At 43.2% G+C, this 243,793-nt stretch overlaps 5 protein-coding genes across 11 annotated transcripts; 2 read left to right on the top strand and 3 right to left on the bottom strand.

The window, feature by feature from the left end:
• Positions 1-992: 992 nt before the first annotated feature.
• On the bottom strand, positions 993-14,362 carry SKA3 (spindle and kinetochore associated complex subunit 3). The gene is made up of 9 exons (XM_005888724.2): positions 14,224-14,362; positions 12,275-12,336; positions 12,004-12,169; positions 9,830-10,229; positions 7,467-7,549; positions 5,176-5,261; positions 3,791-3,973; positions 2,287-2,417; positions 993-2,008 (listed from the first exon to the last, which is right to left on the bottom strand). The coding sequence occupies exons 1-8, from the start codon at positions 14,324-14,326 to the stop codon at positions 2,289-2,291; spliced, it is 1,212 nt and encodes a 403-aa protein (XP_005888786.1). The 5' UTR covers positions 14,327-14,362; the 3' UTR covers positions 993-2,008; positions 2,287-2,288.
• Positions 14,363-14,439: 77 nt separating this feature from the next.
• Positions 14,440-15,101, top strand: MRPL57 (mitochondrial ribosomal protein L57). Its single transcript, XM_070380531.1, has 2 exons — positions 14,440-14,534; positions 14,641-15,101. Exon 2 carries the CDS (start codon positions 14,646-14,648, stop codon positions 14,952-14,954), a length of 309 nt encoding a protein of 102 aa, XP_070236632.1. The 5' UTR covers positions 14,440-14,534; positions 14,641-14,645; the 3' UTR covers positions 14,955-15,101.
• A 420-nt stretch (positions 15,102-15,521) lies between these two features.
• On the bottom strand, positions 15,522-75,761 carry ZDHHC20 (zinc finger DHHC-type palmitoyltransferase 20). Of its 6 annotated transcripts, XM_070380529.1 has the most exons (14): positions 75,490-75,592; positions 60,636-60,795; positions 50,862-50,888; positions 47,073-47,176; positions 42,574-42,694; positions 37,498-37,567; positions 36,413-36,445; positions 35,694-35,814; positions 27,744-27,876; positions 27,247-27,373; positions 23,298-23,387; positions 21,798-21,913; positions 20,469-20,546; positions 15,522-18,957 (listed from the first exon to the last, which is right to left on the bottom strand). In XM_070380529.1, the coding sequence occupies exons 2-13, from the start codon at positions 60,637-60,639 to the stop codon at positions 20,509-20,511; spliced, it is 984 nt and encodes a 327-aa protein (XP_070236630.1). In that variant the 5' UTR covers positions 60,640-60,795; positions 75,490-75,592; the 3' UTR covers positions 15,522-18,957; positions 20,469-20,508. The 6 variants fall into 6 exon arrangements, with proteins under 6 accessions (XP_070236630.1, XP_070236627.1, XP_070236626.1 ...); XM_070380526.1 differs by lacking the exon at positions 60,636-60,795 and having other exon boundaries at positions 15,522-18,909; positions 75,490-75,757; XM_070380525.1 differs by lacking the exon at positions 60,636-60,795 and having other exon boundaries at positions 75,490-75,756.
• An 11,238-nt stretch (positions 75,762-86,999) lies between these two features.
• On the bottom strand, positions 87,000-140,783 carry MICU2 (mitochondrial calcium uptake 2). 2 transcript variants are annotated; one of them, XM_070380523.1, is made up of 12 exons: positions 140,538-140,782; positions 118,484-118,628; positions 109,091-109,122; positions 108,917-108,992; positions 104,329-104,376; positions 103,139-103,221; positions 97,313-97,378; positions 95,842-95,939; positions 92,334-92,505; positions 89,676-89,784; positions 89,079-89,236; positions 87,000-87,610 (listed from the first exon to the last, which is right to left on the bottom strand). In XM_070380523.1, exons 1-12 carry the CDS (start codon positions 140,739-140,741, stop codon positions 87,509-87,511), a joined length of 1,293 nt encoding a protein of 430 aa, XP_070236624.1. In that variant the 5' UTR covers positions 140,742-140,782; the 3' UTR covers positions 87,000-87,508. The 2 variants fall into 2 exon arrangements, with proteins under 2 accessions (XP_070236624.1, XP_070236625.1); XM_070380524.1 differs by lacking the exons at positions 108,917-108,992; positions 109,091-109,122 and having other exon boundaries at positions 140,538-140,783.
• A 52,364-nt stretch (positions 140,784-193,147) lies between these two features.
• FGF9 (fibroblast growth factor 9) lies at positions 193,148-222,763 on the top strand. The gene is made up of 3 exons (XM_005888727.3): positions 193,148-194,259; positions 202,945-203,048; positions 219,459-222,763. The coding sequence occupies exons 1-3, from the start codon at positions 193,983-193,985 to the stop codon at positions 219,702-219,704; spliced, it is 627 nt and encodes a 208-aa protein (XP_005888789.1). The 5' UTR covers positions 193,148-193,982; the 3' UTR covers positions 219,705-222,763.
• The last annotated feature ends 21,030 nt before the right edge of the window (positions 222,764-243,793 follow it).

Below are 243,793 nucleotides of genomic sequence, written 5' to 3'. Positions count from 1 at the left end.
AGTTCAAGGAAAAGCAGAACATGTTTTCCTGTATGGGGGTCGGAGTGGTAAGTGGACAGAAAGGTCAAGGATCTATAGCCTATGGAGACAAGGGAGAGCCAGCTGAGTGGGGGTGGGGGTTGGTGGGGGGAGGAAGGGAAGACCCGAGTGCAGGCTGCAAGAGGAGATGGAGAGTGACCGAGGGTCAGGCCACACAGGGGTGGTCGTGGAGGCCACTGTGGGACCTTGGGTTCATCTTAGGAACAATGGGAAGACACTGAAGGGTCACGTTTGAAGCCTGATAAGCTAGAAGTAGCCTAGTTCCAGGAACAGAAATTAGGATCACAGGAGGAGAGTCGTGAGAACTAGGGAAAGAGAAATTCTAGAGAAGCTCAATTTGCAAGGCCCTCACAAGACAAGTGGGGACACCCAGCAGGCCACTGGAAGTGCTTCATATAATGTTTTATACATCTCCCAACACTCCTGTTTCACTCACACCCCCTCTGGTTGCCACACCATTTCTTCTCTCCCTTCTTGAATAAAACTGATGAAAAGAGCCATCTCAGTTCATCGTCTTTGCTTCCTCAACTCCAACCTCTCTACCTAACTCCAGACACTCATCCCGAGCACTCTGTGAGAATTCATCAATGCTGTCAGTAACAGTGACTTTGCCAAGTCCAGTGGTAATTCTGTCTTTTTCATTTGGATTCTCAACAATACTGACAGAATTGATCACTCTCCTTGAAATACTTTATTCCTGTTTCCCTGGCTGCTTCTCCATCTCTTTTGCTAGATTTTTCTGCCTCCTTCCATCTTCTAAAATGAGAACTCCAGGATTCAGTCCTTAGTACACTGTGAATATACTCACTCCTTCTTAAGCAATCCTATCCATTTTGTGGACTTACATACACTGAGCCATGGTAAAGTGTACAAAAGGTTGATACAGTTCAGGAGTTAGCCTCATATATTATAAGGTTGACCAGAGCTTACCTTGAAAAGCAAAATTAAGTATCTTGAATTTAACATTTTATTTAGCAAAATTTAAATTGTAACTACTCAGTAGTTACTAGAACAAAGAATAAGTTGTTCTTCAGTGACAATCTTCTGACGAAACAAAGAGACACAACGTGACGCGTCTTCCCATTTGACTTTCAAGGCACAAGCATAAAAGAGGATAATCTTTGCTGAATTAGCTTGACTTAGATCATAATGCTCTTGGGCTCCATGGACAGGGCAGCCTGGCGCTCTCAGAGACAGGTCCAGAGGCACAGCTGACAGTCCAGAGAGGAGCACCCACTCAGGAGGATGCCTAGGATCTTCCAGAGGGTGAGGCTTGGGCTCTGCTGGGCGGTGAGCTAGATGGGGGTCTGGGGAGGTTGCAGTCGTGCTGGGAAGAGCTGATTTAGGAGCACGCAACTGACAAGTTAGAGGAAAACACCCATCCAGACATGACAGCAGGCGAGTGTCTTAAGTCCAAATGTTTGAGACACCCACTTCAGTATAGCTACCTAGGCCTACATATTCCTCTTTTCCTACATCAGTTTAGGCTGTCTTTTGTAAACAGCAGTGTCTGAAAGAACATTGTTAAAAGGTGTACAAGACTTGGGACAGTCATGAGGAGACAGCGGGCAGAGCTAGCCCCAAGGAAGAAGCCCAGCTCTACCAACAATTGTCCAGCCCCGAGAAGACTGAAGGTGGCCTCATTTGAGTGGCAAACAGTAATGTTTAAATTTCAAAAATTATTTATCCTGCTTCCTAATATTACTTAAACCACACAGTTCCATAGGCAGGAAATTAGTGAAATAGTAATGATCTTTCAAAACTGAGCAGCTGAACTACACGACAGGTTAGATTAAATCAAACTTAATAAAAAGCACTTTATGCTATTAGTGTCCATACTCATCTTTAACATGAATTGGTTTTTCAAAAGGGGGATGATGTAGGGATGTTGAAAACAAAGTGAGACCAGGCTTGCGTTCATCTCATTCTGTTCAGTTTCCATAATGGAAGGATGAATCCACGATCATTTCTGTAGGAAGATACAATAAAAATAGCAGTTGGATATAACCAGTAGCCTTCAACAAGATAAATGACAGGACACTGAAGACCTCTGTTTTCACACTCATAATACAATTGGGAATGAACTCCCAGCGACATCGTCCAGGGGGCTAGTGTGGGAGCTGGAGACGTAGGGATCACGAGCTCTGGGTTGTGTCCTAAGCTGCAAGTGTCAACTCCAGATGTTTACTCGCCATCCCAATGTGAACTTTTCAATGTTTTCCTCAGATAACACGGGAACATACTTACCTTCACCAGTTTTCTTTGTTGCTGGCATCTCGCATATTCTGTCCTCCATGCCGAGGAAGGAACACGTTGATGGGTGACACCGCTCTAACTGCTACTGGAGATGCTAGGTTTGAGTTGTATTTTGATAAAATCTAAAAGAAAGCAAATTCCTTTTACTGCATCATACAAACAACATAAATCTGAAGCCTTTATAAAACAGTAAAGGTCAAGGAAAATGTGAAGATATGGATTATTTGAAGCAGAATGTTTAGCAGCACAGACATTCCACAGCACAGAAGAGATGGAGATGTTAGAGGGTGAGCTTGGGCATACAGGCTGGAAAGCTTCTAAATGTACCACTGGTCAAAGGAAGCAAGCAGCAGGGCAGCCCCGAGAGCAAATCTGGCCTTTACAAAGATGCTCAAAGGAAAGATCAGCAGATGCTGATAAAGATAGATAAAGATGCTCAAAGGAAAAATTATACAAAGAAGAACCTGAAGTATTAACTATAATTTTTTATAAAGAGCTGATATGTTAAATACAATATTTCCCTCCTTTAACACAGAAATAGAGAGGAGGCACTATGGCAAACTGGAGACTGTATGATGCTATAGACAGGAAATGCTCCTTCCTCAACTTATTATAATGCCAGGAAAGCAAATGCTTTACTGATATCTTAGGATGAGTCCCTTCCAATGGCATTTGGGTATTTCCCCAAGTATTCTCCTTCTCCATAAGCTAGGAAGGTTTCTAGAATGGTTATTAAGAATTCCATTTGCCTAAGCGATAACTGCCAAACACTTAACTTTTATTAAGTGGGGATGCTCAAAGAATCAGAGTGGTTACTTAGTGGAATAGGTAGTTGTTATAAACCAGCCCAACAGACTGCTGGTAAATTATGTTGTACTAAAGAATCAGATAAAAAAATAAAAACAAAACAAAGAATCAGATATTCTATGGGACTTCCCTGGCAGTCCAGTGGTTAGGACTCAGCACTTTCACTGCTGGAGCCTGGGTTCAATCCCTGCTCAGGGAACTAAGATCCTGCAAGCCATGTGGAGGTCACAAAAAAAAAGAATCAGATATTCTAACATATTTAAACAAGTGCTTCTCAAACTGAGGTCCAAGACATCTGGACGTCTCAAGTTCAAGAAACCCTGATCCAAGTTATTCAGGGTTCTCCAACAATGGAGAACCAAAGGGTAAATGACATTTCTGATCTTGCCAGAAACCTCAGGGGAGACATGGTTACCAAGGTGATCACATTTGAACAATCATTAGAAAATATTTTAAGAATACATTTAACAACATGAAATTAAGGAGAAAATGCCTTATGAGGGCACAAAAGTGTAGTGACGTCACAGCTCAGCTCTGAAGAGCCTTAGCCAGCTTAGATGGCCTTAACAGGCCAGAATTAAGATTTAGATCCATACCAGCACATTAGCCTGATAAATAATACAGTTTGTATCCATTTCAGGTCTTTTTGCAGGAAAAATAAACCAAAACAGTAGCCTAGAAAAATAACCTGGCGAATATCTTCTGGAATTGTAGTAACTTCTGGAGGTGTAGGTGTTTTGAGCAGATTCTCGTAAGAAGAAATTGTAGGAGAAGAAGGATCTGCAAAATTCTCAAAGCACTCGTCTGAATTTGAAACTAATGATGTACTTTCTTTTGTTTCTAAGTCATTTGATGAACTGTTTGTGGATACCTATTGAATAAAAAGAAATCATTAAATTACGGGGGTATAAAGTAATATAGTGATAAAAACTGTTCATCAATCGTTAGCTCTGTTGGGATCTCTAAGGAGGCCCAAAGTGACCCCCTCTTCCCTGACCAAGAATGAAATACAATCAAGGACACAAAGAAAGGGCATGGGGAGGACAGAGCACCATGTTCATTACGCGGGGCTGAGGGAGGGCTGCACGTGCAGTCTAAGCAGACTGGCTGGCTGAGCCCGAGATTTAGATGGATTCACCATCCAGACTCGGGCAACTCTATCCTGGCCAAGCCAGAGTCACAGCAATGAGGAGCTCTGCCAGGGAGGTAGTGGCCCATTCCCACTGACCTGGCCTGTCTCCCCAGGGGCAGAGGGAACACTGAGGGGGTGCCTTCCACATGGCCAGGAACACAGTGGATTACAACAAGGCACATAGTGCAATTATACATTAATAAAATTTAAAAAACTGAAAGTGAGTGCCTCAGCTGCACCAGACACATGTCACGTGCTCAGTAGCTGACTCCCAGCCGGAGAACACACAGTACAGACCATTTTCATCACTGCTGGAGGATCCGCTGACGGCCCCTCTACCAGAACTGGTTGTCTAAGTGTGCATAACAACTTGACACAGGGATGAAATTTTGCATACACAGTACATTTGTTCACTGGGAAAATTTTGGAATAAAACGTGTAAGAATCACCCATTTTGGTGTTTCTATCCATTATTCTTCCTTAAAATATATGTGTATGTGTGTACATGTATACATACACATACATATCACTGTCCACATCATTACATTTTTCTTGAAAACATTCTATGTTCTTATCTGTTTTTTTTATTTTCTTATTTTTTTTTCTTATCTGTTTTTTAAAACATGCTTGCCACATGACACTGGATCTTATCGATTTCCTTAATAAGCTTTTTCCCCCTTTATCATTTGACATTTGTTTCCATGTTCTGCTCTTATAAATAAGGGCCATAACTTTACTGTTATAAATCTCTGTCCCAATATGCCTGAGAATAAATTCTGGTTAAAGGGTGTGAAAAAAATGGAAAGCTCTGGATACATGCTGCCAAATGATCCTCTGGAAATACTAAATACACTCCCTAAGGCTACTGCAGCCTATGTATTCTAAACAGACTGACTGCGTCTGGAAATAGTGTGTCAGATTCACTAGGGATGGATGTTTACCATAGCTGTGCTGGTCTTTGTAGAAGGGACTTTCAAACCAGGAGTGCAGAATGTAGGTGCCAAGGGAGAATGTGTATGCTCAGCATCTAGAAGACATATACAAGGGCATGAAAATATAGATCTAAAAGACTTTAACAAAATTTCTCCATATCAACTGTGCACTTTATTTTTAATAACTTAAAATATTCTAACTTTAGTGTGTACTTGACTGGAAAAAAAACAAAACTGTCATATTCACAATCTAGTTATCATTCAAAGTTCAAAGTGTTAGTCGCTCAGTCATGTCCAACTCTTTGTGACCCCATGGACTGTAGACCGCCAGGCTCCTCTGTCCATGGAATTCTCCAGGCAAGAATCCTGGAGTGGATTGCCATGCCCTCCTCCAGGGGATCTTCCTGACCCAGGGATCAAACCCATGTCTCCTGCATTGCAAGCAGATTCTTTACCATCTGAGTCACCAGGGATTAGCACTAATAAAAGTTTAGCAAGGTTGCAAGGTGCAAATGTAATGCACAAAAATGAACAGTTCTAGTATAAGCTCTACAAACAATAAAAACTATACTTGGAAAAGAATATGTTTTACAATAGCAACAAAAATATACCCACATATAAATCTATTAAAAATTGTATAAGACCTTTAATGGGAAAATCAAATTTCTGCAGATGAAACAGGAGGAGAAAGAGGTCAAGGAAGGTCAATTGCCTTTCAAGACATTAGGACTTACTCTAAAGCTATAGTAAGTAACTACAAGTTACTTGATTAGTCAGGGATGGAAAAACAGCCATTGGAACAAAAAAGAGATCCTAGAAACCATGCATAAAGAGAGATTTGCTGTCTGTAACAAAGTGTGAAAGAAACCTTAAATACCAGAGAAAAGTAAATATGTTAGCAAAATAATTAAACTGGCAAAATTTTATCTAGTCTAATCATCAAATGCTAGAACGATGGAGAAACAGGAATTCAAACAATGTTGGAGACAGTAAACCAAAACAGCCACTCTATAGTATCATTTTAGCATTTTCTAGACTAAGTAAGGGATTCCCAGGTAGCTCAGTGGTAAAGAATCTGGCTGCCAAATGCAGGAGATGCAGGTTTGATCCCTGGGTCAGGAAGATCCCCTGGAAGAGGAAATGGCAACCCACTCCAGTATTCTTGCCTGGAAAATACTATGGACAGAGCCCAGAGGGCTACAGTCCACGGGGTCACAAAGAGCTGGACATGGCTTAATGACTAAACAACAACTATCCCTTAAGAAACAAATAAAATATGGCTCTATTAACAAGCTTACACTTAACCAAATTATTAATGGATAAGCCTAAGCATTCTGTTCCTTCCATAAAAGATATTGCCAATGATATATTGAAGAATTTTAGTTAGTAAACTATTCTTTGGAAAACCCATTTCACTTCAGAAGGCATAAAGGTATCTTTCATTATAATTTTCTAAAAAGTTATAGTTCACTGGGAATTGATTTCTGAGTGTGGTGTGAAAGAGGTAGTGGTTCAACCTTTTTTATAAAGGCCTCTATTTAATATAATCATGCTCTTCTAAGTTGAGCTCAGCTTACTATGAGTCAGCTGTATTTTTTCAAATTGTTTATGCCATCAGTACTTGTTAATTTAGTAAGAAGTCAGTGAAGTTAGCACTGAAAGAGAATTTTTCTGAAAATATGTCCAAAACTTTAAAGACTTGACAGAATAGTTACCTTAAAAAGTTTCCAATAAATCTGGTATAGATTATAATTATTCAAAATCATAAAACTCTAGGATTTTAAATTTTATATTTACATAACAACCAATGTTTTCATGTTTGCTGGGACAAATGTGAAAACACTACATGAAAATATTTAAAGTTTTTCTACTGTTAAAAAAATCCAAAATCTGAAATGATAGCTGATATATTCTGGGTGTGGTTTATATAAGAAAGATAATCTAGAACTCTAATCAATAAGCTGAAGCTAAATTCAAACAAAAAAAAGTACTATTGGCTCTATATTAAAGATTGGTGAGTTAATATTTATATTTTAAGTTAAAATGTTAACAAACAAGCTCAAAAACACTGAATATAATCAGGAAGAGTGTGAAAAACAGAAAACTGTATTTCTCTTGTATGAAATCATACTGAACCTGAATGGAATGGTACTTCATATAATGGTACTTTATATAATTCAGTATTATGAACCGAGAAGATGCAGAAGGCTATTAGAATGTCTTAGGTGATAGGACCATTTATTGTACAAAGATAGTCTGGAAAGAGTATGGCTGAGAAATAACTTGAAATTCATACTTACTGTTTTTTCCCAATGGCTGGGTTATGAGGCCAGGAGTGGCAAAGACATTATCATTGGGCACTGGTTCTGTTTCTATGGTCTCACTGGTGTGATTCATAGGGAAATATTAGAGTTAAAAAAAGTTAATATTAAATCTCTGGAAAATTATTTAATCTTATTATATATCATTAAGTCTGGACATTCAATTATGTTTTATGGAAGATAAATTCCATGGAAATCTTTTTTCTTTTCTTTTTTTAAATGTATATCCATAGCTCAAAAAAGGTTAAGAACTATTTTGTATTGGCACCTTTGACTTAGAAGTGGTTAAAAATCTTTGACTTAGGGAATTTCCTGGTGGTCCAGTGGTTGGGATTCTGCTTTTTCCACTGCAGGGGGTGCAAGCTGGATCCCTGGTTGGGGAAGCAGGATCCTGCATGCTACACAGTCCAAAAAAACAAAAAATTGACTTCAAGGAAAGCTGTGAGTTCAACTCCTTGGTTCAAATATAGAAACTGTTAGCTCGTGGCTTCAAAATCATAAAGTGGAATTTTATACCAGTATACAGACAGAGATTAAGAACATTGTTTAGACTAAGACTGACTGCCATCTTATTAAAGTTGTTCTAGCCAATTACCCAGATGTATGACATGTAGTTATAAAAAAGAACATCACTGAATACAATAAAATAGTTCAATTAACAAACTGTCCTAGTGTAATTTACTGAATAATCTTTACTTGAAAAACATCTTCAGTATATATTAAATCATTAGGTAAATTAGAGGCTGTTTCTTGGCTATTCTGTTTCTGCAATAGGTCCATTCTGTCACAATTTTATACTGTTTTACTTACTGTAGCTTTATATATTTTAATAACCAGTAAGTTAAATCCCCTCGTTACTGTTATTTTTCATTATTTTCTTAGTTATCCTTACTTTTTATTATTCCAAATCATTTGAATAGTTTTCTCACACATCCCTTATGCTCCACCTTAGAGGAAAAAAAAAAAAACCTAAGGTTTTATTTTAATTGTATGATATCCATAAATTAACTTGATACGATTAAACATCTTAGTAATATTCAGTCATTCTGCTAAGGAACATGGTATACTTTTTCATTCTAATTTTCCCTTTAACTTAGAAATGTTTAGTGGTTTTATTCATATAGGTCTTTCACATATAACTGCATGAGTATTTTACTTTTTTGTTGAGAATTTTCATGACTTTTCCTCTGTATTTACCAACTAGTTATAATAAAATATAGGAAAGCATATTATTTTAAGTAGTTATCTTATATAAAATAAATCTTACATCAGCTTCTACAGATTTTAGCTGTGCCTTTCTCAAGTTGCCCAGGTACAAAACATGGCCTAGAAATACATCACGGTAATCTTTATTTCTGTTTTGTATCTTATTACATTGGCTACAACATTAAGCACAATGTTAAAAAAAACAAAAACAAAATAAAACCAATGATGTTTAATAATGGTGACAGCTTCACCATTAAGTTAGATATTCACATTATTACATTAATGAAGTATCCTTTTACTGAGAGTTAACAATTTAAATGAAGAATGGGTGTCTAATTTCATAAAATTCTTGACATCTATTGAAATTATCCTTTTTTTTTGGAATCATAGGAAACTTGTATTTTATGGCTTTCCAAATACTCCTGTCTCTTTTCTCCAATTGTTTTTTTCTGACAGTTTGAGTTGAATGTTTATTTTCCCTTTTTAATAACTACAGTTCTTAACGATATGCATTTAAGAGTGGTACTTTGATATGTGGTATTTTCATTTTAACGTTAATTACCACTTCTATACTGATCACTCCCATATCTCTTCAGTGTAGCATGGAATTCATCACTGTGCTTCAAATTCGTATTTCAATACTTAAGCTTAAGAGTACCTCAAAACCAACATGTAAAGAAACTCAACACCTTTACCTCCAAGCTGTGCTCAGTTGTGGCTGGCTCTACAACCTCATGGACTATAGCCCACTAGGCTCCTCTGTCCTTGGAATTTTCTAGGCAAGAACACTGGAGTGGGTTGCCATTTTTCTCCAGGGACCCCCAAGCTGCAGGTATTCTTTTAGTTCCTGAGCAACAAATCAGAAATCTGTGTTCTATCCTAGATCCTCTTTTCTTCCCAAGTTTCCATACCAAGTGTTTTCAGGCTCTTATTCTATTTCTTCTAAACCAAGGAAACTAATAGTTCACACTTTACTGATGGAATTGGTGATTCAGAGAAGTTTGAAATATGAAGTATCTGGAAACCTTTGAAAGAAAGGTATTGTCTGAGAGAGATTTCTTCTAGGGGGAAAAAATCAATAAATACAAAAGATTTAGAAAGTTAAATAAAATATTTCTTTTAAGAAAGCTGCTTACCTGTTAGTTTTCACATTTTTAAGTCCAATTGTGTAATCGTCATTTAAACACATAGTATATTCAGAGATACCAAAGTGTTCTAATTTAGGAGTTACACACTCAAAATCATCCATCTTTAGTGCACATTTTGGAGTTTTTAGTAGTGAGTGTTTGGAAAATGGAGTTAAAATTTTTGGCTCTTCCTTCTGGTTGTTTACTGCTTGGGGAGGGTTTGGTAGAACTTGGGATACGATGTACCGCTCAAGTCCAAAATCAGAAAGCTGTGGACTACGCGGTGACTTCTCAGAAACAGAAGTGCTTGCAGCAGCAGAATCCAACAAATCATCTTTCAAGTCAGGCTTCTCAGGACGTTCACATTCACTGGACTCTGGTTTAGAGTCAGTGACTTCTTGCTCATCCACTGAGACAAAAATCAAGGTCATATTCTGGTCAAACATCAAACTAGAAAACGTCATGTACTACAACCACATAAAACAGCTCCATCTGAAATGTACCCAATCAGCAAAAGCTCTCTCTCTATTTTCTAAGGAGAAAATATTCTTCTTTTTAAATTTCAATTGTACCTTTCACTTTCTGACATGTACCGCTTATATCTCCATATTTCATCTTAATGATACATCAGAGGAGGGAAGTAAACTGTTCAAAGATGAAAAATCAGTACCCACAAATAAAACTGCAATTTCTTAACCCTAACCCTATAGATCCCTGTCAGAATCTTTTGGGCTCAAAGGCAGAGAAAAGGGGTAAGTTTAGGCTGTACATTTACTTGACCAACTAAGAGATCCAACAGATTGAGGGAAATGAAGAGGCACACACATTTTCTTTGAAGACATTATGTTCCTTGTTTTAATTGGCAGCTGAAATGAACTAGGACAGGATTTTGTTTTTGTCTGCATAACCCATGACACATTAAATCTGAAGGATGCACCATTAAAAAAAAAAAGGTTATAAAAACTCTGATTTCCTGGCTTTTGGCCCTTGAAGAGCTGCTGATTCAGAACTGTGTTTTGGCATTGTGCTTTCTGTTAATTCTGAGAAACGTCAGAAGAACTACCAGAAAAACTACTGCTGAATTGATTACAAGGCTGTCACTGATGAGTTTAATAAAATAAAGTCATCACCATTATTACTACCTCTTAGGGAGGTATTTATTAGCAGCTCTATTTCACTAGTGAGGAAAAGTAATTTAGAGAAGTTACTATTACAGTGGAACCAGTTTCTGAGTAACCAAAGTCAACTTGTTCACACCAAAGTCAACTAAATTCTTTCCATTATACCATGCAGGCTGTTTAACTTACCTTTCATATATCTCAATATGTACATATTTGTTGAATCTAATTAAAGTTTTATGTACACACAAAGATCATTTTCATAACAGAAATGAAGACACTGAAGCATACTGAAATTAGTTCCTTAAAGGTATGGGTATAACACTAACAACAATAGTTAACAATGGATGATTAGCATACAAGGTCCTGTTCAAAACAAATTTTGTCTCATTTAATTCTTACACAACCTCAGAGGTAGCTACTATTAAACATCTCTACTTTATAGGACTTCCCTGGTGGTCCCGTAGTCAGAACTCAGCACTTTCAGGGCTGTGGCCCTGGTGGGGTCAGAAAATAAACAAAATCTCTACTTTAGAGATGACAAATTGAGGTACAAAGTAACTGGTCAAAGATGAATATAACTAGCAAGTAGTGAAATTAGATTTGAACTCAGGCAGTTTGACTCTAAATTCTAAAACACCATGCTCTCCTACCCATCATCAGCATTTTATAACTAAAAAGGACTTTATGAATTTACATAGCCAAAATTTTCTCATTCTATGAGAGTGAGAAAGTGAAATACCATGGCTTAGTCTCTCAGCTACTTATTGTCAAAACTGACCAACAACCAGATATCCTTAAGTCATGTAGGTTTATCTTGTACCCTTCTTTCATCGAGCACTGTATTGGTTCTCATCTAGCATTTGTAAAGGAGAGCAAGGACTGCCTTCACAATGCACTACCAATCAGCATTGCATCCAGAACACAGGGATTGCTGAATAAACGATCAAATGTCTATTACATAAGGGCAGAATCAGAACTAGAAATGATGGCCAACCCTATAGTAGTCTTAATTATGCTGCTTTAATACTAAAACAAATGCTATTAAAGGCTACTTATTCACACCTGAATTTTTCTTGGCACGTGGAGTATATCCATACTTCTGGAAAAACTCTTTTATTTTCATGATATCCATTGAATTCTTTCTCATCAATATTTTTGTTGCTTTTATGAAACCAATGTTTTCTTGACTTTCCAAGTTTGCTTTATCAAGAAGAATATTGACATCATCCTTTCATGAAGAAACAAAGTACATTTTAACATTTGACTAAGTCTATTTATAATTTTGTAAAAATTACCACATAAAAATGATAAATTAATATTGTAGGAGTGATACCTTTAGAATTCGTACTTCTGAGTTAAGGTCATGTAGAACTCTCATTGGACAGTCTTCAAAGTCTTCAATATGAATATTGAATGGAAAAAGTATAACAATGAAAGGAAAAAATAAGAAAATAGAAAATAGAATTTTTTTAGAATCATAAAATCTTTATATAGAAAAGTACAGAAATATATAGTTTGATGAACTTTCAAAGTGAACATATCTACATTGATAAGCAGGTAAAGCTTTATGGAAACCAATTCTGCTGTATATTAAAAATCCAAAACCATTTATACAATTCTGTGTTTTATAGCATTATCTCAACCATGTAAACAAAGTCAAGCATAACAAAGCAACAGCGAAAAATAAGAATAGTAGAAAAGCTATTGAAAATTAATAGCGGTGTCTTCTGGTGGTGAAGTTGTAGGAAAGATTTTCTTTCTACTTTCCCATTACCTCAAACTTTTTGCTGTGCACATACATTGTTTTCACAGTCACAAGCATAAACATTTTGAAATGGCTGAAAAACTATCGACAACATTATTAAAGTAAAAGGAGTCTGTGCCTACAGGGTGCAATATTTTAAGGCATATTACAATTACAACACACAAAATAATCTCAAAATCTGAACTACTCTTCCAAAAACTTAAAAAAAAAACCCTAATACAAATGTCAGTGGTGGAGAATTCTGCTTTATTAGAAAGCAGTGTTGAGTACTAGCGTTTCTGTAACACGAATTGTTGGGGAAAATACAGACACTACGACTGTGGGCTATTTGGGTGAGACCAAAGACCACCTGACCTGCCTCTTGAGAAACCTGTATGCAGGTCAGGAAGCAACAGTTAGAACTGGACATGGAACAACAGACTGGTTCCAAACAGGAAAAGGAGTACGTCAAGGCTGTATATTGTCACCCTGCTTATTTAACTTCTATGCAGAGTACATCATGAGAAACTCTGGGCTGGATGAAGCACAAGCTGGAATCAAGATTGCTGGGAGAAACATCAATAACCTCAGATATGCAGATGACACCATCCTTATGGCAGAAAATGAAGAGGAACTAAAGAGCCTCTTGATGAAAGTGAAAGTGGAGAGTGAAAAAGTTGGCTTAAAGCTCAACATTCACAAAATGAAGATCATGGCATCCAGTCCCATCACTTCATGGGAAATAGATGGGAAACAAAGGAAACAGTGGCTGACTTTATTTTTCTGGGCTCCAAAATCACTGCAGATGGTGACTGCAGCCATGAAACTAAAAGACGCTCACTCCTTGGAAGGAAAGTTATGACCAACCTAGACAGCATATTCAAAAGCAGAGACATTACTTTGTCAACAAAGGTCCATCTAGTCAAGGCTATGGTTTTTCCAGTTGTCATGTATGGATGTGAGAGGTGGACTATAAAGGAAGCTGAGCACCGAAGAATTGATGCTTTTGAACTGTGGTGTTGGAGAAGACTCTTGAGAGTCCCTTGGACTGCAAGGAGATCCAACCAGTCCATCCTGAAGGAGATCAGTCCTGGGTGTTCACTGGTAGGACTGATGTTGAAGCTGAAACTCCAATGCTTTGGCCACCTGATGCCCAGAGCTGACTCATTTGAAAAGACCCTGATGGTGGGAAAGATTGAGGGCAGGAGGAAAAGGGGACGACAGAGGATGAGATGGTTGGATGGCATCACCGACTCAATGGACATGGGTTTGGGTGGACTCCGGGAGTTGGTGATAGACAGGGAGGCCTGGCGTGCTGCGGCTCATGGGGTCGCAAAGAGTCGGGTACGACTGGTCGACTGAACTCAACTGAAAGTCACTCCACGTGTCAAGAACAGTGCGGAGAAGCTGCTATGAAACGACACGTTTCCTCTTTTGGTCGAGTTTTTATTAGCACACACTCTGTTGACTTGAAGACCGCCCCCGCCCCCCGGGATGGCAACTCACACCCTTCACTGCCCCTCCCGCGGCTCACTCACCGCTGTCCTCTCCGTCCAGCGCTCGCTGCAGCCGGGCCGTCTCGCTGTCCAAGGTGACGGCCAGAGACCGCAGCTTCCCGCAAAAGCCTCGGATCGGATCCATAGGAGAGGCCGGCTCCCCGCCTCAGAGCTCGCGGCCGTTTGAATTCCGGCGCCGGAAGCGCCATTGGTTCCCGTAGCCGCGAACGGCCTTTCTCGCGATAGGTGAAGCCTCACGCGAGGAGACAGCAGCGGGTCGGACTGGGATCTTCCGGCATCCCACTTCCGGCGTCGTTCCCCGTGGTGCGGAGAGCGCCCCGAACGCACGGCGAGTGAGTGGGGCGGCGCGGCGTGAGGTGGCCTGCGGGAGGCGGCGGAGCTCCCCTCTCCCTTTTCCCGCATCCATCGCGCAGTCATCTCTTCTCTTTCCCTCGGCAGGCGCCATGTTCCTGACCGCGCTCCTGTGCCGCGGCCGCATTCCCGGCCGGCAGTGGATCGGGAAGCACCGGCGGCCGCGGACCGTGTCGGCACTGGCGAAGCAGAACATGATCCGTCGCCTGGAGATAGAAGCGGAGAACCACTACTGGCTGAGCCGGCCCTTCCTTACGGCCGAGCAGGAGCGCGGCCACGCGGCGGCCCGCAGGGCGGCCGCCTTCGAGGCGCTCAAGGCGGCGCAGGCCGCCAAGTTCCCCGCGCACCGTCGGCTGGAGAACCAACTCGACCACCTCAACGTCACCAGGAAGTGGTCCTGACCGTGAGCCCCGCCGGCCCCCGGCCCCGCACGCTCCACTGCCCGCAGGCGGGGCTCGTCCGTCCCTAAGGGACGGTGCAGGCATGGCCTGCGTCACAAGCGACACAAACGTCATTTGTACGAAGCCGCAATAAAGCTACCAACTGTGCTTTTTGGGCGTCAGTGCGAGATTCTTGTTGGGGTTTGATCACGCAGCCGTACCTTCTGTCAACAATAATTGACTAAACGCAAATGGAAAAAACGAGCTTTTTCAGTTAAACAGACTCAAGGAAATAACGTTTTCTGCTGAGATTTACCTCTAAAAGTGGACAACTGAAAATTACGTTTAGTAAAAGCTGAATTAAAGCTTTTTTGATAAACCCATCTGTATCTTTGGCCTAGGTAAGCTACAGTGTTGTCACAGTCAAGTAATACTTGTGGTTATTAGATTATTTAGAAAATAATAGTAGAAAATTAGTAGATTCTTATTTCTAACTCAACACTGTATGTTACCTGATTTTCAAGATGGCAAAAATCATAGCTATTCTTTCACTTTGTAAATACCAGTTTATAACAATAACAACAACTGTTCAAATACAGGACTTTATTTATTAATAAAGTAAATCATCATCATGATTTCGGGAGAAAAGTTTTAAAATGTTCAACCTTCACGTTAATGTAGGTTAGGCCACCCAAAGACAAAAAAGCAAAGATATCAAAGTCATGGTCCAGGGTTACACTCATGAGAAACAAATACAAGACTTATGGGACTTGATAAGTAAAAACAAACTGTATTCCAAATTCTTTTATATAAAAACATTAAAGATCACCTTAAAATAGTGTCCATCTTATGGGCATAGACTCATCTGCAATCGTACAAATATGATAAACTCAACTAATCACTTTCTGAAGCTTTTAATACAAATACAGTTCCTTGCTGCTTTATGCAACTCAACAAAATATAAAGTGAAGTCGTTAGAAAAATATGGACCTTTCTGAATCTATATTGCATTTTAAATTTAAATTGGAAAATACAGTTCAGATCATATGAAACATGATTTCAGGTTTACATATTAGCTGTATCAGAATATTAAATATGGTCTTTATTTTGGCTGAAATGCAAAAATATGGTTAATTTCTCAACAGGTTAGTTAAAAATACTTTGCATTGATAGCAGTGCTAGTCCTAGAACAACATGTAAGCAAAACATATTTGTAAGTCATTTGTCTTCAGCGCTGCAAATACGCAGATCCTAACACTAAGCCCTTATACGCATCTGCTTTAAAGATGATGGAAGGGAAATCTCACATAACTGAAAATCTGTAATTTAAGCAATGGGACAAACAGTCAAAATCTGCTTTCAACAGAAATAAAATTCAAGTAAACATTGCATATTTGATTTAAGCTAAGTTCAATTAACTTAGGACACACTGGGTCATAACCACTAAATATGTAAAACAATTAAAAAAAAAACTTCCACATGCAAAGATGAAACTGCTTTTGTAAGCGGTGCAAGTTTAGTGACCACTAAGCTGCAGCTGCTCTTTGGTTTGGCACAGTGACAGTGGTCAGATGTCTCAGGTACTGAATATTCAAGTCAGTTTGTACCCAGGTAAAACCAAGTTTCCTGTCTTAATTTGTTTTTAATGGCAATGGCAAGACCTGAAATTCAACTTTCCTTTCCTTAAATATCACAACTGTTCAAGTGCTTGAAGCAACAAAGATCGTACTAGTAAATTTTGACAGGGCTTCATTTTGACCATTTCACCCCAAAGGTTGGCAGCACTGATCTGTAGCAGCTGAAATACCAAGGAGACAGCCTTTCCTTGGTTCCCATCCCACTGCAGGCCCTTGCTGAATAGTCATTAACATGTATGAATAAACTTGGTCAATTATTATTTAAAACATGGCAGACACTGGCCATAAATTAATTAAACCAAAGGTAACAAAGGCTTTAGCTGAAAATTTCTGAAAAGGTGCATACTATGTTATTAAAAAAGATGATGTTAAATGACAGAAATTGAAAGAACTCAAAAAGACCAAAAAGCACTGAGATAGGTTAAGGGGAAAATTAAGTTTCCTCAGTTGTTAATCAGGTGCATGCAAATCTTTTGACTTGAATATAGAAATGTCCATAAGAAGTACCAGGAGGACATTTCTGAAAGCAGGCATATACATTTAAACATTTACCATTTCCTTATAATAGGCAACTGCCAGACTAAAAGTGATGTTTCTGGTTGGAAACTGATACCCCTTAACTCTCATAAACATTTTCTAGAATCAAGATTATTAAGACTACCATGTTGAAATAAAGGTAGAAGCCGTATTATAGTATTCCAAATTGTATTTTCAAAGCTAACTCATTCCTCTAGTTCGAAGGGGAAAAAAATTACTTCCTTTTAAAATCTAGTAATATAGCCTATGAAGTTAGACAAATCCTGTAAACTGTAAACCTGCAATAGATGGCTACAAGATTTATGCTACATTAGGAAATTATAGAGCTATCCCTAGTATACTGTTTGACATCCAAAAATATTTGTGGGACAAACGTAAAGTAAGGTATTGTGCAGAATTAGAAATCGAAGAATGTTAAAGGTTGTCCCATCCAAATCATTTATAACAGACCTTCCCCCACTCCCATTTTACAGATGAGAAAACGAACTGGGATATTTATAGATGCTGGTTAAAATCTACCCACTTCCAGCAGCAATCAATCCGTTTTGACTGAACAGTATAAACAGGAGTACCATCAGTACATTGTTCCTCCTTATAGGATACGGATTCTAATCTTTAGAGTTAATGCAGCAATTTCTGTCACGTAGATTAGACTTCAAAAGGAAAAGGGGATAAGCGTCTAGGCAGAAAGGGGTTGCTGTTAGGAAGTCAGATTTAAAATCCTGCATATAAAAGTGAAATCCACCTCTTAGAGAATGGAAGTTTTGAATGACTGCTCAGGTGAGAATTTGTTTCTTGACAGTGGCTAGGGTTAACTGTTACACTGAACAGTTTTACCCTCCGTTCAAATGCATTTTAAGTTGCTGTCTAAGCTGTTACGGGATTAATGTAAAAAGTTTCAAAGCAAACATCAGTCTTTACTTGAAATTTGAAAGTCAACAGCAGGTAACACTGAAAACATATTTTAACAGCTTACTTATAGATTCTCTTTTTTCTTCTAGTCACTTCAACTCAATCCTACTGTGTCCAGTATTTCTATAGCACATGTAACCTTTGTTTCCCTACCCGTATAAATACCCATGAAAGTTCAACAAAAAAGTGCATTAAAAGCAAACACAAATGAAAAATTTCTTACACTGCCAAATTTTCTTTAAGCCTTGGGCACAAAACTACACATGGTTTAATTAATGCTTAGAACTAAGCCTTCAATGAATTATACAAATGTGCTCCAAATGATTATATTTAGGTATCTAAATCCTTCTGAGTGTTAATTTATAGCCAACAATAAAAAAATCTTTGTTAAAAATGTTGAAAAGTATAAAACAGTTAACTATAAATTAGCAAACACCAATCTTTTTTTAAGAAAGCAGTTAATTTCTTTCTTACACAGTACAAGCAGCAGTAATTTGCATATTATTATTCATTTTCAGCCACCATCCTGACCTAGATATACTTAAGTTTTTAGCTTGTGTTTCTAGAGTGAAAATTTATATGGGTACTAAGAAACAACTCTAATAATGTAACCCAGGTATCAAAAAAATGCATATGTCATGTTAACATGTGACCTGATAGCTCATATTATGGCATCTCATGTTATTACGAGAAAATGTTACTTCCAAAGGAAAATGAAGTCTCTTTTGTAGCTGTGAGTCAATGCTGAACAAATGGGCTCATTTAAGATTAAGGCATCTTCCCACTCTGGAGCAGTGCTTCTGTGGATCCAGCAATCTGTACAAAGGTTTCCTTTTTTAAAAAATATATCTTCGTTTATACTTCAATTATTTCATCCCATTGATCATTTTCTTGCAAATAAAACAGAAAATATCAGTCCACAATATGTTTTTATAAACCTACAAAACCAGAGAATTGAATTATTAAAACTTGATTTTATATTTTTAAAAATAAGATTGATTAAACAGTTCTCTGGGCTAAGGTATAAAGCTGCTAATATAATAAAGTAAATACTTTAATTCTGCTAATATGCTCTTAATAATAAAGGTTTTTAGAAGCTGAAGACAAGGGCCAGATCTCTCACTCTGTCTCCCTGAAGCCATCACATGAGCATTTTAATAGAGGCTGAGGCTTAGACTTTTCCCTTACTGTTAACCCGGGCCTAAGCTGAGGAGATTGCTACTGGCTGGCTGTGGGAATTTCAGTGAAAGTGAAGTTGCTCAGTCATGTCCGACTCTTTTCGACCCCATGGATTGTAGCCTACTAGGCTCCTCCGTCCATGGAATTTTCCAGGCAAGAGTACTGGAGTGGGTTGCCATTTCCTTCTCCAGGGGGATCTTCCCGACCCAGGGATCGAACCGGAGTCTTCCGCATTGCAGGCAGACGCTTTACCATCTGAGCCACCAGGAATTTCAGTGAGGATTCTTAAATAGGAGCATCAGCCATCATTCCACCTATACGCAGAAGAGTGCAGAGCCAGGACCGGGAGTCCTGTCTGAGGAGGACCAGCTCTCCCCGGAGCTGCCGGTGACATGTCATTATCGCGTGTGGCTTGGGCTGCCCCCTGCCTGCTGGGAGCCCCGACAAGGGCTGGTGATGTGCACATGGGCTCCAGGTCCTTGTAAGGAACTGAATGCTAGTGACAAACACCCATGAAGCAGCAGATGTCCCAGATGAGATTACAGATGAGAACAGGACAACTGGGGTAATAAAGGTGTGTTGTCTTACATAGCTAAGTGTGTATACTTTGTTAGGCAGCGACAGGTAACCAATAAACACCACACGCAGGTTTTAAAAAACCTAACAGCTGCACATGATGCTTCTGAGCCAGTGAGCTCAGCTTCCACTGACACGTGCACAGCTGTCTTCTCGAGAGCTCAGTGTCCCTGCGGGTCAGTGTCAGCACTGCCCTCACAAGGGCTCCTAGTCCTATTTAAGTAAACCTGTTCTGGCTACTGCTGCTGGGCACAGAGGCAGCATCACTGGCCTGGGTACTTAGCTACAGAGAACTGCTTTCTGCTGCATCTTTTACCAGGTAAACAACATCAATGAACCTCTTAAGTCTTAGTCACTCTTCTCTGGATCAAATTTCTTCAGCACTGGGCAAAAGTCACCTTTTCCCCTTAAATAAATTAATAAGGTACCATTTACTGAAAAGGTTAGTTGTCTATATACCAATCCTAAACAATTTTTATTCATTTCTTCATTAATCTACCAATAAATATTCAGTAAGACTGCACTAGGAAAGGGAAGAAAACCGGGAGGTAGGCAGCTGTGACCTTTCAATCTGTCCTGAGCTATTTGATACCATAATGGAAAGAATGAGAAAGACTCAACTACAGACTCTTTTGAGAGTATGACATGCAAATAAAGGGCGATTTTTGGAGAAATTACCTTTATACTGTCTTACCTTGCTCTTATTCAATTGGTTAGTTATGAACAAGTGGTACTCAGTTTTCTATTGCCACTGTTACATGGTTATTTGTCCCTGTAAGCACATAATTATATATGACATGATAGAAAAAGAAGTATTAGGTTCCTAACTAAATGGTAAAATTGATGATCACAGTAAAAGCAAGTCTTACGTAAGCACTAAATAGGCTTCTGGTGCCAACCATCTGTCTGCTGTTAGAACCCAGAAGGAAGGAAAGCAGTGCTAAGATCTGCAAGTCTGGTTTTCACACTAGGTGAAAATGTCCACTGGCTCTAAAGATGTTTAGCAGCAGTCATTTCAAGTCCAAAAACCTGATTTTCCCTTGACTTCATACTGAGGGGCAAATAACCTGGATGAAGGCCTTAATGATGTTAAGAGAATTTAAATGCTGCTTAAAGCCAAATCAACAAGAAGTCAGAAATTCTGACAAGAAGTTTTCAAGGCTCTTTCCTACAGTTAGTTACAAATTGATTGTTAGTTACAAATGGATCTGAATGTCCATTTTCCTATAGTGCCAGGAGAATATTATTACTAGTGTTATTAAGAACCACAGATATGTATAAAGCTAGTAAATGGTCAGACTACCTATTATAAACCCAGGCCTGACTCAAAATCCCACTTCCATCTTACCCACTGTTCTAGAACGTATCCACAAATTCACGAAATGATTAAGAGTCATCACTAAAAGGTTAAAATATACTCAGTGCACTCTTTTTATACTAAGAAAAGACAGCCAAAGAGTACAAGGCATTCCAAAATTATTATCTTTTCGGGGACTTCCCTCGTGGTCCAGTGGTTAAAGACTTCACCTCCCAACGCAGGGGGTGTGGGTTAGATCTCTGGTCGGGGGCTAAAATTCCACATGCCTTGTGGCCAAAAAACCAAAACAAAACAGAAGCAAAGTTGTAACGAGTTCAATAAAGACTTAAAAAAAAAATATTTTCAAATAAGCAAAAACTATGACCCTAAAGAATAACCTTGTTTAAACATTATCCAGAATACTGTGCCTAAACAACTTTCTACATCTGAGGTGATGAAATACATGGCTGGATAACAACAAAGAAAAACAAAAAACTGTGAACCAAAAACACAGCAGCAGTCACTACACTTCTCACTGAACCCTCGCTTCCGTGAAAGCTCCAAGTCAACACTAACAGCCTACAAAGTAGACATTTTATTAAAAAGTTTCAAATATTTTAGTATTTTAAAATATCACATAGTGTATTTTGCTTTTTCCACATTTATTAAGTCTGGTGGTTTTAATTTTAAGCAGATGAAGTAATGTTTTCAGATGACAAATATTACCTGATCCGCCAACACCTTCTTCAGATCCACTCTCCAGCCACTGAGGGTCACTGTCCAACAGGCGGTTTTTTGATTCACTAAGCGGTTTGATAGGAAAGGGCTGATTTGAGCCAATACTGAAAGAAGAGCAAATCATTCAGTAAAGAGTTTAATGCTCGATTAAGGGTATTTAATTAATAAGCAGCAAATTAGTATTCCTTTTCCTAAATACGTAAGGGCAACGCATGAGATCTCAGCACTCTGAAAAAATTCCATCTTCAAAAGAAAAATATGCCCCCAACCCCCAATTAAATGGCTCCCTAGACCCAAGAATCTGTACTCAGCACTGCCAATGAAAACAATTAGGCAAAAGAAAAACAGCTTCAGAGGCCAATCTGAAATGTGTTTAACATGTTAATGTTAATCAAGAGCTGTAAGGTAGCACAGAACAGGTGAGGATCTAGGTCTGTGGCCAGGACAAAAAATTACCTGTCATTTCCCAAGTTTTCTGCTTTCTACCTCTGCAGTATAGATCTAAGGGGGAAAAATGATTCAGTGATTCAGTGCAGACTTATTTTTCTAGCTACGAGATCCAGGGAGGGAAGGGGTGGAGGAACACAAGAAGGAAGAAAAGGGAACTAATATTTTGGGGTATGCACTATGGGCCAGACACTGTGCTAGGTGCTTTCATAATCGCCAGCTTCACAACAACCCTGGAAATAGGATGAATCCTCCTTTCACAGAGCTGGCAGCTGAGGCTCAGACTAACTTGTCTAAGGCCCACAGGCCCACAGTAACTGTTAGAGCTGTGAGGTACCAAGGCCTTAGGTTCTAGGTTCTAAGGCCCATGTTTTAACAAAAGTAATCAATGACCCCTTATCCCCCACAGTTTATTTCTGGAGTAAATACATTTCAAGTGTTTCACTTTGACAGAGGTACCTCTATCTTCTTTAATCTAAAATGAACTATTTCTCTGAATTTATGAATCAGTGTGCTTGCCATACAAACTCTTGAGAAAATTTCCTCTAAGATGAATAAGAAAAAATTTTGTATTTGTATTTTTGAGTCCTCATTCATATTATTTTCACAGTCCAGTTAAAATCTGTTTATCAAAATAAAATGGAGAATAGAACAATGACTAACTTCTTTGAAAATGTAACTGATAGAAACCACATAATCAAATCTCAAAAGAGTCTCTGTTTCCAGGAAGACGTAGCACAGGTGGGGGAGCTGTGATTCCTTCTCTGCCCAGACACTTCCAGTGACACGAGCCTGTCTTGGCCCAACTACTAACAGCAGGCATTCATTTTCTTACTCTCAAAGTGTTCCAGTTTGAATGGTTACCCTAAACATATCAGCTGTATGCATACATTGACCCTCAGTTAAAAACCTGAACAGAATTTATCTTTCCTGTCTCTGCCGGCTTGCCACATTCCTACTGTATTTATCTAAGTGTAACACACACACACACACAGATTGCTTTACAATGAATTCTGAAAAACTTAACAACAAGAAGCACACCTTCTGGCACTTTCACTTTGGTTTGAGACAGAAGCTTGCTCTGGATCCGTCCCCACAAGGCGAGTCGGAAAACTGCAGCCGTCACCCTGGCTGCAATAATGAAAAATACCAGTGATAATTTAATCATGTCAAGTTAAATCAAAGTGGTCAAATTTAACACCTATTTTTCAGAAGCATGGTATAAAGAGATTACTGTAACTTGTCATTTCAGAGAATAATTTCTAAGATTTCTAATTCAGAGGGTTATTAGACTTCACTGAGGAAGTCTTTCTTTTATAATTTACATGCAATTAAAAACAATATCTTCTATGACTATTAAAATTATGATGATGTAAAGTTATGATAACTTAAACAATAGATTCAAACATCTGGATAACTGACTTGCCTGTTACAATCATTTAAGATATCACAGATGCTCAAATTAAAATTCAAGATGTAAATTCCATATATTCATTCATTCAACAACATTCATTAAACAAATATTTATTGGATGGTCTAAGTAACATTTTAAATGTTAGGGATATATCACTGAATAAAAGAAAAGAAAATCTAAAAAAGTACAGCTATGCCTCATTTCCACATTCTTAAAACATCAAAACTGTGTCCAGTAGGGAGTTCCACTTCCAGCCAAGATGGATTAATGGGAAGATTTGACCTGCTTTCAAACAGCTGACAGACAACTGTTTTCCTAACAGGCCACACAGAACTGTGGTGTCTAAGAGAAGTGAAGCCAGCCAAGGAGTCGCAGTTTCTGCCAGAGCCTGAGCACCAGTGGGTAGGGGTGCGGAGGGGTTGTGTTGGCAAACAGGGCAAGGTGGTCTCACTGAGCTGAGGGGACAGAGCTGAGCAAGAGGAAGATGTGCAGATAAAGGGCTCCATGAATCTGCACAGGGATCTACTTGAGCTTTGAGATGAATTCTCAGCCACGCGTGTGAATCTGGGAAAAGAGCAACTGCACACTGGAGCCGCAGCGCACTGCCAGTGTCCACGCTGACCTGCCAGAGCAGAGAGACCGCACTGAACACCAGGATCTGGCGGGGACCCCAGTGGGCTCTCACCTCTGTTGTAGGATTAACTTGCCTGAGAGAAAACACTATTCTACACCAACCTAGCAAAGGTTAAAACAAGCCTCAGGAGGACTCAGCTGAAACTCAAGTAACTTAACAGTCTGCCAAAACAAAATCCAACATTCTTTAAAGGACAAATTTTAAATACTCAGAATTCGAAATGTCCACCATCCAGTCAAAAATTACTAGCATTAAAAAAAAGTCAACAGAAAAGGTTTAGAAATGACCATGAAAATCTGAAACATAGACTTAAATGAAGAGAAATGTAAGATATGAAGAAAGAACCAAATCGAACTTCTGAAGCTGAAATATATATATATCTAAAATCTGAAATAAAAAACCTCACTAGATGAGTTTAACAGTAGACATTACAGAAGAAAAGATCAGTGAACTCACAGACATGTGATAGTAGAAACTATCCAACCTGAAGCAAAGAAAGAAGAGAGATGGAAGAGGAAAGAGGGACAACAGCAACAACCAGTGGGTCTCGAGGAATGTTTAAGAAGAACCTGAAAAGCTAGTGGGGGGAGGGCACAGGAAGAGGGAAGCAGGCAGCAAAAACAATAGAAAATTATATCAAAATTACTCAGACTTGATGAAAACTTAAAAATTTATAGATCCAAGAAGCCTAATGAACTCCAAAGAGGATAAACATAGGGAAAAGCATACAGAAGAACATAATAAGCAAACCACTTGTAACCAGTGATTCAGACAGAATCTTAAGGAGCCAGAGGGGGAGAGAGACAGAGTAATTTACAGGCACACCTCATTTTATTGTGCTTCATTCTGCTCTTGGCAGATACTGTGATTTTTATAAATTAAAGGCTTGAGGCAACCCTGCACTGAGCAAGTCTTCCAGTGCCATTTTTTGCAACAGCATTTGCTCACTTTGCATCTCTGTGTCACATTTTGGTGATTCTTGGAATATTTCAAACCCTCCATTAGCAAAAAGATCATGACTTGCTGAAGGCTTAGATAATGATTAGCAGTGTTTAGCAATAAAATATTTTTAAATCAAAGTGTGTACATTGTCCTTTTTTAAAAAAGACATAATGTTATCAAACACGTAACAGTCTATAGTTAGTGTAAATATTGCTTTTATATGCACTGGGAAACCAAAAAATTCATATGACTCACTTTATTGTGATACTTGCTTTATGTGGGGGCTGGGAACCAAACCTGCACTATCACTGAGGTGTGGCTGTACAAACAGTAGAATAAAGGTATTAATAAGAGGGAGGCTGATTTACTGACACAAACAGCATAAGCCAGAGGATAAAGGAACAACATCTTTAAAGAAGAGAAAAAAAAAACACACGAGCCAAAAAAACCAACTGCCAACACTGAAATTTCTGTTTAGGAGAAAATAACCTTAAAAAATAAGTCTGTCAGAGTGGAAAAACCTGAATATGAGAGAAAATAGATAAAACACACAGAAGAGACTGGTGCACTTCAAGGTGAAATACAGGAAGAAGACTGAACGAGAAGTGAGCTGCCCACCAGTGAGCTGAGGCAGAGACCCCAGCTGGCCGCAGACATGCAGCTGAAGCCCCTGCAGTGATGTGGGAAGGGGGTGGCAGAAGAAATACTTGAAGAAACAGTGGTTAAAGGTATTTTTCCAAATTTGATGGAAGTTTAAGTTACAGAACCAAGAAGCTCAACAATCCTAAACACAAGAATCATGAAGAAAATGACATTATTTGCATGAAACTACTGATAAACAAATTGTATGAAACTAGAGGTAAACAAAATCTTAAACATAGGCAGAGAAAAAAGTCATATTACACAAATAGAAAAAAGATAATATCCACAAACTTCTCATCAGAAAAAATGCAAGCAATATCTACAATTCTATACCAAGCAAAAATGCCTTTCAAAAATGAAGGCAATTTGGAATTCCCTGGGAGTCTAATGGTTAGGACTCTGTACTTCCACGGCCAGGGCCCAGGTTCAGTCCCTGATCAGGGAATTAAGATTCCACATAGTGTGGCAAAAAAGAAAAAGAAGGCAAATATGTCATTTTCAAGCAAATAATAAGCAATACGGTTAATTAAGGGAAAAAAGAAAAAGGAACCCACAGCACTTATAAATATGGTACTTGAATTTCAAATACTTTTTCCTTTTTTATAATGACTTTTGTATATGGATGGCAATAGGATGGCTGAAAATTTGGGAGAAAAGGAAATTATGAATCATTTTGAGCACATATTCTCATTTAAATTTGAGGTAAAAACTGCATTATGTGTTGGGTCTTCTTTGATTTAAGATACAACATATCATATAACCTGGAAGGAATGATGCTAAAGCTGAAACTCCAGTACTTTGGCCACCTCATGCGAAGAGCTGACTCATTGGAAAAGACTCTGATGCTGGGAGGGATTGGGGGCAGGAGGAGAAGGGGACGACAGAGGATGAGATGGCTGGATGGCATCACTGACTTGATGGACGTGAGTTTGAGTGAATTCCAGGAGTTGGTGATGGACAGGGAGGCCTGGCGTGCTGCAATTCATGGAGTCGCAAAGAGTCGGACACGACTGAGCGACTGAACTGAACTGGAAAAATCTCTGAAGATATGGCTAATACATTCTTATGATTCTTTACTTCAAAAACTTATTTTCATTTTGAAGGATATGGAGTGATTATTATTTTCTATGAATCATCTTTTTTTCCCCCTAATTCTCACTAAAATATATGCCCAAACTCTCCTTTATCCATAAAGAAATATGAAAAACAAAATACTTATGTAATCAAGATATTCTGAGTTTTCATTCTCAAGGCTCATAATGTCATAATATACTGGATTTTCTGAATCCTAAGACATGTAACCAGAGAGAGACTGTCATAGATTCCATAATATCTGAGACACGCATTTTAGAAGCTACCTTGAAAATACTGGAAGCAGCCAATATTTCTTTTCATCGCCGAAGACTTGTCTCCAGTTTTTACTGCATCCAAGTGAGAAACCATTTCCATCAGTTCCATATGAAAACATGGGTGCACGGAATGATTCTGTTTGGGTATATTTAAAAAAGAAGAGTTAACTTATTTGAAAATTATAAGATGGAAGAAAAGTACCAATTTTTTTTTCTTTATGTCTTTGATATCAAAAACTATAAATATAATTTAAAATAAATACTATATTTGTAACACTTAAAAATGAGTTTCTAAAACTTTTCTGGGAAAACATATAACCTCTGAATACTTCATCACCTTTATAAAATCTACTGAAGTATGTTCAATATACCTTATATATATATATATATTCTATCTCTTGCAACTTCACTCATTCATTATGTATGAACTTCCTACTGTGTGGCTTATGGCACAGTTCTAAAGTTTTGGGATTCCTAAATAATTATAACTTATGTAACCTACTTACCTATGGTTGTTCTGTTTTTTCCAACTAGCCAGCAGTGGTAGCTGAGAAGTGACAATACGCTGATGAAGAACATCGTAGACACAAAGAAAAGAAAAAGTACGTGGAATTTTGCACGTGTATCTGTGAGTTCATTCTGAGGAAAGAGAAGAGACGAATTACTTTCGAGAATAGTCAACTTCTAAAATATAATCTTATTGATTCTTTTTAATGACTGTTGAATTCACCCAAAAAAAAAAAAAAAAGCCAGGTATGAGAAGTAATAAAATAAATTAGATAATACATCCAAAAGCAACATGTCCCAAAGCAGAGAGCTGGTATTACCAAAGGGGCTTGCTTACATGTCAGGAAGAGTCACTTTAAAAACTGCTCTTAAATTTTAGCAACACTTTCAGTAATAAAAAGATGAACGTTTTACTCAACATTTTTCTTTTACAGTTTATACATATATTTAAGCTTGCCCCCAAATCTAGGATACATGAGGGTTTTCTCCATCTAAGCTAAAATATTTGCTTGTGGTAGTTATGTATGCTGCTAACCAGAAGCTAGCTGTGATAAAGCTCTCGTTGGACTTCCCTAGTCTCTGTTCTTGGAATAAACATACTGGGAACAGGCTTCCCTGGAGCTGCTTCCATGCCTACCTGCGCATTCCTACAGAGCCTTTCCTGGTAATTCCCAATTCTGGTATATAAATTTGCCACAAGGTACTAGTGAATGAAAACAGCAACTCCGTTACCTATCCCAATGGTCATATTCATCTCAACGGAAGCACATGTTCACCTAGAAGTGGGGATCTAGCAAGGGGAGAAGACGACGCCTTGGGCAGTCACTCTCACAGAACAGGCCAACCACAGCCTCAAAGAACACGAGCTGCTCCTGCTTGACTTAAACACTGTTCATAGGCTAGTGAAGTCAAAATGTTAGCTGCTTAGTCGTGTCTGACTCTTCGTGAGCTCATGGACTGTAGCCCGCCAGCCTCCTCTGTCCATGGAATTCTCTAGCCAAGAATACTGGAGTGGGTTGCCACTCCTTTCTCCAGGAGATCTTCCTAACCCAGTAATCAAACCCACATCACTTGCACTGCAGGCAGATTCTTTACCATCTGAGCCACCAGGGAAGCCAGGCTAAGTGGTAGGTTTTTAGCGTTAGCTATTTCTGACACCCATCTTTTCTTCTTGTCTTATAGAGGAAACACAACTCCTTTTAAATACAAGTGATTCTTCTATCTCCCCCATCTTGAGAAGCAAATGAGTATTACACATATTCACTATAAATGTCACAAAAAAAGATGGCAAGAATGTCATGGCAATAATGTATTTTACCTTTGGACAACTCTCTGTAGATTTCCTGCGGCAAAGCTTGTACAAATAGAGACAGTGTATTAAGAAACCACTTTTTACACAAAATTATCCTGCGCACTATTGTGTAAACCTTTCAAGTCTCAAAGGGTCACCAAGTTGTTGCTCTTTAAATGTCATTGATGACATTTTCTCAAGAAAACACAAAAGACAAGGACATTCCGCTCTCCAAGCACATTTAGGGTACACTTTACATACCCTTCCACGAAATTTTTAAAATAGATTTGTATCCAGGAAAGAATAAAATTAATTTTGCTTAGCACATAGCTTTTTAAAAAACTTCTGATGAATGGTTTCTGAAAACCAGACATGGTTCCTTCTGTCCCACCTCACTGGTGGGCAGTAGCCTTGGGAAAGGTGCCCTCACCTACCATGTGGTCTAGTTCCTGCACAGCAACCAGAGGGGCCCTGAGGAAGTCAGATGGCCTCATCCCTCTGCTCCCCACTCTGACCCTGGCAACACCCCTGAAGGCCCTTTCCCCTCGGGCCTCCTCCTAGGCTGCACCAGCCTCCCTCTGGCTCAGCCTCACAAGACGAGCCTCCTGGCACTGGCTCCTCCTCTTGGGCCTTGACTCTAAAGTATACATGCTTCCTCTGTTTGAGATGTTCTTCTCTCAGATATCCATTAAGTTCTGTCATATCTTTGTCAACTATTACCTTCTTACTGAGGCCTAACATGACATTCCATTAGTTTCAGGAGCTCAACATAACGATTCCATACACATCTATAACTGCAGAAGTCTAGCTGACGTCCAACACCACACAGTCACAGAATCTTTTTTCTTCTGATGAGATCTTTCCAACTCTAACTCTTAAAGACTTTCAAATATACTTATTAACTACAGTCACCATGTTGGACATTACATCTCCAGACTTATTTTGACCACCCTCACCCATTTTACCCATCCTCTACCCCATTCTTCTGACAACCACCAAAATGTTCTTTTTGTCTATGAGGCTTTTTTTTAATTGCACGTATAAGTTAGATAATACGGTATTTGTTTTTCTCTGACTTGATTCAATTAATATAACACCCTCAAGGTCCATCTGAGTTGTCATAAATGGCAAGACTTCCTTGTTTTATGGTAGAAGAATATTCCACTGCACATTATAAAAATTTTGTTTATTCTTGATTGTGCTGGCTCCTTGCTGCTGTGCATGGACTTCTCCTAGTTGCAGTGAGTGGGGGCTACTCTTCACTGTAGTACACAGGTTTCTCATTTGCGGTGGCTTCTCTGGCTGGGGAGCACAGGCTCTAGATGTGTGGGATTCAATTGCTGCAGCACATGGGCTCAGCAGTTGTGGCACAAGGGCTTAGCTGCTCCACGGCACGTGGGATCTTCCTGAGCCAGGGATTGAACCCCTGTCCCCAGCATTGGCAGGTGGATTCTTATGCACTGAACTAAAAGTGAAGTCCTCCACGGCATATTTATACCACAAGTTCTTCATCCACCAATGTAAACCTCAGTGTTTTCCTGTCTTGGCTGTTGTAAATAATCTGTGACACAGGGGTGCAGGTATCTTTGTCAGTGTTTTCGTTTCCTCTGGATATGTTCCCAGAAGCAGAATTTCTGGATCATGTGATACAACAGTTCTAATTTTAATTTTCTGAGGACTCCTCATACCATTTTTCATAATAGCTGCACTAATTTACATTCCCACCAACACACAAGGGTTCTTCTTTTTCCCAATCTTTGTCAAAACTAGTTATTTCTTGTCTTTTTGATAACAGCCATTCTAACAGGTATAAGGTGATACCTTGCTTTTAAAAAATACTTTCAGTTATTTATTTGGCTGTGCCAGGGCTTGGTTGTGGGACGCAGGATCTTTAGTTGTGACATGTGAACTCTTCGCTGAGGAATGTGGGACCTAGTTTCCTGACCAGGGATCAAACCCGGGCCCCTTGCATTGGAAGTGTGGAGTCTTAGCTACTGCAACCCACAGGGAAATCCCACTGCTGTGGTTTTGACTTGCGTCTCCCTGATGATTAGTAATCCTAAGCATCTTTTCTTGCATTTGTTGAATATCTGTATGTCTTCATTGGAGAAAGGTCTATTCAGACCCTCTGACCATTTAAATCTGGCTGTTTTGTCTTGTTCTTGCTATCAAGCTGTGAGTTCTTTATACATTTTGGATATTACCCCTTATCAGATACATAATTTGCAAATATTTTCTTCCATCCAGTAGGCTTTTTATTTTGTTGATAGTTTCCTTTTCTATACAGAAGCTTTCAGTTTGATGTGGTCTCACTTGTTGAGTTTTCTTTCCTTTTGTGGCTTTTATGTTTGGTGTCAAATCCACACAAGTCACTGCCAAGGCTGATGTCAAGGAGCTCGCCCCTGTGTCTTCTAGGTTTACAATTTCAGCTCTCATGTTCAAGTCTTTAGGAGCTGACTTTTGTCCATGATGGAGGACTGATGCTCAGTTTCATTATTCCACATGTGGCTGTACAGGTCTCCCAACACCATTTACTGAACAGACTGTCTTTTTCCCATTGTATATTCTTGGCTCCCTGTCATAAATTAATTGATGCTTGGGTTGATTTCAGGGCTCTTATTCTGTTCCACTGATCTATGTGTCTGTTCTTATGCCAATAATATACTGCTTTGATTACTACAGATGTGTAATATAGGAAGCGAAATACCTCTACTTTTGTTCTTTTTCAAGACTGTTTTTGTCATTTGCAGCCTTTTGTGGTTCCATACAACTTTTAGGGTTGTCCTACTTCTGGAAAAATGTTACTGGAATTTTAATGGGGATTGCAATGAGTTTGCAGATTACTTTGGGTAGTATTTATATATAGTATTAATATTTTAAATAATATTAAAAAATAAACACTATTAATTCTTCCAATCCATGAGCACAGATTATTTTTCCATTTATTTGGGTCTTCTTCAGTTGTTGTCATCACTGGCTAATACTTTCCAGTGTATAGATCTTTCATCTTTTTGGTTAAAGGTATTCCAAGGTATTTTATTCTTTCTGATGCAATTGTCAATGGGACTGTTTCCTTAACTTCTCTTTCTAAAAATTTGTTATTAGTATACAGAGATGCAACTGATTTTTGTACATTGGTTTTGTATCATACGACTTCAGTGAATTTGCTTATTAGCTAACAGGTTTCTTTTTTTGGTAGAGTCTTTAGGATTTTCTAACATAATATGTCCTCTGTACACAGACACAGCTTTACTTCTTCCTTTCATATCTGGATGCATTTCTTTTTCTTGCCTAACTGCTCTGGCTAAGACCTTCCATACTACGTTGAATAAAAGTGGCAAGAGTGAGTGTCCTGGTCTAGTTCCTGATATGAAAGGAAAGCTTTCAGCTTTTCACCACCGAGTATGATGTCAACTGTAGGCTTGTCAATATATGGCATTAAACTGAGGTACGTCCCCGCTATACTAATTTTGTTTACAGTTTTTACCATAAGTGGATGTTGAATTTTGTCAAATGCTTTTTCTGTATCTATTGAGATGATCATATAATTTTTATCCTTCATTTTGTTAATGGGGTGTATCACACATACTGCTCTACAGATGCTGAGCCGTCCTTGCATCCCTGGAATAAATCTTACTTGATCAGGGTGTGTGTGGGCCTTTTAATGTATTGTTGAATCTGGCTTGTTAATATTTTATTGAGGATTTTTAAAAATCTATGTTCAATGGGCATTTTGGCCTGCAATTTTCTTGTGGTGACCTCATCTGGTTTTGGTGTTAGGATAATATTGACCTTATAAAATGAGCCTGGAAGTGTTCTCCTGTCTACTTTCGGAAAGAGTGTGAGTTGGATCAGTGTAGGCTGTTCACCTGTGAAGCCACAGGTCCTGGACTTTCGGAGGTTTTGATTAGTTAATCTCTTTACTATTAATCAGTCTGTTCAGATTTTCTCTTCCTTCATGATTTGGTCTTCATAGGTTGTCCATTTCTAGGAATTTATCCATTTCTTCCAGGTTGTCCAATTATTTGGCATATAATTGTTCAGAGAAGTCCCTTTGACCCTTTGTATTTATCAGCTGTAATGTCTCCTCTTTCGAGTCCCCTCTTTCTTTTTCTTCTTGGTGAGACCAGCTGAAGGTCTCTCTATTCTTTAAGAAATCCAGCTCTTAGTTTTAGTTACCTATTTAATTTCTATTTCACTTATTTTCACTCTGATCTTTGTTATTTCCTCCCTTCTATGAACTTGCAGCTTTGTTCTTTTTCTAGCTCCTTGAGGCGTAAAGTTAGGTTATTTGAGATCCTTTCTTACTTCTTAACATAGGTTTATCTCTATGAAGTTCCCTCTTAGAACTGCTTCTGCTGCATCCCAGGACTTTTTTTATGTTGTATTTCCATTTTCATTTGTCTCAATAGTTTTTGATTCCTTCTTTGACCAAATGGCTGTTCAGCTGCATGTTGTTTAATCTAAATATGTGTGAATCTTCCAGTTTATTTTTCTTAAAATTGATCTCCAGTTTCATACCATTGTGGTTAGAAAAGATGCTTGCTATCATTTCAATATTCCTAAAATGACAAGACACGTTTTGTGACCTATTGCAGAGGATGTCCCACGTGCACTTGAGAAGAACGTGTATTCTGCTGCTTGTGGATGGAGTGCTCTGTCCATTAAGTCCCTCTGGACTAAAGTGTCATTTAAGTCTAATACTTCTTTATTTCATTTTTGTCTAGATGATCCATCCATTGATCAAAGGCCCTTACTGTGATCTTGCTATTTCTCCCCTTTACTTTCACCTTTTATTTCTGTCTACTGTCTTGCTCTCTTATTTCTCCCTTTACTTCTGTTAATATTTACTTTATATATTTAGGTGCTCATTTGTTGGGTGCACAAATAATCTTCTCTTGGATATCCACTAACTTCCTTCAAGTCTCACTCAAATCTAATCTTCTTACTGAGGTCTACCGTGATCAATCTTTTTAGTACTGTAACTTGCCCATTATACCCACCTGCCCCGCACACTTGCTAAGTCCTTTACTCTGATCTACTTTTTTTCCCATAGCATTTAGTTTCCAATATACAACACAATTTCCTTATTTACTATGGTTACTGTTTGTTTAGTCCTTCTCAAAAGTAAGTTCTACAAAGGCAGAATTCTTTGTCTGCTTTGTACATTGATATATCCAAAGTGCCTAGAACATATGTGCTTGGCACATAGTAACTGTTGAAGAATGAAGAGAAAAGCAGACTTAAGTTATTAGTCTTTCCTTACTCATCATGAATCTTAAAAAGTTTGACAATATTTACTTTTTCATTAACAAATCATTACATGCAAACACTGCTGAAGTTTCTGATAAAGAAATGTAACATTCTGTAATTTGGACTTCATTCATCTGGCACTGATTCAACCTTCACTTTATTTACCTAACTTCTCCAACCTCAGTTTACAACTCTGAAAGCTGGAAAAATAAGAGCTCCTTCTGCATTAACTATATTTTCTTCTTCTCTTCAGCCTCAGTGCCTCGAGCATCTGGATTCTAGCTGACTGGGGAGAGAGTGCCTCTCCCAGGGCTATCCGTTTCTTAAAGAGACAGCAAGGAATGTACTTCTCAAACTATATACAAACTAATTGGTCCAGAGCCCACACTCCAGAACACCTCCGGTTACTTGGCTCTCACAGTCCAGTGGGTAGTACTACCCAGCCCTACTCACAGCAAACAAGGGACTGCCTGGAGCCCCAGAGACCACTGAGGTTACTCAAACTAGCTAACCCTATGTGCACTCACCCTACCTCACTGTGCCTCTCCCATGGACACTAGTGAAGGCTCTGGCCCTCGTGCCTTCGACTTCCTGAGCGACTCTGGTTCTTCCCCATGAGGGCCTGAGTAGTGTTGGGGGAACCCTCCCTTGGAACTGTGAGTAACAAGCTATCTTTTCAAAGGTTATCACCTCCTGATCTGTCAGTTTCACCACACCTGAATAAAAATAAAACCTACATTTTAAAATACCTTCATAGGGTTTTTAAGAAGAGTAAATACAAAAGCACCTTTTAACCACAATAACCCCCACCTTCAAAATCAAAGACTTATATGAAGGGGAAAAAAAATGCTAGAAGAAAAGTTGGATGAATATTTGTATAAATTTACAGTGACTAGAATAAAGCCAGAAATCATAATTAAAAAGTACTTTAAAAATATAAAACTGATTTAGTAAAAACAAAATGGAGTTATAAGACATCAATTAAAATGGGAAAACATTTGCCTCTCACAACAGGAAAATGATTAATATCTATAGACACAGGAAACAGATTAATGGTTATCTGAGGCTGGGAGTTTCAATTTTATTACTGTAAAAACTTCAGTAAGTCTCATCAACTCAAAGAAAGGAACTACTTCCCTAAAATTGATAGCCCATTGTTAAGACAGTATGGTTGAAAGCAGTCTGAATTACTAAAAGAAACTATGTTCTGTGTAATACTCATTTATTCACAAATAAACATGTATATAGGAAGGGAAATTTTAACCCCATTTGTCTTCTGAGCCATTATAAATTCTAACTAGTACAATTAAGTATTGTCTACTTATAATACAGAATGAAGGAATTATTTATGAAATACCATCTTAAAAATCTTAAATACATGTTTTAAGATAGAAAAAAGACTTACCGTCCAAAATTTTATGAAGTACTGTAAAACTGTTGTAGCCACGAAAAGGCAATATAACAGAGAGTAGAATAAAAAGAGCAGGAAGAATTTGTAATTAGAAAATCCCACACAGTTATTCACCCTAGAAGAATAAACAAAATCACATTGTAAAAACAAGACAAACTTAGAGAAACAAAACTAGAATGGTGTCTGCCAGGGACTTTCGGGAAGGGAGCAGGGAGCTCTTTAATGGGGACAGAGTATCAGTTCTGCAAGATGAAACAGCTCTGGACACTGGTTGCAAAGCAATGCGAACATGCTTAACACTGCTGAACTTGTACACTTAAAAATGGCCAAGGTGGTAAATTTGTTTTTTTTTTTTTTTAAATCATGATGAAAACAAATAGGACATATCAAAAACCATAAAATCATTATAACTATAAATGGTTCATTTGAGAAGAAAGGGGCAGTGTCTTAATTGTGGATGTGTGTTTTAAATTAATTCTGAAAGAATTTGGAATTTCAATGTTAATTCTTATACAATTTTTTGGGTTAATAACACCAGAATATATTTTACAGAAAAATATGTAAACAGAAACATAAAACTACATCAGTCTGGGTATCTATGAGTAATTAAATTGACCTTCAAAATTTAGGAACACTGAGATCAATCACTCTAAATAAATACCCTCCTTCCCACTTCCCCACCTCATGTCATCTCCTTTGTGTTTCATACGTACCAAGGACAGTGATGGTCCATCTTAAGAATACACCTAAGAAACAAACGAGCAGAAGAAAATCCATATAGAAAAATTCCACTAATTCTAATTTGATTTTCGTTTTTTTTAAGGGACTTAAAATTTTCCCTTTCACATCTTAGGAAAACCAACCCAGTAGAATTAGGTTAGAGATAATTTCTGTTATTTCACATAGGTAAGAGGCAGTGATTTTTCATACTGAGAATTGAGCTGAACATGGCCAGCTGCCTTGAACTGCATCAAGCAACACTGTAGTAATACACAGATAAGATGCATATAGCACTTGGAACAGTAGCTGATGTAGTTTACAGAGTCAGCTGAGGAAGACAAAAGGGAAAATTATTTTAAACATGTGCAAGTCATAAAAACGCAACTTTGGAAACAAACAGTGTTCAATGAATGGGTTTGTAGGTAGTCCATCTTCCCACAGATTTATTACAATTCTATCCCATGTATAGAAACCACTGTATTTTATAATCAGAAAAAAAAAATCCCCACATTTGTCCCTCCATCAGTATATGCAATGTATATTTGCATAAAGTTAGACAATAAGTAAAATCAAATGGCCTGCCTCACTGAAGTTCAAGGACTCACTGGGATTCCCACACTAAGAATCTTTCTTTCAACACACCACCTTCTCACAAGAGCATAAGAGATAAAATCTTTCACATTTTAGGGGGAATAACTTCACAGGTGGTAACTGAAAGTAATATTTTTGTGGTTTGTTAGGTTTTAATACCAACATTAATAATAAAAGCAAGAAAACTGTCATGGTCTTTTTAACTCAGGAAATAGTTTATCTTTCTCATGGGGGTATTACTTACTTGCTCATCTATTACATTTAAATATAAGCAGAAGTAGTACACATACTTAAAGATCCAAGTGGTGCAGGAACTGTCATCTGAGGTGACTGCAGCGAGTGTTCTGGCTTGTGTATGGATTCCTGTCAGCTCTGCATACAGAGCAGCACCAGGAGCCAAGGCAGTGTCCTGGGCAAGTTTCTCCCCCTGTCCTCCCCACACCAGTTCCGGTCCTGGGTTGAGTGACAGCCAACAAGGAGCACTTACATGTCACATGCTGAGCAGTGATGCGCACGGTCAGGCTTAATCAGCTGACATCTTTCACAATATCTGACGGCTACATTTAAGAATTAAAAGGAAATTGTTGAAGGATATATGTTTTAGAGTTGAGTTAATACAACTATAAAATTTGCTTTCATTTTTTATAAACAACTCTGGGAAACTGACAACTGATAATTTTAAAATAATACCAATAACTAAACAGACTTTTTGAGAAGACTTTTGAAGAGTCTTAGATGACTGAATAGACAGAAAAACTGAAGTAAACATAGCAATCAGAAAAATTGCAGTTTCCAGGGTGTTTTGCCAGAAGGATAATGTTGCCAGTGACAGAAATGAGCTTGATGGGGTGAGGGGGTGGGTATGGGAGGAAGGTTATGTTGTTTTTCTTGCTCTTCAACAAGCATTCAGAGTCTCTGTTCTGAGACAGACACTGCTTCATGCTGAAAATATACAGTTGAACACGACAGACTTCCCTCCTAACACCCCAAGGTGTTAGGTTTTGTCTGGCTTGAATTTGGACAACAGGTCACTCAGGAACCACTGCCCTTTGGAAGCTGGAGGAAGTACAAGAATGGAGCTCGAGTGGGCACACATGCCAAGGTGAATGCAAGCACTGACAGTCTCCAGGGGCCCTGGGGGAGGGCTGGGCAGTGCCCTTCTGAAACCCTCACTCGGAGACATGGTAAATGTGTGGCCCCGAGTGCAGCTGCCATCCCCTGCCGCCTGACAAGTGAGCACTAGGGTGACCACAGCCTTGAGTCTGCTAACTCATATGAAAAAAAGGTTTAACTCAGCCTTGAAAACTATTCAGAAAACAAATTATCTGAGACGCAGTAAACTAAATACCACAATATTGTGGTGTCAGAATCCCATGGCTGAGAACAGCTGAAGGAACTATATGAAAAGAATGGGACAAAAGCACCTTGTGAGGCAGGGTTAAAAAGTCTAGGAGGAAGAATAAACATTTAAGAATGCAAAAACAACTAGAACAGAAAAGCACAAAGAAGAAAGTTTTTTAAGCAGCTAGACTGACAAAAAGCCACAAAGCTTGGTTAGGAAGAATGAAAGCCAGCTGCCTGGAACCTGCTGGAAAGGAAAAGAGGCCGGTGTGCAGACAAGTTACAAGGAGACCTGCAATTATGGAGAAGAGAAAACAGAGTCGCAGTTGGAACACATCAGAACCTAACCTCTGTTGCTGTTTTTAAGAGGAGATGTACTTTGAAGTATACCTGCAAGCAGAAGGAAGAAACCGGCTGGAAATTTTTAAGCAGCAAGATTATTAGGAGCAAACAGGGCCAAGGAAAGACAAAGGTCAGTGATCTCTATGAAAGTCTCATAAAAGACAAGAATGATGACACCAGAGGGAGAGGCCTGCGGACAGCTGAGCATGGGCAGGGCAGCCCCAAGTCCAGAGGCAGCCGGACTCAGCTACCATGATTCACACTGGTTCTCTCCCACTTACTCCCTTGTGACCTTGATAGTAACTTACTTGCTAAAAGACTCAATTTCTGCTTTTGTTAAGTGCAAATAATATCAAGTGTGCAAATTAAAAAAAAAAGTCTTCTGGAACTTATCAAATTCTCAGTAAAGCAATTATTATTGTTATGATAATATTATTTCTGATAAAATATGAAGTGAAGCTCTGCTGTTGCTAAGTCGCTTCAGTTGTGTCCGGCTCTGTGCGACCCCATAGACAGCAGGCTCCTCCGTCCCTGGGATTCTCCAGGCAAGAACACTGGAGTGGGTTGCCATTTCCTTCTCCAATGCATGAAAGTGAAAAAGTGAAAGTGAAGTCGCTCAGTCCTGTCTGACTCTTAGTGACCCCATAGACTGCAGCCTACCAGGCTCCTCCATCCATGGGATTTTCTAGAATGGGAAAATTACTGAAGAGGAGAAAAGGGAGATTTTTCAAGTGTATATATAAGCAGGCATTACAGAGAACACACCCAGGAACAGCTTCACCCCACAAATGCCTACTAAGTGCCTGGGGCAAGGTGCTCACTGTATTAGGACGACAGGCGGAGCTCCAGCTGTCAGAGCTGCAGGACCGAGTCAGGTCGTAGGACAACAGAGACAACCACTAGACAGCAAGCTGGGATCAACAAGGTAAGAAGCTGAGAAGTTTGGAGAAGACTGTAAAACTCACTTTTTTTCACGTGAACAGAAACGGCTGAAGAGGTAGACAGCGAATTAAAATTTTAAAGTACTCACAGATTTAGAGAAGAGAAAACAATCATTCGAGGCAGACAAAAAGACGTAAAAATAAAAAGTGGGGAAGAATTTTAGTAGAGCTGACCCAGGGAACAGTGCAGGAAGCAGAGTTTTAGTAGAGCTGACCCGGGTAACGGTGCAGGACGAGCCAGAGAGAAACACTGGCCATATCCAGACCGTGGACAGGGGAGTTTTAGGAAGACTCGTTTTTGTTTCCTTAATAGATAAGACGTCCACATGGTTCTGCTTCTGTTAGGCACATGGTTCAAATAGCACAGGAAGGAATTTAGCGAAAGTCGCCACCCTCGCTGTGTAGGCAGCTCCATCACGTTCACTATCTCTGGTCTAGGAAAGGTCCACTTCATATAATGTGTGGTTCTATATTTTGTTTTTTAAAGGATGTATGGTATTATTTCCATAAAAAGGAAAAACCCAAGGTTTGGGATTCTAAGCAGTAGAAATGCAGTATAAAACAGTGCTCAAGGGCAGAGACTGTCTGCAGTCAGAAGATAAGGTGTGAATCCCAGACCTTGCCACTCAGGGACTTTAGGGACCTCACCTGTGTCATCCCTTCATCTCTAACACAGGGACAAGCACGGTGCTGTCCCAGGGTGGCTCTGAGGGGTAAATGATCACCATAAAGTGCCCAGCATAATTCTGGTATAATAGTCAACAGATGAAGGGTTTTATTCAGATTAGTAGAAAGCCATTATAATGAATGAAGAGTAATAAAGATTTACAGGTAAAGATTTTACCTTAATGGCTTTCAACTCTTTGGAGTTACTGCTCTGAAAATCAGATCTTGCTATGAACAGGCTACTTGAGGAAGTATCTAAAATTCTGTATATAATCTCAGAGCTTCATAAATCCTCTAGAATCTTGGTCTTGGGGTTAAAAACATCTAGGGAATTTGCTGGCAGTCCAGAGGTTAGGACTCTGAGCTTTTATTTCAGGATGGCAGGGGACACGGGTTTGATCTCTGGTCACGGAACTAAGATCCTGCATGCCTCCCGGCATGTACAAAAAAAAATGTCTAATCTATGTAACTACAACTACTAACAACTGCTGTGAACTAGACATTTTATAGTTAAACATAAGAAGGATTATTTTAAATTAGCTTTTATGTACTGAAAGTGTATTTCTATACACCAAGATCTACACTCAGTGCTTGTCTCATTTACAAATACCTCCGGAGATTTAGGTGCTGGCGTTCTCATTTTAAAATGAGGAAACCGGGCTTAGAAAAGTCTAAGTGATTCTCGTGGCACTAGTAACTAAAGAGCTGGGGTTTGATCTGAAATCCATGGTTTCATTCTACACAGTGCTATACTGGTTGTGCAAAAGGACAGTCCAGGCACACCTGGTTTCATTGTGCATCATAGACACTGCGTTTCTTCACACGCAGCCTTTGGGGACCCTGCACTGAGCAACTCGACTGGTGCCATTTTCCCAACAGCATTTGCTCACTTTGTATCTGTGTGTCACATTTTGGTAATTCTCATAGTATTTCAAACTTTATGATTATTATATTTGTTATGGTGACCTGTGATCAATGACCTTTGATATTACTACTACGACTTGCTGAAGGCACAGATGATGGTTAGCATTTTTAGCAATAAAGTATTTTAAAATTAAGGTATGTATGTGCTTTTCTGACATTGCGCAATTGCACAGTTGATAGGCTGCCTTACAGTGTAAGCATAACTCACACGCACTGGGCAACCAAACAGCTCATGTGTCCCGCGTTACTGTAAGACTCGCCTTACTGCAGTGTCTGGAGCTGAACCCACAGTATTCTCCAAAGGATGCCTGTATTAAACGTGTGAAAACTTAAATATTGGCCAAATATCCCCTCCTAAAATCTAGCACAAATTTTAAATTTTCTTAAGTCAGCATATGTACAGAACTACACAAAGGAAAAAGCTCTATTTCCCCTTGGAGTTGAGCAGCATAGTGGGTTTCAGAGGCAGGACACCTTTCCCCACACTGTCTGTGTGACCTTTACCAAGTTACTTCACCTCTGTTTCCTCATCTGTAAAGTGGACACGATAGCGTCTCCCCACAGGGGTGGAGTGAAGCTCAGATGAGCTCATATGTGTAAGGGACTTAGATTGGACTGTCAGCTGTCAACATTATCTGGTATTTGAATGAATTAATGAGATATAGAATACATAATTTTAAACAACTTCCTACAATTAAATAACCAGTTGGGCAACTCACAGACCTGTCCCCCTCACAGGCCCAAGTGTCGGAAGAGCAGAAGCACCCACGGCTTCAGAGCAGACAGTGGACTTCCAAGTATGGCCCTCTGAGGGGTAGCTTTACAACCTTAATGAGCTTCTTCCCTTCTGTGGCTTTTATTTCTCCCCATTCTAGGTTAGCACATTCTTGATTTTTTAAATATTACTCAGGGATGACACAAAATATTCAAATTCAAACCAGGATTTCCAAATGACAGTTTACTAGAAATTGTAAATGAAATTTTTAGCCATGAAGGATGAGCTAGAAAAAAAATGCAGAACAAGAGAGATCAACATTAAAGTGAACCACATAAAAAGTCTGTATCAAAGTAGACTTTGTATCTGAAATACCTGTATCTCAGGTAAATCTATCTCAAACACCTGAGACAGGTTTACCTGAAATAAAGACCTGTATTTCACATAAAGGTACACACCTGTATCTGAAATACCATGTAAGATACAGAACACAGAAAAGTCTTGTTTCTGCAGACGCCATTTGTGACAACCACAATACCTACTTAGTAGTCAAATCATGCAAAGATATTTTGGCAAAAATGACCACATTCTCAAAATTCTTTGGAGAAAAAAGTGTAAGATTTGTTTTTCTTACTCTTTGAAGCTGATGTGGTGTAGATAGGTAAGTCCCTTGCTGCTCTTCTCAAAATTTCTTGTTGTCTTTCTTGGCTGAATTCCTTTTCATAACGTTCCTTCTCAGAATTGGACAAGCAGAACTATAGAAGGAGAAATAACTATCAATTCTTTTCAATCCCGTGATTATTAACTATCATGCTCAGAAAAACAAGTTTTATCCAGAAGAGAAAAAGACAAATATTTCCTTCAATAAAGGCAAAATTTTTCTTCAAATTTGTTTAGGAAGCTAAATCAAGCACCTTTTAACAAAACTACATGCCTTTGACAGAGTGAAAATATTTGCCCTCCGTGCTAATGATGGCGAAGAACATGAACTAAATATTTTTGCATCTTTGTTTTTTACAGAAAAAATTAACTTTCCCCATCAAAAAAGAGCTTAATATACATTCTGTGCTAGTAAAAGATTTGCTGTTTGAAAGTGTCAAGAGATTTTGAATCTTTGGGAACATGTTCAAAGACTCACTTGCTTGTGGGCAAATCACAGGCAGGGGTCCTGCTATTTTCTGGCCAAGTTTCTCCTGAGGACAACTTTTACTGCTTTGTTTTTGTTTTTAAAACGCTAACCAATCAGGGAACTTTCTCCAGAACTATTAAGGACTGTCAAGGCAAGCACAGTCTCCTTTTCTCAAGGAGCAATTCTTTTGTAGGGCTGTTTCCAGCTTCTATTTCTCAAGTTTTAATTCCCATGTGGTGGGCAGCATTTTCCTACAAAGGACTTGTGTCATTGCTTCTTTTCATGTCATCCCTGTATCTCAAGGACCTCAGCTTCATGACTCTATCTCATATAACCAGGAGCTTTTATTAAATTTCTCTTGGTGTTTATTTCATAGACTTCTTTTAAAAAATAAAAACTGGCCTGAGACATGCTCTTGATCATGTTTCACACAATACTGTTCCTCAATTATTATTTACTTACAGGGTTTTGCTTGAAAAGGCCTAAAAAGTCCTAACTGGAGCTTCATCTTTTAAAGTTTGAGTATTTGGTCTACCTGCTAACTCAAGTATCAAAACTGTCCACCCTCGATGACTCGTCATCAGTAACGGCACTGCCTCTTCTGTTACAAACGGGATAGCACAGCACAGATTAGGAGCCCTTGGGAGAAGGAATCTGTGATCCCATGCATCTTAGGGAAATTTTCTAAAACTGCATAATTATTGGCAGAGCTGATAGAAAAACACAAGTCCCTTGAGTTAGTTCTGCTCTAGGATGTTTCTCTCCATGCCGCTAATGTGAAAAGATGTTTTTGCCTTTTACAGACTTGTTCCTCTAACCTAGACTAAAAAACACAGTGGCTAAGGCAACAGAAGAGTCCTTTTAGATCACCTAGCCTGGCTCCCACCACCAAGCCACAATGGCATAAGCAATCCCCCAATTACTTAGGAAGGACAAGAAGGAACTTGGACGTACAAACTGGACAGAAAAAATACCCACCATCTTAAAGCTGACTCTGGAGGTCACCTATCTAAACACCCAGGCACTTCTGAGATCCATCCCCTCCCAAACACTTTCAGGTACAGAACACTTCCCTACTCTATAAGATGGCCCGCTCTCCTTTAAGAGAGCTGACTTGCTAGAAAGTTCTTCCCTGACAAGATACATCTCTGAAACACTCAAAACAGAGAATAAAGATCAATATGAAGTGAAGTGAAAATCGCTCAGTCGTATCCGACTCTTTGCAACCCCATGGACTACACAGTCCATGGAATTCTCCAGGCCAGAATACTGGATTGGGTTGCTGTTCCCTCCTCCAGGAAAGATCACATGGTATAATGTTAAACACATACTTGGAAAAAAGATGCTCTAATCAAATTTTGCAGTTTCCCTGTAAAATCTGAACAGACTTCCCTGGCCTAACTGTTTCTAGGCAGGCCTCAAAATCATTACTTTTCCTTACGAACTATGGTTAAGAATTATGAAAAGCTTAAACCAAATGAAAGTATCAACAGACACCAGGATTTTAGATGAGGAATGGAACAAGATAAAACTTAAAATGAATTTAGACCTTTGAAATTATTACTATTTTTCATTAAATACTACTGAACAGAATTAAAACTATGAAATGTCATTATCTTAAACACAGTGTTCAGATGTTTCAATTTAAGTGTATGCTTGGAACTGTCCCAGGTACCAAGGATTCAAAGATGAATAAAAATATAGCCTTTGCCTTCAAAAATACATTTCTATAGTCCAGTTACGAATGTTAAGAATTACAAATGACAAATTAGCAATTCTTTACCAGGTGTGATCAAAGCTCCCTCAGGAGGGGTGGGGGCTGTCCATGAATGTTTCCTGGAAGAAGAGTTACCTAAATTGGGTTTAGAAAGGTAAACAGGGAACTGTCCAGGAAGGTAAAGCAGGAAAGAAAATCTTGGCAAAAGCAGCAGCATATGGAAAACACAAAGAGGCAAAAATGGTATATTGACGGCAACATGCTACTTGAACACAGACTTCCAGGAAGAAGTGGAGATTAAGTCAGTGAGACTTCAGCTCCTGAGGGACTATCACCAGGAAGCCAACAGACCCCCGGCAACGATGTGGGAGTGGATGGAAAGGCTTAGGTGCTGGGCTAAATGCTACCTGGGTGCAATATCGTAAAAGCAGCAGCCAAAAAAAGAAAAAGTAGCAGTTAGATGGCACTTACTATGTGCTTGGCATTCTTCTAAGCACTTTACATATAGCAGTAATTATATGCTATAAGCACTACCAATCATGTGTGTGCATGATCAATTTATTTAACCCATACAACAATCCAATAAGGTGTGTGTGACTGTCACCCTGACTTTACAGAGGACTGCTCAGAGGTCCAGGGCCGCGGCCCCAGGGCCCCACAGCCAGAAGACCAGAGGGAGGAGGCAGACGGAGCTTGCACCTCTGCACTAGCCTGCTTCTCAAAAGTCACACCAACTGTTTTCCTTATTCTGTTTCCTGTAAAGACTATTTAGTTTTATACATGATATGTTTCCAATAGCCATCATTACTGGTAATCTTTTTAAATTTAAGAGATTAAGGTATGGATGGCAGTTTGTAATTAACTTTAAGGGCCAACTAATTATTAGCAAATGCCTGAAGAATATATTTGAAGCAACAGTAAGCTTGATTAATGGTTTACATTATCCCTTAAAACAAAAGTGCCCAATAGAAACAATGGGCTAATGACCATTTGGCATCACCCACTACTGCTGACTGTACAGGCAGAACCCAGCAACTCTCGCAGGCACCTGCCCCAAAGAGCAACATGTTTGTGTGTGCTAGAATATGGACAGCAATCCTACACCCAAATGCCCATCAACAGGAGGCCAGATAAGTAAACTGTGTCACATAAGCACAATGGAGGATTGAGCCACAACTACGTACAACAGCATGGAAGAATCACACACAAGGAGACAGTTCACGGAAGGCATGCAAGCAGGAGGCTCATGGGATGCCAGGCACGTTCTGCTTCTGGAACTGGGTGCTGGTTACTCACATGTGCTCAATTCATGAAAACTCATTTATTCATACATTTACAGTATATACAGTTTCTGCATAGATGATCTTCTACAAAAAGTTAAATGGAAGTTGATGTCTTTAAACCTATGTCTGTAATTTTTAATGCATTCTGATGAATTTAATACAAAGGGAAGTAACTATATTATTATGTCATCTAATATTTGAGTGCTAACCATAAGGCAGGCCCGACGTGGAAAGCTTTCCATGAATGAATCTCATTCACTCCTCACAAACATCCTACAGGGATGGAACGACTGCTGGCTCCACCTTCCTTGGATTCATTAAAAAACGTGTTAGAGCAGAAGATCAAACTCAGACAAGTCTAACTCTGGAGAGTGTGCCCTTCTCCATCCAGCGTGTCCTTCTCTATCTAGTGTGTTCTTCTCTATCTACCTGTGCTGAACTTCAACTGAAGAAAATCCAGTTGGCTGTATCAGGTGAAAGGGACACAACAGTCTTCAGTTTTATTCCACACACGTGTATACTTGTGTTATTTCCAAGTAGAAACCTTGAAACCTCCAAGTAGAAAAAATACTAGCCACACTAGGTGTCATAAGCAACAGCACAGACGATTTGTGTCCCATAATCAAAACACTTTATTTACTTGCAGCTTATTTGTTCAGGCCTGAGAACAGAGTAAGTGTTAAGAGAGTTTTTAAAAATAAACTCTATTTTCCTAACTCAATTCAGTCCCTTAAGATTTTTCACTCCAGTGACATAAAGTACGTCTTTAAAAAAACACAGCATGGCACACCTAAACCGTAGTGCCATCATGGACCTTTTACGAAGGACATCAGTGGGCTGTATCTGAGAGGCTGACAACTCACACTCACAATGTAGTTACCGAGCAGTTTATGAATGGAAACAGAACAAACGCATCATGTAATAGAGTTTCAACAAAGGTAACACAGGGAAAACAATCCCATCATCAGTGAAAGCATTTGGTAATTTACCAGCATTAAATTTACCTCTTTGGAGGGGGAAGCGGGAGATGTGAAAATTGTCATCCAATAGGACCATACAAACATAACAAAGAACAGATGGAAAGCCACAAGGTAAACAACGGCCTTTCCTGGTAAATAAAAACAAACAACATTTCATTGAATCCAGGTGAAAACAGGAAAAAGAATCACATATTAAAACACAGTATTTAGAGTCAGGAGGCTCAATCCAATAAAATATTTAATTACAACATACTAAAAACATCAAATATATACACTCTTTTATCTGCATGATGTAACATTACAGATATGAAAGAACACTCTGTTCTTGCATTTAAGGGTTATCAGCCTGGTTTATAAGTAAAGATTTGATTTTATTAAGTTGCTGAAGGTTTAAGTTGCTGAAATCTTTAAAGCATCTCCTTCAAAGGCACTTCCTAAAAGTTAGATTTTAAATGAATTAAAAATTATTTAAGACAGATTCCATCACTATGAACATTAAATCCAAGGAATTATAACACTGAAAATAAACTCAATTCTTGGATTGTTCACAAAAGTTATCCTAAATTTCATTGTCTTTTTCAATACAGGGTAATGAAAAAGTTTAGCCACTTTGAATTTCTCCCATAACTGTTTCCTAAGTGGATTAGTGTAACATTCCAACACCATTAACTCACTGATATAACTAAAAACTTTTTTGCTGTTTTCTGTAGTTTTTCTATCTGTAAGAAGATAGAAAGAAGCAAGAACTATGTATCAAGTGCTTAAATCCTTTTTCAGTTTGGAATGAAGCACCACAAACTCACTGAAGAAAACAAAGCACAGACATGCATAAAAGTTTGAGGTTCTACTCATTTTTAAAGTTCAGATCAAATGTTACTTTTTCCAAAAGGTACTTTTTTCAAATGTTACCTTTTCCATTACTTTCAGAATTTCTCACCCCTTCATACTATTCTTCCCAAATGATTTACTGACTTCAATTAAAGCACTTTAAATGAGTTTATTTTAATTTAGCTGCCTAACACTGATGAGTGAATAAATGGAAAACACTTAGAACAGTGTCTGACACGTAATAAATCCTCAGTGAATATTGGCTATTGTCATCACTGCTATCCAAGCATATGAATTCCTTCTTCTCAAAAATCTGTGTTTTTCTGTGCATTCCGTATTTCAGTGTTTCCCAAGTTTATGGACTGATCCGAGTTTTCACTGGTCTGCAGTTAAATGAGAAACACTGACAACAATGCAGTGAAGTTTTTAATAAAGCTAACATATTCAATTTGAACAACTGTCCTTCTTTTGCCCTGAGGTTATTCTTCCTTAAGTTTTTGAATTTTAAAAAATGCTTTTAAATAAAATGATGATAAAAAATTGACCCCAACTTGCTGAACTCCAACATTTCTTTCTGCAATTACACTGGTCCACGCTGGTTTAACAGAGCAGAAGCCTAAGTCACAGTGGTGATCGAAACAGGAAGCCAGGGCTCGAGGACTCCTCAGTACACGGCTGGCTAATCTCACAAAATGCATACTTTACTTTCTAGCTCCCAAGATCTGTGTCAAAGTAAACATTTCAGTCTTCTCACTGCCAGTGCCCTAGTTCCTCGACTGCTGCTCATCTCGTCTGGTCACTGCACAAGCCAGCAGGTGTCCTCGCCTCCACTCTCTGGTTCCTGGTCCATCTCAACGGTCAGTGAAGAACATGTGGCTCAGAGTTTCTTCTGCCCACTGGCTGTGACACTCCTGAGAAAGAGCTCCACCTACATGACTAACAAACGCATGCCAAAACTCTGGAGTTTCCTGGTAACCGTATTTAACCAAAGCGCCTCAATCAGCCCTTCCTCATGCTGAAAGTCTCCGAGGAGACATAACTGTACCCCTTACTTATAACCCTCACGATGGTCTTGTAGGTATCCTTTCAGTTTACAAATGTAAAAGCAAGGCTCAGAGACCTTCATACCTTGCCCAGTGTCACTTACTGACTAAATGATAAAGCCAGAATTCAAACCCGTATATGCCTGATAAAAATCCAAGGTCTTTCCCACTATGTCATATCTAAAATTATCCTTTCCGCTTGTCTATTATCTTAAGAGTCACTCCTACTTCAGAGATAGCTGAGTTCCACATGAAGTCCTAACCACAACTTCCTTCTATTTGCAAATACGCTTTCTTTTCATGATCACAAATATTGTCTTCCTTATTGAAAACTCTGGTTCCTCAAAACTCTGCCTTCTCTACCACTTTAGCTCCCTCTAGGCTAAACCCTATGGTCTAACCAATGGATTCGATAGCATTCCTTCATTTTTTTTCCCCCTTTGGGACAAAATGCTAGATCTCAGCCTCCTAGTGTTATACGAACACGGAAGTCCTTTCTTTACCAAGTCTCCAATTTTATCTTCACCTAGTTCACTTCACTTATTTATATTATTGCTGGGCTCCCATATTCAATCAAGTTTATCAATCCTCATCTATATATTACTGTAGAGCTTTCAGATAAATGGTAACCTTGAGGTTACTTTAAACTTCTTAATCATTTAGTTACCTAAAACTAAGGCTAGAATATAAAACAATATACTCTTTAACACTGTTAAACATTTAATATTTCTTTAGAATATTTCTGCTGTCCATAAGAACAAAAACAAATCGTTTTTCCCTTAAAAAATCTTTACTTTCAGATAAAGAAATAAAAGCTTAAATAAATCTTTTAGTATACTGCCTGGAATATAGTAAGTACTTAATAGATGGTAATTATCAAGTTATAAATAACAGGAAATATTGTTTTTAAATAAGTTCAAATTAATAGGATTACTAATAATCCCATATATATGCTAAATATTATTGTTTATAAGTAATACTTAAAGTAAAAGTTTAAATTAAATCAAAGCTGAAAGAAAAAACTGATAATCTATAAATCAAAAAAGTCTGACTCAAAAGTCACTTGTAACTGAATTAAAAAAACAAATAAGCAAACAAAAAAATTTCACCAAAAGACTCTTTGAAAGACACGGGTAAAATAGCCCCCTGAAATAATGATTCAAGTAAAAGTTTTTTTGTAAGAACTTCAGAAATTCTCTACTTTCTGTACCTGTGCTTTCAACATACAGGAAATAGTTTTAAGCAAGAAAAACAAGCCTATCGACTGTCTCTACTTATTCTGTTACTGAGAAACTAGACCCCAAGTCAACTTGAGATTTATATGCTTAAGGTCTTCTATTTTCAACAATAAGAATACTTATTAATAATTTCTAGGAAATTCCTGGTGGTCCAGTGGTTAGGACTCCCTGCTTCCACTGCAGGAGGACATGGGTTCAATTGCTGATCAGGGAATTAAGATCCCTCATACTGCACAGCAAGGCCGAAAAAAATTTTTTTTAATAATAATAATTTCTAACTATTCTGTTTTAGAAACTTTGATATTTGTATCTCAAATCCAATTTTACATTTGAAATCTGATATCAAAGGACATAAAATTTTCTTTTATTTCAATGAAATTTTGAGTCATGATTCTTCTCTCTAGACACTGTCTCTTTGACTAGTCATAAAAACTTTAATTCCATTTCAAAATGAAGTAGTACTATAATTTACAAATTCAGTCTGGTTATTTAATTATTAAATGACTACGAGTAGTAAAGTACTATTTTAAACAAAAGGAAAAATAAGAGAACAAACAAAACAAACCAATAAAATTTAAACTTTAAGAATGTATATTTTCTTTCTGAAGACCAAAACAAACAGTCATCACTTAAATAACAAGTATATGGGTTGCAATTAAGACACTATGTCATCTACTTGAGACTAAAAATTAAAAGTGCCTTACCGTTTTCTCCATTTCCAGAAAGTGTAACTAGAATAGAAGAAAACACAGGGAATAAATATACTTTAAAACACTTGTTTATAAACTTTATTTCAGGTTGACTATTCACCTTAATATCATTTTCATAAACATAAAATTTAGTTATAAGATGTAAAATTTAGTTATAAGATGTAATGCAAATTCAGAATTGCACACTCAAAAAAACCCTGAAAAAATAAAATTCAGATTCTTCTTTATCATTAACACTGCAATCATATTAAAATTTTTCTTCAGACCATCGTCCATTTTAAGTATGTCAATATGATCATAGCTATGCTTTCTTTAGCTCTTTTCTTCATGCTGCCTACATAATAAATAGGATTTTCCTCTATGGCACTCAGGAACAGAGGAACTTACCCCTGCAGGGGATAAGCATCTTTTTTCTTTCCAGTTTTTGAAACCCTGAGCAACAGCTATTTATTCCCCTCTCTGGACAGTCCAGGGGCCTCTGGGTACTACAGATTCTACTACCTCAGTCTCTTCAAATACCCAACACCCTCTCATTTCTCCTATTGCCTTCTTTCCGGACTTTCTCAAATGCAATGGCTTAAAGCTACTCTCTACCATAAGTTTGACACATCCTCACTACCAGCAAATCTAAAGATCGAATACGCTTCAATACCTCCGGTCACTTTACAGAAAGAAGTCCAAACCCTTCAGAGCAGCAAAGACTTATGCCCTCTGTGATCTACAATCTGATGTTCCTGGGGGACACTGATAAAAATCTGAACAAGTGCAAGGGCTTATATTCTACAGAATATAGAAGAGTCATCATTAACATGGCAATTCTCCTGAGGTTAATCTCATAAATTTAGTGTCATCTCAGTGAAAATACTTTTATTTTTTTAACCAGTCAGATCTCAAAGTTCATTTGTGGAAAAATAAACTTACATAATGAGGTAGGAAATTCTGGAAGAGATGAATAATGAAGTAGTAGTCACGCTAAATACTGCTGCTGCTAAATCGCTTCAGTCGTGTCCGACTCTGTGCGATCCCATAGACGGCAGCCCACCAGGCTCTGCTGTCCCTGGGATTCTCCAGGCAAGAACACTGGAGTGGGTTGCCATTTCCTTCTCCAATGCATGAAAGTGAAAAGTGAAAGTGAAGTCACTCAGTTGTGTCCGACTCTTAGCGACCCAATGGACTGTAGCCTACCAGGCTCCTCGGTCCATGGGATTTTCCAGGCAAGAGTACTGCAGTGGGCTGCCATTGCCTTCTCCAATGCTAAATACTAGGGCACAGTATTTTAAAAATACTACAAATGCTCCAATTATTAAAAAACAGTTGTACCAGCTCATGAATAAATAGATCAATAGAACAAAACAGAAAACTCCAAAATGGTTGCTGTTCAGTCCCTAAGTCCAACTCTTTGTAACCTCATGGACTGCAGCATACCAGGCTTCCCTGTCCTTCACTATCTCCTGGAGCTGGACCCAAATACATGTAAGGATTTACTATGATAAATATGGGATTTCAAATCAGTGTGAATAGAGCCAATAAGTAGCATTAGGATACAGGTAGCCATGTGGGAAGGCTTCCCTAGCAGCTCAGACAGTAAAGAGTCTGCCTGTAGTGTGGGAGATCTAGGTTCAATCCCTAGGTTGGGAAGATCCCCTGGAGAAGGAAATGGTAACCCACTCCAATATCCTTGCCTGGAAAATTCCATGGATGAGGAGCCCAGCATGCTATAGTCCATGGAGTCTCAAAGAGTCGGACAAGACTGAGCCATGTGGGAATACCACTGAGACTCACAACACAGACCAGGATAAACCCCAAATGTATATCAAAGACTGAAATGCAAAAAATAAAACAAAATCATGGGTATACTAGATGAAACAGGAGAAATCTAAAAATATATACACTTTTGGAGCTGAGTAGGTGTTTCAGTTTATGACATGAAACATGGAAGCCACAGGAAAATATCAATATATTTGGTTTTATAAAAGTAAATACTTGAAAAAAACCACTAAAAAGCAAGGAAAAAAATAGTCACAACTCTTACTATAGACCAAAAACTAATTTCTCTATTTAAAGAGAATTCTTTACATTTATTCTTACAAATCAGTAAGAATTTGCTTTAAAAAAAAAACTACTTTTTCACAGAAAAGGAATACAGACATCTCAAATATAAAAAAGATGGTCAACCTCATTCATAACAGAAATCCAAAGTAAAACTACAGGAAGATAACATTTTTAATAATCACATTAGTGAAGATCAAAAGCTGGTAGCCTACTTGTGATCACACTGTCAAAGCAGACTTCTGGTTTTAACTGCATCTGGCTGACAGCGTCTGGTCTGCCTCATCCAACTCCTCTCTGAGACAGCCACACAACTACAGGATGCAACAGAGCTGCGGCACCCCAAACAAAGCTGGACAAACCCAGGCTTAGCAGAGCTTACTTCTCCCGGAGGGCTCTCTTGACCACAGGAGCCAGCTAAACACATCTCCTAGGCACACAATCCTATGGCACTCTAAAATTCCCTTATCATGATACCACTGACCCTGGTATGCAATTGTGAGTTTCTAGTCTGCAGCTCCTTCCAGATTTCCCTTGGAGGGAAGGACATGACTGAGTGACTAGCACCTGGCACAGGGTGGTGTGGAGACAGCCCTCAGTATCTGCTAGCTGCCCACCGATTACACAGACACAGGACTGTTAGAAGCTGTCTGCAGAGCCTCTAGCCTCACACAGGCGTGTTCCATTTTCCAAGGATCCCAATACAGGTGAAAAAATTCTTCTGATAATAAATCCACAATTATAAAAACATTACATATACCTAAATGGTTAGATGTGCCTTTTAAAGGTATAATCAATGTTTTTTATTCAATCATGTCAGTGACCATGTATAATCTCATTTGCAGATAATATTAATCTAAATTTAAGATTGTTTGTGAACATGAGAGCTGCCACCTGCCCTTCTCCACTTAACAGATCCCCTTTCTCATCTATGGCTTCCATAGTGGCTCAGATGATGAATTCACCTTTAATGCAGGAGACCTGAGTTCGATCCCTGGGTTGGGAAGATCCCCTGGAGAAGGGAATGTTTACCCACTTCAGTATTCTCGCCTGGAGAATCCCACGGACAGAGGAGCCTGGCGGGCTATAGCCCATGGGGTTGCAGAGTCAGACATGACTGAGTGACTAACATCCTTTCTCGCTTACTTCTCCCTTTAACTGAGACTAAAAATCCCAGATACTGTCACTTCACCACCATCCTCTGGCTCTACTCTGGCCATGTGAGATAGAGCCATGGCTGATGAATACGTCTTTGGTAAAGGAGAAGTCATGATGGGAAAAAAAGCTTTCTTCCTTGACAAGTGAGAACGTGTGAGGAGATACCCGTATTACTTCCTTCATCCAGCTTTTGCTTTGGATACTTACGATGAAGGGGATGCTGACATCTCTAACAGACAACCTTTGCTGGAAGTGGGATTCTGGGTTGACAGTTCTCCTCTAACACTTGAGAAATGCCATGGCACTTCCTTCTGGCCTCCACAATTTATGATGAAATGCCTTCTGTTGGTCTAACTTTCCCACAGAGGTTAGGTATACTTTTGGCACTGTTTTTGACACTCTGCCTTTAGTTCTCAAGTCTGGTTATGCATCTTGGCACGGACTTTCCGCGAGTGCCACTGGTGAGAGCAATATGGCGGGTGGATGACAACAGTGACAAGGTACTGCACAGGGAAATGTTTCGGTGGGCACACTACTCCAGTCTGTCACCATCAGTGATGCTATACCTGGGCACTTGGCGACGTAGTGACTTCAAGCTTCTCCTCTGTAAAGGTTCATTTCTCACTTTGACAATCATGAAATTGTTTTGTAGGGTAAAACGTTAATGGTATGTGAATATCTTCTTCCCCTAAAACTTTCCACATAATGGTTTTAACATCCACTGATAAGCCTGGCCTGAACCTATTATTTTGTAGAATTAGAAAAGCACCATTCAGTTCAGTTCAGTCACTCAGTTGTGTCCGACTCTTTGCGACCCCATGAATCGCAGCACGCCAGGCCTCCCTGTCCATCACCAACTCCCGGAGTTCACTCAGACTTATGTCCATCGAGTCAGTGATGCCATCCAGCCATCTCATCCTCTGTCGTCCCCTTCTCCTTCTGCCCCCAATCCCTCCCAGCATCAGTCTTTTCTAATGAGTCAACTCTTCGCATGAGGTGGCCAAAGTACTGGAGTTTCAGCTTTAGTATCATTCCTTCCAAAGAAATCCCAGGGCTGATCTCCTTCAGAATGGACTGGTTGGATCTCCTTGCAGTCCAAGGGACTCTCAAGAGTCTTCTCCAACACCACAGATCAAAAGCATCAATTCTTTCGGCACTCAGCCCCCTTGACAGTCCAACTCTCACATCCATACATGACCACAGGAAAAACCATAGCCTTGACTAGACAGACCTTTGATAGCAAAGTAATGTCTCTGCTTTTGAATATGCTATCTAGGTTGGTCATAACTTTCCTTCCAAGGAGGAAGCATCTTTTAATTTCATGGCTGCAGTCACCATCTGCAGTGATTTTGGAGCCCAGAAAAATAAAGTCTGACACTGTTTCCACTGGTTCCCCATCTATTTCCCATGAAGTGGTGGGACCGGATGCATGATCTTCGTTTTCTGAATGTTGAGCTTTAAGCCACCTTTTTCACTCTCCACTTTCACTTTCATCAAGAGGCTTTTGAGTTCCTCTTTACTTTCTGCCATAAGGGTGGTGTCATCTGTGTATCTGAAGTTATTGATATTTCTCCTGGCAATCTTGATTCCAGCTTGTGTTTCTTCCAGTCCAGCGTTTCTCATGATGTACTCTACATATAAGTTAAATAAGCAGAGTGACAATATACAGCCTTGACGTACTCCTTTTCCTATTTGGAACCAGTCTGTTGTTCCATGTCCAGTTCTAACTGTTGCTTCCTGACCTGCATACAGATTTCTCAAGAGGCAGGTCAGGTGGTCTGGTACTCCCATCTCTTTCAGAATTTTCCATAGTTTCTTGTGATCCACACAGTCAAAGGCTTTGGCATAGTCAATAAAGCACCATTAAACACTTGTATTATTTATTTCCATACTTTTAAGCTGGCATTCTTCTGCAATAAGCTTTCCCTCACTGGAGATGAACCAAAGTCATTCTAAAAAGGCAGTACAAAAATATAATTATTTCCCTTTAATTACCCATTTTCAGAACAAGATTTTGGTATAATATTCACCTCCATTATTAGCAAATAATTTTACTTTTGCCCTTTTTGAATATCAATACAGAAATTTACAGATTTTATTTACTCAATGTGTCATCAACCACACTCATTTCCTATGTTCAAATTATCTCAGCTTGGCCTCTTGAATCATCCTCGTTGGTCTCTGAGCACTTCCTAAAACAGCACAAGATGTCTGGGCTCACCGTACATCCTCCTCCCCTGGACCTGACATTAGCCATTTCTCCAAGGGGCACTGGTTCCTTTTAATGATATTTAATATAATTTTATTTATTTTTGGCTGTCCTGGGTCTTTGCTATGTCAGCTTTTCTCTAGTTGTAGCAAGCAGGTGCTACCCTCTAACTGTGGTGTGTGGGCTTCTCATTGTGGTGGTTTCTCTTGTTGCAGAGCGAGGGCTCTAGGGCACTCAGGCTTTAGTAGCTGTGGCTCCCGGGCTCTAGAGCAGAGGCTCAATAGTTGTAGCACACAGGCTTAGTTGCTTGGCGGCTTGTAGGATCTTCCCGGACCAGGGATCAAACCCATGTTTCCTGACTGGCAGTTGGATTATTTACTACTAATCCACCAGGGAAGCCCCTTTCAATGACATTTAGAGACCAAGCTTTGAATTCTAGTGGTGCTTATAGCTACTGGCGTTTCATTGCTTTTAGGCCCTTTGAATTACAGAAATAGTACTATATATTAGAAGTAGTGTTATACATTTATATTTATATTCATATTTCCAGTTCAAACAGAACATTGGTTTTTCTTAATTTTTTTGGCATTATATTTGCATCTTTTTACTTTCACAATAAAAATCTCAGTTCCTAACTTATTTATTAAATTTATCCTAAAATATACATGCTGCTGCTAAGTTGCTTCAGTCGTGTCCGACTCTGTGCGACCCCACAGATGGCAGCCCACCAGGCTCCGCCATCCCTGGGATTCTCCAGGCAAGAACACGGGAGTGGGTTGCCATTTCCTTCTCCAATGCATGAAAGTGAAAAGTGAAAGTGAAGTCGCTCAGTCGTGTCTGACTCTTCTCGACCCCATGGACTGCAGCCTACCAGCTCCTCCGTCCATGGGATTTTCCAGGCAAGAGTACTGGAGTGGGGTGCCATCGCCTTCTCCAAAATATACATAAAATAGTTTAAAAACTACATACTAGTTTAAGATTTCTTTGAAGTTTTGTTTTGTTTTATTCTGTTTTGGCTTTAAATGACAAGCAACTAAGGAGTACTATGTTCAAAAGTCACTTGAAACAATTCTTTCTTCTGTGTAGTTATAATACTTTTAAAAATTAAGTTCATTTGTTTTGTGATTTCGAATTTTAGTTTCCTTATACCTCCTGTTTTATTTTGGATATATAACAAATGTTAATGTTTAAAAGCTAAGATTATATAAAAAGGTACTCAAATGAAGCAACTGACAAACAACTAATCTCAAAAATATACAAGCAACTCCTACAGCTCAACTCCAGAAAAATAAACGACCCAACCAAAAATGGGCCAAAGAACTAAATAGACATTTCTCCAAAGAAGACATACAGATGGCTAACAAACACATGAAAAGATGCTCAACATCACTCATTATCAGAGAAATGCAAATCAAAACCACTATGAGGTACCATTTCACACCAGTCAGAATGGCTGTGATCCAAAAGTCTACAAATAATAAATGCTGGAGAGGGTGTGGAGAAAAGGGAACCCTCTTACACTGTTGGTGGGAATGAAAACTAGTACAGCCACTATGGAGAACAGTGTGGAGATTCCTTAAAAAACCGGAAATAGAACTGCCTTATGATCCAGCAATCCCACTGCTGGGCATACACACAGAGGAAACCAGAAGGGAAAGAGACACGTGTACCCCAATGTTCATCGCAGCACTGTTTATAATAGCCAGGACATGGAAGCAACCTAGATGTCCATCAGCAGATGAATAGATAAGAAAGCTGTGGTACATATACACAATGGAGTATTACTCAGCCATTAAAAAGAATACATTTGAATCAGTTCTAATGAGGTGGATGAAACTGGAGCCTATTATACAGAGTGAAGTAAGCCAGAAGGAAAAACATAAATACAGTATACTAACGCATATATATGGAATTTAGAAAGATGGTAACAATAACCCGGTGTACGAGACAGCAAAAGAGACACTGATGTATAGAACAGTCTTATGGACTCTGTGGGAGAGGGAGAGGGTGGGAAGATTTGGGAGAATGACATTGAAACATGTAAAATATCATGTAAGAAACGAGATGCCAGTTCCGGTTCGATGCACAATACTGGATGCTTGGGGCTAGTGCACTGGGACGACCCAGAGGGATGGTAGGGGAGGGAGGAGGGAGGAGGGTTCAGGATGAGAAATACATGTATACCTGTGGCGGATTCATTTTGATATTTGGCAAAACTAATACAATTATGTAAAGTTTAAAAATAAAATTAAAAAAAAAAAAAAAAGGGTACTCAAGATCATTCCTCACTCCCTCATCCCAGGTAATAATTTTTATTACTGTTTTATCCTTCCACTATTTCTTTCAACAAAATAACAAGTAAGTACATATTTCTAATTTTTTCCTTTATATCCTGGTTTGTTGTTGCTGTTTAGTCACTAAGGTGGGTCTGACTCTGTGACTCCTTGGACTGCAGCATGCCAGCCTTCCCTGTTCTTCACTATCTCCCAGTTTGCTCAAACTCATGTCCATTGAGTTGGTGATGCCATCCAACCATCTCATCCTCTGCCGCCCCCTTCTTTTGCCTTCGATCTTTCCCAGCATCAGGGTCTTTTCCAATGAGTTGGCCCTTCCCATCAGATGGGAAGTATTGGAAATTCAGCTTCAGTCCTTCCAATGAATATTCAGGGTTAATTTCCTTTAGGATTGACTGGCTTGACCTCCTTGCTGTCCAAGGGACTCTCAAGAGTTCTCTCCAGAACCACAATTCAAGAGCATCAATTCTTTAGCACTCAGCTTTCTTTACGGTCCAATTCTCACTACTGGAAAGACCACAGCTTTGACTATATGGATTTTTGTCAGCAAAGAGATGTCTCTGCTTTTTAATATGATGTCTAGGTTTGTCATAGATTTCCTTCCAAGGAGTAAACGTCTAATTTCATGGGTGCAGTCACCATCCTGAGTGATCGTGGAGCCCAAGAAAATAAAATCTGTCACTGCATCCACTTTTCCCCCTTCTGTTTGCCATGAAGTGACGGGAACGGATGCCATGATCTTAAGTTTTTAGAATGTTGCGTTTCAATCCTTGCTGTTTTCATTTATACCCTAGAAATCACTACACATTGGTACATAGAGATAACCATTGTTTGCTTTTTAGAGCACCACATGGTATTCCATTGTGTGGGTGTTCCAGTTATACAACGAGGCCTCTATTGATAGCCATCTGGGTTGTCTCAAATCTTCTGCTGTTACAAACAGTGCAGCAATGAATAACCCTATGCATGTGTTGTTTACTGGTGGAAGTTTATCTTCAGTGTAGATTCCTAAGAGTGGAATTACTGGACGAAAGCAAATCTGTCTGCTTTCCCCCAAATCCCTGTTATGGGGCTGTACCATTTTAAAACTCTTACCAGCAGTGCATGAGGTACCTGTTTCTCTACAATAAAGAATTTTCAAACCTTTAGTGTATGAGGATAAGAATGTTCTCATATATTTATAAGCCATTTTCATTTCCCCTGCCCTGTAAACTGTTTTTGTCACATCCATTTTTTTGTTTTCCCCTAAACAGGTTTTCCTCACTCCCTGGTCTTAAGATCATCCACCTACGTTTCTTCCTAGTAGTTGAAGGCTCTTATTTTTTAATATTCAGGTTTGGTCAACTTTGAAATGGCAGGTTCCAGGGGCAGGAAAAGTATCAAATAAGCTTGAAAAAAATCTCTTGGTGCCAGAAAATAAGGGAAGAAAAATGATGGGGACATGTCAAAAGGACACAGAACCCAAACTGCAAGGGTTCCTACTGGCTAAAACTGGGACAATTTGAGCAACAAAATAAATGACAGATTATAACCCATAAAAGAAGAATCCATGAGAACATGCTGATATAAATGAGTGAAATGAATGAGGGGGAGGGAAAGCTCTTCCTTTCAGTAGAATCCTATTAAATGCAGATGAAATCATAGAATTAAAAGAAAATCACCATTTGGCAACCAGCACAGTAACTTGTTCCAAGCAAGAATCCTCAAGAGATGATAAAAAAAAAAAATAAGTCCAAGTAATTGTGAACAGATTTTCCCACAGAGATACCTATCTTAGGCTGGGTTCTCTAGAATCAGCTGCTGAGACAGTCTGGGGTGCAAGAAACTCATGAGGGAACAACACACGTGAAAGAACATGAGGGAGGTCTCCCTGAGGGGCAGGCCTGTCCAGGCCTTGGACACAGGCAGGGTGCTCTCGTGTCATCCATGGCCCAGGATGGCTGTGACCCTGGGTGAGCCGAGTCATGCTCAAAGAGCTGACCGGACTCACCACAATTGACCAAGTCTTTCCTCAAAGAGGGATGTGTGGGGGTTGTCTGGGTCTACCAGAATACTTACTCATTTGGCTGCACTGGGTCTTAGCCTAGCACTCAGGACCTTTGTTACGGTACATGGGCTTTCTTTGAGGCACAGGGATTCTCAGGCTGTGGTGTGTGGGCCAAGTTGTTCCACGGTATGTGGGATCTTAGTTCTCCAAACAGGGATCAAACCTGGGTCCCTGGAATTGAAAAGGTGGACCTTTAACCACTGGACCACCAGGGAAGTCTCCAGAATACTTGTTAATTACAAGGAAAAACTATACCTTTATAGGAAAACTTGGTGATACCACCTTAAGTGATGACCAAAATAAACAGTCTCTAAGATAGTACACGGAGAAGGCAATGGCACCCCACTCCAGTACTCTTGCCTAGAAAATCCCATGGACGGAGGAGCCTGGTGGACTACAGTCCATGGGGTCGCTAAGAGTTGGACACGACTGAGTGACTTGACTTTCATTTTCATGCATTGGAGAAGGAAATGGCAACCCACTCCAGTGTTCTTGCCTGGAGAATCCCAGGGACAGGGGAGCCTGGTGGGCTGCCGTCTATGGGGTCGCACAGAGTTGGACACGACTGAAGTGACTTAGCATAGCATAGCAAAACAGTACAACCAATGACACAGCATTTCTTTTGTGGTATTCATGCTAACATGGTATTCATGTATGGATGCGAGAGTTGGACTGTGAAGAAGGCTGAGTGCCGAAGAATTGATGCTTTTGAACTGTGGTGTTGGAGAAGACTCTTGAGAGTCCCTTGGACTGCAAGGAGATCCAACCAGTCCATTCTAAAGGAGATCAGCCCTGGGATTTCTTTGGAAGGAAAGATGCTGAAGCTGAAACTCCAGTACTCTGGCCACCTCACGTGAAGAGTTGACTCACTGGAAAAGCCTCTGATGCTGGGATGGATTGGGAGCAAGAGGAGAAGGGGACAACAGAGGATGAGATGGCTGGATAGCATCACCGACTCGATGGACATGAGTCTGAGTGAACTCCGGGAGTTGGTGATGGACAGGGAGGCCTGGCGTGCTGCGATTCATGGGGTCGCCAAGAGTCGGACATGACTGAGTGACTGATCTGATTCATGCTAAAAACATATACACGAGGAAATGTCAAACCTACCTGAGGGACATTATACACAAGAAGCCTGTACTCTTCAAAAATGTCATGGTCATGATACATAAAGCTAAACCACAGATCAAAGGACACTACAGAGAGTTGACAGCTGACTGGAAAGTGTTAACTGGCCTGGCCTGTGGATCAGAACAAGTGTTCAGTGGGACACTGGGGAAGTCCCAGTGAGGCTTACAGATCAAAGAGAAGCATTTTGTCATGCTTATTTCCTGATTCTGATAACTCTGATTGTGTAAGAGAATGTTCTCTGCTAAAGACTGCATGTCTGTGTTCCCCAAAATTCCTATGTGAAATCTTGATGCCCAGTGTGATGGTGTCTGAAAGCTAGGCCTTCAGGAAGTGATTACTCAGGAATGGAACCTGTGTCCGACTGAGAGTGCGATCCCTCACTCCTTCCATCATATTGATAAAACAGTGAAAAGATGGCCAAACCAAGAAGTGCGTTCTTACCAGATCCCTGCTGGCACCTTGATCCAGGACTTCCAGCCTCCATAAGCGTGAGAAATGTTTACAGGCGCCCAGTCTATGGTATCCTGTTATAGGGCCCTGAACAGACCAAGACATTTTTGTTCTTAGCACATTACACCGACATGCATTTATGTGTGTGTGCTAAGTCACTTCAGTCATGTCCGACTCTGCGACCCTATGGACTGTAGCCCACTAGGCTCCTCTGTCCATGGGATTCTCCAGGCAAGAATACTGGAGTGGGTTGCTGTGCCTTCATCCAGGGGACCTTCGCAACCTAGGGATCGAACCCTCGTCTCCTGCACTGAAGGTGGATTCTTTATCGCTGAGCCACTGGGAGGCCCCTAATACTGACGTATTTACAAAGGGACATGAGGTCTGCAACTTACTCTCAGATATTTCAGAGACAGAATAAATAAATGATAAAGCATGTAGCAAATGATAACCTTTAGGGAATCTGCATGAAGGATAAAGGGATATTCTTTGTACTATTTTTCACAAGTCTAAAATTATTTTAAAATAAAAAGTGTACAATATAAAAAAAGAAAGAAAGAATAAGATTTTATCCATTTGTAGTTTATCTTGGAATACAGTGTGAGATACAGATCTGACTTTATCTCTTATCAAATATCTATCCAGTTGTCCCACCTTCTCTTCTGTAATTTGAGGAGATGCTTCATTCTAAATTTCTATAATTAACTATTTCTGGACTTTCTACTTGTTCCATTGCCTAGTATGTCTGTCCACACATCATACCATACAACTGGAACACAATTTTTATAACAGACTTTAGGTTCATAGCAAAACTAAACAAAAGGTAGAGAGAGTTCTCATTTACACCCCCTGCTCTCAGTTTTAATTATGGACATTTGTGGCTTAACACTCAGGTTAAGGTGTGGCCTCTTTATCACTCTTCCAGGGGTTTCCTGGTTGTTCTTATTTCATTTTTCCATGTGACCTTTAGGATCAATTTGTCTAGTGCCAGAAAAATTTTAAAAAACAACTTTATTGGGACTGGAATTTATACATTAACTTGGGGAGAACTGAAATCTCTGTAATGCCAAGTTACTCTATTCATGAATGTGAAATATGAAATATCTTTTCATTTGTTCAAAACTACTTTTATATTTTTCAGGAATGTTTTCCTCCTATAGACCTGACATTTTTCTTGAGTTTATTCTTAAGTATTTCACCTTTTTGATGTTTTTGGGAATGGAGACTTCTCTTTGACCATATTTTCAATTATTCATTATTGTGTATATATACAAAGTATTGAGTACTGTTTGCTAATTTCATACCCTGCCATTTTACTCAGTTCCATTTAGGTGTTCTGTTGTTACTGAGACCCTTGGCTTTTCAATGTATACTGTCAACTGTTTGCGGTAGAAATAGCTTTCTCTCTTTCCAGTGTCTGCTGTTTCTAATGATTCTCTCTTGACTGAATGGGGTACCTGGTTTTGCCAATACAAGCTACACAGCAATGGACCTAGTGATAAGTATTTACTGCGGTTTTAGTGCAAACTGATTAAGCATTCTTGTGTGTGCAATTCTGTTTGAAAAGTATCCATTTACTCCTATTCCGTGTGTGTTTCTATTCAGGAATGGATAGTGGATTTTTAAACATCTTTTTGGCACCTACAGAATAATGATTTTTCTTCCTAAGTGTATTAATACAATTTAGTAACACAGTAGAAGGAATCAATAACCACCCTTCAGATCTACCGGTAACACCACTTCCTTCAGAGGTACATGCCTCTTCAGTTTTCATCTCTCACCACCCTCATCACCACTAAGGGAGCTTTCCCGAACGTCAACAACTGTCTAAGTCTAAAAGGATTTAAACAGATGTTCCATGAAAGAATTCTAAGGCAAAAAGAATATAGAAAAATACTGGATTAAATAGTTGGATACTGTTACAGCAGGACTTCTTAAAATGAGTAATGTGCAGGTGAGCACTGTGGTAGTGAAGACAGAGACTGTTGTGTAAAGTCCAAATGGATCTGACCATGTGCATTTACCCATTTTTGAATTTCCAGCCTCAATACAGTACCAGGAACACTGTAAGCATTCGACGTTTGTTACATTGCTGAACTAACAGAGACGTTTCTAAGGTCAGGACAGTGTGTGTATTTGAAATTGTGGGTCATCTACTATGTGAATACATCCCAGTTCTCCCTCTTGCACTAGCAAGGCAAATGGCAGCAACACAGTCAATTCACTCATTCGATGCATCTATCGAGTACACATTACAGAGGGCCTATGTTCCGTTCCGGAACACGACTCAGGAGAGAAACACAAATGACTGCACATCAAGGATTAATAAGTGCTATGAGGAAACACAGCAGGGTCAGGGAAGAATGAAAGAGGAAGTACTGCTTCCATGCTTTCCTGACCACTCACAAGGGTGGTCAGGAAAGCCACTTTGATGGGGGCTCTCTGAGAAGAAACCAAGATGAAACTAGGATGTGGATGGGGAGGACAGCACTCCAGGCAGAAGGAACAGTCAGTACAAAGTTCTCAGGTGGGACCCTGCAAGGCCTGACCGATGCAAGGAGGCTGCAGTGCTGAGGCAGAAGGAGCAAAGGAAGGGATGAGTCAGCAGCACCAGGGCCTCCCGGGCTACAGGCATCTCTGGATTTCATAAAGAGCGAGGGAGGAAGCCGCTGGAGCACAGAGGAGTGAGCACTTTGCCTCAGGCTTCAGAAGATTCCCTGTGGCTTCTTGGAGTGTGTGCAATATGGAGGCCAATGAACACAAATACATCACGCCGGCCAGGGTCATGGCCCCTCGCTCCTTTCTCAATACTGACACCAGGCACACGCTGCTAACACCCTGGGCTGTCGGCACTAGGTCCTTCAGGTGCTGATGATAGGCTTTCCTCGCAATAGTTTAAGCAGCAGCCCTGAAGACTTCACCTTTAATAAGCTCATGTTTGTTCAACTAGTATGTTAATAAAAACTATTTTTCCTATGACTCCAACTGGGTGAGCCAAAGTTCACATGAGTGAGTAGTAACGCAGCACTGGGAAGAGTGAGAGAACAGAGATCAATCATGTTTTAAAAACAATTTTTATCCTCAAGACCTGTGGGTCTGTCTCCTGTCTTCATGAAACCAGAGTCACCATTGCCCGTGACTCTTCCACTCATTTAGGTGTAGGCGCCCATCTGCTCAAGATGATGTGCTGCGTGTGTCAGCACATCTAAATCTGTGCAGCTGACAGGCTTACAGCAAAGTCTCAGGTGTTAATCCTCATGAAGCCCCAGATGGCACGGTGTGGAGGCCCCCTCTCCCAGACAACCACCCCCCCACACTCACGCTCCCAACATGACCAACAGCTCGAAAACAGGAACTTACTGTGCAACATCATCTTCAAATGCAGCAGTTAAAAAAATCTGTGAGAATGTGCTCCTTCACTTACTTCAGGCTATGTGTGGGCTTGGGGCGGGGGGGAGCAGTGAGGGTAAACGTCACTCTAAGAATTGCAAAGCAAAAAACAGAACAACTTCTTGCCAGAAAAGGGAAGGCAAAAAAAAGTATGCCAGTGGCCATTTAAGTCTTCTCCCTAGCCCCAGTAACATCTGAAAGCCTACTCTGTTGAGGACTTCCCATGACAGTAGTAAGAGACACTACTCCCATTTTACAGCACAGGAGCAAACTCAGACAGGCTCAGTAAGGTATTGAGCTCACCTACAAGAAACATGGTATAGCAAGGGGGCCAGCCTGGCAGCTGGAGAACAGCTGAAAGGAAGAGTGGAGAGGAAGTTATGTCACTGGGGAAGAGGCCACGGTCAGGAGTGTCACTGAGCGAGAGAGGAAGCCAGTCACGATTTTCATCAGAGGAGTGACGAGTCTGGTATCCATCTTAAAGGGCTCATTCTGGCCACTTCGTGGAGGATATGTTCAGGGTGACAGGACAGGGATGAAGTGAGGAGGGAGACACACGATTAAAGACTGTTGCTTCCCAGGTGGCATTAGAGGTAAACAACATGCCTGCCAATGCAGGAGAGGTAAGAAACCCGGGATAGATCCCTGGGTCGGGAAGCTCCCCTGCAGGAGGGCATGGCAACCCACTCCAGTATTCTTGCTTGGAGAATTCCATAGACAGAGGAGCCTGGCGGGCCACAGTCCATGGGGTCGCAAAGAATCGGACACAACTGAGTGACTAACACTTTCTGACTTACTTCATTCTGTATGACAGACTGTAGGTCCACCCACACCATCTACAAATGACCTTATTTCATTCCTTTTAGTGGCTGAACAATGTTCGACTGTATACATGTTCCACATTTTCTTTATCCATTCACCTGTCATTGGACATTTAGGTTGTCCCATGTCCTGGCTATTGTAAACAGTGCTTCGATGAACACAGGGGTACAGGTGTCCTTTTGAATTATGGTTTTCTCAGGGTGTATGCCTAGTGGTGGGATTGCTGGGTCACGTGGTAGATCTATTTTTAGTTTCTTAGGAACCTCCATACTGTTCTCCACAGTGGCTGTATCAATTCCCACCAACATGTAAGAGGTTCCCTTTTTCTCCACACCCTCTCCAGCATTTGTTGTTTGTAGACTTTTTGATGATGACCATCTGACCAGTATGAGGTGAGGGATCGAACCCACATCTCTTGCGTTGGCAGGCAGATTCTTTACCACTGAACCACCAGGGAAGCCCAGTTCTCATTTTTCACTTCTCTGATAATTAGTGATGTTGAGCATCTTTTGTATGTTGGTCATCTGTATTTAAATCCTTTAACTCTTACCATCTGTGCTTTTCACTTTTTAAAACAGTACAGTCATTTTGAATTCTTCCCAAATCCTCTTTATTGCACCACCAGTAGGGAATGAACAATTTCATCCCTAATGCTGAGGAGCCCATGGACCACCTGAGGTTGAGGCTCCAGCTCTCACCCATCACTCCCACCATGTTTTACTGGTCACAGCAAGTATAAAGCCAGCCCGGATTCACTGGTGGGCAAATAGGCTCCATTTCTTGGGAGGAAGTGTCAATTACTGTGGCCATATTTTTCACGAGACTGAGATCATAGTGGCTTGAATACACCTGCAGTGGTAGTGGTGAGAAGCAACTGAATTGTGATACAGGTAATGACAACATTTGTTGATCAGTGGGATGTAGAATGACTTTTCAACCAGGGAACTCAAAGGATGAAACTGCTATTTACTGAGCTAAGATATGAGGAACAGTTAGGGAGAGAGAAAAAAACTCAAAATTTTGAGTTTTGTTTTTGTTGATAAGTCTGACAAGTTTTCTTTTGGATGATAAGCCGATAAGATATAACAACAGAGATGTCAAGTAGACAGATATTAGAGGCTGGAGTTTAGCACACAAAGTCTTCTTTGCCACAAACTGGAAGTGACCAGAAGAGAAGAAAAGTTTTATCTACATGACTAAGGCATAATTTTGTTCTTCTAAATAGTCTGACCTGGTTTCTAAGTTGTCCAGTACCTCTTCCATATTTCTTAACTTTTTAAGAATATTTCCATTCAGTTGAGCACTATTTATTGAAAGTCTACTAGTAACTAGGTTCTCTAGTGGATACACAGATGGTCAGGAGCCAATCATACTATAAATCTTAAAAGCAGGATTTTTAATATACTTAAATGTAATAAAGTGCGTGTTTTTTATTTATAGTATAATTCAATGCACAAGTGATTTGTGGAGGCTTACTGGAAATATATTTTTAAATAAACTGAATTTTAGAAAAATTCAAATTTGAATGTGAAGTAGATAATGGGGAGAAATACTGATATACACTACAATGCAGATAAACCTCAAAAAATGTAATAGACACCAGACACAAAAGACTATTTACTGTTTGACTTCAATCATATGAGATATCCAGAAAAAGCAGACAGAGATGGAAAGGTGATTAGTGGTCACCTGGGACTGGATGGAAACAGAAACTAACCACAATGGACACAAGGGCTCTGACTGGGGTGATAAAAAAATGTAATAAAAATGGATGGCTGTAATGACTGCATAACTTGGCTTACTGAAGTGAGAATTGCTCAGTCATGTCTGACTCTTTGTGACCCCACGGACTATACAGTTCATGGAATTTTCTAGGCCAGAATACTGGAGTGAGTAGCCTTTCCCTTCTCTAGGGGATCTTCCCAACCTAGGGACTGAACCCAGGTCTCCTGCATTCCAGGCGGATTCTTTACCAGCTGAGCCACAAGGGAAGCCTAAGAATACTGGGGTGGGTAGCCTATCCCTTCTCCAGGGGATCTTCCCAACCCAGGAATCAAACCGGGGTCTCCTACATTGCAGGCAGATTCTTTATCAACTGACCTATCAGGGAAGCATAACTTGGTAAGTTGTCTAAAAAAAAATCATTGCAAATGAATAAAGTATTTTTGGCATCTTTAAAGTATTTATTTTTGGCTTTGTTGGGTCTTAGTTGTGGCACGAAGGATCTTTCATTGTAGTTAGGTTCTCTTTAGTTGCTGTGCTTGGGCTCAGTTGCTCTGAGACATGTGGGATCCAGTTCCCTGACCAGGGATTGAACCCATGTCCCTTGCACTGAAAGGTAGATTCTTAACCACAGAAACAATTTATCACCAACTGACTTGTATTACAATAAATGTTAAAGGAAGCCCTCAGGCAGGTGAAAATGGCACCAGCTGGACATCAGCCAGTTCAGTCGCTCAGTCATGTCTGACTCTTTGTGACCCCATGGACTGCAGCACACCAGGCTTCCCTGTCCATCACCAACTCCCAGAGCTTGCTCAAACTCATGTCCATTGAGTCAGTGATGCCATCCAACCATTTTTCATCCTCTGTCGTCCCCTTCTCCTCCCGCCTTCAATCTTTCCCATCATCAGGGTCTTTTCCAATGAGTTGGCTCTTCCCATCAGGTGGCCAAAGCATTAGAGCTTCAGCATCAGTCCTTCCAATGAATATTCAGGACTGCTTTCCTTTAGGATTGACTGGTTTGATCTCCTTGCAGTCCAAGGGACTCTCAAGAGTCTTCTCCAACACCACAGTTCAAAAGCATCAATTCTTCAGCGCTCAGTTTTCTTTACAGTCTAACTCTCACATTCACACGACTACTGGAAAATCACAGCTTTGACCAGAAGGACCTTTATCGGCAAAGTAAAGTCTCTGCTTTTTAATATGCTGTCTAGGTTGGCCATAGCTTTTCTTCCAAGGAGTAAGCATCTTTTAATTTCAAGGCTGCAGTCACCATCTGGAGTGATTTTGGAGCTCCCCTCCCCCCCAAATAAAGTCTCTCATTGTTTCCATTGCTTCCCCATCTATTTGTCATAAAATGATGGGACCAGATACCATGATCTTAGTTTTCTGAACGTTGAGTTTTAAGCCAACTTTCCACTCTCCTCTTTGACTCTCATCAGGAGCCTCTGTAGTTCTTTTTCACTTTCTGCCATAAGGGTGGTGCCATCTGCATATCATGAGATTATTGATACTTCTGCTGGCAATCTTGACTCCAGCTTGTGCTTCATCCAGCCCAGCATTTTGCATGATATACTCTGCATATAAGTTAAATAAGCAGGGTGACAATATACAGCCTTAATGTACTCCTTTCCTGACTTGGAACCAGTCTGTTGTTCCATGTTGTTAACTGTTGCTTCTTGACTTGCATACAGATTTCTCAGGAGGCAGGTAAAGTGGTCTGGTATTCCCATCTCTTTCAGAATTTTCCAGTTTGTTGTGATTCACACAGTCAAAGGCTTTGGCATAGAAGTCAGTTGACAAAGAAGTAGATGTTTTACTGTAACTCTCTCGCTTTTTCAGTGATCCAACAGATGTTGGCCATTAGCTCTCTGGCTCCTCTCCCTTTTCTAAATCCAGCTTGAACATCTGGCAATTCATGGTTCATGTATCTTTGAAGCCTGGCTTGGAGAATTTTGAGCGTTACTTTGCTAGCATGTGAGATGAGCGCAGTTGTGCAGTAGTTCGAACATTCTTTGGCATTGCCTTTCTTTGGGATTGGAATGAAAACTGACCTTTTCCAGTCTTGTGGCCACTGCTGAGTTTTGCAAATGTGCTGGCATATTGAGTGCAGCACTTTCACAGCATCATCTTTTAGGATTTCAAATAGCTCAACTGGAATTTCATCACCTCCACTAGCTTTGCTCATAGTGATGCTTACTAAGGCCCATGTGACTTTGCATTCCAGGATGTCTGGCTCTAGGTGAGTGATCACACCATTGTGGTTATCTGGGTCATGAAAATCTTTTTTGTATAGTTCTTCTGTGTATTCTTGCCACCTTTTCTTAATATCTTCTGCTTCTGTTAGGGTCATACTGTCCTTTATTGTGCCCATCTTTGCATCAAATCTTGGTATCTCTGCTTTTCTTGAAGAGATCTCTAGTCTTGCCTATTCTGTTGTTTTCCTCTATTTCTTTGCATTGATCACTGAGGAAGGTTTCTTATTTCTCCTTGCTATTCTCTGGAATTCTGCATTGAAATGAGTATATCTTTCCTTCTCTCCTTTGCCTTTCGCTTCTCTTCTTTTCTCAGTTATTTGTGAGGCCTCCTCAGACAACCATTTTGCATTTCTTTTTCTTGGGGATGGTCTTGATCCCTGACTCTTGTACAATATCACGAACCTTCATCCATAGTTCTTCAGGCACTCTGTCTATCAGATCTAACCTCTTGTATCTATTTGTCACTTTCACTGTATGACTGTATGGGATTTGATTTAGGTCATACCTGAATGATTTAGTGGTTTTCCCTACTTTCTTTAAGTCTGAATTGTGCAATAAGGAGTTGGAAATACAGATCTATAAAAAAGAATGAGATATACTAGAAATGGTAACTACATAGTTAAACAGATAAGATTTGTTTACTTATTTAAATATTTTAGGACAGACTTTTAAAAATAAATAAGCAATAAGACTTAAAGTTACCCACATCAACAACCACATTAAAATGGTCAAAACAAGCCAATTAAAAGGCAGAGATTGTACAACACACTGAGTACTGTTACATTTGAAAGTTGCTATGAGAGTTAATTTTATTTTTTAAAAATATTTTATTATTTATTTGAACACATCAGGTCTTAGTTATGGCAAGGGGGGGGTCTTTCATTGTGGCACATGGACTCTCTAGTTGAGGTGTGCGGGTTCTGGAGCATGTGGGCTCAGTAGTTGTACCACACAGGCTCGCTAGTTGTTACACGTGGGCTTAGTTGCTCCATAGCATGTGGGATCTTAGTTCCCTGACCAGGGATCAAACCCACATCTCCTGAATTGCAAGGCAGATTCTTAACCACTGGACTGCCAGGAAGTCCCCGAGAATAAATTTTAAAAGTTCCCATCACAGGGAAAACACATTTATAACTATGTAACGTGATGAATGTTGACTAATCTTGTGATGACCACTTTGCAATACATGCGTACCTTAAATCATTATGCTGACATCTGAAATGAATGTTATATGTCAATTATATCTCAATTCAAAAAAAGAAAAGGGCAAGTATTTTCAGACTAGGTTAAAAAAGCAAGACCCAACGATATGCTGCTTATAAGAAATGCATTTTAAGTATAAAGATTAAAGTAAACAGGTTAAATTAAAGTAAAAGGACATACCATGCTAATACTAATCAAAAGAAACATCAATGGACATGTTAATATCTGCCAAAGTAGATTTCAAAACAAACAATATCACCAGGAATAAGTCATTTCATAATAACAAAGAGTCAATTCATGAAGAGGACACAACAATCCAAAAATATCACATGTGCTAAATTACAGAGCTGCAAAATACATAAAGCAAAAACTGAGAGAACTATGAGAGACAAATCCAATTATTATTTTATACCTCTCTGAGTAATTAATTGTTAGAACAAATAGAAAATCAGCAGGAATACAGAAGATTTGAACCACACTATCAACCAACCTGCCTTAATTCACCTTTATGGAGCATTATGACATAATAGAATACCCAGCACAAACAGCAAAATTAACACTGCTGAATACAGAATACATTTTTCTGAAATGCACATGAAACACTTCCAAGGCTGACCACATTCTGGGCCATAAAGCAAGCCTGAACACATTTTTAAAGGACAAGTCATACAAGGTATATTCTCTGACCACGTGGAATTAAGTTTGAAATCAGTAACAAAAAGAAAAAATCCCCAAGTAACTGCAAACCAAAGAGCATCCTTATGAAGTGAAAACTGAAACCAGAAAATAATTTTAAGTGAATGAAAATGAAAATACAATATATCAACATTCATGGGATGTGAATAAAGCAGTATTTAGGGGTAAGTATATGGCAGTAAACACCTAAAAAAGGGCTCAAATCAATCCAATTTTTAAATTCAGAAACTAGAAAAAGAACAAGTTAAACCCAAAGTGAAAGGGAAATATCAGATAAGAAATCAATGAAATAGAAAATAGAAAAAAAAAACAAAACAGAAAAATAAGTGAAATCAAAAGCTGGTTCTTTTGAAATCAATAGAATATGTTGGAATCAACTGTGTGGAGACAGTGTGCTCAATGTTGATGTTTAAGCTATTTATCTTGTCTCTGAAGAAATTACACAGGAGACATAGGAATTATTAGATATGTAGACCCAGAGGTTACAGTTCTATCCTACATATTCTCTCTGAAAAAAGGTAAAAAGGAACATCTGTCCTTGGACAAACCATATAGCTCTTCCAACTAATAGTTTTCTCAGAAGAAAAATAAAGAGACTGAATTAGGTCATCTCTAAAATCTCTTTAAACTCTCAGATCCTCTAAACGCCAAATAAGAGTTACACATCTACTGCTAACAGCTCCAAACAACCTGATAAAGTCTGGGGAACCTGTATTAGCACCTCCCCCGCAAATAACCAGCTCGACCAAACTGGAAAAGTTGGTCAATCCAGGCACAGCTAACTTCGAATGCTCAAATATTAGCCTTGAGGGAAAATCAAAGAATTTCAGCTTATTTAAAATCAAGGACCAACATTACTACTCCACTGTTACTTCTCTGCTTATCACCCTGTGAGGGCCATCTCAGATGCATCACTTACTACTCAAGAGTAGTAATTTTTTCCTACCACTACTTCGGTATGTGTGTGTGTGTGTGGAACTACAAAATTAAGAAGATACAGAAGCTGGGCTGGAACAAGGGCTTCTCATAAACAATTTATTTTTTCAAATGCCCTTCAGTGGGCCACGCCTTTTTACTGTCTGAGGTATTTAGCAACCTTCAGCTGCTACCTTTCAGGAGAAAACTACTTTATATAAATAATTACAGATAAGAATGAAATAAGAAATGATTGTCTAGATCCAGATAATCAAGTACACTAGTCTTGCACAGTAGTTAAAATATAAAAGCAGGGACTCTGGAGCCAAACCACTGGAGTTCCAATTCTGGTTATGCCATTTACTAGTTGTATGACCCTGCACAAATCACTTAACTTTTGTTATTATGAGGACTAAATAAATTAACATGTGTTAAGATACAATTATCATCATTCTCTCCCATGTAGTTGGCTAAAAAACACCAGAAACAAAATCCTGTAAACATTACTGAAACAGCATTTTAAGTAAAACTCACACTCACTCGATTTAAAGCTTCTACAAAGTTAAACATTGGTATATATCAGTAGGACAATCTGTGCTTATGAAAACACGGATTATACACAAGTGGTTTAAAGGACAGGTTCAATATGATAGTGTTTATGCTCCCCCATTAAGTCCAGTGACACTGCAGACATCCCCAAAGCTCCCCCAGTTCAAGACTGGTAGTAAATGCAAGCTCTGTGTAAGACCTTTAATCCACTGAGTATTTGAAAATTCTGCCAAGCACTGGGCCTCAGTTGTTGCACAATGTTTTAACTTGAAATGCTGGGGTGTGATCTCTAAAAGGTGGGTCTAAAGTCTTACTGATCTCCTATAAGGGCAAGTGCTTAGCCCCGCCCCAACTCCCCATTATGGACCAAACAATCACAGTTCCAGGGACCCTGGCTAGCTCACTAAATTTACATGCAGAGTGGAAAGATGTGGGTCACTTTCCTGCAGGTACTCAACAATCATGTGCCCAACCAAAGGGCCTATTGCTCAGTTTCATTCCTCCATCTGTAGGTAGGGACATCTATACGCTAAGAGACACCAAGATTAAAGGAGAGAAAGATAAAAAGTTCCTTTTATCCCTACCAGTACACATTCATGTTCCTTTCATGTTTGATATCACCTTTTGGTATTTTTTATAACTGTAGGTTAAATGTGCAATTTCAACATAAACGCACATTTTCAAGTAAAGCTTCAGAACCTTCAAAATCCCAGTGGAATGGGGAGAAGGAGGGAATTATCTTCTGACAGAACTGAGTAAGACTGGTCCAACTTTTGGAATAAATAAATGCCTACCTCAGAGCACTGAGTGAGGGAAAGTCTCACCACAAGCTGATGAGAATCCTGTGATCATGATCACTTTCTGGAAGAAGTAGCTTTAAGAAATGCCTAAAGCTAGTCAATTTTATAATGGATTCGAACATCCTTTACGGCAAACATTTTGGTACCAAAAGGACAAAACTAAACAAATCACATTCAACAGACGAACTCCATTACTGTTTGATATGTATTTCACAACTAATTTATTCTGGATCTACTTGCAGGAATTAAATGTTTCACAAGTACGAAACAACTTTCTTGAAAGTGGACATGTTTGTTTCAAAACCTTCCCTCAAACCTTCTGAGCCAAAGCGGTCTCTGCCTCGTAAGAATGCTGTTTTAACCAAGTTATTACACGCGAGCTCGCCCGCGCGGGTCCGCATCTGCGCTTCGGGGCGCAGGACGCCGCGGGGAGCGGGTGCCGCGTCGTCCCCCCGTTCTCGCCGCCAGCACCCAGCCCGGTGCCGGGGCTCCCCAGAAAGTGCACCCCGAGGGCCCTCAGGCAGCTGTGCGCTCGCGACGGACTGGGTAGTTCTGGGGGACCCCGGGGCCGGGGTCGCCAGTAGCTCGAAGTCGCCGGCCCCGAGTTTCCGGGAAGGAGCGGCAGGAGCTGCCGGCGGCTGAGCCAGGACCTCGGGTTCGCACCCGCGGCGGCTCCGCCCGCGTCCCAGGGCCCGGGCGAGAAGAGCCCTCGGAACCCCGGCGGAGGGCACGGCAACTCCACGAACAGCCGGGCAGAGAGGCCAGGCCAGGGGCGCCGCTCCCTCCATCTCAGAAGCCGGACACTGTCCCGAGACCCCCGGGCCGAAGCGGGCCCCGCGGCCGGGCTCGGGCGGACGCACACGCGGGCGCGCCGAGGCCGCGCCAGGGGAAGCTGAGGAGAGGCCGAGGGCTGCCCGCCCGGTACTCACACACGCACAGCTCCACCACGTACGCGTAGTAGGACCACACGACAACGAAGGTGATGAACAACACAGGCACCCAGCCCACGGTGCGCTGGCAGCAGCGCCAGAGCGTACAGGGCGCCATGTTCCGCGGCCGGCCGGCCGTAGCACCCACCGGCCCGGGCTGGCGGGGCGCGCCAGGCCCCCGAGGGTGTCGGCGGCGGTGGCTACTTGGGCGCTCCCGGCGGTTCGGCGCCCGGCTCCGCGCCCCGCCCCCGCCTCCGCCGCGACCCCGCCCCGCCCCGCATTGCGTCCGCGCCCGCCGCCGCCGGGGCGTGGTCTGTCGGGCGGGCGGCGGAAGGGGCGGGGCAACATCGGCGGAAGTGACTGGAAGGCGCTCGCGGCGCCTCCCAGCTACCAGCTGGGCGGGACGGGGCCCGGGGATGCTCGCTGTAGCGGGACGGCCTCCGTCCAAACTGCGGCCTCAAGAACCCCGCGTGCGTCTCGATTCCGGACTCCCGCGCTTTGAAGTAATTTGCTCGTATTTCAGGTGGAAATCGTAGGTGCGTGTGATTTAGGACGGCCCCGTGTAGTCAATCTGATTTGAAACTCGGGTTTAGGGTTGAATTGTGAACCGGGGATAGTCCCCCCCTCCCCCCCGCCACTGCCCGAAGGCTCCTGAAGTTTCCTGTTTATAACTGGCGAGTACTGCTAAACAATAACTGTGGGCATAGACGCGCCTACAGGTATCACTTACTGCAGGTTTCGGGGGAGACAAGATCCTGAAGTGAGTTGGCATAACCTTGGCCCGGGGATGGGCCTTATCGCCGAGGGAGGGGAGGTACTCGTCCCCACCTAAGGTGTGGACATTCTTCACTCCCTGATAACGCAGGCCTTTCTTCAGCGGTTCAAGCAGATGGACAACGCCTGTTTGGCCCTGAGACTCATGTTCTGGTGCAGGCCAGATCATGTCCCAGCCAAGATGACTCCCTGGTACCCCAACTTGTGATTCCTCTTTCCCTGGGGATCGTGGCCTTCAGCAGAGCCTGGTGGACAACGGGCTGCTTTCCCATCCTGGATCAGGGCCAGCTGCTTGAGGACCGCATCCACAGAGGTCCGCCCCCCCCCCGCCCAGCCCCGCGTTCCTGTTGCTGGCTAGCAACTCCAAAAAACACCATTTTGGGTTCTGGTTCTGAGCTGAGGGCTGGGGAAGAATAAGGGCAGCTCAAGGCAGCTGTGAAACTATTAGAGGGGTCTATGGAAGCCATGGAGCTGTAAATGTGAAAGACTGAAGAAGAAAAAACCCACAAACTCATAAGTTTAGAACTAAATTGTTGTAGGAAGGAGGACCCTTTCCAGGGCCTCAAAGTGGGCTCTTGTCTAACACTGGGAATTGAATTGTCGGAGGAAACACACGTGCTTACAAAGCAAGAGACTTTATTGGAGGGGAATAGGAGGGTAGGGGAACCCAGGAGGACTGTTCTGCCACTGGCTTGCAGTCTCAGGTTTTATGGTGATAGGATTAGTTTTTGCATTAGTTTTTGGCCAGTCACTGACTCAGGGTCCTTCCTGGGTTGAAGAATTGAAGAAAGACTTAAGTCCTTGAAACCTAGACACAGAGTAGTGAAACTATTAAATATTTAGAATAAAGAGAAAAATCTAGGATTTTTCAGATTCCAGAGATAGAAATCAAATTACCAAAGGAACACTAATCAGACTGGCGGCTGACTTCCTCTCAGTTCACTTGCTCTGTCCTGTCGGACTCTGTGACCCCACGGACTGTAGCACTCCAGGCCTGCCTGTCCATCACCAACTCCCAGAGCTTGCTCAAACTCATGTCCATCAAGTCAGTGATGCCATCCAACCATCTCATCCTCTGTCATCCCCTTCTCGCCTTCAACCTTTTCCAGCATCAGGGTCTTTTTCAATGAGTCAGTTCTTCCCATCCGGTGGCCAAAGTATTGGTGCTTCAGCATCAGTCCTTCTAATGCATATACAGGACTGATTTCCTTTAGAATAGACTGGTTGGATCTCCATGCAGTCCAAGGGACTCTCAAGAGTCTTCTCCAACACCACAGTTCAAAAGCATCAATTCTTTGGTGCTCAGCTTTCTTTATGATCCAACTCTCACATCTGTACGTGACTACCTCTTACCAACAAAAACATCCCAAAAGACAACAAAGTAGTATTTTCAGTGCTGATAGAAAGTAATATCCTTCAATTTTATAGCCAGAGAAATGGTCATTTACAGGCAAAGTGAAAAGGCAAATGGTGGAATGGGAGAAAGATTTACATATCATATATGTAAGGGATTGCTATGCTGAAAGTGTAAAGAACCCCTACAACCCAACAACAATAAAACCCAACAACTCTGTTTAAAAATGGGCAAAGGATTTAAATAGACATTTCCCCAAAAAGACATACAAATGACCAATAACCACATGAAAAGATGCTCAACCTCACTGATTAAAGTGCAGTGAAAGTGTTGAGTCGCTCAGTTGTGTCTGACTCTTTGTGACCCCGTGGACTGTAGCCTGCCAGGTTCCTCTGTCCATGGGATTCTCCAGGCAGGAATACTGGACTGGATTGCCATTCCCTTCTCCAGGGAATCTTGCCAAGCCAGAGATTGAATACTAGGTCTCCCACATTGTAGGCAGATTCTTTACAATCTGAGCCACCAGGAAATGCAAGTCAAAACTAAAATGAGAACAAATCACTCCCATTAGGATGGCTACTACAAAACAAGAACCACAAGGCAGAAAATAACAAGTGTTGAGGATATGGAGAAATTGGGAACTCGTGTGTTGCTGGTAGGAATATAGAATGGTGTGACTGCTGTGGAGAATTATGGCAGTTCCCCTCGCAAATTAACCATAGCATTATCACATGATCCAGCAATTCTACTTCTGGTACATAACCCAAAAGGAATGAAAGCAGGAACTCCCACAGGTATTTGTACATCCATGTTCACAGTAGCATTATTCTCAATTGTCAAAAGGAAGCAATGCAAGTGTCCATTGTCAGATAATGGATAAGCATAATGTGATGTGTATATACAGTGGAATACTATTCAGCCTTAAGAAGGAAGGAAATCTTGTCATAGTTTACAACATGGATCAATCTTAAAGACACTAAGTAAAATAAGCCAATCATAAAAGACAAATATAGTTAAGAGGGTTAATCCATATGTAAGTTACAGTCATCCATTCCTATCCAGGGCTTCCCCAGTGGCTCAGTGGTAAAGCATCTGCAGGCAATGCAGGAGCCACAAGATGTGACTTTGATCTCTGGGTCTGGAAAATCTGGAGGAGAAAATGGCAAGCCACTCCAGTATTCTTGCCTGGAAAATCCCATGGACAGAGGAACCTGGAGAGTTACAGTCCACCGGGTCACAGAGTTGGATGCGATTGAGTAACTAAGCATTGATTTCATATCCAAGGGTCCTCTGCATCTGAGGATTCAACCAACCATGGACTGTAGTACTGTAAGATTTACAGTTGACAAATATCCACATATAAGTGGACACGTGCAATTCACAGCTGTTGTTGGAGGGTCAACTGTACTGTACAACTCACTTCTAAGAAGTGCAGAGTAGTCAGATTTGTAGAGACAGGGTAGAATGATGGTTACCAGGTGGATGTGAGAGGGCAGGTGAGCAGAGGGATTGGGAGCTGTTTCAGGTAACAGAGCCCTCATCTGTGGCTGGAGGCCCACTTTCTTGGTTCACTGTCCTGTGGGTTCACCATGGCTGGTGAGTCCTGGGCCTGCATTGTCCCTCCTGCTTCCTGTCTGCTCTCCCCTCCCCTCCATGCTTGGGCATGGCCTTCCATAATCCATCTGCAGTTCGTTCCTTCCTTTATTGACTCTCTGCGTCAGGCTCTGTCCTGAGCCTGGGGAACAGAGACAACCTCTTGGCCCACGTGCAGCTTTTGTTCTTTCTCGTATTCTGTTCACCTCTATCCTGGGGTTGGAGGAAACCTGAGAAAATCAGATACATCTGTGCAAACCATTACAGTATTTAGTAAATCTCCTGGGGGAGGTCCTTTGAGGCTATTCAAATCTCCTGCTTCTCTGAAGTTTCTCCTACTAATTGGAGCATCTGTCAGTGGACCTTCGCTGCACCAGGCCGTTTTCTTTGCTGCATAGTTGACTAATGATCTGTTTGTTGACTAATGAGATGCAGCCAAGAAGGGAGTTCAGAGGTTTAGCTGTCAAGGTGGGATGACAGAGTACTGACTCTGATGACTGCAGGAGTTTCTGGTTTGGTTAGATCTGCGTTTAGACATATGGAATCTGTCCCCAGAAAGTGTCCTGGCCATTGGTTCTAGGATCAGTCCAGGAACATGTTCAGATCAGATCAGATCAGATCAGTCTCTCAGTCTGTCCCACTCTTTGCTACTCTATGAATTGCAGCACGCCGGGCCTCCCTGTCCATCACCAACTCCCGGAGTTCACTCAGACTCACATCCATTGAGTCAGTGATGCCATCCAGCCATCTCATCCTCTGTCGTCCCCTTCTCCTTCTGCCCCCAATCCCTCCCAGCATCAGAGTCTTTTCCAATGAGTCAACTCTTCGCATGAGGTGGCCAAAGTACTGGAGTTTCAGCTTTAGCATCATTCCTTCCAAAGAAATCCCAGGGCTGATCTCCTTCAGAATGGACTGGTTGGATCAACTTGCAGTCCAAGAAACTCTCAAGAGTCTTCTCCAACACCAAAGATCAAAAGCATCAATTCTTCGGCACTCAGCTTTCTTCACAGTCCAACTCTCACATCCATACATGACCACAGGAAAAACCATAGCATTGACTAGACAGACCTTTGTTGGCAAAGTAATGTCTGTGCTTTTGAATATACTATCTAGGTTGGTCATAACTTTCCTTCCAAGGAGTGAGCGTCTTTTAATTTCATGGCTGCAGTCACCATCTGTAGTGATTTTGGAGCCCCAAAAAATAAAGTCTGACAGTCTTTCCACTGTTTCCCCATCTATTTCCCATGAAGTGATGGACCGGATGCCATGATCTTCGTTTTCTGAATGTTGAGCTTTAAGCCAACTTTTTCACTCTCCACTTTCACTTTCATCAAGAGGCTTTTGAGTTCCTCTTCACTTTCTGCCATAAGGGTGGTGTCATCTGCATATCTGAGGTTATTGATATTTCTCCCAGCAATCTTGATTCCAGCTTGTGTTTCTTCCAGTCCAGCGTTTCTCATGATGTACTTTGCATATAAGTTAAATAAACAGGGTGACAATATACAGCCTTGACGAACTCCTTTTCCTATTTGGAACCAGTCTGTTGTTTCATGTCCAGTTCTAACTGTTGCTTCCTGACTTGCATACAAATTTCTCAAGAGGCAGATCAGGTGGTCTGGTATTCCCATCTCTTTCAGAATTTTCCACAGTTTCTTGTGATCCACACAGTCAAAGGCTTTGGCATAGTCAAGAAAGCAGAAATAGATGCTTTTCTGGAACTCTCTTGCTTTTTCCATGATCCAGCGGATGTTGGCAATTTGATCTCTGGTTCCTCTGCCTTTTCTAAAACCAGCTTGAACATCAGGAAGTTCACGGTTCACATATTGCTGAAGCCTGGCTTGGAGAATTTTGAGCATTACTTTACTAGCGTGTGAGATGAGTGCACCTGTGCGGTAGTTTGAGCATTCTTTGGCATTGCCTTTCTTTGGGATTGGAATGAAAACTGACCTTTTCCAGTCCTGTGGTCACTGCTGAGTTTTCCAAATGTGCTGGCATATTGAGTGCAGCACTTTCACCGCATCATCTTTCAGGATTTGGAATAGCTCAACTGGAATTCCATCACCTCCACTAGCTTTGTTCGTAGTGATGCTTTCTAAGGCCACTTGACTTCACATTCCAGGATGTCTGGCTCTAGGTCAGTGATCACAGCATCGTGATTATCTTGGTCGTGAAGATCTTTTTTGTACAGTTCTTCTGTGTATTTTTGCCATCTCTTAATATCTTCTGCTTCTGTTAGGGCCATACCATTTCTGTCCTTTATCGAGCCCATCTTTGCATGAAATGTTCCTTTGGTATCTCTGATTTTCTTGAAGACATCCCTAGTGTTTCCCATTCTGTTGTTTTCCTCTATTTCTTTGCATTGATCGCTGAAGAAGGCTTTCTTATCTCTTCTTGCTATTCTTTGGAACTCTGCATTCAGATATTTATATCTTTCCTTTTCTCCTTTGCTTTTCGCTTCTCTTCTTTTCACAGCTATTTGTAAGGCCTCCCCAGACAGCCATTTTGCTTTTTTGCATTTCTTTTCCATGGGGATGGTCTTGATCCCTGTCTCCTATACAATGTCACGAACCTCATTCCATAGTTCATCAGGCACTCTATCTATCAGATCTAGGCCCTTAAATCTATTTCTCACTCCCACTGTATACTCATAAGGGATTTGATTTAGGTCATACCTGAATGGTCTAGTGGTTTTCCCTACTTTCTTCAATTTCAGTCTGAATTTGGCAATAAGGAGTTCATGGTCTGAGCCACAGTCAGCTCCTGGTCTTGTTTTTGCTGACTGTAAAGAGCTTCTCCATCTTTGGCTGCAAAGAATATAATCAATCTGATTTCGGTGTTGACCATCTGGTGATGTCCATGTATAGAGTCTTCTCTTGTGTTGTTGGAAGAGGGTGTTTGTTATGACCAGTGCATTTTCTTGGCAAAACTCTATTAGTCTTTGCCCTGCTTCATTCCGTATTCCAAGGCCAAATTTGCCTGTTACTCCAGGTGTTTCTTGACTTCCTACTTTTGCATTCCAGTCCCCTATAATGAAAAGGACATCTTTTTCGGGTGTTAGTTCTAAAAGGTCTTGAAGGTCTTCATAGAACCATTCAACTTCAGCTTCTTCAGCGTTACTGGTTGGGGCACAGACTTGGATTACTGTGATATTGAATGGTTTGCCTTGGAAACGAACAGAGATCATTCTGTCATTTTTGAGACTGCATCCAAGTACTGCATTTCGGACTCTTTTGTTGACCTTGATGGCTACTCCATTTCTTCTGAGGGATTCCTGCCTGCAGTAGTAGATATAATGGTCATCTGAGTTAAATTCACCCATTCCAGTCCATTTCAGTTTGCTGATTCCTACAATGTCGACATTCACTCTTGCCATCTCTTGTTTGACTACTTCCAATTTGCCTTGCTTCATGGACCTGACATTCCACGTTCCTATGCAATATTGCTCTTTACAGCATTGGACCTTGCTTCTATCACCAGTCACATCCACAGCTGGGTATTCTTTTTGCTTTGGCTCCATCCCTTCATTCTTTCTGGAGTTATTTCTCCGCTGATCTCCAGTAGCATATTGGGCACCTACTGACCTGGGGAGTTCCTCTTTCAGTATCCTATCATTTTGCCTTTTTGTACTGTTCATGGGGTTCTCAAGGCAAGAATACTGGTTTGCCATTCCCTTCTCCAGTGGACCACATTCTGTCAGGAACATGTTACTGATTGCATTTAAATTGGGAAAGCCTGGGCTTTGGCTGCTGTCACTGGGAACACTGATTGACTCCCCACCAGAAAAGAGCAGGTTTTTAGGAAAAATTACACAGCTATACAGTCTCCATGGCTGTGATCGCTCTGTGACTGCCTTGGAGTGAGAACTGACAAGTTTCTGCTAAACAAAGGCAGAATGGATACACCATTCCAGGCAGGAGAGGGGCACATGCTAAGCTCTTGAGAGTATGTGTGTGGGGTCAGCATTTGAGACTGCCTTGGAGGTCATGCAACCTATGTTAAACCCCCATGTAATACACTCAGGGTCTCTCCTCTGTAGGATTATTTAAAGACAGTTTCCCCAGTCTGCTGATGCCGAAAGCTCAGCTTCTCTGTATACTAGTGCCAAACGGAATCTCAAGACAGAGTTTTGGATGAAGTAGAAAAGAAGGGCTTTATTGCTTTGCCAAGCAAAGAGGGCCACAGCAGACTCCTGCCCTCAAAACCATATGTACCAACTTGGAGAAGATAGTGAGAGGTCTTATGGCAGTTTTTCTAAGAGGGCATGATCAGCTTGTGGACTGTCTTCTGATGGATCAGCCTTCAAGTCCAGGTGGTCTGGGGTCTATGTGAGCAGCATACCATGGTTAATTGTTAACTTCTCCCACCTGGAGTGGGTCTCAGTAGCTGCTGCTGCTGCTGCTGCTGCTAAGTTGCTTCAGTCATGTCCGACTCTGTGCGACCCCATAGACGACAGCCCACCATCCTCCTCCATCCTGGGATTCTCCAGGCAAGAACACTGGAGTGGGTTCTGTAGCTGCAGAATAGCTCAAAGATGCTGTTGTATGTATCTGTTCATGGGAAAATAGGACCTAGCCTCAAGACTGCTCTTGACTGTTTCTGCCTGATCTCTGCATCCCCTCCCTTCCCTAATGAACAACTGCTTGAGTCTGCCCCTTGGAACTCAAGAAAGGGCATGGAAGCTGAATGAAGGCTCCTTGATTACAGGAGTAATCAAAGGGGTGGACGACACAAAGGCCTTGTGCAAGGAGCCCCGCATTCAACTATAAACTTTCTGAAGGCGGGACTAGGTTTCTTTTGCTTTCAAGTGAGCCCAGCACATAGCAGGCAGAAAAGAGGCACTGAATCATATTGACTGAATACTTGAATGACAAGTAACCTGGAATTAGTGGTGTCCATGGAGACGAAGGTTCTATCCTTGGGTGGGGAAGATCCAGTGGAGGAAGATATGGCAACCCTCTCTAGTATTCTTGCCTGGGAAATCCCATGGACAGAGCCTGGGGGTATATAGTCCTTGGGGTCACAAAGAGTCAGACATAGCTGAGTGACTGAGCATGCACACGTTTTCCCGTTTTCTCAAACGTCTCATAACTCTGGTATAGCACAGACTGCTACGTACAGCAGTGACAGTCTTAGTGTTATTAGAATAGTTAAAGCTTATTTATATTATGACATGAAGAAACGTGTGCAAACCAGCTTAGGGATTGAACCATCAAACACTAGAAAGGATAGACTGACTTGGGCAGAGTGGGAAAAAGATGGGTTGTGGTGTCAGTGATTGTGGATTACAGCCCCAGCTTCCTCACTTGTTAGCTGAGTAATACTGTGGGACTTCTCTAAGTTCCCTGAGACTCAAATTTTTTGTCTCTCATGGTAGGAGGGTTAGATGACATTTTATATATATAGGTGTATGGACAGGTATAAATGTAGTATATGTAAAAATATGTAATACATACTTGTATGTATACATGAACTTACAGCTACCTGTGTGTATATAGTGTGAATATTATCCAAGTTTGTCTTCTGTGTCTATAGTTCCTGGCATACAGTCATTTTATCAGTCAGGAGCCACTTTAAATATATCAACAGAGAAAATATAATACAAGGAGACACATAAGCAGGTGTTAGAGTAGAACAGCCACAGGAACTGAGGTCCCATAGAGCAAGCACTTGCAGGAAGAGCTCCCTCCCTGAGGCAGGGGCACACAGAGAAGAGGGGCAGGGTGTTAGGGTGCAGAAGCTTGAAGGAAAGGCCCGGGCTGCCCAGGGAGGGGCACTGGCCAGCAGTGCTGGCTCTGCAGGACTCAAGGAGTTTGTTCTGGGAGCACGAGAATGTTCACAACAGCCAGAACAGCACAAGATTGGTACCGACGGCGTCCACGCTGCTGGGCTGGGGTCTGGGGACACTGGCAGGATAGCAGCAAATGGAGCAGGGCCTGTCCTGTGTGTGTGTGTGTGTAGTGGGGAATTGGAACAGAGATAATAGCAACTAGCAAAATTGTGTGTGTGTGTGTGTGTGTGTGTGTGGTGGGGAACTGGAACAGAGATAACAGCTTAGCAACTAGCAAAATTGTGTGTGTGTGTGTGTGTGTGTGTGCAGTGTGTGTGTGGTGGGGAGTTGGAACAGAGACAACAGCTTAGCAACTAGCAAAATCACCAAACTTAATCGGGTGCATTCATGATGGTAAGCGCTGTTGAACTCCATGGTGCAATCGAGCACAACTGATTTATCCACTTCCATGGTGTGGCATGTTCAAGCTACTTCCAGATTTGCATGATTTGAAATGATTGATGCTGCAATGAAAATTCCTTCAATTCTGTCTGGATTGAAAAATGTTGTCATTGGGGAGGGCTTATATGATATTCTATAAACCATAAAGGAGTTATTTATGAACACCATTTCTGCCAAGACTGAATGTCTAAATATATGTAAATCCGGACTTCATAAACAACATAAGCAAAGTACCTGCTCCCATTTCATCCTCTTGGAAAGAAAGCTCGCCCACAGGAGGACCAGTGCCTGGGAGAGGGTGTGGGACAGCACAAGCTTGGCCGAGGTTTGGTCCTGATGCTGCTGAGGACATAACCCACCCAACTACATGTTACCTGGAGATTCTGCAAATTAACTTCCTTCAACACTGGACACAACCACAGACTGCAAGTGAATGGTTACCATGGTAGCACCTGTGTTCATTTCCCTGCTGCTGCTGCTACTGCTAAGTCGCTTCAGTCGTGTCAGTCTCTGTGTGACCCCATACACGGCAGCCCACCAGGCACTGCCATCCTTGGGATTCTCCAGGCAAGAACACTGGAGTGGGTTGCCATTTCCTTCTCCAATGAATGAAAGTGAAAAGTGAAATTGAAGTCGCTCAGTCGTGTCCGACTCTTAGCAACCCCATGGACTGCAGCCTACCAGACTCCTCCGCCCATGGGATTTTCCAGGCAAGAGTACTGGAGTGGGGTGCCATTGCCTTCTCCATTTCCCTAGGAGCTGCTAAATGTTTAACTAAGGTATGTCCGCACAGAGCCTCCTACCTTGCTCCTTCAACAAGTCAGTCATTTTTGAAATGTTCTGTGATTTTCTGAGTATTCCTGTTGGTTTTTCTGTTAAAGATCATGCTTGGTGCGTGAGGAAGATAAAGTATTTTGGAAAAGTGAGAGTGCCATCTTGTGGAGCATCCGCGCTGCAGTGCTTTTAATTTAAAGAAGCTGGGGAGTTCTCCCTGCAGCTCATCTGGACCGATGACGTTCTGTAGGCAGGGGGATGGACTGGTGTCGGTCTGCTCCACCTTCTGAGGATGAGAGGTTTCCCTTACACACACAGCTGACCCCTCGTCTACCCTGGGTTGCCTTGTCTCCTGTCTCCTCTTCACGTCAAACCCTGACTTTGCTGTTTGCTGTGTACCTCCTCAGGGAAGAGCTGGGAAATTTCTTTAAAAATCCACATAACCATTACAATTCAGTGGGAAATACCTTTGGCTTAGGAGTATTTACATTTAAAAGTACTTACATTAAAAAAAAAAAACATTGTTTTAAACAACACATATAAAACAAAATGCGGCTTCTCAGGTGGGGCGAGTGGTAAAGAACCCTCCTGCCAATGCAGGAGACCTAAGAGACACAGCCTTGATCCCTGGGTTGGGAAGATCCCCTGAAGAAGGAAATAGCAGCCCACCCCAGTATTCCTGCCTGGAGAATCCCATGGACAGAGGAGCCTGGTGGGCTACAGTCCATGGGGTCGCAAAGAGTCAGACATGACTTAGTGACTGACCAACCAATCAACAACATAAAATGCACCTCAGTAATTTTTTTTATGTTTATAAATACTTCATAGTTTCCAGGTGGAATACTGAAATTTACATATTACTTTGAAGACAACTAATTTACAGCTCATTTGAAATAAAATATACAAGAAGTCTGTGAGACATAAGGGACAGGTAGGAAACCTGAAATGCTGTCACTTAATCTACCTCCAGGAGCTTCGGGGCTCGCAGGTTGATCTGACCTCGAGTCAGGTTAGACACTGCATGACCAGGTTGTCCATCTTACCAAAGTCAAAGCCTTTAATCCTAGGCCTTCTGACAGATGCCAACATCTCTTTTCGTTAAAGAATACTTTTTTCTTTTTAGGAAGTTCTGCAATGAAAGTTTACTAAGAAATGACTGGATCAGAAAGCAATACAAGGCATCTTTATATTACAAACGAAATCAATGAAGACTTAGAAGGATAAACATCTAGCATTCTAAGAAATGCCCGATTCTGATTGCTCAGAGCAACAGAATTCCCACACTCTTTTTTCTATTAAAGATCTTTTCCTGCTTGTTTCCAGACTTCTTTCACTCCTTTAATGCTTTCTTTCTTCACACATTTCCAGTATTCTTGTATGCCAAGATGCTGTGGCACCTGTCAACCAAAATGAAAACTCGGGGTCAGTGTCTGCAACCTTCTGCCCTGTCGTCTCCATGTACTTGTGGTGCCTGTTCCCCAGCCACCTCCAGAAAGGCCTGGAAGTGATGACACAGAAAGTGCCTGCAGCACAGGTGAAAACCAAAGGGAAAAGGTGAGACATGAAGTGAGGCAAGGGTGGCCTCAGGGGAACCACAGAATGGAGTTTCCTCCCCAAGAAGGGAACAAAGACTGTGGTGACTTTCATATGTTGGTTTTACAATGAAATTATTTCATAATGTGTTCTTTTCACCATACTTTACAATGTTTCTGTTTTTTTGGTGAACTTCACTTAGCTACGTGGAATAAAAACGATAAACCTAGACTTTGACTTAACCTTGGCTAAAATTAAAAAAGAAAGAAACTGAGGTCACCATATACTTGATGAGAAGCCTTAGGAAGAAATAACTCACACAAGTACTTTGTGTTTACTATTTATCTCAGTTAAATGAGAAAGCAAAGGTTAGAAAATACTTGGCTCCTTGTGCCCACAGAGCGCAGCACTGCTGGAAACCCACCACTGGAAGCGGCAGGTGGTTTCAGATTATATTTATGGCCTTTTCTGCTCACTGACTTGAATCTCTTCTCTTCAGTATGTTTTTGAGAAATGGCAAAGAGGCCGCGGGGTATGTTACAAGTTAATTGGAAAGGCTGGTTTAATTTCTACAAGTATGATTATTAACTATGAGGTGCTGCCTGTAAATCACTAGTAGAAATAATATCTGTTCATTTTCTATAAATAATGTTTGTAGCAGGAAGATCAATATTCTCTTCTCAGTTGTAAACGAACAGCACTGTTGATGTGAGCTTACCACGGTCTCTCCTGTTCTCGAACTCCTGACTCCTCTGGACTAAATTCCTACTTACCCCCTGGACCCTTGTCTTCAGCTTGCCGATGTTTCAACTTGCTTTCATGAGTGTTTCTAACAGATTCAAATCTAAACAAAATTCTAAGTTTGATCTGTCCCTCAGTTATAGACTAATATGTGAATGTGAGTGAATCTTGTTAATAGTGAACATTTACTTCAAGTGTTTCAGTCACTACATTAAGTATCATAATAATTCTCTCCAGTAGATTGTATTGGTTCCTTGTTGTACAGATGAGGAATCTGAGGGTCAGAAAAATTATGTAGCTTTTCAAGATCTGGTAGTTAATACATGATAGGGCTAGAGCTTGGGTCTTGGTATCTAACTACAACATCCAAATTAAAATTTGGATTGTGGTTCCTGATTCAGATTTTTTAAAAAAAGAAAACAAAAATGGTGGTCCCATCTGTAGGAGATACTTTTGTTGTAATTACTGCTTACAATCTCTTTAAAAATGTTGAAAACTCCATTTAAGACTATACATTAAATCAAATTCTCGGTTTAGTTCCATTCATTTAACTACATATAAACATGCATTTAAAGACTCAAAATCTGTTACCCATAAACCTCGATGCATCCTGTTTTTTAACACCCCAAGAAACTCTTCATGACTCAGACACTCATCACCATCTAAATCGAAGATCTTGAAGACGGTGTCCAGAATATTGTTGGACAGCTCCTGTCCTGTTGCTACTTTGACTGCTCTCTTGAACTCCGCTGAAGGGAGAAAACATAAAAACTCATCAACCACATAAAATAGTCTAAGTTTAAATTTTTATTATTTGAGAAGTAAAAACAACTCTATTTATTTATCATTTGGGAAGTAAAACAACACAAATACTCATCATGAATGTGTTCAAATAATAAATCTGGCTGAGAAACATCAGCAGGCTATTTTAATCTAATCAGTGTTTTGAATATACATTTAAATATTTCCTTCTCCTTCTCAGGGAGAAAAATAAGAAAGCAAAAGCAAAATTAATTGTTAATAAATTGTTTGGCAAATGGTTGTAAATCTAGAATAACCACACTGAATTAACTGAAAGGCCAATCAATTGTTCTTCTGGTAAGTGGTCCCTGGACTGGTATCAATCAGTTAAAGAACAGGGTGACAGTATTCATAGACAGTAAAAATTAAGTGACTCACATAACTTACCTAGTCTGACAGGACGATGAGCTAAACTAAACATCTGCATGGCAATAGCGAAGTCTTCCAAGTGGGTTGCAAAATGACAAAATGACTTGAACTCTTCCAAACTAATGTTCTAAAAGAACAACAAAGTGAGTTTTTATTACAACTTTGTAAACTTATTCAACAATGTTATGACAATAACTGTGAGTCCTCTTTTCTATCATGAAGTCTATGAATGTAGTCTATCAAAGTCTGGGATGGACCCAACTGAGCACAAATGTGTGGATTTTAGAGATTAGGAGGAACCCTCAGATTAAGTGCAGGGCCCTGGATGTGCCAGTGCAGACTGAACACTGCAAGGCTGGGGGCGTGTGTCACAGGCCCACTATCTCCCCTCAAAGGTCCTGAGTGAATTAAACCCTCTGCACATCTATGTTCATCGGGCACTTGTGGATTTCTCGTGTCCCTGCTGTCTCTGCTCCGGTGTCTGAAGGGCTGCCAGGTGACCTGATGCTGGGGGGCAATTCTCAGTGGGTCTTCTGAGCTTCTCACATCTCGTAGACAGAGGCCCAGCCACTATTCTACTCCAGGGTCTTTCCAGGATATCTGCACAGTGAACAGCCTGGAGCAGACACAGTTGTCTCCCTCAGAGCAGGGGCGACCGCACCTACTATCCTTCATGAAGGATTTGGGCTCCTCGGCTGTGGTGCAAACCCACCTCATGGGCCCTGGGGGACAGACGTGGTGCCTGGGCGGCCTTCAGACTAGACAATAACCTTTTCTGGCTCTGACCTGGCAGGTTTGGGTCTTCTGTTGGCACCCAGAAAGTGACACAGGCTAACTTGCAGAGACAAAATCTCCATTAGTAATTAACACACAGGTATCTGAGATCCCATTTTCTACATTAAATACGGTAGAATGTCAGACCCTTCCGGGGTCTTGATTTTTAAAGATCTCATCATATAAATTAAAGAAATTGGTCTATTACTTGTGATGCCACTAATTCCTCCATTTTGTTAATTTTTCCTTTTGATTTTGATAATTTGGGGGGAGTGAGGAAGGCAACAGATTTCTATATTTTATGCAGTAATTTAATCAATTTCAAAATAAGGCTTTTGGGTTTTACTTAGTACGTATACCCACTCTCAGATTGTTTCCAAGTTTTCTTCCATACTTACTCAGTTTTCTCTTTAACTTTAGTTCTTTGATCCACCTCAAGTTTATTTCTGAGTCATGAGGGAGGCAGAGGTCACCTTCATTTCTCCCTCAGATGCCCAGTGAATTACCCCAGTTCCATTTAATTCACAGTTTTTTTATGCAACCAATTTATAATCTGAGTTTACACATACTAAATTTCTGTATTTGTATCTATCTCTGACTTTATTTTCTGTTCAACTTATTTGTCAAATTCATTGTCAGTCACACTGTTTTAGTTCTGATGTTTGGTGCTGTATTTTAATATCTCAGCTTTCTTTTTAAAAAGACTTAATTTTTTTTTAGAGCAGTTTTGGGTTCACAGCAAAATTATAGGGAAGGTACAGAGGTTTCCCTGTCCCTTAGCCCCCTCAGCAGTGTCACACAGACTTGTGGCTTGTCTGGCTCCCTCCCAAGAATTCGAGACTGTTTTATGGATGTCAGTTGGTGGTCACGGTACCTGGTACACCCCTGAGCCCTGTGCACTCAGGACCACACAGCTCTGCCTCCCTTCAGTTAGCTAGGGCCTTCAGGCCATCAGTCGAGCAGTAGCTCAGTGTGACATCTCCAGGCCTAAACATTTGTTTGCTGGAACGTGGTTCACTCCTTTCTTTTCTGGATGGTTTCTGGCAGATGGTGGTGCTCCTTGGGGGCAGAGCCTTGGAGAGTCTGGTCCCCAAGCAAAGATGTGGGCAGTTCTACCCCCGGCCCACCACGGACGAGCAGCATGACTGAGAAGGTTGCTGTTCTGTGTCGGCCATGGGGTGTCCAGGGCTGATGTTTTGGTGCAGCAAACCAAGGCTGTGCAGACTGACATGACACTATACTTAGGGGTTATTCAAGGGACAACTGCCATGTTTGTAATACTAAGAGGTTCTGTTCAAAAGCAGGGGATGTCTCTACTGTTAGATGAGTTATTTCTTCTAACCAAGGTTTAAAGGTTTTTCTATATATTTCTTATTAAATATATTTCTATTGTTATGTATCTCTATTGTAATTATAAATGAAACCTTCATTGTATTTCATTATATTTTCCCTCATCACAGAGATAGCTTTAAAAAATTATATAAAAAACACATCCCCATGTCAAAAAAAATTTTTTTGGCACAATAAAGTTAAAAAAAAAAATCACTTGAGGGTCCCCTGATAATCCCGTAGCTAAGATTCCATGATCTAGGCCTGGGATTGATCCCTGGTCTGGGAACTAAGTTCCACATGCCGCAACTAAAGATTCCACATGTGGCAACTAAGACCTGGCACAGCCAAATAAATAAATAAAAATAAATATTAAAAAAAAATCACTTGAAATCTTACCACTGTTCATTAATCATTACTAGCAGTTTGGCAATCATCATTTCATGCATCATATAATTACATAACAGAGAGTTGCTCAGTCTTGATTAATTTGGAAGCTACTTTACTGAATTCTATCAATGTCTAACTTATCATTTCATCTTCATCAGAAGCATTATAAAAAGGCACACCAACCTCTCCGGCTGACAGCTTCTCTCTCACATTTTTCCAATAAACATCTTTATTTTCAGTGTTAGTGAAAAAAAGGAGCCACTCTGCAAAGTCTTCTTTTCTCATGAAACTCAAACCTTTTGAGAACTGAAGGAACTCCATTTCTTGGACTTCCGCCTGTAAGTTTTCCATAAACCTAAATGTTGGAATACGAGATGGACGTCAGGACTTGTGGCTTCACCTTAGTGCTGTAACTAAGCGTGTGCCCACTCAGGAGCATGGGCACCCTGAGCAGTATCCCACGAGTTTCAATATACTGCAGGTCTCCAACCATTTGTCCACCAGATCACACTTAGCAAACTGTCAGATTCAGTGTTGGAACCCAGGTTTGTCTAAATCACAGATACTTTTTCAAAATACAATACTGTTTCTTTAAATGAGAATACTAATATCTACACTAATACCATAATTAGGTACCACAACAGTGTCTCTTGGTATCACCTTTTTTGTCTTTCCTGGAGACACACAAGCTCTATGTCTTTATGAAATAGTATCCTTCATCTTCATGAAGATCTACAAAAAAGATCTTCACGACCCAAATAATCACGATGGTGTGATCACTGACCTAGAGCCAGACATCTTGGAATCTGAAGTCAAGTGGGCCTTAGAAAGCATCACTACGAACAAAGCTAGTGGAGGCGATGGAATTCCAGTTGAGCTATTCCAAATCCTGAAAGATGATGCGGTGAAAGTGCTGCACTCAATATGCCAGCACATTTGGAAAACTCAGCAGTGACCACAGGACTGGAAAAGGTCAGTTTTCATTCCAATCCCAAAGAAAGGCAATGCCAAAGAATGCGCAAACTACCGCACAGTTGCACTCATCTCACATGCTAGTAAAGTAATGCTCAAAATTCTCCAAGCCAGGCTTCAGCAATAAGTGAACCGTGAACTTCCTGATGTTCAAGCTGGTTTTAGAAAAGGCAGAGGAACCAGAGATCAAATTGCCAACATCCGCTGGATCATGGAAAAAGCAAGAGAGTTCCAGAAAAACATCTATTTCTGCTTTCTTGACTATGCCAAAGCCTTTGACTGTGTGGATCACAAGAAACTGTGGAAAATTCTGAAAGAGATGGGAATACCAGACCACCTGATCTGCCTCTTGAGAAATCTGTATGCAGGTCAGGAAGCCACAGTTAGAACTGGACATGGAACAACAGACTGGTTCCAAATAGGAAAAGGAGTACGTCAAGGCTGTATATTGTCACCCTGTTTATTTAACTTATATGCAGAGTACATCATGAGAAACGTTGGACTGGAAGAAACACAAGCTGGAATCAAGATTGCCGGGAGAAATATCAATAACCTCAGATATGCAGATGACACCACTCTTATGGCAGAAAGTGAAGAGGAACCAAAAAGCCTCTTGATGAAAGTGAAAGTGGAGAGTGAAAAAGTTGGCTTAAAGCTCAACATTCAGAAAACGAAGCTCATGGCATCCGGTCCCATCACTTCATGGGAAATAGATGGGGAAACAGTGCAAACAGTGTCAGACTTTATTTTTCTGGGCTCCAAAATCACTGACTGCAGTTGGTGACTGCAGCCATGAAATTAAAAGATGCTTACTCCTTGGAAGGAAAGTTATGACCAACCTAGATAGCATATTCAAAAGCACAGACATTACTTTGCCAACAAAGGTCTGTCTAGTCAAGGCTATGGTTTTTCCTGTGGTCATGTATGGATGTGAGAGTTGGACTGTAAAGAAGGCTGAGTGCCGAAGAATTGATGCTTTTGAACTGTGGTGTTGGAGAAGACTCTTGAGAGTCCCTTGGACTGCAAGGAGATCCAACCAGTCCATTCTGAAGGAGATCAGCCCTGGGATTTCTTTGGAAGGAATGATGCTAAAGCTGAAACTCCAGTACTTTGGCCACCTCATGCCAAGAGTTGATTCATTGGAAAAGACTCTGATGCTGGGAGGGATTGGGGGCAAGAGGAGAAGGGGACGACAGAGGATGAGATGGCTGGATGGCATCATTGACTCGATGGACGTGAGTCTGGGTGGGCTCCGGGAGTTGGTGATGGACAGGGAGGCCTGGCATGCTGTGATTCATGGGGTCGCAAAGAGTCGGACACGAGTAAGCGACTGATCTGATCTGATCTGATCCTTTATCAGATAGGCTGTAAGGAGGAGGCTGAGACAAAGGGCAGAAAAGGCAACATCTTTCTAAGGAAGATGTTCTATAGAAACATCACAGTCCTATAGAAACCAAACTAAAATCTCCACACTCACATGAAGAGCTTCTTGTGGAATTTCTAGGATTAATTTGGGCAGTTAAAAAATTATGTGTTTATAATATATTATACATGCATATATATAAAACATACAATATATGGGAGCTATTTTCTGTTACTTTACAACTTATGAAAAATTTTAAAGGCTTAAATTTTAAAGATTATTGAATTCTAACTCAGTACACCCATAATTTTAACTTTAGGGTACCCTACTCCATCTAACAGACAAGTTCCTGTAAAAGTGCATTTAAAGCATTCTCTGTTTACTGCATCTTTTTTAAAAACTGCATAATGGTATAACACATTTCACAGGGCCCACTACTTACAGAAACTCTAATTCAAAAAGTTTAAAGAAAATAAATAAATTTAAATTAAAACAAAATAAAAAAATAAAACCACATTTCCTGGTTCTCAAAAAAAAAAGAAAGTTTATTAAATACTTCAGATTTATTAAAAAAAAAAAAAAGTAAAAATAATGTGATTTCTCTGTGGCTCAGGAATTTACATAGTACATACGTTTGTATTAGATATAATACACGTTTATATGTATTAGCTATGATTATTTTCATTTACTCCTCAATTTGAAGGAGTTTTGTTGGTTTCTTGTTTGCCTAGTCTAGCTTAATGATGCCATGTCATCTTTCGCTGTTATAAAACAGAAAAAAAGAGAAATAAAATATTTTTCTCCTGCAAAAAAAAAAAAGTTTAAAGAATTCTAAGTGAAATTATTCCCTTTAAACAATCACCAAGCCCAATGATTTTATCTCCTAACTGTGTCTTGTCTCTCACAGGATCCCTCCTTTGCTGTTACCCCTGTCCTGCCAGAGTAAGCCCATCTGACCAGCACCTTCCACAGCCCCCTTCAGGGCCTCCCTCATGGGTGTAACTCAAGCCCCAGGACACAGGGCCTCCGCCCTCACCTCCATCCTTCCCTTTTATTTCTACCAGACCCAGCCTCTCTGATTCCTGCACAAGGCACATGTTCTCACACCTCTGTGTCCTTCCTTGCTGTTCTCTGTCCCTTGGTCTCTCCCTGCACAAACCATTTCTATCTGGTTAACTGATGTATTTTGAACATAGTAACTTTAGTTTACACTTCATAGGTTCTGCTCTCAGAGATACTATAGAGACCCATACATAGTATCTGGTCTTATGGTATGCAGTTCTGGGACATAAATACATGTATTCAGTTGTTTCTTTACTTCTTAGCTATAAAATTCCCCTAAATATTTGCATTTACCTTCGAAATTCTTTATAATGAAGTTTTCTTTCTCCTCTTTTTCCAAAGAAACGTATCTGAAGTGTTGTGTTAATTTCAGGTTCTTGTACCGTTTGTTCCTATAAAAAAATGATAGAATAATTTGAAGTAAATTATAACCAAGAACAGAAATGGATCCTGGAGCCTGGACAATTTCTAGGACAATACCTACAAAAGATTTCTGTAACAACAACAAAGTGCATAAAATAGATGCAACCCTTCTGTCCATCACTCTACACCTGTGCTCAAGAGGAGGAGAACACCCATGGCTAAACACTGAGAGGACTCAGGAGATCTCTGCAGAGAACAAACTCTGGATCAGGCCAACAAGAGAGCTTACAGCAGAAGATTAGTTATTTCAAAACGTGCCCCCTGGGCACTTTCTAATGAAGCAGGACTGAGAGAATTAAAGCAGGGAAGTCTGGAACCTTTTGCAGGATGCTAGAAATCTGAAAAACACTAGCTTTTCCTAATTACAAGGTCCCCAGGTGAGGAGTCCATTCAAGACAGTGAGAAGCAGGTTCAGAGACTTCCTCCTTCACAATATCAATCAAACAAACAAACAAAATCAGAACAGCTAAAAAGATGATCAGCAGCAACTAAACAACAAAGGGGGTACACATGTAAACCAAATCATCTGAAAAAGAACAGCTAGAGAAAGACAGGCTGGATACAGGTGTTCCCCAATCCTGTCCCCACCGCCCAGAATCAGTGGCAGGCAGGTGACTATTGTGTGGGAGTGGGAGAACTCATGAGAACCTGGGCTGTAGAGGGGCAGGCAGCTGGCATGGGGGCTGGGGCAGAGGATGGGCCAGCTCCCGCGACTTCACATATTCGGGCACCATTCAGCTGAGGGATAGTCGGGACCCAGAGAGAAAAATGTGCTTGGAGGGTGGACGGGGCTGTGGTCCAGGGCCTTAAATGGGAACCCAGGAGAGCAAGTGCACTGTGTCCTCTAGCGAGCGCTGCAGGACAGGGGTCACAACCCTACACCTGCAGCTCAGAGCCAGAAAGGTACCTGGGTTCAGACAGGGTGGGCACAAGGACAAGTTCACCAATGCTCCGCCAGGCAGAGAGTCAGTCAGCCAGGCAAGCGCTGGGCCTGTCTTCCAGCCCAGGGTGCGCTGTCCCCATGGCAGAGACCACACGATGCAGGCCGCTAGGTGCCCTTGGCTCCCAGGGTTGGCCCAGGGGAAGTGGCAGCAGGTGCTGAGAAGAGCCTGAAGCGGGGACATAGACCAGGGTCACTGGAGGAGGGTTCTGCCCTGTACACATAGTCTGGGTGAATCTTCTGAGCTCTGGATCATGTGAATATGGCAAATCTATTTAAAATAGAAAAATTAAGTTACTGGTAATTTTCACAACTATCTGGGAATACTTATTTGAAAAAATGGGATGGAGAAGCTACTCTTAACAACATCTGCTTGGAAATACTCAATTTATTTGCAAATACCTGGCATTCCGTTTCATCGGTTATTGCTGTCTTCAAGTCATCCTGTTTACTTATGATCTTCTGCAGCTAGGAAGAGGGCAAACAAGAATTCAGGTGCAGGTCTACTGGATTTTTAAAAGCAACCTAAAAGACAAATGCTAAGTTTCTATTATAAAATGTATACTAGTTATTTGTTAAATAATAAATTATTTTTGCCTTATGACTAATAGTTTTTTCCCCTTAGATCACACAAGAATCAAAAATGAAAATGGATATGCAAGTATTATTACATTTATTCCAATTTGGGTCATCTTTTCTCCTAAGAAAGCTGGCTCACTTAATACAGTCTAAAAGCGTCACATTAAGGTATAAAAACATCATGATTATCCTCATCTCCATGAGAATTTTTATTCTCTTCTCTTCCTATCTCCTCTATCTTTTCTCTACCTCCTCTCTTCTTTTTCTATCTCTGATGCCTCATGGACACATTTTAAGTACCCAGCTATTCATATCCTATAAATGTTCTTCCCTTGTCTCTTAATGCATTTATAAAGCATTAAAACAATTTAAAGGCCTACATCTTTCTACTAATTATGAAACTATCAATAGTACCTTCATACCGAATACATTTTAAAAAAACCTACCTACCTTTCAGAATCATTTGTACCAATCCTCACATGGAAAGCAAATTTAAAAAAAAAAAATTTTTTTTTTTTAAATTAAATGTAGACAAAATCTCATACTATGGATCCAAATCCATTAGGAGACAAACCTTTGCCCATTTTTTCCTAGGCTATTTCTTTGTTAGTATTGAAAAATACTGCCACTAAATTGCAAATTATTTCAAATGCAGCTGCTTCTATGAGATTTGTTTTAGGCATATGGTGTATCTCTAGTTCTCTAAAGCCCTCAAACTTTTCAACATTCTCCCCTTATTTATTATTATTCTCCCCTTTATTCCCCCCCAACCCCACTTATTTCAGGGAATAAAGCTGAAAAACTTTTGTTTTATCCTTTATTTTTAAATTGACAACTAACATACTGCCAAGTTCAATACCCAAACATTTCTTGCTTTGTTTCCCACACCTCCTAAGGTTTTTATTATGGCTTTCCTGATAGCTCAGTTGGTAAAGAATCCATCTACAAGGCAGGAGACCCCAGTTCGATTTCTGGGTTGGGAAGATCCCTTGGAGAAGGGATAGGCTACCCATTCCAGTATTCTTGGGCTTCCTTTGTGGCTCAGCTGGTAAAGAATTCTGCAATGTGGGAGACCTGGGTTCGATCCCTGAGTTGGGAACATCCCCTGGAGAAGGGAAAGGCTACCCACTCCAGTATTCTGGCCTGGAGAATCCCATGGACTGTATAGTCTATGGGGTCACAAAGAGTCAGACACAACAGAACAACTTTCACTTTTTCATGGAGAATTTCAGACACAGCAGAGACTCCTGTAACAACCCAACATACATGCATTACGCAGCCTCCACAGTTAGCTGCATCCAGCCATTCCTGGTGCAGCTGCACTTCTCCTACCCACTCCCTGCCCCACCTACCCCTTACCCTATCCATCCTGAAGATACTCTCTTATGAGCTTTCCCAGAAGCTTCTGGTTTCAGTTTACATGTGTATCTCAAATATATTTTTGTGTATGGTGTGAGGGAGGGGTTGTGGCTAATGTTTTCCACGTATATATCCTATCCATTTGTTCTTCTGTCATCTGTTGAAAAGACTTTGCTTTTCCCATTAACTGATCTGGTGTCTTTACTGAAAATCAAGTGATCATATAAGTGTGGACTCTACGCTCCACTGTCAACCTGTCCATCCTTTGGGCAATGTCATAGTGTCGGTGTCACTGTAGCTCTGAAGTATCTTAAAGTCAAGCGGAGAGAGTCATTGGATTTGTTCTTGATGTGGGTCATGACCGCAGAGGACTAGGTACTGCTCAAACGACTGTTCTAAGTGCTGGAACACAGTGGTCATGGACAGAGAGTGTCCCTGCTCTCACTGAGCTTAAGTTCTAATGGGCCAGAGGTAACCAACAAGCGAACGAACAAATAGGAGAATTTCAGACAGTGTCAAGTGCTGTGACCAGAAAAATGAAGTAGGGTAACAGGACTCGGAGATACTGGGCAGGGGCTTCTATTAAGACTGGCTTCTTCTGGAGAGTGCTCTGTGAGGACAGGGCATCTGGGTGGAGCTCTGAGTAACTAGCTATGAAAGGAGTAGGGCAAGGCCCTCTAGGCAGAGGAAGAACTGTTTCTGGTAGAAACAGAGGTGCTTTGTTAGACCAAAAAAGAGTACGTTTTTTTAACATTAGTGGTGAAAAAAGCCAGGAGGACACATTCAAACATACATTTTGAATGTCTAAGAAAATACAGCCAAAATGACCAACTTCATACTGATCCATATTTTCAATTTCAGGCTGAAAATGAAGAAAAGTGTAACACATAGGTCAATTTAACTGATTTTTGCTTTCAGGATGGATCATGAGAATTTAAATTCTGGAGTAAGAACACTATTCCAGAATTAAGAAGAGTGAATTCTACTGAAGGTCTTTGCATTTAATAATATCTCGAGCAGGAATATGTAGCATTCTAAAATGATAACCTCACTGCATTAAAAGCACAGCCCTTCCCACCAGTGTGGGAGAAATGTGAAGTCAGAGGACCACCTAAGGAGAAATTCACACTAGTAAACAGACTTGTCATCAACCTATTGTTTAAAGAAATTGCACTAAAATCCTGGCACTCATCCCAATAAGCAGATGCACCATCTATCAAGGCAAAAGACTAATAAATTGCTTTACTATTACCGGCTTTGATCATTGGTGGTGGTGTTTGTTACTATCTGACAGAGTGGATACTGGCTATACTGGCTTATACACAAAGTGGCTATTTTACTTACTCTTGGGATGAAGATGTGAACAATACACCAACCAACACAGCCAAGAGATCAGGATGGTAATAAGAAAGGGGTGTACCACATCACACAGAAGTCATAAACTAAGAATTTTATATTTGGGGATATTTTCACAAGACTTCATAGAAATCTATCACTTTCCATCTGCTGTTCCAAGTCAATCTGTTATATTGATCTTTAGGGTATTAAAGTAATTTTCATTACTTTTCTAGCACTTATGGTGGGAAGAGCAACAAGTAAAATTCACTGGAGAAACATTCAGATAAGTTGGAAGAAGGAACAAACACACAAAATCCTGCCTTTTAAACTCTACTTTTTTGACCTGGAAAGAGTTGTTGGTTCTTTCAATAAAATTTCAAGCAGAAGATGCTATATACTTAGGCTTCCTAATACAATCATCATGGAAATGAAATAATTATTCAAATAATTAATGTAAGCATAGTTTTTTTCTCCTCTACACTGTTTAAGTCAACAAACTATCATGCTCCATGGGTTATCAAGTTTAGTGTTTTATTCCTGGGATCAGCACAAAGAACCTTTTACGGGCTTAGAAGGTTGAGCTTTATAAACTGAAAAAAAAAAAAAAAAAAATCAGTGATGTATTCTAACATAATTCTTTTTCTTGTTTTCTTAATTCATGGAAATGCTAAGAATTTCCCAAACATCTAAGAAAAAAATGTAGTGTTCAGAAAGTGGTTCTGTAAATTTAGAGTGTTCAACTATTATGTTAAAAAAAAAAAGTACTTGAAAAGCTTTCAAGGTGAGTGTGCTCAAGATGAGATATGGTGATACAAGCAACTGGATGCTTCAAACAGGTGCAGACGGGATCCCTCAGGAAATCCCTGTAACAAGAGCCATCCACAGGCTTTGCAAATTTACTAAAATAATTGATTTTATGTATAAGAAACTCTCAAAGATTAGAAACAAAGGATATAGCCAGAAAGCTCTTAAGCAGGAAATGCACTGATAAATCAGTTGGGATCCTGTAAAAATTAGGTTTACAAACATTTAACGTCTTTAGAAACCATGTGGGAGAGGGTGTACAGTAGGTGAATAAAGTGAACGCCATGAACGTGTGAGTGGGCAGGGAGTGAAGCCGAGGTGAACAGCTCCGTGTTTCAGTCGCACGTGCAGCCAGTGTCAGTAGCTGCTCAGTTACTTTAAAAAGTCTATTAACCTGGGGAATCATTTGAAAAAATAAAGATACCAACATAACAGATACTTAAGTAAGTAACATCCATTTTAGAACCAAAGATAAGTAGGTAAGTAAAAAATTGTTGTTACATCCCACCAAAATAAAGAAAAATAAAACCTTAAGCCTTCATGAAGAATATAAGGGAAAATGAAAAAACCACAATAGGTATAAATTGGTGCAAATTTTACTTATCTACATCCATTTTGGAACCTTTTCTTCCAGTGATTGAAATTGTTATTACTCTTGTATATAAAAGATAATTTATCATCTGCAGTTTTTAGTTTCATTTTCATTAAAGTGCAGCAAAAATACAAAGAAAAACAGGTGAAATTAATATCTCAGAATTATGACTTTACCATGTATTCCATATAAAAATCAAGGTACTTTACATTCCTTTCTTTTTTCTTCAAAATCCAGTGTGTATTTTACACAAGATATTCAGGTAATATATGCATAGGAAAGACAGGCACACCTTGTTTTAGTGTGCTTTGTTGATTTTGTGTTTCTTTACAAATTGAAGATTTGTGGCAACATTGTCGGATGTTAGCATTTATTAGCAATAAAATGTTTAAATTAAGGCATGTGCATTTTTTTTTGAGATATAATGCTATTCCACACTTAATAGACCACAGTATAATTTCCACCTTCCCTAAAAAACTGAAACATTTGTGTGACTTGCTTTATTTTACTGAGATGGTCTGGCCCACAATACAATTTCTCCAAAACCCACAATTTCTCCAGGGTGTACCTGTACGTGATCTGCATTTAGGTTTCATATAAAAGCAAATAAAAAGTAAATAAAGGTAAAAATTAAAAAGTAGATTCACATACTCAAGCTGTTTCAAACATACTTGAGAATCTGCCAATACCTGAAGTGAATGTCAGTTTTTCAATGTAAGTTTTAGATGAACTAAAACTTAGAAACTCAGGTTTCTTAGTCACAGTTATTATTTCAAGGGTTTAACAGTCCCACGTGCTACTGGCTACTTAATTGAATGTAAGTTAAGTACAGACTCCCACTTTTATATATAATTTCAATAAGCTTTGTTCTCTCTCTTCCCAGTACACTGGAGACTGGAAGAAAAGCACAGATGAAAGAGCTGAGGTGTTTTCTCCATAAAGTGCTCCTCTAGATGAAGAACACCGAGCTCTGCCTAGCATTCTCCCTACTGTTTACATGCACTGACGCACTTCTGAACGTTACTGCCAACTTCCTTGGAGTGGAGTGAGATTTACTGCTGCCATGTTACAGAGTTATGTATTGAGAAACATAATTTAAGCATATTTTCAGCTTTTCAATTATGAGCCTGCACAGATCCCTAGAAAATTCGCACCAATTTATACCTATTGTGGCTTTTTCATTTTCCCTCATATTCTTCATGAAGGTTTAAGGTTTTATTTTTCTTATTCTGTTTTTTGGTGGGATGTAACAACAATTTTTTACTTATCTATGAAGCCCTTTCTGTTGTATTATCATTTGCTGAAATCATAAAAATAAAATGCTACAAAATGCAGGGGCTTCAGCTCATTTCCCCTTCCAGAATCCTACTCCTGTTCTGTAACTGTTTCCTCAAGGCTGTATTATAGCAATTTTAGTATTTTTGAATGTATATAGAAGTTTTTGACACTTCATATATTGGCAGTGGATATAATTTTCATCTTAATAGAAATGTAGAATTACCACACAAGCCTTCAGGTGTTTTATGATAAACCAAAAATAACTAGAACCTACTTACCTTAAAAAATTCCTTTTTCTCAACCATCTCGTCACCATCTGCATCCAGCATTTTAAATGCAACATGAAACCCAGAATGGGGTTCTGAAAATGAAAAATGAATCATCACATAAACGCTGGTGTATGTGCTGCTAAAGTGAGCATGTCATTACATACATGTTGGTGGAATCCAAGTATCTGAAGATCTACAGGTCCTCTAACTTGAAATAAGCCACCAGAAACAACACAAGTAAGCACCTAAAGTAAACAACAATCCCTTCTCAGGATGGATGACAATTCTCAAAGGCTGGTACGTGTCCATGGTGTGCTATTCTGCTGTTAAGTGTTCTGCCCTTCAAAAGCAAAATCCAATTGAGAACTTCATTTATTTCTTCAGCTCTGCTAGAGGCTTTCCTATGTTCTTATATACCTGGGCTATTTTCACACTGATTGACATTTGTGCCATGTGCTCAGTATTGTTTGACTGTTTGCAACCCTGTGGACTGTAGCCCGCCAGGCTCCTCTGTCCATGGGATTCTAAAGGCAAGTGCACCGGAGTGGGTTGCCATTTCCTCCTCCAGGGGATCTTCCTAAGCCAGGATCGAACCCACATCTTGATTACTACTCTTTATTTCCCTTTCTCAGAGGAGGGTTTTGCAAGAACTATTTTGAAGTAACTTTAGACTCACAGAAATACTGCAAAACTGGTCCAGGGAGCTCTCAGGGGCCCTTCACCCAGCTTCCTCTAAAGTTAGCATCTTATGTAACCACAGGATATTCATGAAAACTAAGAAATTCACACTGGTGTAGCATTTTTAAACTAAACTACAGACTTTATTTGGACTTCATGTTTTTTCTATTCTAGGATCAAACCCAAGAAAGCCTGTTGCATTTAGCTGCTATGTCCCCTTATCTCCTCTGAGCTCAGAAAGTTTCCTAATCTTTCCTTGATTTTCATGACCTTGGCAGTTACAGGAGAGTTACTGGTCAGCGATTCTGCAGAATGTCAGAGGAGGCATGTTCCATATTCCTACAAGAAGGCTGCATCTGACTCTGAGACAGCAGTGGGTGGTAACCTCACAGCAGTGCCGCCTTGCAGGCACAGAAACTGCAGCACCAGCGACATCCTTAACAATAGAAAGGTGAATCCAAACCTCCCACACGGGGAGAGAGGATTCACATGATCGATAAGCAAAACTGTGGGGCACTTACTGGTGAGAATCGTGAGCAGGAAGAGATACTCAGTGTAGGAGATCAGCCCTGAAAGGGAGAAAACACCAACATCAGATAATCAGCTTTAGACGGTTTAGAAGTAACCAAACACATGCCTCTTGGAGCCTCCACCTGATCAAAACACACACATTTTTACTTTAAACTACCTCTCTTTCCTACAGTGGAAAGTTTTCTTGAGGGTTAAATATAGTGAAGTGAAATCGCTTAGTCATGTCCAACTCTACAACCCCGTGGACTGTAGCCCACAAGGCTCTTCCCTCCATGGGATTCTCCAGGCAAGAATACTGGAGTGGGTTGCCATTTCCTTCTCCAGGGGATCTTCCCAACCCAGGGATCGAACCCAGGTCTCCCTCATTGCGGGCAGATGCTTTAACCTCTGAGCCACCGAGGTTTATTAGGTCACTGTTACTAGGAAGGAGGGGAATGGTCGCTGGCCAACAGGTAAATGTGTCCACTGGAGGTTTCGTCTGCATGTCACTTTGTGTAATTTCTACTTTTACTATTAACAGCATTTCAAGGGAAGCAAATTCACAAATTTAGGAGAATGCCAGATTTCAATACACCAGAAGTCAAACTATTTTTTAAAGTGAAGAAACTCATCTCTATAGCCATAACTTCATTTTCATCTATAGGTTCTCCCTCACCATTTTTCCCCTTCAGTTTCAGCTTAACTGTTAAAGAAGCCTGGTCCTTTGTCGTGTAAAGTTTAAGTGTCTAGAAGACTGTGAACTGCAACTTTTTGGTGTCATTTCACATGTTCCTCTAACGTCTGTATTCTCGACAAACTGGTATTCAGATCCAGAGCTGAGCTGAGATTCAAGTTTGGCAGAAATTCTTTGGCAGAATTCTATACAGTGCTGTGAACTTTCACCAGGATGCCAGAAGGCAAATGTTTACAGGAAATACTAAAAGCCACCAAGAGACGCAGACAGTAAGAGTTATACAGGGTTTAAACAAAAGGTGAAGTCATTTCCAGAGTTGAGATGATGGGAGAGTCACAGAGGAAGTAGTTCTAATGGTGGCCTTTGAGACGGGTAGACCTGCATGCCAGGATGGGGGAAGCGGAGGCGTGTGCACAGGGGAGATGCAGCTGAAGTGAGCCGGGAGAAGCGAGGGCTTGTCTGCAAGCGTGTGCCTGCCGAAGAGTCCCCAGGAGGTGCAGCGGCGGCCTGGTGGCTTGGAGATGAGGAAGGGAGTGGGGAGAGGGTGACAGTCCGGCACATCCTGCTGTGAAGGGGGACTGTCCCCGAGGGCTCCAGAAAGCACAGCTGACGCGGGGCTAGAGCCGTGCAGAGCAAGGTGGCTGAGGGTCTGACCACTCAGGTGGTCCACCGCTTCAGCTCATAGTCAACTTCAGGTGTGTATTTTAAATGCTCTTAATGACTTACAGGTTTTTACATCACCAACTTTTCTGACGTTTTTATTCTGAAGCAGGTGTACTTCCCTTTAATAAAAAAGCCCACAGTAAGTCTCCAGGTATTTTTTCCTAAAAACATTCAGTGTTTACATGAATGGAGAATAAATTAAGTGTGTTTTGTCATATCTCATACCTGAGAGAAATGCTCTAATCTTAGTTGAAGGATCAAAGTATTCCATCCCTTGGCAGCCTCAAAAAAAGTGAACAGTTTTTTTTTTTTTTTTTTTTTGATTTTCAAAGGAATACAGCAATGTGAAAAAAAGACCAGACTGATGGAGTGAGCTGGGCTTGGTGCCAAAGGGGAACCTCAGCTTTCTTTTCTTGAGACACAGGTATGTGTCCTGTGTTTGTTGGGGAGGGGGCTTTTTGAAAAAGAAACTTCCAGAGTCTTTCTTTGAAATACTGACTTAAATAAAATGCTTGAATAAACACAGTTGAGACAGTGTAAAAATAGCAGCCTACACTCTCAAGACAGATTATAGACAACACAGCTCTCCAACAGCATTCTAGGCAGCTGCCTCTGAAAATGCTTTTAAGGAAAACTGACACTTCTGAATATTTATAGGAGAAACAGTTTAATATATGTTTGTTATACTGAATGGTAAAATAAATGCTGTTAAATGGCAATGTTTCAAAACTGCATGTCAAATAGAAATTTTAAATAATTTACATTAAAAAATTTATTAAAGAATCTTTAAGGGCAACTAGTCTCAAAAGGTGATTAAGTTCTATTAGTTACCATGCCTTTCTACAAACATTTTAAATGTGGAATCATTGAAAAATATGACCTGCTACTGAAAGCAATTTTGAGAACTCTGTTCCCCGAAGAGAAATTACTACATGAATCATAGGAACATATTTGTATCTTACAATATACCTTGTAATTTATATTCAGTATATCCCTGAGGATGGCATTATGTTAAGAATTCTGCTCAGTTTTAAAAAATACATAATAATTATAACTTATAATTTACTTTTCTTTATAATAATGTCTGGAGGTGGACTATTTTCTTACTTCAAAAAACTGTAGTATACACTCCAGTATTCTTGCCTGGAGAATCCCAGGGATGGGGGAGCCTGGTGGGCTGCCCTCTATGGGGTCGCAGAGAGTCAGACACGACTGAAGCGACTTAGCAGCAGAAGCAGCAGCAGCAAAAGTACATTATCTTTTGCTAGTTACAGTATAATAAACATTTTGATAGTTTTTTTAGGTGGTAAAATAGAATATTTCAAATTGCTCCAAATGTAGATAAATTTTACATTCTGATTTTCAAATGACTTCATTCATATCAAACAAAGGGGTATATCCAGAAAAAAGTGTATCTGTTGAATCCTTCCTATAAAATGTTCAGTGCTTTTTCTTTAAGTTGGAATGTGCATTTCAACTCATGTATTTCAGAGAAAAACAACAACAAAAAACTGGTTAAAGTCCTTCTCTCACGACTTTTTCTTGTTTTGTTTCCTGTTAGCTTCTCTAAGAGATGGGATAGCAGAGGATGAATTCAATCAATATTTAAGAGGCAAAATTAGAAAGATGTCTGTTTGACTGCCTATGAAGGATGGGAGGACAAAGAGAGCTTAAAGCTGTTTCTGGGTTCCAGTGAGATGGGTGAGAAGCACTAGTGGCCAGGAGTGAAAGTAGCTCAGTCATGTCTGTCTCTCTGTGACCCCACGGACTGTAGCATGCAAGGCTCCTCTGTCCATGGAATTCTCCAGGCAAGAATGCTGGAGTGGGTGGCCATTCCCTTCTCCAGAGGATATTCCCAGTCCAGGGATTGAACCCAGATCTCCCGCACCGTGGGCAGATTCTTTACTGTCTGAGCCACCAGGGAAGGCAACGGTCAACAGAGCCTGGGCTAAGGGCGCTCACTCCTGGAGAAGTGGCAGCACTTGGCGAGGGCAGTTGTTCTCACTAGGCCTGTTCATGCTCCTTCCCATTCCTCACCACCATGCAGCTCTGCTTACCTTCCTTGTCAGCAGCCAGTTCTATTCCTTACTGTTGGCTGTTTTAAGACACACCCGTGTGGACGGCAGGAAGTGAGGTTTCTGCGCCTCCGGCCACTGCCCAGCGCACCTCCGGCCACTGCCCAGCGCACCTCCTCTCCCACTCTGACGTGAGTGCTGTCATCTTATTCTACCGTCACCTAGTCCTCCCCCTCCCTTTAAAGCCCCTTAGCTCCCTCCGCCCAGAGGGCTTTCTCACAACACCCCACCCACACCACACTGCTCTCAGGACAGGCCCAGACTCCCTCCCTCTCATCCCTGGAGTGGGTCAGGTCCGCTCACTCTGGCTCACACCCAGCTGCCCTCATGACCACAGCCCACTTGCCAAACAGCCTGTCCTCTGCTGATACGCCTGCAGCTGGTCTTTCTTCCCGCTTCCTGACTCAACCCATCACACGCCCTGCTTCCACCAAAACGCCGCTGTGGATGCTCCAGAATCCCCCTCCTCAGGAAACACCTTCGGCTGAGCCCTGATGCACCTGTGAGCTGGTCCTCCGCTAAGGACAGTGGCAGGCGCACCCTGCACGGAACGAGAGCTGGTCCTCCGCCAAGAAGGACCACCCTCTTCTGAGCTCTGCAGACCACCCCCCAACCCCTGCCCACTCCACAGAACCCCACACACCCAGAGAGGCCTCCAGTCCCTTCATTCAACACAGAGCAAGGCCCCCTTGGCCTCCATCCCCCAGGGCCTCCTGTTCACACCAGACACCCTTCTCCGTGTTCTGCCACCAGGACCTGACCCAGCACTAGACCTGCCCTCGCTGCCCCCCTAGGACCACACCCCAGCCTACTCTCAATGACGACCCTTCCTGGCTCCGGCTTGGGTGGGTTCTCTGACAAGGTCTCCACATTCTCTCCGAGGCCTTCTCTCCATACTTCAGATGCTCTGCCTCATCCTTCCCCCAAGCTTAATAAAATTGATGTTTAAATACTTTTTCTGTAATTGCTCAAAGAGTTTGTGAAAATTACTTCCAATGTAATGAGTACTTTATTATGATTTTTAAAAATCTATTAAATAACAGTGTTATAACATCCTCTCTGTAGATTCTCTAATATATAGTCTCCAATTTATAGGTGCAAACCTCATAACTCCTTAATAATGTTAAATAAAATGCAACTGGAATTTTAACAACAAACCAAAGTTACCTTTATCGCCGAGGTCTCTAAAAAAAGTTGATCCACAACCAGCTTTTTTGATTCCTGCTAGTGTGTCCTCGATATCCTTTAAATACACATATTAAAATCTTTTATAAATTAAATAATTTATAAAAGTTAATTTTCCATCTTAAAAAAAAGAGAGATCTCCCCTCCATTGCTTACCTTATCTGTCAGCCTCTTGACAGAACTTTTACCTATAGCATAGAGGAAATATTATTGAGTGCCCATATATTATAATACCTTGGTAAAACTCATCTTCCATTAAGATAGAAAACTGCTTGAAAGACAAAACAAGTTTATAAAAAATATAAGTCTGGCAATTTTAGCTAAGATCTTTAAACAGAAGTTACAAGCCAGAGAACTCTAAGTCTAAACACAAACACTGCAGTTGTGTGTCAGGCTCATCCTCACTGTCACTCCGCTCCAGACACATGGGGTCTTCTAACTGCCTCTGACCCATCATAGCTGTCCAAGAGAGAAATAAATTTGTGCCAAACACAAATTCTTTCCTTACATGATTATTAAAATCTGTCTTCTTCTGCTTTAATTGATTATAAACATATACACACACGTTTCAGAATGCTACCTTTTAAACCCTGAAAAGTTCTTAAGTTCACAGCTCCCCAGTCAGATCTAAAGGCTGGCCAACACGGCTGTTCATTCTAAAGTGATGTTACTGTTAACAGTTTCCTACTGGGTAACAGATTAAAACTCAGGCTTTTAAGCATCTTCTTTATACTGACCTCATTTTCTCTCATTTACTGTAAATTCTAAAGCAATCACATTGCTTGTTTGGTTGAAACTTTTTCTGAAGACAGCCTCAAGCCATTTTACACATCCAGAACACTGAAAAATACATTGTTTATTTTATTTCTTCTGTAAGCTATGTGTATCACTAACTTCCCTTCTTGTTCTCAAAATTATCTTATCTATAAAGGCCCTTCAGTACAATTACAAGTGTATGAGAATTCACAAGACAGGTTAAAAAAAATAATACCTTTAGACGTGCCTTTTTGCAGTTTGGGATGCTTACATTTGGATTATAAATCTACTGGGGACAAATTCTATTATCTATTGTTAATAAATTACCAAGATTTTATTTTTGCATTAACAACCAAAAAACACTAGTTGTGAATATGATTATATAAATTTCAGAAACATCTATGAGCATGTTGGTAAGCTTAGGAACCACTATTTTGGAATGATTGTTTGTTGCTGATAAACTAGTAAGTGTTACCCAATGACAACCAGATTTTAATGCTAGGTCTATTATAACATGAGATCATCAAACACATAAAACGCTCCCCGTTACTTCATGTTGACTACAAGTTCTGCTTGGTACTTGTATAGGTATATGATTATCAAAAATGGAGAAACCAGGTACTTAATGAACTTCTCTTGCAAAAATTTTTTCAAAACGGTATCACTAATTAGAAAATGCTAAGGAAATTATCTTGGCTGATAAAAAGTTTGGGGTACATTCTGTTACAAAAAATTCATTTTCAGGTTAAAAAGAAAAGGCAGAGCTCCTAGTAGAACACGTAGCCTCAGTTCCTTTCTCTTAAGTCATAAACACTTCTCTGAGTCAGAGAAGGGACTGTGGTGTTTCACACCCAGGATGCTCTGCTGGGGTTTCTTTAGCACCTCTCACCCAGGCTGCTGGGTTTTACACCCTTTCTTTATGGGCTCCCCCAGGAGAGAGACTGGGCATCAGAGTAAGAGATGCAACGTCTGATGTACATGAGGGGCATGACCACTCTCCATCTGACAACAGCAACAACACAGGGACACAGGAAATTCACTGCAATACAAGGATTCCTTTTCTGGCAGTCTTCTTCCCCTACTTTTTAAAAGTGGAGGTAGAGTTCATGCACAATATTAGTCTCAGATATATACCACAGTGATTAATAATTTTCATAAGATATTCATAAGCTATATTCCCTGTGCTGCACAGTATATGTCCTTGTAGCTTATTTTATACAGAGTACTTTGGACCTCTTAATCCCCTACCCCCATCTTGCCCCCTCCCCACTGCCCCTTGCCCCACTGGTAACCACTAGTGTGTTCTCTGTGCCTGTGAGCCTGTTCCTTTTTTGTTATATTGCTTTATTTTTTAAATCTTCATATAAGTGATAACATAACAGTATTTGTCGTTCTCTGATTTATTTCACTAAGCACAATACCCTCCAGGTCCATCGATACTATTGCAAAAGGCAAAAGTTCATCGTTTTTATAGCTGAGTAGTACTTCACTGTATGTATATGCCATATCTTCATCCTTTCATTCGTTGTCCATTGGGTTGCTTCCATGTCCTGGCTATTGTAAATAGTGCTGCTACATATGCACAGATCTTTTCAAATTAGTTTCTTTCTTCTTTGGATACATGCCCAGGAGGAGGGGGGGTTGCTGGATCATATGGCAGTTCTATTTTTATTTATTTTTTTTTTTGAGGAGTCTCTACTGTTTTCCACAGTGTCTGCATCAACTTACATTCCCACCAACAGCATATGAGGTTTCCCTTTCCTTGACAGCATTCGTTATTTGTGTTCTTTTTGAGGATGGCCACTCTGGTGGGAGGTGATACCTAATTGTGGTTTTGATTTGCATTTCTGTAATGATGAGCAATGTTGAGCATCTTTTCATATGCCTGTTGGCCATCTGCATGTCTTCTCTGGAAAAATGTCTATTTAGGTCTCCTGTCCTTTTTTTTTTTTTCCCTTGAGATTGAGCTGAATGAGCTATTTATATATTTTTGATATTAACCCCTAATCAGTCATATTATTTGTTAATGTTTTCACACACATACGAAATTCACGCTTACTGTTTCCATAGCTATTTCATACATATTCATGTTCTCATATAAAACAACAGCCAAAAAGGCAGATTTAGAGGTGAGGCTGTCGTGCTTTGTGGTGCGAGTGTGAAAGGATGGAAAGTCCACGGTGCCTTTTCTGGGCAGGGAGGGATAAATCTTTAAGCACCACGATGGAATTTTGGCTCAAGAAGCAGAATGTTCTAAAAGCCTCCACCTATTCTGGAGATTCCAGCACGTGGTTTTCACTGTTTACAGAGGACTTCTGAAGTTGAAAACCAGGAACAAGCACACCATGTTACAGGCAAACAGCCATTTTAATACTTAAAATAAGTAAAACTGCATTACTACATATTAAGTACAGTTACAGGTCAAATAAATCTTTGCCAAAATAAAGTTATTTGATAGCCATAACTATAAAAACATTGCTGCTGCATTGCTAATGGTATCTAATTCAACTTCATTTTGCTAGAGATCAGCGGACTCTCGACACATAAAAATCAGACAATAAAGACACTTACATCGTTTCATATTTTTTGCATAAATACATGGAAGAGCTCTGCCATCAATATCAGGATTGGCGTTAAGAGCTGATTACTCCAATACTTGCTTGAATTCAGTCCCAGCAATGATGGAAATCATTGCATTGCATCCAATTTCACAGAATCTCATACTTAGAATGCTTTTACAAAGGTTATCAGAAGAATAGAAATGTGCTTTGGGCTTAGATTATAAAAAGAGTCATGTTTTAAAGATTTCATTTCATTTATTTCATTTCACACTCATCTCTTTTTAATGATTCCTTTTTACATCATTCAGAGAACAATAAGAAAGCTGATGAAAAGCCTAAGAGTGTCTAAACAACTGTAAGGGTGGAGGGAAACTGACCTTCTTGAATATTCTCCCAAGGAGGAGAAATCTGTCTTTAAAGAAAAAAAAACAACCAAAAAACCATGGTCGATGGGCTTTAAACCTGCTCTTCTCACACTGGAAAATGCCTCCTTTCCAGTGAGGCTGGGGTGGGGGGTGGTCGTGTGCCAGGGGACAGATGAAAGTTTTGCCCTCCTGCAGCTTGACACCTATGGACATGCTTCTCGGGCCCATCTGGGGGACGGGTGTGTACATGTGTCCACAAGAAGGCCTGCAGGGGAGAGCGTGTTTCCATGGGCGGATGGCACGGTGCTCGATGCCGCCAGGGCAGAGAGCGCTCACGGCCCAGTCTCGCCCACGTGCTGACTCTGCTCCACTGCAGGGTAGGGAAGGAGACTTCTCAGTGAGGCCTTGGAAGACCAAAAAGCCACTGTTTGGAAAGTGAATTTATCAGAAGCTTTACGTATTTAAGACTTCTGCATTGGCTCTTACAAATCAGCTCACTTTTCTGATAGAATTGCACTAGGTGAAAATATTTTGCTTTAGAACCAACATGAGGGAAGCATATAGAGAGCCACGTTTTTATTATTTTAGTCTCTCCATTTTTTGTAAAGTATAATAATTTTAAAATTAATATTTTAAACTGGCAACAAGGATTAGTTTTTTTATATATGTATTTTTTATGCTTTACTGTGACATTTTACATACCACCGAGTCCATCTATTGAAACTGTATAGCTCAGTGGTGTTTAGTATACAGAGTATATTAGAATATAGTATATTCAGAGTGGTACAACCATCACCACCTTCTAATTTCAGAATGTTTTCATCAGGCCCCCAAAAGAATGAAAACTCATCAGCAGTCACTCTCCTGCCCCTACTTCTGGGTAACCACTAACCTACTTCCTGTCTCTGTAGACTTGCCTGTTCTGGACACTTCATACACATGAAATCAAGCAATGTGTGGTCTTTGAGACTGGCTTCTCCCATCCAGCATAACCTGCTCAAGGTTCACGTGTGCTGCCGCGTGCGTCAGCAGGCAGACCTCGGAGCAGTGCGGGAGGAGTGCGGGCTCAGTGCTCAGCGCCCTTTGCCTCTACTACTAGGACGTGACATCTTTCACGGCACTTTCACATTTGTCCGTTAACTATTTCTCAAACTTGCTGATCAAAATGATCACCTGGGAGTGTTTGTTAAAAATATGGGAATACAGGACAGGCAGCCAGATAAGGACGAGAGGGTATTACTGATTCCATGGCCCTATCTCAGACCTTCTGAATCAAAATCATGAGGGGAGACAGGGGAAGGACTTGAAATTTTAGCAAAAGGCTCTCTCTGAATTTACTATCAAGTAAGCTTGGGGAATTCTGTCATCACCTCTGATTAGAGAGAATGAAATGATACCCAAAATTACAGAGTGGGAAACAACCTCAGAGATGTGGAAACTCAGCCCCAAATCAAATAGCTACAATAGTGGCAAAGATAAAACGGATCTCTTTTACCTGCAACAATTTTAAAATTTAAGATTCATTTGTAGAATTTCAAAAGTCTTAAGATAAATCCACCAAGACACACACTCACCCAGCAACTCTGGCACATGCACCATAATAAATCCTATGGTTGCCCTAATTACAGCCCTTTTCAGAGTAAACTGTTAATGCCAATGGGCTAATCTTAATTTGGATTATTTATACCCTTACATATTTATGTGCAACAAAATCTATGTTGAAGTATAAGTAAAGGCACAAAGTGTACAGAGTCCAGAAAGATAAACACCAGGTAAAAATAAGTTTAGGGGCTAATACATTTCAGATTGGTGTATTTCTTTCTGTTTATACATGAGGATCATGGGTCACTGGGTTGGCTCTGTGTTTCCTTGTTTTTCTGTTCACCATGATCCACAGGAATGCAACAGAGATTATTCTCCTTCTTATCCACGATGAAAAATGAAGATGAAGTACATCATATGCTTAAAGGATGTTTTATTCAGCCTTCAAAATTACTCAATTCTTGATCTAGTTAAATGCCTTCTGATAGAGTTTAACTGCATTCCAATGAAAAATAAAGTGGAAACATTATAAAAACCTAAGTTGGTTGAATCAAAGGCTGCATAAAAACAACAAGAAAGAAAAAAAAAAAAACATGTAAACTTTAAACTTCATTAGAACAACCTGGACTATGGCTAAAACCAGGTAAAGTAAAACTTGGGAAAATTCTTTTGTTTTTAAACTTTTTATTTTATACTGGGGTATAGCTGATTAAGTAGATTAAGGCTTCCCAGGTGGCTTAGTGGTTAATAATCTGCTTGCCAATGCAAGACATATAGGAGATGTGGGTTCGGTCCCTGGGTTGGGAAGATCCTCTGGAGTAGGAAATGGCAAACCACTCCAGTATTATTGCCTGGAAAATCCCATGGACAGAGGAGCCTGGTGGGCTACAGTCCATAGGGTTGCAAAGAGTGGCACACGACTGAGTACGCATGCACTCAGAGCTGATTAACAATGTTGTGATGGTTTCAGGTGAACAGTGAAGGGACTCAGCCACACATAAACATGTATCCATTCTCCTCCAAACTGCCCCCCTGTCCAGACTGCCAAATAACACTGAGCAGAGTTCCACATGCTATACAGTACATCCTTATTGGCTACCCATTTTAAATATAGCAGTGTGTACATGTCCATCCCAAACTCCCTAACTTATCCCTCCCCCACAACCGTAAGTTCATTCTCTGTAAGTCTCTTTCTGTTTTTTAAGTTCATTTGTATCATTTCTTTTTACAGTTCATATATAAGGGATGTCATACGATATTCTTGTCTGACTTACTTCACTCAGTATGACAACCTCTAGGTCCATCCATGTTGCTGCAAATGGCATTATTTCATTCTTTTTATGTCTGTGTAATAGTCCAGTGTCTATATGTACCACATCTTCTTTATCCATTGCTCTGTTGATGGACATTTACGTTGCTTCCATGTCCTGGCTATAGAAAGCAGTGCTGCAATGAATACTAGGGTGCATGTATCCTTTCGGATCATGTTTTTCTCTGGATATACGCTCAGGAGTGGGGCTGCAGTGTCATATGGTAGCTCTATTTTTAGTTTTTAAAGGTGCCCCCATACTGTTGTCCATAGTGGCTGTACCAATTTACATTCCCCCAATAGTGTAGGGTATTCCCTTCTCTCCATACCCTCTCCAGCATTTACTGTTTGTGGATTTTTTTGATGATGGCCTTTCTGGCTGGTGTGTGGTGATACCTTATTGCAGTTTTGATTTGCATTTTCCTAATAATTAGTGATATTGAGCATCTTTTTATGTGCCTTTTGGCCATCTGTATGTCTTCTTTAGAGAAATGTCTATTTAGATCTGCCCATTTTTTGATTTGGTTGTTTTTTTGATATTGAGCTGTTTATATATTTTGGAGATTAATCCCTTGTTGGTTGCATTGTTTGCAAATATTTTTTCCCATCCTGTATGTTGTCTTTTTGTTCTGTTCATGGTTCATGGTGTCTTCACACACACAACACAGATTCAAGAAGTTCACAGAATACCAAGCAGGATGAATACAAAAATAAACTTAAAATGGATTAAAGATCTAAATGTAAAATTGACACTATGAAACTCCTAGAGGAAAATACAGGTGACAGAGCACTTTTTGACACAAACCACAGCATTATCTTTTTGGATTTGAATCCTAGAGTAACGAAAATAAAAATGGGACCTAATCAAACTTAATAGCTTTTGCACAGAAAAGGAAATCATGAAAAATCCAGGAGAGGATTTTTTAAGATCTTCACTGTGAGGACTGCTGGGGCCCCTCATGGCTGGATTTTCACAAAGTTCTATCTTTCATGGTAGCCTATGCTCAGATTCTAGCAACTCTTTAAACTTTCCTGCCAGATGGTGGCTCTGGCAGTGGCTTCCAGGCAGCATCCACCCTGGGTGGGCTCTGCATCTCTGCGTCTGTCTTCTTCAGTGTTCAGGTGTGTGTGCCCTGTGGTCTCAATTCTCTTGTGGACTTAAGAAGAGCTGTTGATTTTCTATCTTTCAGCTTCTTTTTTGCTGTGAGAACAGGAAATGATGACATCCTCCCTCTTTACCTGTTGAAGAGGCTAAACTACTTTTTAAAAGAAAATTTTATATCTCTCCAATTACTTACTTAGACTAATTTTCTAGGAGTGAACTTACTGCATCCATTTAAGTATTAATAAATGTTGCAAAGGTTTCTGATACATACTATCAAGCTTTCTCCAAAGAAGTTTGAGTCGGGAGTCTGGGGTAGGGGTGCTCACACACACACACACACCACCCATGTCCACGCAGATCCCAGCAGGAAGAAGAAACATTTTCTCCTGGCCAGGCAATGAAAAGCCACTGCACTTCAAACCCCCACTTTCCTCCAGCAGACTATTTATTTATATTTTTGGCTGTGCTGCATCTTTGTTGAGACAGGCGGGCTTAGTTGGCCTGACACATATGGACTCCTAGTTCCTGGACCAGGGACTGAATCTGTGTCCCGTGTGCTGGAAGGTGTATTCTTAACCATTGGACCACCAGGGAGTTCCCTGGACTCCTTACTGATAACAGGCTCCCAGAGCTATCCTTTCTCTTCTCTAACAGCTTCCCCAGAGCTGCCCTCTCTTCTCTAAGACAGCTTCCCCAGAGCTGCCCTCTCTTTCTTCCGTAAGACAGTTTCTCTCCTTCACTTTAGGTTGCTTGTGATTTATTACTGATGCATGTCCCAAACTGCAATTCTCTGCTCCTCCCAAATAAACCATTCTGCTGGTAACATAACTGGCTGTTTTTTTTTTTTTTAAATCAATTTAGATGAATAGAAGCTTACCAAAATAATTTAAATACACTGTTACCACACTATTTTCCTTCTAGTAAGCCTTCACTTCACCCTCCCTCACAGGTTCAAGATGAACCCCCATCTCCACCAGAAACACATGTCTATGGCTGGTGAACAGGGTCACCACAGTCTCTACATCTGGCCCTTGTTGTTTTTCATTTTCATCTCTCACTTCTCCCAAGCACCATCCTCTGGTCTAGCTATAGGTGAACTAACTCACTGTCCCAAGAACAGGCCGTGACCACTCACTTGTTCATGTCATCCCTCAATATACCAATAATGCCTTCCCAGATCTTCTCAGTCTCCCAATTCGAACTACACGTCTCACAGCTCACCCTGCCCTGGCCCACTCCGCCTGTTCCATGTGCAGCTACCCACAGGGCAACACTGTGGATGGTGCCCACTCTGCAAGGTGTCAGGAAGCCAAGAACTTTTCACAGAACACTTTGGCAATACAGGGGACAGAGGGGGTGTTATGTCTACTCTCTGCAACATTTAGATAAATGAAAATAAGGATTTCTGACAATTTGGGATAGCTGAGAGTTGAGTTTATGAAATAAAATTATTTAATTATAGCTTTTGGACTTTTGCTTCTTAATTCTATTTTTTTCAGGATTTTTTTGCATCATGACTCCATTATATGACCCTCCTAATTGCTTTAGCCTACTTTTTTTTTTTTGCCCCAAAAAAGAAAATTTTTTACTCTTTTAAAACATTAATAGTTTTATTGATTTAAAACCTAACATCCTGGATGAATTAGTTACCTATTAATAATTTATTTAGTTACATTTAAAATCTTACTTTTTTCTCTCTTTAGAAAACCCATGAACAAGCAACTATTTTTTAGACAAATAAATAAATAAGTTTAGTGCTACAAGGGAGGAAAAGTCTAAATACTTAAGCACATGCATGGTACAAAGAATGATGACAATTAAAATGAAGAAAAAGTTGTTACCAATTCTGAAAAACAGAGGTTTCTCAGCCCTAATATTTGATTCCTTAACTTCAAAAACCAAACCACTTACGCTGGATGTGGTCGAACATGACAGAGAAGAGGAAGTCCCGGGGTGTCATGTAGTACTCTCCGCCATACTCCAAGGACGAGAACTGCATGAAGCGCTGTTTACGAGGAGACAGCTTCCCTGTAATCTCTCCAGGGTTCACACTTCTCTAAAAGAAAAAGAAGTCGCAATTTTAGGTTTTTTTCCCTCAGCATTATTCCACAGTTTAGCTACTTCTGGAATTTCTGGAATAAATGATCTGGGTTCGATTCCCGGGTTGGGAAGATCCCCTGGAGAAGGAAACAGTTACCCATTCCAGTATTCTTGCCTGGAGAATTCCATGGAAAGAGGAGCCTGGCGGGCTACAGTCTACAAAGTCGCAAAGAGTTGGACACTAACAATCTTTAAAGAGTCGGAATAATCTTTAAAGAGTAATTTTAGGGTTTAGGTCTCACAACCTTCAAATTTTGAAGTCATTTACTGAAGAGAGATTTACTGGAGCACTGGAGACAGAGCAGAGATGCGGCGAACCCAAGGGAACCCACAGCCCCAAACAGGAGAGGAACAAAGAACAAATGCAAGAAATTCTGTGAGGCAGTAAGATGCACCATGGAGACACAGAGCCGGATAAGTGGTAAGAAGAATATGTCACACAGGATGGAGAGGGAGAGGCGACATTCAGGAGGTGAAGTAGGCAGCTTGGGAGCCAAGCGCCCCATGGAGGGAGCACTCTGCAGGCAGGAGGTGAAAAAGGAACAAAGACCCGAGGCGGGAGCAGGTGTGTGTGCTCCAGGACCGCATGGCGGAGGAGAGGCTCAGAGAGACAGGAAGGCAGCAGATCAGGTGAAGACAAAGCACAGCCTGTCGGATAAGGGCCCTGCTTCAGCAGTGTATTCACACAATGCGTGGAAAGTGCTGCAAGAACAGAAACGGATAAAATACTCTCACTGGAAGAGTCAGTATCTTAGGCCACAGAGACAGGAGACAGCTACTGCTAACCTGCCACTGAGCACTTGCTGTGTGCTTCACACTGAACTATTAAATATTCTCCATGAATTTTTTTTGACCCTCACAGTCACTGAACAGTAGACACACAGTAGGTATAAAAATTGTGGACAAAATGGTAGAGATAAGTAAAACCAGGTGTGTCCAACTCAACAGTGTTTCCATCTCTTCAGCACCATACTACCCTCCTACCCACACGGGGCCCCCCAGGCAGACTGGAAGAGGATGACAGACCAGCGGGCACAGCGCAGATGCCAAGGTCAGAACAGTAACCCTGACTCACATGCGTCGTCTGTGAACTACGATAGCACACGGCCCTCAGGATGCTTGCTGAAGGCAGTGCGCTAACCTGGACCACAGCGTCTTCCCAGACATATCACTTCCTCTTCACACTCACACACAAGTCATGCTCACTGAGTGCCGACTGCAACTGGAACAGAAAAAATAGTGATTCCAGTTGCTTAAACCTCCCCAGATTCAAAGCCATCAACAGCTCCTCGTGGCTGAACTCAGTCCTCTGACCAGTATTAATTCTCTCCCTACAATGTGACAACCGGTTTCTTTGAGCAGCTAGTTTTATGCTTCTTTAGAGCTTCTCTTTTTCATGGGGATGGTCTTGATCCCTGTCTCCTGTACAATGTCACGAACCTCTGTCCATAGTTCATCAGGCAGTCTATCTATCAGATCTAGTCCCTTAAATCTATTTCTCACTTCCACTGTATAATCATAAGGGATTTGATTTAGGTCACACCTGAATGGTCTAGTGGTTTTCCCTACTTTCTTCAATTTCAGTCTGAATTTGGCAATAAGGAGTTCATGATCTGAGCCACAGTCAGTTCCTGGTCTTGTTTTTGCTGACTGTATAGAGCTTCTCCATCTTTGGCTGCAAAGAATATAATCAATCTGATTTCGGTGTTGACCATCCGGTGATGTCCATGTGTAGAGTCTTCTCTTGTGTTGTTGGAAGAGGGTGTTTGCTATGACCAGTGCATTTTCTTGGCAAAACTCCAATATTCTTGCCTGGAGAATCTCCATGGATAGAGAAGTCCTGTGGGCTAAGGTCCATGGAGCCGCAGAGTCGGACACAACTGAGCGACTAAGCACAGCATAGCGGCGCCTGCTAGAACACTGGCCGCAGAGACACTCAGTCTGCATGACAGCGCCCTGTCTCCTTGGGAACTTGCCTGTTCATGTCTTTCCTTTTCTTCCCTCTGAAATTACTACTACCAAAATACCTCAAGAGGCATGTCTTAATCACACAAGTGCATACTCTTATTCTAGCCATCAGAAAATTGAATTTCATTCATATTTTCTCAACACTTTATATGTGAGGCAGACACGTTATGATTTGATGTATTATCAAGTGGATAGTGAGTACTTCTAGGAAACTGGTAGGAAACAAGACAAACACTAATTCCTACTAGAGTGATTCACAGAGCGTCTACAGATGGGACAGAAGGGAGAGTGGGCAAGAGTCTTGTCAGTAGACATCACAGCACTGGCAAAGTCTGAGACACGAAAGACAACATGGCATACTGAAGAGCTGAAGTTACATGTGGACACACACATTATTAGCTAAAAGAATATTTACATTTATTATATTAATGTTAATATACAGTCTACTAAGAGAATTTTAAAAAGTAAATAATGTGTCAGAAATACATATGTGTATTTCCAAATCTTTAAATAAACGCCAGCTCTTTTATACTATCTAACACCTAAGTTGTTCATAATGAGTTAAAAAAACACCTTTTACCAACAACTTAGTCCTTTTTCTTGCTGTGGTTCAGTTGCCAAGTCATGTCTGACTCTTTATGACCCCACGGACTGCAGAATGCCAGGCCTCTCTGTCCCTCACCGTCTCCTGGAGTTTGCTCATGTCCATTGAATTGGTGATACCATCCAACCATCTCATCCTCTCGTCCCCTTCTCCTCCTGCCTTCAATCTTTCCCAGCATCAGGGTCTTTTGGTGAGTCGGCTCTTTGCATCAGCTGGCCAGAGTATTGGAGCTTTAGCTTCAGCATCAGTCCTTCCAGTGAATATGCAGGGTTGATTTCCTTTAGGATTGACTGGTAATCCTTTTTACATAACCAAATTCTTCTTTGCAAATGCCAGCCAACTGAAGGGGCTAATTACTTGTTTATCCTCCTCCTCTAGTGGTCTCATAACAGGATGGATGGTTATGTCTCTGCTGGCTTTCATGCCATCCTGTATCCTGTGGCAAACTTAACCCTGAAACCCTGTCACTCGCTGCAGTCACTACAGGCCTGTCACTGGACTTCCTCCCATCCTGTGGCAGCACAGGCGGGCATGGTTGGGCAAGGAAAACACTGTGTCCACAACCACACTGACCAAAATGCCAGCAACCCTGTCTTGAGGGTATTTCTCTAAAGGGCAGGTACCCCAATGGGGGCAGAGGGAAACCCAAAGGCCACCCCAGGGGATGGGGTAAGCCCCAGCGGGACAGGAAGGCAGGGTGCCCAGAGGAGAGCTGGACACGCCCTGCTTCTCCTCCAATCCCTCAGGCCGCTAACTGACCCACAGTCCTCCGAAACCCTGCAGCTGAGATTCCGGTGTGAAGACAAACAGCACTCAGCTCAGGACAGAAAGGGGTCAAGCTTATATATTCACACTGTCTTAGCAAATAACGTATCTGGCTAGACCATCTGTTTAAAAACTGATGTTGGGCCTATCCAAATTCCATAGGAAGATGAAGAGTGATAGGAAACTACAATAAAAATCAAATTCTGAAAGAAAGCAGAGAAAAATCAGAGAGAAAAAAAAAATGATGGACTTTAAAACAGTGGAGAGCAAAGATGAAGATGACGGACACCTGAAGGGAGCCGCCCAGCTCTTAACAAAGAAAAGCAGCACAGGAGAAAAATGGTGGAACGAAACTAAAACTTTTAAAAAGCAGTAAAGACTAGAATCAACACTGCAGCAAATACACAAACTAACGATGCGGGGATAATCACACAGAAGGCAGGAGAAAAGCACAGAGGAAAGCAATTAGGGAAAAGAACATCCACACGTGTGACAGACACCCAGTGCTCAACGTGAAAACACTGCGCTTCAAGGAGAAAATGAACAGATCGGGCGCCCACTTCAAAACCAGAGTGGAAACCTCACGCAAACCCGCAGATTTAGAATTTAGGATGCTATCTGCCACGGTCTGCATGAGGACCGCACAGGAGACTGGTCACTTCTAGATCTTTCAGGAAACTTAAATAAGGCTAGAACCAGGATGCCCTTATTGCTGGGATGAACCTCTTAAAAACTGTTCTCAGGGAAGGTAATACACAAAGTGACGCTTTGTGTAAGACGCATGTGTAAGGCAAGACGCATTCCTGCAGTAATTCTTGAAGACACACATCAAGCTTGTGGATGTACTCCGCGAGGAAAAGAAAGGTAGAAACATGCTCAAGCTACTCAACCCAAGAGGCTGGAGAGAATTTTTCTGCCCATCTTCACCTTCAACTAATTTACTGCAGTTTTAGAGAACTACTCCAGTAGGTCAGACTAAATGGTACCAATCCTGACGGTTATCTGAATGAGATTTCCTAAACACCTGGAGTCAACCCTGTTGGGCAACGCAGACTGTTGACACATAAATAACTGAGAGCCTGGCGGGTGGTGGGTCTCGGGAAGAAAAGAGTGAGTGGAATGTGCTGCTGGAGATCAAAGCGCAGCCTTCCAGACCCACCGGGCCAGGCTGGAGAGTGACGGAGCTGGGATGCGCTTCTCCAGCCTGCATCAGAAGCCAAGTGTACGGGAAGGGAGGGGTGGAGAAGCCGGGGTGGGGCCAGCCTCAGCCCGAGAGTGCCGTCCACATGGTTCTGGTTAAACGTAAAACGCTCCATGGCTTTCAAGGATTACTTGTAATGCAGTAAAAAATGTGACAAAGGAATTAAGAGCAATGAGTGATGTGGACTGGATAAAAGAGATCTTTGAAAGCTGATGACTTCTGTTAAAACATTTCACGAGTTTATTGCCTTTAAAGCAACAGGTGCTTCAGCATTCTGTCTCTACTTTTTATCCATGAAATGACAAATTGGAAAAAGTGCTCTGTTCTTTGTTGAACATTCTTTGGTTTTGGCATTTCTCAGGAAGAAGGTGGGAAAAGAACAGGCCTTCTTTACAATGCTTTCAATATGTCCAATATATACACACTGCATCAGACCTAAAACCCATTCATTTGGGGGTCTTTATTTTGGAATTTGCAATAATCTGGATAAAATGTAACTGTTTTGCTGTCTTTGAACTTTCTGCGGTATAATTAAAGAATATCTTTTCTTCTTAGAGAAAACTTTACAACTGGAAACTTTCAGTCATTAGACAGAACTTTTCCATTTTGTTCTGAATCAGGGAGATTTTATTGTACATGAAACAAAATACTACTGGACTAAATTAAAAATACTCACTATGTAAGCTATGCTTCACAATAAATTCTACAAAATAACAGAGTATTAGTGAGGGAGATGAAGGTCATTCCTGGCAAACCTGCAAGCTCTGGGAACTATCCTCTGTGGCCTCTGGATATTGTTTTCTGTGTGTTGTGTCTGACCATTAGAGATCTCATGGACTGTAGCCCACCAGGCTCCTCTGTCCATGGGATTTCCCAGTCAAGAATACTGGAGTGGGTTGCCATTTCCTACTCCAGAGGACCTTCCTGATTCAGGGATCGAATCCATGTCTCCTGCATTGGCATTCAGATTCTTTACTGCTGAATCATCTGGGAAGCCCACTGTTTACTCTAGTGATGGCCTAGTCTAGACTTCTTTCCGGAGATGAGAAGAAAGCTAGTGTGGCTTTTCCTAGATGAGCATGGTGAAATGAAATGACATATGCCTAAATAAATGTGTTAAAGAAATATCTAATACGATCACAGTCTGCCTGAAGAGGAGGGCCGACTGTCAGGATGCTGAGGAGTAAAGAAGGAAGTGCCGGGGCTTCCCTCCTGGTCCAGGGGCTAAGACTCGCACTCCAAATGCAAGGGACACGGGTTCCATCATCCCGGTCAGGGAACTAGATGCCACAAGCCACAACTAAGCGTTCACAGATTGCAACTAAGACCTGACTCAGCCAAATAAACAAACAGTAATAATATAAACCAGCACCTTCTCTCTCCTGATGAGATCACCGAGCAGAAAAGCACGTTCCCTTCCTCCATAACTGCTTTTCAGGAGGCACATCATTTTTGTTTATGTTCTAAACAAAACGTGTAAAGTAGGTTTCAAGGGATTAATATACAGCTTTCTCAGTGTTATCAGTACAGCCATGACATGACACTTCCTAAGAAATGACAGTGTTGCTTCAGCTCACTGCCCCACTCACAAGGGAAACACTCTTCCTACAAACCTCCAACACCAACTTACTTAGTAAGTATCACACATCTCCTACAACCAAGCCGTGTATAAAGTGACACATGAATGATCAGCCCCTTTCTAGTGGGGTAAGAGCTGGACTGAAGTATGAAAGGAGCATTTAGCAAACGTGAAAGCCCCACAATGACAAATCCCAATCTCTGATAGTTACTTTCTCAGTGTTACTTATCAGCCATGACTTTATGACTTCTTTTCAAATGAGAGATGTGCATGTACCTCAATGTTCACAGCAGCAGCATTCACAACAGTCAAGAAATGGAAGCAACCCAGAGCCCACTAGCAGAGGAATGGATAAAGATGTGGTACATACACACAATGGAATATTACTCAGACATGAAAAAGAATGAAAAATGCTATTTGCAGCAACATGGATGGACCTGCAGACTGTCATACTGAGTGAAGTGAGTCAGACAGAGAAAAACAAATACCATATGCTATCCTTTATAGGTGGAATCTAAAAGGTGACACAAAGGAACTTATTTATAAAACAGAAACAGACTCACAGACATAGAAAACAAACTTATAGTTACCAAAGGGGAAAGAGGGCAGGGATAACTTAGGAGTACAGGATTAACACTTACACACACTGCTATGAATAAAACAGATAACCCACAAGGGTTTACTGTATAGCACAGGGAACCAAAAAAAAAAAAAAGGAGAGAGAGATGCACCAGAGTAATATTTTTCATTATTATTTAATTAAATTTAAATAGACGACTACTATGTTGGTCTGGTATCAGTAAATTTATCTGGGTTGTGACCTCTCTTTGGGCAACCGAGGAGTACAGTAGCATGTAACAAGGAACCTTTTGTGATATGAGCTATGATCTAATTGCAGGAACCTTGCACACTCATGCAAAAAGATCTCCTCAAAACTGAGAACTCTAAGTAAGCCTGGGCAGAGTGTTATCAGAGGGCTGAGTCAGAAAGAGAGGTGACCACGACGGTGACAACACTGAGGAGACCGTATCCTACAGCACACAGTGTGGAGCAAGGAGGATGGATTAAAGGACTCTTTGAAGGACTCTCTCCCATCCCTTCACGGGAATAGCTGCAGTCTGTAGCTCTAAGTATTTTATAGTTTGGGATTTCAGGAGGAAAGTGAGTCATTCGTAGTCTCCTCCACCATGCCCCCACTTTCTCCCTGACCCACTCAGAGTCCCACACCCTTAATCCCCAGCAAGACTGTCTTGCTCCACACTTCCTCAGCTCACAGCAGCACAGAGTGAGGGTGGGTTTCTACAGCTTGCGGGTCAACACAATGGCAGTTTGCTTTTCTACCGCCAAGTCCCTTAAGCCCATAACCTGACCCTACACAAAATTTGGTATTAAAAAAAATGGATTAAAAAACACCCACCACTAGCCCTCAAACAGCAATATGTTGCTTGCATACATATTTATTCCAAACAAAAAGAACAGATTTTTTGGAAAACCTTCAGGTAAAAGGAAAAATAATGAAAGCTTTAACAAAGGGGCAGATTTGCAATTTATTAAAAACAAAAATTACACTTTTATCTTAAAATTCCATTGACATTATTATTTTTATGAATTGGCCTTGAACAAAACAAATACCGCACTAATTTAAAGCATCAACCCTAGTTTTGCTCATTGCCAACATCACTTTCCTGAAACTGACTGGGTCTGCTGGTACGTCCTGAGTTTCTGTTGTTACCTGGCTCCCTCTGATGAGCTTCAAAAACCTTTAAACTGCAGCTCTTTCCAGGAGACAGATGAAGTAACCACTTGGCTTCTGATTGTGATTAAGAAACTTCACAAAGGTAAGCATGTGATTGCTTCTTATCCTTCTCTTATTTGTTAAGCGTTCAGGTTGTCTCCTCTTAAGAGTCCTGCCCCGAGCACCTGTGTGGGTGAGGTATTTTTCAGAGTGCGCATGCAGAACTCAGCTAGCGTTCACTGAAGACTGGTAACTCTGTGGACAGAGAGTGTCTGCCCCTGTGTGCCTGCTTCAAGGATAGGCTCTCTCTCTTCTGTGTTCCCAGTGTCTACTATGTGGTTAATACTGTTAAATAGTAAAAAAAAAGTGTGCCAGAAATGAATGAATCTTTACGAACGGGAACCAATTCCACACTCCAAGTGTGATGTTCAAAAAGTAATTAAAAAATAGATTTCAGTCCTTGAACCAACAGGCAAAAGGGTTTTGTGCTAATATAGTTTAAATCCTGTTGCTGTTGTTCAGTTGCTGTTCTGTCTGACTCTGCAACCCCATGGACTGCAGCAGGCCAGGCTTTCCCATCCTTCACTGTCTCTTGGAGTTTGCTCAAATTCATGTCCACTGAATCAGTGATGTTGTCTAACTATCTCATCCTCTGTCTCATCCTCTGTCGCCCCCTTCTCCTTTTGCCTTCAATCTTTCCCAGCATCATGGTATTAACAATTTATTAAGCTATCCTTGGGTAACTAGGTATGTACTCTATCATGTACAACTGCACCTAAGTGTGAACACAACAGAAATAAAGACCCTTTGTTTCCTTTTATTACAACTACAAATTACCGCATACTGCTAGTGACTATAGATTTTAAAGATGCCTTCATCAGAGGAGCACAGGGGCAGAGCTGTGGACAGCTGGTGGCAGTGGCAACTGGACTTAAAATGTGTCTTCTGTGCTGCTGTAGAAGTCATGGAATCTTGGAAACAGAGGCTCTGAAACCCGGCTGCTCCAGCTGCCGCACACTTTCTGTCCATAAATCTGAATGATCCAGTGGACTTCAGGTTTTATGTTGTGTTTGGTTTAGACTGCAATGGATTTTTTTCAGCTTCCACTTGGAGTTAGTGGACATAATACAATGTGTCTAAGATAAAGTTTTGATTAAAATGTATTTGTAACAAATGAGCAGGGGATGAGGTGAACATTTTACCAAGCACTGGCAAAACAGGTAAAGTTACTGCTTTAACAATAGAAGTACTAAGACACATGTCACTTATATTTGTTGATAAGTTAAATCACCAGCAAATGAAGCAATACATAGATTACATGACATGAAAAGGAAAAGTAATGCACAGATGTGATTACATAGTTTTGCAAATTAATTTAATGTTCATTAAAACTCTGCTTTGTATCTGTAAAGTATAAACATAGAACACATCATTTATTTTTGAAAAAACATTTATCTATTTATTTGGCTGCGCCAGGTCTTAGTTGTAGCACGCAAGATCTCTGATCTTCGTTCATGCAAACTCTTAGCTGCGGCATGTGGGATCTAGTGCCCTGACCAGGGATGGAATCCAGGCCCCCTGAATTGGGAGTGCGGAGTCTTAGGCACTGGAACACCAGGGAAGTCCCTCTTTGGGTGCATGTTAAAGAATAATCTTTATCCTGACCCTTGAGACTTTTAGATTCTTACATGAGGAACAAAACTAATGAAAACTTACCGTTTATTGTAAATTGTCACATACATACTTTAAGGGTAGGCATGGAGAGAACTAGCACCTGGGTAGTTAAAAAGGGTATTGTGCCCTTCTAACATTTATTTGCAGGTCAACTTACTCCTGTACTCTTCATAATCAGGAGAATAATTCTAGTTAAATGTGGGAACAGAGTAGAGAAAAGGAAGGGACATATACGTACAGGCTCAAATATGGCCTGAAGTTCTGAAAAGACTCAGGAAACCCTAAGAGCCAAACCCAAATTGCTAGTGAAATTCCAAAGAGTTGCTCTGAATATCCAAAGATTTGGATAACTTTGCCACTTTGTTTAGTGAAAAAATCAGTTTCTAAATATTTATGGCTGCTATTTAGATACTCCTTTACTAATGACTTTATATAGTTGTATTATTACCAGTATTAAACATGTTACTATGAAACCAAAAGTAGACTCTTCAGGCTCTGAGATCCTGAATGACCCACTTCACCTGGGTGCTAAAGGGTAAAGAGAATAAATGTGAAGACACTCTCGGGTGACAGGTCTTTATTGTTTCAAGGAGAGGGATGTGGAAATAGAGGCATCTGTGTGTTTACAGAGACGTTAACAGATGAGCCAGCATAACAGGGCCAACAGACAGTACACTGGGCTAGAGAATGTACAGTCAGCACACTTTGAAGGACTGTTCAAAGACGAGAGCTAACATGCAAATTATTTGATCTGAGCAGAGAATCATCCAAAACCAAAGAGGAATGCAGGGACAGGATCAAACAGTTCACTTGAAAGTAATTTTAAATATAACACTCGAAGCATTCTGTGATGTAAAGAAGGACAAATACTAATAACCTAGAAGGAACAAGCAGGTAACCTAAACATTTAGAGCGGAGGCTCATACCCCACACTGCAACCATGCTTCCTGCTGCACGAGGCCCCTGGAAATTATATGTGAAAACAGTGTCCGTGCTTGGGAGAGGGTAGGTAACTCCTATATCCTCTTCCCTGGTTATAGCACAGTGTTCCTTAGAACCATCCTGCCTGGCTCCACATTACAGCACCTCACTTGGTAAGTGTGAAGCAGGCACTACAAAGAGCTAAGCCTTTCACTTCAGCGCAGGCAGAACTGTCACTGGGTGAGCCATTGGGAGGTGTCAGCTCTTCACACTTCTTCCTCAACAGCCACAGCTCAGGGGCGTCCATCCCAGCCTGGAACCCAGGGCAGGAGCAGCCACAGAGAGGCTCCCGACCTGACTTTGGCCCCAGAACTCCCCAGGACCGTGGGTCTGAACAGAGGCAGAAACCCTATCAGGGACCTGCTTCTGATCTGAACTGGCTCTAATTTGGTCAGTTAGCAACAAATGTAAACTGGAAAAGATTCCGTCTTTAAAACACTAATAGTGTGATTTAATCTCTTGATATTTATACATTGCACACACTCAGAAACATAGAAACCAACTCATTTGTAATTTCTTATTATGCATAATCTTCTAATTGTGTACACCAGCAAAAGAGAAACATGACTGATCTTCCCAAACAGTGGAGAAGTTAAGCCCATCATACTTTGCTTGGGAATATCTACAAAAGTTTGTGGAAAAAACATTGTGCTTTCCTACTTAAGGTTCATTCTCTCTAACTTTAAAAATGGTCTGCATTTCGGGCACGCAGCAGCCCCCTGATGAAGACCTAGGAGGAAGACGCCTGGAACTATGTTGTGTTAAAATTTAACTATGTTGTGTTAAAGTTTAATGTGACAGGAAACACTGAAGGTACACAACTGCTAGTATAGGACACACCAACCATACAGGATCAGTTCAGTTCAGTTCGGTCCAGTCACATCCGACTCTTTGTGACCCCATGAATCGCAGCACACCAGGCCTCCCTGTCCATCACCAACTCCCGGAGTTCACCCAAACCCATGTCCATTGAGTCGGTGATGCCATCCAGCCATCTCATCCTCTGTCGTCCCCTTCTCCTCCTGCCCCCAATCCCTTCCAGCATCAGTCTTTTCCAAAGAGTCAACTCTTCCCATAACGTGGCCAAAGTATTGGAGTTTCAGCTTTAGCATCAGTGCTTCCAAAGAACACCCAGAACTGATCTCCTTTAGGATGGACTGGTTGGACCATACAGTATACATACGGACAAACTAAAGATCTTGTAAGATCGTATTTCTTAATGAACAGAGATCACAAATTTTATTCTGCAATACCCCATGTTCATGAAACTTCTACAGATGTCAATGAAAAATGTCTATATACACCAGGGTATGCTTAAACATAGGATTTGCTGTTGTTCCGTTGCTAAGTTGTGTCTGGCTCGTTGTGACCTCAGACTATAGCTCCCTGTCCACAAGATTTCCCAGGCAAGAATCCTGGAGTGGGTTGCCACTTCTCCTCCAGGGGTTCCATTAAGTATTATTTCTATATTGAAATTCTTTATAATCTGAAACATTTAACAACTTTTTTTAATGGAGAGCAGATTACTAAGAGAATATATTTGCTATCATTTATGCTACCAAATATTTATTACTTTTTAAAATGTAACTTTTAAGTTCATATACTGCTACAATTGATGGCTTCGGATATGTTTGTGCACTGGTACAATTAATAAAGCTCCAAAACTTACAGTAGCAAAAGCATTAATTTGAACACATTATCTACCAGAACACATGCTTCATAGAATGAGAGTAAATAGTAATTTTTTACTTCCAGATTCAGCTAAATAAACATAACTGCAAAATGACAGATTAAAAATGCTTCTGCTTTTACAATTTGTTTTCCTTCCTTTCTTGCCTTCTCTGTCCCCATCTCCCCGAAAAGCACCTCCAAAGAGTTACAGTAGGATACAGGGACAGTGTCCATGAGGAAGGAAGGAAAGACAGCTTCTCATTCGTGCAGGACAAATAGCTTTGCCCAAAGCACAAACTACATCTAATCACAGGGTATAACTCTGTCATCTCTCTTTTCATAATCTGGCCACTTACACACTTTGATTTCTGACTTCCATTTGGGTTTATTAACATCAAAGCTGTGTCATCACTTATCTGTTTCCAGACACATTTTTACCTGAGGCAATAAAGTATAAAAACTTCTTTGCATTCTTGCTTTACTGTTGCAAGAAAGCTTTCGTCTTCATTAGGCTCATAGTGTTTCACGGTTATTAAACCTCTGTATGCTGCTATCAAGTTCATCGCCCTTGGCATAACCAGTTTTAAATGCACCATCATTAAATCCAAGGGACTGTGCACAAATACATCCCAGTCTCAGCAGATGCCAATATATTCCTGTTCTACCTTGCTAAGATCTTACTAATGTCCTTTCCTCCCACTTCACAAAAATAATGACCACAAATATAGTCAGACAACTTGAAATAAAATAAAGCAATGCCAATTTAATTTTTCTTTTTATTTTATATTGGAGTACAGCCAATTAACAATACTGTGATAGTTTCAATGTGCCAATTTAATTTTACAAATTGCTTAGAGCTCTTATAGCAAATTAAAATATTAATAGTTCCATCTCATTAATTACATTATTTGAGTTTTTAAAATATTCATTGATATGCAACAGAAAAGGAGTCCTGCATCTAGTAATACCTGCAAAACTGCTTTCCAAGTTAACATATTTCTGACTATTAGAACATGAAGATCCACACACCTTGCTTTTATTTATTTAAAATGCGTGACCATTTGTTTTAGGCTATACTCACAAAATGAGTTCAAAATGTGAATCTAAATAGTATCAAAGAAAAACCACCTTTGATGTTCTATTACTATTTTAGAATTTAATTTTAAAATTTAATGCCATGATGCAATATATTATCCACATTAAACTCATAATACCAAGCCTTCTTAAAAATAATGTTAGGTAATATTTTTTAGCTACAAGGAAAAATCCACCAAAGGCAAGCCATCAGAAGTCTGTGGCCACTGGCCCAAGCTCTCTTCTTCATGAGTGTGTGAACCCATCTCTTCTGCCCTCCGCTGTGGACAGCCTTCCTCTCCAGCAGTAGTCATTACGAGCCCTCTGATCCACCACCCAGTGTCCCTGATTCTACCTCCTGATTTTCCAGAGCAGTTCACCATCAGGTCTGTAGCCAGCTGCTAGGTTAGCCACACCCTATGCTTCCCCTCCCTGTTAGGATGAAGGAGGAAAATTCGTCTCATAGCCTGACCTTTCTTCCTGGGCTTGGGCTCCAGGAGCTTCTTTCCTTCCTCAAAGATGTCCACCTCTAATTCCCCCACAGTCAGAGCTGGACCAGGTTTTGCCTCCTAATTACATCACTGTCCCAGCAAGTGTTTCTTTTAATACCCTTTCAGCAACACTTCTAGAAAGAAGCATCTCTATCACCTGATGCAAAGAATTGACTCCTTGGAAAAGACCCTGATGCTGGGAAAGATTGAAGGCAGGAAGAGAAGGGGACGACAGAGGATGAGATGGTTGGATGGCATCAATGACTTGATGGACATGAGCTCAGTAAACTCCAGGAGTTGGTGATGGACAGGGAGGCCTGGAGCGCTGCAGTCCATGGGGTCACAAAGAGTTGGACACGACTGAGCAACTGAACTGAACTGATTTGCTTTCTTTGCTTTCTTACTTCAGTCTCTCCTCAACATACTCCAATTAAACTGCCTCCAGTATTTCACTGAAATGCCTTTTTTCAAGGTTAGCAACAACTCCCCTATATCAGCACACCCAAAGCTCAACTGTCTGTCTTCACTCTCTCAGTTGCAACAGACCTAGGGGATTTACAGATTCAAAGAGCTCTCCAGCAAAATCCCAGTGACATTCTTTATAGAAATAGGAAAACAAAAAAAACCCTAAAATTCCTATGGAACCACAAAAGACCTTGAAAAAGTCAAAGCAATCTTGAGTGAGATAAACACACTTGGAGGCATCACACCTCCTGATTTCAAAATCTATTACAACACTACAGTAATAAAACCAGAAGTGGCAGGTGCTGAAAAGTATGGTACTGGCATAAAAACAGGCATATAAACCACTGAAACAGAAAGAGATGTAAATTCACGCATTTACAGTCAACTCATCTTCAATAAGAAAGCCAAGAACATGAAACGGGGAAAGGACAGTCTCTTCAACAAAGTGTTGGGAAAACCAGATGGCCACATGCAGAAGAGTAAATTGGGCCCTCATCCTGCATCTTATACAAAAATTAACTCGAAATTAACTCAAAATGGGTTACAGACTTAAATGTAATAACCGAAAACTATGAGATGAAAACAGAGGGAAAGCTTCTTGACTTTGGTCTGGGCAATGATTTTTTTGGTATGACACCAAAAGCACAGAGAATAAAAGCAAAAATTGTCAGGACTACATCAAAGTAAAAAGCTTCTGCACAGCAAAGGAAACAATCAACCCATGGTATGGGAAGAAATTATTTACAAACCACACATCTGATGAGTTAGTATCCAACATACACAGGCAACTCAGGTCCATGGCAAAAACCAAAACACCAAAGTCCTGATTGATCAAGCAAAGGACCTGATTAACATTTCTGAAAAGATGACCTAGCTACAAAAGACCAACAGATATAAGAAGCAGTGCTCAAAATCACTATCAGGGAAATGCAAATCAAAACCAAAATGAGGTACTATCTCCCATCTGTCAGAATGGCTATTATCAAAAAGACAAGAGATAAGCACTGGTGAGACTGTGGAGAAAGGGGAACCCTCCTAGACCACCACTGTAAACTGTGAGGCCACTGTGGAGAAAGTAAGGCGGTTCCTCAAAAAATGAACAATTTCACTTCTAAAGTCAGTATCTCTAATAGAAATCCGAGCTTCCAAGGTCACTGCTCATTGTTCACAAGAGCCAAGGTATGAAAAGAATCCAAGTTTCCATCAACAGATAATGGGTAAAGAAGATACTGATACACACCCATACCGCAAGCTGACAAACACTCTTCAGCCTTGGATAAGGAACCCTGCCAAGGGTAACAGTATGGACGAACCTGGAGGGCATTAAGTTCAGTGAAATAAGCCAGATACAGACAGACAGATACTACACAGCTCACTTATCTGTGAAACTGAAGCAGTGAAACTCATAGAACGAAGCCGAATGGTGGTTGCCAGCAGCTGGGGGGATGGGGAGATGTTGGTCAAAGGGTATGAAGTGTCAGTTATGCAGGCTAAGTCCTGGATGTCTAAAGGACAGCATGACAATACACATATATTACACTGTACATACAATACTGTATCGTGTGCTTGAGGTTTATTAGGAGGGTAGATCTAAGTGTTCTCACCACACACCCACACACAACAATGGTAACTTCGTGAGGTGATGGATGTTAATCAGCTTGACAGCGCTGACCATCTCACAGTGTATACAAATAAGACATCAAGTGGTACACCTTAAATATATACAATTTTTATGTCAACTACACCTCAATTAAAACTGAAGGATAATGCAAAAAGCCCCTTCCTGGAGTGCTGCCAATACATTGGGAGTGGGAGGAACTGCATTCTCATTTCCTCCTCTCTGGGTATCACTTCCACTGGCCCCTGCCTAAGCCACAGCAACCGCGTGTGACTGCCTGAGCCTGTAACAATCTACCAGACTCCAGACGGGTGGGAGGCAGGGAGATCAAAGGTTGTAAGGGAATTTACCCTTCCAGTCCAGCTCCCATCTCCCCTTCTGTTTCTATGCCCAGACTTCTTATGTGCCTCTCTTATGCCAGCCACCTGCCCTTACCTGTGGAGCCCAAGCCACAACCAGGTCCTTAGGACGCTGACTCTTCCAGAAACACTGACCTTGTAAACCAAACCATTCTCTCCCTAAGAGGAAATGAATCAGTCGTTAAGATACAGATCTTGTTGTATGTAAATCTTCAGTGTAATCAATAATATACAAAAATGTGTGCCATACATTTAACATCAAAATAGTTTATTGATAAAGTTGGTTTTAGTCTAGGTCAGGGTTATTTTCCAAATTTAAAAATAATTTACGACTTCCCTGGTGGTCCAGTAGTTAAGAAGCCACCTGTCAATCCAGGGAACGTGGGTTCTATCCCTAGTGTGGGAAGATCCTACAAGCCTTGGAACAACTAAGCCCGTGCACCACAACCACTGAGCCTGTGCCCTAGAGCCAGGGACCCGCAACTACTGAAGCCCTCCTGTCCTAGAGCCAGGACTCCTCAACAAGAAAAGTCACTGCAATGAGAAGCCCCTGCTCACCACAACTACAAAAAGCCTGTGAGGAGCAACAAAGACCTAGCACAGTCAAAATAAATTAATGAAACAAATTTATTTGGCTTGAGGTTTACAAGTTGAAGGATCTCAATAACTGGGATGGAAATACATTTTATTTTATTCTAAAATTAATTTTGATATTTTAATGTGATGGCTCCAGACAAAAGCTTGCTGTATAAAGACAGGTTTAAGTATTAACAATATGAATTAAAAATTAAATCTCATGCACAGTAACAGGTGGAATGTTCTGAGACAAAGGAATATATATTACTGTCTCATAGATTTCATCAGCTCATTTACCCATTCAATAAATACTTAGCATGCCTACTATGCACAAGACTCTTTTCTAGGCCCTTGGGATTTAGCAGAATAGAGCAAAGTTTCCTATGTACTTAGGTTTCCTACTGGGAACATGGCATGTATCTCTATAACCCTAAGTGTGTAACCGAATATACACATGACATTTAGTAACTCAGCTGAATCTATACATTTCTGGATACTGCTTGTCTATTATTTCTACAAAGGCTAATCAAACCAAAGTTAGACAAGGTCACTTTGTTACAAAGTGTAGTTCATTTATTCACTCTTTGGACAAACATTATATAATTGTGAATGTTTTATGCATTCACATGTTTTATGCATTTAAGAATACAAAGATGAAAAAGATAAGAGGCTATCCTTCTAAGACAGACAAAAGAAACAATAAAACAATTTCAGAAAGCGGTAAGTTCTATAAAAGAATAACAGATTAAATGTTGAGGAAAGCTTCCAAGAATTTATAAATACAAATAAACAATATCAAATGGAATCTGACACGTATGAATCTACAGAATAAGGAATTTGGATTTACATAGAATAGAAAACATTTATACAGTATTACGGACTAGGTAAGGCTTCCTTGGTGGCTCAGATGGTAAAGAATCCGCCTGCAATGTGGGAAACCTGGGTTCAATCCTTGGGTTGGGAAGATCCCCTGGAGGAGGGCATGGCAACCCACTCCAGTATTCTTGCTTGGAGAATTCCATGGACAGAGGAGCCTGGCAGGCTACTACAGTCCATAGAACTGCAAAAAGTCTGACAGGACTGAGCAACTAAGCACGACAACAATGGACTCTGTTATACACAATAATTTTACTTTAAGCATAGTGGACAAATTTTTCATTAAAAAGCAAACCCCAAAATCCTACTATGAAGTCAGGGAAACATATTCAATATCACATATAAATTGAAAATTATAAGGCCAAAAAGTGTAAAAATTTATAGAGGATAAATGAAATATTCGATCAACAAATCAGTTAGAACAAATAAAACATAATTGTTGTCAACTTCGAACTGTAATGAATTTTTACTTTATTTTTTCTCCTCCCCCTTCCAGTTTTAGGCCTTATTATAAGCATTTATAATATCAAAATGATTCAGACAAGTTCTACCCTAAGTCTGATTTACACGTCACTAGAGATTTACTCAGTGATATGGAGATTTGTTTTCATCAGTTCTGGTTTACCAATATATTGTTTCTAGTTTGCAAAAACAAAATACAATAAAAACTAAAAACTTTTATATATTATTGAAATTCCTGCAGGAAGAAAATAATTTTGGCATTGCAACTCAAAAACTCTAGAGTTCCTAACTGCTTTCCCCATGAGGTAACTATATATATAACGGGGGTGTGTGAATTTTTTTTTTAAACATATCAAGGCTTATTAAGGACTTCTATCCTTTTAAAACAGAATGGCTTGGAATAATAAAATAATTGTCTTCTCCCTTCTATCATGTCTTATCTCACTTTACTATGCCAGAATCAAATACAACAATACTTAAAGAGGGTATTTCTAGAAACCTAGAACAGTTTTCAAATATACTAAAGTATTTCGGAGGAAGCAGCTTACATAAATGTGACTGGTAGGCTGACATACTCTGGAGGATCTCTAAAAGAGCCAATAATATGTTGTTGCCCAGATGTCATCATTGGTACAGGATTCTTGCAGGAGTCCTCTGCTTCAGGCCACTTCACTTTCACCAAAGACCTACACTGGTACTCATATCTGCTAATCAAAAAAAAATCTGAAGAGGATTTTTGCTTTTATGAAAAAAAGGCAAAAATCCAAAGTAGTGCTCAGCCTTTTTCAGTGAACCATCGTAGGGGCAGTGCACATCCCAGGCAGCAAGAGTGGTCCCGCCAAGCTTCCTCCCTGGAACTGAACTCAGCATCTCAGCATCAGATGCCAGAGCTCGAACTGTGTCTGTGAACATCTGTGACTCAGCTCCATTTATTTCATGTATCCGTGAGCAAGATGTGTCTAAGGTAACTGCTCTTTGATTTTACACCATTCCAGCTTACAAAAGGTTTCAAAGGAATGCTCTACTTTTGGATAGTGGTGGAGAGTGAACCTGTTATTATTTGCTGAAACAATTACATTTCACACAAGATTCCAGCAACTGAGACTCTGCAAATTTATCTTTAAATTTCTTTCCAAGTCATCCACTAATTGAGCCATCACCAACTCTCTCCTGAATTACTGCAAGTTTCTGAACTCGCTTTCAATCCACTCCCTTCAAAATAGTCTCCATACTCTTTTTCCAAAGATGAAAGCCAAATCTGCAATGTGCATAATTCTTGATTTATGCATTAAATAACGTGAGACAGTGGCAGGCTGAATAAGCACTCTAATATCAAAGAAGTGTTATGTTGAGATATCTGTAACAATGGTATCAGAATAGGAAAATATCTGAGATTGCTATTGATGACAGTCAGCTACTGTTAATACTTCTTCAACTAGTTGCCTACACTCACAATTTAAGAAAATGTTAAGTTTATAGATCATTGAAAACAAAAATGTCATCTTTTTCTATTTAAGTTCATGTGCTAAGTTGCTTTAGTCGTGTCCGACTCTTTGTGACCCCAAGGACTGCAGCGCTCCAGGCTTCTCTGTCCATGGGATTTTCCAGGTAAGAATACTGGAGTGGGTTGCCATTTCCTTCTCCAGGAGATCTTTTTGACCCTCGGATCAAACCCGTGTCTCCCGCGTTGCGGGCAGATTCTTTAATGTCTGAGCCACCAGGGAAGCCCCAGACTCCCTGAATTCTAGGCCTGTATTCTCAGGGGACCATTCCTAACCATGAAGGTTAGGAATCTCCAGGATGGCTGCCTGCTGTCCTCTAGATAAAAACTTTTTTCTGACCTGATACCCCGCCACTGGTTCTGAACCTCATCATCTACAGCCCAGGTCTTACCAGTCCAATCCTTCTCTCCAGACCGCTGCAATGCTGTCCCCGTGCCTGCAATGCTCACCCCCTTCTCCCTGCCCTGCGAACCCTGTTCATCCCACAGGCCACCACTTCAGGACACCAGGCTTGTGTGCGGGGCTCTTCCAGATGCCCCCAGAGCACCAGCATTTATCACCCCCTCACCCTAGATTAAAGTTCCCCCCTGCATTAAACTGTGAGCACTTGAAATGTGTCTTGAATTTCCAGCTCCTTGCATTCTGCTTGGCACAGAGGCAGCACTTCAAGAATTGTGGAAAGAAGAAAGAAGGGAAATTTCATATCTGCTATTTCATGACCTCGAATTCAAGCCTGAATTCCTGACTAACCCTCACAACTGCAAGCACGGGTAACAATGGAAACTGGAAAAGTGCATAAGCAAATGGATATAAATTCACTATTTTTATTGGAGAAATCACTTAGTGTGATGACTAGAAATGAAGGACATCATGACTATTATTTTAAAACCATGTTAAGATTTACCACCTTGCCATACTAAGTAAAATAATTATATAATACATACTGCTGGAAAATCCCATGGATGGAGGAGCCTGGTAGGCTGCAGTCCATGGGGTAGCTAAGAGTTGGACACGACTGAGCGACTTCACTTTCACTTTTCACTTTCATGCATTGGAGAAGGAAATGGCAACCCACTCCAGTGTTCTTGCCTGGAGAATCCCAGGGACAGGGGAGCCTGGTGGGCTGCCATCTCTGGGGTCGCACAGAGTTGGACATGACTAAAGCGACTTAGCAGCAGCAGCAGCAGCAGCTGTGTCAAAAGCACGTGTAGCTCAGTAGTTCTAGACAAGTGACTCCAAAGTCACTTTGGTGGTGGTGCTGCGGCTAGCAGAGCAGCAGCTGGGGCAGCAGAGGGATGGACAGGCCCCTTGTTCCAAGGATGGAGGAAACAGGCAGGTGAAGCCCGATGTCAGACTGTGACTACAGAGGGCTTTGAATAACAAAACTTAAAAATGTGGATTTTATCCTAGGAGCATGAGGCACTAACGGTTTCTGAAGAAGGGTACAAGATGTGGTTAAAGTCACACTCTTGGGAAGATTAATTAAACAGGATGAACTAAAGGGATGAAACAGAAGCAGAGAAACCAAAGATGAACAGTAACTGAACTGCTTGACACAGGATGAACAAAAATGCTATAAAACGCTGTTAGATTCTTCCTCCTGGGATCAGAAATAGTATGAGGATGGGGGAAGAGTTATTGCACATATTCACTTTGTGGCATCTTAATACAAGTAAAAATACTGTCAATATTTAGTTTTAAGTCACAAGGCCAGCTTTCCTCTCTTGTTGAATCTTGACTGTTGAGTCCGTCAGAACTCAAGGCCATTAGAAAGAAAAAATGTAAGTCTAACCACAGAAAAAGATTACTGCTTTTAATTTTCAAAAGTATTCACATACAAACTTTACTCTTAAAGCTTCAAATGTTTTACGTGGAAAATTAATGCGGAACCAGGGAATATGACCTTTACTTTCAAACACCGCAGTTTTAGAAGAAACGTCTTTAGCTTTGTACCTAGAGCCCCTGGAAGCACACAGGTTTATGACATGCAGCAATGTTCCTGACAGTTGACCACAAAACCAGGAATCATGAACCGACCGACTTTTGGGGCGCACGCTTTCATTATTAAAGAGTTCACTGCTGGCACAGCTCGACCACCTGGCGGTCCTGGGGGACGGGGAGGCCTGCACCGGACACGCCCCCACGTCCCCGAGGGTAGACGGCTGCCCCAGGGCCACCCCAGACGCCCACTGCTCATCCCCACCCTCCGGCCGCCCGAGGGCTGAGGGGCGCGGCGGGGCTGCCGGACTGGGCCCGTCCCGTACCTGAGCTAGGACGGTGAGGCTGCCCTGGGGCGCCGCCACGTTCACGCGGCCGTGATACCAGGCCGCTCCTGCTCCTGCCACGGCCACGCCAGCCACTGCCGCCGCCACGGGCCCGGGGCCGGGCCAGGCCCGCCGGCCGGCAGCGAAACCCCGCCGCAGCCTTTCGCCCCAGGCCGCCAGCCGCGAACCCCCCGCCGCCGCCATCTTTGCGGAAGCGCTCTGAGGCGGCGCTCGCGCTGCTTCTCACGGCGTCCCGAAAGCTCGCGCCTGGCCGCGTTGTCGCGAGACCGAGGCAGTCTCCGCCCCGCCCCCGAGCCTGCGCACCTTGTTGTGGGCGGGGACTGGGCGGTGCGGGGACGGGGGCGTGTCCGAGATAGATTGGGCACGCCTCCGGGGCAGGGACAGGGCCCGGCGGGAAGCGTGTGAGGGCCGTGCGCGTCCGGGCAGACCCAGCCGGGCCTGGGGTCGCGAGTTGGGGATGGGGGGCTGTGGTCTGGCGCGGCGGCGGTGGTCGCAGTGAGACTGAGCCTCTTCCCGGTGGGCGTGATTAAGGCGGTGCTGTGAGCGGAGGGGCGTGCCCTGCGGGTCGTGGGGACTGGGTGGGCTCTACCTCCTGCCTGCCGCTGTCCAGAATCTCCTGAGTCGGAAAGCCGCCCAAGCTCTGCAGGCTCCGCACAGGTCTCCGGGCCTCAGAAACATTGTTTCTTGTAAGAAACATTGTGTTCTGTTGTCTGTCTGTGGCAGTCAAGCAAGCTTTTAAAAACGTGTATTTTTCAGCTGTGGTGGAATATGCATGCCACTACCATCTGAGCTATTTTTTTAGCGCACAGTTCGGTGGCATCAAGAACATTCATGTTGTGCAACTGACACCACCATCATCTCCAGAACATTTTTCATCTTGCAAAACTGACAAACAAACCAAAAAGTGTCTTCCCGTCTTGTTTTCATCCTTCTTGTCCTTACATTCTTGTCTGCTTTTCGGTTTTTGCTAAATCATGTCCCACCCCAGCAGTGTAACTTTGATGAAGTAGTTTTTAATGAACACCCAGAGTCATTCTCTTGACTTGAGGCAATCACTCTTTGCTGAGTGTTGAATTTGAACTCTCCGAATAAAGTGTTTGATGATGTCTATTACCCTATCTGGCCCGGACTCAGACGCTGCACACCTCACGTGTCCCTCATCAGGGACCCAGGTATTTCCCTGGGTCCAAGGGCAGCCTTAGGGCAACATCTCAGTCCTGGCCCTGCTCGTTAGAAATGATTTAGCTGAGGCAGATTACTTGGCTTTGTTTTGTAGTCTCTGATCCTCCATTCTTTGGTCTTTACTTTTGGGAGTAGATTTACTTAATAAACTTGGTTCAGCCTCTGAAATGTCCCTGAGCCATCAGAAGCTTTACTTGGGCATGCAGTAACTTTGGCCCACAGCCAAAGGTGCCAGGATTCCTCATCGCATAATCACTGCCATCTTGAAGTTATGCAAAACAAACCCCAAACCAAAAACAAAGAACAAGTGTCACACTAAATCTAATGTGACCACTTAATTCCTTGGATCCTCTTGTCGTGATCCGCCCTTGGTTCTTGCTCCCTCTTCCTTTGCCAGCTTGTCTCAGTTGATCTGCAGTTGGAGCTTCTTCACTTTTCCAGCTGCTGGAACCACTTTCTGTGTCCTTCCCAAGGCGGGCAGTGGAGGGGACTCGCAGTGCACAGCTGTGTGGGCCAGACCACAGGGTTTGCTTCCTGCCTTTGCCAGGATCATCACTGTGATTTGGGACGAATTACCTAAACTCTCTGAGTCTCAGTTTTCTCAGCTGTAAACAACTGTCTCATGGTTTGAGGTTGGGACGGGGGCGTTACATGAGCCATCCAGGGGAGCGACTAGACAAATGCCCTGCAGACTCACCACGTGTGTCAGCTGACCCTCTTGAAGATTTGGCTCGTTTCCGCCTTCTGATCACAAATGAGCTTGACCGAATGTCCATGAGTCCAGATGGCTGGGCCGGCTAACCCGGGATCTTTCTGCTCTTCCCTACCTGACTTTTGACTCCTACCAGACCTCTGGGCTGGTTTTCACTTCTGCTAATTCTGGTAGCTCTTGAAAATTCTGGTAGCTTTCTGGTAGCTCTCAGAAAAGCATATGTCCTGCTTTTCTGAATCATTGATGTCTAGCTTGTTTCTGTCCAGTGGTAATTGTGTGATTTCTAGGATATATTTGTACATCCTGAATATACTAAAGTTTATGCTTGATTTCTAGGAGCCACAGTTACAAAATGTAGTTATGTGTATGAGAGTGAAAGTCACTCAGTCATGTCTGACTCTTTTGCAACCTCATGGACTGTGGCCTGCCAGGCTCCTCTGTCCATGGAGTTCGCCAAGCAAGAAGACTGGAGTTGCCATTTCCTCCTCCAGGGGATCTTCCCAACCCTGGGATCGAACCTGGGTCTCATGAATTGCAGGGGGATTCTTCCCCACCAGGGAAGCCTCCAAGGTGCTGCCTAATTCACAGTTCCTCTACACATTTAGTGAAAGCTGGCATGTTACATAGTAATGCCCCCAAGCCCCAAGTAAGTGCTCTTATCTTCCTATTAGAGCATTTGGTGTGTTTAAAAACATTGTATTTCTGCCATAATTTGACATCCTCATGGGCGAGGATATCTTATTTTTCTGTATCCTCAGCACAGAGCACAATGTCCAGCACATATTAGACATTCAGTGAAGGAATATGGGACTGAGTGATGAGTGAATGGGGCAAATGAAGCTCTGTTGTGCCAATTTCCATTCTTTGGGGGTCAAACATACAGAAATATATTGTTCCCTTTGTGTAATTTATTTTCCAGGACAAAAACCTCATTTTTAATTTTTGTTTTCTTTTGCTGAAAATCTTTCAACTTATTTGAAAAACTGTGTTTTGTGATTATGATGATGATTTTTTTTTTTTTTGGCATTATGTGCCCAGACCTCTAGAACTCTCATTAAGACTCAGTGTATTCAAACTTTTCTTCTGCAGAGGAAACACGTTCTTATAATAGAGCCAATCTCTAGCCGACTAACCATTCTAAGTATGCAGTCTTCCCTGGCAGCTGCCGACATTTGTCTGAACACATTGAATGTATTGGTCTTTTCAGGCTCCAGCTTTGTTCATTTCTTCTTCACCAGCTGTAGAGAAAGTCCTTGGCGGGGATGTATTTTCAACCATGTAGTTTATATACCAATCCCCAAATACAAGCCTGCTGCTAAAGCTATCAAGTTTATACTATTTTAAATGGAAATTGGAGAAAAACAGAGCATAAACATTGTTTCAAAATATCATTCTTTTAAAAAAAAAATTTTGGCGGTGGTTGTAGGCGGGGCGTGCTGTGCAGCACTTGGAATCTTAGCTCCCCAACCCAGGATCCAGCCCACACCCCGTGCAGTGGAAGCACAGAGTCTTAACCAATGGACTGCCAGGGAAGTCCTCAAAATATTCTTAATTCACTTGCTCTGTGTTCCTTTTTTGGTAAGAGGAACAAAAGTTTTATGGCAGAAAAACTGTGCTCAAGGGGGGTTTCTTTCACTGAGGAGACCAAGCCTGAATTTCTAAATAGGGCAGGGTGGCCGTGGACTCTTGTACTGAGCAGAGGAGGAAGAGGATGGTAGGTGTGAGCAGCGAGGAAGGCGTCCAGGGAAGTAGGTTAGGTGACTCAGTATGGAACTCGGGAAGCCAGAGTGTTTGGATAGGCAAATCCTCCAATACTGGAGGGGTACCAGGTTGAGAGCCTGGGAGTAGGGTAGATACAGTGGGTGGCTTGGGGCCCAGGGGCTGGTTAAGGCTGCCTTGGAGTGGCTTGAGAGCTGCTAGGGGGTCATGCAATAATCTCCACCAATATATAGACCAGTGGTCAGCTCTCTTGACCCCTCTACACGTTTGTCTTCAGAGTATCCATGCCTCCTCTCTGGTATCCCTACCACCTGGTCTCCTCTGCAGCTCAGGCACTCTGCCTGGAGATTGTTTTCTCCCTGTCCACATTCTTCCTGGCCTTTCTCACCCACTGTCCCATGGGCCTCTCTAAATTATCTTCCCTCCTGCCTACAACCAGACTTTGATTTTCTCTGGGTTGCTGGCCTTGAACAAAAGAGATCACCTAGCTCTTCTTATTGAAGGCATTTGTTCTATCATATCTCCATTTAAAAATATGAAGTTATTAACTCAAATGCATCTTTAATCCTAGCATGTGTGGGGAAGATAAACAAAAACTGCTATCCTGATTCTGAAAGATTATTTACTGTTATATTATAGAATAATGGGTGTGAAGATTGACTATCTTAGGCGGAGGAGAAAAAAATATGGAGGGTCTCAAAAGATAAATGAAGGAGGTTGGACTCAGTCCTATAGTAATAGAGTAAACAGCATTTGAATGGACATTATAAAGAGCGATTGCTTGGAATAGACAGAGGTTAATCTATATTTATGGTAGATAATTGTGTAGCAGAAGGCATGAATCATCCTCAGAGGCCCTCGATGAGTCAAAAGAATCGCTAATTATGTCTTTTTTGTGCGGTTCGGGGCCGTGGGTAAAAATATCTGGGTATCGTGATTGATACCAGCATGTGTAGAAATAGGTCAAGATTAAATCTTCCTGACAGTGAAAAAGCTGTGCCAAGAGTTGCATTTTCAACGTCTTTCAGATCCTCCTCTGCTTCTCATTCCCTCCCCATCACCAGCTCGCGCTCTCCTTACCGCGGGCTTTGATGCTCGCCGGCGTCTCTCCAGAGGCTGTTCCTTCTCCTCTTTTTCTCCTCTGAAGCATCCCATAGATCTATGTCAGACCAGTCTTCCTCAAACATTTCTTTCACCATACTCCCATTAGCCGTGCGACTTAACCTTCCTAGACCTCCGTCTCCTGGTTGGAAAATGAGGAGATTACTTTCCGTTTATTTTTCCAGTTCTAAAATTCTCACTGTATGCCACTCCAGAATGGCTTTGCTTTTTCATTTGGCAAATAATACTGAGTGTGGAATACGTGCCAAGCAGAGTGCCATGCCCTAGGCATGCAGACACAGCCCCTCCCGGTGCCTGTCACAGGCGGGGGTCTCCACACAGTGATTTGTGCCCCTGTGCTGAGAACTTGTGAAAGCATGTTCCCCCCATTTGTGTATGTTTGTTTCCTAAATCTACATATTTACAACTAAATGTTAACAGTTTCACATAATAAAAATTTAAATGATCATCTAAACATGATATAGTACTTATAAAATTTTAATTTTGTTATTAAAGATGCAGTGAATGTTTTGCTCTCTCTAAAACTGTTAATATTATTTTAGTGATATCAGTATGATTGAACTGGATTCATTAACTTATAAAGTCTTGATTTAAGTTTAGAAAGTCTTGATTTAAGTTTTATGAGCTAAGAGATACAAAGGTCTGGTATTCTCTTCAGCTAATGCAGACATTAGTCTTTAATGACTGTCATAGCTCAAAAAGATATCTCACAAAAAAATATTAGTTCAAATTGAAGAAGTGAGTGTCTTATTAATGAAAGGGATGAAGTCATGATACTTGTGTCCTTTTAAGCTTTTATTATGAAAAACTCAATATATATATAAAATTAGAATAAAATAATGGACCTCCCTGTGCATGTAACCTGACTTCAACAGTTACCAACTCATGACCTATTTTATTTCACCCATATCTCCTCCATTTCCTCAACTAGGTTATATTGAAGTAATTCTCAAGCTCATATAATTATATTGTACATAATTCATCATGTATTCTTATTTTTTTTAATATATGTATTTATTTATTTGGCTGTGCCAGGTCTTGGCATGCAGGATCTTCCATTGAGGCATGTGAACTCCTAGATCCCAGCATGTGGGATCTAGTTCCCTGTCCAAGGATAGAACCTGGGCCCCCTGCATTGGAAGTGCAGAGTCTTAGCCACTGGACCACCAGGGAGGTCCCTCATCATTTATTTTTAAAAGATAAACACTCATAAGGAAACCCATATACCAATTTTTTTGTTTTGTATTTGTTAATACTGTTTGTAATCCAATGAACACACAAAACTTTACTAGTGAAAAAATGCTAGGAAGTTAGGGGACCCCAAGGTGATGAAAAGAAGAAGAGTGAGTAAAAAGTCTTGTGCAAGCGTGTGTCCCAGCCCCACAGGCCAGGGAGAGCCGAGTGCAAGTAATGAAGTGCAGAAATGAAAGAGAGACAGCACAGTGTTTGAACCTACGAGCGGGATTTTCTCTAGAGAATACGTTTATGGAACAGGCTGTCCATAAACTGTGTGTCCGGGATATTGTTTTCAAGTCAGTTATAATGTCTCCAAAGTTCTGTATAGTCCACCAAGAAAGAAAACCAACACTTGTTTTTCCTCTGCCCCTTTTCACCTGTAAACTGTACATCTCAAGCACGTCAAAGATGATGACTGGAGAAGAGCTGAGAAAGAGGGCATGCCCACACAGATGGCAAGAGGAGGACAGGGATGGGCATGAAAAATTTAATGAAGTGTTCCTTGGCCCCTAGATTTCAGCAGAAATTTCCAAGTCTGTGATATGTATTTGTGTGATCAAGGCACCCAGAAACCATAGATGTCTTCAACTGTGTATTAACAAAAAACTAAGGCATTATGTTACTACAAAAGCTTCGCTACTGTTATTGTTTCAAAACAAAAAAAAATGTCGGTTTCATTATGCTTTCCCATCCCCCAAGGGCAGGTCTGTTGTTTCTCTGTCTTCCGGCTATGTGACCTCGTGGCCTTGTCCCATGGAAGTTGGCGGGACGAGGGGTGGTCACTTGGCAGTGGAGTCACAGGTCCCTTCAGAAGCTTCCTTCCCTGACTGACTAGATTTTCCGAGTTTCCTTTGTCCTTCAGGGACTCAGAAAGATACACAGAGGGAGTCAGCATTCAGCGGCTTCCCCTGATATGACAGTGACTCTAAGCGGTCAAGACATGTTGGGAACCCGCTAGGGAGGGTGGGGACTGGGGGACAGGTGACCCTCGGTAATTCACCTTGAGCACAGTGGACTGATGGCTGGATAGGTCGGGACCAGCTTGACCGGTGGGGAGGTGACAGGTGGACTTGAGTGATTGCGCCTGGCTGACTACGCCTTCCTGGCCATCACCACGGTGACCTCCGCTGGTCGTGAGACCTTCCAGGGCGACCTTTGGGTGTCCCCCCTGCCACACCATGGGGCCGTCTTCAGAATTTGAGCCGATTACCTGGGTCTATGAGATCAAGTGCAGAGCAGCCGCTCATTTGGGGCTGGGCGTCAGGATGGGGGTGGTGGGGTGTAGAAGAGCCTGCCCAGGGGGAGGATGGGGCTGCTTCTGGGCTCCTTGGGGTAAGAGGTGACCCCGCAGGCCTGTCCTCAGGGAGACAACCATGGGTGGGGGCAGGCCTGCCGGTTCACCCCGGGCCTTCTGAACTAAAACACCAGGCTCAAGAGGCTTTTGTGCTGTGACTCTTTGAGGGTCTGTCTCCTGGGGTGCCTGAGATGTTTAGTGAGTCTTGGCTGGCAGGCCCGCTGGGTGGACTTGTGGAGCGGGGCACTTGCCTTCAGTAGAGGGGCTGGGCTGGGAACCCTGTCCAGAGCTAGAGGGGCAATTGAGCCAAGACAGCAGGAGACGGAGGGTGTGAGTGCTGAGCCGCGTGGGAAGGCCTGGAGGCTGCTGTGTATTTTCAGTCATTGGGATGACGGTCGGGGTGACGGCCAGGCTCGCAGACACTTGGCGGCGCCGCTGGCTGATGGTGTCCATGGGGGCCGTTGGCTGCCCTGGGTGGCTTACACGCGGCCCCACGTGGACAAGCTGTGAGTCCATGGCTGGGGCCTGGGGTGGGTGAAGATGGGGGGCAGGGAGCTTGGCTGACTGGTGCTGCTGGCCACCCTGCTCAGGTCTCACTGTGACACAGCAGCACCCCACCTTCACCCAGCCCGCTGGGTCCGCTCTCCATGCACAAAAGGCCAGTGCGCTGACCCCAGGCTGCAGCAACGGGCAGGCAGTCTTATCACAGGGCCAGGCACGGGCACTGGTGGTGTGAAGCCATGTCCTCCTGGGACTGTGGGACTCCCCAACTTTCTGTTGGCTTGAAATAAAGCAACACACGTGCTCCTGTGTTGTCTGAGCTGTGGGCGCTCTCCTTTGTTACAGCAGGTCCAGTGTCATAGCCTGGCATTCCCAGCTGTGGCCAAGACAGCCTTACAGAGCCACCGAATCCCACGTCTGTCCCTTGCTAGGGCATTCGGGCAATGAAACGTGGTCAGGCCTGTGTGTCTGGCTGACGCTGTGTCAGGAGAGCTGGTTCATGACCACTCTGAGCCAAGGCACTTGAGAGCCAGGGAACCATACCTTCTTGCTAAAAAGAATAAAAATAAATAACTTTTTTAATATTTCTTTAAATACCTCGAATACTTTTGGATAAAGGATCTGATATGAACATATTTTAAAATACAGAGACTTTTACTGTTATCTGTCATATTTTTCAGTTAGGATATAAAACTAGAGTTTTGATAGGTTTTCTAGGTTTTCTGGTAGCTCTCCTAATAATATCTAATAACTATTTTTTGGTTGAGGAATAAAGATGCCAGTATGGTTAGTGTTGATTTTAAAATGTTAAATTTAAAATGGAATCAGATGGGAAAATGGAATAGAAGTTAGGGAAAGGGAAATTATGATACTAAATAATTAAAGACCAGACACAAATTGTAAGTATATTATTTAGGGTGCACATGTATTTTGTTATATATATGCTTTTCTATATTTTAGTTCAAATGATCTCACTGTGTATTGCAATCTTTTTGTAAGAAATATTTTGTTTCTCACTCAAACCTAGAATGTTGAGAAGCATAATAACTTATTTAGGCAGAAACATAGTGTTTACAGATTTCATTAAGTATCTTTTTTATGAAGTAAAAAGAGAAGTTTTGAGATAGCCCATGGGACATTTTTTACTAATCTAAGAATTAAGTATGTTTTTCCCTAGTGCAAACATCAAAATCTTAATGGCTCCAGAGAAGCAGATACTGAAATTGTGAATTTTTTCAAAAAAGGTGACAGCAAGGATGAGTTTCATGGCATAATGAGTGAAAATGTGATCTGACAGTAGCCATATCTGACCGTTGATGCTCAGGTAGCCGCGCTCATCTAGAGTCAGGGCCGCCAGGACAGACAGACAGGAGGCGCTGCAGACACTTCTTTCATTCCCTGGATGGTCATGATGTCCCCTGGGGCGGGCTCTGAAGTTAACAATGCTCTGGGTCCCTGTTAACCGCTAAGTCCTTAAAGAGCTGCCTGCAGCTTCAGAAAGATATACCATGTTTGAAAGCATGGCTTTTTGAATTGCCAGAAAACAAGTATATATGACCGTGCAGTATGTGTGTGTGTGCGCGCGGTTGTGTATGTGCATGCACGAGTGTGTGTGTGCAAATGTGTGTGTGTATGACATTTACTTATTTGTGAATAAACATGTTTGTTTGAATTTGTTTGTGTAAAGTATCTTTTTGTATATGGTAATATAACGTGACTAGAGGGTGTCGAATTCAGGAATAAAGGATTACTTATCCGTATATAACACAGAATATAAAGCAGTAAACTGGATAGTATAGATCTGAGGCATTCTTGGGGGAAAAAAAAGAAGGTACCCTTTGTTAAAATTTCACAGTGCTTCTTTCTTTGGGAGGCCTTATCAGAGTTCTAAATCCTTTTCCTAGCATGTGTGAGATTCTTCAAAAATACTTTCCTCAGAGATCAGAATTCTACATTTCAGAATGGGTTAAATACATTTTATAATTCGTCCTGCAGCTGTCGGAGCTATAACGGAGTAAAGTGAGAATTGCTTTTTAGGGCGTATTTCTCAACAGAGCAGTTTTGAAAATGAAACCGAATCTTCACGCTGCACTTGACATTGGAATTTGAAGTTATTTTTACAGGCTCCACTGCAGTCTCTATGTGAAACATTAAAAATGTATGAGAAAATAGTAAGTTAATAGTTAAAACAATTTTCTTCCAGCATCTCGTTCAGTAAATAAAAACCAGCAGTACAAATGATATGTTACTGTTTTTGTATTTATGCTTTAACCAAATAACACATTTTCTTGGGTAGAATGTTTTCCCCCTTTTAATTATAGCCAGATTCACAGCCTCTGCAGGTAGAGCTTTCCTTAACTTGAAAGAATGTTTGTTTTAAGTGGAGATATGTGACAAACCTTCAAGGAAAAACCACATTTTCTCTGAAATGCAGTGGGGTGTCTAAGTACAACTCCAAGTCCCCAAAACATTGAGGGATTGGAACATTTTCAGGTGTCCCTACTGGGGACAGATCTGCTTTCAATTTTACAAAGCAGTGACTGTATGAAATCACTGAAGCTGGACCCTCCTGGCCCCACCCCCCAAAAAAAGGCTTCCAATTCATGGTGAAGCCCAGGAAATAAGGACAGGCCACAGAGCTGGAACAACGGAACTTCAGCCTCGTGTTTGTCTTCGACTTGACAGGCCTTTGACCTTGGGCATCCCGGTGAAGCAGTGCACAGTGTTTTTGTCTCCTTCTCCATTCTCCTTCTGTGACTGCCCCGCCTCAATGAGCGCCTGTCCCTCTGATGGCCAGCTAATCCGAGGGAGGGATCTGCGAAGGGCTCCGTTCAGAGAGGGGGGTCTTGCTGACCCTAATCCCTACGACTCTGAGGAATCAGGCTCAAACTACAGCTTACGGATGAAGGATTTAGGTTTTTTTACAGTGGAGACTGTTAAATGTCAGCCCCATGGTAATTCCGGAAGTCTTATAAAATAACAATTACTTCTGTGTCTGAGACAGCTTTGCTCTTTACATTCATCTGGCTGTGAACAATCAGTTGAGATAACTCACTGCCTTCAGACCAGCCTTGATATTAACCTGGGAATTTTGGATGTTGTAGCTGTGAGTCCTGGGTGACCCTCTTGGGCTTAGACGTGTGTCTCCATTGTCAGGCACAAAAGATCATTTGGGGTCTGATCATTACTCTTGTGAAATTCTAAAGAGCCTGTGAGTCCCAGTTTTGGGAGCGACGTGTAGAAAGCCCTTGTTTTATATACTTACCTGAAAAGTGATAAAATAACTGAAATCTAACGAAATGAATGGCTGGCCCAAAGTTATAGCACAAGATAATGGCGGCGTCAAGAATAGAAAATTCAGGTTTTCTATTCAGTCCCAATGGAAAACTCTTTTCACAGCAATATACCACTCCTCAAATTTACACTGCAATCAATTAACTGATACGTGGAATCTAAAAATATGATACAAATAAACTTATTTACAAAACAGAAATAGACTCATAGTCATAGGAAACAAACTTTGGTTACCCAAGGGGGAAAGGTTGGGCAAGGGGATGGATAAATTAGGAGTTTGGGATTAGCAGATACACACTGCTGCTAAGTCACTTCAGTTGTGTCCGACTCTGTGCGACCCCATAGACAGCAGCCCACCAGGCTCTCCCGTCCCTGGGATTCTCCAGACAAGAACACTGGAGTGGGTTGCCATTTCCTTCTCCAATGCATGAAAGTGAAAAGTGAAAGTGAAAGAGCCTTCCAGGCTCCTCCGTCCATGGGATTTTCCAGGCAAGAGTACTGGAATAGGGTGCCATTGCTTTCTCCAGATGCCAACATTACTATATACAAAATAGATAAATAGCAAGGTCCTACTGTACAGCACAGGGAACCCTACTCAACATCTTGTAATAACCTATAATGGAAGAGAATGTAAAAAAAGGAAATATTTATTTACATGTATGTATAGCTGAATCACTCTTCTGTATACCTGAAACTAATACAACATTGTAAAGTAACTACATGTCAATAATAAAATAATGATTAATTAGTCAATTTATGAGCTTTTTACAAATAGATCCTCTGGAGGAGAGCATGGAAACCCACTCCAGTATTCTTGCCTGAAGAATCCCGTGGACAGAGGAGCCTGGCGGGCTGCAGTCCATGGGGTTTCAAAGAGTTGGACTGAGCACGCACACATGAATTCATCTGATTTTTAAAAAATGTATATTATTTCTTTCTGAATGATATATCTCCCACAGTCCTCTGGACGCCCCTCCTGGCCAGCTCCTTTTTCACTTTTTATAGAATGTCTAGAAAATCCCTCTGTAGGTAGTAGCTGTTAAGAAATGCCAACTCCCTGTCATCACAGGTCATTGCAAATACCAGATGGAAATTCCAGGAGGAACCGGATCATCCAGTCTCATGATAAAATTCCTTTCAGTAATGGATTATCCGAATGGCTGAATGGTGGGTTTCTCTGCAACTTCATCAACTCCCCCAGACTTGCCCCTTCACTGCTAGGGGATGTTCTGCAGGTTTCAGGGCTGGTGGACAACAGAGTGTGCACAGACGGATGGCTGTTCACTGTCTCCTGGTCAGGCCAGAGCTTGAGGGTGAGGAAGCGGGAGATGAAAGCCGTGAACAGGCCCAGTATTCCCTCAAAAATAGTCCAGAGCTGTGCTGTCCTGTACAGGAGGCATTGACCACTTGTGGCTGATTTTTTTTTTTTAAGATTTTTTTTTTTGGATGTGGGTCATTTTTAAAGTCTTTATTGAATTTTGTTACAATATTGCTTCTGTTTTATGTTTTGGTTTTTCGGCCCTGAGGCATGTGGGAATCTTAGCTTCCCAGCCAGAGATGGAACCCGTATTTCATACCCCCTGCATTGGAAGGCAAAGTCTTAACCGTGGACCACCAGGGAAGTCCCCAGTTGTGGCTGTTTAATTAGCATTAAATGAAAAATGTAAATTCAATTCTGCAGTTACACTGAGCACATTTCAGGTTCACGTGGTTAGTGGATTCTGCCCGGTTAGGGGTGCAGATACAGGACATTTTCATCATCCCAGAAGGCTCTGTTGGACCCAAGGGGCAGAAAAGGAATGGAAGCTCAATTCATGTGGTGGCGGGGAGTTATTGAAGAAACATTCAACTAGACAGATTGCTGATGACAGCATTTCCGCTGAGAGCAGGGTAATGAAATGGGGCAGGTTTAATTTGGGGGGAAGGGAGAGGAGGGATAAAATTAGTTGCTCATATCATAATCAGTTATTTTGACTTTTAATTTTTTTATTTAAAATTTTTTATTGGAGTACCATTGATGTACAGTGTTAGTTTCTGCTGTACAACAAAGTGATTCAGTTACACATATACATGTATCCACTCTTTTTCAGAATCTTTTCCCGTACCTGTCATTACAGAGTATTGAATAGAGTTCCCTGAGTTAGAGAATAGGTCCTCAGTTATCTATTTTATGTGTAAGAGTGTATATATAGCGACTTTACTTTCACTTTTCACTTTCATGCATTGGAGAAGGAAATGCTAACCCACTCCAGTGTTCTTGCCTGGAGAATCCCAGGGACGGGGGAGCCTGGTAGGCTGCCGTCTATGGGGTCGCACAGAGTCGGACACGACTGAAGTGACTTAGCAGTGTATATATGTCAATCTCAAGCTCCCAACTTAAATCTCCTGGCCTTACCCCCAGTAACCACAAGTTTATTTTCTACATCTGTAAATATACTTCAGTTTTGTAAATAAGTTCATTTCTAGCCTTTTTAAAAAAATACCATACATAAGCGGTATCGTATGGTATTTGTCTTTCTTGGTATGACTGACTTCACTCAGTACAAGAATGTATAGATCCATCAATTTTGACTTTTTGCATTTATTTCCCTGAGAAGGGAGTATGCACTACAGATCTGTCCCCCTAACCATCCACTTAGGAAAGTGTTTAATTTCCTTGATCGTATAGTGCTTTCTGCAGTGCTGTCATGTGTTACTTTATGCATATTTTATGTTATACAAACAGCTCTTGACTTGGTGGATCTCTAGTCTTAAGCCTGTGCTCTTGTGTAGCTCAGCTCAGCTTGTGAAAGCTTTTTATGCTGGCAGATCAGAGGCTCTGACTTTATGTCTTACGATGTCTTCTGGTAATTCTATTTCCGTTCGCTTCACGCATTCACTTGATGAGTGCTTATTAAATACCTACTAGGTGCCAGGCATTTGTTAATTCTTCTTCTTTTTTCTCTTCTTCCAAGACAGCTTCTTTTCTTCGGCTGGAGATTTTAAACATTGATAAAATGAAATTGCCCAGCTAGAACTTAGTATTACAGAGTATTTTCTAAGTAGAGCAAACCACATTCTTTAGCCATCTGGGTAAATGGGTTAACTTTGATCTCAGGAGGAGACAACTTTGACAGCCTTCTTCTCGGATCTGAGATTCCCTCCAACAGCTCGGTGTCCTCAGTGCCTATACTGGTTTCTTGGGGCTGCCATACAAAGTACCATGAACTGGGTGGCTTCGAACATCAAGAGCGTGTTCCTCACACTCTTGGGGGCCAGAGGTCTGAAGTCAGGTGTCGGCAGGGCCATGCTCCCTCTAAAGCTTCAGGGAGGAGTCTTTCCTGCCTCTTCCCACCTGGGAATCCTGGGCTAAAAGCCGCATCCTCCAACCTCTGCCTCCATCATCACGAGTTGTCTGGCCTCTGTGCATCAGTGTGTCCATGTCCAAACCTCCTCTTTTCTCTTACAAAGGCAGCAGCCACTGGCTTCAGGTCCATTTCAGTCCACTGTAACCTCATCCTGTGACCTGGTCACACCTCAAGGACTATTTCCAAACACAGTCATGGTTGCCAGGACTGGAGCCTCTTGTTGGAGATCACAAAGGCTCTTCCGGTGGCTCAGTGGGTAAAGAACCCACCTGCAGTGCAGCAGACACAGGTAGACGTGGGTTCAATCCATCCCTGGGTCGGGAAGAGCCCCTGGAGGAGGAAATGGCAAACCACTCCAGTATTCTTGCCTGGGAAATCCCGTGGACAGAGGAGCCAGGTGGGCTACAGTCCAACGCAAAAGAGTTGGACACGACTGAGCGCACACAAGCAAAATTCACTCCACAACAACGTGCAGGTTGTTGATTTTAGCCCCAGTAAAAGCAGCAAGGAAGCAGGACTCTGGGGAGAGCTGAGGTTCGACCAGGGAAGAACTAACATTGCTCTGACCCTTGGTCCCTCCAGCTTCTCCAGAGAGCAGATGGGATGAGCTGCTAGGAAGATCAAAGCCAGCCGGGGACCAGAGGGCAGAGCGCTGAGCGCACTGGACACCAGCCGGGTTGTAAATCACTTCTGGTGCTTTCATTCTCTCCCACCACTCTTCCCCAGCCCGCCTCTCTCCTCCCCTCCTTCCTTTTCCTTTCAGTCTCTCTGTCATCCCTTTTCTTTGAGTCCAAAAGTAAAGAAGAAATATATTATGTGACTGAAGAACTTCTGAGGGACTCTTGCGTATTCCCCATTAGGTTCTAAGTATTTACGAAATTTTTTCTTTTACAAGGGAAACACAAATGCAGCATTCTGGGAAAGCTAATAGGGAGGGTTTGTAAATTTTTTTTACATTTGTCATCAACCAAGTTTTGGTGGAACTGATTTTCTCCACCAGTTTTCTCTTTTCTCCTGTCTTATTAATTTCCACAGCACATGGTACCAATGTACAACATCTTGTTAATCAATATATAGACTTAAAAACATAAAAAGAAAAACAAGACATCTTTTCTTAACATTTCCTAAAAAGCTGATTCATCTTATAGATTAGTCTACTCTGAATTCGATGAGACTTTTGTCCATTCTTATCACAAATACTTAAAAAGCACCCACTATAAACAAGGAATTTTGCTAGAATTTGTGGTCGATGCAGGAATAAATAGGACACAGTCTCTGCTTTCAGGAAGTTTCCAGTTTGATGGGAGAAAGACTCAGCTATAAAATAAATAACTATGGTATAAAGCAAGATAGGACAAATCCTGCAATCCAGGTTCAGATGTTTGGAGAAGGAGAGTTGATAATAACCGGGGGGATCTTGGAAGAGGTCAGGGGTTTGGACCAGGAATTCATGAAGGAGGAGGTGTCAACCAGCATCAGTTCCTTGGAGGACGTGGCCCTCTGAACACGGGGGCAAAGGTACTGAACTGGACAGCGGGGTAGGTCCCGGGGAAGGTGGCATCCAAAGGGTTAGACGGACATGGCATGGAAATAGGGCTGGAAAAAGCCCGAATGATTCAGAAGAGAAGGGTTTTCTTTGAATTCCAGATGAAAGTGTTAGGACTTCATTGCATGTTGCATGGAGAGATAGCAAAGTGTCTCACTGGAGGACCAGAAGGTCAGCTGGGAAGCTGCTGAAGTGGCTCCGAGTCAGGTAACATGGAGGAAATGACAGCCCACTCCAGTATTCTTGCCTGGAGAATTACACAGACAGAGGAGCCTGGGCGGCTACAGTCCATGGGGTCGCAGAGTCAGACATGACTGAGCAACTGAGCACAACATACAGGTATGAAGATCTGACCTAGGAAGGGGAGGAGGACGTGAGAACAGGGGAAGCAAAGACAAAGCAGACATAGACCCAGGAGAATGTGGCCATTGATGAGGAGGAGGGAGTCCTGGCAGCACCATGGAGACATCTGATGCTCTGCAGGACCCTCATGCAGAAATGGTGAGCTGGGCATGGAGAGTCCACGTAGGCTTCTGGTATTCTTGAAACAGGGATGTAGGGAAGTCCAGGGGAAAAGAAAGATGCATGTTTGGAGTCATGAAGAGCAGTCAGAGCTCAAGGATGGAGGTTATCAACTAAAGAACGGATTTACAGACAAAGTGGATACCGAGCCTTTTACTGCAGGAATATTGTATTGTCCATGCTTAGTGCCAACATCTGCTGGATCATCAAAAAAGCAAGAGAGTTTCAGAAAAACATCTATTTCTACTTTATTGATTATGCCAAAGCCTTTGAGTGTGTGGATCACAATAAACTGTGGAAAATTCTGAAAGAGATGGGACTACCAGACCACCTGACCTGCCTCTTGAGAAACCTGCATGCAGGTCAGGAAGCAACAGTTAGAACTGGACATGGAACAACAGACTGGTTCCAAATTGGGAAAGGAGTACGTCAAGGCTGTATGTTGTCACCCAGCTTATTTAACTTCTATGCAGAGTACATCATGAGAAACACTGGGCTGGATGAAGCACAGGCTGGAATCAAGATTGCTGGGAGAAACATCAATAACCTCAGATATGCCGATGACACCACCTTTTTAGAAGAAAGTGAAGAAGAACTAAAGAGCCTCTTGATGAAAGTGAAAGAGGAGAGTGAAAAAGCTGGCTTAAAGCTCAACATTCAGAACACTAAGATCATGGCATCTGGTCCCATCACTTCATGGCAAATAGATGGGGAAACAGTGGAAACAGTGAGAGACTTTATTTTGGGGGGCTCCAAAACACTGCAGATGGTGATTGCAGGCATGAAATTAAAAGACGCTTACTCCTTGGAAGGAAAGTTATGACCAACCTAGATGGCATATTAAAAAGCAGAGACATTACTTTGTCAACAAAGGTCCGTCTAGTCAAGGCTATGGTTTTTCCAGTAGTCACGTATGGATGTGAGAGTTGGACTATAAAGAAAGCTGAGATCCAAAGAATTGATGCTTTTGAGCTGTGGTGTTGGAGAAGACTCTTGAGAGTCCCTTGGACTGCAAGGAGATCCAACCAGTCCATCCTAAAGGAGATCAGTCCTGGGTTTTCATTGGAAGGACTGATGCTGAAGCTGAAACTCCAACACTTTGGCCACCTGATGCGAAGATCTGACTCATTTGAAAAGACCCTGATGCTGGGAAAGATTGAGGGCAGGAGGAGAAGGGGACGACAGAGGATGAGATGGTTGGATGGCATCACCAATTCAATGGACATGAGTTTGGGTAGGCCCCAGGAGTTGGTGTTGGACAGGGAGGGCTGGCATGCTGCAGCTAATGGGGTCACAAAGAGTCAGACACGACTGAGCTGAACTGAACTGAGAGTCAGTTTATCCTGTCAAAGAATACCTAGAGCATTGCTATGCTAAGTCACTTCAGTCATGTCCGACTCTGTGTCACCCCATAGACGGCAGCCCACCCGTCCCTGGGATTCTCCAGGCAAGAACACTGGAGTGGGCTGCCGTTTCCTTCTCCAATGCATGAAAGTGAAAAGTGAAAGTGAAATCGCTCAGTCGTGTCCGACTCTTAGTGACCCCATGGATTGCAGCCTAACAGGCACCTCCATCCATGGGATTTTCCAAGCAAGAGTACTGGAGTGGGGTGCCATTGCCTTCTCCGACCTAGAGCATTGTTACTTACTAAACACAACTGTGTCTAGGGAGGGAAACGTATAAAATAGAAAAACACTGATGTGGTAAGAGAAGATTTACTCACCAGGGCCTAGTTTGAAGAGTTATTTGTTGATTGATGGAAGCCTTGTTATTATTTTATATTTTTGATTACATAATTGGTTATTGGGTTTATGTTTTATAGTGGACCCCTGAATGGTTTTAGAAATACATGTGTATAAAAGTATCATAACTTTAGGGTTTTGATGGGGTAGAGAACTGTGCAGGCAGCCCATGACCTGGAAATGGATTCTGCCGGCAATTCCTAAGTCCTTCTAACCAATGAGAACCAAAACATTTGGTTCTAAAAAAACCAAAAAATTTCTAGTTTTATGTAATTCAACCTTTGAGAGGCCTTAAATTTCCCACTCTGCAAGTGTTTTGGGAAAGCAGGACTGGCCCTCTGCTGACTTTCTTTTTTAAAAATATGTTATTCTTTAATTTTAATTAATTTATTTTTAAAATTAATTAATTAATTTTAATTGGAAGCTTATTATTTTTGCTTTACAATGTTGTGTTGGTTTCTGTCACAAAACAATGTGAATCAACCACAATTATACCTGTATCCTCTCTCGCCCATCCCACTGCCATACCCCTCTAGGTCATCACAGAGCACTGAGCTGGGCTCCCCGTGTTACATACCAACTTCTCACCAGCTCTCTGTTTTACACGTGGCAGTGTGCATATGTCGATGCTACTTTCTCCCTTTGTCCCACTCTTTCCTTCCCCCGCTGCATCCACAAGTCCATTCTATATACTGACATCTCCATTCCTTCCCTGCAAATAGGTGGAGAAGGAATTTGAGTCAGTTCTAGTGAGGTAGATGAACCTACAGCCTGTTATACCGAAGGAAGTAAGTCAGAAAGAGAAAAACAAATATCGTATATTAACGCGTACATGTGGGATCTAGAAAAATGGTGTTGACATTGTTTCTAAGGGGTTTTATTTGGGTGGGAAGTTGGCCTCATGCCAGTCACCCTTAGGCTGTCCGAGTTCTCGGTGCGCCCCGCAGGATCAGGAGTTTGAAGGTCTGGTTGGGTGCTGCACTGTTGGAGGCTGACCCCGGCCTCCACTCAGGGACATGTATGTTGAAAGGCTCACAGGAGACTGGAAATAACCTTAGTGCCATTCATCTTTCCTCGAAACTCTGATTGTCCAACCTTTTTTTTTTTTTTTTTAACATTTTCAGTTCCTGGATGTGGAGAATAAGGCTGGAAATATGCTTTAATGGATGTTTTGTTTCATTTGAATTTTGAAGGCAGCTAAAGAGATGCTTTATTTTTGAATTATATCTTTAGCATTTTATCCCAAGCCAACTCTTGGAGTTTTGATGGAAAAATTATCAAACTATATTTATGCTATAATATGTGAAGAGTTGGTAACAGTACAAAAGACCATACATGTCTGAATTGACTATAACACTGGCCATTTTGTCTATACACAAGTGATTCAGTTCATCACTTAACTTCTTTTTTCACGTGAATCATAATCTCCTTTCTATACTTGGAATATGTGCTTTGCTCACTATTATTACAAAATTAGTCCAATTGAATACAGTAAATCTCAAATTAAAAAAAGGTGAGTGTCAAATAAAAACAAAAATAAAATACAGCTATTTAGAATCTTCTCCCACTGCAGTAAGGTTTTTGTAATAGATTAAAGATAAGATTGTGGTCTGTCATTGGTAATTTTTTTTTAGCTTTTTATTTTGTACTGGACTATAGCCAATTAACAGTGTTGTGATAGTTTCATGTACACAGTGAAGGGATTCAGCCATGCAAATACATGTATCTATTTACCCCAAGGCTTCCCTGGTGGCTCAGATGGTAAAGAATCCACCTCCAATGCAGGAGACCTGGGTTCAATCCCTGGGTTAGGAAGATCCCTTGGAGGAGGGCATGGCAACTCACCCCAATATTCTTGCCTGGAGAATCCCACGGACAGAGGAGTCTGGCAGGCTACAGTCCATGGGGTTGCGGGAGTCAGACATTATTTAGTGACTAAACTACCACTATTTTCCCCCAAACTACTCTCCCATCCAGGCTGCCATATAACACTGAGCAGAGTTCCATGTGCTGTACAGTAGGTTGTTGTTGGTTATTTGTTTTAAATATAGCATAGTGTCACTTGGTAATCTTAAAGCCAAAATGAATCCAAAGTCTGAGCTCATCAACAAGTGTTTTAATGTGTGTTTTTCAATAATTGGTGCCACCAGCACACAGTCATCTCATCCATATTCAACCCACTAGCAATACTTATATGTGGGAGGGAAGTATAAGATGTTCAAGACACCTGAGGACCAGGAATTAATTCTGATGAACTATGTGGGTAGGAGCAGCTCTTAAGCTGGAAGATGCTTTCGAAGCATGAACATATATACCACAACGTATGAGGTAGTCTGCTGCTGCTAAGTTGCTTTAGTTGTGTCTGACTCTGTGCAACCCCATAGATGGCAGCCTACCAGGCTCCTCAGTCTCTGGGATTCTCCAGGCAAGAACACTGGAGTGGGTTGCCATTTCCTTCTGGTCCATTCTAAACGATGGAGGACTGTATTTGCATATACCTCGGCAACACTGGCTGAGATAGAAGATATAGAGAGTTTGGGGAAGGGACAAAAGGAACTTTAGGAATAGAGCGATCATTGTAACCTTAAATACCGGAGACTTAAAAAGGTGCTGTGTACTTTCTGCCCAGTCAGGCAGTTCAATCATTCAGTCGTGTCTGATTCTTTGCGACCCCATGGACCACAGCATAACAGGCTTCCCTGTCCATCACCAGCTCCCGGAGCTTACTCGAACTCAAGTCCATTGAGTCGGTGATGCCATCCAACCATCTCATCCTCTGTTGTCCCCTTCTCCTCGCACCTTCAATCTTGCCCAGCATCAGGGTCTTTTCCAGTGAGTCAGTTCTTCCCATCAGGTGGCCAAAGTATTGGAGTTTCAGCATCAGTCCTTCCAGTGAATATTCAGGACTGATTTCCTTTAGTATTGACTGGTTTGATCTCCTTGCAGTCCAAGGGACACTCAAGAGTCTTCTCCAACATCACAGTTCAAAAGCAGCAATTCTTTGGTGCTCAGCTTTCTTTATAGTCCAGCTCTCACATCCACACATGACTATTGGAAAAACCATAGCTTTGACTAGAGGGACCTTTGTTGGCAAAGTAATGTCTCTGTTTTTCAATATGCTATCTAGGTAGGTCATAGCTTTTCTTCCAAGGAGCAAGCATCTTTTAATTTCATGGCTGCAGTCACCATCTGCAGTGATTTTGGAGACCAAGAAAATAAAGTCTCTCACTGTTTCCATTGTTTCTCCATCTATTTGCCATGAAGTGATGGGACCAGATGCCATGATCTTAGTTTTTTCAATGCTGAGTTTAAGCAAGCTTTTTCACTCTCCTCTTTCACTTTCATCAAGGGGCTCTTTAGTTCCTCTTCACTTTCTTCTATAAAGGTGGTGTCATCTGCATATGTGAGATTATTGATATTTCTCCCAGCAATCTTGATTCCAGCTTGTACTTCATCCAGCCTGGCATTTCACATGATGTGCTCTGCACATGAGTTAAATAAGCAGGGTGACAATACATAGCCTTGACGTACTCCTTTCCCAATTCGTAACCATTCCGTTGTTCCCTGTCTGGTTCTTACTGTTGCTTCTTGACCTGCATACAGATTTCTCAGGAGGCAGGTAAGGTGGTGTGGTATTCCCATCTCTTGAAGAATTTTCCACAGTTTGTTGTGATCCACACAGTCAAAGGCTTTGGTGTAGTCAATAAAGCAGAAGTAGAAGTAGATGTTTTTCTGAAACTCTCTAGCTTTTTCTATGAATCAATGGATGTTGGCAGTTGATCCTTGGTTCCTCTGCCTTTTCTAAATCCAGCTTGAACATCTGGAAATTCTTGGTTCACATACTGTTGAAGCCTGGCTTGGAGAATTTGAGGATTACTTTGCTAGTGTGTGAGATGAATGCAATTGTGTGGTAATTTGAACATTCTTTGGGATTGGAATGAAAACTGACATTTTCCAGTCCTGCCACAGCACTGCTGAGTTTTCCAAATTTGCTGGCATATTGAATGGAGCACTTTCACAGCATCATCTTTTAGGATTTGAAATAGCTCAGCTGGAATTCCATCACCTCCACTAGCTTTGTTCATAGTAATGCTTCCTAAGGCCCACTTGACTTCACACTCCAGGATTCTGGCTCTAGGTGAGTGATTATACCATCATGATTATCTGGGTCGTGAAGATCTTTTTTGTATAGTTCTGTGTATTCTTGCCACCTCTTCTTAATATCATCTGCCTGTTAGGTCCGTACCGTTTCTGCCCATCTCTTCCTAAAAAGTGTTCAACAGTGTGATGATCACATAGATGTCCAGGAAAATGTCCTGTGGGGAGAAAAAAACCCATGAAGATGAAAAATCAACCTTATTCACTATAAGATTTTTGCAGTCCCTTTATTGTTTTCCATTTGCTAAGGTAGACTCATGACGCTTCATTTATTAAATGTTAGTTAAAAAGCACTGCAATGTGTGTTTGTCCCAGACTGGTGTCAGCCACTGTCAAACAAAGGTGTCTCTCTAAATAAGCTAAGTTTAATTCTATATCCTTATGGCAGAAAGTGAAGAGGAACTAAAGAGCCTCTTGATGGAAGTGAAAGAGGAGAGTGAAAAAGTTGGCTTAAAACTCAACATTCAGAAAACTAAGATCATAGCATCTGGTCCCATCACTTCATGGCAAATAGATGGGGAAACAATGTAAACAGTGAGATTTATTTTCTTGGTCTCCAAAATCACTGTAGATGGTGACTGCAGCCATGAAATTAAAAGATGCTTGCTCCTTGGAAGAAAAGCTATGACCTACCTAGACAGCATATTGAAAAGCAGAGATTACTTTGCTAACAAAAGTCCATCTAGTCAAAGCTATGGTTTTTCCAGTAGTCATGTATGGATGTGAGAGTTGGACTATAAAGAAAGCTGAGCACCAAAGAATTGCTGCTTTTGAGCTGTGGTGTTGGAGAAGACTCTTGAGAGTCCCTTGGACTGCAAGGAGATCAAACCAGTCAATACTAAAGGAAATCAGTCCTGAATATTCATTGGATGGACTGATGCTGAAGCTGAAGCTCCAATACTTTGGCCACCTGATGGGAAGAACTGATTCATTGGAAAAGACCCTGATGCTGGGCAAGATTGAGGGCAGGAGAGGAAGGGGACGATAGAGGATGAGACAGTTAGATAGTATCATCGACTCGATGGACATGAGTTTGAGCAAGCTCCCGGAATGATGGACTGGGAAGCCTGGCGTGCTGCAGTCCATGGGATCGCAAAGAGTCGGACATGACTGAGCAACTGAACTAAATTCTATACCACCACATAAAAAACTAACTGCTGATAAGGTTTTTCTTTAAACTAAAATTTTGATTTTTTAATGTTAAGAAAATAACAATTAATGGACTTATTGAATACATTTGGATCTTCTTTTCCTTATGTAACGGAGAAGGCAATGGCACCCCACTCCAGTACTCTTGCCTGGAAAATCCATGGACAGAGGAGCCTGGTAGGCTATAGTCCATGGGGTCGCTAAGAGTTGGACACAACTGATTGACTTCACTTTCACTTTTCTCTTTCATGTGTTGGAGAAGGAAATGGCAATCCACTCCAGTATTCTTGTCTGGAGAATCCCAGGGACAGCGGAGCCTGGTGGGCTGCCATCTATGGGGTCGAACAGAGTCAGACACGACTGAAGTGACTTAGCATTAGCATTCCTTATGTAAAATGTAAGGTAATGTGTACTGGCTCAATCATTTTTAATATTCCTGCTCTGTTCTATGATATTACACATACTAGTGATATATGACTTAGGGCAAGATTTAAAGAAATGTGGAGACCCGAGGTACAACTAAGTATTTAACATTAAAGTTTTAAATTTAATCTTTTCCATTTTCCCCTCTAGTTATAAGTTCACAAACTCATTTTGAATCTATCCTAATGTCAAAGAACTAAGGTATATGGTGTACTTTAATTGTTCCTGAATTTCCACGGTCTTTGGAATAAAAATATATTGCTTTGAATATATTTAATATTTACATTATTTGAAGACCTTGTGCTCATAAAATATTTCTATTATCTACTTTTCCTGCTTGCTTCAAATATTTAAGATTAACAATTCTCCTTAATAATTTCTCCAGGATTATAGTTTTTATCAAATATTGTCTTATTTGGTTTCTTAGTCGTGTCTTTTGCGACCCTGTAGACTGTAGCCTGCCAGGCTCCTCTGTCTATGTGATTCCCCAGGCAAGAATACTGGAGTGGGTTGCCATTTCCTTCTCTAGCGGATCTTCCTGACCCAGAGATTGAAACCTGAATTGTAGGCAGATTCCTTACCGTTGAGCCACCAGGGAAGTCATCTATTTAATATTTTGATAAGTTTTGCAACCTACCTTGGGACACCCATTGATGATGCAAACTAGTTTAGAAAGTGAAGCATTAAAGAACCACTGATTTGTGTACTTTAAATGAGTGAATTGTATGATCTATGAATTACATCTCAATAAAACTGCTATTCAAAACAGAAAAACACAAAAACAAAACTCTTGCTACCTATGTAACATAGGCAGTAAAGGACTTGGTCAGTTTCTACTTCTTTTCTAGAATCTTTCTTTACTTGTGTTACTTGTTACTCAGCTTGATGGCTTCGTAATCAACATCTTCATTTGTACCTGTATCCATCCAACTACATCGTAAGGCACTTGAAGCCAAATTATATTAAAGCCCCTACATATGAACCTCCAAGTTGCAAACTTTCAAAGACGGGAATGTCCATCTGGTTCCAGCAAGGAGCCAGACCTTGTCATCAGCATCACATGTGAGTGAGACTGCAGTTTGCCCTCCGTCTCCTACTGCAGAGAGCCCTTCAGCTCTGCCATCTCCCACCTCCTCCAGTCAGTCACTCTTCTTGCCTGTCCACCCAATACCAGCTCCTGTGTACCATCTGTTGTTCAGGACTACTGTACTTTTCAGGGTACTGTAGTATAAGATTAAAAATGTTTTCTTTGTTTCATGTTTTTTTTATAATGTATTATTTGTGTGAAAACTATTATAAACCTATTAGTACAGTACTATATAGTCAATTGTATTAGTTAGGTACCTTGTTGTTCAGTTGCTAAGTCATGTCTGGATCTTTGTGACCCTATTAACTTCAGCACGCCAGGTTCCCTGGAGTTTGCTCAAACTGATGTCCATTGAGTTGGTGATGCCATGCAACCATCTCATCCTCTGTTGTCCCCTTCTCCTCCTGCCTTTAGTCTTTTCCAGAGTCAGGGTCTTTTCAAATGAGTCAGTTCTTCCCATCAGGTGGTCAAAGTATTGGAGCTTCAGTTTCAGCAGCAGTCCTTCCAGTGAATATTCAGGGTTGATCTTTAGGATGGACTGGTTTGGTCTCCTTGTTGTCCAAGAGATTCTCAAGAGTTCTCCAACACCACAGTTAAAAAGCATCATTTTGGAACTCATCTTTCTTTATGGTCCAACTTTATGGTTGGATATCTGGGCTATCTTTGTTGGACTTAACAAACAAATTGGACTTGAGATCGTTCTCTTGGAACAGAACTTGTTTGAATGTTAAGGGAATATTGTATTTTCTTGTGTCTCTCACTAATTCTGTTTTTCTCCCTTTTCTCTCTCCTCTCCCCCACAACCGCCCCCCACCCTGTAGCTCCTATTTTTCTGATCTCACCCACACCAGCTTGATCCTGATCCCCTCGGAGTCCTGCTGGGAGTCACACAGATCCGTCTAGTCTTTACGGAGGGCATGGCTTTCTTCACTTCCGGCTTTGCCACCACTCCCTCCATCACCTTCTTCCAGAACTTTGTTTTACTTTCTTATCTGTTGACTCTCATTGTTATCCGGGGTTATCTTTTTTTTTTTTTTTAATTTATTTTTTATTGAAGGCTCTTGGTGAAAGTGAAAGAGGAGAGTGAAAAAGTTGGCTTAAAACTCAACATTCAGAAAACTAAGATCATGGCATCTGGTCCCATCACTTCATGGCAAATAGATGGGGAAACAATGGAAATAGTGGCTGACTACATTTTCTTGGGCTCCAAAATCACTGCAGATGGTGACTGCAGCCATGAAATTAAAAGACGCTTACTCCTTGGAAGGAAAGTTATGATCAACCTAGATAACATATTAAAAACAGAGACATTACTTTGCCAACAAAGGTCCGTCTAGTCAAGGCTATGGTTTTTCCAGTAGTCATGTATGGATGTGAGAGTTGGACTATAAAGAAAGCTGAGATCCAAAGAATTGATGCTTTTGAGCTGTGGTGTTGGAGAAGACTCTTGAGAGTCCCTTGGACTGCAAGGAGATCCAACCAGTCCATCCTAAAGGAGATCAGTCCTTGGTGTTCATTGGAAGGACTGATGTTGAAGCTGAAACTCCAACACTTTGGCCACCTGATGCGAAGAGCTGACTCATTTGAGAAGACCCTGATGCTGAGAAAGATTGAGGGCAGGAGGAGAAGGGGACAACAGAGGATGAGATGGTTGGATGGCATCACTGACTCAATGGACATGGGTTTGGGTAGACTCTGGCAGTTGGTGATGGATAGGGAGGCCTGGCCTGCTGCAGTTCATGGGGTCGAAAAGAGTCAGACACAACTGAGCGACTGAACAGAACTGAACTGAACTGAATTGCTTTACAGAAATTCATTGTTTTCTGTCAAACCTCAACATGAATCAGCCATAGGTATACATATATCCTCTTCCTTTTGAACCTCCCTCCCATCTCCCTCCCCATCCCACCCTTCTAGGTTGATAACCCCCTGTTTGAGTTTCCTGTGCCATACAGCAAATTCCCGTTGGCTATCAATTTTACATATGGTAATGTAAGTTTCCATATTACTCTTTCCATACATCTCACTCAGTCTCTCTTCAGATTGTATAAATCTTTTGCCTTTTACCTGGGTTTACCTTTTAGCAGAGTCTCAGAAGGGAGAGAAGATATATGTGTATGTGCAATTTGTCTTCAATAAGTGGAATTAAAAGTGCTTTTACAGTTATTTTGGTTAGGATTTAAAGACATTAACTCAGATCGGTGATTCTTAAAGCTTGGTCCCCGGACAAGCAGCACCACCACCACCTGGGAGTCTGTTAGAAATGTTGAGTCTTGGGCCCCTCCCGGACCTACTGACTCATAAACTGTGGGGATAATTCTGAACAGCCCACATTTAACAAGCCCTCCACATGATCTCTTGCAAATTGAAGTTTGAAAGCCACCGATTTAGATAATTGGATAAGAGGACAATTTCTTTGTTATCCTCTGTGTTTTCCTATTTTTAAGTTGATATTTATTTTGCTGTTTTATTTTTCCTTCTTTCTCCTTTGTTTCATTTCTATTTTTCCCTTTTTACTAACTGAAGTGTACACTTAAATTTCAGTCTTCATTCTTTTCTAAAATAAGCATTTAAGTCTTTAAATTTTCATGAATTACTGCCTTTGCTATATCCCAGGAGGTTCTCAAATATGGTATTTCTATTATTTATTTATAAACATTAAAAAAATTCCATTATGGTATCTTCTTTGACCCATTTTCAGAAGTCTTTAATTTCCAAATAGAGGGACTTTTTTTTTCTTTTGTTAACCCATTGTATTCTTTAGCAAATGTGACTTATATGTTATTTCTGTAAAATGTAAAGGCTTGCTTTATATTACTTTTTGTAAATGTTCCATTTGTGCTTGAGGAGAATGTTTATTTTTTAATTATTAAATCCATCCTACATCTGTTGATAAGTCATGCTTGTTTGTTGTGCCCAAATTCTTCCATAGCTATAGTTGCTATTGTTTTTATTTTTGTTTACTTGACATGTCTTGTTTGAGAAGGATATGTTGAAATCTCTCTACTTTGCATATACATCGTGTGATTGTAGTTTTACTTTCTTCCTGGAGTCCTAGCAATATTTGCTTTTTACATTTTGAGCGGTATAAGTTTTGAAATTGGAATAATTTGTTGGTACGCTGAACCTTATCATCATGTATCCTTAATACTGGGATTTCTATGTGACTCAGTGGTAAAGAATCTCCCTGCCAATGAAGGAAAAGCAGGAGACATGGGTTTGAACCCTGGGTCAGGAAGATTTCCTGGAGTAGAAAATGGCAACCCACTCCAGTATTCTTGCCTGGAGAATCCCATGGACAGAGGAGCCTGGTGGGCTACAGCCCAGTTCAGTTCAGTTCAGTCGCTCAGTCGTGTCTGACTCTTTGCGACCCCATGGACTGCAGCATGCCAGGCTTCTCTGTCCATCACTAACTCTCAGAGCTTGCTCAAACTCATGTTCATTGAGTCGGTGATGCCATCCCAACCATCTCATCCACTGTTGTCTCCTTCTCCTCCTGTCTTCAATCTTTCCCAGCATCAGGGTCTTTTCTAAGGAGTCAGCTCTTCCCATCAGGTGGCCAAAGTATCTGAGTTTCAGCTTTAGCATCAGTCCTTCCAATGAATATTCAGGACTGATTTCCTCTAGAATCGACTGGTTGGATCTCCGTGTTGTCCAAGGGACTCTCAAGAGTCTTCTCCATCACCACAGTTCAAAAGCATCAGTTCTTCAGGGTTCAGCTTTCTTTATGGCCCAACTCTCATATCCATACATGACCACTGGAAAAACCATAGCTTTGACTAGACGGACCTTTGTTGGTAAAGTAATGCCTCTGCTTTTGAATATGCTGTCTAGGTTGGTCACAGCTTTTCTTCCAAGGAGCAAGCGTCTTAATTTCATGGCTGCAGTAACCATCTGCAGTGATTTTGGAGCCCAAGAAAATAAAATCTGTCACTGTTTCCATTGTTTCCCCATCTATTTGCCATGAAGTGAGGGAACAAGATGCCATGATCTTAGTTTTCTGAATGTTGAGTTTTAAGCCAACTTTTTCACTCTCCTCTTTCACTTTCATCAAGAGGCTCTTCAATTCCTCTTTACTTTCTGCTATAAGGGTGGTGTCATCTGCGTATCTGAGGTTATTGATATTTCTCCCAGCAATCTTGATTCCAGCTTGCGCTTCATCCAGCCCAGCATTTCACATGATGTACTCTTCATATGGGGACTTCCCTCATAGCTCAGTTAGTAAATCATCTGCCTGCAATGCAGGAGACCCAGGTTCAATTCCTGGGTCAGGAAGATCCCCTGGAGAAGGAAATGGCAACCCACTCCAGTATTCTTGCCTGGAGAATTCCATGGACAGAGAAGCCTGATGGGCTACAGTCTATGGGATCGAAAGAGTCGGACACAACTTAGGGACTAAACCACCACCACCGACACTCTGCATATAAGTTAGTAAACACGGTGACAATACACAGCCTTAACGTACTCCTTTCCCAATTTGGAATCAGTCTGTTGTTCCATGTCCTGTTCTAACTGTTGCTTCTTGACCTGCATACAGATTTCTCAGGAGGCAGGTAAAATGGTCTGATATTCCCATTTCTTGAAGAATTTTCCACAGGTGGTTGTGATTCACACAGTCAAAGGCTTTGACATTGTCAATAAAGCAGAGTAGATGTTTTTCTAAAACTCTCTTGCTTTCTGTATGATCCAACGGATGTTGGCAATTTGATTTTTGGTTTTTCTGCCTTTTCTAAATCCAGCTTGAACATCTGAAAGTTCTTGGTTCACGTACTGTTGAAGCCTCACTTGGAGAATTTTACAGTCCATAGGGTTGCAAAGAATCATACATGACTGAGTGACTGAGAATGCACGCACATCTACATATACATATATATATATATAGATATATACATACTTATACACACATACATATATACATAAAAATGCATATACATACATACACACATATATATTTGTCTCTAGGCTCTCAAATAAGCTTAATGAAGAAGCATAATAAATCACGTCAGGTTTAACAATGTTAATTGATATATTTTACTCCAAACTCCAGAAAGATTTATTGGGGTCTCTGGATCTAAGTCTAACGTGAATTACAGAGTTTTGGGTAATTGCTATGTATGCAGCTGGAAAAAACTAAGTAGGAAAGAAATCTATTACGTCACTATTAAGGACACAAATACAGAATTACTAGTGTTTAAATCTATTTTCAGTATTTCAAAATTATATGTTTCACGGAAACGCTAAACTCGAAGAAGCTCATTGAGTCTTTAGTTTCTCCGTGTGAGCAGCTGCCAAGGGCTAATGATCATAATTAGCATTATTATTGTTAATAGTAATAATTAATAGTAAAGTCTATCTTAAAATGTGATGCTTTTAAAAATGATACTGGAGATGACAAAGAGTATGTAACTAAGATTATTTCCTGTAGTCAAGACATTTAAAGAAAATACTTTTGAGAAACACATCGAACTCCTTGGGAAAAGAGGTGCTATCTGAATAGAGGAAAAGGTATTATCATTCTTCTAATATTTGTACTAATGATATGAGAAAAAGACCCATTTGTCCTTTATGTATAATGATAGAAATGTTTGAATTCTCTGGAAGTTAATTTTATTTCTGAAAGACTCATTGAGCAGAAAATTTTAAAAACTCTTTTTTCACGACAAATTTTGTTATGCAAATTTCTTATATGCTGACTGTATTCGGGTGCTCAGTTGCTAAGTCATGTCTGACCTTTTATGACCTCATGGACTGTAGTCTGCCAGGCTCCTCTGTCCATGGGATTCTCCAGGCAAGAATACTGGAGTGAGTTGCCATTTTCTCCTCCAGGGGATCTTCCCCGCCCAGGGACTGAACCCACGTTTTCCTGTGTCTCTTGCATTGGCAGGCAAGACACATTCTTTACCACAGAGCCACCCGGTAAGCCTTGTATACTAAGAAGAAGAAAAACCTTTTCCTTAGAACTAGTGTGGGTAGTAATGGCCGATATAAGTGGCTTCACACAGCTGGCAGGATGCTCTGGGTGTGAGACCTTTCATGCGTCCCAGCGGCCGGAGGAGTACACATCGTTAAACTGGGTGCAGTGGGGCTGAGGCTAGGAGCCTAGCAGAGTCTGATCCAGTTGTCCTCCCTCACCCTGGGGCTGTGCTCTCCCCAACCTGGGAGAAGGTTGAGGAACCACGTTACTGATTTACTGTCTTTTCAGAGCTGACTCTCCCCCAACTGAGTCATTTTTGGTAGGATCATGGCTCACTCATGTACATGCCATAAAAATGAGGCAGAATAATGGATATACAAAACTAGAGTTAAGAAAAATAAAAGATGGAAATTGAAAATTTTTGTTGAGTTGTTAGAGGCAGTATATAATTTTAGATTTGGAAGAAGCCTTGGAAAATTTTAAATTAACCCTCTAATTTTACAAAGGAAGTAATATGAGCCCAGAGATTGGATGTTTCTCTACTGCTCTTGCACTAGTCCAGACTTACCGACTCCTCATTAGGGACTTCCCTCTAGATAAAAAGTTCACTTAAAAAAAAAAAGAAAAAGAAAAGAGACAAAAAACCAAACACCATCGCGTTACCAGGCTTTAATACTTTTGCATTCTACACACAGACTAGCAAACGCAAAGCCTGTTGTGTTAGGGTGTTAACGACTGAAGTCCTGTTTACTTCTTCCCTACCTTCAACTCTCCTTGTTTTCTTATCTGTCTTAATGGATGGATTCTTGTACAACATGCACACAGCTTCTCTAAATGGACGGTGGCCATAGATGTGTCTCCTGCCTTGACAGATGATAAAAAATCGTTTTTCTGGGCCATGTGGTAGGCAGGTCCTCAGCTTGGATCCCACAGACAGAAAGGAGAGGCCAGGTGTGTCCTGGCCCCCACTCCTCCCCGCCGGCCAGGCCACTGTGGGTTCAGCTGCCACTGAGGGACCCTGCTTCCCTTTCAGTTCAGGTGTCGCTGCTAACCTCTGTCACCTCCTCATGCCTCCATCCAAGTGCATTTGACTTGGGTGGATTTTTTTAAGAAAGTGTATTTTTCATTTATCACAAGCTCTCATTTTTAAAAATTTTATTTATTGAAACATTTTTATATTTGGCTGCGCTGGGTCTTCGTTGCTGTGCTTTCTCTCGTTGCAGAGAGAGGAGGCTACTCTCTAGTGGTGGTCCGTGGGCTTCTCATTGCGGTGGCTTCTCTCGATGTAGAGCACGGGCTCTAGGGCCCACTGGTTTCAGTACCTGCAGCTCCTGGGCTCTAGAGCACAGGCTCAGTAGTTGTGGTGCACGGGCTTAGTTGCCCCGTGGCATGTGGGATCTTCTGGGACCAGGGATGGAACCAGTGTCCTATGCACTGCAGAGTAGGTTCTTAACCACTGAGCCACCGGGGAAGCCCTGAGTGCCCTGAGAGGGGGACAGCCACAGAGCCACTAGCACTTGGGGCTCGGGAGACCCACAGTGGGTCTGCTAGGGAGACTTTTGGGGTCAAGGACCCTGATTACATAGCATACGAAGCTCTGATGTTCTTGCCTAGAGGGTGCATGTTCATCTGAGCAGTAATTACGAAGGTGAAGATCTTGGGAAACTTACCTGCCATTTAGGCCCTAGGTGTTCCTGGTGTCTCAGACGGTAAAGAATCTGCCTGCAATACAAGAAACCCGGGTTCAATCCCTGGGTTGGGAAGATCCCCTGGAGAAGGGAATCACAAAGAGTCGGACGTGACTGAGCAACTAACACTTCTAATGTAAATAGGGCTTCCCCGCAGGCTCAGTGGTACCCATCTGCAATTCAGGAGACGTAAGATACATGGGTTCAACCCCTGGGTCTGGAAGATCCCTTGGAGAAGGGCATGGCACTCCAGTGTTCTTGCCTGGAGAATCTCAGGGACAGAGGAGCCTGTCAGGCTACAGACTACGGGGTCGCTCAGATGCGACTGAACCCACACACAGTGATGTAAACGAGGCACCTGAAGGGCACTGATGGCTCTGTCCACAAGGGGGCGCCTACATTCTTTGGATTCATTTTCCACCTGGAAACCACCATTTACATTCTCACCCTGTCGCAGAATAAACCGAAGAGAGTCTTAGCTTTGGCCGTTTGCACAGCTGATTTTGTGTCGTTTTCGGTAGTTCTGTTACTATACAAACAGTTGTGACTTTTTTCCACTGGGACTCTGGGATGTTAGTTTAGGACATCAGGAAGCGTGGGCTCTGCCTCTCCTGACCATTCGTGTCCCTCTAAAGGATGGACTCCGTGCTGTTTGGATGATCTTTGAAGACACCCCCTTCATCAGTTCCCGTGAACCAGATCTGCCCGTAAAATAACAGTTTCCAAAATGTGCTGCTGAGTCTTTGAAAGAGTATTGACATGACAGAGAAAACAAGTGGATTCATTTAAGATAGTGAAACAATGGGATGATCCATTTTCTCATGACAGTGACAGCCCTGGAGACATTCCCTTAACAGGGTCAGATGTGAGTCATGTGACATTTCTCAGTGGCACCAGATATAAGGCAGGAGCTGCAGGTGAGGGCACAGGTGATCAAACACTAACTGCTTGACGTGGCCAGAAAGCTGGAAATTAAAGATCGTGGCTTTCATCCAGGTGTCTATTGACAGATGAATGGATAAAGAAGTTATGGTACATATGTACAATGGAATATTACTTAGGCATAAAAAAGAACACATTTGAGTCAGTTCTAACTAGGTGGATGAACCTAGAGCCTATTATACAGATTGAAGTAAGTCAAGAAGAGAAAAACAAATATTGTATATTAATGCATATATGTGGACTCTAGAAAGATGGTACTGATGAATCTCTCTGCAGGACAGCAGTGGAGACACAGACATAGAGAACAGATGTGTGGACACAGCAGGGGAAGGAGAACCTGGGATGAATTGAAAGAGTAGTGTGGAAACATATACACTACCATATGTAAAACAGACAGCCAGTGGGAATTTGCTGTATGATGCAAGACACTCAAACCTGGTGCTCTGTGACAACCTAGAGGGGTGGGACGAGGTAGGAGGTGGGAGGGAGGTTCAAGAGGGAGGCGACATATGTACACTTATGGCTGATTCATCTTGATGTGTGTGCAGAAACCAACACAATATTGTAAAGCAGTTGTGCTCCAATTAAAAATAAATAAATTAAAAAACAAACAACAACTTTGGTCACCTGATGTGAAAAGCCAACTCACTGGAAAAGACCCTGATGCTGGGAAAGATTGAGGGCAGGAGAAGCAGAGAATGACAGAGGATGAGATGGTTGGATGGCATCACCAACTCTTGAGCAAGCTCCAAGAGATAGTGGAGGACAGGGGAGCCTGGTGTGCTGAAGTTCATGGGGTTGCAAAGAGTTGGACATGACTGAGCAATTGAACAACAACAACACAACAAACAAAAAAGTCGTGGCTTTCGAACTCGATGTGAATTTGCAGCACAGATAGTGAAGTACGCAGGTCAGAGAGTGAGGAGCAAGTTAAGCTTGGTGATAGCAGACAAAAGTATGTGCCCAGCAGCGCCCGAGCCCAGGGCCTCAGTCCAGAGGCAGTCCCTGGTGAAGAGGCAGCTTCTGAACAGATTCAGGCTGTTTTCTGCTTTCATGGGAAGTGTTTCCCTCTCTCGTTTCTGGCTTCCCTGCCGCTCCTTTTGGTAGTGTCAGTTTAGTCACTAAGTCATGTCCCACTCTTGCGACCCTGGGGGGCTGTAGCCTGGCCTCTGTCCATGGGATTTCCCCGGCAAGAACACTGGAAGGGGTCACCATTTCCTTTTCCAGTCATTCCTTTTACTCCTAAACTAATATGCCATGGGGAGGGGCTCAGGCTGGCTTTTTCTTCTGTAGTGTTTTCTGCAATGAGAAGAAACATGGCAACCTCTGCCACTCACAGCCGGCTCCTCTGGAAGAGGACGACCGGGGCGCCTCTACCAGCCGGCTCTGGGGGGGCACCCCACCCGCCTTCCGACCAGCACTGGACAGAGACCAGCTGGGGGCCGAGTTCCCAGGCTGGTGGGGGGAGGCCAGGCCTGGGTGAGGATGCGCCAGCCGAGAGGACGGGCAGGCAGAGAGTGGCCAGGCCGTCATTATCTGGGGGTAATTGGCGTTGAGAGGGGAGGACCTCTAATGAGCTGCTTCGCTCCCTAATGGCTGGGGGCCTGGGAATGAGCGCGGCTGCCCTTCCACATGAGCGGGCCTGGCCCCACTGCCAGGGCAGTTCTCGCCACCGCCCGCCGCGGCCCGGCTAACCGCAACAATGCCCGTGGGCCGGAGAGCCGGTGAGCCCCGGGGGCTGCTCCCCTGAGAGCTGGGGTCCAGATAGACGCACCCAGCCTGTCTGGCCCCGTGAACATGACTCCCAAGTTCTGCCTTCAGAGTGCGAAGACATCTCTGCACCTCCAACCAGCACAGAGCCCCCCACCTTCACCCACATTTCCCTGGAACAGTGGACAGGGAGGGAGGGCTCCTACTCAAAGGACTCGCCCAGTTCAGCGTCACAGGTTAAACAGCAGGAGAGGGTGCATGGGGGCTTCCAGTTCTGGCTGTGAGGGCCACAGTCTGTGAGAAGGACCATCCCTGCCTGGTCTCCTCATCCTTGAGGACTCCAGAGTGACCCAGACTCAGGGGAGGGAGAAAGCTAGCCTCCTGCTTGGGGTCCCTCCAGGGCAGGGCCAGCTCCCCAGGGCTCCCCTAAACTCTGCATCCTGGGTGTCTCATGTGTCCGCCCCAATTCCTCCCCATATGAGCCCCTTGGGGTCTAGTCACGGGCACTTTCTCTAAGTGAGTTCATTCATTTATCTTTATTGCACTTAAGACCTTGGTAAGCTTGTGGTAACATGGACACATATACAACTTCCTCTGTGCAGAAAGACAGGAGTTGCGGGAATTGCAGACTATTTTTAAACACAAAAACTCAGAAAAAAATAAGACAATATTTTTTCTGAGTGGATTTGGAGATAAGCTGGGTCATTTTTATCACAGGAATTTTTCTTAAGCATAACTGATAGACTTAAACCCAGACCTTTTTTTTTGGGAAAACAAAACATGAGAGACTTTGAATTTATTTTAGCTGTTTTTGATTCTGCATGTGTGGCAAGTGTTAATTTATCATCTTAGAAAAGTAAGGAGGGGAGAACATGACAAACACGTTTTGTGTTTTACTAAGTTTTAAGGAGAGCAGTTGTTGTTGTTTTTGCAGTGGTTCATTTCAGCCCTTGCATGCAGACACAAAAATTGCTTGTAAAATATAATTTCACTAGAAGATGATTCTGATGCAGTCAAAATAAGGAGCCAGTGCTGAGTTCAGCTCACAAGTGACCCATTTTACTTCTATCATTGAGCTTGAAAATAGTTGCAGGTGCGAAAATTGGGGGGGCATTTTGAGTACTGGCCTTCCTGTGCTGGGTCCCAAAATGTGCCTTCTCTGCCTTGGTTGGGTCGTTTTGCTGACTTCTAGCTTTTAAGGAGTAGAAGGAAGAAAAACAGATTTCACTTGATTTAAGAGTTTTCTATTGACTGGGTTTATTCTTTTCTTTGCAGAGTTTAGAAAAATGAGCACAGAGCACCAATTTCTGGTTTGAAACACAACTTGCGGTTTCCCACTTGTTAAACACGTGCTGTTTAAGACACTTTGCCTGAGTTGATAAAGTGCTTGTAACGTCATGGTTGTTGGGGAAAATTCCCCGAGGAACCAATTTCTTGCTGTTGTTCTCCAAACAGAAGGGGCTGCGAGGATCCTGGTTTCCTGCAGCGATTTCTATATCTGAAGTGGATTCAGGGTACGAGATGGCGTTTGTACGTATGTGTGTGTGTGTAGTTTTGGGGTGAAGAAGCAAATCCCTCACTTTGAAAGCTCAAACGAATGCTTTCCTCTGGAGACATAGAACAAAAAATCCACTGGGCTCAGTAAGCCTCCTTGACGCAATCTGTAGACAGAAGCTTGTCCCACAGTTAAGCATCCTTGACGCAATCTGTAGACGGAAGCTCGCCCCACAGTTAAGTGGTCCTGACGTGGGATGGCCGTCAGCCCTCGATCCACAGATAACCCCCAGCACATGAGCAGAATGGTGGCCGTGGGCAGCCCTCAGGCCAGGATAGCAAGATGCAGTTACCGGGGAAGACATACGGCTAGCAGTTTCTACACACCCATCAGGAGGTATGAAAAGCAGAGTGCATGCATTTTTAAATGTAGCGCATTTCTTCTGCTCAATAAATGTATCATAGAAATCATCACCACATGTTTATTAGACACCGTGCATTTATGAGCGAGCTTGGTGGTCTCCTTGGGCCTCTGCCAGGGTCTAATGGAGCCGTCAGGGCTGCTCAGGTTCCTCCTGGAGGGTTTCCTCTCCTTCCTGCATAGGCTGAGGAACAACAGCAAATGTCCCTACATGGAGGGAGAGGAGGGACGAGCTCCTAGTTCCCCTAAAATCTGCCCCCAGTTTTCCAAGCTGGAGACCTTCTCCCGGAAGTCACTGTGCTCAGGAGCGAACGCGAGGAGATAACCACTCACACAGGAAGAGGAAGATGTTAGCATCAGCCTTTGTTCAAAACTGGCTTCTGACCCAGTGTCAACAGTCTCTGGTACATCACACCAGAGGGCATGCTGACCCAGAAGCGAGGGTAAAGCTGGGGCCTGGCATGAAACATCACCGCCGTTCTTTCTGGAAACCAGGAATGAAACATGTTAGAGGCAAAGAGCACTATAACCTTAAAGCTGGTGTGCATAAGACAGCTTGAGTGCAAAAGGAACACTTTGGAAAGAAGTCACAGGTACTAGCTCATAGAACTCAAGAACGTCTCCTCTTGTGTTGTTGGTGTTTAGTTGCTTCAGTTTAGTGGCTTTAGTTACTTAGTTGTGCAGACTCTTTGTGACCCCACGCACTGCAGCCTGCCAGACTCCTCTGTCCATGGGATTCTCCAGGCAAGAATACTGGAATGGTTTGCCATTTCCTTCTCCAGGGTCTCCTCTTGTGCAGTGTCATCAAATACCCTGGCCACCAGAGCTGTTGTGTCAGGAGAGGGCAACTGAATTTTCTGGTGCAGAGTTCACTTGTCACGTGGAATCAGACCTGGAAGGTGGCAGATCCTCTTTGCTGAGCCCCTGCGATAGGGCAGCCCCTTCTGAGGACCTGAATGTGCAGGTGACCGCAGGGCTCACCCCTGGGTGGTGTTGGGAACATGTCCTCTTCTACGGGAGGTGAGGAGAAAACCCAAGACACAGGGTAAGGTCAGAAATGAGGACAATGAAAGTGGGATGACAGAATCGGTGGAGAGGAGACTTAGGGTGGTATTCATATTAGGAAGAATTGTCATCTGGAGACGACAATGACTCTGAGGACAAAGCAGAGGGAAAAGTCAACTAGGAGAGAAATCTGAATTCAAGGAGGTGCAGGGAGAGGATATGGAGCCAGTGGAGCAAAAACAAGGAGATCAATGGCACCTGATTCAGCCCTAATGTACTGAACGTGGCTCACTAACGGATCGTCTTAGAGAGAGAAACACGGAACGTGAACCAGGCACAGCTCTGCAGGTTAGAGCACGCTTCGTGTCTGACTCCCAGGTGAGGATGCACTTCCCGGAAGGGACTTGTTCTTCCAGAGAGGTAAGGAGTCCGTGCCATCCGCGTGCGGGGGGCTGGGTCACACTTCCAGGTGTGCTGTCTGTGCGCCCACCTCCACTCTCAGTGCAGGTTTCTGTGGTGTCTATTTATGAGTTTGTTTATTTCCTTTCTCATTGAGGATGTACAGCCAGCATCTGCCAGAGGAGAACTGAGTGGGACGCACTTGGGTTGAGCCCAGGGGGGCGTGGTTAGAGGAGGTTTGCTGGGGGCGGCTAGTCCAGGGGGCGTGGTTAGCAGAGGTTTGCAGGGTCACAGGGTCCTCGGAGCCTGTCGCCCCCTGCCTCTGCTCTCCCTCTTCTCCCTTTTAAACATAAAAAAAATTTTTTTTTTAGTTTATTTTTTGGCTCTGCTGGATCTTCGTTGCTGCGAGGGTTCTTTTCCAGCTGTGGTGAGTAGGGGCTACTCTCTAGTTGAGATGTGCAGGCTTCTCACTGCAGTGGCTTCTCTTGTTGCGGTTCCCGGGCTCTGGAGCACAGGCTCAGCAGTTGTGGGGCACGGGTTTAATTGTTCTGCGACTTATGGGATCTTCCCGGATCAGGGATCGAACCTGTGTCTCCTACATTGGCAGGTGGTTTCTTTACCACTAGTGCCACCTGGGAAGCCCCTACATATATATACATGCACACATATGTCATATTGATTATATTTCTTTAGACAACCCTGGTTCTCTATGCAATGAAATTAAAAGACGCTTGTTCCTTGGAAGAAAAGCTATGACCAATCTAGACATCATATTAAAAAGCAGAGACATTACTTAGGGGACAAAGGTCCATCCAGTCAAAGCTATGGTTTCTCCAGTAGTTATGTATGGATGTGAGAATTGGACTATAAAGAAAGCTGAGCACCGAAGAATTGATGCTTTTGAACCGTGGTGTTGGAGAAGACTCTTGAGAGTCCCTTGGACTTCAAGGAGATCAAACCAGTCAATCCTAAAGAAGATCAGTCCTGAGTATTCATTGGAAGTACTGATGCTGAAACTCCAACACTTTGGCCACCTGATGGGAAGAACTGACTCATTGGAAAAGATCCTGATGCTGGGAAAGATTGAAGGCGGGAGGCAAAGGGGACGACAGAGGATGAGATGGTTGGATGGCATCACTGACATGAGTTTGAGCAAGCTCTGGGAGTTGGTGATGGACAAGGATGCCTGGCATGCTGCAGTCCACGGGATCACAAACTCCCAGACATGACTGAACGACTGAACTAGACTGAGAGAACCCTGATTAATACAATGAGTAATGAAAAGTTCACAGTATTTCATGTATTTTTAGCCTTTATATTTTTCCTCAATGATAAATGTATCAGATTGTTAGCAGAAAAGTAAATGTTGTGTTACTTGTAAATCAGAACCACTGGGCATGAGGATGCTACACTTGTGATCTGGAAAACTTCCTCCCCTTCCACATTTGAGGTGAAATGCATTTTGAAAGGAGCAAATGACTTAATGTAGGTTCAGTTAAAGAATAAATGAAAATTGAATAAATCACTTGAAACATGTTACATCAATAACGTAAATTGTCTCATGAAAAACTAACAACAGTGTGGCAGACATCTCATGCACATGATCACATTTAAAACTCTTACCACAATCAGTTACTTTCACTCAGAACACTAGTATTTTCAGTTAGTTTAAAAGCAGACATATTTTCTTCATCTTATGCTTTCAAAATCACTAAAAACTCTAACATAATATTGAAGGGCAATTTCAGCAATGTCTGGAAACTAAAAGTTAAGAAATTTTAACAAGTTGTTTTTCTGTGTAGCTTTAGTTTTCGAGGCACTTGATTGGAATTTGTGGCAGAACTCACACTAGACCAGGGTTTCTTAACCTCAGCATCGGTGCATCTGGTTGGATAATGCTTCATTGGGGGGCCTGCCCATCTGTGTAGATGCCCCTCTACCCTGTAGGTGCCAGCAGCACTCCTGCTCCCCCATTGGTGGCAACGAAACAGATCTCCAGCTGTTGCTTGGAGTCCCTGGGGAGAGAATGACTGCAGTGTAGACACAGATGCAGTGAGCAAGGCCAAGCATGTGACTAAGTGAGGGACCGAAGCCTCAAGTAAGTTCAAACAAGAGCCTGCTTGATAGAAAGGTAAAAGTTAATGAATCCCTTGGCCTCTCTGGTGGCTCAGTGGTAAAGAATCCAGCTGCCAATGCAGGAGTCACAGGAGATGCAAGTTCGATCCCTGGGTGGGAAAGATCCCCTGGAGAAGGAAATGGTAACCCACTCCAGTATTCTTGCCTGGAGAATCCCATGGACAGAGGAGCCTGGTGGGCTACATTCCGTGGGTTGCAATGAGTCGGACACGACTGAGCAACTGAGCACGCACAAGGAATCTCAGACCATTTGGAGCCTGCAGTGTTGGCTCCTCACACTTGACATGTGTGTTTTGCTGTGCGTGACTTCCCTGGTCCCTCTCCACCCTAGTTTTGCCAGGATCAAGGCTGCAGCCTACCCAGAATAAGAACACCGTCTAGTGAGAGACCTCTTACACCCTGTAGTAATGACACTGTGTTTGAGTAGCAATGGTTCAGTTCCATGGACAGTTCCACAACCACCAAGTGTGTGTCCTGCCGGTCCTGGGAGGGAAGACCGAGGATCAGCAAGAATGTTGTTTGCTGAGAGCCCTGCTTCTGAAATGAGCTGAGATATGAACGGCTTTTGGAGAAGGCAATGGCACCCCCACTCCAGTACTCTTGCCTGGAAAATCCCATGGATGGAGGAGCCTGGAAGGCTGCAGTCCATGGGGTTGCTAAGAGTCGGACACGACTGAGCGACTTCACTTTCACTTTTCACTTTCATGCATTGGAGAAGGAAATGGCAACCCACTCCAGTGTTCTTGCCTGGAGACTCCCAGGGACGGCGGGGCCTGGTGGGCTGCCGTCTATGGGGTCGCACAAAGCTGGACACGACTGAAGTGACTTAGCAGCTTAGCAGCATGAATGGCTTTAAGCAAAGGAGGAAGTAGGAGAAGATGAGGGAGAGAAAAGTTGGGTGCCCGGGTGGTCGGTGTGAGGTGTCCACCTGGAGAGGCTGCAGCTCCCCGTCACCCAGTCAAACCATCCACCAGGCTTGCTCTCCAGTATGTATGATTTTGTTAATGTCCGGACCACATGGCTTGAAGCAGGAGAGATGATCCTAGATAACCTGGCCGGTCTGATCCTATCAGTTTAACCTTAGAAGCAGAAATGAGGGGACTTCTCTGGAGGTTCAGTGGTTAAGACTCCGTGCTTCCATTGCAGAGGGTGCAAGTTCGATTCCTGGTTGGGGAACTAAGATGCCACATGCTACTCAGCATGGTCAAAAAATAGAAAAAATAAGTTAATAAGTTAAAAAAAAAAAAAAAAAAAAAGAATGCTCATTTAAAAGAAGCAGCAGAAGTGAGGTTTCCTTGAAGTGCAGGAAATTTCTGCTGTGCTCCAGCGTTCCAGCCTGCAAGCCTGCCCAACTTGGAATTTGCCAAGCCAGCCCCCACAGTGCCTTTCAATCAACCTCCCACCCCTCCCCCTTCTGTGTTTCCCTGGAAGCCTAATGAACAAACTGATTTACAATAGGAGAACCACCACCATTGTTATTGTCAAGGGACATAATGAGGACAGGACCCTATCTCATTTATTTTGTTTCCTCCTGGACCCTGGCACATGGGCGCTCAATAAATGATGAACTGAATGAAATTATTATGAGCAATTATGCAAACAGCTCTGGAGTATAGAAAACAATATTTTGAATGTCTCTGCTAGGAAGGAGGTGATTTTTATGGAAAAGGGCATCGTTTAGCTTTCAAAATTCAAAAACAGTGTTTTTCATTATGTAAGTAACATTCAGCCCACCATTGAAAGTCTGTGAACTAGAGCACAAACACGCGGAGAGTTCAGGGTTGTGACCAGCAGGACCGGGCATCCCACAGGTCCGCCAGGGTTCCCTCCTGCCCCCCTGCCCCAGGCAAACGTCGTCTGTGTGGTGGGGGTCATACTGTCTTAAGAGGTTTCTTGTTTTGTTGCTTTTCCCTTTGTTATGAATAGTCTTCATAAATATCATTTCCTCTTTATTGTTCCTTTGTTGAAAATAGCTTTACTGTGTACGTAACATTAATTTATGCTCATTAATAACTTTTACTGAGTCTCTTTTAGGTACCAGGCGTCTTCCATGGTCTCTCTGTTTTTATTCTCAAAGCAAGTACATGGCAAATACCATCCGATGAGGAAATTGGTCTCAGGACCATTCATGAGTTTGTCCAGCCTGTCCAATCTGCCAGGTGGCAGGGTTCTGAAGACAGTCCTCTTTCTACCTTGCTGTGTTGTCTTGTTTTGCTTATTTCACCCGATCGTCTGTGGATCCAGGGGTTATGAACTGTGGGGAACATCCCTTTGCATCTTCTTCTGTTGAAAAGAATATGTCAGAGACTCAGGATCTGGCCCTGTATTTTATGTTTTAGTGTAAATAGTTTTCTACAACTCAGCAAAGGGGAGCACACCTTTTTTCTTTAAGTGCATGAATATTGGTGTTTTGCTTTAATTTGTTTTCAAATTTAGTTCACATTCCAATCATTTTTTTGCAGAGGAAAAAGCCATAGTTTTTAGGTTTGGGTTCATCACTGGTTAACTATCCCATTTGAAATCCACATAGTCAGATACATACTTGAAACCCCTTCCATGGACACCCAGCCCTTTTGGAAGGATGGAAAGCCCACTAAGAAAAATCCAGCTGTCCTTAAAGAAACATTCAAAGACTACTAATGGGTCCCGTCAAATGGATCTCATTGTACCTTTTCACTGAGAACTGATTCAAAATGTAGCATTCTCTCCATGTTGGGGTATGCTTAGAAACACTAAGAATTCTTCATTGTCCTTTCACTGTGTATATAACCTACTGAGGTAAACGATGCCATCCTAAACAGCCCCAAACATGGGCGATGGATTAAAACACAGCCCTGTGGAGGAGGAAGTGTCAGCACTGTTGGTGTTTAGAACATGCGTCCACCTCCTTTGCCCTCAAGTCACTCCTGTGTACTGCAAAGAAGAATGCCTCACCAACATTAACCACTCGCCACGATACAGTGTGCTGGGTGTGGCTGCATATTCCTCCTTTTCTCTGAGCTCATGCAATTTAATTATTCCTGAGTAAATGCTCACTCTCTTTAGTCGCTTATTCGTGTCTGACTCTTGGGACCCCGTGAACTGTAGCCCGCCAGGCTCCTCTGTCCATGGGATTCTCCAGGCAAGAATACTGGAGTGGGTTGCCATTTCCTTCTTCAGGGGATCTTCCCGACCCAGGAATCGAACCCAGGTCTCCTGTATTGCAGGCGGATTCTTCACCGACTGAGCTATGAGGGAAGCCCTGTAAGTGCTCCCACCCCACTGATATTAATGGTGTCCTCAGAGTCTGACCAGTTTGTGAATAAGACCACAGCCCTTCCCCTTCTGATTTGCTCTTCTTGTTTGTTTGTTGTTATAATTTTCTATTGTAGGATAATCGCTTTACAATATCGTGCTAGTTTCTACCATACATCAACATGAACATTGTTCGGTTTTAATTGCGTTAGTCCAAGGGGAGAAGTTCTGGGCAGGGAAACTTTCTGGATCACGTCCAGAGGTCAGTGCAGAAGCCCTGCTGACCACCATGCTGAGGACCAGCTGGGCCAGGGAGTGGCCGCTGTGCCCTAGGGCAAGGGCTTCGCTGACCTGGCCAAGCTGTCAAGAAGGTGCTTAAAGATGCTGTGTCTTCTGCTTTCTCCTAAGGCCAGCTTGGTAAGGCTCTCTAGAGAGACAGGAAGGATAAACATGTCTTCCTCTGATATCAGAGACAGAAAGGATAAACATGTCTTCCTCTGATATCAGAGGAAGACATGTTTATCCTTCCTGTCTGTCTAGGAGCCTTACCAAGCTGGCCTTAGGAGAAAGCAGAAGACACAGCTTGGCCAGGCCAGCAAAGCCCTTGGACAAGCCCCTCCTGGCCCTTCTCATGAATTATAAAGTTTTTGCTAGGAGAGATAATAGGAATTAGATGCCCTTATTTTCTTTGTTCAGAGAAGGCAATGGCACCCCACTCCAGTACTCTTGCCTGGAAAATCCCATGGATGGAGGAGCCTGGAAGGCTGCAGTCCATGGGGTCACTGAGGGTCGGACACGACTGAGCGACTTCACTTTCACTTTTCACTTTCATGCATTGGAGAAGGAAATGGCAACCCACTCCAGTGTTCTTGCCTGGAGAATCCCAGGGATGGGGAAGCCTGGTGGGCTGCCATCTATGGGGTCACATAGAGTCGGACATGACTGAAGTGACTTAGCAATAGCAATAGCAATTTTCTTTGTTAATATTCTCTTTGGAATTCCCTGGTCGTCTGTGGTTAGGACTCCACACTTCCATTGCAGGGGACACAGGCTTGATCCCTGGCCAAGGAACTAAGATCCCAAATGCCACATGGCCAAAAATAAATAAGTAATAAAAACTACTTTAAAAAATAATGAATTTCTCTTTACCCTTCTTTCCTTTTTTACTCATCCTTTACCACATTTGATGTATGGCTTCTAGAAATTTAAGCCACACCTCTAATACTATTTTTTTCCCCTTAATATAATTTATGCTTTTATAGTTTTTCTCTTCTTTCTATGTCTTATGTTCTTAGGTACTTGTTATAAAAACAATAACTCGGTAATTACCCGTTGAATTGCTGAAAAGGCATAGGACTGTGAGAAAGGAGGTAGCTGGATGTTTCATTAATGATAAGGTTCTGAGGCAGGAAATATGAGTGGGGGACATGGACAGATGATGTAGTGGGCGCCTGGCTACAAATTAAGCTTCAGTTGGGGAGAAGTGGGTGTGGGGAAACCTGGGGAAATATAGTCTTGGGAAAGAATATGGAGTCACAGGAAGTACTGGGAAAGATAAGGACTGATTCTAATGAGTTAATGAAATTGCAGAGGACACCCATGGTGTTTTTAAACCCTGCTCTGTGTCTGTTATGTCTGAAAAGAGAAATAAGTGCAGTGTGAAGCCCACTGGGTGGACCCTTGCAAGGGAATTGTCGTCACAGTGGTTGTGCACCACACCTGGAATGAGTTCTCATTTCTTATCAAGGTCTCCCTGGTTTTGTGGCTTCCCAGGGGGCTCAGCAGTAAAGAACCTACCTGCCCACACGTGAGGTGCAAGACACGGGGGTTCGATCCCTGACTTGGGAAGATCCTCTGGAGAAGGAAATGGCAACCCGTTTGAGGATTCTTGCCTGGGAAGTCCCATGAACAGAAGGAGCCTGGTGGGCTACAGTCCACAGGGGATGCAAGAAGTCCAATGTGTCTGAGCACATTCTTTGGAGATTGGTTCAGAGCTGTATAAGAAAACTTTCCCTATTTTTTTTTTTTTTTTTTTAACAAACTGCTCAAGGTTTTACTTTATGGATTTATTATGAGTCACATGACAAGTTAGTTATTCGTGATGGATATTCTTGATGGGCTGCTTCCAGTCTTCTGCTAACATGAAGAGTGCAACAGTGAGGAGTCTCCTAAGCATATGATTTTGCACATGTATGTACAGGTATTTAAGATAAATTTCCAGAAGAGAGATTGTTGCATCAAAGACATTGTTGTACATTTGTAATTTTAATAAATATTACCAAACTGTGTCAATTTCACCTCCATGGTAATGTATGAAAGTACCTGAATTTTCCAAACTCTAATACCATTTCATATTATTTTTAGTACTGGTCAAATTTATAGTAAGAAATGGTATATCAGCAGCTTTATTTTTATTTCTTCTTGTTATGAATGGAATTGAGCTTATTTACTAATGTTTAAGAACCATTTATATTTTCTTTTCTGTAAACTATTTTATCCTATTGTTAGTATTTTTCTTTTTTCTTTCAGCACTTGAAATATTTTATTCCACTCTTTTCTTGCTTGCATAGTTTCTGAAGAGAAGTCTGATGTAATTCTTACTCTTGTTCCTCTGTAGGCAAGATTTTTTTCCCCTCTCTGGCCACTTGCAAGATTTTCTCTTTGTCCTTGGTTGTCTACACTGTAGACATGGAATATGATACGTGGAATGTGGGATACAGCATAGATTTTTTGGTATTTATCCTACTTAGTATCTCTGAGCTTCCTAGATCTGTGGCTTAGAATCTGTCATCAACTTTGGAAACTTCTCAACTATTATCATTTCAAATATTTCTACTTCTTTTTCTCCTTCTGATCTTCCCATTACATATATGTTATACCTTTCATAATTGTCCCACAGTTATTGGATATTCTGTTCCATTTGTTTATCTTTGCATTTCTGCTTGATAAACCTCTATTAACATATTATCAAACTCACTTGTTCTTTCCTTGGCTGTGTCCAGTCTAGGAATGAGTCCATCAAAGGCATTTTTCATTCTGTTACAGTGGTTTTACTTGTAGCATTTCCTTCAGATTCTTTCCTTTAGCCTTGATCTCTCTGCTTACATTGTCTGTCTGTCCTCACATGTTGCCCATTTCCTCCAACTAGATCCCTTAGCATATTTATCATGGTTATATCAAATTCCTGGTGTGATACTTCTAAAATCCCTATCATGTCTGAGTCTGTTTGGGTCTGATTCCAATGAGTCCTTTGTCTCTTCATATTACAGGCTTAAAAAATTATTTTTTAGCACACCTTGTAATTTTTTGTTGAAAGCTAGTTGTATTGGATAAAAACTGCTGAGGTCAATAGTCCCTTAGTGTGAGGTTTTATATTTATCTGTCTGGGAGCTAGGCTGCTTTTACTGTTTGCAGTAGCTATGGTGTCAGGGGCTAAAATTTCTTCTGGTGTCCTTGTTTTTGCCTCCCCTGTTGTCTTTGGGTTTCCCTGGAGATTCCTTAAATAGGGTCTGAGCCTGTAGTTCTTTTAGCTCTAACTCCTGTTACCACACAGAAGCCCTGTGGATGCAGCCAGTGAGGTGTGCGGGCAGGGAAGTATTCTGTGGTCCCATGACTGGGTCTCAGTCTCTCAGCCAGCTGGAGTCTGGGATTTCCCCTCCCCCATGTTGAAGGCTAGAAGGGCTGGACTTGGATATTCCCTTCCCTACAGGTGTGTTAGGAGCTGGTAAAATAGTTCCCCTTGAAGGCAAGCTATGTTAAGGAGAACAGAGAGCTCTGGGCATGTTTCAAAATGGTTACTGTTTTTCCTCTTCCTGAAGGAAGCAGGAATTTTTTTCAGATCTCCTCAGTGAGAACCTGGTAGGATTTCTGGAGGTAAATCTCAGGAAAGTGTGGAGTCCCTTCTAAGACTGGGGCTCTTCTGAGTTTTTAATTGTCAAACTTGTCCACACTGAGCCCCCAGAAATTCATCAATTATAGTTTAAAATGTTCCTACTGATCCTGGTTCCAGTTGTGGGCTCCAGTTAAGAACTCTCTGCATCCGTCTCTCCAGTTTCCAGACAAGCAGTTTGTCCTGTGACCTCAATTCTCTGATGGATCTAAGAAGAGCTGTCGACTTGACTTTGTTCAACCTTTTTCTTTCTGTGAAGAGAGACTTCCAAGCTCTGCAGGTCCAGACTGAGACCAGAAGTCATATTTGTCTTATTGATTTGTAGGAGCTCTTTGCATATTAGGAAAATCAGTCCTTTGTCTTGATATAAGATGACCATTTTTTCCCGTTTTGTCCTTTATATTTTAAATTTGTGTTTTCTCCCCATGCAGTTAAACAAATATTGTGTGTGTTGAATTTATTATTATTCTCTCTTAGACATTTTCATTCTGTGACACAATTAGTAAGGCCTTCATAGCTCACATTATAAAGGAACTCTTCCATTATTCCTTCTAGTACTTGTTATGGTTTTATATTTTATGTTTAAATATTTGCTCCATTTAGGTTTCATCTTCATGTAGAATGTGAAGTATAGATACTACTACATACTATTTAGATATCTACTCTCTATTCAGTTGTTTCAAAATCATTTACTCAATAGTTCACATTTTCCCCCCATTGACTATTATGTATTAAATTCCAATATGCATTTGTGTCTATTTCTATGATTCCTATTCTGTGTTATTGCTTTATCTCTTTATTCACATGCTGAAATGAATGTTATAGGATAATGCTACTCTGTTTTAATTAGTACAACTTTAAAATAGTTATGGCTGCTACTTACTTTCTTATTTTTAATGTCAATTTCAAACATTTTTTGTCAATTTAAAATTTCTATATTAATTTTAGCATCAATTCTTCTAATAAAACAGCTGTTTTTATTATGATGCTGTTGTTTTTAGATTAATTTAGGAATGATTGCATATTTATGAAATTAGTTTTTCCACTTAAGAACATTGTGTGGCATTCCATTTGTTCATGTTTTCTTTTGTGTCCCTAGAGAGCTTTAAACACATTTATTCATATAAATCTTGTGCATTTCTGTTAAGTTTTTTCCTGTGAATCTTATCTTTTTTTTCCTATTTTAAGTGTGGCCTTTATTTCTTCCTTACATATTTTAATTGGTTGTTTTTATGTGTATATGTTTATTTTACGGAAACATGCTATTTCTAAATTTTACAAGCATATATCCAGTAAAACAGAGGGCAGTTGGGATCTGCACCATAGGGGTCTGAGGTCTGTGGACTTGGCTCCACGACTTAGGAGCACCGTGGCACTGGGTACTGTTACTTAACTTTTATAAGCCAATTTCCTCTGGTGTACAATGGGATAGTAACAGTACCTTCCTCGTAAGGTAGTTTGCGGGTTAAAAAGATAAAGCAGGAAAGCCCTTAGTAGAGTCTCTGGAGCACAGGAAGCCACAGATCAATGTTGGCTACTGTGGTTCTGTCTTCACCATTAAAGCTCAAATCTAGTCCATGGGGGTCAGAGTGGGAACTGACTCCAATCTGCGGGAACCACTGCCCGCCTCCCAGTTCTCACACGGCCCACCAGTAGAGGAAGGGCTATTGTGTGGGGGGATTGGGGGATGGAACTGGAAGGGCAGAGACCCCTTACCTGGTTGTTGTAGGAAAAGAATGAAAGGGTTCTGGATGGTCTGCGTTTGGGGATCCAAGGAAATCAAAGGAGAAACACGCGGATGGAGTAAGCAGCAGGTTACCACCCCAACAGGGGTGGGCAGAGCACTATTTCCAATGTCTCCTTAGGTTTGTAGCGAGTCAATAGCTTCAGGCCACTTTTACACACAGGTATCCTAGCTCCATCTTTGCATCCGCTCAGCAGGACCGCGAGGGAGGAACCGGAAGTCGCAGGGAGCGGGTGGGGTGGCAAAGCCGGGTGCAGACATGCCACCCCGTCCTAGTGCGCACTCCCCTCAGAATCTCTTCATTTCCCTTGTCAAGTCTCCTATTTGGGTCCGAGGACTAAATTATCAGCAGGAAAGACAAGGGACAAACTGGAAGGCGGGGAAACCAGAAGGATGAACGTACTGGGAAGAGGTAGCCTAACGTGGCTTTGGGTTCAAATCAGTAAGTGTTTGCTGAATACCCCGCGCGCAGATGAAGCCACGGAGCTGTGTTAAGAAGAGTGTGGTCACAGCCACCACGTCTTAAGCGTCTATTGTGTGCTGCCTGTTCCATGGCATTTTCTCTTTTATTCCTAACAACAGTCTTCCGAGGCAGTGACACTGCGTGCCTCTAAGAAAGCAAGGCCTGGGTCCTCTCGGAGCTGAGCCTCTGTGCACTAACTGAAGAATACCCGTGCAGCATACGCACAGGCCAGGGCAGGGGAGTCGTGCACCACGGCGGAGCCGGGAAGGTCTGCAGGGCGTCCGCCCCGGGCGGTGGGTGAGGTCCGCAGAAACGGGGTGTGATGGGCGAGAGGAAGGACACGGCGTCCGTCCCTGCACGAGGGGCAGGGGGAGCTAGCCGGTGGGCGAGGGAGCCGCGCACTCTGCCTGCAGCCGGGGGTGGAGACGCAGAGGAGCGCGGGCGGAGAGACTGCGGCGGAGAGGGGCGCCCGGCAGCGGGGAAGGCGCTCCACCGGCTCGCCCGCCGCCGCAGCGCTTTTACTGGGGCCGTCACGCGGCTGCGGGGTTCGGAAGCGGAAATGCTCTCGGCTCATTGGCTGCCGGTCCAAATCCAGACCGAAAGAATGCGCTCGGGGCCGGCGGGTGGGAAGCGTCCCCAGCCCGGCCTCAGGGCCCGTGCCCACGTGCCGCTCGGCCTGCCTAGTCGGGCGGCTCCCTCTCTCCGCATCGCTCCTTCCGTCTGCCCGCCCGCCTGTCTTTCTTCATTAGGTTTTACCAAAAAAAAAAAAAAGTAAGCAACCCGGCGCATTGTACCCAAGTGGTCCAGTAACGCCCCCGCCTAGCCCAGCGCCGCTGGCCGCCTCCGTGGTGGATGCGAGCAGCTCGGGTGGTTTCTGAGAAGGGACACTTCCTCCCCCGCCTCTGATGTCTGCCGCCGGGCAGTTCAGGTTCAAGCCCACCGTCGACGTGACTGCTGTAAAGGCCGCGGGGCAGGGCTCCGGAGCTCCGCGCACACGTAAGCGAGACGCACGAGGCAGCCCCGGACGCGCAGTGACCCGGGACTGCGGCGGCGGGTGTGGGCACGGAGGGGCAGGACGCCGCGCCCCCCTCCCTCCCCCCCGGCAGGCCGAGCACGCCTTCCAGCCTGGGGGGCAGGGGCAGGTCGCCCCGGGTCGCCGGCACCTCCGGCGCCCGAGAAATCTGCACATTCATTGCTCCCTTTCGTCTTCCGGCGACAGCCCTCCGTGCCGAGTAGGGCCAGCCCGGTCCTTTGCCGCCGGCCGCAGAGGCGGACCCGACTTCTCCCCATAAAAACGCTGCGGTTACTTCTCCCAGCGCCGGGGCCCCGGTCTGCGTCCCACCTTGCTTCTCCCTGGCACGTCCCGCGGCCTGGAGCGGTGCTCAAGTCTCGGCAACTTTCACCGTCTGGCCGTTTCTAAGACAATGTGAACAAAGAGGAGCAGGGGCGAGCGGGGCGCGCTAGCGGGCTGGGGGCGGGCGTGGGGGCGCCGCGCTCCAACCGGCCCCGCGGGGATCGGGCGCAGGGCGCGCCGCGCGGCTCCCTGGCCGCTCGGGCGCCGGATTTCTTTGTCCCGAGCCCGGGGTTGGGCGCGAGGGCCGCCGGCCGCGAGCAGAACCGAGCCCAGGGCTCGGGACTCCGGCTTCCACGTGCGTCCCGCGGGTTTAGAGCAGGAAGCAGCATCCGCGACCCTCGGGCGCTCCCCGCACCGGGCTCCCTCAGCTCGGCGGCGGCTTCGGGGCCGCGAGGGACCCGGGGCCCTCGGCTTTCTCATCTCCCGAGGGCGGGCCCAGCTGGCCCCTCGGAGCGCGGTCCAGGGTTCCAGGGTAGGGGGAGCCCCCGGCGCGCGCTCCTGCACCCGGACTCTCCGCAGACGCAGGCGAGCTCGCGGAGCTAGGCGGTGCTCGGGCGCCCCCCCACCCAAGCCGGCCGCGCCGCGGGGCGGGACCTAAACGCAGCGCCGGTTCGAGAGACGCCGGGAGAGCCCCGAACCCGACCAGGAGCGGCCACTGCGGCCGATGTGCGCGCGTGGGAGGGGGCTGGGCGCACAGTCCCCCGCCCCCGCCTCGCCGGTCCCACCTGCCGCGCCGCTTGCAGGAGAGATGAGAGCGGAACTGTGGGGTCCGTTCAAGCTCATTAAATCAGCCCCCTTCACTCCAACTCTTAGCTAAGTTTTATTTCTTAACTCAAAGCAGCCCCCGAGCCCCAAGTGGGAAAACTAGTTCTCCCGATTCAGTCTGCACCTCCGCCGCCGCATCGAACGAGGGGTTAGCTTCGCGGCTGCGACTCCGTGTGAGCGACGCGGCCGCAGTGGCCCGGGGGCCCGCAGCCTCGCGCTTCCTTTGTGAGACTGGGGGCTCAGGGCGCCCCCGGGTCCCCGCGCTCGGGCGCGCGGCGCGGGGCCTGCCGCAGCGCGGAGGGCGCGGCGGGCGCTAGGACCGCGGGGAGCGCGGGCGGCGCGGCGCTACCTTAAACCCGGCCCAATGCCGCCGCCTGCGCCACTCTGCGCGCCGCGGGGCTGCGCAGGAGGAGCGCTCCGGCCACCTCGCCCCGCGCCCCGGCGACACCTGTTCGCGGCCGCCGGCGGCACGCGGGTCCTGCCGCGGCGCCCCTCGCTCCCGCCGCCGCCGCCGCCGCCCGCCGCCCGCGCCCGGCCGATGGACGCCAGCCGAGCCTCCGGAGGACTCTGGACACCAGCCTTGGACGCTTAAAGTTTTCCCTTCTTTTTGTTTTATTATCATCCTTCTCGTTTTTGGAGGAGGGGACGGGGCTGCAGATTCGTCGCCGCCACCAACGTGAGATTTTTTTTTTTCCTCCCTTGAAGGATTCCTGCTGATGTCTGCAGAGTCGGTTAGAGTAAAAACAGCGCATGCCTTCCTGGAGTCAGGATCCGTAAATTCTGACGTAGCCCGTGCATCTTAAAAACCCCTATAATAACGCCTAGGCATTTAAGTTGCTATGGTCATTCTGGTCGCAAGCCTAATGGAGAAACTCCGGATTTTTTTCCCTCCCTACGGTCGGATGAGATGAAGACCTGCGTGCCTGCCGAGAGCTGGGGATCTGTGTGTAGAGATACATAGATACGTTTATCAATATGTCAGTGTGCGAGTATAAAGTGGTGCTTGCTTAGACTATCCGCGGTTTGACCTTGAACCTGAGCCAGCGAAACGGCAGGTTACTTTTATTGATGCATTTCATGGATTGAAGAAAAGGACCTTTTTTTTTTTTTTTTTTTCTTCTCTCTGCAACTGCAGTGAGGGACGGAGTTGGATTTACCTCGCCGAGTACCTCCTGGGTTGGCACCATCATCATTGTTTATCGCTGTGTTCGGAACGCCTGCCGACTCTGCCGATGGCTCCCCTGGGTGAAGTTGGGAACTATTTCGGCGTGCAGGATGCGGTGCCGTTCGGGAACGGGCCGGTGTTGCCGGTGGACAGCCCGGTCTTGCTAAGTGACCACCTGGGTCAGTCCGAAGCAGGGGGGCTTCCCAGGGGACCCGCGGTCACGGACTTGGATCACTTAAAGGGGATTCTCAGGCGGAGGCAGCTGTACTGCAGGACTGGATTTCACTTAGAAATCTTCCCCAACGGTACTATCCAGGGAACCAGGAAGGACCACAGCCGGTTCGGTAGGTGCACCGTTAACCCTTGAGGGCCCGAGCTGGCAGGCTCGGACCGCAGCTGCCTTGAAGGCGGCCGGGCGCGGGTGGCGGATGCGGGAAGGGGTCTGCCTCCCTTGGTTTCGGACTGACTCGGTCTCGTTAGCTCCAGGGGAGAAAAAGGCCTCCGGAATTGCAGACCTGCTGCTGGCACTGATGCGGGTCTACACTGGAAGGCTTTTTTTTTTTTTTTAAGGAGGGCATGATTTATAAATATAACACATACCCCTAGTTCTTTTGCATCATAAAGGCGGGCAAGATCGGGTTTAGGAAGTTTCTTTTGAATGGACTGATTCCACGAGTTTCAAGCTTTAATCATTAACTACGGAGAACTTAAAATGCATTTTGCTCAAGGCAATGGTTACCATCTCGTGCCAAATGAAGTTTTTGCCCCTTCCCTCTATTCCTCCAAGAAGTGTCCTGCTTAAATTGTATATGAAGCGTATTGCTGATTCCCACCGAGAGGGACTGGGGCGCTTTAGGAGAAGGTTGCAGATTGTTCCGTGGGAGGAGAGACTGAAGTCGTATTTCAGACTCCGGGGCTGCAGGGGCAGGGCGCAGGGGGGGATGGGGGACGGACTCGGGCAGGGGCAGGGCCCTGTCCGGGGTCGTTTGTCCTTCCAGCCATCGAGTCATGCCCTGTGCTCTGTCCAGTTCCTACCGCGCGCAGCCCTGTGTAGGATTCCTGGGTGCCTCTGGTGTGCGTGTGTGCGCGCGTGCAAAAGCGGCGAGCTAATTTTAAAGGGCATTCCTAGGGCTTCATCTCCCGAGGAGGGTGTCTGTGACTCAGCACGAGGGCTGCAGACCCCAGAGGATGGAGACCGTCCGCTCTAACGACTGCACACACGTGCCTGCTGAGCCGTCGAGCCCGACGGCAGCGCCCCGGGGGTGGTGGGTGGAGGGGCTTCTCCCGGTTTCCCCCCCACCCCATACTTAAAAATAAAGCGGGGGTGTGTGTGTGGGGGGAGGTGGCGGCGTTTGGGCAACCGGACTGTTGGAAGGAGTTAACTTATTGAGCGAACCCACCTGACAACTTAAACTAGGTCGTAAAAGCAAAGTCCTATGGTGCTTTCTCTTCGTTAAGCTTCACGCCAGATGCTGAGCACGGTCTGAACTGTCCGTGTAGCTCGTGGGCTGCAGACGATGGCCGAGGTGAGGCCGGCCCGGGCCTGAGATGGGCCGGCCCCGGGGTTTCCTGCCTCTGTCCTCCCTCCCCGAGCCTCGGCCCGGAGGGACCCACCAGGGAGACGGCTCAGGGTCCCCCCTCCCCGCCCCCGCGCCCCCGTCTGCTTTGCAGTCTCCAGTTACCCAGAGGAAGCTCGAGCAGTGGAGGCGGCTCCGGCCGCTGCGGAAAGAGGACGAAACTTCGCGCAAGCGCTCACCCCGGCCGCCCCCAGGCCGCCAGCGCTCGCGCCGCGCTCCGGACCAGGGAGGGCGGCCCGGTGCGGGGACGTAGCGCCCAGCCCGGGCCCCCACGCGCCGGCCGGCAGGTGCCACTCGGCCGCCCCGGCCCCGCGCGCACTCGGCTGCCGCCGGCTTGCTCCGCGCGGTCCTAGACGCGCTCGGATTCGGCGGCTCGCCCCCGCCCCGCGCGCCCTGGGCTGCTGGGACTGCCGAGTCCGGGGCGCCGGGCCCGGGCGTGCTCCGGCTGCGTTTAGGGATCGGGCTCCTTGAGCCCGGGGCCGCGTCCCTTCGCGTTCTCGGTGTGAGAACGCAGGTCCAGCGGATCGGGCCGCCGCCAGGAGCAGCGGGGCCGCGCGTGGCGCGGGAGCCTCCGGAGGCGCGCGCGGCGGGGCCGAGGCCCCGGAGTCCCGTCCCGTCTCGGACCCCTCTCCGTCCTTCGGAGCGCACAGCCGGGTCCCGGAGCGGTGGGCTCGCGGCGCCGGAGGTGGGTCGGGCCGGCCAGCAGGGCCGGGGCCGCGGGGGAGAGAGAGGGGACAAAGGGCGGCGTAGGCAGGGGGCCGCGTGCCATTGTTGCGGATCCGCCGCCCCTCTCCGCTTGGGGAGCCCGCCATGGGCTCCCGCGTGCGGCCGGCGACCTCCGGTGCGGAGCAGCAGACCCCGCCCGGGAAGACCGGGAGGCTCCGCTTGGGGCTTCTCCTCCCCACCGTGCGCTTTTTTTTTTGTTTTTTAAACGCAGTCACCTTTCGGGTAGGACGTTCGCTACACGCAACCTGGTCATTAGGAATCCGGTGCCTCTGCCTCGGGGACAGCGAGGGACCAGGGTGGACGGAGGGGGCTGGGGGCCGGATGGGGGCGGGGGGCGGCCGAGAGGCGCGCTCCGGGGTCAGCCGACAAGGACGCGGGCCCGGCGGCTGCACGGAGACCGTAAAACAAAACGCGGCCTCGGCACCCCCGCCCCCAATCCCGGAGGTGACGCGTCCTCTCCCCGTCCGCCCGCGCGGCTGGCGGGCAGCTGGGGGCGGCGCTGGCTGGGGGGCCGGGCAGCGGAAGCCCGGGCCCGGGGCTGGGGTCGGCCGCAGCGGGCGGCGGGGGAGGGGCGCGCCCGCGCCGGGTTCGGATGCGGCGGAGCGGGCGGCGCGGGCGGTGGGGGCGGGGAGGGAGGGCGCGGCGGCCGGCTTCTTGCGGCTTCCATCCGGGGGCGGCGCGGAGAAGCCCCCACGGGAGCCGTCAGCGCCGCAGGTTCGGGTGTCAGCAATGTCCGTGGCGCGGCGCCGGCCGCCCACCCTGGCTCCGGGCCCCGCCCGGGGGCGCGCGCGGGGGAGTGTGGGCGCTAGGACCCTGCGCGGGGCGGGGGGGCCGCGGCCAGCACACCTGGAGCCCACCTCGCCCCGCCCGCAGCACCTAGGACCCCCTCATCTCCCCCGCGCGCGCCCCCCCAGCCGCGCCCTGGGGACCTCAAGTGCATCCCGGGTTTCTCTTCCGAGCCTCTGGAGGAGAGGAGCTGTGGGTAGGGGGCAAAGGGGGCTTGCACCTCGGTTAAAACATAAGGTGCGTTTTCCACCTGACAGGGGAAATGGCAGAGGAAGCGGGAGAGACGCCCCCCACCCCCCCCGCGCCCCCACGCAGGTGACTGCGGCTGCGGCGGTGACACAGCAGCGGCAGTGCGGGCGGGGGGCGGGGAGCCTCGCGGCTGTGCCTGCAGGAGCTGTGCGGCCGCGATGCGGGCACGGGGAGCGCGGGGGGCCCTTTGTTTTCCCCGGGTGGGGGGTGCTGGCTTGGCGCGGAGGCCAGGCCCGGAGAAGGGGACCCGGGATCCCATCTGGGGTGATAGGCCCAGGGGAACCAGACGGTTCGTTCCCTAATACTGCTGGACGGAAAGAGTGAGCAGAAAAATGAGTGGAAGAAATGGTAATGTGGATAATAAAAACAGGGAGCCTGGGGCCTGATCCGCTATTTGACTTGGCCTGGTGCGGAGCCGGCTGGTCCTCGCCGGAGCCTTGGGGCGGCCGGTCCTGGGGTCAGGTGTAGTAGTAGTGCCAGAGGGGAGAAATATGATCAATAGCCGTGCTTTAAAAAGACAGGTTAAACAGTCCTATTTCCAGGGGTCTCGCTTGAAACAACTTAGTTCTGTGTATCTGTTCTTCAGTATCTCAGTAAGGGAAAGGATGCTGTTCTCAGGATAGGCCCGGATTCTGGAAAAATCGGTAAGGTGATGGCTCCTGTTCAGCTAGTTATTTCCCAAATGAACCCTGGGCTTTGCTCAAGGCCTCAGGCTCTGAGATGACTGATCTGGCAGCCCTGGTGTGCGGTTCTCCCCAAGCAGGGGGCTGGAGGGGGGAGGTTAATCTATTTTAGAAAGCCTGCCCTGGTGCCTCTCTCCACAGCCTGCACACATTCTTGTCCTCTGAAGAATGCAGGTCTGTTAAGTGTTGGGGGCTTTTAGGCTGGAGGGTTGTTTCACATGGTCCACGCACTTCCCAGGGCCAGCGGAGGTGCGGCCCAGGGCTGAGGGGCTCCTGGGAGCAGGACCAGCTTTGGGGTAATGGTCCATGTGAACAGAGCATGGGGCCAAACACTACTTACCTAGTGAGTCTGGGGTCAGGGGGATGCTGTGCGGAGGTCATTTTCCTGAAGGGGTTCAGGAACTGACCTGGCCTCTTGTGGACCACAGATGACCGTGGGCCCCGTCAGACCCCACCAGACCTCCTGGGCCCAGGGACTGCATTCTCATGGGCGTGCTTGCCTGCTGTGAAAGGGCACAGCTAGATGCCACCATCACGGAGAGCAGCTGCCCAGGTCACTCCATCAGTGCCTATGGCTGTGGCCCTTCTGCACTGCCTAGAAGAGACGGGCCACTCTCTCCCTCCCTCCCTTCTACTCTTCCTAGTTCTTTCCTTCTTGCCCTTCTGTGTCTACACAGAAGCCTTCTCCCCAGGTTCTTCCTGAACCAACAGCCACCCCCAACCCTGTGTCTCATGCTGGTGGAAACAGCCATGGAGGGGGGCAACCCCACTCAGATCAGTGCACTCTGAAGCAGATGCTTGGCACTGGCTTGGGCCCAGAGAGAGGGTAACCCACCTGCTGGAGGTTCTGGAGTTCCTGGTGGACAGGATAATACCAGGAATATCAAGGATTCCAGTCTGGGTGGGGCGGGGGCTTGTTGCCATGTTGCCAGGTCTTCCTGGCCTTGCAGCTCTGATGAGCTCTGCATGTGGGGGAGCAGCTGTGACTCAGATGTTCTAGATTCTGTTTGCCCCCAGATCACGAGGTGACCTCATGAAAAGCTGGGCTGTTCTTTTGAGGTCTCTGCGTCTTAAGGGGCTGCAGAGCTAAGGATGCTAGTTTGAGGTGATGACATCCTTTTCATCTGGGGTCCCTAGATGTAGCTCCTTCTCATCTGGAGTCTCTCTCCTTGAAGACTTGTCTCTGGTCTTAACCCTTGGAAGCACCCCAGACTCCCCTTTCCCAGCCTGAGTGAGTTGCCTGCCTACCATGAATACCCACCTCTCATTGCACCCCCCCCCCATTGTCATTACACTTACCTGGTTGTCTGTCCTGCCCACTAGATGGGAAGCTCTTTGAGGTCATAGTCTAGTCCTTGCTCATCGTCATATTCTCAACAAAGGGTGTGGTGCTTGGCTTACAATTTGTTGTTGTTCAGTTGCTCACTGGTGTCTGACTCCTTTGTGACCCCATGGACTGTAGCCCTGCAGGCTCCTCTGTCCATGGAATTTCCCAGACAAGAGTACTGGAATGGGTTGTTATTTTCTTCTCCAGGGGATCTTCCAGACCTGGGGTTCTAACCCATGTCTCTTGCCTTGGCAGGCAGATTCTTTACTGCTGAACCACCAGGGATGCCCATTGGCTTACTCCTTAGTTTGTTGATTTAATGAATGAGTGCATGTCTTATTGATGCCAGGAGATAACAAGATTGATCTCTTACCACTTTCATTTCCAAAATGTGTAATAATCATTTCAGAACTTATGTTGTGTGTGCACAAAATCAGTATGTTAGCACCTGGAGCTGCCCACCTTCCCATGTCCTGTGTGAGGAAAGTGCAGACACAGGAGCCCACCTGCTCTTCATTTCCTCTGCTGCTGCTTGTCCTGAGTGCTGGCTCAGCCAAGTCTCATCTCGCCAACATCTTCCATTTCACTAGTGAGAGAATGACTATATATATCAGCAGATGAATGGAATAGAAAGCTGTGGTACATATACACAATGGAATATTACTCAGCTAATAAAAAGAATGCATTTGAATCAGTTCTAATGACGTCGATGAAACTGGAACCTATTATACAGGGTGAAGGAAGTCAGAAAAACACCAATACAGTATATTAACGCATATACATGACATTTAGAAAGATGGTAACGATGACCCTGTATGTGAGACAGCAAAAGAGACACAGATGTAAAGAATGACTTTTGGACTCTGTGGGAGAAGGCGAGGGTGGGATGATTTGAGAGAACAGCATTGAAACATGTATATTATCATATGGGAAATAGATCACCAGTCCAGGTTTGATGCATGAGACAGGGTGCTCAAGGCTGGTGTACTGGGATGACCCTGCAGGATAGGATGGGGAGGGAGGTGGGAGGGGGTTCAGGATGGGGAACACATGTGTACTCATGGCTGATTCATGTCAATGTATGGCAAAAACCACTACAATATTGTAATTAGCCTCCAATTAAAATGAATTAATAAAAAAAAAAGTGGTACAGAAATCCCAGACTTTTGAGGAAAGGTAAAGCTGATGGGAAGATGTGCGTGGTCAGTAAGGACCTAGGCCTTGGAGTCTGATTGCTCCCAGGGAGGTTGTCCTTAAGCCTAGTACCCCCATATGTCATCTGAGGGCTCGCATGTGATGACGCCTTGGGCTGTTATGTGGCCCGAGTGGCAGGCCTCTCACTGGGCACACACTAGATGCTGGAGGACCCCGGCTGTTGGGGTTGTCACTGACGAGACTGGTGCTCCGGATGTCCTGTAGACCAACCAGGCACATGGCTTTGTGAGAGCTCGTGTACTTAGGTTTTGTTGGGGCTGATGGGCAACGTTGGTTGATAGCTGTTCTTAGTTCTCTCAGAGCTGCCTCATGTTAGGGAAAGCAAAGATCATCAAATACCCTCTTAGAAGGTGCAAGTATCTTTTAGTTTTATGACTTTCAGTTGACATAGTGTATTAAATTGTTCAGCTGCAATGGGGCAAAATGTTTCCATTTTACAATGAAAATTGGATGTTAATGAATTCCTTATCCTATTTCAGGATTACTATGATTTACAGTGTGTGTTTTCAGGTAGCTAAGAAGAGACTCACACTGTAGTATGTGACTCCTTTAGTAATAAAATGCCACAGTGTAAGTTATTTTTAATCCTAAGAGTTGGATGTGGCATAATGAAATAAAATGATTCATCAATAAGGGCGTGCATCTCACATGAACTGACTCTCATGGAAATATTGCCTTATTTGTCTTTCCATTTGCTTTGTGAGGTAGGGAATGGCTGATTAATGAACTTATTTCAGATGTGTTTTTCATTCGAGACTCACCAGTTATCAGATTCAGAAGGCAATTTCTCATCATATTTTCCCACACACTATTTCACATTCTGTTAAAAATACATAGTTGTTTTTTTTTTTTGCAGGTTCAGATGGACAGTCTGTAAACTAAGCTCAAAGAATTTGTTACATTTTGTGCTTATAACAGGACTAGGAACACCCTTTTATAAGCAGTCTCTCTTTGTCCATCACCTTGGAACCTTTGCTTTATTAGATTTATGTACTTCATGTCTTGCTATGATTGCTGCACAGTCTGTTTTGTGAGAGTTGCAAAATTAATTGTTTAAAAATCCATGTAAGTGCTTTTTTACAAGTCACAGGAGACTGTAGTGCAGTGTTATCCCTATTTTTTTCTAAACTTTTAAAATGTAAGTAAATTATTTTAATATTTGCAGATATTTCTGCAAGGTAATGCAGTATTTGGTATGTGTTAATGCAAGGTTTACATAGAGTGTAGCACTTTAATACAAAATGTGGAGAAAATGGCTGAGCGTGAGTGTCTTACTGTTGTCTCCAAAATGCCATTGGATAGTCATGTTAAAACAACACTATTGTTACGGAACCTAGAGCTGCTGTTGTGTGACTATAAAATTCTGGATTTATGCCCAGCTTAGGCAATGTTATTCTTAGTGAGGTAAGCAAGAGGAAAGAAGGAAATAAGATTGTTATGTTGATTTGATTTTGGGTTATAGTAATCCATGTCTATTTTAAATCAAGAGCATTTTTTTGGAATGAGCATTTTTTTTTTCCTCCAAATATTGTGTTATCTTAATTGCCTAACTATCTCTTTGCGGCTTAGATAAGCACAGAGAAAAATCAATACTTTGTTTAAGCAGAAATATTTGGGATGTAGGCCTTTTAGTTTTCCAGATGGAGCATAATACAGTTATACTGGATAGAGAGAGCTGGATAATTTTCGATGTAAACCAGAGAAGTCTTTGGTTGGCATCTCCATTCTTACTTGAAGAGACATAGACTTCTCTCTGAATAGAACTTTTTTCCAATCCATGTCCATACACGGATACTTCATTTCACAGTTTTAAAGTAGAAGTAAATTTTCTCTTACATTATGCTCATATAAGTTAGTTAGAACATGTACACTGGCTTATCTGACCTGTCATTTCTTACCACATCTGTGTAAATACCAGGTTTTTTCTTAGAGAATGAACTTATGGTTATGAGGGTGGGGGAAGGTTGGGGGGAAGATTAGGGGGAAGGGATGGCTGGGGGGAGTTGGGGATGGACATGTCCACACGGCTGTAGTTAAAATGGATAACTAACAGGGACCTCCTGTACAGCACAGGGAACTCTGCTCAGTGTTATGTGGCAACCTGGATGGGAGGGGAGGGTAGGGGAGAATGGATACATGTATATGTATGGCTGAATCCCTTTGCTGTCCACCTGAAGCTATCAAAACATTGCTAATCAGCTATACTCAATATAAAATAAAAAGTTTAAAAGAGAAATGCTAGCTTTTTATTTAAAAACTTTTTTTTTGTTATGTGTCATGTTGATAAGTGTTTTTGTCTCATGACTAGAAGCTAAGATCTAGTGGAAAAATCAATTCTTTGGGGCAGTGGTTTTAAGAGAAGACGGTTCCTGAGTAAATGCTCCTCTTCGGTGCTCCCAGGCTTGTGGACACGCAGAGGGCAGTGCTCCACGCCCTGACCTGTGTCCCTCTGTCTCGGTCTTGCAGGGATCCTGGAGTTCATCAGTATAGCCGTGGGTCTGGTCAGCATCCGTGGCGTGGACAGTGGACTCTACCTCGGCATGAATGAGAAGGGGGAGCTGTATGGATCGGTAAGTGCAGCGGGCTACCTCGCCAGCATCCCTGACTCACGTTTGCTGGGAACCACTCTTTCTCGAGGTTATAAATAGAAATGAAACTGGTGGTGGTGGGAAGGGGAGTGTAGGCTTTCACTTTTTGAAGAAAACCACTTCATTGTTATGAATAGATGTCAGCCCTCAATCTTCTCTAGACCAAAGTTTCTAAAGCAAATGCTTTATTTATATGCTGAGCCATTTTCATTACCCAGTAAATAAAATATTCAAAACTGTGAAAAATCCTATCTTCTGGTATTGAATGGGAGTAATTTTTGAAATGAATTGAAATGATCTCTCCCCAGCTTTGGCAAGCATTGTAATTAAAACTAGAAATAGACCATGCAGTGAGTATCGGCCCTTTTTCTGAGCTACATAAGATTTTCATTATGTAGAGACAAGGGAGATGGAAATTACTGTCAGATATTCTTGTAGGCGAAAAGGAATAGAAAAATATAATAATTATTTGTAACTATTATGAGTTTCTTTTTTCTTGTGTCTTCCTTCCTGTCTCCAGTGGGTTGGAAGCTCCCTGTGGAGGCAGAGAGCACTCACTGCAGCTGGCCGGGCACCTGGAATGGTGGTCTCCAGAGTTTTCTGAGCGTAGATCTCAGTGCCTCATGTCAAATTGTTTAAAAGTTGTGTACATAAAGTGTAGCCCATATATGTTATGTTGTTTTCTGCAGCCCGCATTAAGGTGAAGTGCTCTGAAGGCAGGGATGGACAAGTGGGCAGTCAGAGGCCATGTTCTGTCCATAGCAGATGGACCTGTGTCCTCAAGGCTGTGGCCCGTTGTGGGGGCTTCTCCAGGGGCCCATCTGCCCCATTCCTTGCCCCCGCCCTTTCCGCGTGTCCCGGCTGAGCCCCTCTGGGGCAGAGACCTGGTGACCATGGGGTAGCGGGGAGGCCTGACTGCGGGCTTGTGAGGCCCCCTGCCTGGTTCAGAGCCTGAGGTGCCCAGCAGAGGTGGGACAGCCCCCTGGCCCTCTGTGTCCTTGCTGGCCTGGAGGTGTCCTCAGGCTGGGGCCCTGCTCGGTGGACGGTGACCAGGCCTGCATTTTCCCTCATTTCCTTCCTCAGCCTCCAGCCTCCCCCGTGCCCACCCTGGTCCCGCCGACAGAGGGTCCCTCAGCCCCCGACACCGCTGCTTCCTGCTCAGACCGCTTGAGCTCCTGCCCTGAAGGCGCTGGCCACCTGCTTCCAGGCACTCGCCTCGCCGGACCTTGCTGCCCGGGTCTGCTCTGCTAGGCCGTCTCCTGCCCCTGTCCCATGTGCCTCGAGTCTGCCCCCTGCTCTTCTCTGGTCACTTGTCACCTGATGGGCTGTGGGGTCGGGTCCCCCACCCCGCCCTGCCATCCTCTCCTCCCTGTGCCTCAGGAGACAGCTTTTTTTCTTTAGGATTCAGTGATAATACTGCCTCTTCTACAAAACCTTCCTACCCACTGGAGCCCAAGTTCTGGGTCAGCATCTCGTATGTGTGTGTGTCCTCTGGGCTCTGGCGGTGCCTTCTTTATATTTCCATCCTCACCTGAGGAATTTAGACTTCTGGTGTGATTATGTGTCTGTGTTGGTTGTGTGTTCATGTTGGTTATGTGTCCACTGGAGGAACATAGACTTCTGGTGTGGTTGTTTGTCTGTGTTGGTTGTGTGTCCAGGTTGGTTGTGTCCATGTTGGTTATATCCATGTTTGTTATGTGTCCACTCCAGGAATGTAGACTTCTGATGTGGTTGTGTCTCTGTGTTGGTTGTGGGTCTGCGTTCCCTAGGTGTTGAGGTGGGGGCTGCAGGTTTCCTTTCAGTGTTGCTCTGCACACAGCCTGGGCCTGCAGCGGCGAGGGTCTTAGTTGGGTTGCAGTGGATTGAACGTTGTGGTTTATTCATGGCTTCCCGACCCTCAATGTGTGGCCCTGGCTGTCTCTGCCTGTGTGGTCAGTGTGTCCCTTGGGCCCTGCTGGAGGGAATGTCCATCTCTGCTCTCCCCCTGCTGAGCCAGGCTGTGACGTGTTGTCCTAGCATCCATCCCTGGGGGGAGAGGCAGAGGCTGGAGAGGATGGTGTCTGAGGAGGGTGGTGGCCATTGGGACACCAGGCTCCCCCACCTGCTCTTCCTGTCCAGATAGGGGCTGGACTCTGGTGGCCTCATGGCTCCTCTGCTCTGGGTCTCGGCCTTTCATGCCTTGGGCGCCCCGGGCTTCACTCCCGTCTTCTCTGCCTGTCCTTTGATGTTCTCTGTGTGCCCATGATGTTACACAGCAGGATTGCCTCTTCCAAGCTGCCTGCCTGGTTTGCCTGTGTGCATACCTCACACAGGTGTGAGGGAGTCCATCTCCTTGGTGGCCAGAGCCACACTGCACTGTGGTTGTCATCACCCTTGTGTGGCAGTGAGAACGGGGTGACCCACACATCTCCTCTCCATCCCAGAGAGACCGAGAGAAGGAAAGAGATGCAGACAGCGATTCTGTTATTAGCATGCCAGAAACGGTAGCTGAGAAGTTTACCTATGTGAAGTTGTGTGAAGCTCAGCGGAGTGGAGAAGATGTGTTTCTAAACATTGAGGAAACCTTGGAAAGACTGATCTCATTGGGAAAGAAGGTGAACAGGAGATTTGGGGAATTAGCCATCACTTTTATAAAGTCTATGCATGTGTAAGTGCAGCAAAAGTTAATGTAAAATGTATTTAGGATTGTTTTTTCTATTTTCATTTATGTGGTTCTTTTGCTTCCAAGACTATATTAGTATTAGATCTAAAAGGTCAGAGGTGAATGGGGTAATACTTATTCAGAAAAATATATAGGATTCTGAACCCTGTTAGAGGGCTTCCCAGATGGCAGTTGGTAAAGAACCCAACTGCCAGTGCAGGAGACATAAGAGATGTGGGTTCTATCCCTGGGTTGGGAAGATCCCCTGGAGAAGGGAATGGCTACCCACTCCAATATTCTTGCCTGGAGAATCCCCATGGACAGAGGAGCCTGGTGGGCTATGGTCCGTAGGGTTGCAAAGAGTCAAACACAACTAAAGTGACTTAGCATGTACACACGTTGTCATACTGTGGAAATAGAAAAAACTTTATTGCTAATGTATACTATGATGTGATTTAAGGAAAATCTGAGCCATTCTATTTCTGGGATGGAGTCTGATTATTGTAATCCTGTTTTGAATTCATCCCTATGTCCATTCATCTGCTCATTTTTTCACAAACATTTATACTTAATATGTGCCCAGATAACACAGCAAGTATCTCAGACTCTGGTGGGAGAAATATACCTATAAATAATTCAGTGCAGTATGAACTGTACCATGTTAGAGGAATCACAGATATCCTGGGAATCCAGAAGAGTGTCTAAGTAATTGCCTGGGGAAATTGGGTGGCAGCACTTCACTGGGTTTTGAGGGATGTATAGGAGTCTCAAAAAAGGGAGGCATAAAAGGAAAGGTATGTAATTTTTCAAATGTAAAGATTAGAATACCCTGCCTGGGTGAGATTTAGGAAGGGTATTAGATCTCTCTCTCTCTCACACACACACACACATGAGTGTGTACTTGGGCAGAGAATTAAAATGTTAGAGTACTAGTTTACATTTTTCACTTTTGTTCTCATGACAGAGAAAGAGTAGATGTAAAGCTTCATTACCTCTAGAGTCTTAATCTAAATCATCTGAGCATCATCAGGTTACTTCACAGTGTCAAGAATAATTCACTGTAATAAATACCTCTTTAAAAAAGAATGCCTTGAAAACAATTAATCTGTTTCAAGAAGCCTGCGTTTAATGAGAGTTGTTGACATTTTCATTAAAAAGAGGCAGCGCAGTCTCTAAAACTGTAACGGTACAGGAAAGGGGAACATGGGACCTGAAAACGTGGTGAGGACGATGACAGACCCCTGTTTGTATCCCTTTCAGCACCCGCCGTTTTCTGTCTGGAGTTTTCATTCCCGTTGGTCTTTCCCACTGAATTTGGCTCTTAGGAGCCGGTCTCTGTCTCCCGAAGGCCGTGCTGTGTATGTCGCATGCTGTTGGCATGTAGGGTCATCACCCCAGCCATTTGGCTGGTCACGCCTGCATCCGTGTAGTATGTCACACGTAGATAGCGTGACCCGAGCTGTCACTGTCCACCTCCACTGTCCTGATTTCCACCTGGGCCACCCTGGTTTTCTGCTGTTGGGACCTTGCTTAGATATTAAGGCTGAAAGAGAGGAGGTGGGGTAACTTGCTCCTGGGCCAGAGCTTGTGGGGCAGAGCGAGGACTTAGACCAGCGCTGGAGCATGGGAGCCTGGCCACCACCTGCCAGAGACGCTGGTCACACAGGCACCTGCAGACCGTCGGTTAGTTGTTACGTTTCCAGAGACACAGGTGTGCCTGGCTGGGTCCACGTGAGTCCGTGTAATCAGTAACCAGGGTGTGCTGGATTCAAACTGTGTTTCCACTGCGTAGAAACTTTAAAGCCCAAGACGTCACGTGGGGTGCCTGTCCACACTGGCTGGGCCTGTGTGAACCGGAGCTGTCCCTCGTGCAGTGTTTCCATGGAGGGAGGCAGTGGTTGGAGGGCTTCAAGGACCACCCATCCCAGGATGAAGGTGTATGTCCACCCCTGTAAGAGGAAACAGTGAAATATCTCAGATCCCAAAACCCCATTTGCCTTAAATTATTTTTGTTTTAAGTGAATATGTACAAACATAGACACTTTGTGCTCCTTTGGTGACTGCAACGCAAACCATACGTATATTAAAATTCACCCTGGACCGTGGAATGGCTGGACTCTGGAGCGGCAGGCGGGGTCTGATGTGATGGGTGAAGCTACCTGAGTGGGGCTGAGATACAGCTTCGGGCGCAGCACACCTGTCCCCAGGGCTCCTGGGGCGGGGGCGGCCTCCCATGGCCTCCTGGGTGAATTGCTGGGAAGCCAGGTGTCACCTGGCCCTCACAGATGGTCCAAGGATGTCGTTTCTCTTCCTGTGAGTCCCAGTGGTGAGGGTTTTGCTGCTCAGTGCTGAAGGTGACGTCAGAGACAGACACATCTTTAGGCGACCATGTGTGGTTATAGGCAGCCCTCAGGAGGGTCTTGAGTGGCCTTAGAAGGATTCCTTTACTTTTTGGGAGATGAAAAGTCCGAGATGATGCTCCTGCAGGAAGCTTGTTGCCCCTGGATTAGCCTTTTTCTTCCCGGTACGTGCAGCTGTGGAAACGTGCCGGGATGGGGGCGGTCCCTGTGGTCTCTGTGAGGCGTCTGCAGCGCCTGTGTGAGCAGCGTGGGCACATGCAGAATGAGCGTGTGCTTGTGGAACAGGACACCATGCCTGGTGGCCAGTCCCGCTGGACTCAGCGGTTTGTCTGTGTGCTGTGTCAGTTGAGACAACTCCGGCAGCGGCCATGCCAGTGGGTCCTGGATGCTGAGTCAGGGTGTCATTCCTGCAGGGGAAATGGCAAGAGTCTTCTGTGTGGTGGCCTCCCTGGGGCGGGCGTGCTCTGCAAGTGGGTGGCTTTAAGCAGACACTGAGTGATGGAGCCCGGCCTCCCATCCTATGCGCGGGTTGCCGGCTGTCAGAGGACTGCGTGGCGGTTCTTTGTGAAGGAGGGCAGCGCCTCGGGAGACCGTTCCTACTGTATTAGCCAGTTTAGCTAGTAGAGCATCTTTGTGCTGGAGGTGAGGAGATGGGGGTTGGTGGCTTAGTGACCTTAGTGAAGGTCACACAGAGGGTAAGGAAGGAGTTTGGTTTGAATGCAGGTGAATTAATCTTGTCCAATACACACAAGAGTGGCCATCTGTTTTTGTGAATTAAAAAAAAATATATATATATATTTTTTTTTTTCCCCCAGAAATAACCCTTTTATTAGAGCAGGGTCTAGTCTGCCCTTCACAGACATGATTTTGAAACAATTGTTTCCTTCTAGCAGCCTAGTTTTTACTTAGTGGTTCATTTGTTTCCTTAGCATCTATACTCCTGGCTGTTAATTAGTGGAAAATCATCTTTTATAAAAAAATTTATCTTCTTCTTTATGTAACTGTAGTCAAGTTTCTGTTGTTAAGCAGCAAGCTGACTCCCCTGATGCTCTGAGGCCTGTGTGGCTAACCTGGCAGATAAGCGGCGGCAGGGCTCACAGGTGGGGAGGCATCACAGGCTATGAAAAGTGAAGTCACTAAGTCGTATCCGACTCTTTGTGACCCCATGGACTGTGGCCCGCCAGGCTCCTCTGTCCACAGGATTCTCCAGGCAAGAATACTGGAGTGGGTTGCCATTTCCTCCTCCAGGGCATCTTCCTGACCCAGGGATCAAACCCAGGTCTCCTGCATTGCAGGCAGATGATCTATTGTCGGAGCCACCAGGGACCTGGTTTTCGTCGTCAGGCCCACGGGCTGGGCTCAGTGCACCCATGTGCACAGAGAGGGGAAGAGAGGGATGGCCCGGGACTGGGGTTCGTGCTCAGGGGCGGGCTTCCTTTAGGCTCCGGGATCTCGGTACAGAAGCTTCCTGAGTCGGTGCTCCGATTCCCCCCCACCCCCTGCCCCACACATCGCATCTCTTTGTAGAACAGGTGGGGCCTGGCCTGGGGCTTAGATGATCGGGACAGGACCTTCTGATTCTCTTCAGTCTCTGCATCCCCGCGTTCCTTGCAATGATGCTGTGGGGCAGCCGTGCACACTCCCTGCCACACGCACCCACACACAAGTGCACACTCACTCGTTTTCATAACCCTGCAGGGTTTGGCGGTGTCATTGTGCACACAGGCCAACACTTCTGTCGGTGCTGGAGAATAGTCGACCCTCTTGACTGCAGGTCACGTGCTTGCACGTTTGTCCACCAGCTGGGGTTTGTGTACCCAATTGTATGACCCTGGAATGGTGTGACTCACAAACCTGCCAAGAGCAGCAGCAGAAGCTACTGCTGGCCAGGGCCCCACGAGGCCATGCAGCCTTGTGCCTTCAACTCCTGCTGAGTGAGCATCCTCTCCTGCATCTGTGTAGTGCCTGGGGTCTCATGTTTTTGTGCTTTTCCAGGGTGGTTTCTCTGATCAGAATGCCCCCGGGGCCTAGTGCTGAGATGCTGTGCGTGTCCCAAGTGCAGGAGTCTGGGTGTGTGTCACGGAGGAAACACGGGCCTCACAGGAGTCTCAGCCGGCCTGGGTCACTGCCCTGCGTCCACAGCTGAAAAATCCACGATATTAACTTAAATGGAGACAAAACAAAGCAGGGCTGTGTATTGGTTGATTGACAAGCATGTGATGAGCAGAGAAACAGGCTCTGAACCCGTGTTTCCCCAGGAGCTGCAGTTCAGGGCCTGATCCACATGGAGTGGCCTCGCGCGTAAGGCTGCTTCCTCCTTGGGTGACCTTGGCGCTGGTTCAAGGGGCACTTGCCACTCTGGGGGGAGTTGGATGTACAAACGTGGTTGAGGTAACGGAATTGTGTCCAGAGAGGGCTGGGGGCGGGGCTTCATCTTGGGCTGGGAGGGAGGTCTGGATGGTTCACAGAGAAGACAGTTTGTGAGGGGCCGGTGTGAAGGCAACCTTGGGGCTGCAGGGTTTGGAGACGCGGCTGCTCACGGGTCCCTATTCTGCTCCCCCCCACCCCCACACACACAGCGGTCCTGTCTCTGCTTCTGGTTTTCCTGGCAGCTGCCAGAGGCCACGACGTTGACATTTGAGGGGTCCTCCACTGTCACTGTCCTTAGCTGCTCAGGGGACACTGCTGCCATGCTGCTCTGTGTCCTGGCTGGCGCTCTGGAGCCTCTCTGAGAAAGCCCCCCATCCTGGGGCTACCCCCGCCACCACCCCGCCCTAGTCAGGAGGGCTTGTCCGTTGACCTGGGTGTCCGTCGGTGATCTCACAGGCAGCTGAAAGATGTGTCTGCTTTCCCAGCACCCCGGCTGAGGGCCCCCCAAGGATGGGGAGGCCGTGGTGTCAAGTGGAGCCCAAGAAGGGCTTGTGAGCACTTAGGATCCTGTCCAAGCTTGTCTCCTCCTCCCTCAGCCCTTTGTCATCCTTGTCCCTGTCTTGACATCACCGCCGCAGTTTGCTTCTCCTTTGTGGGAAGTGTCTGTGTGGTGTGAGCTTGGACCCGCCAGGGTAATGCCAAAGCCGCCACCGGGCAGCTCTGCGTGGCCTGCAGGGACCTTGCCCGGGACGTGGACATGGGCTTGCTGTCTGCTCCCCACCCAGGGTTGATCTCTGTACCCCCTCCTTCCCGCACCCCCCCAACCCTGTTTTCCTTCGGCCTCGCTGTCTACAGGGCCTTGTCTCCGGGTCCTCTGGAGCGGCTTGCATCCCTTTTCCTTCCCTCCCTGTCTTTTGAAGTTGGTTTTCAGCTTGCTGTGTCTCTATGGAAGGTTCCTGCCTGTTCTTGCATCCTGAAGACTTTGAACTTGGAGATGAAGCATGGAGTGGGGGAAGCACAGGGCTGGGACCCGAGCTCCAGGCTTCAGGGTTGTGGGCTGGAGTAGGAACCATTGTGAGGATGGCTGGCGTGGGCGCCGTCTGGGCTCCTGGGGGCTAAGCAGTGGCTCCTCAACCTCCTTCAGGACTGAGTGCAGCCATGATGGATGTGCTGTCCCGTCCAACCTCAGAGTTCCCTGTGCAAGACCCATGGAAGTCGTGTTTCTTGCACCTTTGAATTCAGAAGTTAAGAGTTAGGACATCATGTTTGAAAGGAAATAAGCATTTTCCTTCAGATCAAACTATGACATCCCTTGCTTTATCCTTCAGACTGTAAACCATAAAGCTGTGTTTGCCGAGGTTCATTTTGTATACCTTCTTCTTAAGTGCAGCACATTAGTATGTTATGTTCTTAGTTGAATTAAATAGTTGGATTTCTTTATTAAGGACAGAGTTTCCATCATTGATGGTGGTGAGGATGGTTTCTCCTGTCCACATGCTGGCAAAGTCTACCAGCCATGGCAGTACCAGAGTGTCCACCCCCAGAGTTGGGGTCTCAGGGTGACAGCACTGTTTTGAAAATGGCCCATGATGGCCTGTGGATTTGGTGCCTGGGGGGAGCAGGGTGACTGACAGTGTCAGCTCGAATTTGTCCTGGAAGTGGGCTGTTAGCAGAGGGGCCCTGAGAGAGTGACCCACATGTTGCCCAGAGGAAGGGACAATGGCACTGGTAACTTTCCACGAGCATGGGGCCATTTCTGTACCACCAGGTGGGGGCTGGGAGGATGAGTTTGGTTCTAGAGGAGTCTGGGTTGATGTGAATCCAGTTGGAGCTGAGTGGTGGGGGCACCCGGGGAGTCAGGAGGTAGCAGAGACACGTGTGTGTGTGTGACCCCATGAGGGGTTTCTCTGTGCATCTTGGGGGGATGACTGTGTGTGTCTGAGAAGTTCCCAGTCCTCGGTCACTGCTCTTTGGGGCCGCCTTTCCTCTGCCTTGTGTGACACGTCCAGCTTTGCCCCCAGCTCTAGGCCCTCCCCAGGCTTCCCAGGTGCTCAGTGGGTAAAGAATCCCCCTGGCAATGCAGGATACACACGAGATATGGGTTCGATCTCTGGGTCAGGAAGATCCCCTAGAGAAGGAAATGGTAAACCTCTCCTGGGAAATCCTATCGACAGAGGCACCTGGTGGGCTACAGTCCATGGGGTCATAAAGAGTTGGACACAACTAACTGACTAAGCACGCATGTGCTCTGGATACTCTGTGACTTTGAGAACTGTTTTGCTACAGGTTTTGGTTTTTCTTCCCAGTCAGTTCTCTTGGGGTAGCTCATGACACAGGTTTTGTTGGTCAGGCAGATGTTCATTCACGAGCTGTGATTATTGAGGTCAACATAGGGAAGAGGTCAGCGGTGGGCCCCCAACATAAGACACCCTCTGAGGGGGGTGTCGTGCCAGTCTCCCAGGGAGGGAAGGAGGGGCCCCTGGTGCCATAGCCCTGTCTTTGTCCCTGTCCTTTCTTCCCTGAAACAGCAGCTTCCCTGCTTGGCTGCTGCCAGAAGCATCACTTGGCCGCGTCTTGCGTTGGCAACGGATGCTGCACATTTTAGTTGGTTTCTTCCCTACTTTCCAGCGACACTGCAGCTCCTTTTCCATTTCCCGTTCAGCGTGTCCTTCTCCAGTCATTGTGGGCATCTCGGCTTCCACACTGGATGCTCCAAGCCTGGACCATTTGCTCTTAGGCTGAGAGAGACCCTAGATGTCTCTGGGTCCTGTACCCTCTCTTCACAGAGAAGGAACTTGAGGCCCAGGATGGCTGATCAACCCCATTTTGGGTGTGGGTGTGTGTGTGTGTGTGTGTGTGTGTGTGTGTGTGTGTGTGTGGTCACCATCACTTCACTGCAGAGATTCTGTGAATCTTGTAGTTCTTCAGAAATTGCCTTTGGGCTTATACAGCCATTGTCTTTGTTAATCTTTCAGTTTCTCTAATTTCATTTCTGCAACCCAAGGCCTTTGCCTGTTTCGTCTACCACAGAAAATCTTTGGTACATTTTTCTGTTTTGATTCCACTCCCTGCAATGTGTGTTGATTGTCCTGCAGACTCGGTGCCTGGGTCCCATTGTTTCTAGGTGTGTCCTTAACAACAGGAATTGTTTCCTTCATTCCACCTCCCTGCCTTGAAGCTCTCCACTTTTCCTCCATTGTCTGTGCTTCTACTTTCAGTTTTTAGAGAGAGTAATATTTAGCTTGAAGTTTTTTCAGCTTTTGCAAGTCTGTGATGTGCATTTTAAGTGGTCATTGAATGACTTCTCTCATCAAGATAGTTACTATGGTAAGAAATGTTACATAAGCTTTCTTTTTAACTAGGTGTTCGAAGATCCTGAAAGAAATTTCATGAACTTTTCCTGTAGAGTTCTTGGCAGATGAATCAAATGTGCATTGTCTAGACACTGAGACAGAAGTAAGAATATTGCCTACAGTGAATATTAAACTTCTCAAACTGGAATTCTCTTCAACCTTGGGCGGGACTTTCTTTCCCCTGTGGGTCTCCATCTCTGAAAATATATTGCAAGTATGTGAACTAACATGATGTACGAAACAAATGTCTGTCTCTGGGGGTAGCTGTGAAGATTACCTCTAAGTAGCCTTGTCTGCCCTGCAGTACTCTTGGCAGGTCTTGTCCTTGGCTGAACTGTGGGTACCACGTGGCTGGTGAGCATACAACCTAGGAGATGTCGGTGTGTTCCTCCAGATTCAGACTGGGCCCTGCCTTCGAGTCCACAGATGCTTAAGCCACTTCTGGAGGGTTTGGTTTGGTTTGGTGGAAGGAGTGGAGAGAATGTAGGAATTCTTAATTTTCTGTATATTTGATGACACAGTATTGCCTGTCCACCTTGTTCTATGTGCATTCACCAGACACATCTGCTTCTTCACATGTTCCCCCAATTCCAGTGGCACATTTGATGGCCAGGATTGCAGGTGTAAAAGCAGGCCCATGGGGGATGGTGGGGATTTTAAAGAGGTTTTGAAACATGAGTCTGGACGTGAGACATGTTAAGGGACTGGACCTAAATGGAGCTTCTAATCAAATAAGACACAGTGTCTTCCCACCTGTTCTCTGTGTTTGTTGCTTTCTGTTTGGAGACTTCTCCCAGGAGAGAAGCACTAAAAGACCTGGCTTCTTAATAGTGGTCCTTTCATCATTATATTTAATCACCCCGATCCTTGCAACAGTTCCCACTAAGACTTTACAGCTGGATTACTAATGAGGAAGGTGCATCTATACAAGTAATTGGAGTTAAGGGAAGTCTAAATACCGTGACTGGGATAAACGATAGGCAGAAGGCTGAGTGCTGAAGAATTGATGCTTTTGAACTGTGGTGTTGGAGAAGATTCTTGAGAGTCCCTTGGACTTCAAGGAGATCAAACCAGTCAATCCTAAAGGAAATCAACCCTGAGGATTCATTGGAAGGACTGAAGCTGAAGGTCCAATGCTTTGGCCACCTGATGCGAAGAGCTGACTCATTGGAAAAGACCCTGATGCTGGGAAAGACTGAAGGCAGGCGAAGGGGATGACAGAGGATGAGATGGTTGGATGGCATCACCAACTCAACGAACATGAGTTTGAACAAACTTTAGGAGACAGTGAAGTACAGGGAAGCCTGGTGTGCTGCAGTCAGTGGGGTCGCAAAGAGTCAGATACAACTTGGCGATTGAACAACAAGGAGGTAAGGAGAGCGGGGTTGCTGAATCTATAAGCCTGCACGTGGAAACCTCGGTGATGGATGAGAAAGGTCTTAGCAACTGGACAACAACAACAGAGAATGAGTGATCACATCAAATCATTAACTTATAAAAGGTCGGAAACTCTCCTATCAGTGTGACTTCTGACCTTGGGATTTACATATTGTGAGTTTATGCTGGGGGTTTAAACAACTCTTTGAGTTGAACACAAGCAACCATTTGGATGGTGTGGTTAGAACTACACCATATGTTTATATGTATAAAAATGGAACCATGTTTTAAAATAGCAGCATAAGTCTATGTATTTTCAATGAGAACTCTTGACTCTCAAAGTTTGAAAACTTCTGATTTCAGTTTTTAAATGGGGACTTGGGCATGGTAACGCCCATGTGAATTACACATTTTCCAATTGTCAAATAGTTGAAATTAGTGTCCATATGAGTTTATGTCGTATAACATTCCTAAGTATTCTCTGGGGCATACTATAATTTTCACATTATTATCTCATACTTTGGTTTTAATAGGATTGGTAAAAGTTTTGAAGTTTTAATTTCAGTTTTTCCCACTGCTTAGAATTTGATGATATAAAATGAAAAGAGGTTTCCATAGTTGCTAACATTCACCAGATTTTGTTCCAAAGCATGGGCTTTAGAAGACTTTTGAATTAAAGCCACATTCTCCACCCAAGCCTAGTGACATAATCCAGCAGTTCAAAGATAGGTATGCCATAAACAGCTACAGTTAAATAATCTAAAAAAAAAATTAAAACATGGAAATACAATAAAACAAGAATTGATCACTTTATAGTGGAATACTCTATAAACCGTCTGCATTGGAAACATGTGGTGAGTTTTAAAACATCTGAGTTCTATAATTCTAAAGTGTATAGTTTATTTGAAGGCAGAAACTGTTTCTTCTCCTTTGCATATATATATAAAAATACAGGTTAATGTATATATTTTTGCTGTCCTGATTTGCATCTATTTACTTATTTTTAATTTAGGTAAATAACTTTGGACTGCACATTCCTAACATAAATATATTCACCTCAACTAAATATTTTATCCCTAAGTACTGAAGTCTGGTCATGAAAAGATTAATTCTGTAACTCTTGCTACTTTGTGTTTGTCTAAAACAAAAATCACTAATTAACATAAACCCAAATAGTAAGAAAAAATTATTTGAAAGCGTATACATGGTATAGAAAGGTATCAGGGTCTTCAATTTTTATGATCCTTTAAATTAGAAAAAGTTTTTAAGGTCTGCAGGTTTATCTGAGCGGCATTGTAATCCTTGCATAATAATTAGAGGAGTTCAACTGGACCAGGCGTTTGGCAATGTATTGTCTGCATGCCTCATTTAAATAGTTAACTGAAGTTATCCAGCCCTCCCAAGAATGAGATGATTGACCTTTCAGCCATCACAAAAACTGCTGTCTGGAGATCATAGTGGAACAGTTTACTTCATTTTCTGAGTTGTCTAAAAAGTTATATTGTATGTGTAACAACGTTACAACAGCCTCATAAGGGAAACAGAGCCATGTTTGTGGAGCAGTGAAAAGGTTAGTTCAGTTTCTTAACCACATTCAACTTTTTTAAAAAGGTTTTTTTGTAAACTGACAATACCCCAAACATGTAAAGCCCCTTTGGAGGGGCCTTGGAAGTCTCTGGACGGATAGGGTATCTGGAGGGAGCCTCTGTTAGTGAGAAGTGGGAGGTGGGGAGTCTGGGCAGGGCTCCTGGAGATGCCCCTTCACCATGACGACAGGATCCTGAGCAGGGACCCCGTCTAGGGCATTTTCGGGGGAAAGACACACTTGCTGTTGGCTGAGGTTTGCTCCAGTTCTGAGAGGTTCTGATGTGACCACAGCCACCTTGATGACCAGTGGTGTCCTGAGCTCTGGGCGCCGGTCCCCAGCTGTGCGCCTGACCTGGCCCTGCCCCAGGTGTGGCGCTGACCTGCTCCAGGAGGGGCTGTGGAGGCTGAAGCTGGGAGCATGCCTGTGGCTCCAAAGGCAGGCCCCTCATGGGTGCAGACCCTGAGGTGGCATGTCTTGTCCTGATCCATGGAGGGCCAGTGCCCAGCAGGTGTGACCCGTATTCAGAGCAGATGGAGGCCGGGGCACAGCTCAGGGTCCAGGAGGAGGGGAACCCTGTTTCATAAACAAAGTATCTTCCAGGGCTTCCCAGGCGGTGCAGTGGTAAAGAACCCACCTGCCGATGCAGGAGTCATCAGAGACATGGGTTCCATCCCTGGGTTGGGAAGATCCCCTGAAGGGGAGCATGGCAACCCCCCGCTCCAGTGTTCTGGCCTGGAGAATCTCATGGACAGAGGAGGCTGGCAGCCTGCAGTACAGGGGGCCACACAAAGTCTGACACGACTGAAGTGACTTAGCACACACATGCATCTGTCAGGTAATGTGGTTTCCTGCTAAGAAAAAGAAAATTCCTTTTTTGATTTCCTTGGTAGAACTGAAGGCTCTACAATTCCATTCTTTGGTCCACTTTATTAAGCAGAAAATAAATGAACATCACCTGCTTAGAAAACTTACTTAATCACTGCAAACTCAAACCAGACCTTTTAAGCCAAGAGTAATCTTGTCTGTGGGGAGAATATTTATTATACAGATGGAAGTAAAGTCTGAAGTAGCTGTTAATGTCTTTAACACTAGTTTTATTTTGTCCGCTTTAATGGAGATGGAAGAGAAATCACATTCAGCCTGGTCTCCCCAGTGTGGGGGTTTCCTCTGGGTTTGCTCATGGAGGGAGGTGGGGGCCTTTCTGTTAGTTCCCAGGGGAGGGGCTGCCGCTCCCCCTGCAACCCCCTTGTCCCTGTAGACCTGGCATCAGTGGTCCAGTGTTTCCCCATTGGTCTTTCTTGCTCGATCCTTTCCCCTGGTTCAGCTCACTTAACAGAGACTTGTCCAAGGACATATTTTGCTACCAACTCACTCAGTGCATTTTGATTATCCAGAAGTGCCCCTCCTAGGAGGTGTGGGTCCTGTGTGCCTTGGGTGGTTTAAGCGTTTGGTGAACGATGTCAGGAAGCTGGCTCACGAGGCCTCTGGTTTTCAGCATCCTCAGCAGGACTCGCCCCCCTTGTCCTCACCCTCACTGTCCATCAGGCTGGCTGTGAATCAGTGCGCTGAGTTGTGTCCTCAAGTGTGTAACTGCGTGAATATATATTTGTAGGTTTTCTTACTTACATAAGGGGCCAGGTGTGCAAGAGCAAGGGGAATATTTTCAAAAGTCATTTTAGTGTTTATTTTTTACATTACCACCTGGGAAGGTGTGGACCTTGAAGTTTTAGCAGCCCACCAACCCGCCCCGCATTGCCTCATTTGTGTCTGTGCCTGGAGTGAGCTCGCGGTCGGGGTGAGATGTGAGCAGGGCCTCCGGTCCTTACTCCTTTTGGCGCTCAGGATACATGACTGCAGGGGCCCTGGTTGTGTGGTTCCTGGGAATCCAGGCTTTCATAAAGCTCCAGTGAAAGGCAAAGTGCAATACATTTATGAAAATGTGGAGCCTTTCTGCTTTTAAACCGGGAGGGGAATGGTTCTTCTGTCTAAATTGAAGGAAGCCCAAGGGCTGGGATTTTTGTCTTCACTTCTTTGTACTAAGGAAGACCCAGTCCTGATAGAAAGCTTTGTATCTCAACTTGTGGACCCAGTGGTGGCTGCCTCCAAAGTCCCCAATGGCCTGTTCAAAATTCGTATTTCCAGACTTTCTGGCTCAGAATTGTAAAGGGCTGGGGATTGGAACTCTACATTGAAAGAAAAAAAGTATCCCAAAGTGATTCTTCTGCACGCTGAAGTTTGAAAACCACTCTTGTAGAGTAATAAATAACTTCCACTGCTTCAAAGGGCAGAAAACTTGTAACATCATGGGTGATGTTGGTCCACACGGCAAGGACTCTGAAAGGATGCTGACGATGAAGCGGCTCTCAAGCTCTGTCCACGAGAAGGTTCCCCGCCCCCAGGATGGTCTCCATCCTAACCGTTGTGGTGAAAACAGGAACAGCTCATGGTGTTAGTTGCCTTTGCCTGCTGACTCATTCAGATAATTGGCACTCGGAAAAGTTTAACTAGAAGAAATTTAGATTCTTTTTGTGCTTTAATCGTTACAAAAAAAATTAGAACATAGTTGAATTTATAGAGGTAAGTAGCTTTTGCAGAGTGCCTTTAAAGTGGGTTAAAATCGGTATTTTCTCACCAGTTATGTAACAACTTTTAAATACAGAAAGGAGCTAATTTTGCAAAATATTTGCTTTTGTTTTTTAACAGGAAAAACTCACGCAAGAGTGTGTCTTCAGAGAACAGTTTGAAGAGAACTGGTACAACACGTACTCCTCCAACCTGTATAAGCATGTGGACACTGGACGGAGGTTCTACGTCGCGTTAAATAAGGACGGGACCCCCCGGGAAGGAACCAGGACTAAGCGGCACCAGAAATTCACCCATTTTTTACCCAGACCCGTGGACCCTGACAAAGTACCCGAACTCTATAAGGATATCCTAAGCCAAAGTTGACAAAGACCTTTTCTTCACTTGAGCCCTTAAAAAAGTAACCACTATAAAGGTTTCACGCGGTGGGTCCCTATTGATTTGCTGTGTCATCACATCCATTGTTGCCAAACTCTGTCGCATGCATAGCCTGACGGAGGCGTGGAGGGGACGTGTGACTGTGCTGTACTCCGGGCTTGTCCTCCCGCGGGACCCCTGCCTGCTGTGCTGCTGGGTGGGTCTTGGGGCAGAGGGCGGCTGGGGATGCGGGGTGGGGGGCACATGGGGGCAGGGCCTGCAGAGAGAGGGGAGCAGAGAGGACAGGCCATGCATGTACCTGCCCGGTCTGTCCTTTCTCATCCTGGTCAGCACAGCCGCTCCACCTGGACGCGTCGGGACTGGCCGGCGGCCACGGGCCCGCTGCGTCTCCGCAGGTGCGGCGGGCGCGGTCTTACCGACAAGACTTTCTCGGTTCCTTGTCACGGGTGTCATCCCAGTGAATTTAAAGCAAAGACCTCTTAGTAAAAAAAAAAAAGAAAAAGAAAAAAAGTTAAATTTATTTATAGAGATTCCAAAGGCGACATTTTATTTATTTTATATATTTATTTATTATATAGAGTTTATTTTTAATGAAATATGTACAGGCCAGATAGGCATTTGGAAGCTTTAGGCTCTGTAAGCATTAAATGGCAAGTCCGCTAGAACCTGTGGTGAGTCCACGTGCGAACGTGGCGTGCATGGATTTCAGACACTCGAATGGCCCTGTGTCCCGAAGGCGACAGCCGCTGTCGTGCCCATGTTACTGTAAACTGACGCGTACCGCTCATGACACCGAGTATCCACTCTTCAGACTGCTTGTCCCATAGCTTACCCCAGAGGATTAAAGATTAACTGGGTCTCAAACGTTTATTCTGTGTCTGTACTATTTCCTCTCTCCTAAGTGGCTTCCTCTATCGTGGTTGGAGAACATAATGGTTGGTATATATCCTACTTGTCGAAATCTATTGCAGAATATACCAAAGCTAAACAATGACTGTGTTTTTGTTTTAGTCAAGCTCCAGAACAACAGGAGTCATGTCAAACATGTACTGGTTTAGAATTCTCAAAAAGGAAAAAAAAGCTTACTTGGTACAGATTTTTTTTTTTTTAGGGGACAACACTCTGAATCAAAACAGCAGGATAATTCTTATAAACTTGGCTTTCAGATATTAAATTACACAAGCACCATAGGGGTCATTGTAACATCTTTTATAGAAAATTGCTTTCCGTGTGACCTGTCATAATACCTGGTAAAAACACCCTTCAAATAAGACTTGCAAAATGAAACTAATAAATCTCCATCAATCATGACAATGAGAGGGAAAATAAATACTTGTTGACTGTGTTTTGTTTTTTAAAAAGGTCTTCACAAGCACTTGATTTTTTTAGAGGGGAAGTTACTTTATAATATCTCTTTTACTAGCCTTTTATAACATTTTATGCTGAAAAGCATAAGAATACATATTTCTTTAGTAGCAATAATTTTGAAACCTTCCGTTGGGCAAGGGAGACTATTTCTTACTCTATACTAAGGAGAAGAGAGCCAAATTCTTAAAGCAATATTTAAGAAGAAGAAATTTATAACAAATTCAAATACCACATATAACGCTTTCTAGCCAGTTACATGGGAAATTGAAAGTGACAGTTAAAAAATGTGTTGGGATTTATGTAACTAATTTTAAAGTTTAATATTCCAGCTTTGTTTTGCTCTGATGCACATTCTGTATGAAAAATAAAACTATGTCACTGGTGAGTCAAAGCTGTTTTGAGGTAGAAGCTCATGGCTTCTTGTCAATAGCACAGGGGCCCCTTCCCTGGCCCAAAGTGGAGAATGGGCAGGTTCACTGATGTGCATTAAGGAAGAACCAAGTCCAAGATTTGGAACTAAGAAATGATGTGGGGGAGGGGGCAGAAGCAATGTAAAATATCTGATTGATGATAAAGGTCAGAATGTCCTCTTCATTTATTTTCTTTTTTTTCCTCTAAACAGAAGCTGCATTTAATCCCAAGATGTAGTATTCTTATTTATTATTTAACCCTTTGCTGCTGCTAATATGTGCACATATTCAGGCTGTAGATTTTCCAAAAGGCATTTAATATTTTTGGCTGAGAAACACCAAGCCTCTGACCACAGGGAAGGATCACGTTTCTAGGATGTCGTGGGTACAATGTTTAGCACTGAAGAAACTGATTTTAGGAGACAGCCAAAAGTGATCTTAAGGTAGCACTAGATGCTGGATTGACCTGTCGGAGAGAAAGAAAACCATCTGCGAAAAAGACAAAGCTCTCCATGGGTTCCTAGAAAGTGCTACTTTAATGTTGACTTTTGGAGGTTTTTTTTTTTTTCAGTGATTTTTTTTTTTTTTAAAGAAAAACAAAATGTTATATGCTTTGGCAACTGATATAATAAACTGTAATGGTGTGTAAATAAATAAATACTGACTTATGCAATTTCTGTACATAAGTGTGCCAGGGGAGTGGATGGCTCAGGTCTGGGGCTGGCACTGTCCTGTGGGGCCGTGGAGTGAGCCCCCCAGCTCTTGGCTTTGCACCCGGTTCTTGTCGTAAGGCACTCAAGGCCGTGGACAGCTGCCCCTCCACTTCTGGAGTGGTGGGTCCAGTTTTCACAAACATGAGCCTGGCCAGCCAAACCACTGTCTTAACTGGTGCCAACGCTGCACCTCAGTCACAGACTTAACGGACATGGATTGATCACCCCATCTGTCATGCAAATGTCTCCAGGCCATGCCAACAGACATGCCAGGTCATCTTGGGGCACCTGTCCCCAGGCTGTGCCGCAGGACATGCCAGGTCACCCCCGGGCACTTGTCCCCACCATGTCCTGCTCTGTGGGTCAGTGAACAGCTTCAGTTTATGGTTTTCATGTGATTTCATCTCATTGACACTATGCTGTGTTATTTACTTGATAATCTGTAATTGTATGTAAATACAGGATTATGTAATTTGTGTAAATACAAAATTACAGACTTTGGAAAACTGGTATTTTTTACTCGATGTCCATGTTGGAGCTGCTTCCGACTCTGTGCCTACACCAACTGATGGAATTTTAAAAACACGATCTCCTTGCTCTTACAGCTGTTGCGTGTGTGTTGAGGGGACGAGGAGGTGGGGTGCTGGGAGGGGGGAGCAGACCCACCCAGGTGTCTGTCTTTTCTGTGAGCCTGAGATGAAGGAGTGGGGAGTGCCAGGGTTAGAGAGGCGTGGGCATGCCTCGGGCAGCACTCGGAGCTGTGTGCAGGCCTCCATGGACGGTGAGGGGACAAAGGCTCTGTCTGAGGTCGCGTTCTGTGTGTGCTGTGTCATTTGACCTCGAAACGTGCCAGATTTAGATCCACTGTTTGTGGCCACTTGTGCGAAAGTGCAATGAAATGGTGGGGGTTGGGGAATGCACCAGATGGACTCAAAACATGCATGAGCCACCAAGCCCGTGTGTCTGTGTGCATGCATCTGTGATACAGGCAGTGTCATACTGTGTCCACAGGCATTTCATGTTTTAAAACTGATATTTTATTGTTGCCAGTGGGACAGGGAGGAATTATGAGACTGTAAGGTGCCTGCCTCCATCATTAAGAGTACCGCATCCTGGGGAGTGTGTAGGGCTGGCCAGGTGGGAGGAGAGCTCCGTGTGGCTTCTCTCCCTGCCCTGTGCCTGGGCGGCCGGTTCCCTTAGGTCTTTATAAGAATTTTTGTTTGACATTTTCTTCACTGGGTTGGTAGGGGGAGCAGGCAGAAATGAGACACGGCCTTTTCTATCATCTTTGGGAAGAAATTGGCAATAAGTGTTGCCCACGTGGGCCCTACCTACCCCTTGGCACTGTGCCAGCTCACACTCAGTAGGGCGGTGGGTCTGGCTCTAAGGTTGGACAGTGTTTTGACTGCAACCAGGGAGGTCGAGAAGACACCAAAGAGAGGCCTCTTTGCTGTTTGGTTGATAGTCAAAGAGAAAATCCATCTTTAGGTTTCTCATTATTCTCTGAATGTATTCCAGCTTATGTCTTGGAAAACATTTTTAAAACAACTTGAATTTAAAAAGTTGTAGGCATCCCCAGGTATCTCAAAATTCCCAGGTGGTGCTAGTGGTAAAGAACCCACCTGCCAATGCAGCAGACATAAGTGACCAAGGTTCAACTCCTGGGTTGGGAAGATCCCCTGGAGAAGGGCACGGCAACCCACTCCAGACTTCTTGCCCGGAGAATCCCATGGACAGAGGAGCCTGGCGGGCTGCAGTCCAGGGGTTCCAAAAGAGTTGGACACAACTGAGCACAGCACCAGGTATCTCAACAACCGTTGGCCAACTGTGCTTGTAACTGGCTGTTGTTGTTTTTCCCAGCCCTTCTGAAGATCCTTCTGATTACGCTGTGGTTTTGGTTGTGATTCCCATTGGTTTTTCATGGACTGAACTGGGCACATTTGATGCTGGGAATGAAGGATTTACAAGATTGTGTATCGGCCCATGTTGGGCTGAGCTGCTGAGTTTGCCTGCTTTGCTCAGGGCCTCCGGGGGTGGGTAAGTGGTCCTGACCATGTCCGTGGCCCGGCTTGGGGAACCTTGCTTGTGAACACACTCTGGCAGGCTTCTTTCTGAACACTTTGTGGGGTGCGGCAGAGCACTCTGGAGGCTCCACCTGGCTGTTGTCTTTGGCTTCCAGTGTCTGCGGGTGTGCAGGGCAAGTGGATGGCAGCTCTGTGGGATTTCTGCTTCTGATGAATAAAAAGAGGGCTTCTCCTGGCCCATGAGGATGCTGAGGACTATAACTGCTCTTTCAGAAGCAGGCGGTCCTCTGAATGTCTCTTCATTCCACAGCCGAGCAAATCTTGCCCTCTCTCCCTCCCTTTCTGTTTTCCTTTTCCTCATGCCTTCCTTCCCCCTTTCTTTGGTTGTGTGGAGCTGGCATCAGTGGTAAAGAGACAGGCGGGGTCCCCCAGGGGTCCCGGAGCTTAAACCACAGGCACCGTGGTGTATTGCAATGAACCTGGGGATGGGAGGGGCCGGGGGCCGGGATATGTACATGCGCCTCATGTGGACTTTTGAGGATCTGAGGTCGTCATGTCTGGGATGAAACATAAAAGAGCAGGAGAGATGGGAGAGAGAGCTTATAGCTGCCGGCCCTCTGGATGTGTCGATGGTGCTTTGTTCGTGGAGAATCTGGGCTTGTTGGGTCTTTTACTGGAGTTTCCTGGACGCCTGTGATGGACCCTGAGAAAGTAGAGAGGGCTGGCTGATTGGCCAGCACCAGTCGGGGCCTTGGTTCCTGGAGATGGAGGTGGCCGGCCTGCAGTCAGGCCAGCTTGGCTGCACGGTGTCTTTGGGGGCTGCACGCACAGACTTTCGTTGTGTTTAGAGGAAGGTGACCCTATTAGTTTTTGTTACTATTACTTTAACATCCCCCTCTCATTTACCTCATGTCACAGGCACAGTCCACAACAGGATAGCACTGAAAATACAGAATAATAAAAGAGGTGAAAATACAAGCTTTAAAATATCCACTACATTCTTTCAATAAATATGTATTGAGCAGCTGCTATACGACATGAAACAGTGCTAAAGATGTAGTGGAGGGAAAGAAGTCAAATTCAGAGCTTGTTACTTAAATTCAGGCTGAGTTCCATGGCGACTGTTATATAAGCGTGCAGTTTGGATCCTGTTGGACTGGGGTGCCCATATGAGAAGGCAATTAGGAGAATGTTCCATGAACGTCACCCGTCTTCAACTATGTATCCAATTTACAGGAATATATAAGAACACAGTTAGATGTATTCCCATTCAAGTCCTATTGTTTTAAGACAATGTTTTTTTCCCCCTTTTTCATATTCTTTTGCATTACGGTTTATCACAGGATTGAATGTAGCTCCATGTGCTATACAGTAGGACCTTTTGCTAGCCATTCTATATATAAGTTTGCATCTGCTAGACCCACCCTCTCACTCCACCCCTCTCCCACCCCTGCTTCCCCAGGACAGTGTTTTAATAGAGTGTTCTTGAATTTGATGGTACAGACTCTTTCTGTAGATGATCTGCTCCTGGGCAGTAAATGGGTTTCTTCTGAAACAGAGGCTGCACCATTTTTCCTTCTGTGGGCAAATCCACAGGAAAACCCACCAGAATTTCAAAACGTTATCAGTTCCATATTTGTGATATCTTTTAAGGATACCAGGAGTCTGAAGGTACAAGAACCAATGAAGCTTTGGAAACAACCTCATCTCCCATACAACCGACCTCATTGAAATATAAAGAAAGGAGCAATAGAGAGAGTAGCATGGAAACATATACAATACCATGTATAAAATAGATAGCCAGTGGGAATTTGCTGTATGATTCAGGGAACTCAACCCGGTGCTCTGTAACAACCTAGAGCACTGGGATGGGGTGGAAGGTGGGAGGGAGGTTCAAGAAGGAGGAGACATAAGTATACCTATGGCTGATTCATGCTGATGAATGGCAGAAACCAACACAATGTTGTAAAACAATTTATCCTCCAATTAAAGGTAAATAAAAGAGAAATATAAAGGGGCCTCTAACAGCAACTTTTATACTGCAGAGATGAAATTACACATTGTGGTTAGGGGGATAAAACTTCTCATTTTGTCTTCACCAGAATTAAAAATCTGTAGTTAATCCTTTTCTAGCTTAGGGGGCCCTGGCTTCCTGCTTTCCTGGGTCTTCTCTCTTTGTCCCATATTTGAAGAGTAGAGATGCTTCAGTGCCTGCTGCAGAATAAATGGAATGAGTGGGATGTGGTAGGTGGTCTTTAGAATTTCTCTGGAGGAGTTTATGATGTTGTGTTTAGGGGATGAGGGCTAATTGAATTAGAGCAGTGTTCAAAGCAGGGCTTCCCTAGTGGCTCGGATGGTAAAGAATCCACCGCAATGCAGGAGATCCAGGTTGGATTCCTGCGTTGGGAAGATCCCCTGGAGAAGGAAATGGAAATCCACTCCAGTATTCTTGCCTGGAGAATCCCATCAGCTATGGTCTGTGGGGTTGCAAAGAGTCAGACATGACTGAACAACTAACCAGCACCAACTACCACCAGGGGCATTCAAAGCAGAGTGTAGTGGCAAGAAGAGAGAGTGCCATCCTCAGGAGACACACATGACCAGCCCTGGATGGAGAGAACCCGAGGGCAGAACATTTCCCTGACACGACCGTCCACCAGTGTGGTGCCGTCCAGAGATTGATCTGAGTCCTGAAATGCTACTTTGGTGCTTGCCTGTGCTTGCTTAGTTGTGTCTGACTCTTTTCGACCCCTCTGACCTTAGCCCACCAGGCTCCTCTGACCATGGGGTTCTCCAGGCAAGAGTACTGGAGTGGGTTGCCATTTCCTCCTCTAGGGGATCTTCCCAACCCCGGGATTGGACTTGGATCTCCTGCATTGGCAGGCAGATTCTTTACTGTGGAGCCACCAGGGAGGGTGCAAAATTTGGATTTTTTCTGATAATCTGCTTCCAAGAAGCAGTTTTAAATTCTGAGGTGACTCTCATGTGCCTATGTCCATGCTTCCTGTTGCCTCCTCCTGGCATATTTCCTATTCGAGAAGGCTGGATTCTGCTGTTTTCATCTCAGAGCTTTCATTTGGTTCCAGATGCAAAATGCTTGCTTCTCTTAAAATGTGGATTATTAAGGGGAAGAGTCGTATCAGCGGTGCTTCCTGTCAAAGTACGTGAATTAACGTGCCTGAAAATAAGTCTAGTCACATCAAGTCCTCATCTGAGAGCCACTGCCCTGCTCTGCATTCTACATGGTACTACACGTGTTGCCAAACACATCAACTCCTTGAAACAGTCAAACTGCACTCCATCGAGCTGCTCTGTATCCTAATTAGCTGGTTGCTATGGACCCTTGGGTCATGTTTTTTTTTTTCAAATAACAGGAGCTCAAATTATAGGAAAACTAAAACTAAAATAGAAAGAATAAATATTATTATTGTAGCTTGGATAAATAGAAGTGTTTTTTTTTTTTTGTAGTCATAAGGTCACATTTGGTGCTTTAAAATTTTAAGCCATTTAAAATTGGTCAACTATTGAGTTTTATTCTTAGAGAAACTCATGATCTTTCAACATAATACACACTTGATTATTTAGAATCTGACCAAAATTTAAGTGAAGGGAACTTTTCAATGGAAACTCCTTAATTTATTCAGCAAGCAAATATTAATATATTTGGGGGATTATAAAGCAGAACAGAATTGTTAAAATTTGTTTTCATATACAATATGAATCTATATGGACTCACTTAGCTGTGCCTGGAGAAGGAAATGGCAACCCACCCCAGTATTCTTGCCTGGAGAATCCCATGGATAGAGGAGCCTGGCAGGTTACAGTCCATGTCGCAAAGAGTCGGACACAACTGAGCACCTAACACAACTTGTGCCTACCTCTTGTGAAAATGTCATAAGTTCATTGTCGTAACTTTTCTTCTTGCCCCCTTTGTATAAAATATCACTTTTTTCTGGAGAAGAGGACTGGGATGTGGTTTAAAGCAGAGTGCCATCTGGTGCTTTATAATATAATGGATTTGGGTAGCTTGGAGATCTTCTTTGGATTCCCATTCAACTGGATGTTTAGAATTGTTCTCAAAGGTATTCCTTCTTGGTTTACTTGGAATTGAAAAGTAGCTCCAAAAAATGAAACATACATAAAGTCAGTATGATGTAACTTGGCATACATTTTGGGCACGTTTTATAATGATTAGTCTATATTTGTAATTCAGAACAGTCGTTAAGTTTCCAAATTCCTGTGTGACTGTTTTTATCTCAGAAACATGTGATGGCTTATCATGAGGCTCTCTTACTGGGGAGCCACACCCAATGGTTCTGAGCACACTGAAGGGACTATATTAAGGAGTGTGTGACAGATGTATGAACAATTTATAAATACATTTGATTAGTAATTGCCCTCTAGAAAGGGTAGAGGAATAGACTGAAAAATCTCAGGATTCACAGAGCTTTGGGTGGAGTACACAGAAAGGTCTGATTCAGTCAGTGGTGGAGAGTAATTAGCCTTAGACTAAACACTGTTCCAGTTCTACCTAATATATTTAAAAAGAAACACCAAAAAATATGAAACTATTTTAAAGTAAGCTTAATTTTATCCCCAAACAATGCTCAATAATATCTATGGAAATAAAAAATATCAAGCAACCAGTAAGATAAAATACTTTCTGACCACAATAGAATCCAATTTAGCAAAAAGGTCTCTGGATAATCCATAAACACTGAAAACTAAGAAAATGTAACTTCTAAATATTCTGATTTTGAACCCATGACTCAAAGAAGTCAGAAGTGAAACTATAAAGTAGCTTGAACTAAATGAAAGTTAAAATACAACAGCTCAAAAACTGTGGAACACTGCTAAGTTAATACTTAGGGGAAATTGATATTTACTAAATTCCTTTATTAGAAAAAGGAAAGGAAGAAACAAAAGAAAAAAATCCTCAAACCAATGAATTCAACTTCCATCTTAAGAAACTAGAAAAAGAAGAGAAAATTTGGCGTAAAGTGAGCAGGGCAAAAGACATATAAAGATCAGAGTAGAAATTAATGAAACAGAAAACATAAAAACAACAGAAAAAAAATTAATGAAACAAAAAACTGGTTCTTTGACAAGATCAATAAAATTGATAAACCTTTAGCCAAACTGATCAGAGAAAAAAGTAAGAAGACACAATTTAGAGATATAAAAATGGAGAGGTTACTTTACTATAGATTCTATAGATGTTAAAATGAAATGAGGGAATGCTAGGAACAATTGATGACAAAGTTTAATGTTGAATAAATTAAAACATTTAGATTAGATGGACAAATTACCTGAAAAACATAAACTACAAGATACCAAGCTTACTCAGGAAGAAATAGATAACATGAATAGCCCTATTTTTACTAATAGGATTAATATCATTGCTATTAATATTTAAATGTGAAATATTAACTTTACCAACAGATATAGATATTCATACTAGTTACAAAATTAGTAAATGAATTTGCAATTAAGACCCTCCCCACAAATAAACCTCTAGACTCAGAAGCATCACTAGTAAATTCTACCAAATGTTTAAGAAAAAGAAATATCACTTTAAGATAAATGCAGAAAATTGAAGAGAAGGAAATATTTAAAACTCATTTTATGAATTAAGACAGAGAAGGACTTTACAAGAAGAAAAAAATGACAGATCAGTATCCATCATGAGCATATGGATTTAAAACTTCTAAATATAATTTTAGCAAGTTGAATCCAACCTTTTTTTTTTTTTTTTAAAAAGAAGAATGTATCATGTCTAAAGTAGGACTTTATTCCAAGAATTCAGGGTTGACTTGGCAATTGAAAATTAGTATAATTCAACTTATTACCATGCAAAAAAGAAAAGCAAGTTATCAGTCATCTCAGTAAATTTAGAAACAGTATTTGACAAAATTAAAAATAATTCCTGACAAAACCCTTAGCAAGGTTGTTCACTCTTACCACTTCTGTTCAACTTTGTCCTGGAGATCCTAAGCAGAAAGAAATGAAGGGCATCCACATTGGAAAGTAAGAAGAACCATCTTTTTTTTTTTGCAGATGACATTACCATTTATGCAGAAGATTTGATGATATCTACAGAAAAGCCAGTAGAATTAAAAAACGAGTTTAGGTTGAAGGATGCAAGTTATCGATTAGTCGCCAAGTTGTGTTTGACTCTTTTGCAACCCCATGGATTGTAGTGTACCTGTCTGTCCATGGGATTTCTCAGGCAGGTATACTGGAGTGGGTTGTCATTCCCTTTTCCAGGGGATCTTCCCAACCCAGGGATCAAACCTATGTCTCCTGTATCGCAGGCAGATTCTTTACCACTGAGCCACCAGGCACTACAAAAACCAATTGCATTTCTACATATTCTTAATGAACAATCAGATATTTAAATAAAAGTAACATTTAATAGAATACAAATATTTAAGGACAAATGTCACAGAAGATACTCAAGATACCAATTCACCACAGACCTCAAAATGTGGCTGAGATAAAAGAAGTCAAATAAATGGAGAAATACACCACGTTTATGTGTTGTTAAGCTGTATATCTCCTACATACTGGCCTATTGATCAGAGGTCACCTCAATCAAAATTTCACAGGCTTTTCATTTTTTTAGAAATTAGAGATTGATTCTATAGTTCATATGGAAATAGAAAGGAGTGAGAACATCCAGAACAAGGAACACAGTTGGAGTCTTGACACCATGTAAATTCAAGGCTTATAAGGCTACAGTAGCTGAGACTGTGCCGACCCATCACTGGAACAGAATACAAAGTCCATAAAAAGACCCACAAATCGGGAGACACCTCAATTTCAAAATTGTATTGTTACTCTCTATTTTATGCTAAGAAGCAAATCCTCATACATAAATTGTATTATAGCAGCAACAGGACTGAAAAAGAGATCTGATGTGCTAAATTAACTATTTTTATCTCTATACTTCTAAAAAATTAAGACTGTATGTTTTTAGAGCAATTTTATGTTCATAGATTTCCCATATACTACCCCCGTCCCCAATCCATACAACATCTTAACCACCGAAAGTCCATAATTTCTGTTATAGTTCATTCTTGGTGTACGTTTTTGGGGTTTGGAAAATGTATAATGATACATATCCATCATTATATTAATAGTATCATACAGAGTATTTTCACTGTCCTAAAAGTCTTCTGTCCTCCACCCCTCAAGCCTTTAGAAACCACTGATCTTTTTGCTGTCTCCATAGTTTTACTTTTTCCAGAGTGTCATACAGTTGAAATCATACAGAACATAGCCCTTTCAGATTGACTTCTTTCACTCAGTAATACACACTTGAGATTTCCCCCAGTCTTTTCATGGCTGGCTAGCTCATTTCATTTCAGCACTAAATAGTATTCCATTGCCTGGATGGACCTCAGCTTATTTATCCATCATCCAGTGAAGGACATCTGGTTTTTTCCCCCAGTTTTGTTAATTATGAATAAAGCTGCTATAAACATCCCTGTGCAGAGTTTTTGGTGAACCACAGTTTTCATTTCTTTGGGTAAATATCAAGGAGTAAGATCGCTGGGTCATATGGTAACAGTATGCTTAGTTTTGTAAGAAACTGTCTAACTGTCTTCCGAACTGCCTGTACCGTTTTAGAGTCCTACTAGGAATGGATGAGGGTTCCTGTTGCTTCACATCCTTACCAGTCAAGATGACTAAGTTTTGACAAAAACACAAAGGGAATTCAATGAAGAAATGACAGCCTTTCAACAAATGGTATGAACAGTTGAATATATCATACACAAAAAATTCAATCCATACCTTGTACCATATATAGAAATTAACTAAAAATGGACTATAAACCTAAACATCAAACCAAAAACTATGAAACTTCTAGAATCAAACAGGAAAAAAAATATCTGTGAACTTAGATAAAGATTTCTCAGATACAACACAGGAAGAGCACAATCTCTTTCAAAGACACTGTTAAGAGAATGAAAAGAAAATCCACAGACTGCCAGAATATAACATCTTCAAGTTATGTCCAGACTTACCTGCCTAAGGATCTGAAGCTAGAATGTGTGAAGAATTCTTGAAACTCAGTAAAGTGGGCAAAATATTTAAACTGTCACTTCTCCAAGGATTATGCAAATGGCAAATAATTACCTAAAAAGATACTCAACATCATTGCTCTTTAGGGAGATGGGAGGTGAAACTGCATTGAGATACCATTACACACCTATTAAAAGGGCTAAAATTTAAAAAACTTGACCCTTCTGAGTGTTGGTAAGGATTCAGAGGAACTGGAATGCTTATTCTATATGATCCAGACATTCCACTTCTATGTATGTACCCAACAGAAAAAGACATATGCAGCTGTTAAGGTAATAGCCAAGTACTGGGAAAAACCCCAAATGTATTAGATGTACTCCAGGGGAATGAATTAACTCTGATGTGTCTGTACAATGGAGGACCGCTCCACAATAAAGACGAGTGGATTATTGAAACATGCCACAGCATGGATGAATCTCAAAATAATTGAGCTGAATGAAAGAAGCTAGACAAAAAAGTACACGGTACATGTACTTGTTTCTATTTGAATAAAATTCTAGAAAATTAAATCTAAATGTGAAGTTATAGGCAGTAGATGGTGGTTTCCTGGGGAAGAGCAGGGCCAGCAGAAGTGGGAAGACGGGGCAGTGAGGAGACCTTGGGGTGATGGGTTTGGTAATGATCTTGATTTACTGGCTGGAGAGACATGTCAAACCTCACATTCTACATTTCTGTACAGTTTGTTGTATGGCCATTTTACAGCAGGGAAAAAATAAAAAATATTACATAAAATATTTTACGTATTTATATAAACAGCCATCATGTAGTTGACATGTGATGATGGTGGTAGTGTGATCTTGGAGCATCAGTCAGCCCCCTTCCTGACAACCACAGCCTCATATCCTCCCTCAAGGAGATCCTCACGTCTGCTGAACAGCAGGACAAGGAACACCCAGAGGAAGGGAAATTATGACGATATTTCTCCCTCATCACCATTTTCTAAAACCCAGCTCCTTGGACTTGAGTGATCTGCCAGAGACAGGAAGGTGAGTCTGGGGCGGGAGAGAGCAGCTCATTACCGGTGGTGGTCCAGGGAGCCCTCCACCCCAGCCCCAAACCACATTGCACACTGTTTGCAGAAGAGAGAGGCTTGACTTACAACCTCCTGTGAAGGAGACCTGTGAGCGAAACGAAAGAACAACAGCAAGAAAAATCAAGACATACATGTGGTGTCATATAGAATACCTTTCTGGGCTTGCTTTGTAATGATTAGTTCTGTATTTTTAGTTCAGAACTAAAGGAGTTAAGTTTCAGAATTCCTGTTTAGCTGTTTTTATCTCGTGACAACTTGTCATGGGGCTAAATCGGGAGCCACGCCCGATGGTTCTGAGCACAGTCAGGGGACTATATTAAGGAGCATGTGACAAATGTACGAACAATTTATAAAACCATTCGATCAGTTACTTACTGCTCTCTAGACAGGGGCTAAGCGTTTGAAGCAAACTTGGGAATGCAGACGATGCTGTGAAGTTCACTAGAGATTAGAGGGAAGAATTAATACAACATGTAACACAGTGACTGACTCACCTGTTCTTAGGACCGTAGGACTTTATACTGAAGACATGACATGAACGTCAAGACTGTATACAGGATTGCAGATTAATGGTCTGAAAACAAGTTTTTGTAAGGCAGAAGAGAATCAAAGGCTCATTTCTGTTTTCTACACAACTAGGATGAGAACTTTACATTTGGAGGACAGCAAATAAGCCAGCTATGGTTGTCTCGATGGAAATCAGGCCATGTTGTGCCTACACTCTATTGGACTTCAACACAACACATTCCCACTGTGCTAATTGTTTACAGAAGGATGGAACCTATGGAAGTAGTAATCGTTTATACTGCTATTAATTCACACACGGGTGATACCAGCTTACAAAGAGTATTTACTTGCATCTTCTCCTGGGATGGAAGGTCAATGAGGCTGATTGATGTTTTTAAATCGTGGAAGTTGCATGAGTGTCGTTATTCATTTATTAAATACCCATTCTCTACCAAGTTGGTTATTGTTTACAAGTGTAAGCTTTGTGGTCTGGTGGCCTGGGTTTGAATCCCGTATCCATGGTTTCTTCTAACTTTGTGGCCAGGGACATACCATGTTCCTCAGTGTGTTTTTGCGTGGCCCTTCATCCCTGCCTCTGAGGGGGCTGTTGTCAGGATGGGGTAAGTGAGGTTTGTAAAGCGTGTTGAATAGAACCTGACCTGCATAGGCTCACAGCAGGGTGCGTCTCTCCTTCCACACCTCAAATTTGCATCCTTGAAATCACACAATCATGTCTATCTCAGAAAAAACACACTAGCTGATTCACGACAGTCCTGGGATTGCACTTGGGCTCTCTGACCTTGGCCTCAGCTTCTCTCCCCCATCTTGACTTAACACCGGAGAGATGGGTCCACTTGAGTTCTAGGTTTTGGAAACTCCCACCTAGCATTTTCCTTCAATCATGGTGGACTCCATGTGTACCTCCTCACTTTGCCTGGGCAGCCGAAGCACCACGTTTAGCCAGCATGTCTCGGACTGCAAAGCAGAGGGCAAGTGTGGCTTCACCTACCTTCGCCACGTTCCAGGGAGGTGGGGCCATAGCCCAGAAGTAGCTTTTTTTTTTTTTTTCTTTGAATTGGAAACACATGGGACTTAGGGATGTGAAGTGAGTTGATTTGGTTCAGTTTCCACTGGGAATGAGGAGCAGTCTTCCTTAGTAGATCAGTGATCCAGGTTTCATTGTACGTGTCCCAATAACATATCCCCTCTTCAGTTTTCTCAATTGGTTATCGTGTCTCCATGCAGAGGATACCTGGCAGGTAGTGGTCCAGTAGCTCTGGGGGGTATCTGCTGGGACTGCCATGTCACTGGGCCTGATGGGGGAGGACCACGGGCTGAGATTCATGGTCAACATGTTCAACAATGTGCTTCCCTCCTTTCAGCCACCCAGCTGGAGACTCAATTCCCAACCTCCCTTGCAGAGGGCTTGACTACCTGATTAATTTATAGCAATAGACGAGAGTAGAAGAGATTTTATGGGATTTCTAGAGCTGGCCTCAAACACCACACATCACTCCTCCTTCCCATATGACCCTGAGACTCAACTTTGACCTTGTAGACAAGCCCAATGTCCAAGAGGCTGGAGGGATAGTTCATTGAACTCCTCTGGGCTTCCCAGGTGGCTCAGTGATAAAGAATCCTCCTGCTAATGCAGGAGATGCAGGAGATGTGGGTTTGATCCCTGGGTCAGGAAGATCCTCTGAAGAAGGAAATGGCAACTCTTGGTATTCTAGCCAAGTAAATCCCTTGGGCAGGGGAGCCTGGCAGTCTATAGTCCATGGGGTCATAAAGAGTTGGACACATGGATGTATGTATACTCTGGACTGTTCAGAACTAGCAGGGACACCGGTGACCACGTCTCGTTCGACCCTCTTCCACTTCTGCCTCCCCATCAGGTCAGGATTCTTAGTTTTCCATCTCTAGCATCTTTCTGCTGGATCACTTAAGTGGGTAACAAATTCTAAAGACAAAACCAGAAAATAGCCCATCAGCTATGCTGTGTTCATGGAGTGAGAATGCGTTTCACAGAAAATGACTTTGCCATCTTTGGTGATTCTGCTGTTTATTTTCTGCCCCAGAACTACTTGTTTGAACAAAATCACTTCGTTATTTACTCGTGGCTACGTGTATCATTAGATTTCCTCCCTGATTTGGAATTTGGTGGCTTATTGCTGGGAGTTATACCTGCATTTTAGAAATGACTTTTGAAACCATTTCAGAGATTATCCAGAGAAGACCAAAAATCTGTGTAAGGAATCTAGTAGTAGGAAAAGTGTGATGGTGGAGGTGCATGGAACTGTCTTATTATTATACCTGCTGAACATAATAACAACCGAGCTCAGAAGACTCTGTAGCTCTTTATCACCCCAATTTCAAGAGGTGCACAAACCACATTCTCCCACCTGTGAGCATTGTCTCAAAGGTGCCGCCTCTGCCCACCCCTGCGTCCAGGACAAAACTTGTGAAATCCTTGTCCCCACCCCTCCCCGCCCCCACCCTACCTCTCAATATCACGAAATCCTACTGATTTGCCCCCAGGCCAGCTCCTTCTCTCCAGCCCGTGAGCGGGTCCCCTCCATCTGTAGGGCTGATCTCGTTCTCACCTCCCTCACGATCCTTCCCTCCATCCTTCGTGGAGCTGTGAGAGTTGTACAGCCCTGCCACTCCCTGGCCCTGAACTGCTGTGTTCTAGAACATTCTAGAGTTTGGGAAGGGGACTTGGTACATGCACCCCATATTAGGGAACACTCCAGCGGGGTCTGATGTACCACCTCAAGTTCCAAAGTGTTAATGTTTCTGTTCAGAACAATCGATCAAAGTGGACAAAGTCTATATGTAGCTTCAGATCCATGGAGGTCGGACTGTGTGGCCTTAAGTTCTGACTTTGTCCCCCAAAGTGTTGACCCCTTGCTCTGAACATCTGTTGTGTTTCTCTGATCTGCTTGCTCCACGTCGGAGCAGATTCTAGCAGGATCTCCCAGCTTCCCAACCCACCCTCCCCTCCAACCCCTCCACAACAAACTCAGCTGTTTCCTGTCCCTCCTCCCTGGGGTGACTCCACCCAGCTCAGATGCCTCCTCCTCCGGTTTCCTGTGCTCAGTGCCTAGTGTTGACATGGTGGGTTGTGTGACCCCCGGATTCCTGAGTTATGTTGGGCTCTGTCCACAGCACCCCCCACCCCACAACCCCCATGCACCTGGGCCCTGGGGGCAGCAACCACTTTGGGGACTCAGTTGAGAAATGACTCTCCCCACTGCTTTCTCCCTGGAATGTATTTACTGTTTTATTGTGGGTGTTAATGGGGAATCGGGATTCCATAGATGGACTTTGGGCTTTGAAGTTGACTTTTCCAGAAACAAATGTATGCATCAAGGGCTGTCTGGACTTTGCCTCCAAATTTCATAACTACGGCTCATCAGCGTCGGCTAAGTTGACAGGGAAAATCCCGTGCTCACCACAGATCTCGGAAAACCGGTGCCTGTAGCTTTGTCACACGAGCTGCTGCAGAGGAGTCTGGGGTGTGGGAGGGGACCCCAGGAGGTGGCCCAGAGGAGCAGGAGGCTCGGCAGGTGGCCCGTGCGGTTTCAGTCTTGAGTTGTTTAACTTAAACCTGCAATGTCTGCCTTTCCACTCGTTCACTCTTTTGTTTTAGTCGATTAGAGAGGCTTCGAGGTTTTCCGTGGGAGACCGTCCTTCTCACGTGGCTGCACTCTGAGAGGCGCTCTCAGGGTGGAGAGAAGGCGCTGGGTGTACATAGTGTTCTGGAGACTGTGCACAAGCACCGGGGCACACAGGAGCTGGTTTGGGAAAATAAATTGAGAATTGTTGAAATGTAAGATTTTTAAAGAAATTTTTATTGATGTGTTTTAGTTGATTTATCATGCTGTGCTAATTCCTTCTGTATAGCAAAGTGACTCAGTTATTCATATGTGTTCTTTTTCATGTTCTTTTCCATTATGGTTTATGACAGGATATTGAAGACAGCTCCCTGTGCTATGAAGTAGGACCTTGTTGTTTATTCATCCTATAGGAAATATAGGATGTTTAATGGCCCTTCTAACCTTAAAATTCTTACAATCCATAGCAATGAGCCTGCTAGGTCTTTGGTCTTTGGTGTTTTACCATGACTGCTACCTCATGTCATTTCTGATAATAAATGCTTTATTTCTTTGCAAACTGGTCATCTGCTGTGTCTTTCATTTGGCTGATATTTATGGGATGATGACCATGAGGTGGGTGTTGCCTTAGGTGCTGGGGAGTCACTGGTGAGCAAACCCAGTGCGTTTCCACTCTGCCAAGCTTGCGGTCTGTTGGGGAGAGGAGGTGATAGCCACGGGCTCCAGCAGTTGGGGTAGGAGTCACGCAGGGTGGACCGGAAACCAGTAGATTCGGAAAAGCAGGATTTCCTCCTGCTGGGTTGGAACAGTACTCCTCAGTGTCTTTAATTTTGCTCTCTCTTCAAAAGAAGCCCACACAGCTCTCTGAACGCCCTTCATAAATTGTCCTCTCCGGCGGGCTACCCTCCTTCTGCTGAGCCTCCTGGTACCGGGCGAAGCGTCTGCCGCGCTGTTTACATGCCTTCATTATTTATAGGCTGCTACGATTCCCTGCCTCCTCAGCAGTCACCACCCAGACGTGCTGTACATAGTTAGTTATTTTAATCTTTCCCAGTAAATCACGGCTCCCTACCACCCCACTGCTTTTATTACTGGGCTCGGTACTCCCTTCAGCTTTCCTGCATCTTTATGGTATTGAAGTGCCCGGAATTTCATGTAATTTTCCAGGTGGGGTTTGGAGAAGGCTATTAACGAGGGACTCTCACCTCTGTTCTCTGCTGATGAAACCACTGGGAACAAAGCCCAAACCTGCATTAGCCCTTTAGCTGCTGTATCAGCTTTACTAACCCATATCTCATTTTCTCTTCACCATCACCCTGCCTTGGCGGGGCTGGCTGAGCCCACGATGCTCTCACTAACTTGGAGCTTTCCGTCAGGCCTCAGCACTGGCAGGCGGAGGAGGGAAGAGGGGGCAGAGCCCCCAAGAGCAGGTGTCATAGCACGGTGAGTGGCGGTGACCATGCCTGCCCCGGGGAGAGTGACGGTGTGCAGGTTGGGGCTGCTGCAGGCCTTGCGTGTCTTATATTTGAGGCTTGTAGCATGCTGGCATGGAGGCTGAGGAACAGGCCCAGAGATGCTGGGGAAGTAGCAGGAAGCCACCCAGCTCCAGGTGAGCCGGCTGGTTTGAGTCGGAGCTGCGGGACTGCAAAGCCTTTGCTCTCTGGAACCAGTATGTCTCATGAGGGGACTCAGGGCAGGTGGGGTGACGCTGGGCAATGGGGCCGGGGCTGGATTCATGTCCGGTCCCCAAGTTATGCGCTGAGGTGGCCCTGCTCCAGCCTGTTCCTCGTCCTCATGGAGTGTGGAGGAGAGAGGCACACTGAAATCTGTAAGCAGGTGAGTGGAAGTTAAGTTCCTGGCTGCAGTGGACACTTAGAAAGCATTGTCACACCTCCCTTCTCCACTCCATCACCTGGAGAGCAGAATCAGGACACAAAGCCCAGCCAGAACTTTCAGAAGCGTCATCTGAAGACGAGAACCAGCCACCCTCGGAGGCCGTCTCTAAAGGAACTTGACCTGCAGTGTCTTAACGGCCTGTCGCCAACCTCAGCAGTGCCGCCACTTCTCAACACTTTGCTTCTGTTTCCTCCTCCTTTTCAGGTCAAAGTTGAAATGGAGCGACTGGATTTTATTTCTTCTGATGCATATGTAAACCCTGATCAGGAGTCAACAAACTGTGGGTTTTGACGTGTTTCGTGTGCAGAGCCCCTGCTCTGGAGCCATGGCTATCGTGGAAGAGCTCACTGGCTGCCTCTCCCTCCGCCCGTCAGTCCTCAAAGGTTCACTTGCAGGACAGCCTGGTGTACATGGCAAAGGCCTGACCATTGGGCTTATGCAGATCTGAGGCCCAGGCAGTGTCATTTCTTAGTTTTATAAAACAGGGCAAGTCATTTAATTTATCAGAGCCTATTTTTTTTCCCCTCATCTTTAGGATTTCTGCCCGTGTGTTGCAAAAGGTGAATACGGTCATAGTCCTGCTTGGTAGGCTTGGCTTGGTGTCCCGGCAGCTGCCCCACACGTATTGGCCTTCACTTCTGCTCATCTCTACCTCTTATTTCCTGTCAAAGCCCATGAGTATGTGTGGATTGCCAGGTGACCCACATGACGGTGAATACTTCTAAGTTACTGCTGTACGTTCAGAACTATATGATGCATACTATCCACCCCGCCACCAGCACGACCATTACCGCCACCACCACCATTGTCATCACCACTACCACCATCATCATCACTGTTTTCACCATCACCACCACTGTCACCACCATCAGCAGCATCGTCCCATCATCATCACCACCACCATCATCACCACTACCACCATCATCACCACCACCACCATCATCACCACCACCACCACCATCGCTACCAACATCATCACCACCACCACCATCAGTATCATCATCACCACCACCACCATCACCACCACCACCATCAGTATCACCATCACCACCACCACCATCACCACCATCATCATCACCACCACCACCATCAGTATCACCATCAGTATTTTCACCATCACCACCACCACCACCATCAGTGCCACCATCACTATTTTCACCATCATCACCATCAGCATCACTCTTACCATCATCATCACCACCATCAGCATCAACACTGTCATCACCATCATCACCACCACCACCATCATCACCACTACCATCAGTATCGCCATCAGTATTTTCACCATCACCACCACCATCACCATCACCACCACCACCACCATCAGCATCAGCATCACCATCATCATCCCATCAGCATCATCACCACCACCACCACCATCACCACCATCATCATCATCACCATTGTCATCCCATCATCATCACCACCACCACCATCACCATCACCACCACTACCACCATCAATACCACCATCACTATTTTCACCATCATCACCATCAGCATCACTATTACCATCATCATCACCACCACCACCATCATCACCACCACCACTGTCAGTATCACCATAAATATTTTCACCACCATCATCATTACCACCACCAGCATCACCACTACCATCAGTATCACCATCACTAATTTCACCATCAGCACCATCATCATGACCACCACCATGGTCACCACCACCACCTTCACCACCAGCATCCCCAGCACTGCCATCATTGCTTCCACCAGTGCTTACTGAGCACACACGGTATGCCAGGCACTAAGCCAAGCCCTTTGCAGACATGTTCTCATTTAGTCTTCAAAATTACCCTTTAAAGTAGTTGCTACTGTTATTCCAGTTTTGAAAACAAGAATACCGATGGTTGGAGAGGTTAACTGTCAATACCTTATTCAAGGCCATATAGGACTTGAGAGATAAAAAAGACACATGAGGCATGAGCCCTGCCCTGAGGAAGTATATGAACAGCTGGGAGGAAAAACCAATGCAAAATGAGTGACCTTGAGGGACTGTCTGTAGTAAGTGCCAAATGGCATAGTTCAGGCTGGAAATGCTGCACATGCTCAGGGAGCAGGGCTAGTGAAGGTCACTGCATGTGTATGGTTCTTTGTTTTATGAATTAACTTTAAGGGAATTCAACTTGCCATCAGGACTGTATGGATACATGTGGGAAACAAGACTCTTAGCCATTCAGACTCCACAAGAAGCCAGGAAATGCTCTGCTCATAGGGCTCTAAAGGAAGACAGAAACTGACTTAGACCTGGACCTGCAGAAACTGGGCTCGGTAGGCTGCACAGGACCCAAGTCTGCTCTGGTAATAGGGTGGCCTCGTGGCCTGGCAGCTAGAGGACTTCTGGCTCCTTCTCTGAGGCTCTGCTGTTAAGGAAACACGACCGTTTGCTCCTAGAGTACTCTCTCTCTCTCTTCTGTCCAGATTTCCAAGAGCAGGCTCTCATGTCCTGCCTAGTCCTCATCGTCCTTCTTTAAGCAGACTCTCTGTACCTGCCCAGCAAACTCATTGGCCACTGGCCAGCCTAGGACTGTGGACCTCAGTTAGGAGTCCATCCTCACCTGGTCAGCTTCAGCCAGAGTCTCTTTCTTAGTCCTATAGATGCAGAGCCAGTCACCTAGGCAGCAGGACCCCCAGGAGGGCTGTGTCGCAAGGCTGGTTCACACAGGTGTCTGTCACAGGAGCTCTGGTGTGGCCGTCACTGTCACCTTCACTGGCCTGGCCTGGTGATGGCAGCCTCTGAGGATGCATGGAATCCAGAGGGAAGGACCTTTAAAAAAGAGATACAGAGGGAGGACTGGAGTGAGCTTTTGGTGGCTGAGGACACAGGAGAGAACCAGCCACATCTGCCCTCTCGGGGGCCTTGTGAATCAAGCAGCAACATTTGGATAGCAGGTCTGAGGCCCTGGGGAGCCACTTGGGATGCTGGAAAATGGTGTTGAAGAGGCACCAGTGTGGCTGGACACTGAAGCCCGGAGTTGGGGGTTCCCGTCACCAGCTGTTAACCCTCTTCTGGGAGTGCAACCAGAAACAGGAAGACAGAAATTCCTTTTCAGGGAGATCCTAGTTTTTGGCTGAGGCACCTTTTAGGATTTCTGGCCCCTTTGCAGACTCAGGCAATTAGCATGCTCACATGACCCTCTGTTTATAAGGTAACTCACACAGTCTGGTTTGAACAACAGCAAAAGACCAAAATGAACTCAAATCATAGAGTAGGTTGGTAATGAGTCACAAGATGTTTTAAAAATAGCTATTTTGTTTACTGAGTCTACCTGCTTGCTAGATTCCTGAACCAAACTTCCATACCTCTTGCTGTCATATTTTCTCCCCTATATTTTCTGTTTTAAGACTTTTTGAGAACTCCCCTGGTCAGTGTCTGCCGAGGCCACGTCGATTCTTATTCTTTAATTTTTCTGTCTTCTTACATGCTGCTGTAGGAACACACCCAGCTCTTGACCTGTTGCTCTATGGTCCCTCAAGCCAGCATGCATAAGAGAGCGTGATTAACGTTTATTCAAGAAAACGCTTCTGAGTCTGAAAGCTTCCTTAGGAAACAAGACTTGGAGACAGGACTAATAGACAACACCCCACAATGCTTGTGCTTCCTCTGAACTAACACGAACTATTTGATTTTCCATTGTGTGTTGAACACATTCAGCATATTACAAAAAAATGTGAGATGCTGCTGATTAGAAAATCCACCATTATTTAATGTACAGCTATGAAATAAATATACTGCTGATTAAGCGGAGACATCATGAACCTTTGTAAAATAGCCCTTGATTAGAGATGTGAAAAATGAATGTGTTAAAAATAGATGTGAAAAATAGTCCATTTGAGACTCTGTGCCTTACAATGGGTCACAAAAATCTCTTGAGTCATGTGTTCAAATGGGAAGAAAACCAGTGGGGGCCTTAATTCTAGGCCAAACCCTAATCTTAACCCTAACCTGAATGCCATCTAACTCCACAGCCAACCTAGTCTTAACTAAACTTCATCTTAACCTGAATGCTACCCAACCCTGCAGCTAACCTAGTCTTAACCCAAGCTTAGCTCCTCTACTTGCCCACTCCTCTGCTTACTCAATTCTTTGAATATTATAGTAGAAACTGTTCGTGTTTGAGATGATTTCTCGGCTGCCTTATCTTAGGCTTCCATGAACAAAATACCAGAGAATGGATGGGCTAAACAATAAGCATTTATTTCTCACAGTTCTGAAGGCTGGGAGTCCAAGGTCAAGGTGCCAGCAGATGGGAGTCTGGGAGCTGACTGACCTCTGACCTCTGGTTCTCACCATGTCCTCACATGGCAGAGAGAGCAGAGCGGGACAAGCTCTCTGCTATCTCTTCTTCTAAGGGCACCAACCCCATCACGAGGGCCCCACCCTCATGACCTAATCACCTCCCAGGA

Source organism: Bos mutus, chromosome 12, assembly GCF_027580195.1.
Source record: "Bos mutus isolate GX-2022 chromosome 12, NWIPB_WYAK_1.1, whole genome shotgun sequence".
Classification (NCBI taxonomy): Eukaryota; Metazoa; Chordata; class Mammalia; order Artiodactyla; family Bovidae; genus Bos; species Bos mutus.
Note: the sequence above shows the minus strand (reverse complement) of the source record. Positions and strands in the feature narration are given on the sequence as shown.

What these genes read in the sequence shown, in the direction of transcription:
- MICU2 (XM_070380523.1), bottom strand. Translation starts at nt 140,741, where the DNA reads ATGGCGGCGGCGGGGGGTTCGCGGCTGGCGGCCTGGGGCGAAAGGCTG. An exon ending in TAGAGACCTCGGCGATAAAG is followed by an intron (nt 104,377 to 108,916) that starts GTAACTTTGGTT and finishes TCTCCCTTTCAG; the next exon opens with GGCTGATCTCCTACACTGAG. An exon ending in TCATCGTCCTGTCAGACTAG is followed by an intron (nt 89,237 to 89,675) that starts GTAAGTTATGTG and finishes TTCTCCCTTCAG; the next exon opens with CGGAGTTCAAGAGAGCAGTC.
- MRPL57 (XM_070380531.1), top strand. Translation starts at nt 14,646, where the DNA reads ATGTTCCTGACCGCGCTCCTGTGCCGCGGCCGCATTCCCGGCCGGCAG.
- ZDHHC20 (XM_070380526.1), bottom strand. Translation starts at nt 75,607, where the DNA reads ATGGCGCCCTGTACGCTCTGGCGCTGCTGCCAGCGCACCGTGGGCTGG. An exon ending in CCGCTTCCCCCTCCAAAGAG is followed by an intron (nt 42,695 to 47,072) that starts GTAAATTTAATG and finishes CTCCTTCTATAG; the next exon opens with TTCTGCTTGTCCAATTCTGA. An exon ending in CACCACATCAGCTTCAAAGA is followed by an intron (nt 37,568 to 42,573) that starts GTAAGAAAAACA and finishes TCTTAAATGTAG; the next exon opens with CCGTCAGATATTGTGAAAGA.
- FGF9 (XM_005888727.3), top strand. Translation starts at nt 193,983, where the DNA reads ATGGCTCCCCTGGGTGAAGTTGGGAACTATTTCGGCGTGCAGGATGCG. An exon ending in GAAGGACCACAGCCGGTTCG is followed by an intron (nt 194,260 to 202,944) that starts GTAGGTGCACCG and finishes TCGGTCTTGCAG; the next exon opens with GGATCCTGGAGTTCATCAGT. An exon ending in AGGGGGAGCTGTATGGATCG is followed by an intron (nt 203,049 to 219,458) that starts GTAAGTGCAGCG and finishes GTTTTTTAACAG; the next exon opens with GAAAAACTCACGCAAGAGTG.
- SKA3 (XM_005888724.2), bottom strand. Translation starts at nt 14,326, where the DNA reads ATGGATCCGATCCGAGGCTTTTGCGGGAAGCTGCGGTCTCTGGCCGTC. An exon ending in ACGTGCCAAGAAAAATTCAG is followed by an intron (nt 10,230 to 12,003) that starts GTGTGAATAAGT and finishes TTTTTGTCTCAG; the next exon opens with TGGATGAGCAAGAAGTCACT. An exon ending in AAAAATGTGAAAACTAACAG is followed by an intron (nt 7,550 to 9,829) that starts GTAAGCAGCTTT and finishes GAATCACACCAG; the next exon opens with TGAGACCATAGAAACAGAAC.